General features: G+C 43.6%; 3 protein-coding genes and 1 non-coding gene across 4 annotated transcripts; 2 read left to right on the forward strand and 2 right to left on the reverse strand.

Annotated features, from left to right (window-relative positions):
- The first annotated feature begins 6,343 nt into the window (after nt 1-6,343).
- WNT3 (Wnt family member 3) lies at nt 6,344-53,544 on the forward strand. Its single transcript, XM_061141236.1, has 4 exons — nt 6,344-6,423; nt 48,216-48,457; nt 52,256-52,521; nt 53,065-53,544. The coding sequence occupies exons 1-4, from the start codon at nt 6,344-6,346 to the stop codon at nt 53,542-53,544; spliced, it is 1,068 nt and encodes a 355-aa protein (XP_060997219.1).
- A 9,200-nt stretch (nt 53,545-62,744) lies between these two features.
- Nucleotides 62,745-209,823, reverse strand: NSF (N-ethylmaleimide sensitive factor, vesicle fusing ATPase). The gene is made up of 21 exons (XM_061144283.1): nt 209,743-209,823; nt 189,794-189,879; nt 187,724-187,823; nt 185,094-185,133; nt 177,396-177,562; nt 174,172-174,279; nt 173,771-173,846; nt 171,134-171,289; nt 136,079-136,278; nt 120,095-120,260; nt 119,008-119,082; nt 118,634-118,821; nt 111,153-111,248; nt 104,114-104,270; nt 100,772-100,905; nt 89,487-89,553; nt 87,421-87,500; nt 69,222-69,356; nt 68,077-68,190; nt 64,847-64,902; nt 62,745-64,397 (listed from the first exon to the last, which is right to left on the reverse strand). The coding sequence occupies exons 1-21, from the start codon at nt 209,752-209,754 to the stop codon at nt 64,352-64,354; spliced, it is 2,259 nt and encodes a 752-aa protein (XP_061000266.1). The 5' UTR covers nt 209,755-209,823; the 3' UTR covers nt 62,745-64,351.
- Nucleotides 123,628-123,744, reverse strand: LOC133058190 (small nucleolar RNA SNORA26). The gene has a single exon (XR_009693295.1). It is a non-coding gene; the product is annotated as a small nucleolar RNA SNORA26 (small nucleolar RNA).
- A 14,350-nt stretch (nt 209,824-224,173) lies between the features above and the next one.
- Nucleotides 224,174-242,992, forward strand: LOC133057598 (ADP-ribosylation factor 2). The gene is made up of 5 exons (XM_061144284.1): nt 224,174-224,281; nt 227,403-227,569; nt 231,045-231,155; nt 238,782-238,906; nt 241,251-242,992. The coding sequence occupies exons 2-5, from the start codon at nt 227,422-227,424 to the stop codon at nt 241,410-241,412; spliced, it is 546 nt and encodes a 181-aa protein (XP_061000267.1). The 5' UTR covers nt 224,174-224,281; nt 227,403-227,421; the 3' UTR covers nt 241,413-242,992.
- Nucleotides 242,993-288,358: the final 45,366 nt, after the last annotated feature.

The following is a 288,358-nucleotide window of genomic DNA, read 5'->3' on the forward strand; positions in this document are numbered from 1 at the left end:
TCCACGACTGGCTTAGACCAATTAGAATTTCTCTGAGTCAGGTGGGGGAGCTGGAACAAACTGGCGAAGAAAGAGGCCACCACCAGTGTGAGCTACGCCACAACCTAAACAGAAGACTCTGCCATCCAGACAGATCAGCTAACTATCATAAAGGAATGGAAGGGGCACTTAACAGGTGCACCATGTTCCAGGTGCCATTTCTGACACTGTAGAAATCACTCCAGTGAACAAGCAACAGCTTTTTGAAGCAGGTGTTATTACACCCATTTTGCAGATAAGGAAACAGGCTCAGAGACGGTAGGTAATGTGTCCAGTATCACACAGGGAGAGGCAGCACTGGGATTCACTGGGGTTGGGGTGCTGGCATGCGATCTGGGCTCTAAGACAACCACTCAGACAGAGGGTCTCTCCACGCAGGCATATGAAACCCCATTCAGGCCTCACCCGGAACCCAAGGCAAATGGGCAGAGGAGATGGGCTATGCCAGATGTGGGACAAGGCCAGACAGGTGCCTCTGGTCTGCACAAGGGCTCACCTGCACCTGTGCCAGCCACAGCCACCTGCTCGTGGATGCCTCGTGAGGCAACTCTTACCCCGTTGCTAGCTCACTGGGCGCACATCCATGTGTCCAGGCTCCCTGGACCCAGAGCCAATGCTTGGGCCCATGTGAGTTTCCAGCAATGACTGCTGCTGGCTGCACTGGTTTGTGGGCAGCATAATTAGCTGGCAGAACTCAGGAGAGTACAAACCAGGATTTGATCAGTGATTTCTATATCACCTCCAAGAATAATCTCTGGCTTGTTCTATCCTATCTCCTTAACATGCCCCCACAAAAGTCTTCCCCCTCAAGATCTCCGGGATGAAAAGAACCGTCACAGCTCCTATCCTGGTGTAAAGGAAACACTTATCTGATCATCTCTCAGATGACTGTCTCCCCCACAGATGGCAAGGTCAACACCAGGACAGTTTTTGTTCATTAATGTTCATCCTTCATCGTTTAGTTGCTAAGTCAAGTCTGACTCTGCAACTCCATGGACTGCAGCATGCTAGGCTTCCCTGTCCTTCATTACCTCCCTGAGTTTGCTCAAACTCATGTCCATTGAGTCGGTGATGCCATCCAACCATCTCATCCTCTGTTGTCCCCTTCTCCTCCTGCCCTCAATCTTTCTCAGCATCAGGGTCTTTCCCAATGAGTCAGTTCTTCCCATCAGGTGGCCAAAGTATTGTAGCTTCAGCTTCAGCATCAGTCCTTCCAATGAATATCTATGCTCTATGAAAATGTGTTGAATGAATGGAGTCACCCCCTGACCCAGTGCACACAGAGCACCTACTGTGCTCCTGGGGTCCCCTTGAGGGGACCCCCCTGAGCCCCAGAGCTCAGCCCCAGGCTTTGTCCACAGCAGGCACGAAATACACGTTTGTGGGAGATGGGAAAAACAGAAACGCTTTCCTGCCCTGGAGCCCAGGTGAAAGCGGGCCTCAGTTTGGCTGAGGTTGGAGACAGGAGAAAGCAGAGATGGCTTTTGGGTTGCATCCGGGCCTCCCCTTCCTGGTTATGTCCCACCCGTCGGGGAGTAGGAGGAAAACTGGGAGCAGCAGTCCTGACCTCGAGAAACCACGCCAGCCACAGCCAGCCAGCCAGAGGTCTGACTCTACTTGCCCAGAGAAGGAGCACTTCCCTGGGCAGGAACTGACCTGGGGCTCAAGCCTGGGGCCTCGCTCGGGCAGGCCAGTCATGTCCGGGTGGGAGCTCAGGGCTCCAAGGCAAAGGCAGAATCAAGAAGGATGGAAAAAGACTGAAGGGCTGGAAGAAAAGGGAAAGTGAGGGAGGGAAAGAGGGGCAGAGAGCGGGGAAAACCTCGTATGGTCCCACAGGTGGCACCTGTGATCTAGGGGTGCCAGTGGGTGGCCCAGGCCAGGAAGGACTCGGTGACATCACCCGGCTGTCTGCGGCCTCCCACACCTCGACATAAGGTTGAGGCAGCCACACGGCCACCGCCTGTTGGTGCCCAGGAGTGGAAGCCCGGGGCATCACACCGGCCAGTCCGCGTCCTGCATCTTGGGGCGCGGCCCGCTCTCCCAAGGGAGCCACCTGGGTGGGGAGGAGAGGGGAGCCTAAAGCCACGCACACCTGATCCCTAGCTAAGCTCGGGGATTGCGAAGTAGATTAAAGGCATTCACTCACGAGGATGCCTACTTAACCGGGATCCCCAAAGATCCGGGCTGCTCACCAACAAAGACTTCGGCTTCCAGCCCGCGGGTGCGCGCGCGGGGCGGGGCGGGGCGGGGCGGGGCGGGGCGGGGCGGGGCCACCTTCCTCGGCCACAGCCTTCCTGCCTTATTATCAGCACCGCCGCCAGGGGGCGCGCCGGGGCTGGGCGACAGAGAGGCTGGCTTCTGTAGGCGTTTGTTACTCATTTATGTGCTTACCCAGTGCAGGCTTCTGGCATTTCCAAGATGGTATCTCTTACTGGGCAGTCGAAAGAAATCTTGTTTGATTAAGTCCTGCACCCATCATCCACGCTAGGAACCACCTGCCACCAGGTTGCCCTCTCTGGTTGTCTAAGCTTTCCAGAGGCCTCCAAGGAGAACCTCGCTGGAAACTGTTCTTTAGAGAGACTCCTGTAGCTCTTGGTGGTAAAGTTCAAAGCCCCTCGCCATCCCTGAGCTCCCTCTGGGACAGAGGCCCCACGCGCTCTCTTCATGCGGTTCCCTGCAAGAGTCGCGAGGTTGCAGGCCATCGGCACTTGCTACATCTCCCCCGACCCCCCGCCCCGCCCCTCCCCGCAGCGGCTTTGCGCTCTCTCCCTTCATCCTCCCCAGGCTGGCCCGGGCTCCCGGCTCCTGGGCCCCAGCGGCCTTCGAGCATGTTCCCAGCACAAGTGAAGCGCAGAAGGCTGAATCGACGATGTCCTTCTCCCTCCCCGAGATAGACGGGTAGCCCCCAGCAGGCGGGCGGGCAGGCGGGCGCGCGGGGGACGGGCCGCCCTGTCCTTTGTCTCGGCGGTGGCTCCGCAGGGAGCCGGGTCGAGCAGCGCTGGATACACACCGGCCGACGGCATGCCCCCGGGGAGCGCACGTCGAAGTGAACCTCTGGGCAGCTAGAGCGGTGGCGGTGGGACGGGGACGGGCAGTCACTCCCGACGTCCTCACACAACCCAGAGTGCTTCCCACGTGCTAGCCCTCAGTCCCTAGGCCGCTTTCAAGAGGCCACCTTACCACGCAGGCGGAGGCCTCGGGGGTCCAACACGGACGCCTCCACCGCCCCCCCCCACGCCCACCCCGCCCCGCCCCGGCTGGCCTTGGAGTGAATTTAACCCTTTCCCTATCGAGTGCGGTTCGGGTACCCAAGAGACAGCGAGTTTCCGTTTGTTACACGTGGCTCGGGGGTGCCCTCCCCCTCCCGGGCAGGGACCATTCTTGCGTCCCCACCGGCAGCGTCGGGCCGGCAGGAGGAAGGAAATTAAGCCTGTGTTGAAGGAAGGACACCTGGCAGGGGAGGGAAAGGGCTCAGGAATCCCCTCTTCTGGGGAGCTTTCAAGTGGGGGGAAATCCCCACACAGCTTCCATCCTCCAGGGCGCCCGTGCTGCGCCACCGGCAGGTTCCCACACCGCCTCTCCGGGGCTCTCCACCCTTCCTTCCTCGGGCTGTGAGGCCAGCCCAAGTCCGGGATTCCACCCTACCGCCCACTTGTGACCCTGTCTCAGCTTTCATTCTCTTCCCCAGGCTCCTGCCCCGGGTCTCCCGGTGCTCCCGGGCTGCCTGGAGGAGGCATCAGGATGCATGTATCCCTTCAGGGAATGGCCAGGCTTGCCTGCTCAACCTGGGGTCACTGGCTGGGCAAGTCAACCCCCACCCCACCCCTCCCACAGCCTTCGGGATCTCCTGCCCCCACCTCCCAGGCTGGCACCTATGGAATCTTGGGACCCAGACATGACCCCAAAGAAGCCACCTAATCCTTCTTCCCCCTCATACCCCCCCCCCCACACCCCATCCTGGCCACACTGCATCCACAGTGGTGTCTTGTTGGCCAGGGAAAGGCAGTCCTCTTCAGCTCTAATAAAGATGATTGTGGGGTTCCGGAGCCTCCCAAACTATCAGGCAGGATTGGAATTTGAGCAGGCAGAAAAACCATCGGAGAGCTCCCTGTTGGGGAAGGCAGAGCTCCGGGTAGAACTTAGCAGGCCAGGAAGGGTGTGTGCGGAGGGCTCTCTGCCCCCTAGAGTCAGGGCCCTGAGGTTCCAAGGTCAGGGAAAATGGCAGATCCCCCGCAACCCACTTTCCAGGTGAATCAGGAATCAGCCTGCCATGGAGCCATCTCTTAAGGTCCCCATCCGCAGTCTCCACCCCCCATCCACTGTCCTGAGCAGGTTGGGGCTTTCTCTTTGCCTTTCTCATCCTTCCCCATCTCTGCCTCTCCCTCCCGTTTCTTCCCCTTCTTTCTCTGCAGGCTCCCTCTGCTAGTCTCCCCTCGCTCTCCTCTCTCCCGCTCTTTCTCTCTCAGGCCCTCACTGATGCGCTGTCTATTTTCACTACTCTGCCTTTCCCTATTCTCCCCTTTCCTCCCCTCCTCTCTTTCATCTCCAACCAGCACACCGCCCCCCCTCACCCCCCGCCCTCCAGTCGAGCACCGGGCTAGGAACGCGCCAGAAGCCGTGACAAGCCCAGGCGGCTCTCCCGACCCTTGATGCCCCCGGGCCAGTTTTCCAAGCTCCCCGCGCCCATCACAGCCTTGTGCGCTGAGGGCTCTCAGGATGGGCAGGGGCAGTGGGTTCAAGCTATAGGCATGGGTGGCCCAGATCAAAGGCCAGGAATGTCTGGCCCCCTGGCACGGACTTCCACCAGCCAAGCCCCCACCCAGTGGAGACTCTGCCATTCCCGGCCTCCCAGCGCTGGGGGTCGGCCTCCTGATGCAGTTCCGGTAGTCACTGTCCTCAACCCCTCTTATTGGCCTCACTGTCTTTGCCCCAGGCCCAGGGATGCTCCAGCCCCGCTCCTGCCCCCACCCAGAGTGCCTGTGGGGGCCTTGAGTGGCCTGGGAGCAGGCACCCAGGTGATAGGGGTCAAGGGCCCCCAAATCTGGCTTCAATCTCAGCACTGCTCAGGGCAGACCTAATTGCTTGACTCTGGGGAAGGAGAGGAGAGAAAGAACCCAGGGAGGCCTTGGAAAGACTTTTTTCTTATGGCCAGGGGTGGGGTATTTAGATACCTTTGGTGTGCACACAGGGCAAGGGGGCATTATCACCAAGCCCCAGGTTGGAGCTGAGAGCCTCAGGCAGGAGAGGTGGGCAGGGCAGGGGATCTCCTGGCAGCAAGGTCCCCTGAGGACCCCAGCGGCTTCCCTGGGGGGCTACTGCGTTTCACGCGTGGTAAACGGTTCATCCAGAAGATTCAAATGGGACTGTGGGTGTCCTTCTGACCTGAGCTTGAGGCCAGGCCTGAACCCCTCAAGGAGGAGAAAGTGACACGGCTCCGCGCGCAGGAAATGCAACTGGACGCTGGTGTCAGTTGCAGGAAATGCAAAGGCAGCAGGAGGTCCCGATACCGATCTGATCCCTGACAAAAGACTCAAATGACACTCGGCTCGGTCCCCCGGCGCCGCCCGCAGCCAGACCTGCGAGCCTCCGCGGACCTTTCCGCTCGCCTCTCGAAGACCGTGGAAGCCACCTCCCGCGGCCGGGTCGAGGGGCCCGGCCCGCTCGCGGGCTCGGGAGGCTGGGAGGGGTAGCATTTCCCAACCCCCTCTGAGACCCTCGGATCCTGTCCTGCCCGAGCGAAGCTTCTGGAAACATCCTTGTGCTTTCTACTCTCGATTCCTCACGGGCCCAAGTCCCAAGAGGTCACGGTCTCCGGAGAGAAAAGGAGCCACCCGTCAATACCCACGCCAACCCGGGACCACGTGAACACCCCAGTCACAGCCCCGGCTCCCTAAACCTGGCTGCCGGGGGGCCGCGGCGGTTCCGGGCCAGCGGAGGGTCCGAGGTGCCGTGTCCCCCCTCAAGTTCCCACTGGGTCCGGGGCGCGGGCTTTGCCCAAGTTTGCTGGGCGATGCCCTTCCCCGAGCCAGACTCGTGGGCCGGGCGGGAGGGGCGCGTGATTGACAGGCTGAACTACAGACTCATCTCTTACCTTAGGCCGCGGGCTCTGATTGGCTGCTCGCTGACATCCTCAAACCCGGCTGCTCCGCGCTGGGCTCGGGAGGGGGGCAGCTGCGGGTGGAGGTGCGCTTCTGACAAGCCCGAAAGTCATTTCCAATCTCAAGTGGACTTTGTTCCAACTATTGGGGGCGTCGCTCCCCCTCTTCATGGTCGCGGGCAAACTTCCTCCTCGGCGCCGCTTCTAATGGAGCCCCACCTGCTCCGGCTGCTCCTCGGCCTCCTGCTCTGTGGCACCAGGGTCCTCGCCGGCTACCCAATTTGGTGGTAAGACTCGCCTCTTATCTGCCCGCGGCCCGATTTCTCCGCGGAGCCCCAGGGAGGTGGGGGGGGGCGCCAACCGGGGGTGGGCTGCGGCAGGGCTGGGGCTCCTTTCTTCTTACCTCCCTCCAGCTCACCACTCGCCCACCGCCCCCCCACCCCCCTGGATTTTCTGCTGGTGTCGCCTTTAGAATCCAACTCCTGGCTTCTCTGATAAGCACCATTTTCCTTGCTAGTCGCTGCAGAGGCTTGAGGACTTTCCCCATCTCAGAAGGTCTCTTATTCTTAGATCCTAACCCTCAACCCGTCCCAATCTGGGGGCCCCCTGAAGACCCTCCATTTGCTTGCAGTTGGGTTTCTGGAAATCCAGCGAGGTCCCTGGGGAGCAGCCACTCCTTTTCTCCATTTTGGGGTCTTCATGGGCAAAATCATCCTGTTCCTTCGTTGCCACCCCCATCTCCTCAGGCGCCTCCATCAAGAGATTTCCCCACAATAACCCCCCCTGTGCCTTCATATTTTAGACCCAAATGGCTTCAGGGATCCCCGGGGCAGGGTAATGGTGGGGGGTAGATTTCATCAGATTCTCCCCACTCTGCTCTAGATTAATCTTGAGCCTCAGAAGTGAATATGGTATGTGCTGATCCGAGATGCCATTGAATTCTGATTTAATTCATTTCTTGCTTGTCCATCCTGGCAAAAGCGGGGCTCCTTGAAAATGTAGTTGTTTGGGAAGGGGATGGGTTTGTTCTTTGACCAAAAATGCAATTCTCCATGTCAAATTCGTTCCTTTTGGAAAAACCAAGGACCGAAGAGAAAGGGAGAGAGGGAGAGGAGGATTCAGTCCCTGAGAAATGCGGATACAAAAGACATTTTTAGTAAATAAGGCTGGGAAACCAGGCGCGGTGTTTTGGCCTGGGGGTTGTGCCTGTATGGGGGAACTGGCCATGGAATAAACAGCCCTTTGGGAGCCCCAGTTGCAGGGAGTCCCCTTGTTTTCCAAGCGGCCTCATCGCTACCCGGCAGGTCCCAGAGGCCAGAGGGGAAAGACACTGAAACCAGCTCTCTAAATTACACCCCGCCTCTCCTCAGTCTCCAGCCCCCTGCATTCCGGAAAACTTTAATTAAAGAATCTTCCCCTCCTGGATGTAGGAGAGCCTCGGCCGGGGGTGGGGGGGGTGGGGTGGAAGGTGAGGAGGAAGAATTTGGGATCTGTGAGTAAGCAGAGGGTCTGTGGCCCCAGGATGAAAGTCAGAGAGGCGTGCCAACTGCTTGTCCCCTTTTCCCTTCTTAACCACCCCCTGCCCAGCCCGGGATAAGGAGGAGCAGAGCCAGGAGGTTTGGGGGTCATACCCCGAGCCTGTCTCCAGCTGTTTGGGGGTGGCAGCATTTGTGTCTGAGTGTTTGGGAGGGCAGGATGGGAGTAGGAGCAGGGCATGGCCAAGGGGCTTCATAGAGAGGGTGCTGAGAGTTGCTCCCAGGACAGACACCCAAGGGGAAGTCTTTCTTCTGCCCAGCCATTCCTTCCCATCTTGGTGGGCTGGCCCGAGGCCTCCTGAACCTAAAGAAGTCCCCAGGGTGGCAGGGGCAGCCAGGAATTCCAGGTTGGGGGCTTTGCTGGTTGGGGGGAAGGCTGCTGCAGAAACCAGTCCTGCCTCACTGGCCCTTCCCGACCCTTTTCCCATCCTCTGGCCAAGGGGATGCTATTCTCTGCTTTCCCAGGGACCTCGGGGTGGGTGGGGAGGGTGGGAAGAGAAGGCTTGGAGACCGACAGGCTGCAGGAACCGGGTTCCCCTCTCCTATGAGCTGGACAAGAGCACTTTTTGGGGGCAGTGCTGGTAGGGAGGGGTGGGGGTCTGCTGTGTAGTGGTGTATTGGGGATCATTCAGATAGGGACCACCCAATAGGAAGATGCTGGAAAAACCTGGAAAGCCAGGACATTGGCCCTAACATAATTGCTGGACACATGGCTTATTGGGGTTGGGGAGGGGGACAGAGATGTTGCTTTGTCTGGGCAGAGAGGTGTGTGTGTGTGTGTGTGTGTGTGAGTATGTGTGTTTAGGTCTATGACCCTAAGGAGTATCATCTGTACACTAGCGTCCCTCCATGTGAAGGAGCATCCATGCCTGCAAATGGGAGACTGTGGATGTGAACTTGTGTGAAAGGTGCCTGGGGGAATCCATAGTCCAGGGTGTACTATGTCTCTGCATACAAGTGTTGGCAAGCGGCTGATTCTGTGATGTGTGTGTGTGCGACAGAGAACGTCTAGAAGTATCTGTGCCCGTGTAGAGGTCAGCACCTGTGTCTGCTGATGACACTGCATGACTGTATTCATGACTGGGCATGTGAGTGTTGTGTGTGTGTGCATGTGTGTGCGCATGTGTGCACATGCCTTCATGACCGTATAAGGGGAAAGCTCCACAGATGTCTTTGTGCATGGATATCTGTGCTCATGGCCATGACCTGATTGTGAGTATGAGTGTGAGGGCTGTGTCGGGGTCTGCCTGTGACCCTGTCCTCAGGTGGCAGTGACCGTGGTTGGGCCCGTGGCTATGGATAGGTTTGCAGGCGTATGACCTGTAAGTGGCTGTGGATATGTTTGCAGTCATATGATCCATAAGTATGAATGACATTCTCAGCTTGGGGGCTTGGTGGGCATCCATGGTCCTGCAGGGATAGTCCAGCAGGAGACAAGGGTTTAAAGAAGAAGCTGAAAGGGGCTCAGGGACTTGGGATCTGGGGTTGGACAGCATGGGCAAGGGGAGGTGCAGAGCCTTGCTTGGCACAAGCTCATCCTGTCTGCCCGAGGACTATGTCACCAGCCCTCCCTTCTAATGCTGTTTGTCTTTGGTCTTGGAGCTAGGGCAGAGGGTGTCATGTTCTCAGGGCCAGAGCAGGGGGCCGAGGCTGGGACAGGGACAGTAGAGTAGACAGGCCTCAGATTCCTGTTTCTACTCTGCCCCCAGGGCAGCCAGATTCCAGTTCTCTAGCCCATCACAGCCTGCCCTCTTCGGCCCACCCAGCTCACACATTCCCTAGGAGGGACTTTAAAGGGAAACTGTTCAGCTGGGATTTCTGTCTGTGCCACCCATCAAGGAGAGCACCCCACCTGCAGTGTTCCACACTGCTCAGGCCCAAGCCTCCAGAAGGTAGACCAGAAGGCCGAGCGACATGGAAGGAAGAGATGTTCCAGGGCCTTGCAGCCAGGTAGTGGAAGAGTTGGGACAGGAAGCAGTAGCAGCAGCACTGATTTCTATAATTCTTCTTGTCAGTCCCAGTTAGCGCCTGGTGGAGGAACTTGTCTTTCTTCTCCTTCTCGGGGGGTGGGGGGGGGGGCATAAAATGAACAGTCTTATTAGAGCCCAGCCTAGTGCCTGCTGCATTCCAGAGGCAGAGACCCTGATGGAAGAGGCCTGTGCTGGGGGTTAGAAGCCACCTCTGTGGGACACAACCCTCTGGGCCTCTATTTCCTCCCGCAGGAATCACTAGCCTACCTCTGCTTGCCAGCTTGGGCAAAATTGCTCAGCAGAAGTCGAGGGCAGAGATCTGGGAAATAAGAGCAGCTGAGCTCTCTCCACCATCCTAGGAGCCATTTCCCCCTTTGAGCATTTGCCCTAAGCCCTACCTCAGTTTCCCCATCTGTCAGATGTCCTGCTGCCTCCCCCACCCACTCCCACCTCCACCCGCCTTTCAGAGGCTTGTGAACATGTTCAGTCAAACCCTGTGGGGGTCAGTGGGCTGGGCTCAGAGAGGCACCTGGAGACTGCGGGGGAGGAAGGCCCCAGGCCAGGTGTTAACACTTGTAACAGGCAGGAATTACAGCTGGCTGGGGCTGGGGCTGGGGCTGGCGAGGAGCTGAGCTGGCTGGAGGCTGTTGATCCCACAGACAGACACACAGACAGACAGATGGGCAGATACCAGATCGGATGGCCAGGCTTTAACCGGGTGGTCTCCCTTCCAGGGCAGGCCTTACCCTGGGGGGAGGTGGTGGGAAATTAATCCCGTCTCTTGGAAGTGAGTTCACCACCCTCCTGCCCACCCCACCCCCACTATGGGCGGGGCCTGCTGTCCAAGGGGAGCAAAAGTGGTTGTTGATCTGTTTGTCTTCTGATGGGACCACATTTTGCTTGAAAAAAACACAGAAAAAAGGCCAACAACCATCGAAACAGCAACAAGAGCAAAACCCAGGTCAAATATTATTATAATGCTGAAGTAGGAAATGGCAACCCACCACAGGATTCTCACCTGGAAAATTCCATGGACAGAGGAGACTGGTGGGCTTCAGTCCATGGGGTTGCAAAGGGTCGGCCATGACTGAGCACCGTACTGCACAGACAGGAGAATGAAGCTGAGTTACGTTCTCCGAAGAACCTTTTTTAACACATGGGGGGAAGGCACGGGGGAGGGGGTAGCAGCCAGGGAAAGTTCTCCCAGAATTTCAGAGTATTTTGTCAACATCTGTGGGGCCAAGAGGTGAGTGATAGGTGCATGTGGGCCCTGAGCATCACCCTCACCCCAGGTAATCTGAGGGCCTCTCATCTTGGAAGGATCTGGAACACTTGCCTGGTGGGAAGAACTTTGGATGGAGGTCAAAAGAGGCAGGAGGTGGACTGAGGTGCCAAGTTCTCTAGCGGGCATGCTCCCTCCCTCCCTCCCTGCAGCTTTCCCAGTGGCAAACCCAGCTAGAATCTGCCACCACTCACACTGTCTGGCTTCAGGGTGCTTGCTCAATCGCTGGTTCAGAAACTGAGGTGGACAGCGAGGGCTGTAGGTAGAAATCCCTAAAGAACAGGCTCATCCAAGCAAGCATCTCCCATCCTGCCCACTGCAGAACTTAATGCTAATAAACATGGGTGGTGCTCAGGCAGAGGTAGGATGGAGATGTTATGGATGCGAGGTAGGGGAAGGGAGCTCTGACCTGGAGGTTCTCTCTAGACTCTGAATAGATCTCTCCTGGGTCTGGGCAGGAGACAAGGAGCCTGGGGTCGGGGCAGGAGAGGCAGCTCTTCTCAGAGGAGGATATAGCTAACAGACCCTTCCAGGGAGCATGAGGGAAAAGGAAGACTTTTCTGGTCTCAGAATGTGGTCAGCCCAGAGGTTGAGGGGCATCTGGCCTTCTAGCCTCTTCCACTCATCCTGCCATGAGCCACAGAACCCTTGTAAAACCACCAGGGAGGGAAGGGACATTCTCTACTCCCTATTCCTAATTAGGGAAGCAGGTGAGCCTAACCCCTTCCTCAAAGGTTTAGTACCACCGTGATGCTACACCTACCTATTCACATTACTGTGTGTCTGGAAGTGGGCAGAGCTTGAGTGCACAGGCTGAGTCTGAGGGTGGAGTTTACCACTGACAGGCTGTGTGACCTAGGAAGAGTCCCTTTCCTTCTCTGTGCCTCCCTCTAGGCTTCATTTTTCTTAGGCAGCCTGAGGGATCTCTTCTGCCTCTTGGAGTCTGCAGGGCTATGACAGGGACCTGATTCGCATCTGTTTAGCAGGGAGCTCCGGGTGGCCCCAGTGCCACTCCCCCAGGAGCCTGCCTCCCCCACCCCTCCGGGCCACCCGTGCAGACAGAGCCTCCCTTAGGCAGCCCAGCCCTTTCATTCTGCAGCCCCATCTGACCTAACTCCCAAAGCCGCCAAGTCCACCTGTTTACATCTCCCAACCTCATTTCCCCTGAATACTCGCGTTCCTCTTGGAGCCTGACTGCCTGCATTCACATTCCTGTAGTAGGGAGTAACCTACAGCAAGTTCACCTCTCTGAGCCTCAGTTTCCCCATCTGTAAAATGAGAACAGTGACTGTTTCTACCTCACAGGGTTTTTGTGAAGATTCAATAAGTGAATACAGGTAAAGCTCTCTGAATAATGCCTAGCATACTGGAAGTATTATATACATGTTAGTTTTACCCCTATCTGCAAGCTATTTTGGTTCCTTGAAGTTCTAGATCTAAACTTGCCTCTCCCAAGAAGTTCTCCCAGGTTGACCCTATCTGTCTGTGTATGTGTGTCTTAGTCACTCATTCGTCTCCAACTCTTTGCGACCCCATGGACTGCAGCCCACCAGGCTCCTCTGTCCCTGGAATTCTTCAGGCAAGAATACTGGAGTGGGTTGCCATTCCCTTCTTCAGGGGATCTTCCCAACCCAGGGATCGAACCCCGGGTCTCCTGCATTGCGGGCAGATTCTTTACCATCTGAGCCTGTTTTCTCCTTATCCTCAGAGCCAACTTGCCCCTTTAACTTGGTACTGGAGACCAGGAGCCTGAGGAAGCCGGGCTAGGCTAACCTAAGCTCTGCTGTTTGCCTGCCCAGGAAAGAGGGAGCAGAGAGGGCAGTGTGTTCGCCCCTGACCCTCCTCCTCCCGTCCCACAGTTCGCTGGACTCCTGAGCCTCTGCCACTTCCAGCTGCGGCAGGGAGCCACCTTGGGCTGGACCAGGGAGGGGTGGGGGGGGGGGCAGGTTCCCGGGGTGGTGAGGGTGGGTGGGGGGGAGCGGCACTGGGGCCGCCTGGAGCAGCCTGAGGAGAAGTTACTCCTCCAGGAGCTGAGAGATGATTCAGAAGGTGATTTATAGACGGAAGGCAGAAAGCTTGGCTCCTGGCTGAGGCCTGCCGCTTAATTACATTCTTTGGGGGGTGGAGGTGCGGAGTGGGCCAGCAGCCGGGGAGCGCCTCCCACCCCCTCCTGCTCCAGGTCTTGTCCCTGGAGCCGCCCCAACTCCAGGCCAGTCCCTGGGTCTCCTGTTGCTGGAGAGGGAATTCCCTGTTTTCAGTGGGAGACTAGGACAGGAAGCAGGAAGAGTTCCTGGGAGAGAGGGGGTGGAGGAAAAGGAAAGAGTTCCATCTCCCGGGACCCCTGCAGGGGAGTCTGGGATGCAGAGGGGTCTGGGAAGTGTTACTGCCTCGGGAAGATCACTTGGTCTCCCCTCGGCTCCTGGGCAGCTGAATATAGCTAACCCACCTGGGTTTCTAGAATTTTCTTGAGGGCGCAACCCCATCCTTTCCCTCCAAGGGCCTATCCTACGGCTGCTTCTGGGTTCTTCCTTCACCTGGACTCCTTTTCTGTTGCTTGACTGTCAGTGGGCCGTGGGCTGGGAAGCTGGGGACCTGGCTCGGTGCTCAGAGGTCGGGACCCACTTCTTTGGTATCAGGCAACCTGTGGTATGTGGCACAGCGGTTGCCTTAGATCCAGAAGGTTCTCCAGGCCAGGTCAGCCTTGCCTTGGAGGGAGAGAAGCTTTCCTATCCTCACATTAAGCTGATATCTTCGGGAGTCACTACAATTCAACTTGTCGTTGTTGTTCAGTCACTCAGTCATGTCCGACTCTTTGCGACCCCATGGGCCACAGCACGCCAGTCTTCGCTATCCTTCACGATATCCCGGAGTTTGCTCAAATAATTCAACTGCTAAAGTTAAAATCATTCGGTGCTGTAGACAAGCAGCCTCTCGTCCGGTCGGTTACTGGCGGTGGTGACGTCTGGATTCTTTCTGTGAGTGCTGACCCATGCGGCAACTGGTCCAACGTCTCTCCACTGCTTCTTAATTCCCATGCAGTCTTCTTCACAGCTTCAAAACCCCAAACTCCGCCTCTCATTCTTGAGGCTAGCAAGGTGTGTCGGGGGCAGGGGGTAGGGAAGCTCAGGCTGATGGACTCTGTTTATCTGTTTGCAGCTTGGCGTACACAGCCGGGAGGAGTTGGCAGGGGTCAGGATGGGGACACTAGACAGCTCTCTGGTTCCCCCTGAGGCGGACCTTCTCAAAATGGCCTCATTATGTGTGTGGAGTAAATTCCAGCAATGTCAGGCACACCCATACATCTAGGGGAAGTATGTTGGGAGACAAGATGGGGCAGTGTGGGGTGGTGGGAGGTTTCCGGGCAGGGAGTTAGGGGACCTGAGACCTGGTTCTGCCACTGGTTGCGGTGTGACATTACACAAATCCCTCCACTGTCCTGGGCCCCAGCTGGACATGCTGCTGGCCTTGGGCTGCTAGCTATTTGGACTATCTGTATCTGGTTGGGCCGGTGGTGTCATTGAGAGGTGACCTCAGGGCAGGGTGGGGAGTGTTGAGCATAAAACTTTACACTCAAACAGTTGTGAGATTGTGCGTGAGTCTCTAACCTCCCCCAGGCCTCAGTTTTCTCATCTGCAAAATGGGCAATGATAAGGAAGCTGTTTGCCCTGCCCACCTGCAGGGCTGTTAAGAGCTTCAGACAGATTTTAACAAAAGTCCTTGAGAAGCATCAAATTCTTTCCAGAAAACCCCTCTATCATTGCTAGTCCTACCAGAGAAGAGGAATACGATACAGTCCCTGGTCAAAGAGTGCTGATGTTGGACCCGCCAGGAGTCTCTGAGTCTTTGAGTTTAGAGATTTGGTATTTCCAGCAAAGGAGGAAGGAATGGAACCCAGACAGGGGGGTTCTCAGCCCCTTCTTGCGGTGGTCTTAAGGTTCAGTAGGGAGCACCGCGGGAAGGGAGCAGACCTCGGAGGTCAAGTGGCCACAGAGCATGCCCAGGTTCACCCGAACTAGTGCAGAAAAACAGGAAGGACCGTGTGTGTGTGTGTGTGTGTGTGTGTGTGTGTGTGTGTGTGTGGTGAGGGGGATGGGAGCAACAGGACCAAGCGTGTGTGTGTGTGTGGATGTGTGTGTGTGTGGATGGTGAGGGGGATGGGAGCAACAGGACCAAGCACCCTGCCCCTGGGCACAGAGTCCCACTTATCTGCCAGAGCCAGCTGGGCCAGCGAGGAAAGCCAATCTCCACGCAGGGCCCATTAGGAATGCAAATAGGGACTATGGCGGTGGGAGTGAGCCAGCCTCTCACATATTGTCCAGCTCATCACTACGTATTTTCCTAACCTGGCTGTCTTTCTTTCTTTCTTTGGCTGCACCACGCAACACGTGAAATCCTAGTTCCCCTACCAGGGATCAAACCCGTGTCCTCTGCATAGGAAGATGGATTCTTAATCATTGGATCACGAGGAAAGTCCCCCTAACCTGGCTTTCTGAGGCTGTCTCTCCCCTGCTCTAAAACCTCCCATGTCTCTGCACTTCTTGTGGGCACAAAGGCACCACCACGTCAGGTGTACCTTTTGTAAGCCCCCAGGAGTTCCTCTGTGCATGTTCATGGAAACACTTTGCTATCTCCTCTCTCCTCTCCCCACACTCAGCTGCTCAAATTCCATTTTTCCTTTGAGTGTGTGCTTGCTAAGTCAATGCAGTCATGTCTGACTCTCTGCAACCCCCATGGACTATACCCCGTCAGGCTCCACTGTCTATTAGATTCTCCAGGCAAGAATACCGGAGTGGGTTGCCGTTTCCTTCACCAGGGGATATTCCCAGCCCAGGGATCGAACCTGCGTTTCCTACATTGGCAGGTGGGTTCTTTACCACTAGCACTGTTGAGACCCAGATCAAAATCCTGTCTCTCTGAGTCTGAGATTCCAGATCCCCTGTCCAACAAGCAGAGAGTATGTTATCCCTCCCTTCTCTTCCCATCGACTCCCCAGGACAGCCATGCCCTATATTCCCAGCGCCTTCTCTCATGGGCCATGGGCATCTTCTGCTTCTCCACTAGACTACACGCGTGCTATTATATATTTATTTATTTGGATGTGCTAGGTCTTACTTGTGGCATGAGAGATTGTTAGTTGCAGCCGGCATGTGGGATCTAGTTCCCTGACCAGGGATTGAACCCAGGCCCCCTGCATTGGGAGCTCATGGTCTCAGCCACTAGACCACCAGAGAAGTCTAACACATGAGTTCTCGTCACCTTGTGCTCGCCTCCCTCAGTGCTGAACATATGATGGGGGTCAGTAAACAAAAACATAACTCCACGCTGTGTGTAATACACTCGGTAAAGGCACGTGGGCAGCAGGTTCCTAAGAGTGCCGGTTGTGCACGTGACTCACGACAGTGTCATGAGCAGACCTAAGGAGCAGAATGAATTAAAACCTCATCCCTGGGTGTGACCCACGGCTCTGGGCACATTGTTCTGCTGACTTTGAAAGGTAGCCGAACCTGGGTCCCATCGCTCAGCTTAGGCCCCAAGTGGCTAACAGCTCCAAGTTTCAAAGGGCACCCAAGAGGATGCAGCCCCCGATCTGAGCAGCTGCCATCCCAGGGGCTGAAGTGAGCCTTGTCTCCATGGTCTCAGTTCCCCAGGGAATTTTTTCCATCCCCACTCCATTTGCAAATATTTCCTATTACTGTTCTATTTCTCCTCAACAGCTCATATGATGCTTACGTGTCTGAGTCTTAGTTTTAAAATCTCATTTGGCATGACTTGTTTCCCCATCACAGAGCACATCAGTATGTTTGGTAATGCTGTGTATATGCCGGTGTCTATATCATGAGTTAGAATGAAACTCTGTCCATTTTATAGATGAGGACTCAGGTCTTAAAGCCTGGGCTCTGAACTCATGCCCTTTTGGGCCAGAGCTTTTCCCTTCCACTGCCATTCAGACACAGAAGTGGACTTTTGTGTTTGCTACATGGAGCAAGGATTTACTTATTTGTATTCTAGCTTGGTCCTCAAAGGATGACTTTCAGTCAAGATTACATTTGACCTTCAACTTGAAAGCTGCTGCCTTAGGTTTGTTAATACTATTTCTGAACCTCTGGGACTTTTCTTTTTTATTTTATTTTTGGCTGCACTGGGTCTTCATTGTTGAGTCTGGGCTTTCTCTAGTTGTAGCGAGTGGGGGCTGCTCTCTAATTGTGGTGCACGGGCTTCTCATTGAGGTGCCTTCTCATGTTGTGGTGCACAGGCTTAGTTGCCTGACGCACACGGGATATTCCCAGACCAGGGATGGAACCCATGTTCCCTGCATTAGCTGGTGGATTCTTAACTACTGAACCACCAGGGAAGTCCTGGGAGGTTTCTTATTTGGGCACTTGTGCAAGTCACTGGCAAGCTTTCTACATATACGAAGCTGGCAGTAGTGGCCCTGTGACCATTTTGGTAGGGTGGAAGGAGGTGGCCTTGGGCAAGTCACTGCTTCCTGGGCCTCTGTTTTCTCACCTATGAAACTGGAAGGAGGTAGAGTCATGACCTCTCACCTCTCACATTACTTTCAGCTGTAAAAGTTCTCATTCTTCTTAATCCCTTATGTTCCTTTGTATCCAATCCCATCACACATGCTAGAAAACAATCAGAATCTTCTTTCTTACCCAGACCAATTCTTATGTTCATGTTTCTGATACAGATGATTTTTTACTTGACTTTTACAAATCAGTATTCACCTAGATTTCTCCCTGATGAACTAGTGTGATTTCTCCTTGTTGTTAAAGGATGTTTCCCTTTAAGTTGTGACTGTTAGAAAACTCAAACGTGAACTCAGTCCTTGCACCTGCATTGACTTGTGTTTGTCGTCTTCACTTTGATCCTGATTTTCTCTTTTCATTTTGTTATTCAATCCATGTGTTCTGTGTTACAAACTCCTTGAGGGCAGGCTCTGTCTCTCACATCACAGCCTTCTCTAGGCTGGGCAAGTTCATAGTAGATGCTCAATAAATATTTGTTGTAGTTAGAATGAATATTTGCTGTCAGGCAATTCAAATCCTGCTGGAGGGGCTTCCCTGGCAGCCCAGTGGTTAGGACTCCATGTTTCCCCTGCAGTAGGCATGGGTTCAGTGCTTGGTCTCCGTGCCAAAAAACAAAAACAAAAGAACAAATCCTTCTGGAAAGGGGTAAGGCATACATAAATTTTAAAAAATCTTTCTATATCATGGCCCCGACCAGATATTAATAGTTTTGGATTGCAAGAATTCTGATTAGTTTCTGTTTCTTTATCATCAGAATTTCCCCCCAAGTCTACAAAAGCCTTGTCTTTGGGGAAGTCACCATCTATTCATTTCTGCAAGATCTGCTTCATTCTAAACTTGAAGTTGGTACATGCTTTTTCTCTTCGGGAGCTCTTGTTTCTGGCCATCGATCATGCTTTCCTCTTTCCCTGGCTCCTTTCACACCTGGTTTCTCCCAGCTTCCCTTTCCCTCAAGCCAGCCAGTGCTCCTGCGGCCATTCTGCATGTGACAGGGTGCCCTGGTAGCATCTTCCCTGCCTCTCCAGCTGACCTGCTTCCAACCCCCACCCCCAGCCATCACGAGAACCGCTGTCGCTGTGGGCACAGGTGGGAAGGAAGAGGGAGGCTGGCCGAATGAACATCACGCATGACAGACACCAGATCTCTTGCTGCCAGCCAGGCCCTTCCCAATAGCAAAGGCCTATAGGGGCACTGGCTTGACCTGGGAAATGCCAGGCCCTCATCTGGAGGATGGAACCTCAAGGAGGGACAGAGAATGGCTGGCGAGAGATGCCAAGCTGACCTCACCCACCTGCCAGCAAGGTGTTCTCTCAGCCTCTCACCTCCTCTCTGCTTCTGCATCTCTAGATGCACCCTCCTCAGCCCCTGGACTTCAGGAAGGAGAATGTGTAACCACAGGCGTGGTGGTCCTCCATCTTAACTGAAGCTTCTGCAGGAGAAATTCTGGAGCCTTCCTCAGCTATCAGTAAGGATGGAGTCTGAAACCTTGACACTGTCCTTGAAGCTAAAAAGCCCCATTAGATTGGCATCTTCACCTCCACTTTGAAAAAATTTTTAAATATTTTGTTATTTACTTGGCTGCACTGGGTCTTAGTTGCACGTGGGCTCTTTGATCTTCGTCGCAGCATGCAGAATCCTTAGTTGCAACATACAAACTGTTAGTTGTGGCAGATGAATTCTTAGTTGCAGTATGTGATATTTAGTTCCCTGACCGGGGATCAAACCCAGGCCCCCTGCTTTGGGAGTGTGGAGTCTTAGCCACTGGACCACCAGTGGGTCCCTTCATCCCCATTTTATCTGTGAGAAAACTGAGGCTCACAGAGCCCATGCAAGGAGCTGGGAAGCCAATGGGGGAGGCAAGATTTACCAGCCAGCTAAGGAAACATGCCACACACATGACTGCATCCTTACAACAGCCTCAGATACTCTTATTATCCCCATTCTACAGATGAGGAAACTGAGGCCCCGAGGCAGCCACTCCATTACCCAAGGCTCCACAGCTGGCCAAGCCCAGAGCTTCAAGCATGACACAGACTGCCTGAATCCAGGCTTTACAGTCGGTAACACCACATCTTGACAGCCAGGAACTTCCTCCTCAGGTCTGACTGCAGTCTTTCCTGACTTAGTTCAAGACTAGGTTCTCTCCTTTAGTTTTCTAGGGTCATGAGCATCATGGTCCTTGATGCTTGCACCCAAGGACGCCAGTGCATTCCTCAGTGAGTCTTCCCTCCCAGATGACCCAGTCTCCTGCATACCTTTAACCATCTTGTTCTCCTGATCTCTCTCTGGCTTCTCTATATCTTCTTGCAAGTGCTGTGACCCACAGCACTGTATTAGACCAGGGCAAAGGGATCCTGCCAGGCCCTTCAGATTAGGGAGCTTCACTCTTGTGTCTTAAGGCTACACCCCTCCCTGCAGGGCCAGGCATCTGGGGTTCAAGGAGTCATACCCACAACACGTCACCCTTAGCTGTGCTCTTGGTACTCAGAAATATACCTAAGGCATCCAGAAGTGCCTGGTTCCATTGTCTATGAATCTACTTCTGGGCTGGGCAGACCTCAGCCTGGGGTTTGTCCCATCAGGGCAGCCATGCTGATGGGTGGGTGTGCCCTTAGGGATGAGAGGTGGTCAGTGGGAGGCCATTTGCAGGGCCGGTGGATGGAGCTTGGAGGTTCAGTCAGGGTGTCCAGTGTGGGTGGAGCAGGAATGAGCAAGTGGCTGGCTGCGGGCTGGGGACTGGCTCTCTCCATGTCACTTTCTTTTTTTTTTTCTGGTTCCTTTTTAAAAATAATTAATTCATTTTTATTGGAGGATAATTGCTTATAGTACTGTGTTGGTTTCTGCCATGCATCAACATGAATCAGCCATAGGTATGCACATGTCCCCTCCCTCCTGAACTCCACCCCCCCAACCCCATCCCACCCTCTAGGTTGTCACAGAGCCCTGGGTTTGAGCTTCCGTGTCACTTTCTAGCTCAGAATGCCATGGAGAAGCTAGCCTTCCAAGTGGTGAGTAAGGTATTTTACCAAGATAAGATGGTAGAATTTTTTTAGCTTATTATTGAAGTATATCTACCCAAAAGTACATGAATTATAAGTGTACAACACACTGAGTGGATAGAATATATTTTTTTTATTGAATTATAATTAATTTACAGTGTTGTGTTGGTTTCAAGTGTATATCAAAGTGATTCAGTCATACATATGTATATATTCTTTTTCAGATTCTTTTCTATTATAGGTTATCACAAGGTATTGAGTATAATTCTCTGTGCTTTACAGTAGAACCTTGTAGTTTACCTGTTTCATATACAGAAAATATATTTTATTGAACAATTTGTTAACCTGACATGAATCTTTAAATACTGGGCACCTGGTAGATGAGACTTCATTTAGTACTCTCATCCCAGACCCTGTCAGTGTTCCAACCAGGCCTGGGGACTTGGACGGGAAATGGAGTTCCTCAGGGTGTGACCAGCACAGAATCTGGAAAAACCCTGCTTTGTCCATCTTTGCATCATCTTCTGTTCCCGACTTGGTGGGTTGACATCCTTCTACTGGGTTGGCCAAAAAGTTTGTTCAGGTTTTTCCATACCATCTTACAGAAAAGCCCAAACAAACTTTTTGGCCAGTCCAATACATTGGAAGCACTTCTAGCTGCCTCACTATGTGTGGTCACCTCTTACCTTCAAGTCTCTTTTGTTTGACTGGGACCTTGTCTCACCCACTCTTGGCTTCAAAGGCTTTTCCTTCATATTTGGTTGGTTTTGTCATTTTTTTTTCTTTTTTTTTTTTTTAATTATTTTTAATTGATTGATGATTGGTTTACAATATTGGTTTGATTTCTGTCATACATCAACATGAATTAACCAAGGTATACATGTCCCCTCCCTCTTGAATCTTCCTCCCACCTCTCACCCCTTCCCATACCTCTAGGTTATTACAGAGCTTCAGTCTGAGTTCAGAGTCCTACGGCAAATTTCCATTGGCTCCCTATTTACATATGTTAGTGCGGTTTTGTCATTTTAAATGGCCCAACAGAAGAACATTCAGCCAGCAGCTCTGTCTGATGTTCTACTCTCCTTTTTTTATTATATTTAATTTTTTTTACCTCTTTAAACCTTTTTATTTATTTATTTTTTTACCTTTTTATTTTTAAAAAAATGTTTATTGAAATACAGTTGATTTTCAATGTTGTATTAGTTTCAGGTGGTGTTCTGCCCTCTCTAATATGGCTTGTAAAATCCAGAATGATTTAGCCTCTTTCTGATTCTCCACCCTAACTCACCTCCCACCCATTTTCACCCTATGACCTCCTTTCAGCTGCACAGGTAAGAGTGTGAACTTTGGGTGATACAGTCCTGGGCTCTGGATGGTTCTGCCTTTAATATCTGGGTGACCTGAACCTGTATGAACCTTAGCTTTTTCTCTGCAAAACAAAAAGGATGCAACATGTGAGAGATTTCGAGGTGTCCACGCTTTACCATCGGTCGGTGTTGCTTCATTGTTTGGGCTGTTCTTACATGACCTTGCATTCCTGGCCTGTGTTCTTTCCCCACCTTCTTTGGAATGACTTCTGTGAACTCCCGTTTGTTCATCGAAGCACAGTTCAGACACCACCTTCTCTCTGCTGCCTTCTTTCACAGTCAGCCCGAGGAGCTCAGCCCCTTCCAGGCGCATCCATTTCATTGATTAGACTGTGAGTGTCTTGCAGGCAGGACCGGGGCTCCATCACCTTTGTGCCCACATCACAAGGATGGCACAGGGCACACATGTTATCCTCTAAGACAGGTTGTAGGATGAAGGGACACCGCGAAAGTCACCTGCCTGTCACAGGCTCAGTCTGCTAGACTAGATTCCCGTGGCTTCTGCAAGGCCCTCCCGGGAAGACCTGGGGCTCTTGTCACTAGTTACCTCTTTCCAAGGATGTGTCTTGTCCTCCCAACTAGAGAGTCAGCCCCTCTGACTGACAGAGGGCAGGACTCTGCTCTGCGCAAGCCCCACACGTGATCCTGAATGTGGCCGGAGCCCAGCTGGTAACGGTGATGGTTGGTTGGCTGACACGCTGAACTCCTTCTAAGCAAGCTCGCAGCTGGGCTTAGCTGGTTCCCACCCTCTGGGACAGCTTTTCCCTTCATTCTGCGATTTCCTAGAGAGCCCATCTCTGAGCTTCTAGCCTCTGTGCACAAAGGCAGCATGGTGCTTCAGAAAGAGGGGTCAAACTAGCCTTGGTGTGAATCTCAGTTCTACTTAAAAGTTGTTTGTGCTGTTAAAAAAAAAATCTCTGACTCTCAATTTATTCATCTGTAAAATGGGGGTAAAAACTACTATCTCAGGGCAATTGTGAGGATAAAATGAAATAATACTTAAGAACCAACTTAAAGATGAAGAAGAATTGAAAAAATTAAGGATGTTCTGAAGGTCATTCTTAAGCAACAAAGGTCATAAAATATTTTATCCCAGACCAGGCTTCTTTGGAATAGAAAGATCTGAATTCCTTCCAATACAGGAAAGGCCATACTCAGGGAAAGCCATTTGCTTTATGTTGGTTTGTCCCAACTAATTAACCTGTTTGAAGAAAACAGTGGGGAAATTCCCTGGCAGTCCAATGGTTAGGACTCCAGCTTTCACTGCCAAGGGCCTGAATTTGATCCCTGGTTGAGGAGCTAAGATCCCATAGGCTGCGTGGTGAGGCCAATAAATAAATAAATAATAAGATAAAAAAGTAAGAAGTTGGCGGTAAGAGTCCCCTGGTGGCCTGGTGGTTAGGATTCCATGGCTTCCACTTCTGTGGCCTGGGTTCAATTCCCAGTCAGGGAACTAAGACCCTACAAGCTGTGTAGAAAAAAAAAAAGTGGGTGATGGCATGTGGCAGATGTCTGCGACTAGGTGGAGCCAAGGCAATGTGGACTCCAGTCTGACCTTGTGTTCTGGTGTCCTGTTCAGGCAATATACTTACAAAGGCCTCCAGTTCTCAGGAAGTGAAGCGTCAATCAAAGGTGGTGACTGTTGGAGTGTTTTAGGGGGTTCCAAGGACTGGTCTTGGTAGGTGTAATATGGCTCTAGTTAACAGCTCAGCACTGGCCATTTCATCCCTGCGAAGCGCAGTGAGGAAGTTTGGTTGGGGTACCAGGTGGCCTGGGGTTGGATGCAGGCTGACCCAGGGATGGCACTCACTGTGCTCTCCCATCCTCCAGGAGAGAAGAGCCTGCTGGACCACAGGAAGGAAGGTGAGGAAACTGAGGCATAGAGGCCATGTAATGTTTTCTGTTCTTATAAATATTTTTGATTGCAGACTGATACAAAATATTTTTTATTATGTGATACTTGATGCATATGAGAGAGTAAACATACCATGCATGCGTGCTAAGTCGCTTCACTCGTGTCCTAGTATTTTGTGATCCCATGGACTATAGCCCTCCAGGCTCCCCTGCCCATGGGGATTCTCCAGGCTGGAGAATACTGGAGTGGGTTGCCATGCAACCCACATCTCCAGGGGATCTTCCCCATCTAGAGATTGAACCTGTGTCTCTAATGTCTCCTGCATTGGCAGGTGGGTTCTTTACCACTAGTGCCACCTGGAAAGCCCCAAATATGCCATAAATACAGGATATAATAGCAAGATGAAAACCAGGGCCTGGCCACACCCCCAAAGAACCAGAATATGATCAAGGTCATTACATCTGTCTGTGGTCTACTCCCCGTCCTACCCCCCTGTGTCCCTCCAGGCAGGATCACATCCTGAATTTTGTGTATTTATTCTATCATTTAATTATTTATTTGTGTTGGTCATGCTGTGCTGGCTTGCGGGATCTTAGTTTCCCAACCAGGGACTGAAGTCGAGTCATAGCAGTGAAAGTGCCGAATCCTAACCAGTGAACCACCAAGGAATTCCCCATTCCATCACTTTAAAATAGTAGTTTTCCCAGCTGGAAATGCCTAGACAATACACATATATATATTGTTTATTTTTATTATTTTATTAAAACCTTAAAAAATTGAAGTAGATTTGATTTACAATATTCTGTTACTTTCAGATTACAGTGAAGTTATTTAGTGAACTATATATACAGATTCTTTTCTAGATTCTTCTCCATATAGTTTATTACAAAACACTGAGTTTTAGTTCCTTGCTCTATATAGTAAGTCCTTGTTGTGTAGCTATTTTATATATATTAATAGTAGTGTGTATGTGTTACTCCCAAATTCCTTTTTAAGAATTAATTTTTTTTGCTGTGCTAGGCCTTCATTGCTGCATGCAGGCTTTCTCTGGTTGCAGTGAGCAGGGGCTACTCTCCAGCCGTGGTGCACAGGCTTCTCGTTGCGGTGGTTTCTCTTATTGTGGAGCATGGGCTCTAGGACATGCGGGCTCGGTAGTTGTAGTACACAGGCTTAGTTACCCTGCTGAATGTGGACTCTTCCTGCACCAGGGATCGAACCCATGGCCCCTGCATTAGTAGGTGGATTCTTCACCACTGGACTACTAGGCAAGTCTGCAAATTACTAAGTCCCCTCACTAAAGTGAGGGAGTGAGTCCCTCCTCCCTCGCATTTTGTTTATTTTTAAGCATTATAAAAATAGTGTCACCCTGTGTACCTTCTCTTCTGTGATTTAATGCTCCCCCAGCCCCACCGGAGCCAGGACACATTTCCCTCGTGGCTCCCTCCCCGCCCTTCTGTCCCAGTGGCCCACCCTACCTGAGTCACAGCAATAACATCTTTCAGGTGCCACTTCAGGGAAGACCAGAGGTGACTTCTTCCCCTGAGCCTTTATCTAAACTGCTGGGACTCCCTCCTTCTGAGAGAAAAGCCATGATCTCCTCAGCGCACATCAGAGACCAGATGTGGCTGCCGTCACCTGCTGGCATCTCTGTCCTCCCTGCGTGGTCCTTACTCATCCTCTCTTCCCGCCCGGGAGCAAAATTCTACTTCCTTGTGCTTGGCCACTCAGTCCTGTCCGACTCTTTGCGACCCCATGGACCGTAGCCCGCCACGCTCCTTTGTCCATGGGGATTCTCCAGGCAAGAATACTGGAGTGGGTTGCCATACCCTCCTCCAGGGGATCTTCCCATCCCAGGGATTGAACCTGGGTCTCCTGCATTCCAGGCAGATTCTTTACCATCTGAGCCACTAGGGAATCCCTCCTTTATAAAGATAAAGTGGTTTTAGGGTCCCTTTCCTGACCAAAAAACTCATTTCTATCACTCCTCCAACTGGCCATGACCTTCCTGGAATTTTTCAAAACTCCATTCAGAGCTGTCATCTTCTGGGAATCTTCCCAGTCTAACTTCCACCCTCTCCCTCAGCTCTTCTGCACACCTTTTTTATGGACTGTGCTTCTTGCACCAGTCCCACAGAATCCTGCTGAGAAGGGCTTTGGGGGTCAAATAAGTTTGGGAGTGCCACCTGCTACTTCCAGCCTCTTGGTGTTTATGGCGCTTATTAGCATATTAGTATCTTCTCAGCATGTTGGCAACACAGAGAGACTTACAGGGATGATCCTTGCTTAGTTTGTTTTCCAAAAATATTTACTGTCTCAAGTAAAAACTTATTACGTGTTTGGAAGATGTGATCTAGAAGATTCTCCAGCCCCTTTCACATGTCAGTTTGTCCTTGTGATCTTATTCTTCTCAGCAACTGGACTGCAATTCCTCTGACTTTTAAAAGTCATCCTTTGTGAACTAGTTTAGTCCAGAGCACCCATCCCAGAGGGTCTTGAGTTGAATGAATGAATGAAGCCATCAGCTAATCAACTGGTCAGCTTAGTTGAATCCTCTTTCCTGTAAGGCTGGCAGAAACCAGACCCAGCTGCTCGTTGTAGCCTGGGGACATGAGTGTCTCTGGCCAGTGTTAGACCTTTCCCGTGGTATTTCTACAAAGCCTAATTCCATCACCCCTGGTAGACTGCTTCTCTTGCATTAGGCTTCCTGTAATTTTCTTTTTAGGCATCTGTCTCTCTGTGAGTCTGGGAGCCTCTGCAGGGCAAGGACCATGTCACACTCACCTCTCTGGGTTCCCGTAAGTGGGTGTTCAGTCCCCACTGAACACCGAATAATGAACCTCTCCACCAACTGCACCCAGAGAGCTAGTGGTTAAGACTGCAGGCTCTGGAGCCAGACTGGATGAGCCCCCAAACTACCTGGGTAACCTCAGGCAAATTACATAATCTCTGTACTTCAATTTCCCCACCCTAATGAGGGTGATGGTAGCAGTACCTTCCTTACAGGGTCTTTGGGAGGGTTAAATGAGTTAATACGTGTAAAGTATGTGAAACAATACCTGGCGTGGAGAATGACTTTGGTCTGTGTTAGCACTTATAACAGCAACTACTGTCTATTATACCAGGGATTATGATAAAGTCTTTACCTAACTCCTTTCAATGACACCTCCCTCTACTCTCTGTAAAGTAAATGATGTTTGGGAATTCCCTGGCCGTCCAGTGGTTAGGACTCTGGGCTTCCACTGCAGGGGACACGAGTTCCATCCCTGGTCAGGGAACTAAGATCCCCGCATGCTGCAGGGCGGGGCCAAAAAATTTAGTAGGTGATGTTTACATTTTTTGGGTTAGGAAGCTAAGTCCTCCCAAGAGGACACGAAGTGGCAGCAGCAATGGGACCAGAACTCAGATCAGATAGATCAGCCTGTGGTAGGCGGTGCTACTCACCACTCAGGGATGGGGCAGCTCTTCTACCCCTTATCACCTATAATTACCCCCCAGTGAGAACCTGGCTTATCCCCTACCCTTCCCAAAGAGATGGAAATCCATGGCAGGGTTGGATTCTAGGTGTGCGCGTGTGCATAATAGAGAGCGTATACGCATGCGCATAACGGAGCCCACGTAAGCGAGCCCAAACTCGGGATAGTTTGCCAGCACCTTCGTGGTAGACCCAGAAAGACCACGATATTAAGGCAGGACTTTGAGAATATACAGCAGAACAATCACGCGTCAGTCAGCAATGCTTCCAAACAGCCAGAGAGATCCTGGAATTGCTTGGTAGCACTGCCCTCGGGACCTCACCGGGGTCCCTGTGTGAGCTGGGAAATGTTTGCAGGCAGGACACCGGTGATCGCTTTTAGCATATTTTAGCCATGTAGGTTATCTGGTGAAAGAAAGATTCCTGAGGTTAGCAGCCGACGATTAGGTAGGGTTATAAAGGGGCCCCCAGATTCGGGAGGGCACATCCCTGACTTCTGATCCCGACAAGGGCCTCCGCTGGCCTTCACACACCCCCCCGAGACTGACTCTATTCTGTCCCCAGAAGCCACGGGCTTAACTGTCTTCTTTCCATCCTGGCCAGGGCTTTATTCTAGCACCTTCCTGGGAATGGCCACACAAGAGAAGTGCAATGTGGGGGCCTTGGGAGAGGGGCCGAAGGTGCTGATGTGAACGTAGGAGGTTTATGATGCCCGATCGGAGGCTGTTTGTCTTGGAGCAGAGAAGGTTGGGGTCTTCCTTCCAGGCAGGTGAAGGGCTGCTCCCTCAGCATCTGAGCACAGGTCCCGGGGCCCCACACAGTGGCCGGAGGGCTGGAGTGAATGGGGAGGGTCTCCCATCAGGTGTCACTAGGCAGAGGCACCCACAAGTGGAAGCAGCCGGTGAATCTGGCAGTTGGTGGTGGGGGGGGTAGGTAGGGAAGTGGGAGGATGCTGAGGTCTTCCCGTCCTGGAAAGAGGAGGGAATGCCCAGGAATCAGGTGACTGACTGGGCTACGAATGTGGCATCAACATTTAGACTTTGATCCTCTCCTTGTGGTGCAGTGTGTTCTGTGAACAGAGGAGGGTCTGAATGCCTTAAAGACTTGGAAGCACCCCCCCACCCCCCGCCCCAGCTGATTTCTCTGGTCCCTCAGGCCCCGGGATCCTGCGTGAGACATCCCCTACCCCCCCCCCCCCCAACCGCCCCGCCGCGTTCCCGGGGTCATGGAGCCTCCTGTGGGCTTTCGTTTTGTGCCAGCTGACCCCCCTGCAGTGTTCCTTCCAGCTCTGAAGGGTTCCTTTGTTGTGGGGGGGGGGGGCGGCCCTGTGTAGGCCCCAAGCTGGTCCCCACTTCACTGCCTGTGGGATCTAAACACATCGGCTGGGACCTCAAGCCCTGGCCTCCTCCCTCTCTGCTCCTTGAGTTTTGGTGTTTTGAGTCAGATTTCTGTCCCGAAAGTGCCCTTCCTCTTCCTTTGTCTCATAAAGATCCTCCCCAGAGCACAGCCCTTTGAGGTCTGTGGGTCATCTGAGCCCACCCTGAGCTGTGTCTTCCTTCACTTGGTCTTCCCGCCTCCACCAGGACGGTCTATAAGCTGGCTGGTCCTCTCTGCCTATGCATGTGGCCTGCCCATTCCATTATACCGTCCTCCAGGTTAGACACGTGACACTGTTCTGTGCCCAGTTCCATGCGGAGCACACGGTGGGTGCTGAATAAACATATTAAAAAGCATATATATACATATATGTATGGCTGATAATAATAATATAAATGTATTGTTTATTTGGCTGTGCCAGGTCTTAGTTGCAACACGTGGGATCTTTGATCTTTGTTGCGGCATGTGGGATCGAGTTCCCTGACCAGGGATGGAACCTGAGCCCCAAGCTTAGGAGCTCAGAGTCTTAGCCCCTGGACCACTAGGAAAGTCCCATGAATAAACACATTCTGCTCAAATGAACTGGTTATCACCCGTGGGTGGGATCTAGACAGTAGAGCAAAATAGCACCAATGCAGGATTTGGAGTCAGACAGACGAGGGTCAGACCCCCCACCCCACCACCACTTACTGGCTTATGGGCCCCCTGTCTGAGCCTCAGTTTCCTCATCTGTAAAGAGACAGGATTTACCTCCCAGGCTGTTGTGAGGATTCACTGAGATGCCGCTGAGGCTTCGCAATCTGGAAGGTGCTAGAAAGTGTCATCCACTCTGACCTCTCTTGGAGGAGGGCCTCAGCTCATGCACCCTGGCTCACACACAGATCCCTTCAGCCCTCACATGGAGGTCTTCTCCTCCAGGGAGGCCTTGAGTATGGGTCTGACCTTGTCTGAGATACAGAGTGTGGAAGATCCATGACAGCCTTCATGGATCAATAGGCAGGGGCCCCGGTACTTGAATTTACAGGTCTGTGAACCCAGAGAGCAGCCTGAGGAGCAGGCTGAGTATCCCCTCTCCCCATCAGCGCTCCACCAACAACTTCTGTACAGACCTTGTACTATTAAATGTCTCACCTCGTTGCTTTACTGGCTACCTCAGCGCCACCATTTCCTAGCTGTGTGACCCCAGACAAGTTACTTAGCCTCTCTGAACTCATGTCCGATGGGGATAATAATACCCTCATAGGGTTCTTTGGCAAATTAAAGGATATGTTCCATGTAAAGTGCTTTACAGGGCTCTTGGCACTCAGTTCAGTTCAGTTGCTCAGTCGTGTCTGACTCTTTGTGACCCCATGGACTGCAGCACTCCAGGCCTCCTTGTCCACCACCAGCTCCCAGAGCTTACTCAAACTCATGTCCATTGAGTCGGTGATGCCATCCAACCACCTCATCCTCTGTTGTCCCCTTCTTGGGGCTAGTCAGGGCTCAATAACTGTTAGCTATCATTCGTAATAATAATAACCGTTCTGAGTATCCCAGTAAATTGGTCCCCTCATTACCCTATGCAGTTCAGTAAATTATTTCCTCGTGACCTTGTTAACCACTCTCTAAACAAATGAATACATTCACATTATCTTAGGCCCCCTGGGTGTGCACCGTAAAAGCCTTCCCCTTTTTCATTGACAGCCCTGTGTGTCCCCGTTATATCTTCCCCCGTGTTTTGTGGGCACCGTCTCCAGTCTGTGGTACTCGGGCCTTAGGTGATTTATGAGGACCCATAACTGGAGCTAATATGCTATGACTTTTTGCCTCTCATGGTGAATACACATCCTGTTAGTGGAGAGGTTAGTAATTCATATTTTTTTTAACTTTAAATGTTTGCTGTGTATGTATGTGAGTGTGTCTGTGGGAAAGAGCAGTGTTGATTTTATCTTTTCTGTCTAAAGTGTTTTTCCTGTGGAAGAAACACTTTTGTAAGAAATGTAACTGGAACACGGGACTGAAAAGATGGCAATTGCCTGTGGCCCCGGCACTCGTGCGGGGGTACAGCTGGTCCGGTGAGACAATGGTATATGCAGTGAGGGAGCGGGAAGTGAGGCCAGACCGAGGGGAGGTGGGTGGACAGGAGGGCTCCACCATGGCCCTGTGGAGAGAAAGCATTTCTGGTGAGAGACAAGTGGGGAATTTGGAATCCTAGACACAAAGTAGCTGTGGGCAAGGACCTAGAAAGATGGGGAAGAAAGGAGAAAGGCCTCGGTACCTTGAGCCCCAAGATCGTTTGGTGCCAGCTTGCATTTCTGCAGAGAGAATTTCCATTTAACAAACATGTACCCCCCACTGCAAGGCTAAGTAAGTTGGAAATCAGGAAGAGGGGGAACGAGGAGCCAGAAAAACCAGAGGACACAGGACTGGAGGTTTGGGTGGCAGTGGGGAGGGTGTCATCAGATTAGGCTGTAGGAGGAAATGATTTCTTTTGAAATATACTTTCTATCTTGTCTTTTTCCTGTGCACATTAGCCTGTGTTTTGTAATGCACCTAAAATGAGAACACGGTGGCTGGCTGGCTTGTGATTTAGACCTAAGCGCATGGAGATAGAGGGGCATGCCCGAACACTTTTTACTGATGCGTTGCTGGATCAAAAACATTTTGCTTCTGTTCCTGTAAAGACGGAGACTTGTTGCAAGGCCAGGAGAGAGGAGCCGATGAGGGAGAGGAGAGCTACTTCATGAAATGCCGTGGACAAAACCGTGGCTGGAAAGGATGGGCTGGTGCTGGGAGCCAGAGGGGGTGGGGCCCCTGGGGATGGATGACAGAAGGCTGAGGGGGTTCAGTGACCCGCCCCGGGACCATGGGCAGGTTCTTCTCTGTGACCCAGGACAGTATTTCTCCACGTTGCCTTCTCCTCTTATAATGGAGGAAGGGAGGCCACCACAGAGAGGAGGGGGCACCCGGAGAAGTTAAATCCATTTCTCTGGGGATGGGGCCCCAGCATGGATAGTTTCTAGCTCCCCTGGGGCCATGTGACAGGGTAGCCAAAGCTGAGAGCCAGTGACCCACGGCTCTGAGTGCTGGAACATTGAGAGGGCCTGCGGGCCTGCTCAGTCTCTCAGTCGTGTCCCACTCTTTTGAGACCCCATGGACTGTAGCCCACCAGGCTCCTCCATCCATGTAATTTTCCAGGCAAGAATACTGGAATGGGTTGCCATTTCCTTCTCCAGGGGCTCTTCCTGACCCAGCGATCTAACGGGGGTTCTCTGCATTGGCAGGCAGATTTTTTACTACTGAGTCACCTGGGACGCCCCAGCCCCATCGATGTTGAGAAGATGCTGGCAAAACCAGGCGCCTGTGGCGAGGGGGCCCTCGAGAGAAAGGACAGGGAGAGTGAATGCAGAGACCCAGCAGGCGAATGGGCGGCGGGACACCGGGACTGATGAATTTGGAGGGGCGCAGAGGAAGATGTTGAGGCTCGCTCAGGCAGCCTTGCCTGCGGATGGGGATGGGGCCGGGAGGAGGGGCAGCCGCCGCTTTGAACTTGCGTGGAGCCTCCCTCAACAGAGAGGGGGGGCAAGTCCAGGTGCCGGGCAGGGCTGTCTTCACCTGCGCGTGCTCAGTGCCGTGGGGGGACAGGGCGCGCGGAAGCGCTCCGGGAATGTGGTGGAAATACCCGCCTTGAAAGGGGGGAGCAGACGGCGGCCTAAGCGCCCCGCGATTGCGCAGCGCCGCCCACCCCGGCTCCCGCCCTGCCGGGCGCACCTGCAGCTGCCTGGCCCCCGCGGCCACTGAGGGTGGGAGACTCGGCCGCCTCGCGTGCTCGCGCGAGCAAGGCCGGGTGCGAGCCCCGCGCGGGGTGTATCCACAAGGCCCCACGAGTTGGTTGGGCTTCTTATGTTCCTTCTAAGTTTTATTATGAACATTGTTCATCAGGAAAGCAGAGAAAACAATTCAAGGAACACGCGTGGCCACACCTCCTAGCGCAAGTGTTTCATATTTTGCATAATTGCTCCCCTCTAGCTCCTCCCAACACCGCCCCCCAGCCCCCGCCCTCGCCCCAGCTACAGTGGTTTGTCCTGACTCTTCACCCCCTGAGTTTCAAAATGTAAGGCCCTATGACCACATACCGTTATCCCTCTTAACAAAGCTATTGATTCCTAACGATTCAGGTTTCTCCAGTTATCCCCCAAATGACTTCATGACTAGGATCTTCAAACCGGTTTCTAATTATATGATTATGTCTCATAGGTTTGCGTGCATGCGTGGTCGGTGAGTCGTGTCTGACTCTTGGCGACCCCATGGTCTGTAGCCTGCCAGGCTCCTCTGTCCATGGGATTTCTCAGGCAAGAATACTGGGGTGGGTTGCTATTTCCTCCTCCAGGGTATCTTCCTGACCCAGGGACTGAACCCACGTCTCTTGTGTCTCCTGCATTGCAGATGGATTCTTTACCCACTGAAACACCCCTCCACTGATTTTCCTGAACACATACACCACACACTATTTAAAAATGACTTGGACTTTTGGAGAGTTCAGGCCTGCAGCTTTGTGAGTTTATCTGGTTGCTTTCCCATAGTGTCATTTGGTTTGTTCCTCTATCCCTCGTGTTTCCTGACAGCTGAAAGTTACTTCTAAAGGCAGAGATTCAGGTTAAACATCTTGGGCCAAAGGACTTTCTAGGGTATGCTGGGCACTTCATATTGCATCATCTTATATTGTACTATTGTCATACTCTGGGAAGGTTTTTATGATCCACTTTCCTGGACTCCTCCCTAGAGAGTCTGATTCAGCGAGGCTGGCTTTGGAGCCCAGCTGTCTGTATTTTTCAAAACCACCCCAAGTGAGCTGAGTGCTCTAGTGCTGTGGCCTGCATCCCTGAATAGCAGCCAGCTGGTAAAGTCACGTTCTTGGTAGTCCAAAAGGCAGGGTGTAAGAGAGTGGGCGGGATGGTGGAGGTAGGTGAAGTCCTTGGGGCCCAGCCCTGACTAGGGCAGGTGGTCACTGCTGCCTGGGTGTGAGGTGGGGGTTGGGCATCCCATCCCCTGTCAGGGGGATTGGGCCACCTGGGGCAGCTCCCAGGCTCAGGTGGGACTTGTTGCAACACCAGAGGTGCCCCCATGAACCTCTTGGTGCTCCCAGGGCCCAGCGCAGGGCCATGTCTACCATGATGTGTGCTGAGTGGAAGACACAGCTTCCAGAGGAGCCCTGGGGAGCTGCTGTGAGAGTGAACTCCCAGCCCAGCAGCTCTTCTTTCCATGTTCCCTCCTGGACTTCTTCCTAAGACTCAAATAAAGGATGTCCAGCCTGTGGAAGCTGCAGCTGTGTGATAAGGCCCGGGGAACCAGTGAGGCCCTTAGCTTGTGGTGGTGGCAGCCTGCGGGGTCAGGGGAGGTGAGAATGATTGCGGTAACCAGGTGGAGTCGTTCAGTGAGGCGGGAGAGGCAGGTGTGCTGGGCCTCTTGGTGAACCAGGCACTCTGCCCAGTGTACAAAAATGAGAGAAGTGATTCCTGCCCTCAAAAACTGTTTCAGAGGCAAAACAGAGAGTCAATAGATAAGTCAATGAAAAAGTGTTTCCCCCTGAGGTGTGTATAAAAACTGGGAAATACCCAGAGGGAACAGTCTAAACTGGACACATTTAGAGGAGCTTTTAGGTTTATTTACTTTTATTTGTGCTGGGTCTTCGTTGCTGCATGGGGTTTTCTCTAGCTGCAGCGAGGAGGGGCTACTCTTCCTTGCGGTGCACGGGCTTCTCATTGCAGTAGTTCCTCTTGTCGCAGAGCTCAGGCTCCAGAACACAGGCCCAATAGTTGTGGTGCATGGGCTTCGTTGCTCTGTGGCCTGTGGTATCTTCCCGGATGAGGGGTCAAACCTGTGTCTCCTGCACTGGTAGGTGGATTCTTTACCACTGAACCACCAGGGAGGCCCAGAGGGGATTTTAAAATTGGACCCTGATGGATGAATAGGAGCCCCAAATGAGTAAGATGGCTGGGTAGGCTATGTCTTTTCTTTTACCAGAACTGGGCTTGACTGGTAAAGCAGTCTAGGAGCCCAGCAAAATCCCAGTTTGGGAACCAGCAGACTTGCCTTCTTAGAACAAGCAAGTTAATCTTGTAGGGGCTTTATTTTTCCATCTGTAAAATGGGAAAGTAACCCCAGTTTTGTATAACTTAGGGGCTGGAGGAGCTGGGCAGGGGAGAAATGTTATACAACTAAAATGAGCTAAAGATGCAGACGTGGTTTAGGAAAAGATTAGATCAGAATTCTTATTGGTGGAGTTGGAGGTGAAGAAAATGGCAGAGGTTCAGGTGTAAAAGATGTCCAAGCTGAACTCACCTTTAAGGCCCCGCTCAAAGCTTGCCTCTTCTACCCTCCTCTTTTCAGTCTCCCTCCCTCCCCTCCCTCAGTGTCCACTGCAGAGTGAGATGGGATTTCTCACCCTCTGCTACTGACCATGGTCACCTGCGGGAATATCTCTCAGGTACTAGGGTGGGGCACTCTGAGTTGGGGCGTGGTGGTGGAGGCTGTATTTATACACACCAGGCAGGTGATGCACGTGTATTGAATGAAGCCTCAGTCCTCGAACTGGAGCCTTTGAGAAGGAGCTACGTGGTGGAAAGGAGGCAGAGTTGTGGCTGGTGGGGTCACAAGGCCTGGGTTACACTCCCCGCAACTGTGGAGGCAACGTGGGCAAGTCTGGGCTTCAGCCCAGAGCTGGACTAAATAATAGCCAAGGTCCCAAGACTTGGACATTGTGTGGCCTGACACTGTGGCCATCCACAGAAGGCTTATGTCAAGCCCCTCCAGGTCATCTTATGTCTCACCGCTCCCACCTCCCCACTCCCAACTAGCAAGAGACTGGAGGGGAACCTTCTCAGGCCGACACTTCCATTCCCCAGGCTTTTATTAAGCATCTACCTTTGTACCCAGTGAGCACCCCAAAGACCCCTGGTCCCACCATGGTTTCTAGAATGCTCAGCATCTCTCAGGGGCTTCCCAGGTGGCACTGTTGGTAAAGAACTCAGCTGTCAATGAAGGAGACATGAGAGACCCAGGTTCAATCCCTGGGTCGGGAAGATTCCCTGGAGGAGGGCATGGCCAGCCACTCCAGTATTCTTGCCTGGAGAATCCCATCGACAGAGGAGCCTGGTGGGCTGCAGTGCATAGGGTTACAGAGAGTCAAACACAACTGAAGCAACTTTAGCATGCATGCATGCACACAGCATCTCTCAAGTTGATAAGATTGGACTCCTGGAGAGAACCCATTTGGCGGAGTATCATAAACCCCCAAGCCAGTCATTTAGCAGCTTCAGGCTCTAGTTGCCTCATCCGTGAATCAGTGTAACCACCCTGTGTGGGTCTGGAGGCAGAGGCTGGTTCGCTGCTTCTAGCTCTGAAGGGTCAGGACTCGATGGACCAAGGGTGACGTGGTGTGCAGGGCTCACCTGGGAGTTCCAAAGTGCTCAGCAAAGCCAGCGCACTTGGGAGCCTGTCCCCCTGTGGTCACTGGGACACCTGTCCACCTGGGGTCCTGGTGCCCCTCAGGAGACCCTTTGGATGTCTGAGGAGGAGGCCTTGGGCCTGCCTCCTTTCTTCTCAGTGGACACCCCCTGGCTCAGGCCCAGTCTTCCTGGGCTCATACCTGTCTCAAGGAAGATGCCCAGAGCTTGTGTGTCCTCTGGGTCCTGAGGGGGGACACAGCCCCGAGGACCCAAGCTGGAGCCGCTGACAGGCCAGAGAGGCAGGAACCCCTCCCTTCCTCCCTCCCGCGGTCTCCTCCCCCTCCCCACTTCTCCAAGGCCTCTGGTCTCCCTGCTTCCTCCCAGTTCTCACCCTCTTTTCCTCCGCCTTAGCTCTGACCATCCTGCTCTGTGCTCCCCCCGCCCCCCTCTTCGATTTGCCTGAAGGGGACAATCCCTCTCTCCTACTCCCTTCCCTTCTCCACTCCGATCACCTCCACTTTCCTATGAAATTGAGAAGGAGAAAAAAAAAAAAAAACCCTCATGCTCACAACGCAGCAAAAAACAGGTTTCAACATTTTACAGGTTTCAACATTTTTCAGGCCGCCTTGTCACATCTTATCAGATCAGCCAGGAGCCTCAGGCCAGGCACTCTGGGAGCTGCTTTGGAGAACAGAAGCTGTAACATTCCAGCCTCGGCCCTGCCCCACCCTCCACACCCCTGCCTGCCTCCCCTCCCTCCTCTTCCCAAAGCAACAGCCCACAGGGCTCGCCCCTCCCTCTACTGGCAACTCTGCGAGACCCTTGGCTTTGCATGTCCCACCCCCTCCCCAACCATCACCTTCTCTTCCCCCAACAGCTGCCCAGAGCTGTGGCCCCTCTGGGCTCTCTGAGTCTGAGGTGCCCACTTGGCCCTGAAAGGTGGCTTCTAGAAGTTAGGGAGCTGAGGGAGTCATCAGAGGCACTCACAGAATGTCCAAAGGGCCACTTGGCCAGTAGAGCCCTGAGTTGTGTTTCCGGACCCTGAGAGTTTAGGGAGGGAGAGGGAGATGCAGAGATACACCCAAACCGTCCTCAGCGGATGCTGCCAGCAGGAGGGAATAGCTTTTTACTTTGGTTCCATTTTTAGGGAGATGTGTGGGTCTCCTTGGGCTTACCTGGCGGCTCAGACAGTAAAGAATCTGCCTGCAGTGCAGGAGACCCGGGTCTTGTCACCCATGGCAATGGGGACCATCGGCCTGGAAAAAACCCCTCTCTCTCACTTTCATACTAGGCTGCCACCTTCTTGTTCCTGCCACACTTATGGTGACCTTGGTCACACAGTACAGAGTGACAGATCCAGACAGGGCTGACCAAAGTCCAAAGGCCCAGATTTCAGCCAAGACCACCTGAAGGAGAGACCCAGATTGTGGGTCCCAGGGCGAGAGAGACGAGCTCCCTGGTGGGGCTCAGGTGGGAAGTCCCACTGTGGGTGCAGAGAGGGACCGCCCTGCACCCACCCACCCACCCACACACACATACACACACACCCAGGAGGACACAGCTCTGGACTGGAGGCTTAGGATGCATCCGTGCTCACCCAGGGAGGAGGGTGGGAACAAAAGTGGCCCAGGGAAGGAGCAGAGGAAAGAAGGAAGGGCAGGGTGACTCACTCTGTCCAAGTCTACTGGCTTCACATCTCCTCTCTCCTGATCAGGAAAGCAGGAAGCAAAGCAGACCCAGGCACTCGATGCCAACGTTGGCTGAGCCTAGCCCGACCCACCTGCCTCCGGCTGGTTTCCGGAAGGCCCTCCCCACCTCTTGGCCTGAAGTTCTAGCATCCCAACAGTGAGGTCCCCGCCCCCATCCTCGTGCCCTTACTCCCTTGCTCGTGGCATCCAACGCCCCTATGATGAGGTTCCCCCACTGTCTCACCCTTTTTCCTGATGCCCCCTGGGGGAGGCGAGGCCTCAGCCATCATTAGCTGTAGGACGGAGTCCCCAGATCTGAACATCTAGTCTCTGTCTTTCTCTTGGGTTCAGCTCTGCTTCTCTGACACTGTCTGGAGTAGGGAGCGTGCAGGTCTCACCAGTCCCACAAACTTCCTTTGTCTGTTCTCCCGAACTGCTTAACCTCTTACATTTCTTTTCTTGGTTGACTGCATCTCCATCTTTCTGATCATCTTGGCTCAAAATCTTGGTCATCCTTTCCTCCTTCCTATTTTCTCCATGTGACCCATCCGTGCTCACTGCTTCCTCTTTGCTCCTAAAGCCACTGTCCAGAGACCCACAGCCACAGGCTCCACTAACCTAGATGGGAAGTGCTCGGGGCCCAGCTCAAATAGGCTTACTCCAGGCCCATGAAACCTGTTCTAGGGTTCAGTTCAGTTGCTCAGTTGTGTCTGACTCTTTGTGATCCCTGGGACTGCAGCACGCCAGGCTTCCCTGCCCATCACCAACTCCTGGAGTTTGCTCAATGTCCCTCAAGTTGGTGATGCCATCCAACCATCTCACCTTCTGTCGTCCCCTTCTCCTCCTGCCTTCAATCTTTCCCAGCATCAGGGTCTTTTCCAATGAGTCAGCTCTTTGCATCAGGTGGCTTCAACTTCAATATCAGTCCTTCCAATGAATATTCAAGACTAATTTCCTTTAGGACTGACTGGTTTGATCTCCTTGCAGTCCAAGGGACTCTCAAGAGTCTTCTCCAACACCACAGTTCAAAAGCATCAATTCTTCGGTGCTCAGCTCTCTTTATAGTCCAACTCTCACATCCTTATATGACTACTGGAAAAATCATAGCTTTGACTAGATGGACCTTTGTCAGCAAAGTAATGTCTCTGCTTTTTAATATGCTATCTAGGTTGGTCATAGCTTTTCTTCCAAGGAGCAAGCATTTTTTAATTACATGCCTGCAGTCATCATTTGCAGTGATTTTGGAGCCCAAGAAAATAAAGTCTGTCACTGTTTCCATTGTTTCCCCATCTATTCACCATGAAATGATGGGACTGGATACCATGTTCCAAGGGGTGCGGTCATAATGCACAGACAGGCCTGAGACTCTCCTTAGCATAAACTGTCCCCCCAATCCCTCCCCCATTCCTTTCCCAGCCTTTGGTCTCTTGGTACCCACCCCCTAGCCTCATTCTGCAGTTTGAGGATGTCTATGCTTAGTCACTCAGTCTTGTCTGACTCTTTGCGACCCCCTGGACTGTAGCCCACCAGGCTCCTCTGTCCATGGGGTTCTCCAGGCAAGAATACTGGAGTGGGTTGCCGTTCCCTTCTCCAGATGATGTCTAACAGATTAACATTCCAAAGCCCAGCTCAGGAACCTTCAATGGCTGCACAGGTCCCCACAGTAAAACTTGGCACTCAGGGCCCCCTTCCCCTCTTCTGCTCCTTTGTAAGGTCCCTGGACTCTGGCTGGGGTGGACCCACTGCTGTTCTGTCTCCCACCTCTTGTCTGGTGCTCTTGCCTGGCACCCCAGCAACCCCCCCCCCCCCCCCCCACCAAGGGAGCCCAGCCATCCTTCACTAATTCAGTGCCTGCTCTTTCATTGGGCCTTCCTGGTCACCACTCCTTGGGACCTGCTTCCTCTCTTGCAGGATGCCCCTGCTCTTACCATGTGCTCTCTGGCATGAGGGTTACTTGGGTGGGAAGCTGCAGGTGCCTGGGGACCCTCTGTCGCTTGTTCACGACACACATGGCACCCAGACCTAGTATGTGCTGCAGAAATGCTTGTTGGTCTGTAATTGACAGACGCCTCCTGGTCTGGGTGCCCCAAGGTCTGTGGCTCAGTTCATCTCCATGTTTCCAGTGGTTGGCACTTTCCCCAGTTCAATCATCACTTCAACGTGTTTTGAGTGAACAGGCGGGAAGTGAATTTGTTTACCAAGGGAAGACTTTAACCTCCTTTCCTTAAGGGCGGGCACCTCAGTGCACTCCATGTGTTTATTGCTCGCGGGGCTCCAGGCTGGATGGCTGGGGCTGAATCAAGATGGGAAACTAACAGGAGGCCTGGGCCTCCCAGCCACCCAGGCTCTTGCAGTTGCTTCTTCACTAATTCCTCTCTGGACCCTGGGTCCCAGCTCAATGTGTGGACCCTTTCTACCCTCACCTTTCCCTTCCTGTGTAAAAATAAGGGTGGTCCTGAAGCCACCCAAATCTACTTTTGGTGAGAACCAGAGGACCCGTTCATGCCTACTGAGCGAATGAACCAGCTGCTGATAGGCAAGGTCCAGGTGGATTGTGATGAAAGGCGACCACTGGGGTATCTAGGTCTGCTCTCTGGATCACGTGAGCCCCTTGGACTCTGAAGCAACTCCCTCTCCTTGGCTCACCCTGAGATGTGTTCGGGGTTGGGTTGGGAGAGCGAAGAGCTGTGCTCAGCACCCATGCAGCCCAAGTGTGCTTAGGGAGGTTGAGTGGATGGGTGGAAAAAAGTGGTAGCTTGTGACTGTTGACCTAGGTCCCTCCTCTCACTTTGTCACGAGCTCCCTGCAAAAGCACCAGGGTAAGTGGCCCCCGCTACTGGTGTTTAAGCTCTTTGGAAGTTCCAGGAGTTGGGTGCATCTGGGCCTACAGGGCCCCGTGCCCCTGCCCTGCCCACCCACAGGGTACCTGTGCCCCTGAGTTTGTCAGGCTCCCCTTGTGATGTCCGCCAGCCCTGAGTGGCCTCTTGAGCTAAGTAGAAAGGTAGTGACCTTGAGTTCCAAGGCCAATGCCTGACTCTTTTCTTTCTGCCCATTTTCAAGACTTTCCTTCCCCTTCTGGAAGTTTCCACATTGCCCCAGGCCAGAGTTGGGCCCCTGCCGACCCAGGAACAGGAAGGGCATCTGTCCTGGAGCCAGCAGGTAGAGCACCAAGCTCTGGGCCATTGTAGGGTTACCAGAAATATGGAGAGAGAGGCAGAGCAAAGGACCACAAAGGAGGTGGTTCTGGCTCCTCCCTTGTTCCATCTCCCCACCCCTTCCTCCCAGAACCCCTGCCAGTCGGCTTAAGAGGCACTGATTCTTTGGGTCAGAATCTTAGGGTGCTCTATCTGGAGCTAGCAGAGACAGTTCGTCCTTGCCATTGAAAAAGCTGAGGGCAAGTGGACCCTGATTCCAAGAAAGGCATGACTCCAGGAGACTTGGCTGTGGAGCTCACCCTGAGAGTGGAGTGCCTAGGCAGGGACCCTGGGTCCTTTTCCTGGGGTGCACCCTTGGACCTGCCTTCCACAGCGCTACCCATATGTGGCTGCGTGACCTGGGAAAACAACAAACTCTCTCTGGGTCTCAGTCTTCACATCTAGAGAAGGGATTAGACGAGACCGGTGGTTCTCACTTTGCATCCTGCAGAGTGGTCATAGATGGGGAGTGAGGGGAAGGTGGAGGGGTGGGCTTCTGGGTCCCTCCCTGCCCCCACTTTTTTTTCAATCTAATCATTTTAAGTGTACAATTCAGTGGCATCAAGTTATGTTTGCCATGTTGTCCAACCATCACTGTTGTTTCTAGAACTTTTCATCATCTCAAACAGAAACTACCCTCGGTGAGCTGTGACTCCCCCTCCCAGCCCCCAGCTACCTCTAATCTGCTTTTGGTCGCTATGAAATTGCTTATTCTCAATACCTCGTGTCAGTGGAATTGTACGGTATCTGTCCTTCTGTGTCTGGCTTATTTCACTTGGAATATTATTGTCAGGGTTCATGTGTGTTGTAGCATGTATCAGAGTGTCTTTCCTTTCTGTGGCTGAATGATATTCCACTGTATGGATTTACCACGTTTTGTTATCCATTCATCTGCTGATGGACACTGGGTTGTTTTTGGCTGTTGTGAATAGTGCTGCCACAAACAATGGTAAACACGTATCCACTTGAATCCCTGCTTTCAGTTCACCTGGGTGTATACCTTTTCATACTGTTCATGGGGTTCTCAAAGAAAGAATACTGAAGTGGTTTGCCATTCCCTTCTCCAGTGGACCACGTTTTATCAGAACTCTCCGCTGTGACCCATCTGTCTTGGGTGGCCCTACCTTGGAGTGGAATTGCCGGGTCATGTGAGCTTCCCAGTTGGTTCCGCAGTAAAGAATCCTCCTGCCAATGCAGGAGACGTGAGTTCGATCCCTGGACTGGGAAGATTCCCTGGAGAAGGAAATGGTAACCCACTCCAATATTCTTGTCTGGAGAATCTCATGGACAGAGGAGCCTGGCGAGTTATAGTCCATGGGGTCACAAAGAGTTGGACACGACTGAGCACGCATGGATGATGATTCCACCTTTAGCTTTTGGAGGGACAGTCCTTCTTTTTACCTGTTTAGTGTGCTGGGGATGTATATTTGGGAAAAAATAGCTAACAAAAAACACCCTAAGCTAGATGACCCCTGAGGCCCCTTTAATCTCTCAAATACTATGATGTTGGAAGGGTCTCAGGTCAAAAATGTAGGTAAATTTGAGTGCAAGGGAGGCCACCTGGTTGGGTGAGGGGCCCCAACCCACATGGCCCATTAAGGGACAGCATGGTGCGCCCCCACCTCACCACGGCACGTGGTCCCGGCAGGGCAGGGCAGTGCTGGGCGGACCGCAGAGTCTGTGGGTCCACAGTGGCACCATCACGGGCCCTTGGGGGCCTCGCCCTGTATGCCGTCCACCTCAGCTGGGTCAGCATCGGGCAGCCCTGTGCTCACCAGGCAGACCCACCTCCAGCTTCTGGAGACAGAGGTGCCGCAGGTTGGTGAATGGCTTGGTGGGGGTGGCAGTCTGATGAGACCATGCGTGGCACTGAAGCCTGGCCGGTTTGGAGAAGGTCTTTCATCCTGAGAGTTCAACCCCAAGGCCTCAGGAGCCGCCTGTCGCCTGCTGGCACCTGCCACCCCCTCCGCCTGGCTGCCTGTGTCTGTCCTCAGACCAGCTGGGCGGTGGGTGGTTGGGGTGGAGGGTGAGCTGTCCTTAGGGGAGGGTGGCAGGGCCCTAGGGCCGGGCCGGGCAGGAGCTGGTATAAATAGCCCTGCCCAGCTGCGAAGGCCTGGCAGGGCACTCTGCCCTCCCCCTCACCAGCTGCCGGTGCCAGGCGGGTCCCCACCTCTCTTGGGAGCCCAGCCATCGTCTCAGGTCCTAAATGGAGGAACTTCCTCAGCGGAACCGAGGAGTCTTGTCCTGTGTGTAGGTGGAAGCTCCGGATGCTTGGAGGCTTGGGGAGGTGGGCTGAGGGGCTACAGAATAGCGATAGGGGATCAGGCCCTTCGGGAAGGAGTTCTTTAATTCTTCCCCTGGAGAATCAGCGACTGCTTGTCATGGGCCCGGCTGGTCCTTTTGTAGGCCAAGTGTGCTTGTGTTCATGTGTGCATGTGCTTGTGGTACCGTGGGAGAATGAGAGGAGGCGCAATCTCTGTCCTCAGGGAACTCACCCCAGCACAGCCATGGAATTGGAAACACATCATTTCAGCACGTTGAGATAAGAAGGCCTGAGTAAGGTAGAGAGAAAACACGGAGGGAGAAGTTACTTCTGTCTGGGAGCCCATGAGAGGCAACCCAGGAATCAGAGGTTGGAGGCTGGTGAGATGCTTGCCGGGGCCTTGGGCAGTGGAGAGGTGCTCAGGGTGGATGGCTGATAGACACATCCGCTTAAGGCCACTTGCACTTTGGTACGAAGAATGGCGATTGAGGCTCACAGTGTGACCTCCACCCGTGGAACATGCACTTCACTGATGCGGACAAGGAGCTGTGAGTCAATGCAAGTTAATGCACCTGTGGTGGGTGGAATCTCAGACATGAGCATGTGTGGGCAGGAGGCTCGGGCCGGGTGTCAAGGCGTGTTTGGGGGAGGGCAGCCATCCTGTAGATCAGTCCCATGGCCACAGCCTCGTTGGCCCCAGCGCCAGACCATAGAGCTAAACCCCCATCCCCAGAGGCCCTGGCTCATTACTGGCAGGATGTCCATTTCTGAGCTGAAATCCCTGAATGGAGCGTCCTGGAAAGGTCCCTCTGCCCTTGCCCTCTGGGTTCCCTTTCACACTCAGCCAGATCACAGATGTCTGTTTGGCCATCCTGGTGAGGACTGAGCTGCCCGGAGAGGGGCCAGCTTTGCTCTGGCCCAAAGCATCCTTCCCAGTGATAGATGGGAAGGGGCTCTGGAAATTCTGGTGTGTTCTGTCAAGTCAGGGATGGGAGGGCTCAGGAATGAGGTTGATGACATACCAGGGGACAAAATGCTGGGGACGCCCCTAAACACACAGTATCCACCACAGCCACCACGACTAGAGGGCTTCGTACATGCCAGGAGCTTTATGTCCTTCATCCTTCCCATCACGTGTATCTTCTAGATGAAGAAAGTGAGGCACGAGGGGTTAATAAAACACTTGAGATCGGCAGCTTGGGAACAGCAGAGCTGGGTTTGAATGCAGGCAGCCTGGCTCCAGATATATAATGGGTTGGACATGGAAAGCAGAAAGGAGATAGGGTTTGGTGGGAGGAGGGAAAAGAACTCATATCACCAAGGCTGGGGCTTGTTCTCTGAGGCCATCACTCCTGGAGTCAGACAAAATCTATGGTCGCCCAACTTCTCTGCCTCAGTTTCCTCATCTGTAAAACCGAGATGACAGCAGCCACGTCGCAGAGCTGTTGCTGAGGATTAAGCGACACAGTATCTGTGAAGTGCCTGGCATAGATGTGCTAAATAAGTGATGGTCGTTGTGACCTCTAGTGCTGCACATGACTGCAGGGGAAAGAGGAAGTCTGCTTGCTGGACGGGAGATGGCAGCAGTCCAGGAGGAAGGATTCACAAGCAAGGGCGGGTGCCCCCAGCAAAGCACAGGGCACCACACCATGGCATCCCCTCCTGGGAGATGTTTGGGGGGCAGCTCTGGCTTTTGCAGGCAGCCAAGCCCTGCCAGGGCATGGGGCTCCGGCATGCTGCTGGGCTGGGCAGGCCTGCTGGGGACCCACGGGGGTGGGGGAGATTGGTGCAACCAGGGAGCAGGGAGCCCCTCAGAATGCTGGGATGAGGAGCAGCCTCACCGAGTGGAAATGAGGAGCCAGCAGGGCTTCCCCACACCCCGGCGCCCTTCCCTGCAGTGCAGCCGGCCTCACCTGGCTTCGTGGGTCCAGCTTTGCCTTGGACAAGCCACTTCGCTCTGTGGGCCTCTGTTTTCTCATCTGTATAATGGGCTTTGTGCTCTCTAAAGTCACCTCTTATAGGTTCTCATTTTGAACCAGCTTAGCTTGAGGGTGTGCTGGCCTGTGGAAGCACCAACAGGTGTGGGAAGAGGATGAGAAAGGAGGCGAGGAATGGGGGGTGGAGGAGGGGTGAAGGAAGGGTCCTTGAGTGCCCTTGGGTCCTCCTTCATTCCTCTGGGCAAAGGGAGGCTGGAGCCTTGGGGCCCTGGTGTGAGAAGACCAGTAAATGGGGGGGGGGGCGGTGACATGGGACAGAGTTCCCTGGTGCCAGAGGTGGTCGTGACACAGGCCTGCCCAGGTTGCAGGTTGCCATGGGGCCAGGAGGCCAGGTTGAAGGACGGCATAAGGTCCGCAAGGCCAGTCCACCTTCCAGGGACAGGCATAGATGGAGGTGCCTGTGGTGGGAGACTGGGGAGGGCTCTGGCCAAAGGAAGGGACATGGAGGTTGGGCAGTGGGTGCCAGGTCTCTCTCCCCATGATGCTCTGGGACAGTTAGGGACCAGACCAGGGTATAAGGAGGGAGCAAAAAATCGCCATATTCCTTTAGAGGGTCCATCGTCGCCTGCTAATGCAGCATATGCAGGTTTGATCCCTGGGTTGGGAAGATCCCCTGGAAAAGGGAACGGCTACTCACTCCAGTATTCTTGGCTGGGAAATCCCATGGACAGAGGAGCCTGGCAGGCTACAATCCATGGGGTTGCAAAAAGTCAGACATGACTGAACACACAATATATATTGATTATCATTATTGTCTCAATAACCAGTTTCTAACTGTAAATGGCAGGGGTAGGGAGGGCGACCGAGCAGATACTGTGTGCGTCCTGGTGCCCACCATGGGGCTCTGGGCTGACCCACCCTGTCACCTGGGTTCAGTCTGGAGGCCCAGGGTGCAGACGGGCCAGGCCTGCAGCCACTCCTAGCCTGCGGGGCCCAGGCAGGCACTGTCCAGAGGAGGGTGGTACATGCCCATGTGCTCTGGGGTCAGGTGAACAGGTTCCAGTGAGCCATCCCTTAGTAGCTCCATGGTCTGGGTTGGTTACTGTCAGGCTAAGCCATGGGAAATGAGCTGCTGTAACAACCCTCCTAGGTCCTAGGGTTGTTACAAGGGTTAAATGAGGCAAATCCAAGGAAGAGGCTTGGCCTGTGTGGGGCACAGAATAATTCTCTAATTAGTTAATCTCGGGAGAAAGTCAGGCCTGCAGCATACCCCTCCTTCTCCTTGAAAGGGTTTGGCATTCAAGATCTGGAAATTTCTCATAAATGTTGCCATCCAGACTCCCAGACCTGGGTCCCCCATCCCTCCCCAACAGAAAATTGAGGGCCTGCCTGTGTCTCTGATAATGGAGCCCAGAGCCAGCTCCAGGTGAAGGGCACCATGCCCCTCCAGGGTGCCCATCACGAGCGTATGACAAGAACTGTTAAATGGCAAACATTTGGCTCATCCCTGTGTCTAGTCCAGAAAACTTGTGTGCTTTTCCCTGATCTGCCTCTTGGGTCTTCTGCACCTTCCTCCCAAGGCTTCGTCTTCATTTCGTCCTGGGGACTTGATTGAGGCCACTGCCAGACCAGAGCCTTGGTCAGTGCTGAATACAGGGAGAGAGGAGGTGGGTCCTGATGCCTACCCTGTTCCAGCTCATGCTGGCCCTGATCACAGACAGGGCTGACTGAAATTGGCCTTGGAGTCTACTGAGACCCACGGATCGTTTTCTCAGCTTCTCTCACAAAATGTCATTCCTTCTGTTCTGTGCTGGGGAGGGGAGTGGAGGAGGAGCACCTTGGTTTTCCAGTATTTTAATCTCTTGTTCCTCCTCCTCCTCCAGCTCCCACAAGACCTTTCCCCCCATTCACTCTTTTTTTCTTCTTATTGTTTGTCTTTCTTTTCTTCCCTTTTTTTCCTTTCTCCCTGTTCACTCTTTATAAAACCCAAGAGGTTGACAGACTATTGACTGAAGAATGTTGGATATTAGAGGGATATGATTTGATCAAGGTTATTTGTGTCAGATTGGGGGGGTATGATCTGAGGTCTTCTCCCTCCTCACCCTGAGCTAAACTTTCATGAAACAAAGCCAAGCTCCAGTCTCTGGTCAGAGAAGAGACGGAGCTCTGGAAACTTCTAGGGAGCTGCAAAGATGGTCACGGAGGCCCTGGTGGACAAAGGACAGAGGACCTGGGGAGAGATGCTGGGAGGCTCTGGGCTAGGTGGGCATCATCCTCAGAAGAGGCTGAGGAACATGGCCATGGGTGGCACGTGTGTATGTGTGCGTGTGTGCATGTATGTGTGCATATGTGTATGTATGTATGTGTGTGTATGTGTGTGCGTGTGTGTGCGCACAAGCTCCCTGCTGGGACTGATGCTTCTCTACTTTTTGCTTTCTCTGGAATATGATGGGGGTCAAGCCAGCTCCTGCCATCTTCCTTTCTGTAGATTTTGTTTCCTTCCCATGGATCACTGGTAATCTCCCATGTGGCCCTAGAAACCAAAACTCCCAACCTGACCCCTCCCTATCAGGGAAATTGGCCCAGAGCCTGGGAGGGACTTGACCTGGGCCCCTAATACCATCTTTCCATCCAGGGTATTTTTTATAGCATTACACTGCCCACTCGTGTCCCTGAAAGCTGGAAATGCCCACAGCACAGGGCTGACTGCCTTAGATCAGTGCTCTGTGCTTCAAGGGACAGTGCACAGCTAAGGTCAAAGGCAGTGCATTCATTCATTCATTTATTTTTATTTATTTGGCTGTGTTGGGTCTTGGTTGTGGCACACAGGCTCCAGCAAGTGTGGACTGTGTAGTTTGCCGCGTGTGGGTTCTCTAGTTGAGGCGCACGGGCTCAGGAGTTGCAGTGAGTGGGCTTAGCTGCTCCTCGGCATGTGGGATCTTAGCTCCCCGACCAGGGATTGAACCCACGTGCCCTGCACTGGAAGGCAGATTCTTAGCCACTGACCCACCACGAAAGTCCCAAAGGCAGCGCATTCAGACACCAGGTTTCTCAGGACTAGGGGTTCAGGCTCACGGGCCCTCAGTGGCTCCACCTCCCCCGAGTGCTCACAAGAAGAAATGATGCCCACAATGGACCATGTGCTTGGCGCCTACAGTGCCACTACCCTCTGTCTGCCCACAGGTCTCTGGCACTGGGCCAGCAGTACACATCCCTGGGCTCGCAGCCCCTACTCTGCGGCTCCATCCCAGGCCTGGTCCCCAAGCAGCTGCGCTTCTGCCGCAATTACATCGAAATCATGCCCAGCGTGGCTGAGGGCGTGAAGCTGGGCATCCAGGAGTGCCAGCACCAGTTCCGGGGCCGCCGCTGGAACTGCACCACCATCGACGACAGCCTGGCCATCTTTGGGCCCGTCCTCGACAAAGGTACCGTCTCTGGGCAGGATAGGAGGTGGCGGTGGGGGGGTGGCTCAGGACACAGGGGAACCACATCAGGGTGCCTCAGCTCTGAGCTCAGGGTCCCCAGGGGAGGACAGAAAAGCTGGTCACCTCCACACAAAGTGGGCCAGGTCCCTCTCTGGCCTGACCCAGGCTGTCACTGTGGCTGCCACACCTTCCCAGGCGCTTCTGGGGGTGCTGAGCAGCCTAGAGATCCTGTGATCCTAGGGCGGGCGAGGAGGCTGTGGGTGTCCTTCCCTCCTGGCTGGCACAGGGGATGGCCCCAGGCTTTGATGTGAACTTCTGTGACGTTTTCCCAGTGCTGTGTTAACTGCTATGCAAATCTAGCTTTAGGGTGAGATGAAAGCACCTCCAGCCCCAGGTCTCTCCCACACAGAAAATTCTGGAGCCAGGGAAGCTGCCTGGTGCTGGGGGCATTGCATGGCATCCCGTGAGTAGTTTCTGCTCGTTGCCGTGCCCCCAGCAGGCTGGCTGTGCCTGTGGACTGTGGTGGGGCTCCAAAACCTGCTGGCCTCTGGCAACTTTCCAGCCATCACGGAGACTCACAGGTTGTGTCTCAAATGAATGGGATTCACATAACTTGCCTTTGAACAGGAAGGCTCTGGGAGAAAGGGATAAGGTGGGCAACTGGTCCCAAGAAGGAGACTTTGGGGCTGCTGAGTTCTGGGCTGAAGATGGGCAACTCTTTGAGCAATTGCAGTGTCTAGGAATGCAGTGATCCTTGCTGCCCTCCCGGGAGCTACCATTTCTTTTCTGCAGCAACTTGAAGCCTCTTAGCCACCACCAGGCTTTGGCACCCCAACCAATGAACCTGGCCTTCCCTCCGTTTAGAAGAGCTGCATTTACAGTCAGAAAGAAAAGGGACCCGAGACCCAGCTGGACCTGGGGAAGGGTTAGTGGGGGGAATGGCGGGGAATGAGTGCGGGAAGCCGACCCCCCATTTGGGAGTGCAGTCCCCGTTTACCTGCGCCTCTGGTGCGCCTTGTAAGTCCGACCTACAGGCTATTGTCACGGCTCAGAAGGGCAATTAGCGAATCAATGGATGATGATTCTGTTTACGCTTCTATTACCAAAGCTAATTATTCCCTGTTTACATAAAAGGTTTGGCCTCTAATTGGGGCCAAGTGGCGGCGGTTTGCATTTCAAACCTGATCTTGCCGGCGTGTCAGTCTCACCGCCTTCCGGTGCCCCACCTCGGGCCAGGTAGCGCTTAATCAAACAGCCTGGCGTCTAGACGCGCTCCCCAAAGCAAGACTCACCTTCTGATTGCTCTTCCCCGCGCGGGACGTGAAAACCTGTGAAAACCAGGTCTCTGAGCTTATTATCCCTTCAAGTCTGTGTATAACGTTTGAAATCCCCGTTGTAGGTTCTAGGACTTACCCACATCTCGAAATTGCAGGAGGGCAGTTTTATGATGGGGAGGCGTGGGTAGGATGTCAGAGAAAGGAACGTGAGGGGAGCTCAGGTTCCCAAGTCAGAGAAAGGGGAACTCAGCGGTCTGCGGGAGGAGGCTCCCTAACCCCGCGCCCGCACGCGCTCCCCAGCGTCCGGAGCCCGGCGCGAACGGGTTCGAATCCCGCTCTAGGCTCCACGCTCGCGCCCCGCCTCTGGCGAGCCCCCAACCCGCGCCGGGCGGGCGGCCAGGGTAGGACTCTGCCCCCAGCTTTGAGACCCAGGGTAGCAGGGAGGCGGTCTGTTCCGGGGCGCGCGCATCTTCCGCTGCCGCCGGGGACCGACTCCCCGGGGCCGGCGCGCCCGGAGCGGCGGCAGGGGGCGCCGGGGTCGGCGGCCGGAAGGCGCGAGGCGGCGAAGGCGGGGTGCGGGCGGCCGGGGATCGCGGTCCCCGGGCGGGGGCGGGCGGCCCGGAGGGGCTTAGGCTGCTTGAAAGGGGCCCGAGCGGCGCCCCCCACCGTGCGGCCCGGCCCCGCGCCCGCTGCGGCCGCCGCGCCATTCACACGCCCTCTGGCCATTCGGCGCGGCGCGGGGGCGGGGGGCGCCGCTTCAATGGGGATTTCGCGGGCCGGCGCCGGGGCCGGGGGCGCGGCCCGGCCGCGGGAGCCGCCCGTTGCTACGCGGTGGCGGCCGGCCCGGCGGCCCGGACCCGGCGGCCGCATTATGCGGGTAATGCGGTGTGACACCGCGCGAACAAAGGCGGATTGAGCGGCCCAGCGGGCCCCGCCGGACGGGGACCGGCACAGCGGGGCTGTCAGCGCCGCTCCCAGGCTAATCCCCGCCCCGCCCCCGCCGCCCCCGCGTCCCCGGGGCTGGGAACCGAGCGCGGCCCGGAGCCCGGGCGCCGCCGCCGCCGCGAGAGGCCGCGGGCCGGCCGGAAGCGAGGCGCTCGCCCTCGGCGCCCCCCGGCTCCCGGGGCGCTGAGGGGTGGGCAGCCCGGGGCCGGGGTCGGAGCCGGGGCTCCGTGCCTCAGGCTTCGGCCGCCCCCGTGGCAATCGGCCCGGGCTGAGCGGGTCCAATGCCCCGGCGGGCCGCCCCCACTCCCCGCCAGCCTGCCGGCGAATGGGGCGCGTCCTCCTTTGCTGGTGGTCCACGAGGGCCCCGGGGCCTCTACAGAGGCGGCAGTGGCCACGAGGGGGGACCGGGCTTCCTGGTACGCCGAGACCAGAGCCACAGCCCAGGAAAGGAGACATGCAGGCCAGCAGCCTGCAGGTCGGCTCCCGGTTCTCGGGGTCCTCACCAGTAAGGAGAGATGGTTGGACTGCAGGTCTTCCAGGCCTTTGCCTCCCTATTCGTCAATGTTTGTATCTGCAAAATGGGCCTATAAGAAGGCTTTTTGCCTCATAGGGTAAGAGGATTAAATGGGATAAAGCACATTAAGGGTAAAATCTGGTGAATACCCACTACTCAAGGTGGTTATCATTATAACAAAGTTGCAGGAGCACCCTGAGAATCTTCTCTTTCCCTTTTCTGGATCCTGGGACAGAGGCAGGGAGCGTGCCCTGTGTCCCTCCATCCTCCTGGGAAGCGCTTGACCTTCTTAGTCCAAAACCTTGGCTTTGTCTTGGGTAGAGGACAGGAAAATGGAAGGGGGAGGCTGAGATGCCAACCACTGTTCTCTTGGTCAGGAACTTTGGTGGCAGAGGAAAATTGTACCCATTTTACAAAAAGGGTAACTGAGGCTCAGAAAAGGAAGAGGTCAGGACTTCCCTGGTGGTTCAGTGGTTTAGACTCCACACTCCCAGCACGGGGGGGTAGGGGTTCTATCCCTGGTAGGGACACTGGGATCCCACATGCCATATGGCGCTGGCAAAAAAAAAAAAAAAGAGGAGGAAAGCATCTGCCCAGGTGTATCCAGGTAGGGAATGGGGGGACTTGGGCAGGTTTAGGCTGTTGGTTCCCAGGCCTCACTCCCCACAGACCTCAGGCTCTCTCAGGAATGGGAGGGCCCAGGCCTGTGCTGGATCTCCACTTTGGATAGGCAGAGGGTAGGGCGACCTGGGACTCGGACAGATCAAGGGCACCTTATCTCTTCAGCAACCTGCCAGAGCTGTCTTTCCACCCATTTCTAACAGGCTCCACTCTGCCAGTTAGTGACTCTGGGCCTCAGTTTGCTCATCTGTAAAGTGGGGATACCCACTAGGGGCTGGGACAACCAAAGAGGGAATGGCATCTGGGTTCCTTCCTTTCCATCTGGGCTGGTGAGCCCCCTTTTGCAACTGGGGAAGTCAGGGATTGGCGGGGGGGGGGGCGGGGGGTGCAGCCTGTCTCAGGACCCAGTCTGAGCAATGCCTCCCTGCGCCCTCCCTGCAGCCACCCGGGAATCGGCCTTTGTGCACGCCATCGCCTCAGCCGGTGTGGCCTTCGCCGTCACACGCTCCTGTGCGGAGGGCACCTCCACCATCTGTGGCTGTGACTCGCATCATAAGGGGCCGCCTGGCGAGGGCTGGAAATGGGGCGGCTGCAGCGAGGATGCTGACTTCGGGGTGCTTGTGTCCCGAGAGTTCGCAGATGCACGTGAGAACAGGCCAGACGCGCGCTCGGCCATGAACAAGCACAACAACGAGGCTGGCCGCACGGTGAGCCCCGGCCACCCTCCCACAGCCCTGCCCGAGACCCCTTCCGGGACCGGTTCCCACCCCTCCCTGTGGCCCATGTGCATGCTGGGCTCCCTGCTCGCCTTTCCTCCTCCTTTCTCCCTGGACTGTTCCCCAGCCCCCAGGTTCCTCCGGCCCTGAGGATGTTGTCAGCCCACGAGTATGGCAGTCCCAGGGCACTCTAGCTGCCTATGTAGCTGTGAGACCCGTGGGCCTGGCTTTGAATTCAGCCTCCATCCTTTCCTAGGTTACCTGACTTAAGGCCAGTCCCTTAAGTTCCCATCTGTTAAACGGGGGTCACAGTCCTTACTTCCCAGGGCTTTGAGAGATGAATATGATTTCTGCCAATACCGAGGTGTGAAGGGGAGGGACGCAGGGAAGCGGTGGTCACCATTCTTAGGTCTGAGCCTCAATCCCCAGTCCATTCTCATCCTGGCATAGGGGAGGAATAGAGGAGACTTCGCGATGGGGGTGGGAGGGCCTGGTGGGGTCAGTCTGAGGACCAGCTGTGGCTCCTCTTCCCAGACCATCCTGGACCACATGCATCTCAAGTGTAAGTGCCACGGGCTGTCGGGCAGCTGCGAGGTCAAGACCTGCTGGTGGGCCCAGCCCGACTTCCGCGCCATTGGCGACTTCCTCAAGGACAAGTACGACAGCGCCTCGGAGATGGTGGTGGAGAAGCACCGGGAGTCCCGCGGCTGGGTGGAGACCCTCCGCGCCAAGTACGCGCTCTTCAAGCCGCCCACTGAGAGGGACCTGGTCTACTACGAGAACTCGCCCAACTTTTGCGAGCCCAACCCCGAGACGGGCTCCTTCGGTACCAGGGACCGGACTTGCAATGTCACCTCCCATGGCATCGACGGCTGTGACCTGCTCTGCTGCGGCCGCGGCCACAACACGAGGACGGAGAAGCGGAAGGAGAAATGTCACTGCATCTTCCACTGGTGCTGCTACGTGAGCTGCCAGGAGTGTATCCGCATCTATGACGTGCACACCTGCAAGTAGGGAGCCAGGTAGGGTGGCCGGGTGGGGAGGCTGGGGTGGGGGGGTGGGCAGGGCCTTGGTGCAGGGCCCTGGGCTTGCCTGTCTTCTCTTCGTGACGACCCCATTCCACTTCTGAGCGATCCAGGACACCTATGTTTCCACGGCCACAGTAGGAAAGCAGGATTTCCCGGGCTTCAGTGGGAATGGTCCTTGGGCAGTGTCTTGGATTACACAAAGCACAGATAATAACCATGTGTGTGCACATGAGGCTCCAAGCAGTTGATTCAGTGCATGTACCAGTTAATAAATTATGAGCCAGGCCACTTCACACAGCCACAGCTGTCGTGACTGAGCATCCTTGGAGCCAGAGCCGATTGTGGGATTGGAAGCTGGGCCCCCTAACTTTTGGTCTTGACTTGGCTCCTGACTTCCCGTTCTTTTCACTCCTCTGGGCCTCAGGTTACTTACTGTAAAGTGAGGGGGTTAAAATACTTGGACTAGCAGGCCCCAAAGTCTCTTGTATCCCTGGGGCAGAGTCATTTTGCATCCGCCTTGAACTTAGAAGGCAGGATTTTGCACAAGCATAACTCCTACCACCCTCAGGAGGTGGGTGGGGGGAAGCGGTGTGTAAGCCTGTATCCCGGCACATCTGAGGCTTGGGTGGAGCGGGGCGCACTCTCACCGCGTTTATGGCCGGTGATGGGGAGGAGGAAGGAGTCAAGTTCAGAGTGATGGTGGTGAGTAATCGAGGGATCAAAGACTGCTGGAGTATGTTCCCAAGCTTCCCAGAGGTGGCCTGCGTGGGAGACACTGTTGCCCGGCCCTGGGGTCCATAGGTCCCCAGGACAGGTCAAGGTTGGCATGTGGTGGTCCTGTTCTTGGAGGGTTTCTCTGGCCTGAGAAAGGGCCTGGTCCATAGGGGTCTGAGGCCCAGTCCGGCTGCTACCACTTGCCAACCGTGTGACCCCAGCAAGACTGTCTCTTCCTCTACCGCCCTCCCCAGAGCGGCTGTGAGGAACAGAGAGAAGGACACTGGGGACAGTAACTTGGTTCATTGAGGAGGACTCACCCGCCTGGGCCGTCGCTGCCTGGGGCTGCGTTGGCAAGGGCACCCCACTGGGCAATGTGGTTGGGAGGGACCGCACGAGCAGAGGAGAGCTCTGATTGAGGGGTGACTGACTCAGCCCATCTGGGAAGTCCCTCTGTGTCGCTGAGGTTCCATCCTGGCAGGGACGGAGTCCAGAGAGACAGCAGGAGGCACCACTTCTCTTGGTGTCTGAATAAGAGCATCATGGGCAGTGGAAAGCGTGCACAGGTGGTTCTAGCCCCACCGCTTCCCAGCTGCAGCCCAGCTCCCTCACTTGGTGGTGATGATGGGAGCCTGGCAGGATTTTTATGAGGTTCAAGCAAGCTGGCAGATGTGAATGCTGGTCTGAATATAGTGCGAACAGAAAGTGATAAATGCCATCAGAGCCCTGACACGAGGGCATCCTGTGAGAAATGGTGTCATCACTTGAGCAGTTACGTTTAACTGCTTTTCAGAATGATGGGAGAAAAATCAGTGAATAGGGGAGAACTCCCAGGCTCACTCTGCATGTCAGGAAAGTCTGAAAACTGCAATGCCTCCTTCCTCTGACGTCTACTCTGTCAAGCAGGACACAGCTCTGGACGTTATAAGAAGGCTATGGGGAAACCAGGCTTCTGGTTTGGGCACAAACCAGAGTGTGGAGTGGGCACAGGGGGCCATCTGTCTAGCCTGCCCATTGCACAGATGGGAACGCTGAGCCCAGGCCCCTGCCTCCAGAAAGCCCCGATCTGTGGGTCCTGCAGAGGCCACTCTGACAGCAGCCCAGGCCCCGGCAGTTGGCTCCAGGATGTCACAGCTCCGTTCCAGCTCCTCTCCTCCCTTCCCCTCTGAAAGCAGCTGAGCGAAGCCAAGCCATCTCCTGAGTGGGAAGGAGGTGTGCTGGGTGGGCCCTCAGTGTCCAGAAAAATCCCCCAACTGTGATCTGATACTGATCCTGTGATCTGATACTGATCCTAAGGGTCAACACTCCCTGTTTCTGAAACGGAATGGCACTTCCCCCTGTGGAACATACTACATGGACGTGGTAGATGGTGGCCCCTGGGCCTCTCATATATGGAGCCCTTGCTCTGGGACATGTGGATTCTTGTCTCCCCATGTGGTGCCCTTTTGACGAACAGTTTTTGTTGAGTGATTTGGGGCAAGTGGTTTTGCCTCTCAGCCCCGGTTTCCTCATCTGTGAACTGGGGGATAAGAACCACGACCCTTGCAGGCTTGTTGTGTGGATGAGAGCCCTGTGCACACGAAGAGCGTGACACAGGGTCCAGGGAGGAGGGACCATCCCGAAGCCTGGCCTCCAGGAGCAGCTCCCCTCTAGCCTGCTGCTGGTTCGGAGCCACAGGCCGAAACCATTGCTACCCTCCTGTCCTTTCATCCACCGACGCTCTGCAGGCAGGACGGGAACTTCCGAGACGGGCTGGTGCAGGTGGGCAAGGGCAGGGCGCCCCCAAGCAGGACGCATGCCCTCCACACGCTCAGGAGGAGCTCAAGCCTTTCCCTCATATGAGGGCCTTCCTTACGGAGAAAGCCTCTGCACTGCTTGTCGACTGTGTCTGCTGTCTCAGGAGAACCTCCGATTTCCCACCTCATGAGGACCAGTTTTGTGCCTTTGGCATCCCGATGCTGTGAGTGCAGCAAGCTAGCAAGGGCTCTGCACAAGAGGCTGGTGGCCTGGCAAACCCCAAGTCCTGGCTCTGTCACTGCGTCATTGCGAGACTTTGGACATGTCTTTGGAATCTCGCTGAGTCTGTTTCTCCTCTCGTAAAAGTCTCCTGCTGGCCAAGGAGTTCGGGGTTGATGGGGAACACCCATCAGAGCCCTTTGGGCTTCAAATCTTTTGTGACATGTAAATACATATCTGAGCACACACACACACATCTTGAAATACATACACAAATGAAGAGAAGGTACAGATTGGTGCTCCCATGAGGAGGAATTTTTCATAATGCAATAAACTTTCTTCTGCGTGGACAGCTTGATACAGAAACAGTGGACAGGAGTCTACAAAGTTGGGAATTGGGCCCTAGATCTGCAGGGTTTCTCCTAGTCTCTACCCAAGACAGGTTCCTCTATCAGGCGAGTGACCTAGACTGGGCTTCCTGTTGCCCCAGCCCCAGCTAGAAGGGGTTGTTCAGTTGCTCAGTTGTGTCTGACTCTGTGACTCCATGGACTGCAGCACGCCGGGCTTCCCTGTCCATCACCATCTCCCGGAGTTTGTTCAAACTCATGTCCATTGAGTTGGTGACGCCATCCAACCACCTCATCCTCTGTCGTCCCCTTCTCCTCCTGCCTTCCCTCCTTCCCGGCATCAGGGTCTTTTCCAGTGAGTCAGCTGTTTGCATCAGGTGGCCAAAGTATTGGAGCTTCAGCTTCAGCATCTGTCCTTCCAATGAATATTCGGGGTTAATTTTCTTTAGGATTGACTGGTTTGATCTCTTTGCTGTTCAAGGGACTCTCAAAAGAGTCTTCGAAAAGCAGTTCAAAAGCATCAATTCTTTGGCACTCAGCCTTTTTTATTGTCTGGCTAGAAGGTGGAAAGGCAGGATTTGGATCCCAGTGTGTAGACGCTGATGCCCTACTGTAGCTCACACGCCCTTCCTCGGCGGTTTACCCCAGGGAGAGTAAGGAGCACGGGACAGCCACTCGAGTCCCCCCTGTTACCTCCCAGTTCAACAGAAACGCTGAGACGTCGAACCAACAGCCTCTGAGCTTTGCATCCTGTGGGTGGTCCCTCCAGGAAAACAACCACGTTCCTAATTCTTCCTCTTTGCTTCCCAAAGGGCACTGGGAACGGGTGAAGTGTGTGGCTGGGCAGATTCACCGAAGTCCTACAGGAAGCAGGACCCAGAGCTGGGCTCGGCCCTCAGCATCAGACAGCATGGAATCAGGACTCTTGCCAGACGCACGTGTGGTAAATGACCTGGACCCAACCCGCCGCTGCCTGGGGGGCCTCCCTCCCTCTCTCTCATCTTAAGTTTCTCACCTTACTCTGGATGGTGTGTGGTTTTTAAAGAAGGGGCTTTCTTTTTCAGTTCTCCAGGGTCTGATAGGGACAGACCCGAGGCTTATCTTTGCACATGTTAAAGAAAATAAAAATGGAAAAAGAAAACAAAAACCCACTTCTACTCCAACAGAACAGGCTGGGCTCAGGTGAGCTGCTCTGCTTGGTGGTAAAGACATCGACGTGGGCGACATTCTGTTTCCCGATGGCTTCTCCCGGTGACATTCCAAGATGCCTGTGAGGTGGGAGTTAGGAAGTAGGACAAAGCCCCGCAGTCTCTTTTTCTCTGTCTACTGCCATTCGAATCTGATAGACTTTCACATTCTGATAAAAGCCATAAGTTTAGCTGGGATCAAGTGGTAGGGAGGCCACGGCCATCGTTAGAGTCAGGTTTCGAGTTTGAAGAACCGGGAGTTCCGGGTGTTTGAAGAGCAGCTGTATGTTCTTCTCAGTCCCCTTTTCTCTGTAACCCTGTTCTGCACGAGAGGCTCTTGTGAACTGCAGTCAGATCTCAAAAATCTTTTTCTACCATTCTGCGGTTTCCACCATTAACGCAGTACTTTTTTTTTTTTTTTCTTTTTGTAGTGAACGTTGTAAATAGGTTATGTGTAGGGGGCAAGACTTCTCCAGCTTAGATGGCTTCCTGAAGAAAGTGGTGTCTTTAAAGGGGCCATTCTGCCCCTCCCAGCCCTGCTCACCTGCAGATTCTCCATACAAACTCCAGGTTGAGCAGTTGGACTGTAGGTCACCTGAGTATAAATGAGACAGAGGGTCAGAGGGAGAGTAGCCGTCTGTTCCTCAAGTTCCGACTCTGACCAGTAGACGGGGAGGATACATATGATTCCTTCCTTTGCTCTCCTCTGAGGACACGTTGTCCTGCATCCTTTTCTTCCTTTGGTCTGTGTGAGGAACCAGGAACGCAGAGTTCCTTCACACAGGTCTTCCGGCCTCACCTGTGCGCGGATAGCATCAGTCCATGTAGTCTCTGAGGATCAGGATTAGGTGTTTGAAGCGGGGCAGGCCGTCACTTGCTCCCTGGGGTAGAGCATCTCACAGCTGAGTTCTCCTTGATGCATGCGGGTCCTCTGGAGGGTCTTAGGGGAAGTGAGCACGGTGGAGGCAAATGGCTCTGCCTTAAGGAGAATCAGAAAGGAGATGCAATAGGGGCCTAGGCTAGAACAAGTGACTTCTTCCTTTCCCCCTTCTCTCTCTGGTCTGCCTAACACTGACCTAAGAAACCGGGTTAAGCCATCTTCCTACGTGCTCAGGCAGGTTCGCCCAAGACGATCGTCTAGAAGCCGTGCCTGCACACCCGAATCTGCTGGCATCGAGCCCTGCTCAAGATCCACATGCCACCCCCTCTAGAGAGTCTGAAATGCCCCTCCCCATCTCATCTCTTAAGACTGAAAAAGTTTTAAATCATGTCAACCAGATAATGCTTGCTTTATGTGAGAATTCTTTTGGCAGAATGGATACCAATTTTCACAACAGTCTTTTCCTATCTATGTATTCTATATTAAAAGTGATAAAGTCATGTTTCTGGGGCGTATTCAAGTAGCTGACAAGTAATTATTTAATAATAGTACATTGAGTGCACTGTAATTATTCTCGCCGTAGTCAGGTCATAGTATCCAAGAGAAATTTCCTACCAACCTGCTGTATCCAAAGTTTTGTAAAAAGTTGTAGAAGTTGTTGATCTTTTTGATTTTATATTCAAAAAGTCTCTTTTTATAAATATTATTTATTATACAATGTATATACCTTTGAGTTAACTAAGATTATATATTATATAAATATATATATATTTGGAGAAAATATATTTCATCATGCAGTTTTTTTCTGTTAAGTCATTAAAGAGAAGGTAAACAAATGAAAACTGATACATTGTACAATGTGTGGAGTCTCCAGATTCATGCTCAGGAGGTCCAGAATATCAGGTTCTAAATGTGGGAGCCTCCACTCTGAAATGAGGGGCCCAATTAAGGTCATCTCCTGTTTTCTCAGCAAAGATCACCTGAGATGTCATGGACAATAGGTCTGATCTACTCAAGGGCTTTCTCACAGGCTCTCTTTGTTCTAAGTCAGCTTCTAAAAGAATTTCAACTTTTAGACATGAGTGACTTGGGCAATAAGTCCTCTCATAGACTTCCAATGCACAAATTAATATCACAGACACTCAAGAGATACGGCTCAAGGCTAATGGACCATGGGGTTGGCCACCAACTTAATCCCTTTCAAACCCATGTTTTTAACTCTATTTATTGGGAAAATAGAATTTGCCCTCCTGAAAATGAACTTTGAGTGGAAATGGCCCTCCCCTGCTAGCTCCACTCCAAGCTTTGGAAGGGGTAGCTTGGTGGGAAGGAAGAAATGGTGTGCCCTGGGCTCTAGAATGGGTGTCACTGGAAGGGTTAGACTTCTTTGGGCAGAACAGACCCACCAGTGGGCATGCTCTAGGGAGGGCATGCTCTCCTTGGACCGTGGCTTCAAAAGGACTCACCCGAAGCTTACAGGTAACGCCTTTTCAACAACCAGATGCTGTAACTCAGTTTTATGACCACAGACAATCCTTTGGTCTTCAGGCCTGCCCATAAAATGTCACCTTCGGTTTATCTGGCACGGCAAAAAGGTTTTCTCTTCCTTTATTTACCTTTATTAGGAATTAAGTAAATTCATCTCACTTCACAGAAGAAATAACAGGAAAACAGAAGAATCTGCCTCCTGTGGTGGAGGTGGGCTGCCCGTGCTCTAACCTCAGATGAGTGAGGGCTCCTGGAAGTTCATGAATTTTCTTGTGCCCATGACGTGTCTTTATTTAGTACCTGAAAAGCTGAACCCACAAAAATGGTTCATGTGTGCAGTGAATGGGACGTGGAAAGGACACAGATCTCCCTGTCTCATGGGCTGCTTGTCTATGTGCTTCACTTTTCCATAAAGCTAATAATACGCATCGACCCCAGTATTTTGGGTACTTGTTTTTAACCTATAAAATTGCTAAATGTTCAAATGGTCCCTAGTCACACTCACCAAGCCCATTTGTAATCCTTTCTATGATTAATTATGTTCTATGATTAAAGAGAACACAGTTTATAGCAGTGCTTGAACATTTAGTTTCTCCAGAAGCATAAATACTATTAAACATCTAAAAACAAGAGGAAGATCCAAAAAAAAAAAAAGCCCCAAAGAAAAAAAGAAGATAATGTAATGAGTTTAGCATTATTATTTTTCAAAGCAGTGTTAGTTTATGAAGAAGGGAAGTCTGTGAGACAGTTCAAGGATGAGATACAAATAAAGGAGGAAGAAGCAGAGAGCGGGGAACGATGATGGTGACATTATTCTAAGTGCGTTCAAGGATAGTGCGCTAATGTGAGAGGTTGATCTACACACACACACATACACGTCAGTGAAGTTGTTGATATTTCATCAAAATTATGGTTGCTACAGTGTCATCATTCCTCCTAGCTCAACAGAGAACTTGCTAGGAGGCAAAACATTATCTCCGCATTCATCTTATACTCCCGAAAACAGAGTGAGAGAGTCAGCTGTGTGGCGACCGTACGTTGGGAAAATTTCAAACCCAAGTCCTCCTTGCAAACTGTCTCCACTCCTTGGGACTCCTGCCGATCGCAGGCACCAACTCCTGCATCTTAATGCCACGGTGTCCACACAGCACACGCCCTCCGTGGGCCCGGCTCCAGTCTCGGCACCGCTTGCCAAGCTGAAGAGAAACTTCGGGTCATTTTGCAATAACTTCTGAAATTTACATGCTTTTCTGAACTCTCATACACACCTTTCCCAGTCACTTCTCTGAAGAGGCTGATGGATCAAGTTGTCAGGCAAGGAAAATGAAACCTTTACCTTCTGTGTTTGGGCTGGGTTGGTTGTTTATAGCTGACTCAGTGCTTCAAGTCTGTTTACCAGGATTTGATTATCAGACACACTTGAATCTACTTTAAGACTTGTTGCTGAAACTTAGGCTGTTCACTGTAATTTTTAGGATATGAAAGTGAAAGCTGCTCAGCTGTGTTCGACTTTTTGCAACCCCATGGACTACAACAGTCCATGGAATTTTCTAGGCCAGAATACTGGAGTGGGTAGCCTTTCCCTTCTCTAGGGGATCCTCCCAACCCAGAGATCGAACCCAGGTCTCCCACATTGCAGGCGGATTCTTTACCAGCTGAGCCACAAGGGAAACCCTTAGGATATGAAAAGGCAGTCTTAAAACATATTTCAGGTTTAACTACCATTATCCAGTTTTTCTGTGTTACACTAAAAAAAAAAAAAGTTTCAGTAAAGTTGTAAAACTTTAGGAAAGAAAAATAACCCCCTTTTTTGAGGCTTCAATTACCTCTTCTGACAAAAAGTAGCCTGTTAACTGTTCATCTGCAGAAGAAATTTAGGCAGCGGCCAGAGGAGTCACCATCGCTTTATCACCAGGCTGTGCTATGTACACGCTCTGCCTAGCATCAGCTCTGAAGAGTTCTGAAAAGGCTGAAGCCCTCCAATCCCAAGGTTACACGGGGACCAGGGAGATCCTCAGAGGCCTCCACGCAGGAGGGTGTGGACAGCTCCCAGGGGTCTGACCCTGCAGTCAGAGAAGCTCTAAGGCTGACCTCTCCCCACAAGTGTTGCTGGTTTTCTGGGTGGCTGTTAGTCCTACCCTGAGCTGCATCTAAGCATCAAGGTTTAGGCTAAAAGATGTGAGAGCTCAGAAACATGCCAAATGGATGGATACCAAAAGGAACCATGTGAAGGAATCTCACGGAGGGTGTTTGCATCTTTCAGTTTGTTATGTGTCACAGGAAAGACTAATTCTACTTGGGAAACAATTTTCCTTTCTGGTTTATTGCTAACCCGCTTAATGGCTTTGGTACACTTCAGTTTTTTAATAAGAGGAAATAAGTAAAGGGGGTATAAAGATTCTTCTTGTGTGCCAACTTTATATAAAACTGGCTATCAAACTGTATTTGTTAAATTAACTATATTTTCTAAATAATTAACGCCAGAGATTTTAAAATAAAAATCATCATCTCCTTACACTAGTTATAACAAGGAGGGGCTTTTCTAAGCCCCTTCTTCATATACTCTGGTCAGTTATGCATGTTGTCTTGTACAAAATATTGGTCTGTTACAGGATGTTTTTAAGTATATGTACTCTTTATTGCATTCCTTCATTTGCATTAAACAATATAATATTTATATTTCTTCAATATAGTTCTGGACAAAACACAAAGACATTAATCTTATTTAACAAGAGACATAAGTTAATACAAGGTATGCTGCTTTCACGGGAAGAGAAAAAAGAGGCAAGATCTAAAACAGATAAGGGGATCCAGGATACTGGCCACCAGGAACCACAGAATTTTTATAATACAATCCACTTTTTTTTTTAAAGCCACAAAATAAGCTAGAGATGAAAACCCAAAAGAAAGCAGATGCGACATATAAATCTACCAAAAATATACAGAGAGCAAGATCTGGAGATAATTTATCTTCTACCACAGGGACAGATGAGAGAGCTGCACCACGGACCACTGTGGTGACCCAAGTACCACCTGGTGCCAAGCCTCACGTTAAGTACCTCCAGGTGGCTCCTGTCCTGGGAGCCGAAGCTGCAGCAGCAGCAGGGGAGGGGCGCGTGTTCCATAAGTCTTCTCACCAAACATGACGACCTGATCACATTTCTTCCAACTCAGAACTACTGTTCTCCTTCCCTTTGGAGGAAGCGTGCAGAGGGGGAAGGAGACGTCTTCAGTGTACTGGAATGGATGTTAAAGGACTGAGGGGAGAGCACTAGAAAGTGGTTTATTTTTTCTGGAAAATAGTGTTTCATTTAGATGCTAGGGAGTACAGATAATTTAAAATAAAGGAAGGATACATTCTAAGTAAGTCATTAAGCTAGGGACAAAAGAAAAGTGGTGATCTAAAGAAGCCTTTAGTATTACTGGCCCACTTAGACCTGGGCACTAGTGAGTGCTGAGAGGGTTGTTACTTGAGTTGACACCTTTCTGTTTTGGGGTGTATGCTTTTACCATACACATCTCTCACAGGTTGTTAACAACATCTACCAAGTAGTAATGACCAGCGTTATCTCTTACCACTGAGCACATCACTTACATTAAAGGGATGGCACAGCCAACATGGTAATAATCTGACTTCCTATTAAGAAAGATCTCCTGATGGCAACCTAGAAACATCTCTGAAAATGACTGAGAACAGCATCTTAGAAATTCATAGCCCTGTTTCTTCAGGCAAAGATAACCAGCCTTCTGGGAGAAACTTGAACCAACTATCCAATGACCTGTAGTGTTAGCACAGGGAAGTTATGAGAGAATCCCTTTGAACCCAGTACCTTTAGTCACGGCTCCTAGTTTACAAGTGGAAAGCCTTCCTTCTACTAGGCCAACTGCTGTTTTGCAACATCAACATGTTTATTGAGCGTTTTCGGGTGGTGGTGGTAGGGAGCTTAGAATGTGTAGTGTTCATAAGTACAGTATGTTTTCCACGTTTAAGACTGAGCAAGAAGGAATCCGCTTACACGGAGAGGTGAGCACAGCATTCTAAAGCGAGTTCACACCTTCCACAAGAGGGAGTATCTCAGTGAGCACAGGGAAGGGAGTTTCATCGCACTCGTCATGCAGTGTGAGCACGTGTCGAAGGCAGGGGACATTTCACTGTGTTCAGCATCTTGAGGAGGTTGAGTAACGATCCCAGGCCATCTTCACCTTGGTCACTTTGCTTGGTCACTTTGCATTTGAAAATATTTCATGGTCATAGTCGAGGGGGCTACTGAAAAACCAAAACACACACGAAAAACAGATGAAGAGTCTGCAAAAAGCCCTTCATCACAAAACCACACTAAAAGCTTCTTAGTGGTTTCTCTACATTTTTCACTATGCATTTGCCATTAGAAGAGCATTTCACAAAAGAAAATGTTTACACTCCATGCATTTAAAAGCAGGTTCCAATAAATATGTACCATCGTGCTTTTTCCTGCCTTGTGACAAGGAAGTTTTGCGAAGCAGGACAGGGAGAGCAAACCAACAGTACAACCCACTTCCTTGCTGGGTCTCCTAGACCTACAACACAGCGGAGAATTCTAATAAATGGAAACAAAGTTGTCCAAGAGAGGTTGAGAATTCAAATTCACAGGCACTGTATAGCACTCTTAGAACAGGCACACAGGGGTTTACAAGACCAGGGAGTCTGGCTGGCGGTCTCGTGTCATATGTACTTACGCTCCTTCTTCTCTTAAGAGGGCCAAGAATTTTCTCACACGGTATTCGGGATCCATCTAAATACATCAGAAGCAATAAAGAAGACAGGTTAGTGGTGCCCTCTAACAACGATGCACTTACTTCATGCCAAGAAAATGACTGGTTTTATACTTTTTCAGGGCTTTGGTGAGCCACGGAAATGTGTTACCTGCTCCTTAACCAGGAGTCTGCTACAGAGCAAAGTGGACTATGTCACTCAAGGGAAGTGAGGAAGGATTTTGGAGCACAGAGAATCGCTATGCATGAGGTCATCCACAGGCACCTCAGCCCAGCGCCCCCTTAGCTGGTGCTGGGTGAGGAGGTGGCCCTGAGAAGCAGGTGTGAGAGCAGGGCTGGCCATTCACGGGGGTGCGAATGGCATCCAATTCATAGGGCTCATCCAAGGCATAAAAGTGGGACCAAAATGGAAGAAGCCAATTGATGCTGATTAAACAGTGAAAAAATAGCCTCTTAACTCTATATGAGTGATTCTTTAGCTTTTCTTAGTCTTGGTGTGCCTGGCATAGTTTTTTCTTCATAATTAACGATAACAGTTGTGCTGAAACTAAAACAGAAAATCAGTGGGACTGATTCCTCTGACATGCTCTCTGGATAATCCAGGTCTCCTGGGACTGAGAACAGCATTGTGAGTCTAAGAAAAGATGGGGGGCTCAGTTCTCACTCAGGTTGTAGGGTCTGGGTTGCTATTATTAATTATCCCTACTCATTTTCATTTCCTATTTCTTTAAAAAATTTTTCACTATATATCTTTTCTCTTTCTTTTTAATTTTATTTATTTATTTGTTTAGGCTGCACCAGGTCTTAGGTGAGGTATGTGGGATCTAGTTCCCTGACCAGAGATGGAATCTGGGCCCCCTGCTTTGGGAGTATGGAGTCCTATCCACTGGACCACTAAGGAAGTTCCTCATATTCATATTTCTATGAATTTGCTTAATTTTGTTTTATTCTCATTGGTCTACCAGAGATGTGAAGTTGTCAAAAAAAAAATGATCATTAAAAACAGCTTTAATTCCTGAAGATGAATTTTTATTGTAAGAAACACACCTAACTTTGAAAAAATGTTCCAGGGCAAGAGTCTGTTCCCCAAGAGGGAACTCCCTGCCCTCCAGGAATAGCTTTCAAATGCTCGGCGCAGCTGTGGGTAAATGTGCAATTGGATTCCCCCCTCCAACCACTTTTTTTTTTTTTAAAGATTTCTTCTCTTCTATCCCCCAAAAAATCCAAGTTTTGAATGTATCAAAGTTAAGAGGTCAGACTACAAAGGACTAAGAAAAAGTGTGAATAGTTAACAAGAGCAACATTTTTCCTCTTTGGGAATAGAATTACATATGAATCAATTGTCAAGTTCTTTTTAAAAAAAAAAGGAACTGGCTGGAGCTCTGCTGTAGTCAGTACTTGCAGGTCTTTGCCCATTAAACATATTTAATATGTGTGAGCAACAACTTACTGACTTGCCTGTAGCTATGGAATTAAAAGTCAAGGGAAAGGGAGGAAAAAAGTAATCTAGATAAATGACTTTATTCCCTCAGGTGACATCCAGTCAGAGCAGATCCTCAGCACTGTGCAAGTTTTAACAGAATTGTGTATGGTGAACAGAGAGGTAACATGACTTATATTCGGCTAAACTACATGCCTCTTCACTGAGACCCGGTCTCTCTAAGGCAGATCTAAAGAGAATTCACTCAGCTGCACGAAATCCATTTGACGTGAAGGGGTTCAAACTCAGAGGCCTATGAAGTGTCAGTCGCTGAAGATTAGGTCTGAGTGCCCCACTCTCACTTTCCACCCCACAAACAGAGGAGGCATTAACTTGATCACTGACCTGCGGGCATCAAAGGAAGAGAGGAAGGGGTAGGGATTGGGGAGAAAAACCCACATAGTTTCTTCTATGCAATTATTGAAAAAAAGTTGTGCTGAAACTTAAAGAAATGAAGCATAGAGCTGACTGTCTGACAGATTTATTTCTTCCAAGGAAAGAGCCAATACAAATGTATGTGCACCTTTACCAAGAATAATCCTCAGCAGAGTGATTAGTCTGGAACTTTAATTTACTACTCATAAGGAAAAACAGAAATAAACTGGCTTAAAAATAGTCCAGCTGAAGGTTTCTGAAAGCCACAATTTTAAAATAAACTGACCAGCAAAGATTAAAAAAGCGTTCACTTTGTGATTGCAATTTGTTATTGGTCGAAGAGCCTATTTCAGCAGTAAATTAAATAAATTTCACCTGTGCCACCCACAGCTCATATTGTTGGAACAACAGGACTGAGCGTTAATGCATGATGCTCAGAATGCAGCCAGTCTGTCCACTGAGGACCCAGGAGAGATTCATTCAACAGAAATTGACTGAGGGCCTGACTATGTGTCCAGCTCTGTCCCAGGAGCTGTGGACTTAGTAGTGAGTGACAGGCAAGATCCCTGAACTCAAACAGCTTGGAAGCGACACATTTAGTATCTGACTAGTATGTCAGATAAGGACAAGAAGACACAGGATGGGCACAGGTGGGGGGGCGGTGGGGTTACACAAAGAAGAAAGGTAAGGTGCCGGTAGACGTGAGAAGGTCTCAAAGAAGCTTCATCTGTTTTTGCCCAGGCAATAGCCTGGGGCTTAGTTTTCTATGTGATCCTGGATGCTTCAACCCTACCGTAGTTTGCATGAAATTTCTAGGAGCCCTGCCAGGGGAGAATATATACAGCCTCTGTCTAATCTCTACACTCAATCACCTTGTCCCTTGAGACAGTCTCCCAGGCCCGCTCTGATGTCTGCGCATTGCTTCCTGACTTCTGATGGACAATGCCAGGTCCTTCCCCCTCCACCCTGTTAGATCACTAGCTGCGACCTTGGTTAACTCAGTGACAACTGGTGGGACTCTCAGGATCCTCACCTCTAAAATGAGGGGGCGGCAGGAATTGTTCTTTCAAGTCCTTTCTAACTGTAAAACCTAGTGACTCCGTAAATTAAAAAATGTAATTTTATCATCTTTTCTCCTATTTTTGAATTTTAAGTAGGAAAGAAAGTACCAATAAGTTGTTGTTTGATCTCAGAAACAGGTTACTAACACCAACTTGACTCTGGAAATAATATAGGAGACTTTCAACTTAAAACCTTAGTGAGAGAGAACGATAACACCTGTTGGGATAATACTGTGAACCTTCTGTGTCTGAACTATATGGAGAAGGAAGCATCTTACCTGCAGGGACATCTCAATCAACATTAGTAACTTCTTGATTCCTATCCAGACCTTCTTCCCTTTGACTTGCTGTGTAATTGTGGTGCGTTCTTCATCCTTGAAGTTGCCCAATAGCTACGAAAACAATAAAAGTAAGGAAAGCATTATATAAGGACATAAACAACATTAATTCCCACATTTACCCTTAAAAGAATAGTGATAAGAACGTCCTGACTGGTTCAACCTGACAGAATTCTCTCATATTTTAAAACCCAACTTGACTTTTCTGAATCCATTAAGTGCAATTATGAAAATGAAAACTGGAATCTTAAACCCTATTTTCTTATGGACCTTCAGTATAATTTAGAGGTATGTTTGCTGGGGGAAAAATAGCTCCAATCCATAATAAATATCAGTTAAAATTTTTAACATTCCATTCTAAGAATAATCTGTATATGTCAAAGCAGACTAAATTTAATTCTCTCACTCAACCTCGGCACAAAAACTGCTCAAACAGGTAAGCTGGAAACATTTATCATATAGCTTCTATTTCGTTGGGAATATGCCCAATTGTACAGGTCTTGAGGATTTTAAGATGCCTTCCTGACTCTATCGCTGCTGACAAGTGACTAAATAATCTTTCTTAACACTTCATCAAGTCATTTGTGAACACTAATATTAATCAAAAGTTTAATAAAGGATATACATTTTTTAAAAAATTAAAGACTATGTCATCCTCAAAAAAGAAAATATTTCCATATTATGAACTTGTTAATAAAAAGGTTCAAGGCTTTAATTATTGCTCAAATTGATTAACTGCAAGTAAATGCATTGAATGCTACTATGAAGAACTGAATTTTCTATATATTGATTATTCTACTTCCCTCCCTCTACCCAAAGCTTCTGGCCCATGTAATCTATGCATTAGTCATGCTGGGCACAGAGTAATTCATTCCTGGCAGTTTGCATGCTGCTCCCACCGAGGAATGAAGAATTACTTCACTCTGACTTGTATTTCTCTTTTTCCTCTAATTCCTGAAAGTGACTGGAGGTGTATCCTGGGTTCCGTATTCTGTGTTAACACAGAACTAAACACCAGGTGCGATGCCTGGGGCACCCGTAGCTCCTTTTGTTGGGCAGTGTGCACTCCACTCCCTCATCCTCACCTCCAGAGCCTCCAGCAGCTGCTCCCCTGTGGCAATGTTGGGCACGTGGATGGTGGTGCTGAAGGCATTAAGCATTTCCATCTCCTGAAGGACATCTTTGCGGCTCGTGGTCCCGATGATAAGAAGCTTGCGACCCTGATCATAGGGAGAAAAGGTGTTAAAACACAAAGGAAAGAACTTATTAGGAAATCAGACTAAGCCTGAACAACACTCATTTATTTAATTGCAGAAATGCAAATGTTTAGGCAAAATAGAAGGAAAAAATTCAGAACTATCCTCTTGAAAATCTTCTTTTTGGCCGCATCACACGATGTGTGGGATCTTAAGTTTCTTGTCCTGCAATGGACGTGGGGAATCTTAACCGCTGGACTGCTAGGGAAGTCTCTTGAAAAATCATTTTAAAAATGTTATCAACAACATGATTCAGAAAAAGCGACACTTTCTTCAGCATGTGGTTCAGAAAGAAGCAACTGCTCTTTCTCCTCATCCACATCAGTAACATCCCGGGTCAGTAAATCAGGAAAATACACAAACCAAACAGAAAGATACTTTACTATATGTCTGCAATTTATCTCCACAGCCAATATACACATATTTCAACATATGTATGGTTGGGGTGGGGGAAAAATGAGTGAAAGTCCTTGCCACCCACTTAGCAAGACTTTATTAATGCTTTTTAGGAGAGGTCCTCGGATAATAATAATTGTTTACATTTATGCAGCAGTGAAAGGCATGGTGCTATATGTTTCATATAATTGTCTCATTTAATGTTTTTAACTTCATTTTAATTTTTAGCCCCCTAATATAACAAGGAATGTTTAAAAACTGTACCAGGCTTAGGCCACCATTCCTGATTCCCACAGTCCAGAAGCAACCATTTTCTACTCTCTGGGTTTTTCTTGTATTTACTTATTTTTAAATAACAATAGCACTCGCTTATTTTTAGATCTTTCTTTTTGGCTTTAAATATTATTTCCTGAATTCCTATTATGGAAGATGGAGATTTAATACTAATTTTGCACTAACCCTGCACCTCCAATAGGTCCCTTTTCTCATCCTTCCAATATAATTATTTCACAATCTCTGGTTAAATCTATACTCAGTATTTATTATGATTATATAAATATGATTTATGGTTAAGCCATGTAGTATCTTTTCTTGGGCAACATTTTGCTCTTGTTAAAAGTTAATAATTGCCATTTTCCCCCTTTGCTTAGTTTATCAGGTACTTATCACAAGTTCATCCCCAAACAAATATAGCCACAAATATCATGCCAGTATGTCCAAACATGTTAGGGAATTTTAAAGTTTTGGGTGTATTTTTTAAAATTTTATTTATTTATTTAATTTATTTTTGGCTGTGCTGGGTCTTCACTGCTCCATGAGGGCTTTTCTCCAGTTGCAGCGAGCAGGGGCTACTCTCTTGCCGTGGTGCATGGGCTTCACACAGCAGTAGCTTCTCGCTTCAGAGCACGGGCTCTAGGCATAAGCTCGATAGCCACGGTACACAGGCTTAGCTGCCCTGTTGCATGTAGGATGTTCCCGGATCAGGGATTGAACCCGTGTCTACTGCATTGGCAGGCAGATTCTTTACCACTGAGCCATCAGAGAAACCCCTTGGGTGTTTTTCCTTGAAGGCATTCCCCTCGTGGAGTCCTCTGTTCCCAGAGCTCAATCTGAACCGACTGTTCTCTATGCTGCCTGCACAAGTTATAGCTATAGAACCTTCTTCTCTCCTCTCCGAGATTCCATGTCTCCTAGCCCTCCTTTTTTTGCCCCCCGTTTATTCCCTCTCTTCCATGGTACACAGACTTCAAAAGTTTCCTGAGGAAAAGTGTATAAGAGGTAAAAACTTTAAGACCTGGAAATGCCTTTATTCCATCCTTAATATTGTACACTTCATACTCGATAGTAAGGCTAGGTATAGACAATAAGGCTAGAAATAATTTTCCCCTCAGTATTATCAAGTCATTGTTCTATTGTCTTTTAATTTTCAGTGCTGCTGACTAGAAGACTGATGCCATTTTGATTTTCTGACTCATGGCTTCTAACTCTTAAAAAACCTTTTCTTTATCTCTGTGTCCTGTAAGTTATAAACCTTCAGGGAAGTCATTCTTTATTTCCTGAACATTTCTTTTTTTTTTTTTTTTAATAAAAATCACATACTGTTATATTTCATGGATACTACCTTATTTTAGATCTCTGTGAATATTGCAAATTTTTAAAAATGTTTTCTTATTTTCTCTGCTTTGTCTTTGTTTCCTCTGAGCTCCTTTTTTCCCCCCTTATTCGTTCATTGGTGGTTTTCTTCAAGGGCCTGGTGATTGTTGGATGACTATTCATATTTAAGAGTTAAACTAATAACTGGAAGCTCTGAGTCTGAGGGTTTCACGATTGGATGGTAAGATGGGCTGATTACTGGGGGTCCCTCAAAGGTCAGGATGTGTACATTTTCCCCAGAGAATCTTTCAGTCTCCTTCCTGAGGGCTACACAGCCTACTTTCCAACATATTTGGCGGGAATCCATGAGGGAAGGGGTCGGGTATCTCACCACTCAGGATGACGACGCCCACTCACTCCTGTTTGCAGCACCGTGCCTTTTTAGATCCCTCTCATGCAGTGTCCATTATGCTCCCAAGAATTAAGTATCAGTATTATCTCCACTTTACTGTGGAAGCTATTAAGTCTTATAGATTTGACTAATCTGTTTAAGGTCTAATAACTAATAAATGATAGAACCAAGAATGGAAACCAAATCCAGAATCCAAAATTGTATACTGCCTTTTCTTCATGAAGAAAAACACATTTTAAAAATGTTTACTTGGAAAATGGAAGAAGAATGGACTTTAAACTATGTCACTAGATTTATGATATACACTCATCCCACAGATAAGACTTTAATTCAATCATTCAACCTATTCTCAGATCTCAGAAACTCAGGGCGTTAAAATAAATGAGGGAATAAAAAAATTATTATGTGAAAATTAAAGATTTTAAGAAACTGAAGCTGCTGCTGCTGCTAAGCTGCTTCAGTAGTGTCCGACTCTGTGCGACCCCATAGATGGCACCCCACCAGGCTCCTCTATCCCTGAGATTCTCCAGGCATAATGCTGGAGTGGGTTGCCATTTCCTTCTCCAATGCATGAAAGTAAAAAGTAAAAGTGAAGTTGCTCAGTCGTGTCCGACTCTTAGCGACCCCATGGACTGTAGCTTACCAGGCTCCTCCATCCATGGGATTGTCCAGGCAAGAGTACTGGAGTGGGTTGCCATTTCCTTCTCAAAAGAAACTGAAGATCAGATGCCAAAACAATTACACTTTGGGTTTTGTCAATATTAGACCACTATTGCTAATAAGGCATGCTAGCTTTTCTCAGTCTTAACTGATTGTTTTTGTCCATCTATTGTGACAAGAATAGATATTATAAGAACATAAACAACGGCCTATCAAAGAAACAAAGTTGAGGCTTTCTGGTATAAGCAGTAATTGGCATATCAAGTGCCTGTGCAAAGACAATGAGGGAGAAATATACCTATGAAGTATAGAGATTAAAGGGTAATCATTGTTATTATTCCAGAAATCAACTCGCCAAAAATCAAACACATTGTCAACAGACCCTTACCAAGCTTCCGGATGAATATGGAATAGACCTTACATATAGAGAGAGACAGATACACAAGAGATCATTAGAATACAATATGGAGAGGTAGAGGTAAAGGTACAGGATGTCATGGAAGAGAAGAAATGTGTGGCAGAGAAACATCTCCCTTTCCAGACAATATCTGAACTGTCTTAACAAGTGAGTGGGTTGACTTGGAGATGAAGGGGAAGGGCATTCCAAGTCTGAAGGAGCAGAAACAGATAAATCCAAAGGCAAAATAACAAAAACTGAGATGTCAGGGGGTAATTAAGAACACAGAAAGACACAAAAGGGCTTTCCTGGTGGCTCAGATGGTAAAGCATCTGCCTGCAATGCAGGTGACATCGATCCCTGGGTTGGGAAGATCCCCTAGAGAAGGGTATGGCAACCCACTCCAGTATTCTTGCCTGGAGAATCCCATTAACAGAGGAGCCTGGTGGGCTACAGTCTATGGGGTCGCAAAGAGTCGGACACGACTGAGCGACTAACACTAACTAAAGACATATAAACTTCTACTATGTAACAGTAAAGTGGTGCTTTTTACATTCAAGCTATTTTTCAACATTAAATTCTGAAAACTTGGGAACTTATCTCAAAACCACATAGGCTGGTACATCTTCATTATAATTAAAGATAACTGTTGGGACTTCCCTGGTGGTCCAGTGGCTAACACTCCATGCTCCCAATGCAGAGGGCTCAGGTTTGATCCCTGGTCAGGGAACTAGATCCCACATGCTGCAACTAAGACCTGGCACAGCCAAATAAATATTTTTAAAAAAGAACAATATTAAAAAAAAAAAAAAAACTGTTACTTTGCTGTTTTTTCTTTAGGTTTTCAATGTTCCTAAGTCGCTAATTCAGGCTCTCTCATTTTGCTCCTCTCTTACAGAAGACAACACTGGCCCTCGAAGAATGGCTTGCTAACCATTCTAAAAGCTGAATGGCCATTTTCCTAGTGAAACTCTGTCTTATATTACCAGTGACTATGTGCTTCAGAGTGTTGAAAGACTGGGAAATGTGGAGCAACTTATAATGGAGACGCTAATTTATGTTTTGCTTTTCTTCTTGTTTAACAAGACTGCAAACACTGCAGAGAGGTCATGACCCAGGCAAGTTCGGGCCTTGACTTGTAAGCATCATCTTCAAGAAAACACCGAAAAACATTACCAAATAATTAAATTGTGCTGGGTCATTCTGTATATTAATTAGTGGTAGTACTCATGAGGCAGCTTTATCATGAAAAACCAGCTCTGAATATATTTAATATCCTAAATCACACTGGAGAACATTCTGGAGAAAAAGTTGCCAGCAGCATGAGGTGGGAAGGCCGGCTTTAAAAACAGAAGTAGAGCTCAACCCAGAAAGAGAAATACAACTTGTTAATGTGTGGCTACCAGTCTGAATCTATAGTGCCAAAACATGCCCCTTGATGGGAAGAAAAGAGGCAGAGATATAACTTACTTGGGAAAAAACTGTTCCCAGAATACTCTTTCCTGAGATTTTCCAGTTCTGATGCAATAAAGAAAAGGCCTAAATAAAATGACTATCTGCCAATCGGATTATGATAAACATTGTTCCAAGGTTAAATAAGTATTAGTTAACTAATTCTTACTACTATAAGAAGCAACTCAGGTGAAAACATTACCATGAAAAAGGCAGGGCTCAGTCAGGTGTTGATCCTTCAAAAAAACACTTCTTTACATGATGAAGAATGAGCCAAGTACTAAGCAGTATCTAAGCCTTTTGCCACACAAAGGACTAACCAGATAATCCACACCCTTTCATAGGTCCTGCCCATTGATTGGCCCCAATAAACTGATTTGTAACAAAAGTTCATGTGGAAGAAAGCTTTTTTTTTTTCCTCTCCCTTAAATAAAAATGCCACCAATGTAATACTGCAGTGAAATGGAAGGGCTGATTTTAACCTGCTAACAAAAGTAAAGTCAGTTATGCAGTAAAGAAAGGCCAATTCTTTCTGTATCATTCAGTGCTGAGCAAGGGCAATACACCCTGGGTGAGAAGAATGAACTGGGAACAATTGGAAACCCTGAAATGGATTAAGAAGTGAGTGTGTCGGGAGCCTTAAACTTTATTTTCTCGTTGTTAGAATTTGAAGCTTTTGTAAATAAAAGTGAAGTTTCTCTGAATTTGGAATTTATAAGCCCAGGAAGTAAAAGATAAAATAGATTAGCTGATCAGATCATGAACACGAATTGACTCTGTTCAAGTATGTATGGAATTAAGAGATTTGGTTTGTGCCTCCAAAGTGAGTACGATCCAGCTGGGGAGAGTGAGTAAATATTCAGAGACCAAGGAACACACCATCAAACACGAATGAGTAAAGGTACAGGGGCACAGTTTTACTGGCAGAGGGTCTTCTGGGAAGATTCCTGTAGTATCACAGAGACGCTGGTGAAGAGGAGGCCCTGGAGGAGAAGGAAGGAGTCTCCTAATTCCCCCGTGGGTGGGGGAAGCAGCTGAGCTAGAGCACTAAGGGCTGAAAACAGAGTCTTCCTAGAGCAGAGGGGAGTAGGTAGCCAAAAAAAAGGGAAGACTCCGAATACTAAACTAAGGAAGGAAGTTTAGTATAAAAAGCAACAAGAAACTAAAGAAGGTGCTGGAGGAAGAAGAACTGTGATGAAGAGAAAGATGATCCTCATGCCGGGCGGTCCAGAGGCCTGAGGGGGCTGCTATGAGAAGGCCATCTCTGAAATAAGGTCTCAGAGGATGTGTGCCCAGGGAGGACCTGCATCTTTTCATCAGTGATGCACACACATGCCTCCCTTTTAAATGCAAGCCCGGGGTGGGCTGAAAGCAAGGGAGGAGAGGCAAGTTCCCTGACAGATAGGGGCTTGGTGCCATGGAACAAGTACAGGCTCCGTCATTCACACCTGGGTGATGTGGGTTAGATTACTGAACTTCTCAGCATCTGTCTCCTCCTCAACCATAAAAATGGGATTACAAATCCTATTTCTACCTCTTAGAGAAGAGCAGGAGGTGAGGATACTTGGGGGATGGGGACCTCTGCCATCACTGTCAGGGGAGGCAGGAAGGAAAGGAAGTGAGACGGTCTTGAGAGGAACCTGAAAAGTTGTCCTCTGCCTGGGATTGGGATGTCAGGAGTCTGTGACCTCAGGTCAGGTGGATGAGCACTGGGCACCTGAGAATTCCTCTTTCTAACAAGGCAGGCAGGGCACTGGCCTCACAAGATGCCGAGAGAGCACACTCTTCCAGAGGGCCAAGATGCACTCTGTTCAGGGGAGATGAGTGCTCCAATCTTCAGCTTAGCTAGGGTGACAGCGAGGCCCAGACGAGGCCTAAAGCTAAAGATCAAATACCCCTCAGAAGCAGTGGTGGCAGCGGGCAAGAGTGAGGCGCCTTGATGAGAGGCAGCGACTCAAAGGAGAAATCAGCTCAGGGCAGAGGCTGCGAAGCTTTCCTGATAAGAGGTGCTTCAGTTCATCCCATATACTAGTTTCCTTATTGAAATGGGAGTAACAACTCATATTTTAATTTAGTTCAATGTAGATTAAAAGAAAAAAATTCTACTTACCATAGAGCTTGTACAACTTTACCACTACATTTATTTGCAAGCCTGAATCTTGTTTCTAGCCTGTCGACTCCCTGGGGGCAGGGCCATGCTTGATTAATCTCCGTCCTTGCGGTTCAGAGCACAGAATGCCTGGTGCACGAAAGACACTCCCATGTTCCCTCTGCTGAGAATGCTTTTCCCTGATACAGCCACGTGGTTCTCTGCCTCAGAGTCAGAGCTCTGCTTGAGTGTCACCTTTCCCATAAGGCCCACCTTTCCCATAAGACCCTTTTTCATCTCTCTTTATCAGGCTCTATCCGCCTCCCCCAACAGTAGGGATCACCTTTTAACATACTATATACTTAACTCATTTATTCTACTTATTTCTGGTCTTCCCTTGTGAGGACTTGTGTCTGTCTGGTTTTATTGATGGGTCCAGGGCTAGCATAGTGCCTTGAACGTGGTGACCCATTAAATACACTTGTGTTGAATGAATGAATGGTGATCTCAGTGTAGGTGTCAAGGGCCACAGATCACTCCTCCACTTCTCTGTTACATTTTCCCTTCTGGTCCTGGAATAACACACACTATACTGGAATGTTCAACAGGAAAATAAGTACCTACAGTTACAGTGTCTATATCTCTGAGTCCCAAGTGTTGAATACTGTATCAACAAGTTTTTAAGAAAACAATCTAGAATGAATGGCATGTATGCTTCATTTACAATGTAAGCAGATGCAAAGGATGTCAGACCACTTTCTTTTAGCTAATCAATTGATAGTCAAAAGTTAAGCTGTAACTATTCATTAATACAGAGTACTCTCAGAGAAAAGACTCATTAGAAGCCATTACTTTAAGCTGGCAAGGTAAGTATTGTTACGCATCTCCTACAGCTCTTGGTTTCCCCAAATCCAGGGGAAAATCTGACTACTATTAAAAACAACCAAGAGTCTGGACAGTGAAATGAGAGCAATGGGGCCTCTTTGCATATCCCGCATGTATTTGATTTCTCGATGCTCCAACGTCTGTAACTTTTTTTGGTAGTTAAATGTTTCAGTTGAATACCAAAGGAAGGATGTTTCAAATAAATCATGCTACAACGAGGCAGACAACTACACTTAAACTCTCCATTAGATTTTACCCTGAAGCAAATTCTTAGTCTGCTGGCTTTGTAACCATCCTCCTGGTGCTGCCAGTAGGAAAGAGGTCAACAGGGAGGGGAATTCATGATGCACACTGACTATGAAATATGCAACTTCACCCCAAATAATTTAAAATAATTACTAAAGACAAGAGCAGACCACTTTGAGATACTAAAGAATATCTTAGTACCAGTTTGTGAAAAAGACATGGAATCATCAGACTATCCTCAGAGCAGCTCTGAGAGCTTACCTAAGTTCTCTCCTTCCCTGTCTCCTCTCCTGGCTATTTTGTAGGTGAGAAACCGGGGTAAGCTTTTACATCCAGGGAAGGAGCTGCAACTAGAGTTCAGGCCTCATGGATATTCCCATTATGCTTTGCCATCCATTTTTATTTGTGTAATCTTAAAATTCTATCAGCAGTGGCTGATTTCTTAATGATGAGTTAGATAGGTATACCACCTAGAAATTATGAATTATGACCTCTGAGGAGAAAAGGTTAAATAAATTTAAGAAAATAAAGACGTATGACCATGCCACAGTATTCTCAGTGCCAAAAAGGAACAGTTTTGTAGGTGCTCTCATTAGAAACTTAACTAAAATGATCACTGATTGATGAGCGAATCCAGACTCCTTCACCTGGCATCTATAGTAGACTTTCCCTCCCTCCCTCCCTCTGCTTTTACCTTAAGATGTCCTAAAATGTCCCCTGTGCTCTAATCAGGTCCCTTTTCCTCTTCTTTCTCATTTAATTTCTACCTCTGTGGTTTTTTTTTTTTTTTCAGCTGTGCAGGGTCTTTATTGCTGCCTGGGCTTTTCTCTAGTTGCAGAGCGTGGAGGTTACTCTCTAGCTGTGGTGTGTGGACTTTTCATTGCTGTAGCTTCTCTTGTTGCAAAGCACGGGCTCTAGAGCACAGGCTCAGTAGCTGGGGCGCACAGGCTTAGTTGCTCCTCGGCATGCAGGACCTTTCGGAGTTGGAATTGAACCCATGTCTCCGTCATTGTCAGGTGGATCCTTTACCACCGAGCCACCAGGGCAGCCCTGTGACTTTTTTGCTTGTTTCACAATTCATTAGTAATTTATTATATTTTTTAAAGCTTTACCAATAATTAATACTAAAAGAATGTCAAGTCAAAGAAAAAGGTGGCCATTAAGGAATAAACTGATTTAACAAATGTCATAAGGCTTTATTATCTGTAGAGATGACATTTGCCAGTAGAACTTATACATCAGGAAAAAATTTAATTTTAAAGTCATTTGACTTAAAAGTCATTTGACTTTTTAAACTTATTTTGTATTGGGGTATAGCCAGTTAAGAAAAATGTTATGACAGTTTCAGGTGAATAGGGAAGAGACTCAGCCATACATATCAGTTCACTTGCTCAGTCGGGTCCAACTCTGTTACTGTTAGCCAAGCAGCAAATTAATTCCAAAGGATTGGAACTTTGATAGTTATATTGTTGAGTTAAAAGTGAATACAACTGTATACACATTAACTTTTTCTTTTTCCTGATTATAAAGTAATAAATGCTTACTGTAGAAAATGTATAAAATACAAGAAATAATAAAGCAGAAAAACCCACCCATAATCTACCATTTAAGATAAGAGCAGTTATCTTTAAGACAGAGAAACAGAACTTACTTTTACTTTTGCTTTCATTTCACTCTTTAAAAAAATTATTTTGTGCATTTTAATATGAACATCAATTAAAGAATAATAAATGCATTAAAATATTGGGAGGCTAAGTGCAAACTTTTCTTTCAAAAAGTTTGGTGGCCGTAGATATAAAGACAATCCCAGAAAACAATTCTGGCATATTCCCTCCAGCTCTTTTTCCTTTATAGCTGAAATCACACCTATAGAATAACTGAGGATTAAGTGGAAGGTGATCTGATCGTTAGGCAGGCAGTTTCTGACACTGGCCCAGTTTATACAGATACTGGGGGTCACTAGCAGACAGCCACCCAGCTTCTCATCTCCCTGCTCTGGATGTTGTTTCTCCCTGTCCTCCCTCCCCATGATTACTCCTTTCTCAGGGAACCGGCACCCTCTTCCACTTGCTCCAGGGCCGGCCCTGGCAGGGTCTGTGGGAGCGTGATGGCTGGCAGGTAGAGGCCAAGGAAGGTGTCGTTCCTGCTGATGTGTCTACAGGGCTGGCTTCTGGCTATCTGGAGCCTAGCTCCTTTGATATCGATTAGTTACTCTGTTGGTTTTATATATTTTTGTGTGTGAGGAAAGACAGGAGTCAGAGTTTTCTTTAAAGTGAATACTAAACTGAGTTGTGATTTGTAGTTTACAAAGAAAGTTGTGATTTGTAGTTTGCAAAGAATTATAATCAACATTTATCTTATTTAATTCTTACAACTGTTCCCAATTTACATTGAGAAAATTGAGGCTCAGAAATTAAGTGACTGGATTCAAACTCAAGCTTTCTAACTCCTGAGTTCTCATTTACACTGCCAATGCCAGTTCTATTAATACATGTAGTTAAGACCCACCAGCTTCAAGATGTCCATTCAACAAATAGTATTATTTATATAGCCTAAATAGGTCTGGAAAGAGAGAGAAGAGAGGAAGGAAAGGAGAGAGGGCAGGAGGAATGGAAAGAGGAAGGGTGGGTCCACACAGATTGTCTGGAGCTTTCCCTGTGAAAAGCACTCTTGCCATTCCCCAATGTGAGAGGTAGGCAGGACTGTCAAGATGAAAAATGGTTACAGACCAAGTTGTGACTTAAAGAGATCAAGGCCGTGCTCCACCTATATTCTAATAACTATCAGGAATATTGACAGACCTTTGTAAGGTCCTCCTTAGTGGTTCTTCCTAACCAATAGTTGTCATGCCATCACAGTATGAACCCCAAGGAATCTCCAAAGGCCCGTACATTTGCTTTGGGGACAGGAATGTAGGAGAGAAGCTGTGAAGCGCTATTCTGTTCCACTTGGATTAGAAGGAAAAAAGGGAGTGGGGGGGGGGGCAGTCCTTGGAGACCTAGTGTAATGGGCAGTGTCCTCAGGACCCCACAATCCCACCAGAAGCCCTGGTCCTCTCTCTACTCATGCTGCTGAACTCTGAAATTCCTATTTCTACTTCATTCTCCCTTTTATAATAGGGATCTCCAATCCCCAGACCAACATATTTGTCTTAGGACTCTGGAAGCTTCTAAATTTCAGTGAATGGGAGATGGGGAAGTAGAGTGTCTCTATTTCTTTTGCCAGTATTGCTAGTGAAGGAATTTGAACCTGAGCATTCAAACTTGGAACACAGAACTCAATTTCCGTGGAAATGTGCTATATACAGCAGTTACACTCTGTATTTTTCCTAACTTACATGCTAAAAAGGTTCTGTGGACTATCTAAAGGCACCTCTCTTCTTGAAACAACTGGGAGATATATTTCCAGTTCTATACAATAGCCTTAATAAAATACTAAACCTCTAAGAACTTTAAAACAGTAAGAAAACAGGAAGAAACAGAATCTTAGATGTCAACCCTTGGCTCCAAGCAATGGGAACATTCAAATCACTCAAGAGAAACATTGATCATTTTTTAAGAATAAGATTCTTTACAAATGACATTCTCTGTGGATAACACTATACTCCAACTTCTCAGTAACTCTGTGCTTTTCACAATAAGGCATTAATACCTTATGTCTGTGCAGCCCACAGGTTTATACAGAACTTACACTATGTCCACTGGCCGTCCATGGGGTGGGTAAGGAGGAATCATCGCCATTTTACAGATGAAGAAATAGACACAAAGATGTTAAGGGGCTAGTTGAAGACTATAAGGCCAGATGTCTGTGCTAAGACTCAAACTCAGGTTTTCTGACTCCAAGTCCAATACAATGAGTAAGCTGTGCAGAGAGTACACTCATAACTAGACTCATGGCCTCACGGAACACTAGGATGGTAGAATCAACACTTCTCTAATAAATGCTGATGTCATGTCACAGTAATATATCAATATTTAAGGCAATGAGAACTATGGTGTTGGATAAGACTCTTGAGAGTCCCTTGGACTGCAAGGAGATCCAACCAGTCCATCCTAAAGGAAATCAGTCCTGGGTGTTCATTGGAAGGACTGATGCTGAAGCTGAAACTCCAGTACTTTGGCCACCTCATGCGAAGAGTTGACTCATTGGAAAAGACCCTGATGCTGGGACGGATTGGGGGAAGGAGGAGAAGGGGACGACAGAGGATGAGATGGTTGGATGGCATCACCAACTCGATGGACATGGGTTTGAGTAAACTCCGGGAGTTGGTGATGGACAGGGAGGCCTGGCGTGGTGTGATTCATGGGGTCGCAAAGAGTCGGACACGACTGAGTGACTGAACTGACTGACTGAACTGACTGAAGGCAATGAGAAGATATTTTGTCTCAACAACATTAGCATTTCTCTATGGTTAAGATTTAGAGATTGAATCCTGAGATACCTATAAATGGTGTGTGTGTACGTATATATCTAGCTTATAATTTTTGTATTTAATTAATATGTATTATAGATGTGCTCTACTGAAAAACAAAACAAAAACTCTATCTAGAAAACATGGTTTTACTGTGGCTGATTCATGTCAATGTATGGCAAAAATCACCACAATATTGTAAAGTAATTAGCTTCCAATTAAAATAAATAAACTAATTTAAAAAATAAAATATAAAAAAAAGCAAAAAAAGAAAACATGGTTTTATTTAGCAGATATTTGTAGCAATATTTTATAAAAGGACTCATCAAACTTCTTTCACTGATTTTGATGAACTTAAAACTGTTCTATACACACACACGTGTGTATATATATATATATGTGTGTATATATATATATATATATATTTTCAACTTACACAGAACTTTCTGAGATAATCTACTAAGCGAAGTATACTTTTAGAGAATTTATTTATAAACTATAGTAGCCATCTAATATCACTGACTTAACAAATGGGAAAACTGGGCTACTAAACTGTCAATCATCACCCAGATTTTTTTCAGTAAAGAAGTCTAATGCAAAAGTCACCACATCAGTGATTACAATGAATGTGTCTGGCAAAATGACTAAACCTCTTTCCTAAAGTGGTTATATATCTTATTGAGTCATATTATAGTCATTAGCCCGAGTTAATTTTGAACAGATAGACAGAGAGATATTCGTGTTTAGGCCTGCATGATTTGGAGTCTCTTCCATTATTTGCTTATTTCGCTAAAGCAACCCAAAGCCTGAGGAGTTGCTTAATATCACCAAGACTTCCTAATAATATATCTGAAGTAAGATTGCACTGAGATATCATATAAGGATTACAGGAAAAGCAATCTTGTCTAGAGATCGGTGACCTTAAATGAAACCCATGGAGAAACAAGCATGTCTGCCTGAATTCCCATCAGGAAATTACTAACAGTCTTATTGGTTCACACATTACACCCTTCCCAGCTCTAAGCCCTACTTCTTTCTTCTCAGGTTAATATTCCTAAGTGCCAGAGTAGTGAGGAAGGAATTTTTCTCAACAACTTTATTTTTTAGCTAAAAGTCTTAAAGACTGTGAGGTATTTTGAGGTCTACTTCAGTAATATTGCCATTAATTTGGAGTGGTCTTCTTTTGTAAAAGTTCACAGTTTCCAAAGATGTTGCCAGCTGGAATGCTGTGAATAAATTATCAGTGTTCTATGGTATCAATACTATTCAGCCCTTGGGAAGGGGGTCAGCAGCTGGTGGGGCTGCACCTCTGGCTAGCTGTGACTGGCCTCATCCACTTACCCAACTATGTCATCAGGTGTTATTGTTTTCTATATGCCGTGATATGAAAAGGGCTGGGAAGCACCGAAGTGAAAAAGCTGTGGTTCTCTGTAAGTTACAAGGTTACTCTGGTACATATGGATGAGGTCTTCCAAACTGACTTGCAAAAACTGTCAGGTAAACATTAAGGCAGTCGGGTTAATGGGCTTAACTGCTCTCACACTTGTTGAGGAAACTAGGAAGTCATGTCATTTCACAGCTGAGGAGTTCCTTTTCAGGCACTTTGTCTCCCGGAAGGGAAAAAAAAAAAAGAAGGTGCCAGAAGAGATCTAGGAGGAAAATAACAAAGCCGTTCGTGTTACAGTTTGCAAGAAGGTTTACCTGGCCTTACTGCCTTACTACTGCCTCTTTCTTGACGGGAAGAGACTAAGGCTTTCATCCTCCTGATCTTGAAAAGCACATTCCCCTCGACTTCCATAAATCTGCAAAACTTGAAAAGAGCCCCAGTGTCATCGAGCAAAAGAGCCGGCTTTAGGAATCTCACTGGAAGGAGGGGTGTCTTCGAGCCTCTCACTGCTAAGCCGGACATTTCCTAACACTGGATAAATTGTACGTCCAGCTCAGGGAGGGTGAACTGCAGTGGTCTTTTACCCTCCAAGCCAATTGTTAGCTTTTCACAGGAATCAGCAGGGAAGCACATGTGAAACCTCTGTGGTGATGGTGAGCACCCCCATGCCTTGTGTGACTCTGCATGTAGATGAAGCAGGCTGGGAGCTTTCTTAGCTACTGCTGCTGAGTTCTCAGAGCAGCCCTTTTCTCCAGCGTGGCTCCCTGCTGGGACAGCCCTTTTCAATTTTTCTATCCCCCCTCGATCTCTTCTCCTGCAGAACACAGGGAAACTTGATTGAAATAAAGACCTCGGGAACATGTTTTATTTTCTCCTGTTCAATCCATTTTAGAAAAGCTTTTAATTGGTTTTAAAAAGATGCTAAACAAAATGTGATGATGTTTTTCAGTCTTCATGAACTACAGATACCACTTTTTATACTTTCAAAGGGCTAATAAATCAATCATGAAATTAACTCTCCAGCTAAATTGAAAGCAAATCCATTGAATACCGGGTTCATTAAAAATCTATGCATTTACTTAGAAAAATTTAAAATTCAAAGAAAATTATCCTAGTAACTGAAATCTGACTTGAATTTTTAGTCCTACACTGAAAATCCAAGACCAAAGCAATCACAAAGGAAAAAAGGAGGGCTTGTGAACCAGTTTTAATAAAGCCAATTTACAACGAAGGAGGGAAGGTGGGGGATGGGGAGAAGCAGAAAAGAGAATATCCTGATCCATAACAACATAGTGCCCCTGAAGGGATCCTTTTATTTCAGCATGTGCACACATGCACACACAATTTTTCTATGTGAAAGCTGAATTACAACAAATGCAAAATTAAAGATTCTGTGACTGATAATGATTATTGTACTGTATGCATGTACAGTTCCTCTTTTTAAAGAAAAATGCCTACAACTTTTCTGTTTCCTTGATAGTGATAAAATAATAGCTTTCTACTAAAAGTCTACGCATCCTTACAACACTGGGATTCATACACTTTTAATATTTAACTGCAAACAGCTGAAAAGCCTAAACGATAATGCTTTGGCAAAGTGAAGGCTTCTACTTCAGAATGACAAAGTCTTGACACTGGATCACGTTGAAAAAGTCTCCCTTATTTTCTTCAGAGGATACAAACTAATTTAAAAAGTAAGATGGTACAGAGAAACCACATTTTTATTTTGTTAAATATATGCCAACTAGAAATATCTTAAGCATTCATTTCTTCTGCCACTGATTCTCTTACACAGCAGGTCATCTAGCAGTCCAGCTCAGAGCCACCCAATTCTGATGAAAGACAGGCTGGTATTTTATTAGAATCCCAGCCACTTCCGATCACTAAGGCAACCAGATCTGCCTTTTACTTCTTACATGTTCCTATATTCTTCCTTTCCAATCCTTAAGAGAAATTCGTTCCACATCCCTTTCTAATGATCCAACTCCTGTTTCAAAGATTTCTCCCAAGCTGGGTCATGTACGCTTACTCCTTACATTCAGCTCTTCATAGAATCCTCCTTTCTTCATTTAAGCTTCTGAAACTATCTATCATAACCATTTTATTAAGATGTAACTCCTATTAACACAAAGTTCACTGACTTAAAGTATACAGTTCAATGGTTGTTAGCAGATTGTGCAGACATATGCAACTATCACTGGACTCAGTTTTAGAACATATTCATCATGCCCCAAAGAAACCCAGTATCCACCAGCAGTCACCTCTCATTCTCCTCACCCACTCCTCCAGTCTCAGGCAACCACTGATCTGGTTTCTGTCTCTATAGACTTGCCAATTCTAGGTATTTCACATAAATGGAATCATACAATATGTAGTCTTTTGTGACTGGCTTCTTCTGCTTAGCATGTTTTCAAGGTTCATTCATGTTATAGCAAGTACTCAGCATTTTTTTAAAATGCCGAATAATACTCCATTATATGTATATACATTTATTTTATTTGATGAACATTTGGGTTGTTTCCACTTTTTGGCTATTATGAATAATGCTTCTATGAACATTCATGTACAACTTCTTGTGTAGATATATATTTTCATTTCTGCGTGTTATATACCTAGAAATAGAACTGCTAGGGCACGTGGTAACCCTATCTTTAAGCTTTTGAGTGCTAAACTGTTTTCCAAAGTTTGGACAGTTTACCTATTCCCACCAGCAGTGTATAAGGATCCAATTTCTCCATCTGCATGCCAACACTTGTTATTGACATTTTTCCTTGGCCATGTCACATGGCTTGTGGGATTTTTTTTTTCAGTTCCCTGACCAAGGGTTGAACGGTACAGTGAGAGACCAGAGTCCTAACCACTGTACATCCAGGGAATTCCCCTGACTTTTTAATTATGGTAATAAGATAATGTTCCTTTCCTCAAAGGTCTTACAATTATTTTTATAAAACAGAAACAGTTATTCCTGGGTCTTTATTCAAGATTTTGGAAGTCATTTGTTAATGTGTTCTATTTATTTCTAAAAACACTCACTTCTCTATTTTCAGCTTTAATATAACCTAAAACTTCAACTATTGGGAGTAACAGTTTACAGGAAAATGATGTAAAAAATCCTTCACAGTGCAAATATACAGTAAGGTTTCAAGATTGTTGTAGGTTATATTTCTTTTCACTAATCTAAGAAAAAAAATAAACCCTAGAAAATCAAGACAAGTCTTCTACCTTTAGGTCTAACACAGACACACATACAATTTTAACTGTTATAACTTATATCAGATTCACCAGCTTAACATTAAGTATTTTCCATACAACTTGCTTTATGTCTCTAACTTCAAATATGGAATTTCCATACAGTTTTTTAAGTTAGTACATCACCCCTTTGTATCTGCCTTTGGTTGGCATTTCTTCAAGGTTACAACACGCAGAACCAACCAAGAGAATTCATGTCTTGTGTCATAGCCAAACATGCTCTGGCAGCCTCTCCATAATTAACATGTTTAACCAACCCTCATAGGTCAGTTTAAATGTGTTAAGCTATCAAAATTACCAGTCTCCAACAGCCACATCAGTAAAAATGGAACCAGAGGAATCAAGATCTTGGCTATAAACTCACCCTTCAAAAGTGCCACATGACATGAGAAAAATTCAAACTCATCTGTAAAAACTAAAAACAAAACAAAACTTCCTGCAGGACATAAATTTCCCCAAATACAAACTCTTAGAAAAATCTATGAAAGATGGAACAAATGGGAACATGTATTTAATCACTTCTACATTAATATCATGTATTAATATCACTCATGGGAGAAGGGGTGGGAAGGGATGTGTAATATGGTGGTGAATTTATAAAGGAACAAAACAGAATACTAACTGAAACTGGAATTTTGAGAGTTTCAGAAAAAAATGGAAAACTTCTCTGATTCAGAGAAGTGATTAAGAAAATTATTTACCTTAAGACAGAAGGCCAGACTGGATGACCTTGCAAAATCCCTTCAACAAGATAATTTTACAAGTTTTTGATAATCTGCTTATTTAGAGAGTGCACCATTGTATAATTTACTGGAACAACTCTGTGAAAATGTTCCTTATATTATTTTTACCTGCGGAGGCGCCTTTTTCAGTAACACAAGAAGAGCCTGTAGTACCAGATTAGAAAATCGAGGGCCAATAGGGACATAATCTGGAAGAGAAACATCGCTGTGTTTAGGGATTCGATATACATATGCACATATTCCAAACATACAGATTTTTCTGCATCAAGAGTAAAAACAGTCCTAAATAAAAGTCATGTAACCAATGAGAACAAGAAAAAAGCTTCTAAATATCCATTTTGTGCTTGTGTAGACATCTTTGTCTGATATTCAGAGACAGTTTTTTTAAAAGGGGAAAAAAAAATCCCCAGGTCTATTGACTAAACATTTCCAAGAAGTTATCGCAAACCTTGGCAAATACAGGTGAGTATACAAGGCAACAAAACAAGATACTAGAAAACGGATAGACGGGGAAGTAACAAGCAGTAATAATGGAAGTAAGGTACTTTGACACAAGTGAAATGATGGTAAAGCTGTGAAGACTGGCCCACAGGTGGCGAAGAACACTGAATTTCTCAGAGAACTTTCTATCTGTTAAGCTCCTACTCATCCTTCAAGACGCGGCACAAATGTCACCCACTCTGCTTTCACTGGGTACCACGTGTGCACCCTTGCCCTGTGCTTACCGCTGCCTTCCAGCAGCAGCCCTCTGAAGTCAAAAGTGATCTTCCCTTTTCTGAATGCCCGGAACACAAGGCACGTTCTACTTTATATTAATTTTTGCTGATGTATGTCATAATGACAGCATCTTACTACTTATTTTTCTGAAGCCCTAATGATTCTAGCCCAGTGGTAAGGGCTCAGCAAATGCTTACCAAATAAATGAACCAACATGAACAGGTAATAACTATTCATACAAGTGAAAATATACTCAGAGGGCAAACATTCCTGACACAGTACTGTTGCTATGACCACACATCTCAATTGTGTTTAGGTAAAGGAATTTGATCAGAGCTATGAGTATGTGCCTAAATGCTTTTAAAGAAATAATCCCAGAAACTGAGATGAACTGTATCAAAAAATAGCAGATCCAAAACCCAGGTCACCAGATAAAACTCTTATTTAAGAAGACCTCCTACGTATACCTACTTTGTTTTATAACAAACACTACCTTAGGAAACAGGAAAATAGATCATAGAGGACATAAAATAAGTCTCAAAATCATAGGGGAAATGTAGTAAGAACAGTTAATAAGAAATCATTACTACACCATTATAGACCCCTTAAGGAAGAAGGGGGTTAGTTAACCAGGCGTTGGTAGTATTTTCAGATATTTATTAAGTTACCAGGTGGGATCAACTTCAATCAATTTTGTTACAGCATCCTGAGCCATTGTTATAATGAATTTATCCCAGATTTATCTAGTTTGTGTGAAGAAATAAAATATAAGAGTAACAGCACTGTTTTGGCATTTATTTGTGGAATACACCTATGAGCTGAGTACAGGGACTATTTTATTTATCTTTGTATTCTATAGGCGTGCACTTAAACATAGGAGATGTTTAATAGGTATTTTAAAAAATTACTTTAGAGCACTTGTAACTTTCAGAATGTTTTTAACTTTCACAACATTATCTCATTTCTGTCTTCACATTTACTCTGTGGGATAACTAAGGAAGAGAATACAGTCTGTGCTTCATCTGAATGGAAAGTGAGTCAGAGCTGGCAACTTCTGCCCCAAGTGTTACTGCTAACTTGTAGATTTCACTCTAGCCCTAAGCTCTTCTTTACTTAGTTCTGACCCAGTTAGCAAATGAGCTACAGGCAGCTCTGAGATAGAATACAGCAAATATATCCATCAATGAAAATCACTAATCATTTATTATGGTCAGGGAACTTTGTGGAAGATACAAAATATGAGACATGGGCCCTTATAAAAGTTATGGTCATAAGGCATATTTACCACTGACACCACTGTTGACTTCAGATATAAGAGAAGTTATATTTCTTTATTAGATAAAGAAAGCTATTTCTATTGCCCTATGGGTTATAAACACCTGTATTTTCTCTTGTAATTTGTGAGACATTAGCTGTAATGTGGCAAGGATGGTACAATGGCAGAAGGGATGACTCACCAAGCAGTCTCTCAATGTCATCCACAACCACACAACTGAGCTGAGATTTGTATGCATCATCAAAAATCTAGAAGAAAAGCAAAACCATGGATTATCTCACTGCCCTCAAAAATTACAAGAATTTCCAAGAAGATAAAATTTAGCTAATTCTTGACCAATGCCCCCCCTATCCCAAAACACAGTAAAACACCCAATATTTCTATTCTTTTTAAAAAAGTTTTATTTATTTATGGCTGCGCTGGGTCTTTGCTGCTTTGTGAGGGCTTTCTCTAGCTGCAGCGAGAGGGGATGGGTGGTGGACAGGCCTCAGTAGTTGCAGCATGCGGGCTCAGCAGTTGTGGCAGAGGGGCTTACTTGCTCCGCGGCATGTGGAATCTTCCCAGACTAGGGGACTGAATCCCTGTGACCTGCACTGGCAGGTGGATTCTTAACCACTGTGCCGCCAGGGTAGTCCCACCCAATATTTCTGACTACACAAAAGTAGACTTTAGTAGATAACAGGACTTTAGAAATTCAAGAGTTCTTACAAATTTACAAGTGAGGAAATGGAGACCCGAAGCAGCTAAATGACTTGCCCAGGACATCACAGCTAGATCACAGCTGACCACGGGGGAGGTAAGGCTACTTGCAGCTCCAAGGGTTGGATGCGTCACACTGGGGCGCGCTCAGGAAAAACTGGAATTTATCAACTGACAAATCCATCAAGTTTATCACAATGGTCTCTCCTCTCTCTGTCAGGGGCATGACTTCAGTTCTGTGACTCAAGGGCTAAACAGAGCCACAGGAATGTGCAGGGTAAAACTGAATGTCATTTTATTAGTGTAGGAACTGTGGCCCTGTCAAACAGGAATAACATTGAAAGCAGAGAATTCTGTCAGCCCAAATAAGAGTGTAACAGCCAAAGTGTCTAGAAAAGAATTAAAGTATAAAACATCAGATAGAGGCATCATTAGAACTAGACAAAAGATGACAGTACATTATTTTAAGATAGCCAAATAAATGGAAATTAAGCAAGCAGTGAAGGAGGTTGTCATATCCTGGCAAGGAAGTAGCAATTTCAAGCCAGATAGAAGAAGAATTAATTCTTTTTTAAGTTGAATATAAGTGCTCAAAGTCTTGAGACCAGCGTTTTTGTAAATGTTGGCGGTTCCTATTCCAGTGCTCAGTGTAGCCCACCGGTTTCATTTCTAAGAATTAATCCCTGCATTCCAGTCCAATCTGACTGATGAGTAACCTCAATGTACCAAGATGGTAACCACCACTCTCCTGATTTTGCTTGGTAGTAGCATGATATTCCTTACTGGGCACCTTTTAACTATAGAAGATAAAGAATTAGGTACAGGAATAAAGTAAATTAAACCTATAATATTAATCTTTTTCATATTATGTTTAAAGACAACCTGTGAATACGTGGTCTTTAAAGCATTTGTGACAATTAAGAAAATTTACTACGTTAGATTAATAGATTAGCCTTGCTAGTTCAATTTAAAACATGCAGTTGACTAATTAATTTTGATAAACTTTAATGCTGGAAGGTAAAATATAACTTTAATAGCCTTGCAAATAGTAACCTGAGATTCACCATAATTATATTATTGTGTGTGTGTGTGTGTGTGTGTGTGTGTGTGTGTGTGCTCAGTCATGTCTGACTATTTGCTACCGCATGGACCGTAGCCTGCCAGGCTCCTCTGTCCGTGATTCCATGGACAAGATTTCCAGGCAAGAATATTGGAGCAGGTTGCCATTTCCTACTTCAGGGGACCTTCCCAACCCAGATATTGAACCAATATCTCTAGCTTCTCCTGCACTTGCAGGCAGATTCTTTACCACTATGCCACCATATTGTTAATTTATTAAATAAATGTAATTACAGATTTACTTTGAAACTTAGAATGTTTTGCTTGTTAAACAACTGAAGTACTTCAAAGAGAAAATAAAAACATTTTAAATGTCTAAGTACAGTTTAAAATATTTAAAGAAATTGAAGTTGTAAAAATCTCTTTTTAAGCTACCCTTTACTTGGCTTATAAAAAGAATAAAATAAGTGGATTATTTTTAAAGTTTAAGTTTTCTTTTGTGTTGAAAACCTAGATTTTAAATTATATAATTTTAATATGTTGAATTTTAATTTTCTAGACCTCTAACTAGCTACACATGGTCTTTTCTATGCTCAAAAAGTCACTCTCAAAGATGCAAAAATAAATAAATAACCCCCAAAAAACTCATCAACAAAAATAAACCCAAAAGCAAAATGTCAACTCATGTGACAATCTACATGGTAAGTTCCTCCCTAACACACTGTATATTCTTTAAGGTAGGAACTGTCTTCCTTAGCATTATGTCTTCAGGGTCTGATGCTTCACTGGTGCCTAATAAACATCTGCTGCATACATGTGGGAAAGAATGCCTCTGCTGCTTTTCTTTGCACCATCCCCTATACCCGTCAGTCATCTACCCTTTCATCCTTAGCCATCTGTCTCCTTATTGGATTGTGAGGTGGATAAAACCTTTATTCATGTTACCCCCCTGTACCCAGCACAGAAGAGTATTTATCTGCTCAATGGATTCAATGGTTGAAACAACACAAAGTTCTAATTTCATCCTGTCATTAAGTTACTTGCCTCTCTTCTCCTTCGGTATAGCATTTTCTATCGTGTATATATTACAGATTCATAGTATTCTTCCCTATATTACATCAGATTGTTAGCTCTTTGAAGGCAAGTACTGTTGTATTTATCTCTGTATCCATGTCACTTAATATGATGCCTTATCAGAAAGTGATCAATAAACCCTTATTGAAGGAATACACTGAAATATATGCATTAAAGTCAAGTAGACATGCCAGGGCAGTAGTTGGAGATGCATGACTGAAGTCAGAGTATGGACATCTCATTCAGGGCAGTGAATGCTGAAACCATGAGCGGGAAGAAATCTTCAAGGAGCAAAGGTAAAAGTAGAAGAATAAAGGGCCAAGGACTGAATCTTGGAGCGTTGTTCTGTTAACTCATTTAACAAATATTTTTGAATTCATATCATGTGTCAAGCACTAATGAAGGCAATGGAGAGAGTAATAGCTAAGGTCACTTGTAACTATGATGAAGCACAGCATGATGAGGTTAGAGGAGACACAAGAGGATGTGATGGCGCACAGCCCAGGAGCTGTGGGAGTCTGGGGTGACGGCACGCACATCCTAGTGCTCTTTCTGGCATGTGGTCAGACTGCACTTTCCCAACCCCTCTTGAGTCAGGGATGGTAATGGGATTTGCGTTGGGAATGGGCGTGGAGTATTTCACTTTCTGAAAGGAGCTTCGAGAGCCATGGCTTGGTTTACTGTGCTTCCTTTCTCCTGGCTTGGCTATTGTGGAATCACACGTGCGATGGACCCACTATTACCTATTAGCTTGAGTCTCTGAGAAGCTGCAGCAGAGCTTCCTCTCTGAGTTATGGTGGACATGTAGTGTGAACAAGAAATAAACTCTGTAGTGTTAAGCCCCTGAGATTTTGGGGGCTAGTCATTATAGCAGCATAATTTAGCCTATTGTGACTGATATAAAAGCTTATGAAATTGATGATGGTCTCCTAAATTCAGGAAGTGACATTTAAGCTGAGAACTGAAGGATGAACAATTCACTAGGAAAGAGGGGAGAAAGTGATCTAAGCAGAGCATATCAACTATAAGGAGGCACAGAGAAAATCCAGGAGCACTGCAGGAACTAACACAGTCAGTAAGAACTAGAAGGAAGAAGGGTCAGCATCGGTGCTGTGTGCATGGGGCATGGTGGGTGAGAGATGAAACAGAAGAGAAACGGAGAGACAACGGAAACGTTTAGATGCTGTTCCACTGCGGTTCTTTGCTCTTTTTTTGAAGACTGGACTAACAGCAGCCGGTGTGGCAAACTTGGGTGATTTCTAGAAGTCATTAAAAATAATGCTTGGCTCTTTTAAAACATTTGCTCAGAATTCTATTGATATGAAGGGCTTTGATGCAAGCATATCGTTCTGTCTGACAGACTGTAATATCGTGGAGCTGAGTCACAGGGGCCCAGGACATTGTGGATGGGCTACTGCAGTAGTTTTACACTTTCTCTGAATCAGCCCTTCTTCCTGCTCAAAGCTTATGGAGTTTATAAACATTACTTAGGACAGTGCTGGGGTCTGAACTAATGATAAATTTTCACCAATTTATCTCAGATACTGTGATTCACAAAGCATTTCAAATCATTTCACAGCTGACTGCATGGGCTACCGCTAACATTTTAGAAGAAAATACCTACAGCCTTTAATGTAGTCTGTTTTGTTTTTGTTTTTTTACAGACAGTTCTTAATGTACTAATTACTACCATGGGGAGAGGAGTACTCGCCGCTAACTCTCTTAACAACATACTAACCATGACAAAGGCTATGCAATTCCAGTTGTAACTTGACCAGTTTCAGTTGACTCTGCTTTAATTTAAATACACACACATCTTTCACTTCTCACACACATTCTTTCCCATAGGTAGTCACAGGTGTAAGATAAGGTCACCACTATTCTCCTGAATCCATGTTTCTGCCTAGTCGCCTCAGCCTCTTCATTCTTGGCTTCCTGGCCCCATGCTAAATAAGGAGATACCTGGACTCCATTGGCAAGTATATGCAATTAGCTGCCAGACTAAAATCTGAGATATTTACATACTGAGTGGGGAAGTTCTACCATAACTGCAGATAGATAAACCCCAAGAGGAGGAGAGGTACTAGAAGGAGAGATGCAGAAAAAGTAAAACTGTACAAACTGCCTCAGCTCAGACACAACAACTAAAGTGCTGAACTTGTCATCAGTAATAGCACCCAGGGAATACACACTGCCTTCTCCAGACCAAAAGCCAAAACAACATTTAGCCAGGTGGGCTGACGCTGGGGCTACTGGTGGTATCTTACAGACTCTTTAAAAAACAATTAACTTAAATTCTGATCCTTTCATGTAGTAAGATGAAAGTACGATGCTCAAGTTTTTCCTGCTGGAGAGGTTATCAGTAGGGATCACAGAAGGTATCATGCAACGTAGGACACTTGAAAGAGGGAGCTGCTAATAACCCTGCTAGAAAACCAGTAAAAACCATGACCGCACACAGCAGACTGGAGCATATGGTCTTCCCAGCTCTATCAGGGAGTTTCCTAGAGCATGCAAACTTATCAGAATATATGTATCCTGACAGTCAGGTGAGAAGTCTGAAAGAGAAGGCTGAAGAAAAGAATGGGGAGAATGAAAGAAAGAAAAAAAGTGTGGAGAAGAGTGACAATAGTCAACAGGGCAAAAAACGAGAGGTCTACTCTAGAAGATGAAGACTCTAGAAAACACAAAAACCCATAGTCTACTTAGCTGTGGACATAAGGAGACTGTCAGCATGAACCTCTTTGGTGCCTCCTCTCTTGTGTGCAAAGGCAGGCTGTGGGTCATGAGAGACGACCTAAAACGTGGGGAGCCTGGGCCTGTGGCAGGAGCATGCTGGACGCACTGTGAAAGGAGGTATGGAGCTCCTGTTGCCGAGGGCTTGGGGGCAGGTTTGGTCATGGACCTTGAGGGCGCCGAGAGCTCTCAAGGCACTGAGCCCACTCCTGGAATCTTCACATGAATTGGGAACCACCTGTGTATAGGGGGTGGGCAGCAGCTGCAGCCTCTGGAGTCTACATGAATGCAAATGGGAACACGCCAGCATTAGCTCCACGTTATTCCCAGCCTTTTAGAATCACAAACCCCAGCAAAGCGTACTCCAAGTAGAGTCTGTTCTCCATTTTCTAGAACCTCTTTAGGGCTCTGAGGTAAGTGAAGCCAAATTCTCTGGTTCTTTCGGGGCTGAAAGAGTTCACCTCAATTCAGAAGTGGTTGGCATGAAGTACCGAGTGAGTAGGAATCTGTTGACGGTAGGAATTTGATGACTTAGAAAATCCCCAATGTAGTAAATCTGTCAGCAATTAGTTGAAAGCATACTCTAATCATATTTGGTAGCACATAAAAATGTAAGTGAGCAAATTCAAATCGGTGCTATCAGTAATAATCTCTCGTTTCTAAAAATAACTTGGGAGTAGACCAAGCAAACATTAGCTGTCTTCTAATGAAACTGACTTAGGAAGTGGACCTAAACTTTTGGCAAAGTGCTCAAGCTTCCTGGAAATGACCTCAAATTCCCTTATTTGTTCTCCCTGCTTTTCAGGAAAAATTCTTACATTTTCACAAAACATGAGAGACAGACTGGGATATCTTTAATAACATAAGAAGTCACAAGGTCTGAAAGTTAAGTTCTACTGAAGAGCTGCACAATCCTCTTTTGCGTGCCAGACAGATACAACCATCAGAAGACAAAGTATATTAAACAAAAAGAACAAGTGCTTGCCCCCCGCCCCCCACAGCAGTACAGGGACCTGTGGTCACTTACAGGGTGTCCACTTGTCAGTTACTGCAAGAACAATCTTCAACAAATCAGCAACATGATATATTAGGATGTTAACCAAAAACATCCAAATTCTGTTGCTTAGTAACTGCTGTCTAAAGATCCAATTTCCAGCTCCGCTCTTTGTATGGACTAAACCATGAAAAGAGGAGGATTAGGCACCATGATTCTGTTCTGTGCAGACTACAATTTGCAGTGGGATTTACAGGAGGATATTCAAAGAAGATTATTTCTTTCTTGCAAAGCTAGTGGAAAGGAAAATGTCTTCCATTAATTTTCAGTCCTTTTAAAAACAAGACTATATGACCTTACTAATGGGCATAGTTTTAGAAATCACAATTTTTTTACTCAATTTTGTTCAAACAATGTAATCACATCCGATTGTCCCATGTCATCTCTGTACTGACTGTATACTCAGAAAGCATACTAGTTAAAATCAAGATCTGCTGCATTGTTATTTTTTTCATTTAATGCCATTAACAGAACTAGCAAATAGGTTTTTTCTTTTTTTAAAGTATAGATGCGGAAATGGATAAAGGAATTAGATTTTTTAAACAGGATAATGTTGGGGAAACAAAAACAAAATACGGGAGAAGAGAAAGATATGTAAATACTTCAGCTATCTTAAGGGAACATATAGTATCTCCTCCCCAACAGAATGTGAGAATACCTCATACAGAGTTTGCTACTATTTTTTTTTTTTTCAGAGTTTGCTACTATTGAGGAGTTTATCTACACAGAGAAAGGATTTATTAAGCAAATTAAGAAGTAGAACTGAATCGAGTATAAACTACTTTCATATATTTTAGCACCAGAATCTATATGTGAATAAGAAGCAATAGCTTAATTGCAATTAATGGCCTGAAAGTTAAGTATCTTAATCTTAGATACTCATTAAAGCAAGCCTAATGGCTCTCTCCACTAACAAAAACTCTTGGTTTAAGTAACAAAACCAAGCAGTAAAATGATATATAAAGATATTATGGGCAAGAGTCCAAGGAAACTGATATTCTTATATGATGGGGTTTCGAGTGTAAACTGAAACAATTTTCTTAAGAAGTAGGTTTTATAAACATTAATATTTTTACATAAGTTTTAATAGCAACATTTATCATAAATTTACACCCATTAATATTTTTACCTTAGCAATCTCAGCTGTGAGAATTCATCCTAAGGAAATAATCAGAAATGTGTGTGCAATAATAATGATAAGTAAGAATAACCACTATACTTTATTGAGCACATATTGCATCCCAAGGCACTGTATGATACAGCACAAAAATCACTATCTCATTTAATTCTCATAACAATCCCTGCTGCTAAGTCGCTTCAGTCGTGTCTGACTCCATAGACGGAGTGTGAGACCATGTGAGACCCCATAGACGGCAGCCCACCAGGCTCCCTCATCCCTGGGATTCTCCAGGCAAGAATAGTGGAGTGGGTTGCTATATCCTTCTCCAATGCATGAAAGTGAAAAGTGAAAGTGAAGTCGCTCACTCGTGTCCGACTCTTAGCGACCCCATGGACTGCAGCCCACCAGGCTTCTCCATCCATGGGATTTTCCAGGCAGGAGTACTGGAGTGGGGTGCCATTGCCTTCTCCGAACAATCCTATGAGGCACCTATTAATATTATCCTCATTTTGTAGATGAGAAAATAGAGGTTTACAGGTTAAGTGACTATAAGAGCTGCTAAGTGCAGTGGAGCTGGGATTCAAATTCAGGTCTATTAGAAACCTAAGTCCAAATTCTCAGCCAGTAAATTTTGATGCTACTCTCAGAAAAATGTAATAAGAAAATGGGGGCAGTCACTGGAAGTTCTAGAGAAGGAAATGGCAACTCACTCCAACATTCTTGACTGGAAAATCCCATGGACAGAGGAGCCTGGTTGGCAACAGAACATGGGGCTGCAAAGGAGTCAGACATGACTTAGTGACTAAACAGCCACAAATAAGAGTGCAACAGAATACTGTTTATAATTGTGAAAAAACTTGGAAACAACCTAAATGTTAAACAAAAAAGGAATGTTTAAATGGACACTACACAGCTACTAATTTAACATAATATTGGGATAAATTTTAATGACAATGAAAAAATTTTACTGTAAGTGGAAAAAAAACCAGTATGTCCAATGTGATCACCAATACATAATACGTTGTGTGTATGTGTGTCTGAGAAGATGGAAGAACAAACACAGACTTTATTTTCTTCTGTGTTCTTTTCTGCATTTTCTAAATTATTTTTGAAATTGGGAAAAGCTATATTTTGGGAGTGGGAAGGATGTACCTAAAAGGAAAGAACTGTCTTCTCCAGAATGACAAAAAATTATAAATTATTTGTGCTTTGGGGAAAAAAAAGACACCGTCTTTCCCTTTTCACACTAAAAACAAAACAAAACAAAAAATGAAGGCAAGAGAACAATGGTGGGAGGTAGACTAGAACGTCTAAAGAATGGCATTTATATTTCATTTTCAAAAGCAAACTGGAAGACTGAGCACCTTTAGATGGGTCTGAGCCCTCAGGCTTTTGTCAAGCTATCATTAGGCAACAATGTGAAAACTATTTGCAGGGAAAGATTCTGCAGTATTTCTAATAAATTTCTAAGCCACCTCTGCTTCATTCTTTTCTCCATTCTGTTCTTTAGTCACAGAGAATAATATTTTTCTACAAGGAAACCCAAAAAGTCTCAATATGAATTTACTATACTGCTGAAGCAGAAATATTTTTTGCAACTTTAAGAGTATACAGCTGATCCAGACAGTGAATCATGAATCCAAGGGATTTTAAGTAAGCTGGTATAGACACATTTTTATACTCCTTAGCCTTCCACTCAACTGAAACCTTACCTTGAAAGGCTGCAACAATTTAAAGATTAAATCATAAGTTATTAAGTCATTAATTTAACCATTTAAGCCTCTAAAATCAGCACATATTACCTTCCCCCCTCAAGTCAATTTGCAAGAGATTGAAATAATAAAAATGATAATATCTCACACTTACAAAGCTGCTTTGATGTGCAGGAGCCTAAAATACTTTTAAAAAAACTTTATAGAAAAGACTAGGACCATCCACCCACATGTCAGAGTACATCTGAGGTAGAACCTGGCAGCTGGTGAAAAGCAATGGAGTAAATTACCATCTGCACAGAAAACTACTTTTAGACAAGTATAAGAGATAGACGGAGTTAGGAAAATACAAACAGAATCAGCTGCTCAATTAAATGGGAAGTTCAGTGGCTATGGAGCCCAAGAGCTGTTGAAATTTTCACCAAAAGAAATGGTTTAAGGGTTCCCTTTAGAGGGAAACATTGTAAAAATTACAAAAAACAAAAAGAACAGCAACCCCATCTACATGAGGGAGGTTCCTGGTCCTAAAGATTCTGTCCAGGTCTTCCCAGGAATGATAGATACTACTGGTTTCATCTCAGACACCAGTAGTGTGTCTTATGATATTTAAGTTCTTTTTTGTGTCAGGCAACATTTCCCTCACTTTCACACTCAATTTTAATGACCTTGTGCAGAATATTTATCTCGACGATTCAGTGTGCGGGGCTGGAATCCTGCTCCAAGCTCTGCCTCCTCCATCCACCCATTCAAGCAGTCGACACAAATGATTTTCTGCTGCCTGCACAAACATGAGACTAACTTCTCAAACTTACATTTTTTGGGAGTCTGCTTTTGAAAAAATGTATTTTCCTCTTCAATCTCCTCCCTAAAGAAACACTTAGGTAATTCTATCCTACATCTTTATAAAGTGAGGGCCTAGGAACGAAGTAACAGCACACCTGAGCTGTCTTTACTGGGTAGCAGTCCCATTCTCAAGATTTTCCCTTACTCTGGCAGGCAGATTCTTTTACCAGCTGAGCTACCAGGGAAGGCCCCTGACTTTCTCACATCTCTTTTAACTTGTAACTTACAGCCAGTTCTTATCTATAAAAAAATCAAGCATGAAAAAAAAAGAGTTTAAGTAAAAGAAATACTTCAACTAGATATGTAAAAACTAACCTTTCTTCAGTCTGGGAGTATGCAAAATCAGAATATCAATGAAAACCAAGTGAGGTGAAACAGCATGAAGAGTGTTCAGCACTGATTTTTGTTGTTTTTGTTTTTAATGAGCAACCACCTACTATCCTAGATGCCTTACACGGTACTTGCTTGAATGTAACAGCAATGAACCAGATGATCTGAGAGGTCTTTCAGCGCTAGGATCCTGTTCTATGCTGTTGTAACTTTCACTGGTGGTTCAAAGCAGCCATGCTAAGAAGGTGACAAATGGTACTTGGAGAAACGCAGAGAGATAAGGACCACCTGCCCTAGGTCTGCCGAGCGGATGCTGATTATTATCTAAGACATCACTATCTTTCTGTAGGGGTTTTGAGAATATCTTTCCAATGATATAACTGTGTTCTTTCCCAAACAATATAGTCAACTTAACTGACCCCAGTCTGATTTTGCAGACTGACGAGAGAACTTAAAAAATCCTAAATGAATTTGCTCCACTCTACTCAAACACGCTTAAGTCAGACCTTTCAGTTGATACAAACTTAAGAAATGAAAAATAATCCTAATTACATACTAAGCAAAGCATAATCTGGAAGATAAAGGTACTCTAATAAAAATACATTACAAAGTTAAATACTATATCTAAAATAGTCACTGTTTCCCTCCCCCCAAATTCTGCTGATAATTTCACTTGAGAAGAACATAACTGTTATGGCTTATATATATACATATGTGTGTGTTTGTCTATGTATATACATGTGCAAAGATAAATGTATATGTACATGTGTATGTATACACACACACACACGTACATCTAAAAGGTAGGAAGTCAAAAACGAAAGTAAAAATCTCGATACCTTCTTCATGGCCTGACACTTGGCTGTCTCAGAAAAGCCAATCATCTTATCAGGAGAACAGATCTTGATGAAGGGGAAGTTGGATTCCTCTGCAATCCTAGCAGCTAAAGCTGTCTTCCCACTGTGAGGAGGGCCTGCATAACGACAGGAGCAAGTCAGGGGAAAAAAGCCAACCTAAGCAAAGGAGAACCAAACAAGTTTAAACTTTTATCCACAAAGCACTGAGGCCTCAACCAGCTGCTCATTAACATTTCCCGACACAATTTCATGGCAGACATGTTTTCTCTTATTAGCAACTAAACAAACTGATTAGCATTTCTCAAAAGTATGATGAAACATATTCCTTCTTTCTTTGTCACATAACCTTAATCTTTCAAGCTTCTGGCTAAATATACAAAATGCAAGGGTTTTGCTTCTTTAAAAAAAAAGAGAGAGAGAGAGAATACATTCAAATGCATATCAGTACTTATTAGTTCTATGAAATCATTTGTCTGACAAAAAAAAAATACAATCTTCCTAGGAGATGATATTAAGGGCAGGGAAAATTGCCCCTGCTCCGTTGCTTCTGTCATGTCCGACTCTTTGCGATCCTATGAACTGAAGCCTGCCAAGCTCCTCTGTCCATGGAATTCTCCAGGCAAGAATAATGGAGTGGGTTGTCACGCCCTCCTTCTCCAAGGCCTCTTCCCCAGCCAGGGATCGAACCCAGGTCTCCTGCATCTTCTGCATTGCAGGCAGATTCTTTATTGCTGAGCCACCAGGCTAGAAAACTAAAGACTCAGGTCTTCTGATGAAGGCAACCAAATCTACAAACTCACCTGTATTTAGACAATTTCTCCTTCCCTTCCGTGTAATAAAAGATGTGCCCCTCTCCCACCCATAAACCGACCAATCATTCTTTCCCATTTTCTCAGGAACCTGACATTATCAACTGAACCCTCTCCCCAATATGTTTCACCTCTCCCTCTTCCCTGGAGCCTTTCCAACAGCATTTAAACATGCTCTAGTCTACTGACAGTTTAATAAAAAAGCCTCCTTTTTGACTTCACTACTATCAACACTGCTCTGCCTTGTCCCTTCGAAATGGAACCTCCCTAAACAATCATCTACTCCAGCTGCCTTCACTCACCTTCCAACCATCCTCAAACCAACCCCATGGCTTCCATTCCCATTACATGGCAAAGTCTCCCATCAGGGCCACCAATGACCTCGATCTCACCAAATCCAACACTGTAATCTGTTGGCGTCTTAGGAGTACTTGATACAACTGACAGCTCTCTTCTTTCTTTAAATTCCTTTCTTGGTTTCTGTGACAGCATGTTCTCTTTTCCTTCTCTTAACTCTCTGGTTATTCTTGCTCAGTCTCCTTTGTCAACTCTTCCTGCTTTACTTAGTCCTTCAACATTGACATACCTCAGAGATCAGTCCCAGACCCCTCTTCCTTCTCAAACCTTCCCTTTCTCTAAGTGAATTCATCCACTCCCATGGATTGAACAATAGTCTACACAGTGACAACTCATGAATGTACACCGCTAGCTAGACTTGTCTTCTGAGCATCTACATATCCAACGGGCTACTCAACATTTTCCATTCAATTATCCCATAGAATAGAACTGACTCAGCGACTCAGGGAGTTTAAGGAAGATATTTGTTGTTTAGTCGCTAAGTCGTGTCTGAATCTTTTGCGACCCCATGGGCTGTAGTCTGCCAGGCTCCTCTGTCTACAGGATTTCCCAGGCAAAAATACTGGAGTGGGTTGCCATTTCCTTCTCCAGGGGATCTTCCTGACAAAGGAACTGAATCCACGTCTCCTGCACTGCAGATGGAGTCTTTACTGCTGAGCCACCAGAGAAGCCCAATCATCCTATAGGAACCTTGAACTTCTGTGTCTAGAAATGAACTCTCGATCTTTGTTTCTGAAATGAACTTCTCTACTAGAACTCCCACTCTTAGTAAACAACATCACTCACCAGCCCTGAATAACAGAAACCTGGGGATCATGTTTGATACCTCTCTCCATATTCAATCTAGCTACTATTTCTAAGCTTCAGCTTCCTCATCTACAAAATAACAGATACAGCAGCATCTACCCTTGCAGGACTGAAGTGGGGCTTAAACGAGAAGGTATGTGTAAAGTGCTAGCAGAGTGACTGGCAAACAGTTAAGAGTTCAAAGAATGTTAGCTTCATTATGTTTAATAATTAATCAATAAGTATTATAAAATCTCTATTATTCTACCTCCTAAATATTCCTCAAAATAGTCTACACAACTCCATTTCTCCTACTACTATGTAGCTTCAAACCATAATCAGCTCTCATTAAGACTACTGCAACCGCTTCTCACCACTGGTCTTTCCTGTATATTAATATTTTCGCCATTCCAATCCAATCTCTATCACAAAGTGGTCATGATGTTTTGAAAATACAAATCTGATCATGTCACTTCAGTGCTAAAAACCCTACAAATGGCTTCTTGTTGCCCCTCAGATAAGAGTCTAAATCATTAACATGGTCTACTAGGCTTTGCACGAACTGGCTCCTGTCTACTTCTTCAGTCTCATGTCTTAGCCAGTCTCCCTTTCTGTTTCAGTCTCTTTTCAGCACTGGGCTTTTTCATACACTGGTTGCCATGCTTAGAACACTGTCCCCAGTTACTCTGCCTAACCAGCTTCTCCTCATCCTTCAGATCTTGGCTTAATGTGTTTCTCAGGGAGCCCTCACCCTCAGACCTTTGGAAAGAGCTAGATTCCATTGTCATGTGGACTCACTGAACTTTTCTGTTGTTCTACTAATAACTACAAAAAATAATTGGTGAATAGAATATCCTTCTTTTTTTGTCTACTTGGTAAAATCCTCACTCATCCTTCAAAGTCTATACTGAACAGTTTCTTTGACCACTTCTGGGCAAGATGACTTGCATCCATACACCCTTACACACAAACATGGTAGTTAGGCCTTTTTCATGGCCAAACTTATCTCTGTGAATGTCTTTCTGTCTCCCACAACCAATTCAACGCCTGAAACATAGTAAGTACTCAGTGAATATTTATTTAACTGAATTGAGTACTATGTTGTATTATAAGAGTCTATTAAGTAACACAGAAATTTAGATACAGTCCTATAAGAAAACTAGTTGCTATCAATCATCAGTAACATTCTATTCCAAGAAAATTTAAATTTGTGCACAATATTGGAACACAGAATGGACTGCTATTTTCAGATCATGAACAAGCTTAGAACTGAAAATTCAGTTTTCTGGAATGTGCTAAATGGTTTTGTGTAAGTGCTTTTAAAAAAACAACAACAAAAAACTTTTGATGCCATCTCATCACTTTTTCTCACCTTCCAAGAGGACGCTGACTAATGGTGTGCGGTCACTGTTTTTAGTCTGTTGAACCAGAAGTTCCCCATCTTCTAGAACTCGAGTAACTGGATCACCCCATTTGATGATACCGTTCATAATGTAACTTGCATAATCCTCTTGGTTTGTGCCAAATGCCTATGAAGGAAAAGGGCAGTTTAATGCATTTCCAGCATTAGTATTAAAAATTAAATATTTAAAGGTATAAAGGATGAGTAATAATTCCTAGATGCTAGTGCTGTAACAATATCCCATATTAATATAAAAACTGTGAAAATAAAAAAATTGTTTTATAATTTCTCACTCAACTTTTTACCCAATTAGGGAAAAAAACTGCTTTTACATGAGTTAATGGAATAAAAAATAGACTCTAGGCTCAGATTCTATGAGAGTCCAAGCCCTCTCAATCTCTGAGATAGGGTATGTTCCAACGTGCTTGTTTTTATAAGGAGGACATGGGCTATTTCTGTTCTGTTAAGAACAAAGAGAAAAATGGAGAATATGGATTTAGAAAATGAAAATGGTTGACTCAGCACACAGAGATACTACCCTAACACCAACTGTAGGTGTCAGGGATTAAAATGGAAATATGAAATTGTACTGGGGCTCTATGATGACCTAGATGGGTGGGATGGAGGGAGTGGGTGTGAGGGAGGTCCAAGAGGGAGGGGATTTAAGTACATACATAGATGATTCTTGTCTAACTTGATGAAACTATGAGCCATGCCATGTAGGGCCACCCAAGACAGATGGGTCATGATGGAGAGTTCTGACAAAATGTGGTCCACTAGAGATGGGAACGGCAAACCACTTCAGTGTTCTTTCCTTGAGAATCCCATGAACAGTATGAGAAGGCAAAAAGACAGGACACTGAAAGATGAACTCCTCAGATCGGTAGGTGCCCAATATGCTACTGGAGATTAGTGGAGACATAATTCCATAAAGACTGAAGAGACGGAGCCAAAGCAAAAACAACATCCAGCTGTGGATGTGACTGATGATGGAAGCAAAGCCTGATGCTGTTAAGAGCAATATGGCAGAGGAACTGGAACGTCAGGTCCATGAATCAAGGCAAACTGGAAGTGGTCAAACAGGAGATGACAAGAGTGAATGTCAACATTTTAGTAATCAGAAAACTAATATGGACTGGAATGGGTGAATTTAACTCAGATGACCATTATATCTACTACTGTAGGCAAGAATCCATTAGAAGAAATGGAGTAGCCATCACAGTCCACAAAAGAGTCTGAAATGCAGTACTTGGATGCAATCTCAAAAATGACAGAATGATCTCTGTTCATTTCCAAGGTAAACCATTCAGTATCACAGGTCTATGCCCTGACCAGTAACCCTGAAGAAGCTGAAGCTGAACAGTTCTATGAAGACCTACAAGACCTCCTAGAACTAACACCCCAAAAAGATGTCCTTTTGACTATAGGGGACTGGAATGCAAAAGTAGGAAGTCAAGAGACACCTGAAGTAACAGGCAAATTTGGCCTTGGAGTACAGAATGAAGCAGGGCAAGGCTAATAGAGTTCTGCCAAGAGAACGCACTGGTCAAAGCAAACACCCTCTTCCAACAACACAAGAGAAGACTCTACACATGGATGTCACCAGATGGCCAACACTGAAATCAGACTGATTATATTCTTTGCAGCCAGAGATGGAGAAGCTCTATACAGTCAGCAAAAACAAGACTGGGAGCTGACTGTGGCTCAGATCATGAACTCCTTATTGCCAAATTCAGACTTAAATTGAAGAAAGTGGGGAAAACCACTAGACCATTCAGGTATGACCTAAATCAAATCCCATACGATTATACAATGGAAGTGACAAATAGATTCACGGGATTAGATCTGATAGACAGATTACCTGAAGTACTATGGATGGAGGTTCGTGACATTGTACAGGAGGCAGGGATCAGGATCAAGACCATCCCCAAGAAAAAGAAATGCAAAAAGGCAAAATGGCTGTCTGAGGAGGCCTTACAAACAGCTGTGAAAAGAAGAGAAGCAAAAGGCAAAGGAGAAAAGGAAAGATATACCCATTTGAATGCAGAGTTCCAAAGAATAGCAAGGAGAGATAAGAAAGCCTTCCTCAGCGATCAATGCAAAGAAATAGAGGAAAACAACAGAATGGAAAAGACTAGAGATCTCTTCAAGAAACTTAAGAAATACCAAGGGAACATTTCATGCACAGATGGGCACAATAAAGGACAGAAATGGTATGGACCTAACAGAAGCAGAAGCTATTAAGAAGAGGTGGCCAGAATACACAGAACTGTACAAAAAAGATCTTCATGATCCAGATAATCACAATGGTGTGATCACTCACCTAGAGCCAGACATCCTGGAATGCGAAGTCAAGTGGGCCTGAGAAAGCATCACTACAAACAAAGCTAGTGGAGGTGATGGAATTCCAGTTGAGCTATTTCAAATCTTAAAAGATGATGCTGTGAAACTGCTGCACTCACCAGCAAATCTGGAAAACTCAGCAGTGGCCACAGGACTGGAAAAGGTCAGTTTTCATTCCAATCCCAAAGAAAGGCAATGCCAAAGAATGCTCAAAATACCACACAATTGCACTCATCTCACACGCTAGTAAAGTAATGTTCAAAATTCTCCAAGCCAGGCTTCAACAGTAGGTGAACCGTGAACTTACAGATGTTCAAGCTGGATTTAGAAAAGGCAGAGGAACCAGAGATCAAATTGCCAACATCCGTTGGATCACTGAAAAAGCAAGAGAGTTCCAGAAAAACATCTACTTCTGCTTTATTGACTATGCCAAAGCCTTTGACTGTGTGCATCACAACAAACTGTGGAAAATTCTGAAAGAGATGGGAATACCAGACCACCTGACCTGCCTCCTGAGAAATCTGTATGCAGGTCAGGAAGCAACAGTTAGAACTGGACATGGAACAACAGGCTGGTTCCAAACAGGGAAAGGAGTACGTCAAGGCTGTACACTGTCACCCTGCTTATTTAACTTATATGCAGAGTGCATCGTGAGAAACGCTGGGCTGGAGGAAGCACAAGCTGGAATCAAGATTGCCGGAATAACCTCAGATATGCAGATGTCACCACCCTTATGGCAAAAAGCGAAGAAGAACTACAGAGCCTCTTGATGAAAGTGAAAGAGAGTGAAAAAGTTGGCTTAAAGCTTAACATTCAGAAAACTAAGATCATGGTATCTGGTCCTATCACTTCATGGCAAATAGATGGGCAAAGAGTGGAAACAGTGACAGATTTTACTTTTGGGGGCTCCAAAATCACTGCAGATGGTGACTGCAGCCATGAAATTAAAAGATGCTTTCTCCTTGAAAGAGAAGTTATGACCAACCTAGACAGCTTATTAAAAAGCAGAGACATTACTTTGCCAACAAAGGTCAGTCTAGTTGAAGCCATGGTTTTTCCAGTAGTCATGTATGGATATGAGAGTTGGACTATAAAGAACCTGAGCACTAAAGAATTGATGCTTTAGAACTGTGGTGTTGGAGAAGACTCTTGAGAGTCCCTTGGACTGCAAGGAGATCCAACCAGTTCACCCTAAAGGAAATCAGTCCTGAATATTCACTGGAAGGACTGATGCCAAAGCTGAAACTCTAATACTTTGGCCACCTGATGTGAATAATTGACTCATTTTGAAAAGACCCCCATGTTGGGAAAGATTGAAGGCAGGGGGAGAAGGGGATGACAGAGGATGAGATGGTTGGATGGTATCACCAACTCAAACGACATGAATTTGAGTAAACTCCAGGAGTTGGTGATGGAGAGGGAGGCCTGACGTGCTGCAGTCCATGGGGTCACAAAGAGTCAGACATGACTGAGTGACTGAACTAAACTGATAGCTGATTCACCTCATTGTACAGCAGAAACACAACACTGCAAAGGAATTATAGTCCAATAAAAAATAATAAATAAAATAAAATTTTAAAAAAGTGTGAAGTGGTAATGAGGAGATCCTGTCCACATAAGTCTGGTGGTAGAGGACATAAGTCAAATTTCACCAAGGTAAGTGTGTATATAAATGTAAGATTTAGCAAGAGGTAGAAATGAGCAAGGTAATGAAAGACTGAAGGGTAAGGAAAGGAAAGTGATTGCTATACATTATAACTTTATTTGCACTACATATTGGGGCTTAAATCACATCCCTCTTTATTTTCAGCTTCTAATCTCAAATTGCAACTCCCATCAAACCAACTGCCAAAAGCAGTTTAAAACTTTAGTAGCTATTTACTTAACTGAATAGCATTTCCATAAGGTTAGGAGAAGAAATGAGTAGGAAAATAAAACCCGTGTAATGTAAAAGTCATACACCTTGAGAATTTTGAATTGAAAAAAATGATCACAACCCTCAAGTTAATTTTTCATTCCCCAATTATGGAAAAATCTTAACAGTTCTTTAGAACATGCTCCTCACAGAAAGTCATCCTTTGTAATAGTGTCTCTAAACAGTATACAGTGGTCTCATCACTCGATCACCTTGCTACCAAATCATTCTTCAGACTACTATTTGGTCTCTTCATACACTAGTGCTTTGATTCCTGAGTACTCCCTGTTCTGGATATGGTAAATTCAATGGCCCTATAAAAAGTTACAAAGGAAGAGCCTAATAAATACTGACTGGAAGGGTGTTGTAGGAAATATGTAGATTGGCTGGTTTTTGTCTTTAATTACCCCAGATATATACTCCCAACCCTCATAGCAGTGTTAGGATACCTGAACAAGAAAACAGTGACCCTCTTAAACTACTACATAACATACACAGTCATCCTTACTCATCCTGTCATTCATTTTTCATTTTATCCCCCAGACTCCTGGAATAAATAAAAGTAAGTTATTGCTTAATTAACTAAGTTGTCATAATTGCCTCTTCCTTATAGCCAAATTACTTGCTTTAAAAAATTTTAAGATAGTTTGATTATGCTGGGCTCTAATATTTTTGGTAATTATTATGAATAACAACAGCAAAATATTAAACCATTTCCACTGCTGAAAGTATTTTATATTTAAAAGTCACAACAGTCATAAAAAAAAGCAGACAGGGCTAAAACAAGCTAATTTCTGTCTTTAAAGGAGATAAGTTCAACAATTATTGTCAAGAGTATATAAAGAATTTATACAAATCAAATAAAAACAAACAACAGAAAAATAGGCAAAAGACATGAATGGCATATCATAGAAGATTCTCATATGGCTGACAAACATATGAAGAAATAATTCATAGGTAATCAGTGAAATCCAAATTAAGACAAAAATCAGATCCCATTTTTATATCTAGAAAGAATAGTGAAAGTGAAAGTGAAGTCGCTCAGTTGCGTCCAACTCTGCGACCCCATGGAATGTAGCTCCTCCATCCATGGGATTTTCCAGGCAAGAATACTGCAGTGGATTGCCATTTCCTTCTCCAATTTTTACATCTAACTGAATGGCAAAAATTCAGTCTGACAATACCAACTGCTGTACAGGATGTAGAGAAAGGATCTCTTTTACATTACTGGGGGCTTCCCTTGTGACTCAGCCGGTAAAGAATTAGCACGCAATGGTAGGAGACCTGAGTTCGATCCCTGGGTTGGGAAGATCCCCTGGAGAAGGGAAAGGCTACACCCTCCAGTATTCTTGCCTGGAGAATTCCTTGGACTGTATAATTCATGGGGTCGCAAAGAGTCAGACACAACTGAGCAACTTTCACTTTTCTTTACATTACTGGACGAAGTGTTTATCGGTTTGACCACTAGGAAAACATTTTGAACTAGTTCAAGGTTGGACATTCATATTCCCAGCAACCCAGCAATTTTATTCCTAAATATATATATCTAGGAGAAACTCACTCAAGGATGCCTTAGCAGCACCTGTTTGTAATAACAAAAAACTGGTAATATTCCAACTGTCCATTGACAGGAAAACAGACAAACTATGGCAGTCACACAATGCAATGTTATTCAGCAATGAAAATAAATGAGGCATGGCACAGAAAATCATACAGATGACTCCTCATAATAAAATATGTGACAAAACAAAGTCTCAGAAAATTAATACATAGTACATTTTATACACTGTAGACTAATGACTGTATGTCATCAATTAAAGATTAAGATGCATCCAATTCTGCGCACCCAAGGTCCATTTAAGAAAGAAAAAAGCATACACACCTTTCTAAGAGGCCTTTCTACAATTTATTTTTATACTAATATAGTTACTCAAACATGAGTGGTTATTTTACAGGAAACAGGCTGATGTACCTTATAATATATGCTAAAACTCCAACTATGACTATTGAGTTTTAAGTATATTTTAAGAAAATTGACCTTTTTTAAAAAGGGCACTGAGCATAATTAAAAGTTTCAGAAATGAGAGTAGTGAGAGGAACTAGAGATGTTGAGCAAGAGAAAGGAATGCCCTGGAAGAGGTTGGGGAAATGCAGAAAAGAGATGAGAGTTAATTTTAAATGTCAGTCTATATATGAAGGATGGATGAATTAGGATGAATTTAGGTTTCTGTAGCTTTAGACATATAAAGAACCAATGAGAAAACTAGTTCAAAGCAATTTAAGAATTGTTAGAAAGTCTCAAAATTGAATGGCCTGCCTTATAGGATGGTGAGTTCCCTATCATGAGAAATATTTCAGTAAGTCTTGGCTTCCCTGGTGGCTCAGATGGTAAAAAATCCGCCTGCAATGCAGGAGACCTGGGTTCGATCTCTGGGCTGGGAAGATCCCCTGGAGGAGGGCATGGCAACCCATTCCACTGTTCTTGCCTGGAGAATCCCCATGGACCGAGTAGCCTGGCGGGCTACAGTCCTCGGGTTCATGGGGTTGCAAAGAGTCAGACATGACTGAGCGACACAGCACAGCACAGAGTTACTGAACAGATATTTCTTATGCTGGACACTTACACTATTGAGATTTTATGTTTTTTTAAAAACTACACATGATACAACCTTCCAATACAGGGTAAAACGGCACTTATTTTTCTCCTGATTTATTTTTTTGACTTATGCATCACTTGATATTTGTACTCACTGGTTTGATATCATTCTCCAAAGAAGCAAGGAAGTCTCCTCTTGTCACCTGCAGGCTCTCTGCTTTCTCCATGTCCACTTCCACTTTAGTACTGGCCTAATGAGAAATGAAAACACAATGTAAAGGACTTCCAAGATTAAAGAATATTTTCAGCTAAGAATATAACATCTGAGGATTTAAAAGGCCTATTTCCACAGAATAAAAAACATAAAAAACAAATTCACAAACACATATACGTCCTTCGCCTGAACGATTACACTTGTAGGTGTTTATCCCATGACTATATTCACAAATATGCACGAAGTTGTATGCACCAGGAGATCTACTATAGCAATCTCTAGGAGCAGAAGACAGGAGTACATTAAAAGTCCATGGAGAGGGTACCAGTTAAGTGAATTATAACACATCTATATCGAAGAGCATTAGACAGCCATTTTTCCCCCCAAAATGAGGCACAAGGAGAAGAAAATATAAAGAGGGGGGTCTTTCAGAAGGTGGTTCTCATTCTTTGCTGCCTATCAGAATGATACACACACACACACGTGCCCAGTTCAAACCTGTAGGATTTTGACTTAACAGGTCCAGGAGAGGGTACAGGAATTCATATTTTTATAAAGTGCACAGGTGGTTCTGGAGCTCAACCAGGTTTGTGAACCATTATCCTAGGACACCAAGGACCTACGACTTTGATTTTTACTCATACTCTGTGCTCACAACCCAGTGTGCCAGCTCCAAATACTCTGCTCATTGCACCTGGAGCTCCTCCATAGAAGAGACATCTGGAGAAGCATCAAGGCCTTTATCAGCACTTGGAGCTGCCTGCACCTGATGAGTGATTGAGATACCAACACACTTTTTAATGTGACTGGGCTCACTCCCAATAGCACAAGGCAAGTGAGTCTGATTTTTAAAATGGTACTATGGGTTTGTTTTTTTTTTTTAAAAAACCTATCTTCAAAAAATCTGACTATAAAACCAAACTATGTTAAGCAATATCAACCTTCTAAAGATTATTATAAAATATGAGTCATGTTCCTTAGAAACTGACTGCTGAGACAAATAAAATGACAGACATTTTATAAAATCTCAGCCTGATGGGATAAAAAGAACTGTCAGAAAACTGGAACAAGACAGCAAACAACATACACTTATTTATCTCCCTTCCTGCCCCAAATCCCATGAATCACAGAAAGTGAGAGAGAAAGGTTCAAAAGCAGGGAACATGAATCTGGAAGTTTTTAACTTCCTAATCTAAGACAAGTCTCAGAGGAAGGAGAGAAGAGAAAGAATGAGAGAGAAAAAAAAAACAATAAAAGAAGAAAAAAATTTCCCCAGCTGAAGAAAGGTGTATCTTTGCAGTTTAAAGGTTTCAATGAGTAATTGGGGTAAACAGGAAGAAACTTATACCTGTCTAGACACACGACTGTAAGTTACCAGAGTATCAAAGGTGAAGAGAAATTTCTAGACCCTTTCTGAGAGACAAAAACAGTTCACCTGTAAAAGGAATCGAAATAAACACTAGAAACTAGGAGACAATGTAACCATGTCTTCAAAAATATACCTGGTTATCATTACCCCAGAAAATTATTCTCATGTGTACACAGGGAGGCATGGGCAAGTGTTTTCATAACAGTGTTATGAAATACTATTATGATTTCCTCTTAGAGTGAACCTGCATTCAAATGACAGAAACATATAGCAATACGAAAGGAAAATCTTGTCTATCTTTTGGCATTTGCTGAAAAATATGAGAGATTCTAGGACTGCAACAAGTGTGAAACTCGTATTTTTACTATTAAGAAAGGACTCACTCAATGAACTAAGGTGAATTAAGATGGTTTTCCAGTGGTCATGTATGGGTGTGAGAGCTGGACTATAAAGAAAGCTGAGTGCTGAAGAATTGATGCTTCTGAACTGTGGTGTTGGAGAAGACTCTTGAGAGTCCCTTGGACTGCAAAGAGATCCATCCAGTCCATCCTAAAGGAGATCAGTCCTGGGTGTTCATCGGAAGGACTGATGTTGAAGGTGAAACTCCAATACTTTGGCCACCTGATGCAAAGAGCTGACTCATTTGAAAAGACCCTGATGTGGGGAAAAATTGAGGGCAGGAGGAGAAGGGGACGACAGAGGATGAGATGGGTTGGATGGCATCACCGACTCAATGGACACGAGTTTGAGTAAACTCCGGGAGTTGGTGATGGACAGGGAGGCCTGCGTGCTGCAGTTCACAGGGTCGCAAAGAGTCGGACACGACTGAGCGACTGAACTGAACTGAATTGAAGATGGTTGAGGGACAGTTACTTTAGAACAGGTTGTTTTCAGGCCTCCACGTATTTTATAAGTTACCTAATCGTAAGTAAGCAATACTACAGTTATAAACTTTTTCTACCTATTCATTAAAATAAGTTTCTTAAGGACTTCTCTTGGTTAACTTTTACGATTTTTTCAAAAATTTAAAAAAATCTACAATTCTGAATTTTATTCATTCAGAAAAACTTTTCTCACTTGTCTGAATTAGATCGATTTTTTTTCTCTGCATTTTATTTATAACAGCTAATCAATATAGAAGAGGCAACATCTTTCAGCTTATACCTGCAGAAACTAATAAACTTGTATTTCAACACTAGCAAATATCCAGTGGTCACCCTTAAATTTAATAACCTTTTAAATCTGACCTTTCAAAGTTCTTATCATTCCTCTTAAATTAAGGGTGGAATGACCTTAATCAATCAAAATTCTACAGAAAATAAAAAATCATTTTATTGAAATTCTATAAACATAAATCAGTTTTGATTCTCTTATAAAGTGCACGTGTGTCCTGCATTTATTTCCTTATAACAGATTAGCACAGAAGAAATTTGGGTTATGAATCTTCTCTACCTGAAGCAGAAATTCCTTTCAGCTAAAAACAATCAAATGTCACATGAATTTTAGTTGACCACAAACATGGATCTAAGTATAAATGACATGAACATCAGGCGTTTGTGACTGGATCTTCCACTTGTTTCAGAAAATTTGAGAAAAACAGGTTAACAGGGAAGACTTGTTTAGTTTATTCCATCTGACTTTGTCAAGTCTAATTATTTTGAAAAAGCAGCAAAACAACACGAGTAATGGCTTTATTTATTTATTTATTTGGCCACACCATGCAATTAACAGGATCTTAGTTCCCCAACTAGGGACTGAACCCAGGCCCTGGCAGTGAAGGTGCTGAGTCCTAACCAACTGGATCGCCAGGAAATTCTCAATGGCTTTTTATAATAACAAAGGAAGAATGCCACAATAAACAGACGAATGCTGTGCATAAGTTCTACACCAACTGTAAGTCATTAAGTTTCAAATTAAATACTTACTCATCAATTATCACTAATAAAGCTCTGAATATATACAGCAATGAGAATACTAAAACCGTGTGCTTTTTGTTCAATTGAGGAAGACTCCTGCTGGGAAAACAATGTTTAAAGACCTGGGCAGTGCAGATTTTTTTTTTAATTGCAGAAAAGAGAGCAAATAGTACTCTTTCTTTTCTGAGGTTAGTGTCTTACACATCTCTCTTTTTCCTGAGGTACCTATAAAGTCCTTTGCATTGGCTATTCCACAGATACTCAAAAAAATCAAAAGCTGTTTGGTACAAAAACTGTTGGTCACAAGGCTATATGCATTACCTAAGTTTAAAGATAATTTAACCACATGGAAAAAGTGAGGGAAATAATGTCCACTATTTGTACTACTTCTTACTTGCAAATCTAAAGGATAATATATTCTGTACAGTGGTGGTTAAACATTTTACCTTTAAATTAGAAATATTATAACTGCAAATAGTTAACAAAAATTTTAAAAAACTCAGATATGGAAAAGGATATATACAGTACCTTCTCAAATTAGCAATAATAACAAAAATGGAAATAACAACAAACATTTATATAGTTTGTAAGGCACTTTTACAAACAGTATTTGATTTTATTTTCACAAAAACTTGATGAAATAGGTAGTTATTTCCTCCTGACAAATCAGAAACAAAGAAGTAGAAAGAACTGTAACACATAACCACACCTTCTCACTACAAAACCTGTCACCATTTCACCATTCCTCATTGTCTTGGATGTAAATAAATCCAATATATGCTGGAAGAAAGCACGTTTCTTAAGAACGGCTTTAGAGACATTTGGGGATCAGGTTATTGTGATAAAAATGACAAATGACTAAATAAGATAAAAATCCAGTAGCTAATGCATATGAAAAATCTGATAACTAATAAACTAGTAATTGTGGATTATAGTATCAAGAAGCACTGATGGTGGACTGAGGTGAAAGATTGGAACAGCGGGGAGCAGTTTCCACAACATTTACATAATTTCTCTTGAAGTCACCATCATTTTACCACTTTTCCTAAGATATTTCTTACAGCAAGGAGGAAGAATGGATGAATGAAATGAGCAGATCCACCTATAAAGGCTCTAGCACTTATTTCCCACACTATTCAGTGGGCATTCTTGGGGGTCTTTTGTTTTTTAAAGCAGTAGTACTACTATCCTCTTCGCCACAGGGTCTCCAGTATTTTAAAGACATTTAACACCTTGTCTAAAGTGGCCTCTTCCATTATGGCAGTCGTCCCCAACCTTTCTGGCACCAGGGACTGCTTTTGTAGAAGACAATTTTTCCACAAATCGGGGAGGGTTCAGGTGGTAATGTGAGCGACAGGGAATGACAGATGAAGCTTCGCTCCCTTGACCACCTCCTGCTCTGTGGTCCAGTTCCTAATAGACCATGAACTGGTACCAGTCCCTGGCCAAGGGGGTTGAGGACCCTTGCATTATGGCATTCTTGAGCGAGAACAAAGTCAATTACGCAAGGGAATTAATTATGATTTATAGATAGAGTTTGATTCCGAATACACATTTACTAATTTAAAAAATATTTACTAAGCAGCTACCATATTCTCAGTATCAAGACCTAGATACTGTTAGAGATTCAGAAATGAATAAGACAAGGACTTCAAGTCTAGAACAAGGGTTGACAAACTTTTTCCATGAAGGGCTAGACAGTAAATATTTTAGGCTTTGTGAGCCACGCAGTTTCTGTTGCAGATACTGATTCTCCCATTGCAGCATGGAAGCAGCACATAAATAAACAGGTGGGTCCCAAAAACTTTATTTCTAAAAACTGACAGTTGGCCGGATATGGCCTGTGGACCATAGTTTACTGACCCTTGGTTTAAAGCAATTGCTAGGGTATACCCAAACAAAACATACTCAACCTGACTGTTAGGCTTTTATTATTTCCTGCGTGAACTGTTACACAAGTTCCCCTCTCTTGTCTCATGTCGCCAACTTCACTCCCCTAAATACTCCACTCAACACAGCTGCCAGAGTGAGCTTATGTTTTAACACTATGCCACTGCTATTCTTCAAACTCTTCAGTGACTTAGCACTACTCACAGAAAAGGCGTCCATACTTCTGAGCACAATATAAAAGGCTCTTTGTGCTCCATCCCCTGCTTCAGCCTCCCGATTCATCCCCCACCACGTCTCTACTCCCCTTCCCTACCTTTTATGCTGAAGCAATACTGAATTATCCTTAACACACCATGCTATTGTGTGTCTCTGTTCCTTTGCATATGTTGTTCTTTCTGCCTAAAATGCCTGACCCCACCAGGAAGCATGTTCACCCAGAAATTCCTCTGTGAAAGCTCCTCGCACTTGATAAGCTGACCACACCTGACACCTTTTCACTTTCTCACCTTGCATGTACTTTCTATTACTGTATGTGGAGGATTAGACTGTGAGCTGCTCAAGGGGAGGAAACGGAAGCATTAACCCTCAGCACAGTGTCTGGTATACAGTAGGCTAAATAAATCCACTGACTGAAAGTCAATAGACGGTGTCATAAGTGATACAGTACTATTAATATTTCTTTTTTTTTTTTTGGCCGTGCCATGGGGCTTACTGGATCTCAGCTCTCCAACCAGGGACTGAACCTGGGCCATGGCAGTAAAAGTACCAAGTCCTAATCACTGGACCACCAGGGAATTCCTGATACATTACTAGTTCAAGAGAGAACACATCATTCTTGAAAGGGAGAATCAGAAAATTCATTGAAGAAAGTGGTGGTACATGAGTCAGGTATCAAAAAGATAAGTAGGGGTTTCCCTGGCAGTCCAGTGGTTAAGACTGTGCTTCCAATGCAGGGGGTGTGGGTTCGATTTCTGGTCAGGGAACTAAGATTCCATATGCTTTGTGGCACAGCCAAAAAAGAAAGAAAGAAAAGATAAGCAACATAGAGGGCAAAGATTCTCAGTAAAGCACACACACACAGAAAAAGCAACATCAGAGAAGTAGTAAAATACATTAATATCTGATGACTGGTAAATATTTCAGCTTGGCTAGAGTGTATGAAGAATAACTGAGAACACATCAAGAAGGGCCAATTTAAGGTCATGTCTAAAAGGACCTTAAAGACCAGGCTAAGACATCTGTTCTTTGTTCTGTAGATCATGGTTAGCCGCTGAAAGGTTCTGAAGAGTAGAATGCTATGAAACAGGAAGATTAATCAAACAGAAGATCAGTAGTGCAATGAGATCTGAAAGATACTGTCAAGATAGAACAGACAAAATCTGGCAAATAACTTGAGGTAGGACACAGTAGAGTGGTAGAAATCAAAGATAATCTTGGATTTTTAAGCCTAGGAAATTGGGATAAATAGGGAAGTAGGAGCAGGAAGGATAGTAAAAAAAAAAAAAAAAGTGAATTTGATTTTGGAATATTAAATCTGAGACCTGATAAAACATCCAGGTATAAAACGGAAAGTCGGAGAAATATACTTTTAAAAGATGAGACATAAATCTGGGAGTCATCAAACTACAGGTGATAAGTAAAACCTGAAGAGAAGGGATGACAAAGGATCAAATGCACTTTAACAAGCTTTATTTACCAAAATAAAAGTATCTTTTGTATGTATTTCTCCTAAAGCATCAATAACATTATTGTATTAATTTGCAAACATCCATTTCCCTGACCATCTATTCTTTGTGGGAAGAGGTTGTGCTTCATTACCTTTGTGTCTCCAGCTTAATACTTTGAAAACAGCAAGCAGGTATTTAATATGCTGACTTAATGAAGCAGCCCCCAGAATTCTAGCATGTAGGACATCCAACTTCCTATGCCATGTTACAAGTCAACACAGCACAAGTTTCTAAACAATTCTTCAAAATCACCATCTTCACATATCTGCATCAAATGGGGGCAACCTAAGTTAAATGGGTCAGTAGTTTCCACGGGGCAGACGCTACCATTATCTTTTTTCCAACTACTCTGAAGACGTAGCAGTTGACAATTAATTAATACGTTTCACCATGTCTGTTCTCCACCAAAAGTTAGTCAGTATTAGTCTAGCCCTTGGAATGCTTGAGAGACAAGAGGAAGAATACTAGCACGGGACTTACAGGGCTGTAGACTCCTAATCTGGCAGTTGATTTTACTGACCTTTATGTGTCTGTTCATAGCAGTGGACTGTGCTGCTCGCACCAGACCCTCCAGTTCAGCGCCGCTGAAGTTCTTGGTCTCTACGGCCAGTTCTTTAATGTCTACGTCAGCAGAGAGTAACTGATGCCCTCTCATCCTTGCTGTGTGGATGTGAAGGATCTGTAATCGGCCCTTCTCATCTGGTAAGCCTGATAACATTGGAAATAAAATAGATAATTATAATCCTAATGTTCTTCTTATAGCCACTCAAGTGTATAAATATCTGCTTTTCATGATATATGACTTTTCTAACAAATATTAAGGTATATGACTTTGCTCCTGCTAATGAACTCTAATTACAACCCCCTACCCTAATCAGTGACAGAGATATTTACCTATCTCCATTTTAACTTCCAGTCTTCCAGGTCGAAGGAGAGCTTCATCGATCAGATCTGGTCTGTTGGTCATTCCTGAGCACAGGTGTTAAAAGAATACACAAATGCTCAGAACTCAAAAATAAGATAAAATACCCTTTTAGCATTTGCAAGAATAGTTGCAAGAATTTCCCTGACAAGCTAACAGGACAATTTTATAAAAGTCAAACAGAAAAGCAATGATTTTCAAAAATATCATTTGTTCTTAACCTAAGGAAAATATCTGGGGACTTTGCCTTAGTATTTCACTACTGTACACACCAGTGGAATATAAATGTAATGAAAGCATCAAATATTTAAAAAGAAAACTTTAGGTTCAAACGGGTAGATAAGCTGTCAAAGTGAGAGAGGGGCAATGTGAACATCTATCTGACCTCAAGATCCCTTCCCTTTTTTGTAGGTGAAAGGTTTTCAACCTTCATAAATAGCATAATTTGTGTTTTGTTTTCTAAGTCATCTTAAGAACTTCAGTACATAGGCAGTTAACAATAAGTTATAATAGGGATGCATGATCTGCCCTGGTCTGCACAGAACCTGAAGAACCTCTGAGGACCCTTGGAGGCCTACAGAAACCAATGTGAAAGCCACCACTTACACAGTGCTGCCTTTTTCATCTGTTAACTACAAGTTTAAAGCCATGAGTCACAAGAACTCATCTTTCATTTGTCTTCTTGTGGCGTGTTGTTATTGTTCAGTTGCTAAGCTGTGTCCGACTCTTTACGACCCCACATACTGCAACACGCCAGGTTTCTCTGTCCCTCACTATCTCCCCGAGTTTGCCCAAGTTTGCCTAGAGTTTGCCCAGAGTTTGTTTATTGTGGCTAGACATTAAAACAATGAAATTCTTCAATATCACTTGACTCTAATTTGGCAACATTGGCCAAAATGTTTGTATAAAATTGCACATAAATTTTATATGTAATTACATATAAAAATTACACTCAAAAATTACATGTAAAATTACAAGCTACACAGATCTGAATTTGGAACCTGCGTATCTAACGTTTTTGAAATCACAGTACTTATTTTTTTAATCAAGCAAACATACCAATGACTAAGATGTTGTTCAGTTGCTCTACGCCATCAATTTTGGACAGCAGCTGGTTGACAACAGTGTCATGAACGCCTGTGCTCCCAGCCATGCTCCCTCTCTGCTTGCAGATGGCATCAATTTCATCAAAGATGATGATGTGCAAGCCACTGTTGGCACCAAGCTAGTAAGGGAAGAAATTACGTTAACGGTCATAATTTGCAATATATTATTAAACAAGGTCATCAAGAAAGCAAAACGAAGCTTTCACTCCATTTGACCAATAAATGTAGCAAGTATAATCACGGCTGCTGCCCTCTCAAAGGTGGAACTGCAGTCTAAGAATTCTGCAAAATGAAAAGGCATTCCAGACCTCATATTTAACAGAAATAAAATGAAAACATACACTGTATACTGATATAAGTGAATACCCATCATAACTAACTATTCATTCACACACATTTCTTACCTCATTCTTTGAAAGAACTCTCAAACATTTCTTAATTCCATGAATTCCAACTCCTTCCCATTTTCCCTGAGTTTTGGTGAGAGGATAGCCTCCAAAGCAGTATGTTTAATGTTTACCATAGTATATAGCTAAAGAGGAACTCCACTCAGAGGTGGACTGGAAATTGGACAAATGGGAGAAGGTACTGAATTTGATTCATACTCAGTTATAGCACATGAAAACAGACTGCTTCTTCTGAACAGTAAAGTGAGAAAAGTGACACAATTTATCAAAAGAACATAGTCAAGCAGGTGCTGTTTCCTCTACATAGTGATTTCTGTTTTATTTTCTTGGATATAGAGTCATAATGAAAAAGAAATCGGTTTATATATTTTGAACTTCTAATAGATGCAGATACTTTTAAATGCCAACAGTGATTAGGTTAAGTTATTACGAACTTTCTAGCAATTTATATTTAAGTAATTAAGTCTCTTTTCAGGAACCAAAGGCAGAAGTGCATTGTAGAGACTTTTTTTTTTTTTTAAGAAAAACCATTAGGGATTAGTAAAACAAAACAGGTGAAAATAAACATAACCTAAATATAACAACACATGGACAAAATCAATGACGGCCACAACGAGATTTAAGATTAGATATGACTGGTATTCACTAAACCTCTAGTAAGGATATCATTTTTTTTTAATAGACAAAATTTTGATTATGAAAATATTAGATGTTAACTGAACAAACTGGACTGAGCAAAAGTTATAAAACAAATAGAAATGTTAAAAATAAATTATCAATATATCACTTAAAGACAAATGCTGTTAACATTCTTTAGATTTGTTTTAAATTTATCTTAATTAAAAAATTGGAAACTCATTACATCTTTCATTTGCTTGAACATTAACTGTTTCTTTTTTAAAAATCCAAATTTATTATTTTTGGTTCTAATTGCAAAATACGTGATCACTATAAAACCTTGGAAAACTACCAAAAAATGTAAAGAAATCACAATCATCCAAAATCAACTAGCAAGAAATAACTGATATTAATTTGGTACTACGTAAAAGTTTGCATTCCTTTTTTCAGTTCAGATATCAGTATTTTAAGCTCTTTCCCACACCTATAAGCATACATTATAATTTTTATATTACAATGTATACAGCTATACATTACAATTTTTAATGCCCCCATAATATTTCATCTATATTTGGTTTCATAATTTAATTCCTCTATTCCACATTAATTCTTTACTGTCACAGACTTAGTAATTTCTAAGTTTTTAGTATTATAAAAGCTGTTGCAATGAACATTTTTATACTGAAATCTTTGACAATACTTCATGAAGGCAAGTTGTTAAAAGGTGTGTTGAGTATTTTAATGCTCTTGAGATAGGCTTTCAAATCTTTTCCAGAGAGGTTTTATCATTTTATAATAATCCTACCACAGTATATAACACTGCCTATCTTGATATATCCCTACAAGTAAAAAGTAGTTCCCAAATTGACAGATGAATAATGGTATTTTTCAATCATTTTTAATTGGCACTTGTCTAATTATTAATAAGGTTGGTACTTTTAAAAATCATATATATATTTTTTTACCAGTGTCAATTTTTCTCTTACTACTCATTCATGTCCTCTGTACATTTTTCTATTGGGATTTAATAATTTTTATCAGTTTATAAAAATTCTTTATACATTAAGGGTATTATTGTATTTGTTATACATATTTTATCCCAATTTGCCATTTGGCTTTTAATTTTACTTATGGTATATTTTGGCTTCCCTGATAGCTCAGTTGGTAAAGAATCCACCTGCAATGCAGGAGACTCTGGTTCGATTCCTGGGTCAGGAAGATCCCCTGGAGAAGGGAAAGACCACCCACTCCAGTATTCTGGCCTAGAGAATTCCACGGACTGTATAGTCCACGGGGTAGCAAAGACTTGGACATGACTGAATGACTTTCACTCAAGGTATATTTTTAGTAAGTGGAAGGGTTTTTTAAAATGTATTTTTACTATTTAAGCAGCCAACATTATCAATTTTTATTTTTATGATGTTTTCTGTTACTTTTATCTTTAAAATCTTCCCCTATTACAGACACTGGTAGTCACCTACATTTTATTCTCTTGTAAATTTTTACTTTACGTACAATTCTTTAATCTATCTGAAGTTTAATTTTTATATATGATAGAAACCAGGTGGTTCAGTGGTAAAGAATCTGCCCATCAATGCAAGAGATGCAGGTTCAATCCCTGGGTTGGGAAGATTCCCTGGAGAAGGACATGGCAACCCACTCCAATATTCTCGTCTGGAAAACCCCATGGACAGCAGAGCCTGGTGGGCTACAGTCCATGGAGTCACAAAAGTTGCACACGACTCAGTGACTGAGCACACACACACAAGTAAGAATCCAAGTAATTCTTCAATTATTTAGCTGATCCAAATTGTTGACTCAATAATCCTTTCTTTATCGAGACACTATTTCTATCAGGCTTTATATTTTTACATATGACAGGTATTTTCAGCCTATACTATGGACAGTAGCCGCTGGGGCAAGCTCTTTTTCTCCATACCTTTTTCTTCTTTATTGTAACTGTCTTGGTTACTTTCACCATGTTTGCTGCCCCATGATTATTAGAATCCTTCTACTAGAGTAAAAATATGTTCTCCAATTAAAAACAAACAGAAAAGCCAAGTTTTGACTGAAATTGAATCTAATCTCTAAATTAGTTTAGGAAGTACCGACATCTTTATTCAGTTCTTAATATATCTCTCCAACTATTTAAGTCTTTTACGTCTCCCAATAAAATTTTGTACTTTTTGTCATATAAATTTCTTAAAGATTCCTAACTATTTATGGTTTTTGGTTACAATCATGAATGGGACTTTCACATTATATTTCAGAAACAGAATATATGTAAAATAATAATTTTCTGTATTTATTTTACATCGGACTACTTTACTCTCTCTTTTTTTTAATTATTGCAGTAAGTTTATTTATTTATTTATTTTTTGAAGGTCAAGTTTAAATTTAATGACTTTGGTATTGACTATACACATACTAGTAAGTGCTAAGACTTAAAATCTTCCGGTTCAGTTGTGACTCCAGACAGGATACAGAGAAGAGTTCTAAAAATCTCTTCTCTGGGTTTTATGGAGACTTCCTTTACCCTCCTGTGTTAGCCTCTTAAGGCACTGCGTCAGCCTTATACTTTACTCCCTTATTTATGCTTTTTTGATTTTTTGGAATGTTCTATGTAGACAATCATATTATCTACAAGCACAACTTTGTGCCCTCCTACATAACAGGTATTCTTGTTGTGGGGTATGAGAAATTATTTCTGAACAAAGGCAAATAGAAGGAGAAAGAGAGGAACTAACAGATAAGAATTCAGATGCATGTAGGGCCACTTGAGCAGAAGGCTAAGGGGACAATCCAGGCCCTATAAAGGGGATAATAAAATTTACCTAACATGAGAAACAATAGTTACAGTACTATCACAATAGGGACTAAAATCCAGAAACAGGCCTTTCTAATGAAACAGAGACGATCAAACACACACACACACAATTGCAAAAGCAGGATGCTCTTTATACAAGATGATTTTAATCCTGACTTTAGGATGGAAAAGGAGAAATACGCAGTTGGAAGGTCAGCGAGAAACACTGGCACGTAAATGAGGTGAACAGACTCTTCAAGAGACTTTTGGTGATAGGAGTAATGATGACTAAAAAACACAAGTCCTAGGTTTGGTTACTGCCTGCAAGTGGAAAGGGGAAGTAACAGCAAATGTAATAAATTACCTGTGATTATGATAAGAAAGTTTCAGAAGGGAAAAGATGGAAGGGAAAATAATTTTTAAGTTTCTACCATGAGAGGACTGAAGTGTTAACAAGACATCTAGTTAGAAATGTCCTCCAGATAACAAGATATAAACTGAACAAAAGAGGACAGAAAGATAGATGTGAAAGTCATCTACAAACGGCAGAGTAGAGTTGCAAATGAGATTCTGTAAGGAGATGAATCATATAATTAAGCTGGAGAAATATAAAAGCCAGACAGATTCTGGGCTACAGTACCAAAAGATGATTCCAATAAAGTCAACCCAAAGAAAACAGGATCAAGAAAACACGACAAAGATGAAAGATGAAATGCTGTATCAGAAGTAGGAAGAAAAATGGTTCTAAAAATGACCTGAAGGGAATTGGAAAGGATCTAAAACACACCTGAATATATACTTAAAAAAAATAAAAACCAGATAAAACACAGTATGATCAAGCAATTCCACGCCTTGGTTTACAGTAGCTCTGCTTGTAACTGCCCCAAACTAGAATCAACCCAAATGCCCTCTAGTTGGTGAGTGGATAAACAAACTATGGTACATCCATATGATGGAATATTACTCAAGAGTATAAAAGGATGTTTGATACATGTGACAACTAGGATGAAAGCTCAAAGGTAATATGCTGAGTGAAAGAAGCCATTCTCAGAAGTTTACATACTATGGTCCCATTTATATGACAAAAAGACAAAACTCAAAGAGACAAAAGTATAGGGATAGACAACAGATCAGTAGTTACCAAGAGTTATTAGCAAAGGGACAGAACAGGTGAATTCTGTGAGGTGATATAAATGTTCTGCATCTAGATTTTGATGACTGTTACATGAAACTATACACACGTCAAAATTCACAAAAGGGTACATGTTAAAATTCATAAAACTCAGAAAAGTTAGTTTTAATTCATAATAATAAATAAAAAATATAACATCTTATCACACATTCTAGTATTCATTACTTGGAATACTGTTCATTCTTTAATGCATTCTTATGCAAGATGACAGTCATGTGTTCATCAAGGTTTTCAAAATTTAACTAAGCTTCATTATATTTTTTTTTCTGGAATATAACTTAGAAATTGTTCTCCTTCCACAATGTTTTAAAACTAAAGTCTGAAAAAATAACTTAATTTCTCAATTATTGCCATATTTACTGAACAGATATCTAAAGATAAATGATAGCTTGTTGCTTAAAAAAACTTCAACACCAAAACCTATTCACCTTTCTATCTGTAGAGAAGATAGAGAATGAAGAATTAGAACTACAATCTTAGCTTTGCCAAAAAATTCTAGACAGTACAGTATTAATTCTTGCTGTCTTCAATAAAAAACAAGGACACTCCTGTCTGTGACTGAAAACCTGTAAGATTTTATGCTATTTTTTTTAAAGACACCTTTATTCAAGGTTGTCTGTCAATACAGCATAAAACAAAAAGCTGTTATAATGTACGAATTTTGCTGTCAATGTGCCTTATGTTACCACTGGAATCATGACTTCCTTCTCAGTCCAACCTCAAAAATCATCTGTATGGAAGGGAAGCCAGAGACAATAAGAACACTGTGCTTGATTTAATGATCACAGGAGCAATCTTCCCTAAACATAATTCAGTACAATTCTGACCTTTTCAGAACCTTGCTAATCTTGAGACTTGTCATCAGGTCCCTTCCCCCAACCTAGGGAGTACAATAACATCAATTTCTACAGGTGCATTATTTAAATAAAGGCAAGTCCTTATTGTAATAAATTAGGAATTGGGTTAGGAAGATGTCAAGATTAATGTTCACAGATTAATATAGCTTAATCATCAATAAACCCTTTACCAAAAAGTTTCAAGCTCCATAATGCAATCCTCTTCAATTCACTGACTTCTAGCTCTGTGCTTATCTGCAAACTCTTCCCCCACAGAAACACAGCTGATGCCATTGAGCCCCTGGCAACAGCCTTGGAAAATGGCTGTTCTATATTTAGCCGGTTTGACCTATATGCAAGTGTTCGTCTTTGTCAGCCTGGACGGTCCAGAATCACAGAGGTGATGCTTTTCTTTATTATGTAACACATATATACTCTCCATGGGGTCATTAGCTGAATACACCAAGCCATTTCTGGGTGTAAGAATTGAGAAAAGTATATCAGAAAAACCTGGCTATGATTAATACCTACCTAGAAATTCTTTGCCAACTCAGTTTTATTATTAAGTGTCACATTTAAACTGTCTGCAAGTTTCAAAACAGCACCAAAGATACCTACACAGCCATGTAGAAACTATCACAACAGATCTTATATAAAATGCTTCTCACCTGCACCTGATGTTTAATCCTCAGTATACCATTAGGGTCCATTAGAAACACAATTTTGGTTTTTAATTTTCTTTGTTAAACAGTATTAATATTTATAAAAATTGATATCACATGACTTTTTTCCCCTAGAAGTCTGCTACAGGAACAAAAAGAGGGCGAAATTTTTTTTTGGCTATGCCCCATGGCACGTAGAATCTTAGCTCTCCAACCAGGAATCGAACCTGTACCCCATGCTCTGGAAGTACAGAGGCTTAACCACTGGACCACCAGAGAAGTTTCAGAAAATATGTTTTTTAAAAAATAGAATAGAACTTATTCTGGGAACTCCCTGGTGGTCCAGCGATTGGGATTCTGCACTTTCAAAGCCAGGCCCAGGTGAGATCCCTGGAAAGGCGAACTAGGATCCCACAAGCTATGCAGCACAGACAAAATAAAATAAAATTAAATTAAATTAAAAATTAAATTCATTCTATCTTGCAATTACTGTATGGGTCCATTGGATCTTTTTATAAATCTAAGATATATTACGCTATTTCAACATTCTAGAAATTATGTCATCATTACTCACCAATTAGTCCTAACTATGCTAAAAAAGGGGACTTCCCTGGTAGCGCAGAGGTTAAAGCATCTGCCTGTTATGTGGGAGACCCGGGTTCGACCCCTGGGTCGGGAAGATCCCCTGAAGAAGGAAATGGTAACACACTCCAGTATTCTTGCCTGGAGAATCCCACGGACGGAGGAGTCTGGTAGGCTACAGTCCACAGGGTCACAAAGAGTTGGACACGACTGAGCACCTTAAAAAAAAATGCTAAAAAAAGATTAAAATAATTAAAAAATGATGGTATTTCTCTGAAGGATGATGCAATAGTGAAATAAATATCGTATGACATCAACTTTCAGCATTTTTACTGTGTTGCCCAAAGTAGTATATCTGCTCTTAAAAAGGTATAAAAGAAATCTAGACACCATCCACTATCTTTGTTGCCTGATTTTAGCTTTAACTGAACACAGTTCAGATTTTTTTATTCTATGGCCGTAATGGCAAAGAAAAGAAAATCAACAGAGGAAAACATTCTGCAATTATTGGATGAATCTAAAGATGAATGCAAAGACTGAGATAGCAGCACCTGAGATACTACTGAAGATGATGAAATGGATCACTCTAAGTAAAATCTCAGACTATGTGCCTTCAGATGATGGTGTCCTAACAGACTGTCTCAAACTCAAGGATGAATAAGACAACAGATGCTGAAGGCAGGTATTACAAAATAACAAGAAGAAATAGATGATGTAGACATTAAAAAATTAAACTGGCCATTAAAAAGCTGTATACAAACCTAAAAATACAAATATTTTGCAACTATAGAATGTCTGATGGCCATCCTCTTTTCAACAAAATTATAAGCCAAATTAAAAAAATTTTTTTCAAGTATTGTCTTGATGACACAAGTAGAAGAACCAGAAGTAATGATAAACTATAATCCATGAGTGATGTCATTTGAAATTTACAATCAGTGTACAAGTTCATGCATGACAACTGATGAACAGTTAGTTACATTCAGAGGCTCCTGCCCATTTTGGATATATATTAGTATCTATTGATCAGTCAATAGATGTCTTCAAAATCAAGAAAATATGGGATAAAAATTTGGTTTTCACTATTTACGCTCTTATTAAATAGTTTAATAGTCTCTGCTTCCCTTTATTTTTATGTTTGTAAATGACCTGTAAATCAACTTATAAGTAGTTTTTAAAAAGGAGTTCTTTCAGTCCAGATAGTAAATGGTAATGACTATTTTTCTTGGTATTCTGAGCTGTACAAAGATATTTGAAGCAAAAAATATTGTAGTATTAGGGATGAAATCCCTCATGGCTCAGACGGTAAAGAATCTGAATGCAATGTGGGAGACCCGGGTTCGATCCCTGGGTAAGGAAGATCCCCTGGAGAAGGGTATGGCAACCCACTTGAGTATTCTTGTCTGGAGAATTCCACAGACAGAGGAGCCTGGTGGGCTACGGTCCACGGGGTCGCAGAGAATCAGACACGACTGGGCAACTGACACAAGGACACAAGGGATGAATGTAAAACTGAATCGGCTCTGGGACTGTCTGAAGAGTTGAGATCAGTTATTAGACTTGCAGTAATATACTAGGACCCAATGCAGCTAAGACAGCTAGAGACCTGAATATGAACAAGAACTTACTGGAATGCAGGGGAGAAAACTACCTTGGGTAAAACTGAAATGATTAAGCACCCAATAAGTAGTAGATTTTAAGCAGTAGAAGGGCTGTTATAAAGGCAATGTTTAAAACTTATTTTTACCACCAACAAAAATTTAAAAAGTAGAAAATGATAGGGTTTAATAGAACTTACTAGATTTAAAAAATTGATGTTTCTGGTGTTATTCATATTGATCCACGTACATCTGTTATTTATTTTAATGTCTAAGATGATATTCTACTTCCTACTGGGAAGAATCAAGATGTTTCTACTTTTTCCCCAACTGCATATAGTACAACAACCAACATTCTGATACATGTCATTTTGTGCATAAGTGCAAGAGTATTTCTCTAGGGTAGCTGTCTTGAAGTAGAGCACTCATGGGTCATGGGGTTTGTGCATCTTCATTGTTATAAGATGCTGTCAAATTAATCTACAAGCTATTACCCACTGTATATCTAATTTATACTATGATTAGTAATGTATATGAAGTCCTGTTTCTCTACAACCTCATCAACTTTTGGCATTATTAGCCTTTGTAAATTTTATCAGGTTGTTAATAAGGTGATTTTTCTTTAATTATGCTCTTTCCTGAGCATTGTTTCATTTCCTTATCTTCAGCTGGGTTCTTCCTCTGAGAAATTGCCATTTCATATCCTCTGCCAGTATTTTAAATTGTGGTGTTTGTCTTTTTCTTACTTCTTACATAGGAGTTATTACAGAGAATTCATCATAGAAGATGCCAATTCTTTGTGGATTATACGGACTTTAAATATCTTCTCTAGTTTGAGACATTTGTATTTAGTGTAATTTGACAAGGAATTTTCTTTACATTAATGTAACCAAATTAACATTTTTCCTATGTCTTTGATTTCCCTATATTAAAGAAACTCATTCCTAGCCTCAATTCCTAAAGCTTTTCCCTATTTTTCTTCTAAAACTTTTCTTTTGAAAGTTTTGTTTTTTGCAAATCCATTTTGTAATTTTGTATGAAGTGAGTTAAGGACTACATTTTATCTTTTTCCAGAAAGACAATGATCTCAGTTCCATTTATGGAACAGTATATTATTTCCCCTCTGATTTGTACTGCCACTTTCACATAATAAGTTCTTCCTATGTTCCTCAGTTTCTTTGGTCTGTTTTTACATGCATATATAAAACTGTTTCAATTACTGGGCTTCCCTGGTGGCTCAGTGGGAGAGAATCCACCTGTCAATGCAGGATACACGGTTCAGTCTCTGGTCCAGGAAGATCCCACATGCTGTGGAGGAACTAAGCCTGTGCATCACAACTACTGAGTCTGTGCTCGAGGGCCCAGGAATTGCAACTACTGAAGCCTGCAGGCCTAGAGCCCATGCTCCACAACTAGAGAAGCCACTGCAATGAGAAGTCCATGCACTGCAACTAGAGAAAAGCCTTCGAAGCAACAAAGACCCAGCATAGCCCTCCCCAGAAAGAAAAATGTAGGGAAAATGGTTTCAATTACTACAGCTTTCCAGTAAGTTTTGATACCTGAATAAGTAAGTTTTCATTATTCTTCAAAATTTCCATGACACTTCAAGCATCCAAATAAAAAAGTTGTTAAATTCCAAAAAATTCATGTTACACTTGATTGGAAAAGCACTAAACTTACAGATTAATATGGGCAGAACTGTCATTTTTATGATGTTAGGATTCCCATATGAACATGTTCTATATTACCATTTATTAGCTCTTAAAAATTCAAAACTGCTTATAATTTTCTCCTTTATTTTTCCTGTTAAGATTTAATCCTAGTTACCTTATCATTCTGACTGCTGTTGTAAGTTAAATCTTTTTTTAAAGTTATATTTTCAGTGTCTTCACACTTTGAGTCATGTTATTCCCTTCCTGCTTGTAAAGTATTTGAGTTTTATTTATTCCTTCCTCAGCTCCCCCTCATGCCTTGAAAAGCTTGAGAACTACATACAATTTTCACATAAACATATGACTTAAGTTTTATGTTAATTAACATTAGCATCTTTTTCCCAAATAATACAAGGATCTTATATGAATTCAACCTACTTACCACATGGTTTGTTCCGCATGTTAGTTCTACACTTAAAATATACATGTACTGATCATCATTATCATTTTGTACAGTGAAAGCTTATTAAATTTACCTCTTTTAAACCTTTTTATTATGAAATAAGGCATACCCAGAGTGAAAGTTCCCCAAACGTGTATGTATGTCTGAAGGAATTGTCACAAAATGAGCAGCCATTAAACTTAACAGGAACTAGAACAGTGCCAGCGTCCTGGCAGTGTCTCCTTACCACCATTCCCCAATACCCCTCACCCATCATGCCTCAAAGGCACCACAATCTGATTTTTATGGTAACTATTTCTTTCCTTTATAGTTTTACCAACTAAGGAACATGTACAATTAAACACTGTACTTTAGTGTAGCTTTATATAAATGAAATCATACAGCACAGATGATCCTTTCTTGTCTGGTTTCTTTTGCTCAACATTCATTTGTGAGATCTACAACTATGAATAGCTATGTGTACAGCCAGGCTTCCCTGGTAGCTCAGCTGGTAACGAATCCGCCTGCAAAGCAGGAGACCCTGGTTCAATTCCTGGGTTGGGAAGATCCACTGGAGAAGGGACAGGCTACCCACTCCAGCCTTCTTGGGTCTCCCTGGTTGGCTCAGCTGGTAAAGAATCCACAATGCGGGAGACCTGGGATTGATCTCTGGATTGAGAAGATACCTGGAGAAGGGAATGGCTATACCCACTCCAGTATTCTGGCCTGGAGAATTCCATGGACTATATAGTCCATAGGTTGCCATAGTCTGTTTACTTTCATTATAATACAGTAATTTATTGCATATTTATATGACTGTGAATTCTAGGTTGACAAGTTACTCTCTTAAAAAAAGGCATTTAACTGAATTCTGATTTTCATCGTTTCTGTTGATAAGACAAAGTGTGAAAGTGAAAGTCACTCAGTCATGTCCAACTCTTTGCAATCCCATGGACTATACAGTCCATGGAATTCTCCAGGCCAGAACACTGCAGTGGTAGCCATTCTCCAGGGGATTGTCCCAACCCAGGAATGGAACCGAGGTCTCCTGCATTGCAGGCAGGTTCTTTACCAGCTAAGTCACTGAGACGACAAACTGCCAGCTATTTGTGCTTATTGAAAATTCACTTTTTTCCTCTAGCTGCTTAAAATTTTAAGATTTCTTTTTTTGTTGTTTGTTTTAAGCTGTTTAATAATGATCATCTATACATGCAGAATTCTTTGGTATTTCTCTTGCTTGAGGTTCATATTACTTCTGGAATCCATGGACTGATGTTCTTCATCAGTTTTAGAAAATTCTAAACCTCTTTTTCTTTAAATACTGCTTTTGCCCTATTCTCTTTCTCCTGACTTTTTGGAAATTTAAATATGTGCACTAGACCTTCTCATGGTTTTATCTCTATTGCCTTTCATCCTTTGTTTCTGGTTATTTTTGTTTAACATCTTTCAGTTCACTAATTCTCTCTTTGGATGTGTCTAATCTGTTGCTTCAATGTGAGTTAATTTACTGACTTTCTCATTCCCAGAATTTCCACTTGATTTTTTTTAACATTTTCCAATGCACTGCCAAAATTTTCAATCTTTTTTCTCTCTGAACATGATAAGTATACTTATTTTAAAATACTACATATGAGAATTCCAATATCTGGAGGCCCAATTTCTATCATCTTCTGTTTTTCTTTGTGTGTGTTTATGTCTTTGTGTATCTGACTCCGTTTGATTATAAGCCAGGCACTGCATTTGCAAACTACAGAAGCAGTTTATGACCTTGCATGACACTATCTTCCTCCAGGAAGGATGTACAATTCTGCCAAATGCCGGGGTCACTAGTGGTTCAGGAACCCTCAGCCTAGTTTTAGAGAATGACACAATTCAAAGCTTATCTGTAGCCTCTATAAGAACATGTCTACTTCTGGTTAACATCTGCTCCTATGGTGTAGCCTTTCATGGTCCCAACTCAAAAGTGAGCAGGTTCATCAGGAGTCCCCTCTTTGTGGGCCACGGGCTCTAATCTCTTTCCCCCTTACATTCACTCACTAGCCAGTCAAAAGGGCTACAGAGCTGTTTATCAGCTCTCTCCAGAATTGGCTAATTTCTCCAGAGGAATAGTGACCACATACATTGGGACCTTTTCCCCCTGGGCCTCCATTCTCCCCATAGATCTTGTAAGCTCTTGATGCCTCCAAGCAAAAAAATAAATAAATAAAAATTTCATCGAGCCTTTCTGGTAGTCTTCAGTGGCAGGCACAATTTAAATTACCTAATCTACAACTACTAGAAGTTAAAGTTCCAAATTTTATCTACATTTTGACCAATTTCATTGCTCACCATTGTTTCTAGTACCCAGTCCACTCCTTCTGGGTTCAATATTCTTCAGTCTCAAGTACATCCTGCTTCACATTCTTCCAACAAGCTTCTGTGACTTGTTAGAAGCTTCTAATAGTTAATTCTATTAGACTTTATCTGAAAAAACACCTTCATTTTATCTTACTCCTGAATAAGAATTAAGCTGGGTATAAAATTTTAAGTTGACAGTTATTTTCACTTAGCTCTGTGAAGGTATCTTTCCACTGTTTTCTGATCTCTCTTGCTATTGTTAAAAACTTTACTGTCAACATAATGGATATCTCTTTGGATGTCATCATCATTTCTTCATTGCTAATACTAAGACATTTCTCTTTTTTCTTTGGCATTCTCCAGTTTCACTACAATGCATCTACATATAAGTTAATTTTTGAACTTATTCAAAATTTTGAACTCATGGTGCTATATGAATCTAAGTATTTATAAATCTAAGTTTTAAAAAATCAATTCTAGAACGTTTTCAGCCATTCTATTTTTGAATATTGCCTCTATACTATTGAATTTGGGTTTCTTATTTTAATTCTGTTATCTCAATTTCTCTTTCATACTTTCCATCTCTGTATCTCTCTGTGCCACATTCTGGGTGATAAAATGGCAACCCTCTCCAGTCCTCTTGCCTGGAAAATCCCATGGATGGAGGAGCATGGTAGGCTACAGTCCATGGGGTTACAAAGAGTCGGACACGACTGAACGACTTCACTTCACTTCATTCTTCTGTTCATCACTTTTCTCTTCAGCTGAAGCTACTGTTTATGCTGAACCTAGTTGGTGAGTTTTAAATTTTGATGATGATGTTTCTATTTATTGGAGATATTTTAGCTTCCCCTGTGAGAAGCTCCTGTGGCCTGGGTTTGGTGGAGGACCCTTTGGGGTGTTCTTTTATCTAACAACTCTATGTGGGATCATTAATCCAGGATTCATTTTAAAATTAACTTCCCAATTTGGGGACCTCAAAGTACATTGGTGGTGTGCACGTGTGTGTCTTTTCTCCCCAATTCCTAAGCACGAGCCAAAGACCCATGGTTTAGAATTTCCATGTGAGATTCCTTAGTTTCCACTCTAGAACCCAGGCAAATAGTTGAACAATTCTGTCATTTCTCTGTGTTGGTAGGGAAATAATTTCTAGTCATTTTTCTTCATTGATGATACAGTCATTCTGGAGGTTCCAGTTCCTAGTCCTCATCTTAAGTAAGTTCAAGGGCTCATTTTATGCCCCCTTGTTGTTCAGTCTCCCATTCATGTCTAACTCTTTGCAACCCATGAACTGCAGGATGCCAGGCCTCACTGTCCTTCACCATCTCCCAAAGTTTGCCCAAGTTCATGTCCAATGTACCAGTGATGCCATCCAACCATTTCATTCTCTGACACCCTCATCTTCTGCCTTCAATATTTTCCAGTGTCAGGGAGTTTTCCAGTGAGTCAGTTAGTGGATGCTAAAACCCAAAGGCACACATTACCAGAACCAAAAAAGGAAGCTCATTATCTTTAGCACTTTAATTTTCAGTTTTCTTTTAATTTCTGAAGACATTTCTATCCTGAGAGCTCAACTGTTCTTCTGAAAATATTTTACCCAGCATTTGAAGATTTTTGTGTTTTCATGCTTCCTAGTCTACTGTATTTCCAGAACCAGAAATCTCATGACATTGTTTTTAAACTTTTCTTTAATGAAACAAATATGCAAATACTAGCATATTAGTCAAGGTTTTCCAGAGAAACAGAATCAATAGATCTAGAGACGTGTTCTATCTATTCTACTGGTACTTTAAAAAATATATTTATTCTAGACCTAGATTGAGATCTTTTTACCTATCTAGAGATTAATTATAAGGAACTTGTTAACAGAATCATGGGAACTGACAAGTCTTACTATCTGCACTGGGTGAGCTGGAGACACAAGAGAGCCAATGGTGTGGCTTTCTCATCCAAAGGCCTGCAAGCTCGAGAGCCAGGAAGAGAGGGTGTTTCAGTTTTGAGTCTGAAGGCAGAAAAAAACTGATGTCTCAGCATAGGGCAGTCAGGCAGAAGGAAATTCCCTCTTACTCAAGTGAGGGTAAGACTTTTTGTTCTTTTCAGGTCTTCAACTGATGGCATATTAGCAAGGACAACTGCTTTACTCAGTCTACAGATTCAAACGGTAAACACAACCCAACCAAAACAATGTTTAACTGATGTCTGGCACCCTAGTGCCCAGAAAACTAACACAAAATTAGCCATCCCAATTAGTAAACTCTGGTTTGATTTTTAGTTAATTTTATTATTTTTTTCTAAGACCCAAATCAAATTCTCCTTTGTGAAATCAAATCACAAATTCACATTTGTGAATCAAATTTTCCTTTTCTAACAGCTTATACCAGTCACTCTATAGCTGGGTTGGGTCAGTGGTAACTAAACTAGCTTTCTGCACATGAACCTTACACATACATAATTCTATAAGTCTCTTTTTGGACTTAACTTCTCTCTTTTATGATAAATGAGTTCAAGACTCTAGAAGTAATGTGGAAGAAAAGTCACTTAAAAAGATATTCATGGTATGTTTTTATAAAACTTTTGGCTTATATCACCATCCATCTTTGTATTCGGAATATGTGGATACTGACATCTGCTCACAACATGTAAATCTCCCAAAATCCCAGTTCAGTGACATAACTCAGTTCTAAATAAATTTTACTTGCAATTTCTTCAAACTATAAATTATGGCAGCATGTTTTCCACCAGAACTTTGGGTTTCAATCGTCATATAAATGACAACAAACTTTTACTAAATTATATTAGCATTACCCTCCTTTGCTCCTCTTCAGCATCAGCAAAGAGTTTACGAATGTTAGCCTCTGACTCTCCCACATATTTGTTGAGAATTTCTGGCCCGTTGACCACTTTAGGCTCTCTTGCATTCAACATTTTGCCAATCTGTCGAGCCAATAGTGTCTTACCGCAACCTGGAGGCCCATATAACAGGATGCCTTTAACATGTTTGCAGCCTAAAAGGAAAAGAGAACAGTCAGCTAAGTAAGACATCAAAATTTCCTTTCTTCATATGCATGTTAGGAAAAATACAGCAAGCGCATTAACATATATTAATATCCAGGTGCTATAAACAGAATAAGAATGAACTGAAGCTCTTTTTAAAATAGAATATTCCACAAAAAATTCCTACACCAGTACCAATAGTTGAGGGGGAAAGCTGCCAATTAAAGGTCTTTGGAAAAGTATATTTGAACTATGACTTAGTTTAGAACAAATACTTTTAACTGTGAAAATATCTCTTTGACTTAAATACCTAATTAGGAACTATTACTTCTTTTTCATTATCCTTTACTTTAAAGCTAGCAGGGGAAAAAAGAGATCTGTTTTCAGGCAAACTTAACTCAACACAAATCTATTATGATACAATAGCTATGGAAACTATATCTTAGTCATAGAAATTACAGGTCTACCTGTCAATACAAGTACTGGAAGAAAGGGCAGACATGTCTGAGTTGGGTGGGGACTAAGCAATCCACAGGATCCAGATGGATGTTACAGACTTTGTGCATAAAGGTGAATGCCCTATTTCATAGGACTATGCCAAGTGAGAAACCTGCTTTCTCAGAGCCACCAAGAAGAAAATGAAGCTTCCAAAGAACAGTATTCAATTCTTTTCGAGGCAACCATTGCTAAATGTCTTAAAGGTATCATTAACAACAAAAAATAGCCAAGACTGAATGACTTAAGACTCCCTAGGATTTCTCGCGCTCACTCTATGCAAGCATTTACTCCATTTCTGAGGATTAAAAGGACCTTCGGTTTCTGTTTACTCACTCTAGGAATTCTCACCTATCTTGCAGTTTCACACTTAAGATACTTGACTCATTTCTTATGAGTTTCTTTATACTACACCAAAAAAGCACTCTGTGAAATAATAAATTCTTAGATTTCAAGTGTTACACTCAAAACTACAGGTAAACATGAAATTTTCTGGAAATGGAATATAAGTTTTTATGGAAAATGTCCTCATTTGGAATGAAACCTTAAAAAATTATATCTTTAAGAAAATTATGACAATACATTTAATGACTCACATAAAGAAAACCACAGGATTCAACCAACTCTAACTAGAAATTTTAGATTCTAAGGAGGAAGATACTTGGTGTTGCCTGTATGGCCATTATCTTTATTTCAAAAAGAGACTCCCTTTTAAATCCTTGAAAGTGATGAGATCTATGCTTATGGTTAGACTTGTAGAGACAAGGGCAACTTGGTGGAAACTTATGAAGGCTTAGATTCTTAACCTTCTCATCAAGAGTAAGTTCATGTTCCAAGAACTGTAGCCTATAAAATGTCTTTGCCCTTGTCCCACCCTTGGGGGCATAAGGGGTAAGGAGATAAGGGGATAAACCTTGAGCTTCTCTTAGAGGCCAACACCACCAGGCACCTTCAGGATCCAATCTACTGGGATACATCTGAAGCGAACTCTGGAAGTTCAGTTCAGTTCAGTCGCTCAGTCATGTCTAACTCCTTGCGACTGCAGCATGCCAGGTCTCCCTGTCCATCACCAACTCCCAGAATTTACTCAAACTCACGTCCACTGAGTCGGTGTTGCCATCCAACCATTTCATCCTCTGTTGTCCCCTTCTCCTACCTTCAATCTTTCCCAGCATCAGGGACTTTTCAAATGAGTCAGTTCTTCGCATCAGGTGGCCAAAGTATTGGAGTTTCAGTTTCAGCATCAGTCCTTCCAATGAATATTCAGGACTGATTTCCTTTAGGATGGACTGGTTGGATCTCCTTGCAGTTCAAGGGACCCTCAAGAGTCTTCTCCAACACCACAGTTCAAAAGCATCAATTCTTCAGCTTTTTTTTTTTCCTCAGGTGCTCAGCTTTCTTTACAGTCCAACTCTCACATCCATACATGACTACTGGAAAAAACATAGCCTTGACTAGGCTGACCTTTGTTGGCAAAGTAATGTCTCTGCTTTTTAATAAGCTGTCTAGGTTGGTCATAACTTTTCTTCCAAGGAGCAAGCATCTTTTAATTTCATGGCTGCAGTCACCATCTGCAGTGATTTTGGAGCCCCCCAAAATAAAGTCTCTCACTGTGTCTACTGCTTCCCCATCTATTTGCCATAAAGTTGGATAGGACCAGATGCCATGATCTTAGTTTTCTGAATGTTGAGCTTTAAGCCAACTTTTTCACTCTCCCCATTCACTTTCATCAAGAGGCTCTGTAGTTCTTTGCTTTCTGCCATAAGGGTGGTGACATCTGCATATCTGAGGTTATTGACATTTCTGCCAACAATCTTGATTCCAGCTTGTGCTTCATCCAGCCCAGCGTTTCTCATGATGTACTCTGCATATAAGTGAAATAAGCAGGTGACAATATACAGCTTGATGTACTCCTTTCCCTATTTGGAACCAGTCTGTTGTTCCATGTCCAGTTCTAACTGTTGCTTCCTGACCTGCATACAGATTTCTCAGGAGGCAGGTCAGGTGGTCTGGTATTCCCATCTCTTTCAGAATTTCCCATAGTTTGTGGTGATCCAGTCAAAGGCTTTGGCATAGTCAATAAAGCAGAAGTAGATGTTTTTCTGGAACTCTCTTGCTTTTTCAGTGATGCAATAGATGTTGGCAATCTGATCTCTGGTTCCTCTGCCTTTTCTAAATCCAGGTTGAACATCTGGCAGTTCACGGGTCACATACTGTTGAAGCCTGGCTTGGAGAATTTTGAACATTACTTTACTAGCGTGTGAGATGAGTACAATTGTGTGGCAGTTTGAGCATTCTTTGGCATTGTCTTTCTTTGCAAACTCTGGAAACTGGCTCATAATCTTCCACTCCAAGCCAACCGCTACTGTTTGACTTAAAACTCTTTGTAAGAAACCATAGCAGAGGAAAGTGGAGGTGGTGGGAATGAAACAGGCACAAGGGGAGAAGAGCCAGAAAGGAGAAAACGAAGACATGCTTAACACCTACAAAGTACCAAACCTTAGCCCCATCTCCAGTCTCTTAACCTTCTCCAAGTTTCTCAACTTCCTCCTAACCACACTTCCTTCCAGTTAAGCCATATACGCTTTTAAGGACTCTTGCCTCCTCGGCATTCTTGTATTTCTGTTACACCTACCCCAGGAGCCCTGAACACAATATGACTTCATTGCACCTAAACATTGGCCACAGAGCAAGACCGGAGAAAATCGCATCACTGTGCTGACTGATGTCCTAAGAGCTCTGTGCTATCTGACCTCAGCTCTACTCTCCCTGCTTCCTCCGTACTGCATGCCACCCCTCACTCGATTCTGTTCATCTCCCCTTCTCCTTAGGAATTACCCAGATTGTCACTGCTCTCTTCTCAAGTGCTACCCATGCCATTAATTCCTAGAGATGATTTAGATTTCTACTTTGCATATTAAAAAAAAAAAACCTATCAAGTATGAATTCTGCTTAGCTCCCTGCTTCCTCTTTTTTTTTTTTTTAACACTGCAAATTTATTATCTAACAGTTCTTTAAGTCAGAAGTTTGAGTGGATTTGGGTAGCTCAGATCCATTTTTCATAAGACTGAAATCAAGGTATGAGGCAGTGGGGTTTTGGGTAGAATCAGTTTCCAAGTATATGCAGGATGTTGATAGATTCCATTTTCTTGGGACTGTAAGACTGTGATTCCTGTTTCTTTGCAGGGTGTGAGCTGGGGGTTCATCTTTTCTCCCAGATGCTGCCTATTTTCTTTTGATACTTTCCATGTGGTCTCCCTCCAGTAAGTGACTGAGTTTCTCTTATGCTTCAGATCTCTTGCGTTTCTTTTTCTGACACATTTCTCTCTTCTGCTTTCCTCTTCTGCTTTAAGCTACCTTCTGTGATTATGTTAGGCCCACCCAGATAATTCAGGTTAATCTATCTTTTGACAAGGTTATTAGTAACCTTAATTACATATCCAGACTCTTTTTGCATCCCTGCTTCTTTATCTACAGATTTATCTGCAGACATCTCCATTCTCAACTTCAGCAACTGTTCTAAGAGGAGGAGTTTCCTCTTCTCCAAGGTTTAAATTGCAATTATTTGTCTTTATACTTTCTTCTCTACTAGACTGTGAACTATTCAAGGCAGGTGCTGTCTCATTAATTCTGAATTGCAAACACTCAGCATTAATATCTAGCACATAATATATACTCAATAAATAGCTGAACAAGTAAATTGTTGACATCTTTCCTACAAAACTCAGAGAAAATGGGGGCAGGAAGATGATTTTTTTAAAAAATTATTTGAAGCTCTTATTTGAAAGTATTTATTTTGTATTTGAAGCTCTCCATAAAAGTATTTACTTTCATGGCTAAGATAATTTAAATACCTAAAAAAATGCCTTTGGAAACACTGGGACTTTACAAATTTGGCCAAACTACATAATATCTAAGTACTAGATTTTTAACTCTGTAACTCTGTTTTTGTATGTTGGAAATGCTCAATTTAATATGTTTTGAATTAAATTAACTCAGATGTTATAAAATGAATAACCCACAAAATATTACCATGAAATTTGAAAGAAAGAGATAAAACCCACATCCATGGAACTTATAATCTATAATACAGATCTGTGAAATTACAGAATCTATTCAATATAACATGAATAGGACTGTCATAAAAGCTCTAATCTGCATTAGAACCATCATTCTTTTAGGATGCCAAGAAAACACATAAAAAAATATACACTTATATGTGAAGATTTTAAAAAATCCACCTCCCCAAAGGAAGCAGTTACTTGAATAAGCAGTGGAAATGGGACTTTGTTATTACTATTATTATCATAGCCTTTTCGACTTATTAAATAAGCATTGGTCTCTAATTTTAAGTGAGTCATAAAAACTCTTCATAAGTAATTCCATTCAACAAAAGTGTATTAAGCTCCTGTTTGGACTAGGCACGAAACGAGGTGTTTGGGATACACAAACATGAAAAAGGCAGTCCATGCCTGCAGGGCATTTCTGATTTAGTAGGAAAGACAGAAATAAAAATAAGTTATCTACAATATAATATGACACTATCAGAGATGTGCATGAAATGTTTTTGGAACCTAGCCAAGAGAGACCGATCTTGCCAGGGTGATGGCAGAAAATTAGGGATGGACACGGGGGAAGGGATAACACACAGTCTGGGCCTTGGAGGATGGCTTGAGGTTACTAGTTGGGCAAAGGAAGGGAAATGACAGCCTAAAGACAGAGATGAGCATCAGATTAGGCACGGCGGCCTAGACCTAGAAGCTGTCCTCTCAAGACAGCCAGTAACCCCTTCCGTGGCTGGGAGCCTTGGAGCGGAGTGCCTGAGTACCGGGCTGACAGGTTCCCAACTAAGACAGGCCTCAACACCATGCCAGGAGTTTTTGTTTTACAAAAACCCAGAGGTTTCTAATCAGGGAGGCTATATAATAAGATGTGCGTTTAAAAACTAACTCTGGTGGTAGAGTAGAGGAAGGACTGGAGAACAAAGATCAGAGGGTGGGAGTCTAGTTGGAGGAATGTTCTTAACCTTTTTCTGGGGACACTGCCTCACTGTCTGGCTTTGGGTTTTTTGCCAATTAAGCCTTCCTATCCCTCCAAGTCCTTTGGAAGCACATGAACAATTGGGTCGAGAGGCCTCAGAAGGCTGCCTCCCTACTGATGCCCCAGCTTTCCCCTGAGCTTCTCCAGAACATGAAGGCCTAGCACTGATGCTGGGAGCCTCTGATCTCTGACCGCTAGACTGTCTGACTGCCAAGCTGTACTGATTGCTGTTACTTTTTTTTCCCTTTATGTCTTACATGCCCCCTCACTACTCAGAGATCAGTTTCCTGAGTTAGGGAACTACATAGCAAAGGGTAGGCACAGAGGAAGGAGAAATCAGTGGAACTGACTTGTTTAAAATGTCATGTTCTCTCATTCTATCCCTTACTTTTTTCCCCATGGAATAGATTAGTGGACCTCCCTAGAAAAATGCTCATGTACAAAAATTTGTATGCAGTTTTGAGAAGATTCTTAGATCCTCTGAGGTCCAGGCATGGAATTCAAATTAAAAATCCCTGAGTACTACTGAAGTAATCCAGACAAGAGACCAGAAATGGAAAAAGGCAATAATTGTAAGAAATAGTAGTAGGAAAAGAACAGAAGATAGGGGAGGTATTCATCAGAACTCAAGAGACCAACTGAAAATAAAAGAGGAGGAGTCAAGGATGACCCGAAGGCATCTAGCCTGGGCATATAAGAAAAATGATCATCATCTCAGAAAATAACCAAGAAGTTAGCAATAGGAAATCATAACTTAGTTTTGGGCTATAAGGCATTTGAGATTCAGGCAGTAATGCCCATTAAAAAAGACTTGTTGAAAGCTTAGAAAAGATATCAGAACTCCTGGTTCAGTATTTTTGAATGTTTGCTCTGGGCCCATGAAAAGCCTCCAAAAGCTTTAAGCAGAGGAATGTGACAGAGGGACAAACGCTCCGGAGACAGAGGATGAGGCCTGGAAAGAGACCATGTGATGTAAAAATCAGGAGGTTCACGCTGATCTAGGTCAGATCATTTGGGGTTGAGGTAGGAGAAGGAAGCCAAGTAGTATAGGCAGGAACAGACAAGAGATAACACTTTCCGGAACTCTGGCAACCTAGAGGGGGGATTTAAGGAGAGGTGCGAGGAAACTTCTTCTGAGACTAGTGAAGTAAAGAGAAGAGGAAGTGAGCTGAGGTTATGCCTGCTGGGTTTTGTTTATCACCTGAAGTAGGCGCTGAGGTCATCTAAAGAATGCAGGATGAGGAGATGACACTGGTAAACATGTGAAAAGTTTGGAAAGAACGTGAGGAACTGAGGAAATATGTGAAGAAGTGGGCTTGAGCAGACAGATGCCACTGGGTAAGTGAACTCAGCATAGGAAATTTAGGTCACTTAGGAATTCTCCTCTTCGTTGCAATTATATAAGCAACTTACAGTGTGAGGTAAGGTGTAGGTTCTTACTCAATTCTGTAAATATAAATTTTATTAAGGCTGGTATAAGAATCTTGACTTTTTGGGTTTTAACCACTGTTTTTTCCAAAATTGACTCTTAAACGTCAGCATTGCAGGGTAAATATAACTACCACAAAAAAACCCAAACTACCCCCAAATCCAAAACTACCACATGGCCTGTTCTCACCATTCTCCCTCTATTTTCCACAAAGTTTGAAGCTTTAATTTTATTTTTAAGTCATTTGTATCTTTTCTCCTTCTTCCATAACTTATGGACTAATAGTATAATCAAAAATAGTGCCAAAGCATTTCTTCTCTTCATTTCCTGCGTTGTTAATTAACTGCTTATTTTAATAACTGCTTCTGTTAATCTCTTCCTAAAAACACCTAATTTTTATCTGGAGGAGGCACAAGCATAACACTCCTGGTTACAGTAACATAAAGAAAGGTGGTAGTAAAAACCATAATTCAAAATGGCCAAAACTGGCTTTATATATTTGGTTTTGGAATTTAAGTTGCTAATTATACCTGAATATAGGAGTAAATGAAGTTTTGGGATCACGTTCTTTGAGTCATTCAACAAGTGTTATATTAAGATGAGGTTGTTCTCTTCTGATTATTTCTCTTTCCTCAGTGAAATCAGCTGCTGGTGAGGATGGAATGAGGCAAGAGGTAATGCTGGATGTTTGAGGAGAATGGAGACGAACTAGTCCTCTCAGAGAGGCAGGAAGGAAACTGACATGACTAAGGAAAACATCCCTTCTAGGCCTCTTAGCTAAGATCAGGTGTAGACTAAGGGGATATAGAAGCAACGCTAGGAAACACTGATTCCAAGATATATTGATGCTTGCTTGATATTTGGTTCTTAAATTTAAAGTGAGGTCAGACATCATGGTTTTGTGTTTTTCTGAAGCTATATTCAAGTCTGGGTACTGGTACAGAGTAGGCAGGTAGCTGAGAAACATCTGACACACGGAACATGAGGAACAAGACTGTTGAGGGTGTGCCATAGGGGTAGAGGGCTTCTGCAACAGCTCAGCGGGTAAAGAATCCACCTGCAAATGCAGGAGACACAGGAGATGTGGGTTCAGTCCCTGGGTCAGGAAGATTCCCCGGGGAAGGAAATGGCAACCCACTCCAGTATTGTTCCCTGGAAAATCCAACAGACAGAGGAACCTGGCGGGCTACAGTTCATGGGATTGCAGAGTTGGCTGCAACTGAGCACACACAGAGGAGGGTAAAGGTGGTAGACCATGGAATCTAAGCTGGGTAGATGACAAAAAGGCTGGGAAGTGACAGAGGAAATTAACTGGAAGTTCCCATGGGACTGAAACTCCTGGAGTAGGGGTGAGACATAGGCTAAAAGAAAGCAAGGAGAAAATGGGAGGTAGCTAGAGAGCAAGAGGCTTAAAACTGAGATCCTCAAAGTTGTGGTTATTAGTCATGGTGCAGGCTTGGGTATGACCGAAGTGAGTGTTTGAGATGGAGTCAAAGAAAAGTTAAATGGAGATGAGGACTCTGAAGAACTGTGAAGATAGACTGTCAGACAAATCACCAACAAGAATACTAAAGTCACCAGTGACACATAGATAAATAAAACAATCACACAATCAAGATTACATTTAGAGGAGCAAGTAAGCCAGACAACTTCTTTCTCTGGCCCCCCATTCATTCTCCTCTGGCAGGGCTATTCCTGTTCTCTTCCATTTTGTTCTCGATATGTTAGGGACAATGAAAAGTATTAATGCCTATTATTGTAAAATTAATGTCTATTACTATCTATTATTTTACATCATTATGTAAAAGCTATTAATAAAGGTACAAATAATGTTAAATGCCAATGAAATAAATAGAGCAAATGGTAATGCTATTGTTTACTAAGGATTTAAGCAAACATGACATTGGAAACTCACTATAAGACTATATTCTGTAAATAATTTAGTGTAAGGATTGTTTGTATCTCATTCTAGAGCTCTTGTCATAAGGAATTTTTAATGATTTGTTAGAATATGAACCACAAAGCTGAATTTCAATTATATTTCATAATGGATATTTGTCAAATGGATGAAAGTACAGCTTGTGGTCAGGCACCAGAGAGGTGAGGAATGATTGATTTAAGCGCATTAGGAATAAATCATGTGAAAAATCTCTACAGAACATTAAAAATTACTCAGAGCCCCATTTTTCTGACCATTGATTCTCAGACTTAGATTTCTAAAGCTATTATAGCTAAACAACTTCTTTAAAAACAACAACAACAACTGGAGATAAGTGCTGTCATTGGGTTGTTTAGCTTTTATTTTGCAAGGTAAAGATTTCTTAAGCAAACAAAAATATCAAACCTGACATCTTCTATCACCACCATTTAATCTAAGAAAATATATTATCCTATCAAAAGGTAGGATGGACATAATCTCAGAATAAAGAACAGTTTTTTGTATAAAATAAAGTCAAGAGTGGGGGCTCTGGAGTCAGCTTGTCTGCGTTCAAGTCCTGGTTCTTCCACTTACAACTGGAAATAATAATAGCAACTACCTCATTATATTATTATGAAGATTAAGGCACTTAGAAAGAGTTCATGCTGCTGCTGCTGCAGCTAAGTCGCTTCAGTCGTGTCCGACTCTGTGTGACCCCATAGACAGCAGCCCCAGGCTCCTCCGTCCCTGGGATTCTCCAGGCAAGAACACTGGAGAGGGTTGCCATTTCCTTCTCCAAGAAAGAGCTCATAAATTGGCTTAATTAATATTAGCTTATTTTTTTTTTTTATCACCTTGCTGTGCAGTAGTTATGAGATGCAACCAGACTGCCAACTGTTAGGTGAGAATTAAATCACTGTTAGGTGACTGTAAAGCCTGAAAATAAATGAAGATCTTGCTTGTGAAATTCTTTCTGAGACTAACTACTGTGACCATCTGGCCCCTTAAACACTTTATCTAAAACACAATTGTCACTGGGACGTTGCAAATTACAGGACTCATTCCACTGATGAACCTCAAAATCCAAATTAACACTGTAGTAAATGAGTTGAAACAGTAGTTTCACAAAGTTTTGCTAGTGTTCAGTAGGGCAGGATTCTCTGTAGCTTTAGCTTCTCTTTCCAGGTGGATTACTATCAGAGTCAATCCTCCCTGCTCCTCTTATGCCTTAAAGCAAGATTCAATTCATACCAACCTCTCAAGCCTTCCAACCTCATTAAGGGTCAATATGTAGCTCCATCCATAAAAACCAAGCTACCATGACTATCACTTTCACATGTATACACCTTTCTAACATCTCTCTCCCCAACCTCTTCTATTATAATAAGAATGTTTCTTCTTCAAAGTTCCCCTTATCACACCAACTGCACTGATTTTCATAGTCCTTAGCTATCAGATATTAGAAAGCTGCCACTCCTCTCTTAGGGTAGCACACACCTCACTCTGTGGCACTCATCTGGGATGATCCAGTTCTATTAAGAGGAACTGGTGCTATTTCTGGGTATTTCACCCAAAAGGACACTTGTAATGCTAGATAACCACTGCCCATCCTTTGTCTCTTAGTTTGAGGTAGCTTAGTATGATATACACTTCTGATTCTAACTTTCACTCTTTTAGTTAAATTAGCAATTCTCCAACCATGTACAAATGTGTAACACTGTTTGAGCCCCATGTATTGTTACTCAGTGATTACAATCATACAAACTTTGGTGGGGAGAACTTTAAGCGGCTTTAAGGTGTATGCTACAATTAGCATGGATGACTTTTGATCTAAAAGCCTAAATAGAGTAAGACCGTATCCATTATAATAGAGCTTATGTAGCCCCTCTGATGAAAATAATGCATGAAAATATGTGTAAGATATCTAATGTACTAATTATAACCTCTTTTCTTAAGATAGTTCAATGAAAAAGAATAGCTTGTTTCTACAATTAATAAACACTAACATTTGCTATTTATAATCTCTGAAATATTACCCATAAAAGTAAAAAAATCTGCATTTGTTAATCTCTTCAATTTTAAAAAGCAGTGAATTTTCTTTGTTTTCCTGAGATTGTAGCAGAAGCAAGCTGCACTGAGGAAAAATTGTCAGTCAACTTTTAGGTAACCAAAAGAGGAAAAAAAAATTAGGGCAAACACTAATTTTACACAAGAGTAAGCAGAATAAGAATAAATTAGGACTGATCTCTGTCAAATTAGCATCAGGATAAAGAGTGTTTATTTCATGGGGAAACACGATCCATAGAGAGAGAGAGACAGAGAGAAGTGTGAAGTCGGTTTGGTAATGTTTAGAGGGGAATCCCACATAACTTCCAGTTCAAATGCAGACAGATTTGCCATGTTTGCCAAAACAGGGAGGCTATCAACAGAATAGCGGCAAGTCAGGACATACTCACAAGTCTTGCAAGCCGCTCTGTGCAGTTGTGCAAACCAGATTTGAATGCTTATTTTTAAATTGTGCATGCACTTGCAGAAAACACAATCACAAATTAACGCTAATATTTAGTCTTTTATTTTAAAGTTTGCGCAATTCCAACTTCTCCTAGAATTACGAGAATTTTCTTAGTTCTGTTCAACTTATCCTTTCAGTATTACAATATGATTATTTATACTAAGAAACAGTTTTCAATTTTCCATCCACACAATAAGGACTTGGAGCATAACTTCCATCAATTCATAATATAGGAGGGCTTTTTGTTTGTTTCAAAGACTGTCAATCAGCCTCTAAAACAAGTCATCTACACTTGCTTAGCTGGGCACTTACCAAATCTTTAAGAAAAGGAAATAGTTAAGAATGGAAACACAACTTGGACCCCATTTAAGCAGTGAGATCTTTAATCATCCATTCTCTGGCTATCATTGTGTCTAGTAGAGACCCACTTTTGCCCCCAACAGTTTAAAAATGCTGAGAGCACTTTGAGTTCCGTTATGATTAAGTGAAACGGGCCTGTGCCTTGAGCCCCAAGCAGTGCAGGATGCCTGACTGGTCTATATCCAAATTAGTCACCTGAGATTCAATACAGATCTTCTCACTAGATAGTCCACAACTAAAGATGGGGTGTGTGTAGCAACCCTCCAAACTAATCTCTGCTGACACCCCCACCCTTTTATGCTCCCTCAGAGGGAGTGGCCTGGTATTTCACAAATTCTTGATGACAAAGATCATGTTTCTACTATATAGCAGGTCCTGCCTTGCTGCCATTTGGCAGCATGTATCTTTATTAGTTTCAGAATTTTACAGCTTCTCCTGTCTTTTTTTTCCCTCTGTCCCTCTGTTTTAAACCCATTCTACTTGCTGTTCTATAAGGCCTCTGCTTCTGACTAGCAATTACCTTGTTTTCTCTAGCAGACAACTTATTCTTTCTTCACTTATACCTGGACCTTCTACTGTATCAGTTCACGTTCTTCTGTTTCTCAGAAGTCACCTCCTTAATGCATGCCACCTGACTCTGATCACATCTAAGGCTGTTAACACTACTAAGCTCTGACCACATCTTTGGGCTCTATTCCTTAATATTTACAACGGTAGCAGCTGTCAAACTTTAACATGCACCAACCTCCTATGCATCTAAAAATGCAGATTTCCAAGCACTAATCCTAGAAATTTGAATTCATTAAGTCTGGAGTGGAGCTGGGGAAGTTATTTAACAAGCACTCTCTAGGTGATTTTAATGTGGGCCACAGGACACTTTGAGAAACATCATTCATAGTTATAAATGACACTACATTAAGCTGCTTTCTAAGAGCTCTTAGGTTTTTATTTAGTGTTAATGTCCTAAAGCTTCAATCAAATCATAAGCTAATAAGAATACTTTTAAAAAAAATTCCTTGACAAGTTGCAGCTATAGAAGAGCAAAGAGCTACTCTAACAAGATAAAAGTTATCAAGAATAAATTTAAGGGACTTCCCTGGTGGTCCAGTGGTTAAGACTCTGTATTCCCACTGCAGCAGGCCTGGGTTCAGTTCTTGGTCAAGGAACTAAGGTCCCAAATGTGATGTGGCTTGGCCAAAAATCAAAAATAAAAAAGAATAAATGTAAGATTTCTATACTTAAGTACAGTAGGCTTATGGGAGATGACACGGTGGGAGGGACTTACTTAAAAGTAAATTCGGTATTAATCAAGATAGAATGTGGATGTCAAAAATGTTAACCCAATTTCAGCCTGCATTAAAAGAAGACTGATGCTTTGAACAAAGGACGAATGGTTCTTGTCTACTGTCAGACAGGGACCACACCTGCAATACTCCAAGTATTCCACTGATTTCTGAGTTTCACAACTTAAGGCAAATATAAACAGATATTAAAGTTCAGAGAAATGAGAAAAGAATGGTAGAGGGCTAAAAATCAGGTTATAAATGAATTTTCTAGAAGAACGAATCAAGCTGAAAGTTTTAGCTTAGGGAAAACATAAATATGAGGAGAGTTTATGTCTGGACAGAACAGCTTTCTTCACACACCTAAAGGGCTTTCAGGGCGAAGCAGGGAACCCTTTTCTGTATAGTCTTAGGGGACAAACTAGAGCTGGCAGCAGGAGCTACAAGAACCTATGTTTCACCATGAGTTAGGGAAGACTCAATCAACAGTTATCCAAAAAATGGAAGGCAGTGTTCAGAGAGATTGAGTTTCCTGTCACTGAAGGAATTGAAGCTTAGCTTAAGGAACTTGGCAGAAGTTCCTCAGCAGAAATAGAGAGAAAATTTAAACAATTACAAGTATGTAAATTAAATTACTTTTAAGATCCCTTGCAATGCTGAGATTCTATAATGCTGAGATTCCTTTGATGTTCTATGGTAGAACCAGCTAGTTCTGCAAAGACAATAACATTTGAAATAAATATTCCAGAATGGGAACAAAGAAGGAGACGGAAGGCTAGGAAGATGATAAAGAGGCTACTGCTGTAATTCATGTGTAATTTACTGAAAGTATGAAAAAGATAAGAGGAATGATCCACTCTCCTCCCCCCTAAAAAACAAAGCAGAAACAAAATTAAGAGTAGTCAATAATGGATTTGAGAAAATGCATGCACACATGAATACAGCCAACTGATCTCTGACAAAAATCAAAGGCAATACAGTGGAGCAAAAACAGTCTTTTCAAAAAATGGTGCCAGAACACCTAGACATCAACATGCAAAAAAAAAAAATAAAACCAACAAACTGGATCTAGACACAGACTTTACTCCCTTCACAAAAATTAAAGCAAAATCAATTACAGACCTAAATGTAAAATGCAAAACTGTAAAACTCCTAGAAAATAACACAGGAAAAAACCTACATGACCTTGGGTATGGCAGTTACTTTTTAGATATAATACCAAAGGCATGATCCATGAGAGAAAGAATTGATAAGCTGGACTTCATGAAAATTAAAAACTTCTGCTCTGTTAAAGACAATGTCAAGAGGATGAGAACAAAAGCTACAAAATGGGAGAAAATATTTGCAAACGAACACATCTGATAAAGCATTATTATCCAAAATACACAAAGAACTCAAACCTCAACAATAAGAAAACAACCCAATTAAAAAATGGGCCACAGACCTTAACAGACATTTTACCAAATAAGATAAACAGATGGCAAATAAGCATATGAAAAGATGCTCTACATAATATGTCATCAGAGAAATGCAAATTAGAACAGTGAGATATCACTACATAGATATTAGAATGGCCAAAGCCCAGAAGACTGACAACGCCAAATACTGGTAAGGATGTGGAGCACTGGAATTCTCATTCATTGTTGGTGGGAATGCAAAATAGTTCAGGCACTTTGGAAAACAGTATGGTGGCTTCTTACAAACCTACTCTTTCCATCTGATCCAGCAATCACACTCCTTGGTATTTACCCAAAGGTGTTGAAAACTTATGTCTAAACTAAAACATACACGTGGATGTTTATAGGAGCTTTATTCATAACTGAAAAACTTGGAACCAACCACAGTGTCCTTCAGTAGGTGAACACATAAATAAACTGTGGAACATCCAGCCAATGGAATATTATTTAGGACTAAAAAGAAATGAGGTATATCAAGTGACAAAAAGACATGGAGAAAGCATAAATGCATATTACTAATCAGAAAAAGCTACTATATGACAGTCTGAAAAAGACAAATCTATGCAGTCAGTGGAAAGATCAGTAGTTTCCAGGGAAGGGGGTGGCAGAGTATTTTTAGGGCAGTGAAAATACTCTGTATGATACCATAATGATGGATACACATCACTGTATCAATACATTTGTTGAGACTCAGAGAACATAGAATACCAAGAGTAAAATGTAATGTGAACTCAGGACCTGTGTGATAATGATGTGTCAAAGTAGGTTCATTAACTGTAACAATGGTACTACTCTGGTGGAGAATGGTGATAGTGGGGAAGGCTGTGCATGGGTGGGAACAGGGAGTACACAGGATATCTCTGTGCTTTCCCCTCAATTTTCCTATGAGCCTAAAACAGCTCTAAAAAAAAATCAATTAAAAAATGCATGCAAAGTACAAATGATATGGCCAATAAGGGACACGGCCAATATCTAACACATACAGTCCCAGGTGGCGCTTGTGGTAAAGAACCCGCCTACCAAAGCAGGAGACGCAGCAGACCCAGGTTTGATCCTTGGGTCAGGAAGATCCTCTGGAGGAAGGCATGGCAACCCACTACAGTATTTTTGCCTGGAGAATCCCATGGACAGAGGAGCCTGATGGGCTACAATCCATGGTGAAGCAAAGAGTCAGACACAACTGAGTGACTAAACACACATCCAACATATATAAACAGCTTATACAACTCAACATTAAAAAAAACAAACAACTCAGTTGAAAAATGGGCAGAAGAACTGAATAGACATTTTTCCAAAGAGGAAATGCAGATGGCCAACAGGCACACGAAAAGATGCTCAACGATGCTAATCATCAGGGAAATACATATCAGAACCACAAACAGATATCACCTCACACCTGTCAGAACAACTATCATCAAAAAGAGCACAAATAACATGCTGGCAAAGATGTGAAGAAAAGGGAACCCTTGAACACTGTTAACAGTATGGTGGTTTCTCAAAAAAAACTAAAAATAGAACTACCATATGACCTGACAACAACTCCACTCCTGGGTATATATCTGGGGAAAAAAAAAAAAGAAAACACTAATTTGAAAAGATACACATTCACAACGGAATGCTCCTCAGCCATAAAAAAGAACAAAATCTTGCCATTTGCAGCAACATGAATGGACTTGGAGGGCATCATGCTAAGTGAAATCAGACTGAGAAAGACAAATACTGTATGACATCACTTACAGATGGAATCTAAAAAATACAACTAGTGAATTTAACAAAAAAAGAAGCAGATTCATAAATATAGAGAACAAACTAGTTGTTACCAATAGGGAGAAGGGGTGGGAAATGTAGGAATGGGGGAGTGGGAGATAATAACTGCTGGGTATAAGACAGGCTCAAGAGGGTATTCTACAACATGGGGAATATAGTCAATATTTTGTAGTAACTGTAAATGGAAAGTAACCTTTAAAAATTGTATTTAAAAAGTAGAAAAAATAAAAATAATAAAAAGCATTGGGTTAGCCAGAAAGTTCCTCAGGGTTTTTCTGTACTATCTTATGGAAAAACTCAAATGAACTTTTTGGCTAATTGATAAAAAAAATTAAAAACCAAGCAAAGCAAAGGAAAAATGGAAGAAAACACGACCCTAAGGACCTAGAAAATAAAGGTAACTGGAAGAAAGAACCATTTGCGGGGTGGGGAAAAAATGTTTAATAATGTAAGAAAGTTTTGAACATTTCAAGAATTCATTTCAGTAAAAATTCTAATGAGAGATGGTGAAAGTATCTGGAGATACAGTCATATACTACATCCAGTAAAGGTGGTCTAGATGCTTTGATAGAAGGAAACCAGTCTCCAGAAAATAGTGAAGCTTATTCTAGTGAATGGCGAGTGTGACTTCACATTCAAGTTGTGAAATAAAGAACAAAAAAACCCAATAATAAACCAGCTTATTTAAAATGCTGAGTCAAGAGGCCTAAAGAGCACCAGCCTGGGAGCAGGAAACCTACATCCTCGCCCTTTCTGTGATTCTATTAAATAAACTGTTTACCCTCCTGGGGCCCCAATGTCCTCATCTATGAAATGAGAATGACACGAGCCTTTCAAAAAGCTTTTCTCAAACTTGTGTTCCTTGAAACATTAACAGTTACATATTTATGTAAGTATGTTTGTTAAGTAAGTTTAAGTAAATTTGAGAAAAGTCAGACTAGATAATTTCTATGGTTTCCTACTCTAACATGGTCTAATTCTGATTCAAAATATAGCTACCTTAATGTTTTAAAATCTAATATATCTACAGATATACTATCTTCTTTTAATTATCTCATAGAGAGAAGTATTAAACAATGCAAAATGGGTAACAATCCTTTCAAAAAAATTTCATACCTTGACAATGGCAACTGAGAGCAGAAAGCAAAGGGTCTAAGAGCAAGTGGGGCAGAAACTGAGAAAGGACTGAATAATTCAAGTAAGGCATGTAAATAATGTCTTTCATTCTATTTGTCTATCCTAAATGATCTTTTCCTTCAAATTCTTAGACAAGTTGCTAAAAACAGAATCACTCACGTTCAAACAGTTTTGACTTTTTAAAAATTCATTTTTAAACAAAATGGAGAAAAGGATCCAATCTTTTGACTGTGGCAATAAATTATCATCTTTCTTTATGTTACAGTGTCTCACCTGGAGCCATTACTGCATATAACATGAATATGAACTTTGAAGAGCTGAGTTCTATGTCATTTAGTATGACATATGGTCAGCCTTCCATAGCCAGATAAAGAAAGATCAGATTACAGAGAACTTATAACATTATAAAGTGGTCTTCCTTTCTCCCTTTTTCTAAGCTCTTCACAGCCTCAGTCGGTTGCCTAAATGAAGTTAAGAGAAGTCAAAGTAACCAAGTAGCATACAGAAAAGCAAGAAGAACCAATAAAGAGAAGTTTTGTAGAAAGAGAAGTGCAGTAACACAAGAGAAGAGTCACGCAAAAAAATAGTAGTTGTGGGTCACCATGGAAATATCTTTGGAATGCATTAATAATCTGCAATTTGGGTAATTCTCCTATGTATATGTGAGATGTGACTGAATATATCTAATGTGTGTGGATTAGCAGCATACTAATTATAGGTTTATCCTCTAGTAACCATTCATTATCAAAAGACTCGTAAGTCTTGCTAAGTTTTCTCCCTCATTACAGGATTCTAGGTAGATTTTTAAAAATCAAAGTACTTCTAAAAAACTGTATCATTGTGGGTAAATCTGAGTAAATATATGTATAAATAATTCAGAAGTTTAAGCTACAGATGTGTGTACCTTTATATATCAGCTTTCAGTCACTCTGGAATAAGAACAGAACTCAAACTATTACTTGCTCAGAGAAAAGATACTGTATTAAGACCAGAGGTATCAGTGAAGAATTCAAAGTCACAAATAAATCTCTGAGTAAAAGATTCATTAAATACAATGACTTTCAATGTCAAGTTTTAATACTATTAGTAAAATGGTACATGGAAGGGATTTACTATTGTCTACGGTAATTTCTTTAAGAAACCTGAAAGAACACTATGTTAATTATTTAAATAGTAAATGTAAAACCCTAGTTGCCGGCAGGTTTTTTTTTTTCTTAATTATGAACATAATATCAAAGGTAGATTACTCAAGATAACAAAACATATGGAACTCAGAGAAAAGTCTTGTTTGAATCATGGTAGAAGTATCAAGGCTCTTCCTCTCCTAAACAGTAACATGTTATGTTCTGGGCAGTTTTTTGCTAACATTATAGTTAATTCTTTCTTCCACTTCCCTTCCTTCAACATCCTATTCTCTATAGTGTCTTTTAAGATGGTTGTTGTTTTTCTAAGTCAATATACCACATATAAGAAGAAACTGACAAGATTTATATAAGGAAGTGAGAGAGCATTTATCAGCTCTTTTCTGATGGAATGTGATAAAAAGTAAATAGAGATCAGCCAAAGTATGAGTTCATAAACAAAGAAAACATATTTCCAGGTGTCCCTTGACTACCTTATCAACAAACACTGCTCAAAATGTATAATTACAAAATATCAAGAGGATAATCTCAGGCATAAAGTGTTTTGAACAGCAACAAAAGTTTAAGATAAGGAGATATACCTAAACATTTGATTAAAGGGAATAGATTAAAGATTTTTCTCTTTTATAATAGCACTTTTTGGCAATATAATCATACCAACCACCATTTATGTAATGTTTCACAGTAAGCAAGGTACTGTGAAATTTTTACACATTAATGCTCTACTGACAATAAACTTACAAAGTAAGTAATTTTGCAGGTGAGGATACCAAAACTCAGAAAGTTCAGGGCCCAGGGCCCTGAAGTACTAAGATGCCCTGGGGGATACAAGTGAAAAGTGGTGATATCAAAGGCAGCCCTCAAAGCCAGCCCTGTTGGTGTGCCCAAAAGCCTTCTTACTACTGAGCAAGAGATGCTAATTTACCAGTACAAGCTTATCTTGACACAATTTTGCTAATATGATTTATATATATATTTTTAAAAAGTGTTCTTTCTTGGGATGATGCAGTCTTTTTCTTTTTCTTTTTTTAAATGAAAGTACCCTTTATTTTAACTGTGGAAAATTCTGAAAGAGATAGAAATACCAGACCACCTGACCTGCCTCTTGAGAAATCTGTATGCAGGTCAGGAAGCAACAGTTAGAACTGGACATGGAACAACAGACTGGTTCCAAATAGGGAAAGGAGTACGTCAAGGCTGTACATTGTCATCCTGCTTATTTAACTTTTATGCAGAGTACATCATGAGAAACGCCGGGCTGGAGGAAGCACAAGCTGGAATCAAGATTGCCGGGAGAAATGTCAATAACTTCAGATATGCAGATGACACCACCCTTATGGCAGAAAGTGAAGAACTAAAGAGCCTCTTGATGAAAGTTAAAGAGGAGAGTGAAAAAGTTGGCCTAAAGCTCAACATTCAGAAAACTAAGATCGTGGCATCTGGTCCCATCACTTCATGGCAAATAGATGGGGAAACAGTAGACACAGTGAGAGACTTTATTTTGGGGGGCTCCAAAATCACTGCAGATGGTGTCTGCAGCCATGAAATAAAAAGACGCTTACTCCTTGGAAGAGAAGTTATGACCAACCTAGACAGCATATTAAAAAGCAGAGACATCACTTTGCCAACAAAGGTCTATCTAGTCAAGGCTATGGTTTTTCCAGTATTCACGTATGGATGTGAGAGTTGGACTACAAAGAAAGCTGAGCACTGAAGAATTGATGCTTTAGAACTGTGGTGTTGGAGAAGACTCTTGAGAGTCCCTTGGACTGCAAGGAGATCCAACCAGTCCATCCTAAAGGAAATCAGTTCTGAATGTTCACTGGAAGGACTGATGCTGAAGCTGAAACTCCAATACTTCAGCCACCTAATGCGAAGAGCTGACTCATTGGGAAAGACCCTGATGCTGGGAAAGATTGAAGGAGAGAGGAGAAGGGGACAACAGAGGATGAGATGGTTGGATGTTTCTCACGATGTACTCTGCATAAAAGTTAAATAAGCAGGATGACAATGTACAGCCTTGACGTACTCCTTTCCCTATTTGGAACCAGTCTGTTGTTGGCATCACCAACTCAATGGACGTGAATGTGAGTAAACTCTGGGAGTTGGTGATGGACAGAAAGGCCTGGGGTGCTGCAGTCCATGGGGCTGCAAAGAGTCGGACACGACTGAGTGACTGAACTGAACTGAACCCTTTATTTTTTGGAGGATAATTACTTTACAATATTGTTGTGGATTTTGCCATACATTGACATGAATCAGCCACAGGTGCACATGTGTCCCCCCATCCTGAACTCCCCCTTCACCTTCCTCCCCACCCCATCCCTCTGGGCTGTCCCAGAGCACCAGTTTTGAGTGCCCTGCTTCATGCATCAAGCTTGCACTGGTCATCTATTTTACATATGATAATATACATGCTTCAATGCTATTCTCTCAAATCATCCCACCCTCGCCTTCTCCCACATAGTCCAAAAGTCTGTTCGATACACTCTTTAATAAAGAAAAAGGTCACAGTATGACCATATGACACTGATCACAATGACCAGTGTATGATTCTATTTAAACAGAAAAACAGACTATACATGAGTAGAGCCAGTCAAAAATACATATGTGTATAAATACCTAAGTAAAATACCTTCCCCCTTCTTTCTGTAGTCCAGTTCCATTTAGGAACAATACAAGAGGTCTTTCCTAGATTAAGAAGGAATCTAAAAGGATCAAGAAAGATTTAGTAACATTTTAAGACAAGGCTCAAGTCTTTATTCATCAGGGCATCTGCTGCTTCCTCATACTGCCTACTTTGCTAATTTGGTTCACAATGTACCTTATACTTTACACAATGCTGCTCTGGGTATGCTGTGTTAGTCCCACATACAACATAAGCATCTTGAGGGCAGGAGTTGGATCTAACTTAAGTGTTCTACAACTGAGTTAATCAAGTTCTTGGTGTTTATTCACTTTCTAAAAACACACTGTGAGCCAGGCACCAGCACAGGAGCAGAACATACATGAGTAACCAAATACACAAGGCCTCTTCCTTCCTGAATTTATCTTAGGCTCATGGCGGGTAGGGGCATGGTGGGGTCTACCTGCCAGTAGGTGACAAGCAATTATGCTACAAGGTAATAATGCACAGAAGAACATGGAATTACTAGAACACCTCGGAGGAGCACTAAAGCCAAAGCAGTCTGTAAAAAGTGACATCAAAGCTGAGGCCTGGAGGATGAACAGGAGGTTGGATTAAAAGATGGTGAAAAAGTACCCTTGGATATTGAGGTAAGAGACAGTAGCATGGCAAATTAGTGGAGCCTAAAATAGCACAAGTTGGCTGGAACCCAGAGCATGGGGGAGGGGGTGCAGGCTGAGAGAGGAGGTGGGAAAGTTTGGCAGGGGCCAGACCACATAAGGCTTGTAAGCCACGGAAGGAGTTAAGGAGAGCTACTAAAGAGTTTTAACCAGTGAAGTGACAGGATCAGACTTGCCTTTTTATAAAAATCGCTCCAGTTACAGTGTGGAGAATGGATTAGAGAAGGGCAAGGCTGAAGGCTTAGGGAGTAATTCAGGCAAGAGATAATGGTGGCCTGAAGGAAGGCAGTGGCAGGAGACGGAGAGAAGTGGACAGATTTGAGATTCAGAAGAGAAGGCAGTACTGACAGGAAATGGGAGGGGAGAGAAAGAGAGAAGTTAAAGAGGGTGCCTAGATTCTCCGCCAGAGCATCGCCTGTGCTATAAAACAGAAGTATGTTTAGGGGAAAGGATGGAGGGGGCAGATGAATGAGTCTGATTGTGCATTTACTGTATATCCATGAGGTAGCCAAGAGGTTATGATGCTAGAAGTCCAGAGCTCTAATTTCAGACTGCGATGGAATATGCATATTTGAGAGTTAGTGGCATAAAGACACTGCTTGAACCTATGGAAATGGATGTGACCAATTTGGAGAACAATTTAAGAGTGAGGAAAGGAGCTCTAAGCCAGACTCCAGGGGAACTGTATTGCAAAGGACACAAAGCAGGCTGAGAAGGGACAGCCAGAGAGATAAAAAGAAGATAAATCCTTGGAGGGAGAGAAACCAAGTTAAGAGGTTATTTCAAAAAAGACTGGTCCATAGTGTGTTTCGTAAATGTGCATAGAGTGACTGAAGCTCGACTTCAATAAATAAATACATCAGCAATTCTTTTTCTCTATCCTCAATAGACTGAAATTACATTCATTTAGCAAATATTTATGCAGAGCAATGCTTCTCAAACTATCTATGCTAAGACCTAGTTTTTTTTTGTTTGTTTTTTTTTTTCTTCTAAGTTTTCAATCCATTGCACCTGGCTTCCCAGGTGGCGCTAGTGGTAAAGAACCTGCCTGCTAATGCAGGAGGCATAAAAAGATACAAGTTCGATCCCTAGAGGGAATCAACACAGGGAACATTTCCTGGAGGAACGCATGGCAACCCACTCCAGTATTCTTGCCTGGAGAATTCCATGGACAGCAAGCTTGCCAGGCTACAGTCCACAGGGTCGCAAAGAGTTGGACCCAACTGAAGCGACTTAGCACGCATGCATCCTCAATTCAGCTTCCAGGGTTTTTTTTCATGGTGATGAATATATGTGCAATGATTATTCTCCACTCCCCCGAGGTCCTCCTGATTTTCTTATTTCTAACATTTTCTCACGGAGACCTGAGTCTCACCTCTAGTTCTGCTACCACAGTAACTAATGACCAAATTCTGCCAATTTCATCTTTGTAATTATTTTCACATCTTTTCTTCCCTTTCCATTCCCACTGTCACCACCTTAACCCAGGTTTCTAGTACTACACAACTGGACAATTATGATCTACTGGTCTCTCACTAACTCATATATCACCTACTCTCGAGAGCAATGCTTTTCATACAGCATAATCACATTAATTATCTAAGACACTAACTTTAATTGCTTTGTTCCCCTGCTGAAAATTCCCCCAATGACTTCCCATTATGATTGTTTATTCAAAATTACATTCATTTGGCAAATATTTATGTAGGGCAATGCTTCTCAAACTATGTTAAGACCTAGTTTTTTCTTCTTCTAAGTTTTCAATCCATTGCAGACCAATGTTTTTGTAAAACTACAATTTAAAAAAGTGCTAATTTTAAATTACTAAAAAAAGTTTCTAAATTCTTATTATCAATTTTGATATTTTTCTCATGATGGACTGGTAACAATGGTTCATGGCTCAGCAATGATCTGTAGACTGTATTCCAAACTGCCTGGGTGTTGCTAATACACGGATAAAAAGACATTACAGTTGCACCCGCAATGCAGGGTGATTCTGCCATTCAAGGGAGACGTTTTTGACTGTCACACAGCAGGAAGGAGGAACGGCTGGCACTGAGTGAACAAAGGCCAGAGATGCTCTTAAACAACCTAAATGAAGAGTACAGCCCCCGCCCCCGACAAAGAATGATCCAGCCTAAAACATCAAAAATGCCAAGGCTGAGAGACTCTGCTTTACAAGTGTAATGCAAATGAATAATTAGAAGAAACTAAGAACAGAGCTCTATTCGAAGTATATATACAAGATGCAGGGGACACATAAGCACCTGAGTCTGCCTGGAAGGTTAAATGGACAGTACTTACCAAAGAAAGTCCTCATCTCCTGACTCATAGCTTTCCAGAACCCAACCACGGCCTAGCTTTCCAACAACAGCGCTGCTAGCCTGGTCAAAGTTGTGAATTCTATACCTTGCTTACTGTCAACTTCCAAGGATACAAACAACCATCCCTTCCCCTCCCCCTACCCAAATCACACAGCATTTAAGGCCTCACTCAAGGGCTGACTACTCCATGAAGTCTTCTGTGATCCTTTCTTTCAAAATTCCTAAAGATTTGCCATCTATACCACTCATTTAGCATTCTATCACATACTGGCTTTTGATACTATTGACATTTCTTAGGTTATATTGTTTAACTGCTAAATAATTATTTGATTTTTACATTCATGTCATCTCTAAGCTGACAGCTCACTAAGAGAGAGCCTCTGACACAATCTCAGCAACCACCCATTTCCTGTAGTATGCTACAAAGAGGGCCAAAAGCACATGAAGCAAGTGGACTAGAGTTATTAGGTAGCAGACACCACAGTCCTACCACCAGTTCTTCACATGTCTTGAGCTCGTGACAATCTGAATATATGAGGTTACTACAAAAGTAATTTATCTACAAACTTTAGTATCTTAGAAAGTTTACTGATTCATAGATTGAGTGCCTATACTTCCTATTACTCCAGGCCAAGGTAAGTCCACAGGTTTTTGCCACATTCAAGTTCCAGAAAATCTACTAGAAATAAGAAAATTAAGGAATCCCAATTGAGACAGTTTCTCCAATCAAATTTTAAAACCCAAACAGATAGTTCTTTATGCTTTCAGTCAAGACACTCACTGCCCAGACAACAATCTGAGGTTTTAGAAAATATCTCTACTCTTAAAAACAAAAATGGTTAAAAGAAGGTGGGGGGAAGGAGTAGAAGCAGGGAAAAAGAGGAGGAGGAGATGAAAAGGAGTATGATGACGAGGAAGGAGGAGGTGGTAGTTTAACTCTTTAGCAGAGGAAGAGAGGGCAAAAAGCTTAAGCAGTTGTCTGACATATAAATGAAAAGGTCAGACTTCCATAGTTATCAACCAGCTCTATATATACTCAATATGCAGAATTCTACCAAATCACTAAAGTACTGGGTAATTTCTGAATGTGAAGACTGTCATTTAAAGTGTGTACAGGAAATAGTAGTGGGTGAGGCCAGACCTATAGACTTGCAGTGCTTTAATAATTCCTCCCTCCCTTTTCACCCCCCAAATCTATTATGTCTAAGCTCTTACAACCTTATATATGTGGAAAGGTTTGTCAATTTCCTTGAGAATTAATTCAGGAAGAAAGGCAAATGTGAAAGTTACATACTCGTCATAGGATATTATCTGACATAAAATCCAAGGCTTTACTGACTACTCGACTCTTAGCTTCATCTCCTCAATATTCAGAGAGGCAACTCAGAATACAGACTCTGAAGCCAGGCATCCTGATTCCCAGTCGTAACGCTGCCAGTTACTAGTTGTATAAGCTCAGTGAGTCATTTGCTTTCCTCTTTTTTCCCCCCTGGTTCCTGGACCAGAGACCCAAGTTCTAATACTAGTTCCACCAGTGACCTGGTTAGTGACCTTGGGCCGCAATTTCTGCACCTATAAGGAGAAGGAGCCAGGGGATGTACTAGATCAGTGGTACTCAACCAAGGGTGATTTTGCCCCAAGGGGACATTTGACAATGTCTTGAGATATTTTCGGTTATCACCACTAGGTTTCAGAGGGACAGTGCTACTTGGCTTCTAGCCGGTAGAGGCCAGAGATGCTGCTGAACATCCTACAATGCACAGGACAGCCAGCACCTCAGGACAAATAATTATCCAGCTCAAAATGTCAACGGTGCCACAACTGAAAAAACCTATGGCTTCAGCTCCCTTGAAGGTCACCTCAGAGGTCCCCTAGAAGTGAGGCTGAAAAGCCCATTTTAATAGTTTTATATCATGGGCTTTCATGAGAAAAGAACAACGTAAAGTTAGTGACATGCACTCTCAGGCCAGATTCAGTCATTGCAGTTCAGTCGCTCAGTCGTGTCTGACTCTTTGCAACCCCATGGACTGCAGCACCCCAGGCTTCCCTGTCCATCACCAACTCGCAGAGCTTGCTCAAAGTCATGTCCATTGAGTCAGTGATGCCATCCAACCTCATCCTCTATTGTCCCCTTCTCCTCCTGACTTCAATCTTTCCCAGCATCAGGGTCTTTCCCAATGAGTCAGTTCTTCACATCAGGTGGCCAAAGTATTGGAGTTTCAGCTTCAGCATCAGTCCTTCCAATGAATATTCGTGATTTCCTTTAGGATAGACTGGTTGAACCTCCTTTCTGTCCAAGGGACTCTCAAGAGTCTCCTCCAACACCACAGTTCTAAAGCATCAATTCTTCGGCGCTCAGCTTTCTTTCTAGTCCAACTCTCACATCCATACATGAATACTGGAAAAACCATAGCCTTGACTAGATAAGACTTTTGTTGGCAAAGTAATGTCTCTGCTTTTTAACACGCTGTCTAGGTTGGTCATAGCTTTTCCTCTAAGGAGCAAGCATCTTTTAATTTCATGGCTGCAGTCACCATCTGCAGTGATTTTGGAGCCCAAAAAATAAAGTCTCTGTTTCCACTGTTTCCCCATCTATTTGCCATGAAGTGATGGGACCAGATGCCATGATCTTTGTTTCCTGAATGTTGAGCTTTAAGCCAACTTTTTCACTCTCCTCTTTCACTTTCATCAAGAGGCCTTTTAGTTCCTCTTCACTTTCTGCCATAAGAGTGGTGTTGTCTGCATATCTGAGGTTATTGATATTTCTCCCTGCAATCTTGATTCCAGCTTGTGCTTCATCCAGCCCAGCGTTTCTCATGATGTACTCTGCATATAAGTTAAATAAGCAGGGTGACAATATACAGCCTTGACATACTCCTTTCCCTATTTGGAACCAGTCTGTTGTTCCATGTCCAGTTCTAACTGTCGCGTCTTGACCTGCATACAGATTTCTCAGGAGATGGGTCAGGTGGTCTGGTATTCCCATCTCTTGAAGAATTTTCCACAGTTTGCTGTGATCCACAGTCAACGGCTTTGGTGTAGTCAATAAAGCAGAAATAGATGTTATTCTGGAACTCTCTTGCTTTTTCGATGATCCAATGGCTGTTGGCAATTTGATCTCTGGTTCCTCTGCCTTTTCTAAAACCAGCTTGAACATCTGGAAGTTCACCATTCACGTATTGCTGAAGCCTGGCTTGGAGAATTTTGAGCATTACTTTGCTAGTGTGACAGATGAGTGCAATTGTGCGGTAGCATGAACATTCTTTGGCATTGCCTTTCTCTGGGATTGGAATGAAAACTGACCTTTTCCAGTCCTGTGGCCACTGCTGAGTTTTCCAAATTTGCTGGCATATTGAGTGCAGCACTTTCACAGCATCATCTTTTAGGATTTAAAATAGTTCAACTGGAATTCCATCAACTCCACTAGTTTTGTTCGTAGTGATGCTTCCTAAGGCCCACTTGACTTCGCATTCCAGGATGTCTGGCTCTAGGTAAGTGATCAAACCATTGTGGTTATCTGGGTCATGAAGATCTTTTCTGTATAGTTCTTCTGTGTATTCTTGCCACCTCTTCTTAACATCTTCTGCTTCTGTTAGGTCCATGCCATGTCTGTCCTTTATTGTGCCCATCTTTGCATGATATGTTCCCTTGGTATCTCTAATTTTCTTGAAAAGATCTCTAGTCTTTCCCATTCTATTGTCTTCCTCTGTTTCTTTGCATTGATCACTGAGGAAGGCTAGACTGACTGAGTTCAAATCCACCACTTACTAGCTATGTATCTTGGACCAGTTACTCAACCTTTAGAGACTCAGTTACTTTTCCATTATATGAGAACAATAGAGTATCTACATCATAATGTTGTTGTGAGGGTTAAATAAGTTAACAGATGTAAAGCATTAAGAAGAGTGCCTGGCCCTATATAATTATCAGCTAACATCACCATTACCACCTGAATACAGAAGGAAAATTGAAAAAAGAAAAAAACAGCAACCATTTTACTTTAGGAGTCACACAAATTAGGTTCCTGAGGGGAAAAGTTTTTAAGACCAAATGGATTTAAGCATGGTTCCTCACATGGCAGACACTCTGCTCTCCCCCAATCCCTTCTCCCACTCCTTCCTCGCTAATGCTTCCGCAGCTGCTTAAAGTCTCTAAAAGTCTCCGGTGCAAATGTTCTCATGGCTGGGAGAGAATACAAGCTACTTGCTCCCCATTCTACAAAAAGTATATCCATTCTATAATGCAAAAATTAACTGGAGGAAGTAGTCTGTTACACATTAAGAAACTGTTTTTGTCTTTCAGTAGAAAAGGATAGGTGTGTCTGCCTATGCTCAGTAAGAGGCTGCCATCAGAGCTCTTGGGATCTAGGCCTGTCTCTGAGCTCTCCTTCTCCACAGAAACTTCACCAGGGAGAGGGACATTCCTGTCCCCCTGCTCCCTTGATGTGCTGTCAGGGGAGCTGCCATGAGATAGAAAGAGCCTATGTGGTTATCTTTTTGTTTTTTAATTACACAAGCAGAAATATCATAGTTAAACATTCAGGGAAGAGGTACACGGAGTGAAAGAACAAAAATCTCTCTTTATGTCCCATCCTCAATTCCCTTTCATGGAAGCAAGCAATTTTTTTTTTCAATTTAATGTGAGTGCATATTGACTTTTCTAATAGCATTTACTTTAGTATGTTTAATTATTAAACCATATCTGTACATTTACAGCTATATCATTTTAAGATTTGTTTCACTGTATTCCACAGTAGGTTGGGAAAGATGCAGTCTAATTTATTTAATCATTTCCTCACTGGCGGACATTTAGGTAAAAACTTCAGACTTCAACTTCATAGTGATCCAACTGCTGATTTGTAAGTAACTCAATTGTAGTTGCCAGCAAATAAAATCCACTGGTGATTCTATAGATAGTTCTGCCTCCCTCAAAGAAAGAAATCATTCTAAAAGTCTATTTATAAATTTAAAATGCCAACTGAATTTACATATAATTTGACTCTGAGATATAAGCATAACTATAACATTTATATTCAAATGTAAATAAGCTTAACTTAAAAAATTAAAACCAATGAAAATTTAATTTTAGGTTAAAATTTTCAAAAAGCATATAAAAAGGCACCCATAATATTTTCTTAGGGAGTCTGTTTTATCTTTATATCCTGCTCTACAGTTTCTGAAAATCACATGGTCATAAGGTCATTTTCTTCTTCTAATTAAAAAAATAAAAGATAAATTCCCCAACCTGAAGTTAGAATTAGCAAATTAGTAAATTACCACATTCTTCATATTCAAGTGTCATCTATAAGTACTCCATGGAGAAGCAGAAGGGGTGAGTTCTGCATCTCTAACTAGTGAGCAATTGCTTTCTTTTCCTTTCCTAATAAATTACAGGCAGACTGGAACAGATGTCAGGTTGGCATTCAAAACCTAAAATATAGCTGAAAAGCAAGTTATGACTAATACAAGGAAAAAAGATGAATGTCAGAAAGCTTCATTTTTTTTTTTTTTTTTTTTTCAAATTTCAGATAAGCTCTTTAGCCTTAGGGTTCCTTTTACAGAGCCCTAGAGTTCGGCAAGATGTCTTAACCCCCATTTAAATTGCAATCTCTCCTCATGTGTGGGGGTGTGAAAATGCATTTTAAGAGTGTCAGTGTTTATGTTAATCTTAGCAAAAACTCCCTCTCTCCCAAATACAGCATGGACAAAACCTCAGCGCCCTTTCTTCCACTGTATTTTATTTGCACTGTTTTTAGCATGTGAAAGATGTCTGCATGTGATTGAAAGGCTCCTTATCTTCTTGGCAGCTGACTTGGTAGAGTAACTGCAGTTTCACTGGTGATATCAGAAAAAAGCTGCTTTCCTCTAAAATTTCAAAAGAGACCTTAAAAATACAGATTGAAAATGGTCTTAGAGATGGAGGCAGAGAAAGGAGACAAGGAAGAACACAGTGTCAGTTTCAAAGAAAGGGGGTACAAGATGCTAACTATTGGCTTTACTCCCCGCGGGGTGGCCTGCATTTCTATCACATAGTGCTGGTTCTCAGCTGTGTCCAACTCTGCGAGCACATGCACTGTAGTCCACCAGGCCCCTCTGTCCATGGGATTTTCCAGACAAGAATAGTGGAGTGGGTTGCCATTTTCTATTCCAGGGGCTCTTCCCGACCCAGGGATCCACCCTGTGTCTCCACGGTCTCCTGCATTGGCAGACGGATTCTTTTACCACTGAGCCACTTGGGAAGCCCAACTACAAGGTATAGGTCCACCCAAGGACAGGATGAGGCTTGAGGCCTTTAAGTCACTACACTCTTTTCCTTCCAGCTCTGAAACAGATAACTTCTGCCAAAGCCACTTTGCTTGATGCATGTGAACTTAGTCCTAAAATTATATTAAGAGACAGTAATTCTTTAACAATTATTTCACTGTTCTTTGAAAAAAAAGTTGCTGTTTTTGCTCTGACATTTATGGTATAGAGGTACCTGCCAGGGATGCCAAAAAAGGAGTTTCTTTCTGCAAACTATCTTTTCCAACCAAAGAGCTACAATGAGAATGGAGGTGACCCTGTGCCCAGAGCACTCTCTGCACAATCGCACACCGGGCAGTGAGCGTGGTGAAGGGCTGAACAGGGGGCACAAGGGCGTTCCACTGAAACCTCGGTTGACGCAAGGGCTGCACCCTTTATTCACCCTCACTTACCGAGGCTGGTTTCTGATGCCCAGGTTTCTATCTTGGGCCCCGAAAGGTACTTCTATTATCCTACAGAGTAAGGATTTAAGCCTAACTAAACGGCTAACACTGTAGGCGCTGGAGAACATTCTAACTAAGAGGCTGTTGGGTACCTGCTAAGTGCAAACTTTAGCTCTAGTTTTCCTTGCTAATGCTTTCACATGCTTTCTAGGAAGAGCAGCCCCATGTGGGTTTTGGGGTGAGTCCAACTGCTCCAGACAAGGGAAAAGTAAACAGTTAGAGTGATTGAAACAAGAACAACAGAAGTCAAAGTACATTCCCCCAAAGTAACTCCTTTTCCTAATTCTACAAATGACCTTTTTTCCACTCTCTGTGGGGCTGGTTGTATGTGACCTCTTTTCCCCTTAAAGACCTTCCTTGACTTTAATTCTATATTAAAAAAAATATTTTAACAGGGGCTTCCCTGATGGTTCAGCAGTAAAGAATCCACCTGCAAATGCAGGAGACATGAACTGGATGCCTGAATCGGGAAGATCCCACATGCCTTGAAACAACTAAGCCCATGCGCCACAACTATTAAGCCCGCACTCTAGGGCACAGGAGCTGCAACTACTGAAGGCTGGATTCCCTAGAGCGCGTGCTCAGCAACAACAGAAGCCCCTGCAATGAGAGGCCCACGCACCGCAACTTGAGAGTGGCCCCCACTCACTACAAGAGAAAAGCCCATGAAGATTCAGCAGAGCCAAAAATGAAGAAGTAAAAATTTTAAAAGATTCTCTCTTAAAATACTATAGCAAAAACAGGAAGGTGTATACTACGTACTTGAAAGTATTTCAAGAGAAAAACTAACATGTGGGAAACTCTGAGACACTTATTTCATGTCTATTACATTATCTGATCCCTATTTTTTCTGCATAATTGTGTGCCTCTGGTTAATTCTTTAGTCTCTCTGTATCTCATCAGCAAAATTCTGTATGTATCTAAACTATATATGCAATTTTGAAAAGCAACATGAAGTTTTACAGGCAAGAGGAAAGAACTATATTACCTAGAAGCATAATTATCAGTCTCATAAACACAATGACAGAAGAGAATTCTAAATTTATCACTTTGTAAACTTGAAACCTTGATATATAGGCAAGAAGATCCATTTAGTTAAGATTCCTGTTTACAAAGTAGACGTAACTCTAGATTCCATGGTAAAGACAATGATTTGGTCTCAAGCCAAAATAAAAATGTTCCCTGTTTAAATAAAACAAAACAGTCTCAACCTACATTAATTATTCTTTTCTAATCCCTATTTTTTTCATTTGAACTGATTTAACCAGTCATATCCATGTCCAGTGAGATCCCACACAGGTTGACTATTTAGTTAACAAAAAATGAAAGAAAAAAATCAGCCAATTCTGTTCCCACTTGGCAGGGTAAAAGAACACAGTGTATACATAAAAAAGATGCATGTAATGCTAAAGTAAATGTAGCAATTTGTACTTTTTATATGCCTTTATCAAAGCCTAATGAGAACTTTCTAACCACATTGTACTCAGAAGGCAATGAAACTTTGCTACTATGTAATTCCTCCAAAATTCAAATGAGAAAAGAAGCCTCTACAGGAAAATAAGGAATAATACATGCACAGGAAGAGATTTCCTTCTCAGCCGTTTCACCACTAAAAAAGCAGCGCAAGGACATGAGGAGTCTTCACTCAGAGTAAAGGAGAAAGTCTCTCAGTTCAGCTCAAACACCAAGGTACCTTAAGACTTACTGCCTCCCCCCACCCCGTTTTTTTTCATTTTTTAAATGGAACATAATTGCTTTACAGTGTTGTTAGTTTCTGCTATATAACAATGTAAATCAGCTCTATATATACATATATCCCCTCCCTCTTGAGCCTCCCTCCCACCCCAATTTATTATCTTTTAAGTCAAATTGACAACACATGCTTCTTGATGACAAAAAGCCATAAAGATAAAAAAAGTATTACTTTTTTAAGACAACTCATGTATGCCTAAGTAAATCAGTAAAAATATTAGAAAAATAAATCCATAAAAAAGGTAATGGGTAGTAGTACTAACAAACAAAACTGAAATTCAAGGTCCTTGGTCAAAAAGCACGTTAACAACAAAAAGCATACGGTACAACTCAACTGATTTCAATGTGGACTGCAGAAACAGGCTAAAGTCACTCAGAAGTTCCAAATCTGTTTTGATTTCATTTCAAACTCTTCAAGAGCTGACAGAGTCACAAACCAACAGAAATGGGCTTACTTCTTTATAGGTTGTTCTCTCAACCTCAGAGAGAGGCCCTAAAGAGCAAGATTTGGACAATGCACAAACAGGAAACTAGTATCTGAATCCTCGTAAGCATTTAAACCATGAGAAAATATTTTAATATAGTTAAAAGATATAACGTATAGAAGCAGCTATTTTTCTACTTGTTGGCTGTAGAGGGGTGGTGGTTTACTCGCTAAGTCGTATCTGACTCTTGTGACCCCATGTACTGTAGCCCTCCAGGCTCCTCTGTCCATAGACTTTCCCAGGCATGAATACTGGAGTGGGTTGCCATTCCTTTCTCCAGGGGATCTTTCCAACCTAGGAACCGAACCCACATCTGCTGCATGGCAGGCAGATTCTTTACCGCTGAGACACCAGGGGGAGTTTAAATGTTCAAAGACACAATCATCATACTCTCTGTATGGTGCTCGGGCTTGAAAATGAGTAAAGAGATATTGCACAAGAATAACTTAGAACATTTGGAATCACCCTTTAATCTCTGCTTATACCTCAAACATACTTAAGCAATATTTCCATGTCTTTAAAGTTTTATGGATTTACTGTGCCTCAAAATACACATTACCAAGGTAGCGAACTATCACATTTTAAACCATTTTCCAAATTAAAATTCTGTTTTTTTATGGACTTGGCCTTTGTGTCTTTCAGATAAAAAAAAGTATGTTATTGCCATTTCAAGGTGTATAAAACTCAGGTGATGAGGGTCTCTGTCATTTTCTCTTAATCCAATTTCAAACTCGACCTTTAGCCAGTGAACAGGTGTGTGCCGTGTGTAACTTATCGGAGTGAGCGACCAGGCCAAAAGGCTACCAACAATAGGAGGCTGACAGAACCAAGCACTTAGTGCCTAGAAAGTAGTGCTCAGCTCCACCATGATGAATATACTCTTATCTCCCAGTAGCAATTTAAAGATAAAGAATGATGGAGGTGAAGGGAGTAATATATTTGTATTCCTTCAGTTTTTTTGGATACAGTTTTTAACACGAATAGTCTGCCAGAAGCTGTTATGGTATAAATTCCTTCCTCAGATATTCTGTAGCTAACATTCCAATCCAATGTATGATATGCATATGAAAACAGTCAGCACAGCATTCCCACCAGGGCAAATAAAGCCATTTCACACACAGATAAATTAAATAAACCTTCAAGAAAAAAGTGATAAATGACTAGTGCATTTCTTTGTATGCAATGTGGAAATTCCTATGTATATTCTGCATTTGTCCTTTTGCATAAATTTACAACATGCCAAGTATCCATTTACCAGGTATGAAGATGTATTAACTGGGTAATACAATTTAGAAAAAAAGCAACAGCTAATATTAGAACAGTATCCATAGTCTAATAGATAATGACTATTCGGCATGGTAAATCTGACCTTTACTGAATCTTTAGAGTCAGATGACATTTCTAAATAGGCCCTGTTTTAAAAAATTCATAAATATAATGAAATTTCTAAATATGTCCTATAGAGAAATATACTTGGATAAATAAATTAAATCAAGCAACCACAATTATTTTTATGATTTTCCCATAAAATTAAAATGTAGTTTTAAAAATCTTTAAAAGTTTTTTTAAGCTTTTTTAAAAGGGGAAGAAACAGTTTGAAACAGTTTGTCAGGCCTGAAAGTTAATTTCAAAACATTACTGAAAACAGATTTTATCACATCCAATTTTCTAAAACAGTATAAGATTTTATCCAATTTTTCTTTTTAAAACTCACCCATTTGTTCCACAATCTCTGGAGGAAATACTCTGGAAGCAAATGCTCGTCGAAAAATATCTGAAAACTCCTTGTCCAGACCTCCTATTCCCATTTTTTCAAAGTTCCAGTCAGGATTGATGATAGACTGGCGATTTTCCTTGGTTTTAGCTTTGCCTATTTCAAACAAAGATAATCAAATGTGAGAGAAGAACTTCACCACTAAGTGTAAAAAGACAGTCAGAACTCCCTGGGCATCCTCAGTGAATCAAGAAAAGCTATCAAACATGAAAACACCTTCCTCGCTGATTTTTTAAGAAGGATGAGTTTTGTTATATTTGCTAGTTTGCCTGGTCCCCATTTAGGGTCAGCAAAACTTTCAAAATGACTGGCTCAACTATGCTGTAGTCAATCCATGGAGCTTGGTCTTATTGACCTCTAACTCCTAATCAAGTTAACTAACTTGGTTGATTAGAAGAAACACCATGTGCATATCTGATGAAGAAAACACTAGTTGCCAGAAATGCAACTGAAATCTAGCAGTCCCTCAAGGCTCCTAAAGTAATATTTAAAAATACATATATGTATCTAAATTAAGTATATAATCAGCAATTTAATTCTTCAGCTTGAAAAGATGTATGAAGTTTAAAGTCTTATTTGCTTTTTCTTCATTTGCACAATAATCTAAAATTATCCTAAAGTCTTCGATCATTTCAAAATTCATGTTTTCAAATTCTTTCACAAACAAGAAAATTATCTAACTTAAATGTCATAGTGCCCCCTAAAGTAACTCAAGAGAACCACACCCTCTCTCTCAAACACAAAGAATAAAAGTGCCTTAGTACAGTCCACATAAACAAAAAAAAGAAAGAATTATAGTTTTCTTTTAATTAGGGAATAACAGGTCACATCAGAAAAAGTTTACCCTAGATGCTAACTGTATGGTTAGGATTTTGTGGACTTAACACTTCCTTTATGAAGTAACCAAAAATACTTTTCTTACACTCTACTTCCCTCTTGTGGCCAAATTATATAATTTTACTTTCAAATGGAGGGGGGAAACTATTAATCACCTTTAGAAATTACCTCCATTGTATGAAAGTCATGCAACTCTTGGGATAATATACCATATAACACACAAAGAAATCACTCCAGAAACATACTGAATCAACAACAGTAGATTATGATATATCCTAATTATGATCAAACCTGAGTCTCCTACTTGGTAGGTGGATTCTTTAGCCACCAGGGAGGCCATAAAATAATATATTAGTCATTAAAAACAATACTGTACAAGTATATTTATAAGATGCTTAAAATATGTTAAGCAAAAAGAACTATAAAACAGTATGAAGATACAATCAAATTTTTTAAATTTTAGAGTGAGCTGTTTTTGAGTGCTTATTCATATTTCATGAAATAAATATTTTACAGTTGAGAAACAATAAAAGAGTAATGATAACTTATGGCTCTGGAGAAAAGGACACACATTCAAATTTAAATGACTTTGGATATAATAGTGTGTAACCACTGAAAATCCTCTACCTTGTACCAGGATAGACACCAACATAGGTAAATACAGTTAATGGCATCATTATGCTGATGAGTTACTATTTTTAGAGCCCAATCCACATTATTTTAATATAATAAAAGTGGGGTTAACGTACAAGAGTAGGACTGAACTATGGATCTGCTGGAAAGACTTTTTTTACCTGTATATTGATCATTTAACTCAGTCACTAATGGGAATAATGCTAGTATCACATTTAACACACAACTAGCTGAGGGACATTCTACAAAATACATGACCAGCTCTCATGGTCATGAAAAGACAGTGAAAGTCTGAGGAACTGTCAGAGACTGGAGAAGACCATGGAGACTAAACCACTAAATGCAACATGGAATTCCAAGTTAGACCCTGGAACAGAAAAAGGACATAATGAAAAAACTGATGAAATCCAAATAAAGTCTCTAGTTTAGTTAGCAGCAATGGAAACATGTTAATCTAGTTTTGGAAAAGTGTACTATGGTTACTTAAGAGGTACCAACACAGGAAGCTGGTTAAGGGTATACAGGAACTTTCTGAATATTTTTTATGAATCTTCTGTCAGCGTACACATATTTATTAAAAGTTTAAAAATTAATTTTTATCTGTCTTTTCCCTTATTTTTAGTGAGGTTACTAGGAAATTTAAAATGACATACACGGCTCACATTATATTTCTATTGGACAAAATTGATCCAGTGAAGGTTTTAAATTTTTTCTACATCAGTATATCTGAAAGATACGAAATACTCCATGATTCTGTGATAAGCCTTTTCAAGGCAAGTATCTCTATTCTCTCTCCCTGTTTAATCACTGTAGTTGGGTCACGTATTGTTAACAGATGTGCTGTGTTTAGTCGCTCAGTCATGTCCGACTCTCTGCAACCCCATAGCCTGTAGCCCACCAGGTTCCTCTGTCCATGGGGATTCTCCAGGCAAGAATACTACAGTGGGTTGTCATGCCCTCCTCCAGGGGATCTTCCCAACCCAGGGATCGAACCCAGGTCTCCCACATTGCAGATGGATTCTTTACTGTCTGAGCCCACCAGGGAAGCCCATTATTAACAGATGGCCCCACTTTATTCAGAATCTTCTAAAAAACTGTAAATCTTACCAATAAGATTGAGTGATGAATTTTCTGCTTTTTCAAATGCAACCTGGCTGTTTCCAACAACCAGCCCTATTTCAATCTATAAAGACAGACAATAATTAGTAGTTAGTCCTACAGCAGATTTCTGGACTTCTCAAAGCAAGGTGAAAAACAAAAGAGAAATGAAGTCTCCATGAGCAAAGCAAATTTTTCAAACTATCAGCTATTTCAAATTACTATTAGATCTTCACATAAGTCTGTTTTATACTATATTTTAATAACAATGCTGGCTTTAAAGGCAATTTTTCCCTACTATCTTAAAAGAGTACATAATATAAAAGAAATCACTGAGGTAGAGAATGGCTAGGAAAGTTATATTCATTTGCACGATGCACATCATACAGATGATCAGAAATAAAACATACCTTCTGTCTTTTACCAGTTGCAGGCTCTCCCTTGAGGATACTGGGATCCATGGCTTCAATGTCTTTGACCAGTAAGCCAAAAAGCTTCTCATTGAAGCTAAATACAAGCTATATAGAAAAGACAGGGGAAAAAAAATCACTTCATGATATAATGGTTTGATTTTCACATCATTGCCAATGTTTTTCAAACACAGGCAAGCAGCTTTCTCAGCTCACTCTTCTCCACAAGGCAAACTACCCACATAGCAAAGGAACTAACACTTACTGAGTATCTGCTCTGTGCCAAACATACATTACAGGATGTTCTGTAATTAATACTCACTAACTCTTCTGCAAAAAATCAGTCCTATTTTACCAGGAAGGATGCTCACATTCAGAGAGGAGTTAAATGGGACCTAGAGTCACAGCAAATGACAATGCCAGGATGCAAGCCTTGGTTGTGTGCCTCTAACATCATGCTTTTCTACAGTCAGTACAAAGTGCCTTCAAGTGCAGGGACAGCTTCTGAATGCTCATTCACTCACCAAATATTTATTAAGTGCCTTCTACAAGCTAGGCCCTCTTCGGGATACCAGGGTATAACAAAAATGCAATAAACAAGGCTGACTGTCAATCCTGCCACCACTAATTACCAAGAATGGGAATAAATACTAAGAAGAATGATTTGAGATATTTATTCTTTCTCTGTATTATGGAGGATTTTCTTTTGTGGGTTTGTTTGTTTGCATGTCACTGGGTTTTAAATTATTACAAATACCAAGGCATTTTCTATTAAAATACAAAAGCTAAAGGAGAAGGTAAAAACAAGGAAATTTTAGTTAGGCAATTTGAGCACAACTCTCAGAAAGTGTAGGAATCCAGAAGGACTACGGTGAAGCCCAAAAAGCAATGGGCAGGTAAGTCAACAAATCATCAGCTACCTATCATCCTGGGGAGCCTCCTCAATCCATCTAATTCCAAGTAGCTGCCCAGCGGATCTCTAGTGCATCATCCCATTTGACTGACATTAACAGGACATGGCATTTCTTTCTTATTTTCTGTCTTTCCCAACTAGAAAGGAAGCTCTACAAAGGTAGGAAATGTGTCTGCTTTATTCACCAAAGATCTACAGGGCCTAAAATAGTATTTACTGAACTCATACTAAGTGTTCAATAAGTATTTGTTAATGAATGGATCAACTGACTAGCAGGTTCTTGTCTCAGCTATACAGGGCAGCTCACAGATCGTCTCTGGACCTAAATAAAATTCCTCATGTGCAAAATGAGGAGGTTAGACAAGATAACCTCTAAGGTTCATTTCAATTCCAGTACTCTTAAAAACAATAATAAGTGTTCTGTGTCCTTTTCCTGTCTATCAGTAACTCAAGTTTCCAATTGTGAAAGTTTGATATGATGATATATGGGTTAACCAAATCCTTAAGAGTCTTGTCTTTCCAAGTAATGACACTACACTCATTTCCCTCAGGTCCCTCCTCCTGCCATTTCTCCCATTTTACAGGCCTTCCCACAGGAGACACACAAGGACAGTCTATGTAACTCAAGAGATCAGAACACTATAAAGCTGGAATTTTCAAACTTTTTGACCTCAGAATCCTTTTACATTCCTAAACTCCCAAATTTGGTTTATATGGATTGTAATCTGTTGATATTCACTGTATTAGAAATCAGAACAAGAAACTTTATTAATTAAAAAAAAATAAAGTACATTTATATATTAACACAAATAACATATTTATAATTTATTTTAAAGTATTTCCATTTCCCAAGGTATAAAACATAAGTGGGAAGAGTGGCACTGTGACATTTCTGCAAATCTCTAATTTCTTGCTTAATGGAAGACCACTGGGCATTCATGTTTGCTTCAGCAGGCAGTGTAACTATGCTAGTACCCATCATGTGGCCTGCACAACTCCACTTGTGAGAGAATAAGAGGAAATGGGCACATAACATCCTTTTTAAAAAATGTTTTGATATTAGATTTGACCTCACAAACCCCCTGAAAGGGCCTCAAGGCCATAGTTTGAGCACAGCTGCTATGGAGCAATGGTAGGAGGAAGGAGTTAATGATTCAGAAGTCACAGAAAGAGACAAATGGAATGGTAAGGTCAAAAGAGCAGAGATTGTTTATGTAGAAAAACAAATAATAATTTATGAACTCACACATTTCTTAGGTAAAATTAAAAAAAAAAAAAAAACCACACAGAATTTCTTCTTAGGAGACCAAACAATGTACTAACTGAAGTCCAAAGAAGGGAGCAATATAAACAGGATCATCTTTTTCCTTTATTCTATTGGACTATAGTTGACTTACCCTGTTGCATTAGCTTCAAGTGTACGGCCAAGTGATTCAATTATACACATATTCATTCTATTTTAGATTCTTTTCTCATATTGGTTACTACAAAATATTGCGTAGAGTTCCCTGTGCTATACAGTAGGTCTCTGTTGGTTATCTATTTTCTATATAGTAGTGTGTGTGTGTGTGTGTTCACCCCAAGCTTCTGATTTATCCCTCCCCCAGTGTTTCCCTTTAGGCAATCCTAAGTTTGTTTTCAATAGATGTAAGTCATTTCTGTTTTGTATATAAGTTCACTTCTCTTTTAAGATTAAATACCATATATGAGTGACATCACGTTTTTCTCCATCTGATTCACTTCGTTCAGTCAGTATGATAATCTCCAGGTTCATCCATGTTGCTACAAATGGCATTATTTCACTTTTTTATGGCTCAGTAATATTCCATTGTATATATGACCCTCATCTTCTTTATAAGCAATATTATTTTTAAGAAGAGAAAATCTGGGCTTCAAAAGCTCCATAAAAAACTGAATATATATTTACATGTAATTTTCTTACGATTCTCAAAGCAGCTCATAACCAAAAATGTTAAGAATTACTTTTCTATAGAAGTACATCAGGAAAACAGAAAGACATCCCCAGACAAATGTCCCATGACAAGAAAAGAAGTTTGATATACATGTCTATAGTGTTCCCAAATTTACAGAAAGAAAAGCTGCTGTCCTTATATATGACACCATAAGCTAACTTTATAATCTTTCTAAACAGTCTGCTAGAGGTTCAGCAAATATATTTCCCTCACTTTTTATCACTCACCTTAGATATAGCTGTTCATATGCAAAGCTCCTCTCAGCTTTTCAAAAACAATTAATTTTGGACAAGTACAGAGATAAAAATATCTCTAAATGAAAGAAAGTTTAAAACTACCTGTTGACCCACTGAGAATGCCTGGTTGTTGAACTGCTGAATAAATTCTGCGGCCATCTTGTCAGTATCATATGGGTTGGAGTCGATACTTTTTTTCTGCAGGAAATCAATCTCGATGGTCATCGTGCCAATACACTGCTTGGCTTTGTCAAAGGTATATAAGGACACTAGGGAGGAAAAAAAGGAGCATTTTTTTTAAGTCACAAAGACACCAAATCCGTGCTGTGCTTCAAGTAACTAAAAGTTTCACATAAGTGAAATAGAACTTGACCAAAGGGGGATTTTTCATGACCTTCATTGGAGGGATACATAAGGAACAGATATTTTTTAAACATAATAATAACCACTAGAGATGTTCTTCCCCCTGACTTAACTGGAACATACTGAACAGCAATCTCCTGTACTTTTACCCCTCACCTGACTGTTCTGGGGAAATTACAGCTGCCCCCATATAGCCTCTCCATCTTCCTCCTCATTAAGCAGAGGATGGAGTGACAGAATGGGAAGTCCTGATGGAGATGGCATACCATGCTGTTTTCAAACAAGACTTTTGCTTGACACAAGAAAGAGCCAAGGTCAGAGGTGTGTGGACTCTTGCTTTAGCAAATTAAGAGTGTAGGACCAAAACAAAAACCAAAAAAACCCTTGAGAAAAAAATGTTTTCTAGAGGGATTTCCTGCAGAGCAACTTAAGACTTGGACATTTCTTTTTTTAATAGTACAAAAATATTTACTGAGCACCTATGATTTCAGGGGAACCACAGTAAGTTCTACATGCATAACAGGACAAAGACCAGACCTTTAGCTCATCTGTGTATTAACAGCACCTAATAGTGTCTGTGGGCTTCCCAGGTGACTTGGTGGTAAAGAATCCACCTGCCAATGCAGGAGATGCCAGAGATGCGGGCTCAATCCCTGGGTCGGGAAAATCCCAAGGAAGAGAAAAGGGCAACCCACTCCAGTATTTTTGCCTGGGAAATTTCAAGGACAGAGAAGCCTGGTGGGCTACAGTCCATGGAGTTGCAAAGAGTCGGACATGACTGAGCACAGCAAACAAACAACAGTGTCGGCAGGATGCTTAATACATTCACGAACTGTTTAAATGAAACAACTGCAGCAAAACACCTATACTTTCCATGCTAGTAACAAAGGGACTCTGGAAACCATGTGTTTCAATCTATTAGTAAATGGACGAATCTATAAACCACCTAACTTTCTGTGCCTTGATCTGTCACACCTATAAAATAAGACTGAGCTAGATAAATCTTTATGGCCCTTTCATGCTCAATTTCTGTTCTCAACTTATTCCTTACAGACTAGCTGAGTCTAGTCTTGAGTTAAGTACAAGGATTTTTTGTAAGTCCTTTGAATGAAATTGCTTAATTAATCATATTTTTGTATTTTGGTTGGCCATCATAAAGGGGACACACATACTTGATATGTTTTCAAAAGCAAAATAACAAAGAAAGCCAGGATGCAGGGTTGGAAAATTTGCTGAAGATCAAAGATAAGCTCAAATCTCAGCTGAGAGTTTCAGAATACTCTCTGGCCTCCACTTCTGCATGTTGTGTTCTTTTTGTGTACTTCCTAGGAAGTACAGATTACATTCTGAGTGATTTTCATAAGATAGCTTAGTTGTTTCTCCATACAACAAAATATTTATGGGATAAATTATTAATGGAAAATAAATAAGTTGACTGACAATCTCATTTCCAGGGGTCTGTCCCCAGAAGACTCTTGAACTAGAAAGTTACAGGGAGGTTCATTGCAGCATATTTCTAATAGTCAAACATTTAAAAAATGCTTATCGGTCAGGAAATGATGAATAAAATGTGGCATAGTCATAATGTAGAATAATGTGTAGCACTTAAAACTAAAATCTGATATATATTTAATAAAGATGAATGGTCCATTAAAACATAATATTGAGTGAAAAAAGTATAATTCAGAAAGGGTTGCACAGTATGACACAATTTTGTGCATTAAAGACTCCAAAACAATTTCATAGCATCATCATGTGTGTGTACATGCATATGTATAGATATATGCATGGATATATACACGTGTGTGAACCATTCTTATACCAATAAATTTGAATATGTTATTAAAATATCATCAATACCGACTATAGTTTTCAAATGCATCTTAATTTAAAGGTCAGTGTTCCTGAATAGAAAAGACCAAGTTGTTACAATTTCAAATGCTACGGCAGTACCATGGACAGTTTCACAGGCAGCACCATGGTCAGCGCCATCATCAGCCCCCAAAGGGACAGATGCCCTGAAGGTTTCAACAAGAAGCAAAGGGCCAAAAGGTTAAGAATGTTTCTTATTTTATGACCAATAGCAATTTAACATCAAAGATTAATTTATAAACAAAAAATTATAGCCAATGCTTTGAACAGGTATTACAAAGACAGATTAAAAAAAAACATGTGTTAACTGAACATCAGTCTGCAATACTTAAAACATGGTACTTACAGACAGAGAGAAAACTAAATGATTCTTCTAGAAGATTCAGTCTGAGAACTAAAATCACTGACCTGACTAAAAAATTCTCCTAACAGACAGAACTACTGTTTCAGAATCTTTGAATAAACACTCTCCTTCATACCAAACTTCCTATTCTCTCTTTGCCTAAACCTCTACTTACACTGAAAAAGTTTTGTACCTTTATGCTACATCATGACAACGATCAGGCCCCCAAACCCTTCCTTACCTCAACCTTACTTCATCTTAGTTCCATCTGAACACTTAAGTTTTATAATTCTGCCAATTAGGTCTGTTTGATTTGCCTTTTAAAGAACTGATTTTACATTCAAGATAAGCATTTCTGGTAGCAGGAGAATGCTTTAAACACAATTTAAGGTCACAAAACACATTTTTTCATTTCATCTTGAATTTTCTTTTCCACAACAGAATTTACCTGCATTAAAAGTTAAGAACACTCATATTTAGAAAAGTAAGTTTAAGGAAATTAGAAACCTAAGCTTCATACACATAGGTCTTCTCATTAGATTTAACAAGTGTTCATTTTTATCTCTGCCAGTGTCTACAAACAGGGAACCCTGGCTTCACATACCAACCTACTTCCCTTTGGTGCTGAACTCCTCCACTGTCTCAGCTTCATGCTATGCTTTCAGGTGAGGAGGAAACAGTTAAGGGAATCACTTATGTCAATATTCCCAAAAATGTGACTGGTAACAACTACTTAAGGGTGATTGTTAAAAACACAGATTCATGAATCAGACTCCCCAAGGGAGGGGCCTGAGAATCTTTAAAAAAAACAAAAACAAAACCAGAACTCCCCAGGTATTTCTGTGAGGCAAGTTTGGATTGGACTGATTGAAGTCCCTTAGTCGTGTCCGACTCTTCGCGACGCCACGGACTGTAGCCTACCAGGCTCCTCCGTCCATGGGATTTTCCAGGCAGGAATACTGGAGTGGGTTGCAAGTTTAGAAAGCACTAATTCTCCAACATTCACTACCAGTTATCCGTATCTAATTTCCTTTATTTTCACCCCCAGGCAAAAAGTTTTATCTTTAATCCTACTTCCACAAAGAAAAGACCAAATAAAGATAATCCCAATATTTAAGTTCCTTCTGATTCAGGAAAAAACAAACAATAAGTTGCCAAGTTCCTAAATGAGAAACAGGATAACTCTCTCCTTCCACTTTACCAACTTCTCTCCTCAGGCATCTTGAGCCTACAGACTAGGCTCATAATGTGTTCCAGGCAACTGCTTTAAGTAATTGCTTTCTTTTAACCACTTTAAAGTCAATATATCTTTGAATATCTCCAAAAGCTTGGATTCAGAGGATGTGAATGTGAATCTGAACATTCCCACACATCCTCCTGAACATTCCCACACATCCTCCTAAAACTCTGTGGGAACAGCAAGGAGAACAAATAATGCTACACACAGTCCACACCGTCAGCACTACTAAGACACAGAGAATACCACAAAACTCAAATTACTTGAAAATAGAGAAATATGTAACAAGATTAGACAGAGCTCCAACTGTGGAAAAAAAGAAGGGAAAGCAGTACATAGGGAAAATACAAACAAAAATCACCCCTCAAAAGAAAAAGTCTAACACCAAAAGCCAAAACACTATACACAGGTTTGGGACTTGGTAGTCCAAGACGCTAGGTACCCAAAAAGGACCTCAAAGTGAGTAGAACTGAAGTAGTAACATCAAAGAATCACTGGAAAGAATCAAGATAACTAAGAGAAAGGGTGGTGCCCTTCAAGACATGGCAATAAAGGAAAGACGACAGAGAGGAAACTTAGGGATCACACAGAAACCAAAGACAAATAAGCTATGCCAACCAACGTTTCTATCTACCCCACCTCACCATTATTAAAGAAACTGCCCTTCTCTACACTAACAGAAAAGAATGCTCTTGCACTAATAATTTTGCCTACAAAATCATGTGAAACAGAAAAAAAATAATTCCACAAAGCTACTGTAAAGAAAACATAATAACAAGACATTGCAACATTTTAGCTGTCTTCTCTAAAAAGATCAACTATGAAATAGAAAATATCCATAACATTTTAAACTAAATTAAGTATCCTCAAACAAGTACTTAGACATATACCAAAACACCTAAAGTCAGAAGATTAAAAACTAAGAACAGAAACAGACAAATATTAATAAAAGAAATGCAATGAATTTATCAAACAGCAAAGAAATCGAGGAAAAATAAAACTACTCAGAAGCAAATAATAAATTACAAAGTGTCCATGGAAGAATAGATTCAAGTTAATATTTAATAAGAGGCAGTGAATGAAGACAAGAAAACAACCAAGATAATAAAAATAAAGAATTTACCAAGAATAGAGAGAAAGCAGCTGAGATGTAAGACAGATAAGGCCTAAAATACATGTATAATTAGAACCCTGGAGAAGAAAATCAAAACAATTCAGTCAGAACTAATATTTAAAACCAAAACCTAAGGAAATCTTCCGGAAATAGACAAAATTTAAATCTACATATTGAAATAAAGCATTGTATAGCTGAGTCGTTGACCCAGAATGGCCAATTCCAAGCAATATCCTAACAAGGATATTAGAATTTAAAGACAGAAAACCCCTCACGGCTTCCAGGCAAAAAAATCAAATTACTTATAAAGGTAAGAAAACAAGACTGGCATCAGGGTTATCAACAGTTCAGTACAAAATAAGGCAATGTGATACAGTATTTTCGAGAAATTCAAGGGAAGAAAAGTCAAGAATTTTATATCCAGCCAAGCTGCCCTTAAGGGCATCAAAGATATAAAAGAAAAAAGCCTTAATATCCAAGAACTTAGGAAACACTGTACACATATATACTTCCTAAAGGAATCTACTAGAGGATAGGTTTTATCCAACCAAGTAGAAACCGGCAAAAGGACTGATCATGATCATTTAAGAGATTTACTGGAGAGCTGAGACTAAAACAAATGTGGGGCCATTTGTGGAAGAACAGCATGTACATCCTGGAGGAGGGCATGGCAACCCACTCCAGTATTCTTGCCTAGTGAATCCCCTTGGACAGAGGAGCCTGGTGGGCTACAGTCCACGAGGTCACAGCACAGCATGTCAACAGCGCAGACAGACATGAACTACCGTGCACCCCACGGTGACTGCAGTGAGGGAAACTGCACTGCACACTTGAATGTTGCTAATAGAGTAGACCTTACAAGTCATTACCGCAAGAAAAAAAGTCTTGTGACAGATGTTAACTAGATTTATTGTGGTAAGCATTTCACAAGGTATGTAAATATCAAACCATTATGTCAGGTGGTTCAGTTCAGTCGCTCAGTCGTGTCCGACTCTTTGTAACCTCATGGACTGAAGCACGCCAGGCTTCTCTGCCCTTCACCAGCTCCTACAGCTTGCTCAAACTCATGTCCATCGTGTCAGTGATGCCATCCAACCATCTCATCCTCTGTGGTCCCCTTCTCCTGCCTTTAATCTTTCACAGCATCAGGGTGGTGTTAGTGGTAAAGAACCTGATTGCCAATGCAGGAGACACAAGAGACGAGGATTTGATCCCTGGGTCTGGAAGATCCCCTAGAGGGGGGCATGGCAACCCACTCCAGTATTCTTGCCTGGAGAATCCCCATGGACAGAGGAGCCTGGCAGGCTACAGTCCATAGGGTTGCATGGACTTGGACATGACTGAAGTGACTTAGCATGCATGCATTACTGAAACTAATATAATGTAATATGTCAATTATATCTCAACTTTTAAAAAGTTGCTTCTTCCACTAAAAAAAAAAAAAGACTTAAAACCTGAAAAAAAAAGGAAGCAATTAATTACAAAATGAGAGGAGAAACAGGAAGGCAGAATATAAAGATTAACTATTGTATAGATGAGAGTCAAATGGTATCTTTTAGAAGATACCTCTGTATTGTTTTTGTAACCTTTCCATAATATGAATTTTTATTAGTTTATTAATAAACTAATTAATATTTTTTATTAGTTTATTAGTTTATTAATTTTTCCTGCTAGTCTTAAAAGCTAGCAGGAAAAAAGCTGACTTAATTACACTTGGATTTTCTTTTCTTGCCCTACTGAATCCATGAAGTTAACATAAAATTACCTGACAAAACGACTCACACTTCATTTCCCCAACTTTGCCACAATGACTAAGAAACAATGCCAGTGTTCACTTATTAGCTCTTTGGTTTATAAACCACAAGTGGCTTAGTCTTTTTTTTCCCTTAAGTCATAAATTGCTTTCCATATCCTTCCCTAATGAACTGTGATGACTTTATGACACGTTTTATTCTCAAAAGTCCATAGTTTTCTTAAGTACTGCCACCCTTCTTCTCCTTACCCTAAACCTGATTTATCTTTTTAAACAAAGACATTAGAAACTACATCTCAGTATACAGTAAAATGGAATCACCATGTCATACCAATTATTCCTCTTTAACACAACTTCAACTTTTAAAAAATTTTTCCATAGCCATAATTCACAAAGTCCTATTCAGCTTAATTCCAGGCAAGTCAAATAACCTCCCAGCAATTGTCCTTCACTCCTGAATTCTTCCCACTCCTTGCTATACTCCACAATGACATTAGAACTCTTTTCTAAAGGTAGGATTTTGGTGGGCTTATTCAGAACTTCTAAGTGTGTTTGTGTAAAGTCCAAAAATTTCAGTATGTATCTCCAGGCTGCCTCCTAACTACATACTCCACCTCTCATCACTTAATACAACCCATTCAGGCAAAACCTTTCAATCAAACATATTTATGAGCGATGCCTATAATTTGCTTGCTCCCATCCCAGTGCCTTTTATTTGTTTTATTTCTCATCTGAAGAGCCTTTGTTCCTTGTCACTATCATGTCATGCTTTTCTCCTACTTCATAATCATGCTCAAAACTCCAGTGCTGGTAAGATTTCTCTGGCTAATTATCCAATCTCCAATCAATTCCTCCACTCCTGTTCTATCTCAGCACTAAGTGCTCTTAAAGGTAATTTGTGCAAAAATTTACCTTGCACTTTTTCTGTGAGCTATGAATATGTGGATGTTTCTTTCCCAGGAATACTCAGACATGTAACAAGTAGACAAAGTAACTACTTACTTTTCATTCTCATACACCTAACTGTAACATGGATGAACAGAAAACTGTTCAGATCTCTATAACTATGAGAAAATCATACAGAAAATCTACCTCAGATAGCTAAAAAATATACCTACCTTCTATTTCTTGCCCAATAGAAAGTCCAGCCCATTTTCGCTGTAAAACAAAAGAGAGGGGGAAAAAAAGACAATAGCACATGAAAATTAGAGAAACGAGGAAAACAGGATTTCTGTGAATTTCATGTACACATTCCAAGACTAAAACATGGCTGTTAAGTGTTGAACCATGCCCCACAAAAAAGATACATTAAAGCCTCAGCCCCCAGCTCCAATGAATGTGACAGCATTTGGAAACGGGGTCTCTGCAGATGATATCAAGGTAAGATGAGGTCACAATGAATTAAGATAGACTCTAAGCCAATATGGCTTCCTTATAAGAAAAGAGAGACACAGTCAAATGGGGAAAAAGTCATGTGACAGCAAAGGCAGGGACTGAAGTGATACATCCACCAGTCAATGAACATCAAAGACTGTCTACAACACCAGAAGCTAAGCATGGAACAGATTTTTCCCGAGTGCCTTCAGAGAGAACACAGCCCTGCTGACACCTTGATTTCAGACTTCTGCCTCCAGAACTGTGGGAGAATAAATTTCTGTTATTTTAAGCCACCTAATTTGTGGTACTTTGTTACAGCCGCCCTAGCAAACATATGCTATAGTTTATTTATACCTGAATATCTGGCCTCAAAACATAGAAAGCTTGCCTTTTTACAGTAAAGCGGGCACCACTGAGTAGGATGCTCCTTTGCATAATATTTTAATGCTCCTGAAGGCCTTTGTAGTATCAGACATTTCAGATTCTAAATGTACTGTGGATAGTTACACTGTTTGATACAGTAGCACAAAAAGAAAGATGTTCAATTCATGAAAAATAAATCAGAACTCATCAGATAGGCTATAATGAAACCAAGCAGGGATTCAAATCATTAGATGGTCACGACTACTCTTTGTGTACTTGCCAAAGAAGTGTCAGGCATTTGTGACAAGGCTTTTAGCTTCTCCCTAGGTACCGACTGGTTATAACAGCAAGAATATATGGAGGCAGGACAGATTGTGTTCAGGCAGGAATTCAGGACTGGCTTGATATAGATTCAAAGTGAGTACTTACTGACAACACTTCAAAGAACAGTGAGAAAAATAATCCTTGACTGAAAAACAAGTTTGTCTACTCATCTGAACTTCGTGAACTTTGTGGTGGTGAGGGGGTAAGAAGATGCTGCGTTTTGAATACATGCAACAAGCGCTCCCCCCCCCACCCGCCGCCCCCCAGCTTTCTTACCTCCTCTCCACCCTTCACTTCTCTTTTCTGTCATACTCCATATCCCACTTCTGGCCAACCAGAGATGCAGAGGCATACTGGTTAAGCCCAGATTTGGGGTCACAAAGCAGCCACATTTAGGTTCTACACCCAGAGACAGCCTCAAGGATGATGATAATAGTATCCATCATTTGGGGTTGTTGAGAGAATTAAATGAGGGAACACATGCAAAAGCACTTAAGAGTAGCACTTAGTCTATAGTAAATGTTGGGGAAATTTTTTTTTAAAGCAGAGAGACAAGGAAAAATGTTTAGAAATCCCATTTCTGGCCAGCTGAGTCCCAAATTTAGCTCTGAGAAAGTTGGTAAGCCCCAGAATACTCCAAACCTTTGATCTATATAAACAAATGCAAAAAGCAGTCCTGATACTGCAGAGGCATCCAAAAGGGGAAAAGGGAATAGCAAATGAAGATTTCCCATAACATGTGAGGGATTCAAGAGATCTTTAACAGTTCCTTAAGGAGTTAACTCTCCTTTTGATCTCTTTCCCTAAACCTCCAGGGGTGGGAGGGCTGCAATCAACTGGCATAGTACGGGAGGTAAGGGTTGCATCTGCCCTGTTCAGGACTAAGGATCAGCAGCCTGAGTAAGATGACAAGGGAGGAAAGGATGAAGACTAGTACTTGCGTTGCTCCTGTATTATATATCACGTGCCTGCCGGAGTGGTAGGCAATTTCCCCTCCACAGAATCTACCAACAGCTGTAAATCTAATCATAATCCTTCCACTTATTATGGAAGCTCAGCAAGTTAGGCTGTCATTTGAAATAACAACTGTGCTTAGTCACTCAGGCATGTTCGACTCTTTGTGACTGTTTGGAATGTAGCCAGTTAGGCTCCTCTGTCCATGGGATTCTCCAGGCAAGAATAATGGTGTGGGTTCCCATTTCCTTCTCCAGGGGATCTTCCTGACTCAGGGATCGAACCCACATGCTCCTGTGTCTCCTGCACTGAAGGCAGATTCTTTATCACTGAGCCATCGGGGAAGCCCTACTCATATCATGTTCTTTAGTCTAACATCATTGTATTTTAAAAATGCTATTATTAGATGTCAATTTTAGATGTAAGTGCTATTTTTATATATTCTCTATTACCCTGAGAGCTAACATTAAAATAACTTGACACTGTCTGATAGCTAACTGAAATCACTGCAGAATTACTCTTTTTTAATTAGAAGGAAAAATCAAGGCAATAAAAGACATATGGTAGAAACTGGCAATTAAGAATTTATCTTTAAATTCCTTATATAACACCTAGATGGTTTTCTTCACTATGAATCAATATCATTACAGGGTGATACAGCTTGCTTTAAGTGAATTGATTCTTCTACGACTTTCAAGATTAGAGGAGAATAAATTCACATCCTAGTTACCTGAGGTAAGCTGAATGCAATGCTCCCTGGAACCACAGATGGGTGGGTCCTCAGTGTAAATGTGTACCTGTGGTTGGGGGAGGTCCTCACAAGTACGTGCCTACAAGACAGAAACACAGTCAACACTCCATGTCAAGGGAAATAAAGAACATCAACTCTAATAAGCTCATTTCCAACAGATGATGCTTGATGAGGGCCAAGTGAAAACATGGCATTATATGTCCTGAAGAAATAGGACCACAAATTTCATTTCCACAAATTGTCAGCAATTCACAATGTGTTCTAGGCGTAAGGACCACCTTGGGCCAAACAGACATCAAGCAGAATCAAGAGCAAGTTCAAGAGAGTACATGCCATCTGAAACATCAACCTCATTACATTTACAGTTTACATAAAATTGAAGGCACTGATTTACCTGATACTAAGTAAAAATTAGATGAATTTCCTCTCCTGAGAATTATTTCACATACTAACTAGACTAAAGGAAGAAGAACCAGAAACAGAGGAGCCATGGCTATGGCAGTCCAAAAAAAGTTAGTTTTTAGGACTATTCCTTAAATCTCTTTGCAGATTTCCACAACAGGTTGAAATAATAACAGCCTATAAAATTTAAAAGGTGGTAAAAATGAAAAATTTTCATGAAATATATCAGCTTTCATATAGATATCAATATTTACTATTTCAAAGCATTTTGTTCTAATTCACCCTGCTCAGAAGTAAACACAAGTAAATAGATGAAATATAGTTATCTCATGATAAATCTCCTATACCAAGAAACTCACAAGACTGTGTAGGAGACAGAAGCTTCAAACTCTTGTTACAGCAACACTATCTTTTTTAAAATATCTTTTAGAATATTATAATTTTAAAAAATATTAATGGCTAACATTTCCATACATCATTTTGTCAGTAGGACACAAGTTCCTTATATCCACTATATTTTAAGTAACCCCATCATGTGTACAGTGAACACTTGACATGTGAAAGAATTCCATTAGCAAATTCTCACACTGATTATATATAATATACAGTCCAGTTTATATGTAAAGTTTTGTGTCACAGAATTTTTAGGATTGGAAAGAATGGTAATACCATCATGTAACGTAGCCCTCTACTCTGAGGGCAAAAACCACAAACAGTTAGCAATTCTAACTCTGTGAAACTCATGTATTTCGAAGATAGTTTTAAAAACAGAAAAAGGCTCAGCTAAAATCCCACTTCCTTCCTCATTTCCCTAGCCTGCCTTGTGGTACTGACCCTTCATGTCCTTATTTCTACCAACCTTAGAAGCACCATGGACGGCACTGAACTTGACAGCATGGTACCTAGAAGCTCAGGCAGTGGGTGATGTGAACGAATTGAAATAAATGACAATAAATCATGCTGTATGACAGAAAATAACAAAATTCTGTAAAGCAATTAACCTTCAATTAAAAAATAAATAACTTTTTTAAAAAATGACAATGAAAAATGCTTGTTAAGATTCTACAGTTGTTCATCTTCCAATTTTCTTGTCTCTGGGGTTGTCAGAGTAACAATGATTAAACAGCTAATATTTGTTAAGGACCTACTAATGTGGTAGGCACTGTTCTAAGTGATTTATTTGTGTAACTCAACATTCACAAATACCCTGAAGAAGATGGTATCATCATCCCCATTTTGCAGATCAACACACTGAGGCACAGTCAGGGTAAATAACTTACCCACAGTCACCCAGTTTGTAATAGGCAGAACCGGGATCAAAAAGCAGACTATCTGACTCCAGAGCCAAAAACCTAATGACTACGCTATATAATGAGTCATATAACCAGTATGCTTAGCTCTGCTAAGAAAACCAATGAAAAAATAAAGTTACATATAAAAAACTGTGCATGACTTAGAAAACACTGTATTTACCAAAATTTGATGCAGTACACAACTCTTTTTCATCTCTTCCATTTTCCAATTCAGCAAGAGGAATTAAAAAACTTATACTCCAACATTCCCCCCACCCCCAAAAAAATAACGACTCTTGACAAGTTTCTAAAATACCACTTTGCAGATAAGAAGAAAATGAAGTCAGATACTCACTGGCCAGACTGGAAATCCTTTTCATTCACAACTGCGCAGTTAGTTAAAGATAATTCATCTGTAGGACATCTTGCAGCTTGCATACTCTATAAGAATCAATGATTAGGAAAACAAAATTAAGTCACCTTTTATACCTTAAAGAATATGTTACACTTCCCTGTTCTCTATTTCCCCTTACTTGTAATAAACACAATGTTTTTGACTCCTTCCTCTGTGGTAATAGCAAACCCTGCCTTTCAGAAACTGTTCCTTTCCCATTCCATGTGCTCCTGTGGGCCTGCCAATCACAGCACACAGGCTATCATCAGAGTCCTAATCCATCCATGGGATTTTACATAGACAGGTGCGAGAAGACAGGCACTCTCCCTTGCATCACCACCACATGAAGAAGGACTTTCTGCCCTGAAAGAATAAAACTACCACAGAGAAAGCAAAGGCGAGGAAGACAGACACCTTGAAACTCAGACCTGACAAAGAAGTTAAAGCCCTGGAGACCAGTTTTGAAAGCTGGCTGAGTCAATAAATTCCCTTTTCCTCAAGCTTACTTGAGTTGGGCTTTCCATTTCTTCAAAAAAATAAAAGATTTTGACTGATAAAAATGCAATGAGATAAATTTGATAAAGTGTATCATGAAAAAGCATTCTTCATAAGAGATCCCAAGTAGCATGAACCATATCTCCTGTAGACTAATAAAAGCTATCTTCCAAATATCTCCCAACAAAAATAATTAAAGGTATATTTAAGATAAAATGGCAATTAACTGTCCTTTTGGCCAACAGCTATGAGAAAAACATTCCTTCATATAATGAATGTAACCAATAATCTTTCCTCCATCCTCTAGGGTTTCCTAGTTAGTGAAATATGACAATCGTAATCCGTTTATGACTAAAGTGCTCATTCTTCAAACGTCAAGCCAAAGCTGATTCTCAGTAAATTTGTCTTCCAAATACAAATTTATAAGGGGAAATAAATTACTCTGCTTTGCTTTGATTTGAAACTAAAAGGCTAGTTTCAGTATAGCCATCCCAGCCGTTCAGAGCAATGGACCCTAAAGTGGGGCATGTGCACCTGAAGAGTTTGCAGGATAATCCTTTGGGGTATAATTTAGAACATGACACAAATTAGGTTTAGGTCACAAGTCTGCTTTCCGAATGAGACAGTATTTCTTCCCACAGTCACAGTCTGACCAGCCACCTGACCAAAATGTGCAGACCTTGTTTCCCACTCACCCTGGGGTCTCTCTCACCTACAAAAGCTTTTTTCTCTTACATTCTCCTCTCTTCCCTAACCCTGAGCCCCGTGCCTAGTCAACTCCTACTTGTTCCACAATTTCTCAGCTCAGGAATTACATCTTTTAGAAGACCTTCCTAAACACCTTCCCCTTCTGGAAAGAAAAATGGCAAATGGAAGAATTTAACATTTTTACTGTTTATACTGCATGAAAGACAGAAGATTCTTAAGGACTGAGACTGTACCCTGTTCGTGTCTACAGTTCCCAAGGCTGAGACAGGGCCTGGATACAGTCAGTGCTCATCAAACGTTTGTTGAACAGATGAACTTATGGATCAGTACAATCTACCTCAACTGCAGAATAAACAATTCAAAGAACATGGATGCAAAGGACATTTCAAGGTTATTTAGGAAGTGATACAATTAACACAGAATTGATACACCCAAAGTTATTTAAAATTTTACAAAATGCTAATTTAACCTTTTCCTTTGTGAACTTGCTTTCTTGTCAAAGATTTGGTGTCCTTTAAAAAAGAGTGAAAAAGTCTGTAGAAATCATCTGGCTGGGTAACTGAAACAGATGCTATAAGCAAAAGGCCTCCCTACTGGAATCTAGAAGCATCTGTGTTTTTATGGCAAGCCAAGCAGGATATCTCATTTTCTCATCAGAATATAAGTCCCTATAAATAGTAGCTGTTTACTTATCACAATAATGCCAAAGGAAAATTCCAGCTTTTCTAATACTGACCTTGCCTCTAGGAAACAACGACAAAAGCACAGCCACAATGTCCACATAACCACTATGAAATGAACATATTGAAACTGACAGGAAATTTTAGTTATAAGTTTAACTATTTGAGTTACCAGAACATTTAACTGTCTGAAAACTATAAAATATTTTCCTTAATAACTTGAAATGTAAAAAATTATTAATTCATTGCTTCTCCAAAGTATGAAAATCTCAACAAACCTTTAAATGAAACTTTAGCCAAAGTAATTATATCATTGAGCTTCCCTGATCTGCCTGCAATGCATGGGACCCGGGTTCGATCACTGGGTCAGGAAGATCCTCTAGAGAAGGGCATGGCAACTCACGCCAATACTCTTGCCTGGAAAATTCCATGGACAGAGGAGTCTGGAGGGCTACAGTCCATCAGGTCGCAAAGAATTGGACACAACTGAGCGACTAACACTAACTAACAAATTACATCATTACTTATGTGAGAGCCTTTAAAGTATAGGAAGAGAACTGGCTTCTTCTCATCAAAAAAAAAAAAAAAAAAATGGGGGAGGGGTGTAACCAGGACTCCTCTGGACAACACTGCAGTTTTTCAAATTTAAATAACATACTTTTGTCCAAAGGTTCACTTTAAAAATTAGATTTTTAAGTATATGCTTTATTTTTTACTGAAGAATTAGTAGGGCAAAATTAAAAAGGAAAAAAACAAAGTGTGCAGTACCTGATTAAAAGTACCTCATTACAAATAACTGCAACACTCATGAATCCACTGGTCTTCTCTGTGGTGCTTCAGGCCTAGGTTACATGTCTCCAGAGACACAAATTCCTCCACAGGAAAGGGAAGTAGGACAAACTATATGAACCTGCTCCAGAGCCAGCTCAACTAACAAGTCTCACTCAACTATGTGCTTCCTGAAAAATAACATTTTAGAAATGTACTCTGCAATAAAATAACCACTAGACACATTATTAAAATTAAAACTAATTAAAATTTTAAAATTCAGTTCTTCAGGTGCACTAGTCACATTTCAAGAGCCACACATGGCTATTAGGGATCACTGCACACAGTTTCATTGGACGTTGCTAGTCTAAAGCAGTGTGAGAAAGGCCATCAGTAATACCTGTCTTCAAGTCTATGGAATCACTCTGCTATGACTCCTGAAATAATAATTTCTATTAAAATTCTGAAGCTCTGCAGGACTAGAAGTGATAGGCAGACATAAGTCAAACTTGTATGTCCTATAGTAATCTTGCAGAGAGCCTGTTAAGAATACCCTTCACATTATCCATCTCAGACTAGTAACTATTCATACAGATTAACCTCCTGACATCCCATAGGGCCTTAGAATTCCTTTACAAAATTATATTGGAAAAAAAAAAGAGTTACCGTTTTGGTATTCGAAAGAAACATACACACACACACACACACACACACACAAAGGAAAATGTAAAAAGCTGACAGCACTAAATACTGGCAAAGATGTGATGCAGTTTCTTAAAAGGTCAATGTGCCCCAGCAGATCTATCCCTAACACTTTCTAACACCATACACAAAAATAAACTCAAAATGGATTAAAGATCTAAATGTAAGACCAGAAACTATAAAACTCCTAGAGGAGAACATAGGCAAAACACTCTCCGACATAAACGACAGCAAGATCCTCTATGTCCCACCTCCCAGAATATTGGAAATAAAAGCAAAACTAAACAAATGGGACCTAATGAAACTTAAAAGCTTTTGCACAACAAAGGAAACTATAAGTAAGGTGAAAAGACAGCCCTCAGATTGGGAGAAAATAATAGCAAATGAAGAAACAGACAAAGGATTAATCTCAAAAATATACAAGCAACTCTTGAAGCTCAATTCCAGAAAAATAAATGACCCAATCAAAAAATGGGCCAAAGAACTAAACAGACATTTCTCCAAAGATGACATACAGATAGCTAACAAACACATGAAAAGATGCTCAACATCACTCATTATCAGAGAAATGCAAATCAAAACCACAATGAGGTACCATTACACGCCAGTCAGGATGGCTGCTATCCAAAAGTCTACAAGCAATAAATGCTGGAGAGGGTGTGGAGAAAAGGGAACCCTCTTACACTGTTGGTGGGAATGCAAACAAGTACAGCCGCTATGGAAAACAGTGTGGAGATTTCTTAAAAAACTGGAAACAGAACTGCCATATGACCCAGCAATCCCACTTCTGGGCATACACACTGAGGAAACCAGATCTGAAAGAGACACATGCACCCCAATGTTCATCGCAGCACTGTTTCTAATAGCCAGGACATGGAAGCAACCTAGATGCCCATCAGCAGACGAATGGATAGGGAAGCTGTGGTACATATACACCATGGAATATTACTCAGCCATTAAAAAGAATTCATTTGAATCAGTTCTAATGAGATGGATGAAACTGGAGCCCATTATACAGAGTGAAGTAAGCCAGAAAGATAAAGAACATTACAGCATACTAACACATATATATGGAATTTAGAAAGATGGTAACGACAACCCAATATGCAAAACAGAAAAAGAGACACAGAAGTACAGAACAGACTTTTGAACTCTGTGGGAGAAGGTGAGGGTGGGATGTTTCGAAAGAACAGCATGTATATTATCTATGGTGAAACAGGTCACCAGCCCAGGTGGGATGCATGAGACAAGTGCTCGGGCCTGGTGCACTGGGAAGACCCAGAGGAATCCGGTGGAGAGGGAGGTGGGAGGGGGGGTCGGGATGGGGAATACATGTAAATCTATGGCTGATTCATGTCAATGTATGACAAAACCCACTGAAAAAATAAATAAATAAAGGGGGAAAAAATAAATAAATAAATAAATAAAATAAAATTCACATGCACATTAAAAAAAAAGAAAAGAAAAATGAAAACGATGACTTGTACACAAATGTCCACAGCACCTTTATTCATAAATCAAAAATGGAAACAACACAAAGATCTACCAGCAGTTGAATGGATGAACAAATTTTGGCACAGGCATACGATGGATACTACCCAGCAATTAAAAAGAAACTACCTCCTGATATACGTAACAACATGCGTAAACCTCAAAACATAATGCTGAGTAAAGCCAGATGCTTAAAAGAGTTCATCCTATGTTATTTAAGCCTCATCTTATAATCAGATGAAATCTTAGAAGAGACAAAGTTAATCTAGAATAACCATATACACACAAAATCAGTGATCGACTCGGATGGGGGTGAAATGGACAGCAAAAATGCAAGAAGTAATTTTTTGAGATAGTTCTATGTCTTCATCATATTTTATTGTGCAGAGGTTATACCTCAATGAAGTTGAGAAATGACGGTCTGATTTTTTCTTTTTAATGGTTGGGCAATCTCCAATAATTCCCATTGCAAAGATGGTATAAATGTTCAAACTACAAAATATAGTTTGGATACAAGATACCTACACTCATGCAACAAAGACCTAATCAAGAGACCCAATCTCTTGCCTACTGAAAGAGAGAGAGCTAGGTTTTCAGAACAGACACTTCCCTTTCCAACCAGGTCTCATCTCAACTGGAGAAATAATAAACTAGGAGAATGGCCAGATCTACCTCTAAAAGCCCAGTCTAAGGTTACTGACCATATTGGCCTGCCAGTCCTGGGCACAGGATATAAAAAGATGAAGTATAAAACCTACACTCCTGTGTGTGTCTCATACTAAGACTGGCAATTCTTCCTCCTGAGAAGAGTTAAGACTTTTTTTTCCCCCTGTAATAATTCTTCTTTAAGAGGCAAGGGAATTTGATCTAAAGTTCTACTCTCCCTCTGGACGGGAACAGAAACATGAGGACATGGGAAAAAATACACACCTACCCAAACATACACCAAGAGGATTAAAGGAGATACTATGATTTACCTGGTACAGAGTAAATACTCAATAAGTCTCAGCTATTATTATGACTATCATAGAGATATGCAATAGAAAAAAAATTCACAACCTAAAGCTAAATAAATGCCATGAACAGCACCATGGTTAAAAGCATTACAAGTATGCAGCCATTTAAAAGGTCAAGGTACCTCTGTATGTACTGACAAGGGGAATATCCACAACATAGTGCTAAGTTTTAAAAAAGGTATAAAACAGTATTATAAAATAGTATGTAGAGTATGGTTTTTAATTAAAAAAAAAGACAGTAAATTGTTAACAGTAGTTATCATTGAGGTGAAACAAGAAGGTGTAAGTGAAACATCTTCACTTTTCAGAGTTCTGAATCGTTGGAACTATTTTTACAATAAACAACCCTTATCTTAGAAAAATAATTCTAAATACAGAGAACTTTTATGTACAAAGTCATCCTCTATGGCATTACTTTACAGTGATGAATTAGAAGCAAATTAAAAGTCTTATTTCAAAATGATAGCTATGTAAACTAAAACTTGTCTACTTCATATCAGTTCACTTCAGTTCAGTCGCTCAGTCGTGTCCGACTCTTCGCAACCCCATGAACCGCAGCACACCAGGCCTCCCTGTCCATCACCAGCTCCCGGAGTCCACCCAAACCCATGTCCATTGAGTCTGTGATGCCATCCAACCACCTTATCCTCTGTCGTCCCCTTCTCCTCCTGCCCTCAATCTTTCCCAGCATCAGGGGCTTTTCAAATGAGTCAGCTCTTCACATCAGGTGGCCAAGTATTGAAGTTTCAGCTTCAATATCAGTCCTTCCAATGAACACCCAGGACTGATCTCCTTGCAGTCCAAGGGACTCCCAAGAGTCTTCTCCAACACCATAGTTCAAAAGCATCAATTTTTCTGCGCTCAGCTTTCTTCACAGTCCAACTCTCACATCCATACATGACCAACGGAAAAACCATAGCCTTGACTAGATGGACCTTTGTAGGCAAAGTAATGTCTCTGCTCTTTAATAGGCTGTCTAGGTTGGTCATAACTTTCCTTCCAAAGAGTAAGTGTCTTTTAATTTCATGGCTGCAGTCACCATGTGCAGTGATTTTAGAGCCCAGAAAAATAAAGTCAGCCACTGTTTCCACTGTTTCCCCATCTATTTGCCATGAAGTGATGGAACCGGATGCCATGATTTTAGTTTTCTGAATGTTGAGCTTTAAGCCAAGTTTTTCACTCTTCCTCTTTCACTTTCATCAAGAGGCTCTTTAGTTCTTCTTAACTTTCTGCCATAAGGGTGGTGTCATCTACTTCATATATCCTCATAATATTCAAATCACAGAACAGTATACATATATGTGTGTGTATATGTATACACATGTATATAAATTTTACTTTACAGTTTGATATTTTTAAGTATAGCAAAGCAATTAAATAAAAACACATCAAAATGTAAAAAACAACTGTGACTGGAAAATGGGACTACGAGTGATTAATTTTCCTCTTTTCTGCACTTCCCAATTTAAAAAATAAATAGGTGTTACTTTACTAGCCAAATTAAAAGTTTTGTATTAAAGTTAACTGATGGTATATTTCATTTCAGATCTTTGTTTCTACACAGACAGTGATGACCTCACACATTAGGAAAATAACTGTAAGGATGCTGTTATTATTCATGAAAATATAAGACAAGGTCTCATAATTTACTTATTGTGTTTTTTCTTCATAATTAAACCATGTTGGTTAAATCTAGTTTTCTTTGACTACAGTGTGACAAGGACTTTTGTCCATAAATTAAGAAAACATACTTTTTATTAATAATCTCAGTAAGAAATTACAAAATATGCTCTGAAAGACAGAATCTTTTGATAAATATACCAAGAGTCAAAATTTTATTTATACTGGGCAGATTAACCAATGATTCAGCATTAAAATGAACACCAAATCATAAACTAGTTAACTGAGTCCTTGGCTTTGTGAATAATTTCCTCTCCATGACTGCATTAATTTGTGAAAGTTCATTAATGCCTCAAAACACATCACTTTAAAATTTGGAGAAGTACCTGGAACAATATAACAGGCACTCAATAAATATTTGTGGAACTTAAAAAAAAAAATTTGAGAAATATATCTAGAAAGTTAATCAATATAAGATCCATATGAAGAAAACGAACAGAAGCACATACTGTAAGGATATCATCAACTCCAAATTAACCTATATATGTAATGTAATTATAAGAAAATCCCAATGGGACTTTAGCAAATTCAATCTACATTGTAACTAGCAAAGTAACAGTAAGTAGTAGGCAAAATGAGAGGGAAACAAAATTTTTTCTAATTTGTGAAAGCTGCCAAGCAAAATTTCAGAAAGAATGAGACTGGCCCTACTAGACACACCATACACAGTAACTAAAACGATGCAGTGGAATTCCCTGGCAGTCCAGTGGTTAGGATTCTGTGCTTTCACTGAGAGCTTGGGTTCCTGGTTAGGAAACTTAAGATCCCACAAGCTGCCTGGTACAGTTCAAAAAAACCACAAAAAAATACGTAGTACTAGTATAGAAACAGTTCAGTGAAGTAGAAAAAGCAATCCAGAAACAGAACCAAGCAAGAAGTTAATAGGTAAAATTTAGAAACAGTAGAGGAAAGCTGAACTATGCAATAAAAGGCATTGAGACAACTGATTATACACTTGGCGGCTGAGGGAGGGGGGGCAGTGTCAATAATAATAATAGCTAATGTGTTTTGAGAGCTTATTACATGTGAGGCACTGTTTTAAAAACTTTACACACCTGCAAACACCCTAGCTCACAATTCTCTTTCCTACTGCCAAAATCTAAAGAACATTATTTGCCTCACTCTAGCTAACATTTTTGTTTTCTCATAACACAAGAATATTACTTCTCTCTAAATGATTTTTTGAACATGACTCATTCTGAATTTTGTGTACTTAGAAGAGGGGGGAAAAAAGCCTAATTTTAGGTGAATAAACTAAAAGATTGTGTTTTAATCCCACAGCTACCTCTAATTTGACTCAAGTCCATAATGGAGCGCCACTTGCTCCCATTCAAGGATCACAGCATCCTCTTCTTAACCTTACAGAAGCATCTTAAGGCACACATCTCACATGTGCAGGGAGGTGGAAAGCCTCACTTCAGTGGGTTTAGTATACCTGCCATGCCGTGTAATGATCACCACTCTCTAATTCCAGGACACTTTCAGCCCTCCAAGAAGACACCCTGTACCCATCAGCAGTTAGTCCGAATGCTCGCCTCCCTCATTCCTTGGCAACCACTAATCTATTTTCTATCTCTATGGACGTGCCTATTCTGAACATTTCATATAAACAGAATCACACAATCTGTCATCTTTGTGACTGGCTTCTTTCACTCAGCATAATCTTCTCAAGATCATCGATGCTGTTGCACGTGATGGCACACCATTCCTTTCCAGGGCTGGATCACGTTTCATCGTATGAATAACCCACGTTTATCTATATTAGCTGATGGATAATTTCCACTTTTTGGCTACTATGAATAATGCTGCTATGAACATTCATGTACAAGTTTATCTATGAACATACATTTTCAATCACTTGCTGGACTTGTGGGATCATTCTATATTTAACTTTTTGAAGAACTGCCAAACTGTTTCCCACAATGGTTGCACAATTTCACATTCCCACCAGCAGTATATGAGGGTCCCAAATTCTCTACATCATCACCTTTTTTAAACTATAGCCATCCTAGTGGGTGTGAGGTAGTATTTCACTCTGGTTTTGATTTTTATTTCTCTAATGACTATGATGGTGACCATGTATCTTTCATGTGCTTATTGGTTATTTTCACATTATTTGGAGAAATAGCTATTCAAATCCTCTGCCCATTTAAAAATTGGGTTTCTTTTTATTGTTGAATTGTAACAGCTTTTTATACATTCTGGATACTAGACTTTTATCAGACATATGATTATTAAATATTTTCTCACATTTTGTGGGCTCTCCATGTCTTGATAGTGTCCCTTGATATATGAAAATTTTAAATTTTGATGAAGCTCAATTTCTCTAAAAAAAATCACTCTCTTGTTTCTACCACCAGAGATAGAAATCAAACAGATGAGTTTAGCCTGCTGAAAATTTTATATAAATGGAATCACTTCAGTATTCGTGCCTGGAGTATCCCATGGACAAAAGAGCCTGGTGGGCTATGGTCCATAGGGTCGCAGAGTTGGACAGTACTGAAGCAACTTGGCATACCGTGTATTATTCCACGTCTGACTTCTACCCTTCAATATTATGATTACAAGACTCATCCAAGTTTTGGCATGTAGCAATAGCTCATTTTCCTTGCTTTTTATAGTGTATAATTATATGAATATGCCACTACTATTTATCCATGAGTTGTTTCCAGTTCTTAATCATGAATACTGTTGCCAACAATATGTTCATACATGTCTTTTGAATAACATGCCTATGCATTGCTATTGGATATCTATACTATATATATATATACACACACACACGTGTATACACACATATATACATGTACACACACACTCCCCTACCCCTACACCTACCCTCTCTAGTAGAACAGCTGGATCACAGGCATACAGGCACATGTTCAGCTTTATGGGAATTTTGCCTAAGGTATACAATGTGGGGTTCTGATACAAGTATACCTTGCATAATGATTACGGTAACAAGCTAATTAACAGACCCATCAACTCACAGAGTTACCACTTTGTGTGTGTGGTAAGAACTCTTAAGATTTATTGTCTTAGCAAATCTCAAGAATACAATATTTTTAAAATTAACTGTAGTTACTATGCTATCTAGTATTTCAAGGTCAGTCAGGGTACCTGATTCTTGAATCAGGAAATAACCTGTGTTTTCTTAAATGTTTGAAAGTTGGATATAGGTGAAGGTATCAAAGGAAAGACAATTCAATAACCCTGAAATCTAGAAATAACAAGGTTGAGTATACATTTGGACGGAAACCTGGGGGGAAATCATCAACAATTTGTAAGAAATTGAATCCAAGAGCTTACAATCCTAAGTCAATGGCCCTCAACTTAAGCATTCTCCAGAATTACCTACAGAACTCTTAAGGGATTGCAGGGGCTCCACCCCCAGAGTTTCTAATTTAATCAAGGTGAGAGGGAGAATGTGTACTTCTAACAAGTTCTCAGGTGATGCTCATTAGCTGGTGGACAGATTCTACTTTGAGAATCAATGCACTAAGAGAAGCAAACTTAAAAAAAAAAAGGTTCATTTCCTTCTACAATAGAATATAGGAAAGAAGGCTTCAATAATGCTCTTTGTCCATTTCATCCTTTACCTTGATAAAAGTTTATAATTAAGTTTACTATGATACTTGATAAGTAGTAAACTGATTCAAAGTCTATATAAACAAAAAACTTAGACTTCATAAATGAAGATCAAAAAAAGGACTTTATTGGAGGCCAGCAGCTCTTTAAAATTAGATCTATGCTATATTACTAATGACTTGGATAACAGAATAAACAAGAGTATTCAGCAGCTTGGCAGAGAACATAACAATAAAATACAACTACACAACTTGTCCAAAATTATAATTTATTAGGTTAATCAGAAACAGTCATTCATCCATTCAACAATCACTCCATGCCAGGCTCTGTTCTTAACAGTGGGATCTAAGTTTGCTATCATCTCACAAAATTTTGTCAGTACTATTCTCCAGGAGAAAAGTAACTAGGATAACTGTTTTAATCTCCCCAAAACTGATATTTTTTGGAAGACCCAGAATTAGTGATAATTTCTAGTTTCATTGTCTAATTAAGAAAATGTTCGTTCACATGCACATAACACTAAAAAACACTTTACACTCAAAAAAAATCCACCAGTGATGGGAATTCCCTGGCAGTTCAATGATAAGGACTCCCCACTTTCACTGCTCAGGGCACAGGTTCAATTCCTGATGGGGGAACAAAGATCCCGCAAGTTGCTTGGCCAAAAGGTAACAATAATAATTTTTAAATTTAAAAAAAAGTGAACATTGGATTTCGAAAATGACAGCATATTTGCTACTTTAATAATTTTCCCATTTTCTCTTACCAAAGATCTACATAGCTAGCACAAAATACATCAGAACTTAACACTTTATTCCGAATTTAGCAAAGGACCAAAACACTCTGCATTACTCATAAACAGCTGATGCTAATTCACTTGATTTCAAATCTATAGAGCACAAAGTTGCAATAAATTATTAGCACTTTTTGGCCTCGTGGTTTTAAAAAAGGAAGGAAAGAGGAAGAGTGGGAGGAAAGAAATCAGCTTATCAGCTTCTTAGAGTAAGTCAGCTCAGTTTTACTGAAATGATCTTTACACCTGCCACTGTGGAACGTAAGGAAAAAATATAAGTCAAAATCAATGGCAATAAACTTAAACATAAAAAAATTTAAAGGACTGGTTTGCTCCTAAAATTCATATGGAAAAGGGCCAAGAAATGCCAAATGAAGGAAAATGTGCGGCTAACCCTACCAGATAGCAAGAATAATTTTAAAGCTATGACAATTAAGACACTGGTAGTGGCGCACATACAGACAAAGAGAACAATTAAACAGAAAAGAGTTCGGACTTAGAGTGGATATAAAACAGAGGTAGCATTACAGATCAGTGGGAAAAAGGATGGACTCAATACATGATATTGAGACAACTGGTTGTATATATGGAGAAGATAAAATTAGCTTAATTCACACCAAACACAAAAATAAATTCCAGATGAATCAAACACCAAAATATGAAAAACAAACCATTAAACCTTTTCAAAGCAAATCTTTCTGACTTCAAAATGGGAAAAGATCTTAAAACATATAAGCACACTAATACACAGAAGTTAAAAATGGGTAGTTATAACTACAATAAAATTTAAATCTAAAACTCGACATACATGAAAAGATCATTACTAAACAGCCCAACAACAACAACAAAAAAAAAATGGGCAAAGGATATGCAAAGGTAATTCACAGAAGAGGAAACTCCAATGATCAATATGAAAAATGCTCAATCTCACTAGTAATTAGGGAAAATTGCAAATTTAAACAACAGTATTATTTTATACCTATCATATTGTAAAAATTAAAATATCTCAATATTAAGTGCTGGAGAGGACATGAGGAACAGGTAATCATATGTTGTTGGTAAGAACACAAACTTGTATAACTAGGTAAGGATAAAGGTAACTGATTACCCAGCAATTCTATGTAACAGTTCTACAAACAGGGTATAGATCCATGTCTCTAGACATATTCTAAAGAAATTCAACATACATATGCAAGGAGATAAAGACAAAAAATATGTATTTCTGTATGTATGAGTATTTGTACCAGAAGAAATAAAATTTGAAAACCACCTAAATTGTCCTCTAAGAAAACAGATAATTGTGGTATATTTACAAAATAGACTACTACACAATAAACATAATTAACTAACTCTACATAATTCCAACATGACAATCTCAAATGAAAAAATTCAGGTTGCAGAAAGAGATATACAATATAACACCATTATATACATTTTTAAAACACACAAAACAATATATTGGTTAGGGACACAAACCTACATAGACGTGAACAGAAACGATTTATATCAGCTTTAGGCTAGTGGTTATTTCTGGGGGATTAAAAGATATAAAGCAAATATCACAATATGTAAAAACTTTTACAATCTGGGCAGTGAGTACATGGATATAGGTATATATTATTTGCTGTACTTTTAAGCATACTTGGAAGTCTCTTAAGATATATATGACTTATTCTTGTTTAAAATGCACAGAGCTAGAAATAGTTACAGTCATGCAAGGACTATCTAGTTTGCATCATAAAAAAACTGAGTAGGAAATCATGCCTTTGAATCACTAGGAAACTGAAGGCAATGTAAGATGGGTCTCAGAGCCCATTCAAGGGCATTAACACTGGAGTATGATCAAGGACTTCATTAAGAGATTTTCCCCTAATACACCATAATCAGAGTATGGACCCTTCAGAATAGCATGACAGCAAGCACCCAGTGCATTGCCAACACAGCTGCTTCCAAGAGTTCACTGTTCCACCAATTCAAGAACTTCCAGCAGTAAAATAATACACTTTCACCTTATACCTTTGCACTCTGACTTAAATACTTATCAAGAACATACCCACCTTAATCATCAATTCCTCTGGGTTTCAGAAAGAAGCTATCTGATAGTGCTGTAAAGAGTTCAATTTTGTTTTCTAAAATGTACTGCTTTTGAAGATACTTAGTAAAATCACAAAACTGACACACAAAAACAGTAACTATTGCATACAAGACTGCAAAAAGATGATATGCTTTGGATTGCAAAACTCTGACTTAGAAATGGAACGATGAGACATTTTAAATTATTTGTTTTGACTTGTGGTACTGCCCATGAACTGTCCCTAATTTACCACTGTGTTCCAATCTGAAGGTTGGTTTTTGGTAAAGATGTCATTCACCCATAAAAATGTTATAAATGGTTAGGTTTCTGGACTAGACTACAAGAGCTTTTCCAATATGCTAGGCTGACCCAGACCAACAGCCAGATGAGGTAAATTCCACTTCTAACGTCTTTCTAAACCCTTTTCAACACCTAAGAGTGTTCTCTCCCTTAGATTCCTATTTAACATTGTCTTGCTCCTATTTCTTAAAACAAATTACCTCCACTAGATGTAAGGATTTATGAAGAAAACAATCCATTGGTTTTATTCTCCTTAATGCATGTATATTTTCAGAAAGGGATTGCTAAATCTCAAATATGTGAGATGTCTAGTAATTTTAAAAGATAAGAGTACAGGGGACTTCCCTGGTGGTCCAAGGTCTAAGACTTGGTGCTCCCAAAGCAGGGGGCCAGAGTTCGATCCCCAGCCAGGGAACTAGATCCCACAAGTTGCAACTAAAAGCTCTTCCATGCTACAACTAAAACTTGATTCAGCTAAATAAATAAAATCTAAAAAAAAGAAAAAGATTACAAAAAATTTCAGGAGTGGTTTGAGTGGTAGTTTAAGGGACCTGGCATGCAACACTAGAGGAACTTCACCAACTCGCCTCTCCCTACCTAGAGTCAGCTCTCCTTATCTATAAAGGCTACATTTCAGATTCTTTTCTCTGCTTCTCACTCCATGATTCCAGAGCAGTTGCAGCATGAGAGTTCTGAAAATCAGTGTGGGGGCCGGAGGCAGTGGCGGCCATCAGTACATGGAGGTCATTTATAAATAAGAGTCTACAGTCAATGTGAGTAATAAGAATTACAACGTTAGCATCTTGATTTATTATGAGCAAAAATTTAAAAGAGCTGAGAAAATCTATTACCTAATTGAATCTTTCAAAAAGCCAAAAGGAACCAGATATGTTTAAATTGATCGTATTATAAAATGTATCCAACTTGTCATTCCATATTTTTCTCATATAACAAATACACTAAAACAATAAAGACAAAAATTATTTTCTTTCAGGTTCTTTACTTTTAAGATTAGGGGCTTCAAAGTAATTTAGGGACTAACCAAGTTCTGATGACCTTGGAGCTATATACTGAATAACATCACACAGTTTATTTTTCAGTTTCCCAGATGGACTAAATATGATGCTTTCTTTTTTTGGATAGCAAAATCAAAGGAAAAGAAATACAGATTACTAATGCTATCATCAGCAACAGGGATACAACAAATCTTCAGTTATAGAGCGAACATAAATACCGTTTACAAGATGATGTCAGAATGCCAAAATTAACTAAACCAACCCAAAGCAGTAACTCAAGATAGCTTTTCTCCCACAAAGAGGAAATACAGAACCCATTTTAAGAGAATTACAAGGCTCACCCTATTTGTTAAACATGGATAGGTAGTTGTTAGTTATGGCTACAGGAAGAGAAGACAAGACAATCTGAGATGGGCCAAAGGGGTTTAGATTTTCCAAAAGGTAGAAAGTAGTTTTTAAAAATTAAACTTTGACAGAGGCTCTAAAATGTTTAAGGTAAGAAGGTAAATCTACTCTTTATACCCTGTCAACTAAATTGGGGAACTGACTTGAGTTCAAATCCTAACTCTGCTTCTTGCTGGCTGTGAACCTGCAAATTACCAAACCCCTCTCTCGGAGTAAAACAAAATTAATACTATTTACTTTGCAGGGAGGTTTTGTCTGGATTAAATGAGATACATTTGTAGTTAAACAATGGTACCTGAAGTGTACTGATGTGTGCCAGCCTAGAAGAGGGTCTCTAGCAGCATGCTCAAGGCCTGCTTCTGACCCCATCATATCCTACCCTTTATCAATGACTAGAATGGAGTCACAGAAGGCAGGCTTATTAAACCTATGGATCTACGGATGAAACAACACTGCAAAAGAGCACTACTATGTTGCATAAAATGAAAGAATCAAAGAAACCTTCAACAGGTAGCAGAAATGGACCCCAAAAAAGTGAACTGTAAAGGGGATAAATGTAAGGTCTCAAACTTAGGTTCAATAAAACAGCTGCACAATACCTAGAATGTAGGGGTATGGTGGGGGGAGGGGGGGTTGCTGATTTTAAAAGAACACTGGAGCTGTAATTGACTGTAAGTTCAGTAATGGGTGGGCCAGGCTTCCCAGGTGGCTCAGTGGTAAAGAATCTGCCTGCCAATGCAGGAGATGCGGGTTCAATTCCTAGGTATGGAAGATCCCCTGGAGGGATAGCAATCCACTCCAGTATTCTTGCCTGAAAAATCCCATGGACAGATGAGCCTGGTGGGTTACAGTCCATAGAGTTGCAAAGAGTCAGACACGACTTGAGCACTGAGCACTCAGTATGGGCCAAGAGTGTGATTTACTGCAGAAAAAAGCAAATACAATTTTAGCCTGTATTAGTAATGGTATTGTCTAGCATCAGAGAATAATAGTTCAAGAAGATTCTTCACTGATCACCATGTTAGACTCTTGAGCACATTTTATCAATAGAAGAAACACTGACAAAAGAGAACATTTCCAAAGGAAAGTCACCTAAATGATGAAGGATTTGGAATATAGGATATTTGAGAAATTGGGGATGTTTAACTTGCAAAAGAGAAAAATCTGAGGGAATATGTAATCTGTTTTCAAACAGCGAGGGAGCTATCACATGAAAAAGGAATCATTTAGTTCTACAGTTTTAAACAGCAGAAATAATATGTATAAAAATTACCTGGAACCCCATACAAAAAAGACTTTTCTAATATGACACTAAAATGGGCTAGCTTTATGGTGTAGCATTCTCTATCACTAAAGTATTAAGACAGAGATTAGATTCATTTCCAACAAAAATGTACTGAGCATCTTTGTCCCAGGCAGGTACAAAGCACTGATGATAACAGTAAATACAAAACTAATACGGTCTCTGCTTTCGTGGAGAGTAAAGTCTAGTAGTAGAGGCAAATAATCACACTAAAAAATTTTAAATGATAGATAAATCTCTAAGGAAAGGAATACAGTTCTTCAAGAACATATGGAGAGTGGAGTTTGGGGGAGAATGGATACATGTATATGTATGGCTGAGTCCCTTTGTTGTCCACCTAAAACTATCACAACATTGTTAACAGGCTATACTCCAATATAAAATAAAAAGTTTAAAAAGAGAGAGAAGAGCATATTAACATAGGATCTGACTTGGTGTGGGATCAGAACAGGCCTCCCTTCAGTAGCTGAGTAATCCGTGAGTAGGAGGTAAACGGTTGGGAGCAGAACATCATAAAGAAAGGGAACAGCACACGCAAAGTCCTTGTGATAAGAGGTTCAAGGATTGGAAAGGCTTATATAACCTCAGCATAGAGAGTAAGACAGTGAGTGGAGATGCAGAAGCAGAACCACAAAGGGCCTTAAAGGCCCAGTTAAGGATTTGGTCTTCTCCCAAAAGTAATTAGATGCTATTAAAGCAGGGGATTAAGTAGCAATGTGCATGGGAGAGAATAATCAATGTGGTGAATGGCATAAGGAGACTACTTGGGAGCTTCCTGCAGTAGTCTAGGCTAGAAATGATAGTGGTTTGGGAAAAGCCGGTGGAAATGAAGATGTAAAGAGGTGGATGGATAGATTGGAGAGAATTTTAGGACATTAAAATGACAAAACCCATGTAACTAGTCCAGTGGGTGTTTGGATACGGTTTAAAGCAGCAATTTTAAAGCAGCAATGCCCAAGCCAGATTCTTTGGCTCTAATAATTAATTCCCTTTTTTTGGGGGAGGGTGGGGTGAGGACAGAACTCAGTGAGTAACTTTACTTGGGGACAGAGGATATGGTGAGGGAGAAATATAAGGAATGACCCATTCTCCATCCGCCAGGCTTCTAACCTATATAGGTGGGTGGATTGTGATGCCATTCACTGATATAGCAAACTGTAAAAATATTAGGTGGGATAAGACCACGGGTTTATTTGAACAAGATGAGTGTGAGGTGTCTTGGTTTTAAATAGTTTGGCATACCTATCTTGAATTTAAAGAACAGGTCTGGACTGGGAGTAAAATACTGAATATCGTTGACATATAGACAGTAGTTGAAACTGGGCTTAGAAGAGATTGCCTGGGGAGAAAGCACCCAGCGAGGACACAGCCCTGAGGAACATCTGCATTGAATAACAGAAGAGAGGAGGGTGAGTCTGCAAAAGAGTGGTCTGCCTAAAAACTGGAGGGAGGCTGAAGCCAAGGGAAGAGCGTTTTCCATGAAGGAGGCAATGGTCAACAATGTCAAATGCTGTTGAGACATCCAGCAAGACAAGGAATGAAAAACATCAATTAAGTTTAGAGGCATGTTTCACTGGGATGATGGGACCAGAAATCAGACTGCAGTGGGTTGAGGAATGAGTGGGAGGAAGGCAAATGGGAGACAAATACACGAGACAATTCTTATCAAGATTCCTGGCTGTAAAGTGGGGAGAGAAAAGGCGACAGCTGTGGGGGTGGAGGGAGGGTTTGTTTCAAGATGGAAAAAGCCTGAGTTTGTTGTTAAAAGGGAGCAGGTGAACACACAGGAATGGGGTTCCTGAGAAGATGCGGAGAGACCGACTCTGAAGGACAGGTGGAGGGAGTTGTGGAGGAACTAGGTGCAGATAAAAGATAAGGCTGTGGGGAAAAGAAGAGAAAGAGGCCTAATTAAATGACCTTTAAGGTCTCTTCTCACTCTAGAATCTCCTGACTTACAACTGTGTTCAGGGAGTCTATTTGCATGTATGCATAATCTATGCAAACTTATTCAAATATTCCAATAGAAATAAATCAGTCAAGCACATCCTTATCCCCTAATGACGCAGTTAACGTCCCCAGGTTTATGACCAGTAATCTCTAGGCAGGATCCATCCCTCAGAAAGGTTTTTGCCCAATGCACACTGCAGTCCAGCACAGAACCAGTCCTATCTCCCCTGGCCAAACCCATACTACACCGCGATCTCAGAGGCTAAAGGAGGAAGTTAAATTTAAAACCCTGAAACTACAACATACCCTGCTGCATTCAAAACGACTGTCATTCATAAAAGCAAAACACGACACCTCAAATCCATCCCCACTCCAAGCTCAAGGCATTTCTGCCTGAGCCGGCAGTGACACGTCCCCCTGATGGCCGAGGGTTAACACCCAAAGTCATTTGCACCCCCCTCCTCCTTTCCCGAGACCTCTGATTGTGAACAACCAGAAATGGGGTTCCTAATGGTCCCTGTCACAGCCCTTGACCCAATGGAGCGGACAGATGCCCCGCAGTTGTTCCAGAGAAGGCACCTAACAAGCCCTCCTCTTAAGAGGAAACCCCTCGAGCCCTCCGACCCGGGCTGGGACGGCCACGAGCCTGCGGCTACCCTGAGAAGCTAGGGGGACAAGCCCCAAGGGATGGAATGGGAGAATTAAAGGAGACCCAGGAGACCTGGGTTGCGAGGGGGTCTCCTCCCCTCGAGCTTCCTAAGGGGGAAGGAGTTTCTGAGGAGGGTTAATCCCCTGCCACCATTCCTCACCTTCTCTGGCCTGTCGCCCCCTCCAACACCCCATTTGCTCAGACTCACTCCCCTCCCCTGAGGCCGTCTGGACCTCCCGTTGCCCGCGAGCCTGGCACCCCCGCCTCGAGCCGCGGCTCCCGGGCCGGCACTCACCCGGCCCGCCATCTTCACGGACACGTCCGGCTCCGCCGCTGCAGCTCGGCGCTAGGCAGAGCCCGCCCCCGCCGCGCGCGCCCGCTGCCCGCCCTCGCGCAGGCGCGCAGCCGCCTTGACGCCCGCGCGCGCCCGGCCGCGTCCCCGGCGCCGGCGCCCCCGCTCCGCCGGACGCGCGCGGGTTCGGCGGCTGTCAGGGGCGGGCGGGGCGCCATCTTGAACTCCAGCTGCCGGGGGCCTATGGGGCCAGTGACTGTCCATCTAGCACGTGTCTGCTGGTGACTTTCTGCAGGGCTCCTTTTGCGAAAGTCATCACAGCTGGCTGTTTGCCCTGGGCTATGTAGCAAGGATTTTGATAGTTTTAACCATTGAGCTCCTGCTTATCTCTGTCCTTTAGTGGCCTTTTAACTTAATGCTTCCAGACTCACTTGGGTGAAAATATACAGAAGAGCCCCCAGCGCAGGTATTGGGCTTCCCCCTGGGAAGATCAGTGATGTGGAGCGGGTTCTGAGTTCAAGTTCTCTGTGAATTCAGGCTTTTCATTGTAGGCGGACTTGTTTCCTAGCTCCTGGAAATGACTGACCTCGGTGTTTACATTTAGTTTGTTTTGCCTGGAAAGCTCAGATTTAAGATTTCATTCAAATGTATAAGTGAATTGTGATTGTTTCTATGTTTTTATATAATTTTATTAAGTATGTTTATGTATAAAGGTAAGTTTATCTCTTAACAACCTTTCATCATTTACCAGTGTTCATTTTAGACAGTATATATATGGAATTTGAATGAATTGTGCCTTAAATTTGGTCTTTTTTTTTTTTATCCTTGAACGTCTTCTGTCTACCACAACATTTCCTCAGAATAGGTAATGATAACAGCGCTCTATAAGAAGAGAGGTTCTCCCAAATAGGGTCTCTGATGCATTTATTGTCTCCACTATCTTATATTTCTCTTCATATTTACACAAGACAATAAGAAATGATGTCTTAGCTTTTTCACAATTAGACCACTCTGCCCCGCTACCTCCCTTCATAGTTAATTAGAAGAAATAGTTTTTTCCAACTTGAGGAAAGGAAAGAATTAGAAGAGCTGGCCATGCTTTAGCGACTTAAAATGGAGAACCAATAACAATAAATGACCTGAAGATTGGGGGGTTGGGAGGACAGAAGAAAAAAATCAGGTGAGTGTCATAAACTTTCACACTGCACCTGAGAACCAGACTGTGCTCTTGAACAAATCAGATGTTAACTAATCATCGGCAGATCAGAGAGTTCATCAGGAAACCCAGGGAACTAGCTGAACTCTGATCTATGAACTTGAAAAAACTATAAAAATAGTTAGAATAGACTGGGGAGTCAGAAGTCTTAGATTCTTGTCCTTTTCCTTGCTCTGCTACTCTCTCCCCATCTCTGAGCCCCATGTTCCTTATTTAGGAAGTGAGAGGTATAATTCAATGAGCTTAACAGGTTGTTTTGCATTTTTTGATACTTTGAATGTATAAATCAAAGATATTTTGCCGAAATGATTACCAGATCCAAAAGATGACATTGGCTGTCAGTACACTGATCTGATGTTATTTCAAGGCCAGAGAATAAGCAACTGTATTTATATATGCCACTGCTGTGTTGCCTTGTTTTGTTGGGTAACCTAGATTGCAAGTAAAAATGTCTTCAGTCTCTCTGACAAGGAGCAATGTTTCTCATCTAGGAAAGACAGTCTTGCTGGATGCTTGGAAAGGTTCCTCTGTGTCAGCTTACAAGCATGTGTACCCATAATAGGGGGTTCTTTGTATCCTATCACAAAGAGTATCAATTCACCGGACTCATGTGCAAGGCTCTCTGCAGGGTCCATCAAAGAAAGAACAGGCAGACATGAGCTCCTGCCCTTGAGGTGCTTAGCCTCCACCGTGGGGGTGAGGGTTCTGAGATATCACTCCAGGTTGTCACACTTCTGTGCATCCCATCTGTGCCTTGCTCTAATATTCCAAGGTCATCCTAGAAACAGTGGGACTGTTGGTGATTCTGCATCACCTTCTGAGCAATCTTTGCAGTCTGGGTTGATAGGCAGCACACATTTTTGCTGCCCCAAATCCATTCCCCCTTTTTTCTGGTCACAGATACCTGGCTTCACGTAGTTTCAAAAGCAGTGTCAGACAAGGTATCCAGCACTCCCCTGACCTGGGAAGGATCACAAAACCCAGACTCAGTCAGTCAGATGCTCTCTCTCCCAAGCAACTACAATCTTGACCATCCTGAGGAAGAAAGACAGAAAAAAGCAAGAGCTGATTTACCCCAATAGTGATATCCTGAAAAGGCCATCTGCTTGATTATCTAGCCCCCTGGAATTTACCTGATTTTTTTTTCTTTTTTAATTAAAATAGTCTCTTGTTTTATGTTTTAGTTTATTTTTATTTTTGGCTGTGCTAGGTCATTGTAGCTGCGAGCAGGCTTTCTCTAGTTGCAGCAAATGGAGGCTACTCTTCATTGCAGTGCTCTGGCTTCTCATTGCAATGGCTTTTCTTATGGAGAATGGGCTCTAGGTGCTCGGGCTTCAGTAATTGCTCCATGGCATGTGGGATCTTCTCCGACCAGGTATCAAACATGTGTACCCTGTACTGGCAGGCAAATTCTTAATCATGTGACCACCAGTGACATCCCACCTAATTTCTGTCCTTGGTAAAATCTGTTTGTCTCTCTCTGTCTTGATGTCTGTGACTTAATCAGTCTTTCCTTTCCTCAAAAACAAAAAACAAACAAAATCTCCCTCAGCTTGTCATTGATCCCTGAAACTCTTTTAATTTGCTTTCCTTTCAATGAGAAACTAGGTATGACAGCTTGCTGCTGCTGCTAAGTCGCTTCAGTCGTGTCCGACTCTGTGCGACCCCATGGAAGGCAGCCCACTAGGCTCCCCAGTCCCTGGGATTCTCCAGGCAAGAACACTGGAGTGGGTTGCCATTTCCTTCTCCATTGCATGAAAGTGAAAAGTGAAAGTGAAGTCGCTCAGTCGTGTCCGACTCAGCGACCCCATGGGCTGCAGCCCACCAGGCTCCTCCGTCCATGGGATTCTGCAGGCAAGAGTACTGGAGTGGGGTGCCATTGCCTTCTCCATATGACAGCTTACAATAATTTAAATTTAACCTAGAATGTAAATAACTAAGGTCAGTTTCTAAGGTCTAGGGGACTGTTTCAGGTGAGAGGAGGTGGGAGAGGGGACTAGGGATAGGCTCAGAGAGGAAAGGGGGACCAAGTACCTGAAGGGTGAGAAGAGAAGATGGCATGCTGAAGTGGAGGCAGCAATACCCAAGATAGAGAACAGTGAGGTAAGTGGAGAGAAGGTCAGCTCTTGCTGATCAGCTACTCTCTGACCCACCATGATGGTTAATTTTACATATTAACTTGGCTGGGCCATGGTGCCCAGATACTTGACCAAACGTTATCCTAAATGTTTCCGTGAGGGTATTTGGTGATGAGATCTACATTTAAATCAGTGGACTTTGAGTAAGATAGCTCTCCACCCTGTGGATGGACCTCATCTAATCAACTGAAAGCCTGAATAGAACAAAAGGCTCATATCCACTTAAGAAGAGAATTCTCCAGTGGAATGCCTTTGGACTTGAATGGCAGCTCTTTCCTGAATCTCCAGCTTTCCAGTATCTCCCATCAGATTTTTGGACTTGCCAAGCCTCCAGTATCACATGAGTCAATTTCTTAAATCTCCCTACATATACACAGCCTGTTGGTTCTGTTTCTCTGTAGAAGCCTGACTAATACACCATGTTTCCTGCTGGTGACGAGGAAGTGATTCCAAACTCTTCCGCTGTAAGCTTGGTATCACCCGTTGCTCGCTGATAGGTAACCAGCATTTAGAGGTGGAGGCCTGATTCAATGTTTTGGAGACTCCATGAATGTATAGATATATATTTTTTAAATTTAATTTTCTGGATTTTGAGGGGGGCGCTGTGTTGGGTCTTCATTATTGCGTGGGCTTTTCTCTAGTTGTGGAGGTGGGGTGCTACTCTCTAGTTGTGGTGTGAGGGCTTCTTGGTGGCTTCTCTTGTTGCAGAGCACAGGCTCTAGGGTGCTCAGGCTTCAGTAGCTGCAGCACTCGGGCTCAATAATTGAGGTTCCCAAGCTCTAGAGCACACGGGCATCATTGCTCCATGGCATGTGGGATCCTCCCAGACCAGAGATCGAACCTGTGTCTCCTGCATTGGCAGGTGGATTCTTTACCACTGAGCCACCAGGGAAGCCCCTCCATGGATATAATTCTATGTTCAAATTGTGCCCAGTTAAACATCACTTAATAATTGCTTCCTTAGAACGGGACTGAGTAACTTTCGGACATTCTGGTTGTAGCAGTGATGCTAACAACTTAACTGGGGGGAATAAACTTTTTCTGTGTTTTGAGGAATGAGAGCAATAGTGAGCTACATAAAGTGAACTGATGCTCTGTTGTCCAGTTTATTTAACAAAGAATGTGCTGTTTTGCTGATTTCCACGTTATTTAAGGGAAAACGAACTTTAGTCTGGAATCCTGGGGCTAAACAAATGGCACTGCGGACAGAAAGGAGGTTTTAGTCACATCAAGGTGTGGGTTTCAGAGATCTTCCAACAGGGCTGCATGCAGGTGTTTCAGGGAACAGCGCTCAGCAATGTGACAGAAGATATCTTCAGGGTGTGTGTGTGTGTGTGACAGAAAGAAGGACCTACACTGCCCCCTTGCACAAGAAAAAGATCCTTGTGAAGCAGACAAAGGTGATCTTCATAAAACCTTTGATACCCTTCCTTCTACAGCCCCTCCTTTCTTTCCCAAGTACTTGCAGTATTAGTAACATAATACATCCCTCTTTTCAGGACTGTATGCAATTTAAGAGAATATTGCCAGGAAAGCAATAGAGAAACAAATCTCTAAGAGCAAAATTTCAGAGACTGTAACATCTTCATGTGGATAGCGATCCTTATTCTTGCCCCTCCAATCATAGCCCATCGGTCAGCCCCCTATGCCCTCAGTCCAGGCTTTCAGGAAGCCTTGTTGAAAACTTCCTATTATGGCCCCATCATAGCCAATTTTAGGAAGATGAAGTCGCCATCTGTTTGTTTTCTGTCAGAGAAACCTATTTCTCAAAATGATGGATAAGGCTAGAGAACAGAACAAAATGGAGAGAGGATACAGAGTTTTCAGAGAAAGGAAGACCAGCTGATGCAATGCAGCATTTTAACTGCAGTCAAGTGTTTTTATTGCTGTTGGGTTTTTTTTTTTTTTGATGAATAAGTCTTTTCTCTTTGGAGGATCAAGGACAAACACCTAGAGTCACAAAAAATCAATTCATTCTGGAAAGTCTGAGTGGGCAGGAGACATGATAGGATCCTCCTTGGAAAGGGATGAACGTTGCTATGGAAACCAGCCATCCTTCATTGCAAGCCCCAGTGCACTTGCCAGGCTGCCTAACCCTGCATAATAACAACATGGGTCCAGAGAGGTGCCTGCATCTCTTGGAAAAGGAATCCTTCAGATACTGGGGTCTGATGAGTTTTTATGCATCTTGAAGAAAAGGAAGTTACAGTCTCCTGGGAGGAGCTGAGTTGCCTAGAACCTTAAGACGTCAGAGACCCAAGACCCACAAACCATATTGTTGTTGTTTAGTACTCAGTAGTACTTTTGTGACCCCCATAGACTGTAGCCCTCTAGGCTCCTCTGTTTATCGGATTTTTCTAGGCAAGAATACTGGAGTGGATTGCCATTTCCTTCTCCAGGGATCTTCCTGACCCAGGGATCGAACCCAAGTTTCCTGTGTTGCAGGTGGGTTCTTTACCACTGAGCCACTGGGGAAACCCCACAAATTACATTGGGGATGACTGTATTATCTCCAGAGGGCTGCTGAGAAAAACTGAAGGTGTGTCTTAAGATTTCATCTAAGGACAAGTTTCTGGAGAGGTTTGTTTCCAGGTTAAGGAATATGTATGGCAGGGTTTTTCAAGGGAGGGAGAAGACATCTCTTGAGCAGGATCATGACCAGAACAGAGGGATAAGTTTAGTGATACTGGGGGAAGGTGGTCCAAGAATACTGTGTTACATTTAAACTCTCTAAACTGAAACTTTTTCATGTGAGAATTAAATGAGATAACTATCACATAGTACCTAATACATTCAAACACTTGACCCAGCAGTTATAAGGCAGATATTAACTATCACTGCCAAGAGTGCTGTAACTAGTACTAATAACACTATTAACCAATTTTAAAGTCTAATGGGGGTGGAGTGGGGAGCTATCTCCAAATAAGATATTTCTCTGGGTGAAATTATCCCTCTGCTTCTCCCAAGAGCACCTTGTACTTTTCCATGCTGTACAAATAACATTGAAAAGAGAAGTGTATTCTATTAAGGAAAAAAACCCCACTCAACCATTACTGTCATAAGCAATTTATGGAGTTGCCACAGTTTGTGCTTGTTAAGTTTCCCTGCGCAGCAATCATGATTTCTATTATACTTCCTTCCTAATTGTCAAAATTTTGTATTTTTTTAAAAAATAAATTGAGTTTTGCTTTTAAATTTTATATTATTTTGGAACTTTGCTTCTTTGGGGTTGAGGCACACTGGTCACCCCTCTGCCTGTGACAGCTCTCTACAGTCTGTGGGCTAGCAGTGTGCTGATCTTTTGAAGTTTCTTTCCCTACCCAATCCCCCTTTTTTGATGAGGTTTCAGTGAGGTCTGTTAGGTGTGCATCCTGCAGCTTAATTGGCTTAAAATGTTCTCTCTTTTGGTGTGGTCTCTTTGTGGACCACCTGGGAGAAAAAAAAAAACCAATAGTGTAACTGTTTTGATACTGAAAATTGATAAATGTCTTTTTGAAATAAAGAACCAGTCCCTCCAAAAAAAAAAAAAGTTGAGTTTTGCATCATAAAGTTAGTACAACATTTTCTCTCAATCACTTAAAACTTCACAACCTCAACTCGTGAATACAATCACTAGTAAGTTAGGTCTCTTTCCCTTCTAGTCTCTTCCCATACATTTTCTCGCAGGATTTCACTTCTCCAACCAGGGATTGAACCCAACCAGGCTATGGCAGTGAAAGTGCTGAATCCTAACCACTAGACCACTGGGGGACTTGCCCCATACGTATTCTTATTAAAAATATATATATATAGCTCTTCTTTGACTAACAATGGGGTTGGTTATATTCCAATAAATTCATCATACATTGAAAATATCATAAGTTTAAAATGGATTTATTAGTAATATGCCTTGCTTACTTTAAATTAAAGTGAAGTTGCTCAGTCGTGTCCGATTCTTTACAACCCCATGGACTGTATGTAGCCTACCAGGCTCCTCCGTCCATGGGATTTTCCAGGCAAGAGTTCTGGAGTGGGTTGCCATTTCCTTCTCCAGAGGATCTTCCCGACCCAGGGGTTGAACCCTGGTCTCCCGCATTGTAAGCAGATGCTTTACTGTCTGAGCCACCAGGGAAGTCCTCTTTAAATTAAAAGATGCTTTTAACTTGAAAAGATGCTTTTAATGAAATCAAAAGACACTTGCTTCTTGGAATAAAAGCTATGACAAACCTAGACAAGGTATTAAAAGGCAGATACATCACTTTGCTGACAAAAGTCCGTATAGTCAGAGCTATGATTTTTCCAGTAGTCATGTATGGACATGAGAATTGGACCACAAAGAAGGCTGAGAGGCGAAGAAACAGATGTTTTCGAATTGTGCTGCTGGAGAAGACTGTTGAGAGTCCCTTGAGCAGCAAGGAGATCAAACCAATCAATCCTAACGGAAATCAACCCTGAATATTCACTGGAAGCACCGATGCTGAAATTGAAGCTCCAATACTTTGGCCACCTGATACAAAATGCCAAGTCACTGGAAAAGATCCTGATGCTGGGAAAGATTGAGGGCAGGAGGAGAAGGGGATGATAGAGGATGAGATGGTTGGATGGCATCACTGACTCAATGGACACGAGTTTGAACAGACTCTGTGAGGTAGGGAAGGATAGAGAAGCCCGGCGTGCTGCAGTCCATGAGGTCGAAGAATTGGACATGCCTGAGCGACTCAACAACAGCTTACTTTAAACATGCTCAGAATACTTACATTAGCCTACATTTGGGCAAAAACGTGTAACACAAAACCTGTTTTGAAATAAGGTGTTGACTATCTCATGGGATTTATTGGCTACTGCACTAGAAGTGAAAAACAGAATGGTTGTATGAGTACAGGATGGTTTTAGGTGTACAGTGGCTTACCCTCATTAATGTGTGGCCGACCCACAGAACTTGTGATACCTGTGCCGCTTGATGTTAGATGATTTTGCCCAAATGGATAACATATCACTGGCCCAGGAAAAGATCAAAATCCCGAAGTTGAGGTATGGTTCTTCTGAATGCATACTGATTCCCTACCATATAAAGTCAAAACATTGTCAGACCATTGTAAGTTGGGGACTGTCTACTCACATATATGAAACATATAGGTATGTATGAAACATATATATAATATATATATAAAGATATGTGTGTATATGTATCTATATAGTTGTAATCCTTTAGCAATTGAGTGCCATATGGGCTAGGGCACTGGATGCAGCTCTTGTGAAAATAATGCATCTTCTCCAGTTGTGAGCACTGGAGGCAAAAAGCTCTCAGCCTAAACATTCCTTCCATAGGCACAAACAGTGGTAGGTAAAAAAATCTAATCTTTGCTATTTCACCATTTTTTCAGCTTATGATGATTCTATTCAAATAAACAAACTGAATAGTTGAAGGCAGAATCACTTTACATCTTTTCTTACAAGTTATTAGGACACAAGTTGATCATTCTTAATACAGGAAATAAAAATATTAGTAAACATTTGGGGAAAAATCAACCAAGTAATCAAAGAACTGAAAACTAAACCAACATAAGACACTTTTTTTTTTGGTTACCAACTTAGAAAACAAACAAACAAAAAAAAAAACCACTAAAAACCCTCTTTTTAAAGAACTTACCAGATGATAAAGCAAGTTCAGCTTTCATTTGGTTGATGGGAATGGAAATTTGTATAATCTATTCAGAAGATAGTTTGGCAAGCAATATATATCAAGATCCTTAAAAACCTTAATGTTTTGATGTAGTGATTTCACTGTTGAAATTTTTTTTTTAATTAGCAAAGAATGCAGAAAGGGGAAAAAAAGATGTTCACTGCAGCATAATTCATAAGAGGAAAGCTTTAAAAATCTAAATATTGCACTATGATGAAATAAAAATTTGTATTCTAAGGCAAGTCAAAGGAAATTTAAGCATAGAAAATTTTCTCTGCCCTTTGGCCTCCTCTCACCCCTCTACTGTGGATTGTGTAGCTGCATTAGGCATTCACCAAACCTCCTTATCAACAGAATACCTGCTCAACCATAAAAAACAACAGTCTCCTAGCATCACCAAGGCTATGCTTTAGAAGATAACCTTTCTACTAATTTAGTAACGGGTGATGGTGACCCATGACCCACTACTTCCTTTGTCCATGTAAACCTGGAATGTGTAAACTTTTAATGTCATTTAATGTACAGCCTTCTGTCTCTGTCTCAAATATCAGGGCTTCCCTGATAGCTCAGATGGTAAAGAATCCACCTGCAATGCAAGACACCCCGGTTCAATTCCTGGGTCAGGAAAATCCCCTGGAGAAGGGATAGGCTATCCACTCCAGTATTCTTGGGCTTCCCTTGTGGCTCAGTTGGTAAAGAATCTGCCTGCAATGTCGGAGACCTGGGTTTGATCCCTGGGTTGGGAAGATCCCCTGGAGAAGGGAAAGGCCAGCACAGTAGTGGCGGCTGCGCGGCTGAGAGGAGATACCCCACGTCCAAGGTCAGGAGCAGCAGCTGCGCTTTGCTGGAGCAGCCATGAAGAGATACCCCATGTCCAAGGTAAGAGAAACCCAAGTAAGATGATAGGCGCTGAGAGAGGTCATCAGAGGGCAGACAGACTGAAACCACAATCACAGAAAACTAGCCAATCTGATCACATGGACCACAGCCTTGTCTAACTCAATGAAACTAAGCCATGCTGTGTGGGGCCACCCAAGACAGACGGGTCGTGGTGGAGAGGTCTGACAGAATGTGGTCCACTGGAGAAGGGAATGGCAAACCACTTCAGTATTCTTGCCTTGAGAACCCCATGAACAGTATAAAAAGGTAAAAAGATAGGCAAAAAGATGAATTTAACTCAGATGACCATTATATCTACTACTGTGGGCAGGAATCCCTTAGAAGAAATGGAGCAGCCATCATAGTCAACAAAAGAGTCCTAAATGCAGTGAAAGTGAAAGTGAAGTCACTCAATTGTGTCCGACTCTTCGCTACCCCATGGACAATAGCCCATCAGGCTCTTCTGTCCATGGGATTTTCCAGGCAAGAATACTGGAGTGGGTTGCCATTTCCTTCTCCAGGGAATCTTCCCAACCCAGGGATTGAACCCAGGTCTCCCACGTTGCAGGCAGATGCTTTAACCTTTCTTTGCACTACCAGGGAAGCCCCTGCTTGGGTGCAATTTTAAAAATGATAGAATGATCTCTGTTCATTTCCATGGCAAAGCATTCAGTATCACAGTAACCCAAGTCTATGCCCCGACCAGTAACGCTGAAGAAGCTGAAGTTGAATGGTTCTATGAAGACCTACAAGACCTTTTAGAACTAACACCCAAAAAAGATGTCCTTTTCATTATAGGGGACTGGAATGCAAAAAGTAGGAAATCAAGAGACACCTGGAGTAACAGGCGAATTGGGCCTTGGAGTACAGAATGAAGCAGGGCAAAGGCTAATAGAGTTTTGCCAAGAGAACGCACTGGTCATAGCAAATGCCCTCTTCCAACAACACAAGAAAAGACTCTACACATGGACGTCACCAGATGGCCAACACCAAAATCAGATTGATTATATTTTTTGCAGCCAAAGAAGGAGAAGCTCTATACAGTCAGCAAAAACAAGACCAGGAGCTGACTGTGGCTCAGATCATGAACTCCTTATTGCCAAATTCAGACTGAAATTGAAGAAAGTGGAGAAAACCACTAGACCATTCAGGTATGACCTAAATCAAATCCCTTATGACTGTACAGTGGAAGTAAGAAATAGATTTAAGGGACTAGATCTGATAGACAGAGTGCCTGATGAACTATGGATAGAGGTTCATGACATTGTACAGGAAACAGGGATCAAGACCACCCCCAAGAAGAAGAAATGCAAAAAAGCAAAATGGCTGTCTGAGGAGGCCTTACAAACAACTGTGAAAGGAAGAGAAGCCAAAAGCAAAGGAGAAAAGGAAAGATATACCCATTTTAATGCAGAGTTCCCAAGAATAGCAAGGAGAGATAAGAAAGCCTTCCTCAATGATCAATGCGAAGAAATACAGGAAAACAATAGAATGGGAAAGACTAGAGATCTCTTCAAGAAAATTAGAGATACCAATGGAACATTTCATGCAAAGATGGGCTCAATATAAGACAGAAATGTTATGGACCTAACAGAAGCAGAAGATATTAAGAAAAGGTAGAAAGAATACACAGAAGAGCTGTACAAAAAAGATCTTCGAGACCCAGATAATCATGATGGTGTGATCAACCACCCATAGCCAGACATCCTGGAATGTGAGGTCAAGTGGGCCTTAGGAAGCATCACTACAAACAAAGCTAGTGGAGGTGATGGAATTCCAGTTAAGCTATTGCAAATCCTGAAAGATGATGCCGTGAAAGTGCTGCATTCAATATGCCAGCAAATTTGGAAAACTCAGCAGTGGCCACAAGACTGGAAAAGTTTTCATTCCAATCTCAAAGAAAGGCAATGCCAAAGAATGCTCAAACTACCACACAATTGCTCTCATCTCACACACTAGTAAAGTAATGCTCAAAATTCTCCAAGCCAGGCTTCAGCAATACGTGAACTGTGAAATTCCAGATGTTCAAGCTGGATTTAGAAAAGACAGAGGAACCAGAGATCAAATTGCCAACATCCACTGGATCATCGAAAAAACAAGAGAGTTCCAGAAAAACATCTATTTCTGCTTTATTGACTATGCCAAAGCCTTTGACTATGTGGATCACAATAAACTGTGGAAAATTCTGAAAGAGATGGGAATACCAGACCACCTGACCTGCCTCTTGAGAAACCTGTATGCAGGTCAGGAAGCAACAGTTAGAACTGGACAAGGAACAACAGTCTGGTTCCAATTAGGAAAAGGAGTACATCAAGGCTGTATACTGTCACCCTGCTTATTTAACTTATATGCAGAGTACATCATGAGAAATGCTGGGCTGGAAGAAGCACAAGCTGGAATCAAGATTGCCGGGAGAAATATCAATAACCTCGGATATGCAGATGACACCACCCTTATGGAAGAAAATGAAGAAGAACTAAAGAGCCTCTTGATGAAAGTGAAAGAGGAGAGTGAAAAAGTTGGCTTAAAGCTCAACATTCAGAAAACGAAGATCATGGCATCCGGTCCCATCACTTCATGGCAAATAGATGGGGAAACAGTGGCTGACTTTATTTTGGGGGGCTCCAAAATCACTGCATATGGTGATTGCAGCCATGAAATTAAAAGACGCTTACTCCTTGGAAGGAAAGTTATGACCAACCTAGACAGCGTATTAAAAAGCAGAGACATTACTTTGCCAACAAAGGTCCGTCTAGTCAAGGCTATGGTTTTTCCAGTAGTCATGTGTGGATGTGAGAGTTGGACTATAAAGAAAGCTGAGTGCCGAAGAATTGATGGTTTTGAACTGTGGTGTTGGAGAAGACTCTTTGAGAGTCCCTTGGACTGCAAGGAGATCCAACCAGTCCATCCTAAAGGAGATCAGTCCTGGGTGTTCATTAGAAGGACTGATGTTGAAGCTGAAACTCCAATACTTTGGCCACCTGAGGCGAAGAACTGACTCATTTGAAGAGACCCTGATACTGGGAAAGAGGGCAGGAGGAGAAGGGGATGACAGAGGATGAGATGGTTGGATGGCATCACTGACTCAATAGACACGAGTTTTGGTAAACGAGTTTTGGAGTTGGTGATGAACAGGGAGGCCTGGTGTGCTGCAGTTCATGAGGTTGCAAAGAGTCGGACACGACTGAGTGACTGAATTGAACTGAACTGATACAGTCACTGGGCTTCCCTGGTGGCTCAGGCTGGTAGAGTATCCGCCTGCAACGCGGGAGACCTGGGTTTGATCCCTGGGTCGGGCAGATCCCCTGGAGGAGGGCATGGCAACCCATTCCAGTATTCTTGCCTGGAAAATCCCCATAAACAGATAAGCCTGGTGAGCTACAGTCCCCGGGGTCCCAAACAGTAGGTAGGACCAACTGAGCGACTAAGCACAGCACCGTACAGCATAGTCATTAGGGCTTCCCAGGTGGCGCTAGTGGCAAAGAACCCACCTGCCCGTGCAAAAGACATAAGAAACCTGGGTTCAGTCCCTGGGGTGGGAAGATCCCCTGGAGGAGGAAATGGCAACCCACTCAAGTATCTTTGCCTGGAGAATTCCATGGACAGAGGAGCCTAGCGGGTTTTCCATAGGGTCGCAAAGAGTCAGACACGACTGAACCGACTTAGCACACACGCACATACTTTATGACCAGTAAAGTATTAGGTTAAAAAGATTAAGATGTTATACAGACCCTTAAAACTCTGCCCAGCTCCTTCATAAAACAGAAATAATAGTAGACTCCAACTAACGCTGGGGCGTTTTGGTCACACATATCAAGTCCTTGACATATTTCCTGACACATTTCACGTGTTCAGTAGACGTTAGTTTTCCAGATTATGTACCATCAGGTACAACTATTTACGGGCATTAGTGAAACAAGATGGCATTGGGGTCTGAGTTACCAACTGCATTTCTCAGGAAGTGAGGACTCTGGTTCTGTGGGTTTGAAGGAAGGTGCAGGTGGCTAGTATTTTCCCCAACTGTTGAAAATCTGTTCAAAATCAAGGCGACTGTTTAGCTTCAGACTGAACAGGAAATCTTCCTTATGCCTAATTTCGCTGCCGATGACTGGACTTTTCCCACACAGAAGGCCGCCTCAAACTAGTTTCTACTTTTAGCTCAACCCGGGCAAATTTCCTTAAATATCTCTGTGAGCGTCGCCCCGCCCACATGCCCCCACCCAGTTGGTCCGAAGGCTCCCGGGGTTAATTCAATCCGTGGAATTTTTTCGAGCTGATTGGCGGAGCAAATCGGAAATCTTTTTATTGTTTTGATTGGTCGCGCGCAGCCTTGGGGCGGGGCACATGGGCGTGCCTCGCCGGGACGCGGTGAGCTGTCATTGGAAGATGAAACCGGCATTTTCAGAGCTTCGTGCCGTCGCCTAGGTCGCAAGGGCAGGCCTCCTCCCTCCCAGGCTATTATTGTCCTTTACATTGGCCAGACTTGTTGTCATTCATGGAACCTGGAACTCATTGGTACAAAAGCTCCAAGAAGCGGTGGGTGATTGGTTGGCTACTGTTCCCGCCCCGATCCTGTCGCCATTTTACAGAGGGGATCAGAAACCCTAAAGGGAGTGGTATCGGTACCCGTGGCCGGTTGGGCGATTGGTGAGTCGTGGGCTGGGAAGAAGGGACTGTGGCACTCGAAGGCTGGGTGGGTTCTCGCAGCTTCAGAGGTAGGGAGGCTGGATAGCAGCGGGTGGCCTGCAGAAACGGGTTGGTCTCCCTGTCTCTTCTCCGCCCTCTGTAGGGCAGGGGCTGCGGGACTCGAGGTTTGGCTATTCCGCTGCGGGGTTGCGGGCGGGGGGACTCCGCTTTCTCGAGGACCCGCAGGTCGAGAGGAAGCGGCCTGGCAGCTGGGCAGAAAGGACACTCGGACGCGTTCCCCGGGGGGACCCAGCGCGCGTGCCCGCCGGCTGCGCACGCCCACTTGGCCACCCGATTTGGTTCGTGTCCTGGAGATCTCCCCGCAGTTCTCCCTGATGGACAGTTGGTGCCTATGTTAGAGGAAGGCGAGCGTGCCAGAGAGGCGCCGGGGTCGGCGGCGTCTTCCAGAGGGTCTCTAGCCCTTCAGCGGGCTTTGGGCGTCTGAAGCTAGGATGTGTACTGTGCTGTTGGGAGAAGGAATCGAGTGTTTGCTTCATAGGACGTCTTAAATGTACCTCCCCTTCCGTAAAATGTTCCTCACGGTTTTTCCCATCCGTGAGATTTGTCTTTTTCTCTAAAACAAAGACAGGGAATCTTTAATTTTGTCGCCCACAGGATTTTGAGTGCTGCAATGCATTGGACTTCTGTATGCTTTCTGTATGGCCTCCTATGAATAATTAAAGTATTTATCATCATTCTTTGGTTGTAGCAGTATACCTGTATCTAATTTTTGTTCAGGTTAAATGCTCTGCTCCTTTTCTCAGGTCTTAGGATTAAATGTGTGCTTGGACATCATCCATGAAGTTTAGCAACTGTAGGACACGGCTGAATTTCAGAGGTGGGGCCTCTGGAATTTAGTGACCTCACCTCTGAGGTCCCTAGGATCCTGATGAATGGGAGATGGACTGTCCTTGTTCCCTCTCACCTCTGCTCTGCCAAGGAGTAAAATTTTCCCATAATTAGCAGTTTAAAGGGAAACAAGGATTTTTTATTTTTCTTTGAAGAATCTTTGTAGACTTCAGGAACAAGGTTAGAGTTGTAGTCGGTACTACTTTTCATTGGCGGATAATTGCTTTACAGTATTGGACAGTACTACCTTTAAGTCTGTAATTAGAATGTCAAGCCCACACTTCAAATAGGCTGATCTGTTGAAATTAAAGATGTAAATTTCTGTAAAGCTAATCTGAACAACAAATTTGTTTTGACCGTTGCCTTCCTTTATGGAGTCTTCCATGTATTCTACTGAAAAATAAAATATTGAACATTTGTGCAGTTATATGTCAATATGTTGTGTTCAGTAGCTAAGTCATGTCTTGATTTCTTTTTGAACCCATTGACTGCAGCACGCTAGGCTTCCCTGTCCTTCAGTATCTCCCAGGGTTTGCTCAAACTCATGTCCATTGAGGCGGTGATGCCATCCAACCATCTCATCCTCTGTTGCCCCCTTCTCCTCCTGCCCTCAATCTTTCCTAGCATCAAGGTCTTTTCCAGCGAGTCAGCTCTTCACATCAGGTGGCCAAAGTATTGGAGCTTCAACTTCAGCATCACTCCTTCCTCTGAATAATCAGGGTTGATTATTGTGGTTATCTTTGGAGGAGTGATAGTTGATAAGGTGCACAAGGAGATCTGGGTCGATGATAATCATCTTATTTTGATTTGGTTCATGACATTTCACTGAACTGTATGTTATCATGTATGTTTATATCTATGTAAATTATGTTTCAAAAGCTAATAATTAACAGTAAGGTGATCCTGTTGGTGGGAATATAAATTGCTACAGCCACTATGAAGAACAGTACAGAGGTTCCTTAAAAAACTAAAAACAAAGCTACCACGTGATCTAGCAGTCCTACTGCTGGGCATATACCCTGAGAAAACCATAATTGAAAAAGACACATGTTCCCCCCATGTTCATTGCAGCCCTGTTTAAAATAGCTAGGACATGGAAGCAACCTAAATGTCCATTGACAGATGAATAGATAACAAAGCTGTGGTACATGTATACAATGGAATATTACTTAGCCATAAAAATGAACAAAATTGGGTCCTTTGTAGTGATATGGATGGACCTAGAGTGTTATATGAAGTGATGTAAGTCAGAAAGAGCAAAAAAACAAATATTGTAAATTAATGCATATGTGTAGAATCTAGAGAAATGGTGCAGATGAATCTATTTGCAGGGCAGGAATAGAGACCAGATTTAGAGAACGGTGCAGGCGGGGAAGGGGGGGCGTGGAGCCAATTAGGAGGTTGGAATGACATGTACACTGCCATGTATAAAATAAATGGCTAGTGGGAAGTTGCTGTAAGCCCAGGGAGCTTAGCTTGGTGCTGTGTGATGAGGTAGAAGGATGGGATGGGGGATGGAGGGAGGCCTTAGAGGAGGGAATACATGTGTACATATATACTGTTGTTGTAGAGCAGGAACTAATGCAACATTGTAAAGCAACTAAACTCCAATTAAAAAAAAAAGAAAATGTAATTAAAAACAAAAGTGAGGTGATGGTCAACACTGGGTGCTATGGTCTCTCCCCCAGTCTTTACCTGGCTAATTTCTTTGTTAGCCATGCAGTTTCCCAGTGCTGTTATTTCCTCACCTCTGAAATTTTTTAGGTTCTCTTTTGGGTCTTGATACTGTCTACTGGCCACAGGCAACTATTAAATTTCTAAGAGGTGTTGATATCGAACCTGCCTTAAGGAGTTTGCTTCGCAGTGTGTAGAATAGACTGGTTCTCGGCTTCAGAAGTTCTCATTTCAGAAGTATCAGTTGTATCTGTGGTGGCATTGCTTCCATACTTAGGGTGACGAAAGCCTGCCACCATTGAGACTGGGCTTCCCATACCCCACTTGGATGCTGCAGTGGAAAAGAGAATTTTTTGGCAAGGCATCAAAAGGCTTAGTTGAGTTTCTTCTATGAAAACAAGATACTCAGCTCCTTCCTAGCCAAACTATACTTGAAATTGTTCAAGTTTTGCCAGGAGCCGCCTCCAGTGGAGGCTTGTATTTCATGTGTATGTCTTGTATTTATGTGTCCATATCTCTGCAAAGAACCATTACTTGACTTGCTTTTCTTTTCCTTCAGGTCACAGAATTCAGTAACAATGGGGAACGTTTTTGAAAAATTGTTTAAAAGTCTCTTTGGGAAAAAGGAAATGCGGATTCTTATGGTGGGTTTGGATGCCGCTGGAAAGACCACCATCTTGTACAAACTGAAGCTGGGAGAGATCGTGACTACCATCCCTACAATAGGTATGTTAACGGCCTGTGACAGGACCAGTGTACACTGTAGTGTGTTGTGCTTTTACAAGCGTCTCATGTTGCTGAATTTTTACTTTGGAGAATCTTGTCCGCCTCATAAACGTCTTGAGGCCAGAACCAGGTAATATAGTTATGTAATTGCTTCCTGGTATCTCTGGCACATTGCTAGGTTTATAGGAGAGTCATAAAAACACATTTAGGTGGAACAAACTTAACCCTATCGACTTAACCAAAAAAGAAGGAAAAGATAATGATGATTAAAATCAATCTTTCTTCCAGGGGCCTTTCCAGGTGTAAGCATCTCTTCATGCCAAGTATGTTCCTGGTGTTTAAAGATGTAGTGTGGAAAAAGGAGAAGGACATAGCATGTTTTTTTTTTTCCTTCACTTTGGCTCACACCAGCTACTTCAGATGGTGGTCCACTGATGAATCTGATTTGTTCCATTGCTGGAGGACAATCTGACGGTGTAGTTATTCTTGCAAACCACCTCTGGGTTTTGTCGGCCATTTACAGCTTTTGCAAAGGCAGTTTTGGCAGAACTTAGTCTATGCCTCCTGAGCTGCCACTAAATCCAAACTCCAGGGTGAGAATGGGCTCCCCAGGGGGGGCATGTGAATGTCAGTAGTGTTCTGAAAGTTGGATTAGGCACAGGAACCAACTGAGCAACTTCCAGCATAGGCAGTCTCTTCAGAGATTGCAACATTTAAATGAGGAGGAAACCAGACAGAGAAAATGCTCATATCCATAGCTTTAAAAAATGTTATTAGTCCAAAAAGAAAACAGGATAATTACTTGTTTTTCTCCTTTCATGAAAATAATTCATCCTTCCATAATGTCATACATACAGAAAAAATATAAACAAGTGTTAAAAGAAAAAACAACCTGTGATTTTGGTGAATATCTTTTTTTAAATGTATTTTTGGATGCACTGGGTCTTCATTGATGAGCACATTCTAGTTGCAACAAGCAGGGGCTACTCTCTGGTTGTGATGCTCAGACTTATTGCAGCGGCTTCTCTTGCTGCGTAGCACGGGCTTCATAGTTGTGGCACATGGGCTTAGTTGCTCCAAGGCATGTCAGATCGTCCCAGACCAAGGAACAAACCCATGACCCTTGCATTGGCAGGTGGATTCTTAACCTCTAGACCACTGAAAGGTTGCTACTGCAAGCTGTGTGTTATGCCAGGATTCGTGACCTCCAGAGGAGAGGATTTCAATCTGGGATCAGAGACAAGGCTTGACTACTTGGAGCCTTTTGTGTAGCAAAGTTTTATTAAGGTATAACAGAGATAGGGAAAGCTTCTGACATAGACATCAGAAGGGGACAGAAAGAGTGCCCCCTTGTTAGTTTTGAGCAAGGCGTTTTATGTCTGTTGGCGAGCTTCTAATCAGATAAGAGACACCTCAAGGCTGAGGGAGTTTCCCCAGGCCCCTGTCCCACAATATGCATTTTTGAGATAGAATGGCAAAAGATATGTCATCCCCAATCATAAAACAATTGACACGAATACTGGTTTGTTGAGCCATTATCAGCCCAAGGTTTGAGAAAAGAAAAAAACGGTTAATCTTAGGCAAAACCAGTTTCATCAACAGAGAAGGGAAAAAAATGTCTGCCACTTGGAGTTTGTTTCCTCCTGCCGCATGGGGACCTCTGGCCTCTCTACCTGTTACCCTCTCACCACCGGAGAAGTCCTGGTGAATATCTCTGTGAGGTCATATGCGTGCTGTTTTCCAACTTACTCTGCGTTAGACAGCATCGCTGGTTCTCGTCTATGTCATTTCCTCTCTGTGGAACGCTTTCCTACCTTCTTCCTTACCACCCACAACCCCCCCACCCCCACCCCACCTCTTATGTAGCTAAATGCCAGCTTATTCTTTGAATCTCAGTTTAAGCATCATTTCTCAGGGCTTCCTTTTCTGATCCCTTGGATGGTTTTTCCCCTGTTGTAAGTTTCTATAGCAACCTGAACTTCTGAGTAACTCTGAGCACATTTGTCATTGCTCACTCACTGCCTCTCTTCCAAAAGTGTAAATAAGAGCAGGAATCGTGTCTGCCTTGCTCACCACTGTTCTCAAGTGCCTAGCAGAATGCCTGGCACGTAGTGGATGTCCAGTAAATATTGGGTGAATGGGTTGAATACCCGTCTTGTGGTAGATCATTGAACTAATGGCCCCCAATGAATCATGCCCCTCAGTAGCCACACCCCTGCACATTCCCCATCCACAGTGATACTGGGCATGGCCATCTGACATGCTTTGGCCAAGGGCACATCAGCAGATGTGATTCACACAGAGATTGGATAAGTGCTTGTGCCTTGGGGTTCGCCCTTTTGGAGCACTACCACCACCACATGAGGGAGCTTAGTTCTCCTTGAAAATAAAAAGATCACCTGGAGAAGAGAAGTCCAGCCTACCCCCAAAGGACTCAACAGCTGAATGCCTCTGCAAGAGGAAGCCCAGGCAACCTACTGAATTGGGGAGGGGGGAGAATCATTGTTCTAAGCCATGTTCTAAATAATGTTCTAAATAAATCATTGTTCTAAATAACAACCAATACAGATCAACATCAGTTTTAGTAACTAGATAGTATGTGGCTCTATGTTTAACAAATTTCCATTGATGGATGATTAGGTTATGTGCAACAGTTCTCTGTAAATGATGCTGATCATTCAAAGACCAGTCAAACGTGGCTGAGCTTACTAAGGAAATTGAGAAGGTACAGCCAGAGAAACGTAAGGAAAATGGGAAGCCAGGGAACAGTTTCAAGGAGGGAAGGAACAGTAGTGTCAGATATAAAATCAAATTATGTAAGAACTGGAGAGCTGTTGATGGATTTCTCAACCTTGCCGACCTCGGTTGAAACCACGAAGCATGGTGAAGCAGAACTAAGGTGTATTGGGTGAGAGGTGACAAAGTTTGACTTTAAAAGGGAGAACGGGGTATTTGCAGGTGAAGATGTGGAATCAAGGAAGGGTTTCTTTGGAGGATGTAAAAGACCTAAGCCTGCTGAGGAGAATAGGTTGGAGATTTCGATTGGGGCAGAAAAGAGCAATAGTAGAAGGTTCCATACAGCATGGGTGGACCAGATCCAGTGCATGGGTGGATGGAATCAGCATTAGCTGCTTCCTTGTTCCAAGGGGGAGGGAGAGAAGTGTGGATGAAGAGGTAGGTGGGTTTCTGTGGTGTGTGGTGGGAGGCAGAAAGCAGTCCTGTCAATGGCTTCTGTTTTCTCTGAAGTCTGCTGGAAGAGCTGCTGGGAGAGGGAGAGGCGGTGTCAGGTGGGAGACACCTGTCATAATGCAGAGAGCAAGCTGACTTAACACGGTCTGTTGTGTAAGCTATAAATCTTTGACTGGCAAGCTGCTTCATAAACGAAAAATACTGTCCAAATGTTAGCTGAAGTTATTTTGAATTGTTGAGCCAGCAAAAGTCTGCATTAAACACTTTCCCCATCTTCCCCGTGTAGGTTTCAACGTGGAGACGGTAGAATATAAAAACATCAGCTTCACAGTCTGGGATGTCGGCGGCCAGGACAAAATCAGACCTCTGTGGCGACATTATTTCCAGAACACGCAAGGTAGAGATGATCCAGTTTCTCGCCTTGCAAGCATTTCTGTTAAACGCATCTAAAGATGGGTACTTGAAGCAGAACCTGTGGCACTCTGCTCTATGTGGACTGTCAGTCATTCCTTCTCTTTCAATGACCCACCTAAATTTACTGGGGAGGTTTTTTTTTTGAGAAGTGGTCCCTGCCTTCTTTGAAAAAATACTTGGCCTTTAATGCTTTACACAGGCATCTCCTCTTAATCCAGAACAGTTATAAAATGGTTGCCCTGATGAGTTCCATCTTTTGGTTAATTGAAAGTGCCTTAGATGAAGTACCAATTTTTAAAGAATTTGAATTCTGAAAACTCCTTTAAGCCGGTTGAGAATATCTGAGAAATCATTCCTAAGGAGAGAAAGAGATAGACAGCGATGGTTGGAAGCCCCAAACCCAGCATCCTGTGTGGCCATAGTCCCTCCCAGCTTCCCTGTTACCCTACCAGTACATGAACAGGCACGAACATCCTAGATCATTGCCTTGTTTCCTTATTACTGGATTTTTAAACATTGGAGTTTTAATGTGCCCCACTCCCACGTCGGTCTCCCTGAGTTTTTCCATTGATTATATTTTGGATAACCTTATAGATACTGCCTATCCGGGATCCATAAGCTGTTCAGATAGTTTTTACACCCTGATTCTCAAACCATCTGGCATCCACATACTCATTTCAGAATTTACTTGGAGTCTTTTCATTTTGAAAATTCTACTACTGATGGTGGGTGTTTTCAGTGCATATGTTTCATAGTAATGACGCATATTTGTTGGTCTTTTCAGTCCAAATACCCAGGTGGACTGCCCCTTTGTATTGTATATCATTATTTTAGTGATGACCTTTAACACTTAACTCTCTTTGTAGTTATTGCCTTAACCTATAGATTTAGAATGTCTTTCCTCAGAATAGTGCATTTATCTTTTCTTTTTTCACTTTTGTTGGTGGAAAGTTGAAAACAAAAAGAAGATACATAACACATCCCCATGTACCCATTACCTAGCTTCAAAAGTTATCGGCATTTTGCCCAGAGTACGTTATAGCAAATGATGCCTCTTACTCATCGTCCTTCACTGTTTATTTTAAACTGATAAAACTTTTTGATTTCAATATTTATTTGGCTGAGCCAGGTCTTCCTACGGCCCACAGGATCTTCAGTTGCAGCATGCAAACTCTTTTAATTGCGGCACATGGGATCTAGTTCCATGACCAGGGATCAAAGCCAGTCCCCCTGAATTGGGAGCATGGAATCTTAGCTACTGGCCCACCATAGAAGTCCCTAAAGCTTTTTTTAAAAATCTCCGTGCATTATCCCACTTCCAAAATTAATATCCTTTCTTCACTTATCTGGTTCGCAGCCCTTGGGGGATTCGCTGGTGGCTCAGATGCTAGAGTCAGGTCTGCCTGCAGTGCAGGAGACTGGGATTCAATCCCTGGGTTGGGAAGATTCCTCTGGAGAAGGAAATGACAACCCACTCCAGTATTCTTGCCTGGAAATCCCCATGGGTGGAGGAGCCTGGCACGCTATAGTCCATGGGGTCACAAAGGGACACGCCTGAGCGACTTCACTTTTACCCAGTCCTTGTTCAGATTTCTCCAGTTCCACATTTGACTTGTTTGCCTCGGGAATCAAAGTTTACACATTGCATTTCATTGTCACATCTCTTTAGTCTCTTATTCTACAACAGTTTATCTTTCCACTGTTTTCTGTCTTTCCATCTGCGTTTATTAGCTGAAATCCTTCTAAATAAAGAATTCTTTCATCAAATATTTGGTTTCTCTGAAATATAGTTTATATAAGAAGGGCAGGAAAAAGATATAATTCTTTCACTTTATTGATTTTCGTAGAAACAGTTTGATGACCCTAGCAGCCTTCCATGATGTTAGTGTTAGTCACTCAGCCGTGTCCAACTCTTTATGACTACATGGTCTGTAGCCTGCCAAGCTCCTCTGTGCATAGAATTCTCCGGGCATGGAATTCTTCCCTGATGACTCTTAGATTTTTATGTCTCACACTTCAATCTGTTGCAGACAGTATACGTTTTGACACTTAGTTGTTGTTGTTGAATCACTGACTTGTGTCCAACTCTTTTGAGACCGCATGGACTGTTGTAGCCTACCAGGCTCCTTTGTCTGTGAGGTTTCCCAGGCAAGAATACTGAAGCAAGTTGCCTCTCTCTGGGGCATCTTCCCGACCTAGGGATTGAACCCATGTATCCTACATTGGCAGGCAGATTCTTTGCCACTGAGCCACCTGGGAAGCCCACTCAGTGTACTGATTCAAATGTTAATCTCATCCAGAAACACACTCACAGACACACCCAGAATGCCATTTGACCAAATATCTGGGCATCCTGTGGCCCAATCCAGTCGACACATAAAATTAACTACCCAGAGTCCAAAATACTAGAGGTTTCATGTCCTCATTCTCTGAAGGGTTCCCTTCTCCCACCCTGTTAAGAGTTGTCGCACTCAGTCACCAAGTAGAAATGCCTTTTTATTTTCAATCTTCTATTTACAGCAAGCCTAATTTTATTGAGTTTCAATAACTATTGCTTTCATGGTAGGGAACTGGCTATATTCGAGGACCTTTGGGTAGGCGGTTTGGACTCTTCATGAAATAAGCAAATGGGGCCTCTTTGAAGAATGGATTTTCTGTTTGGTGGGTCCAAACATTGCAGCCACTAGTAATCTTAAATGTTGCCCTTATTTTTCCTGCACCTTTGCAATAGACAGGCTGTCTTTTTTATATTAAATTTTCTTCTTCATCAGTATGTTGAGCAGAACAGACTTAATGATAACTTAGCTCTCAATTAAGATAGTTAACTAGGTATAGATTGGAATGTGAACTATTTATGGGATTTCTTAGTTGATTTATCATATGTGTGCTCAGTCGTGTCCAACTCTGTGACCCCATGGACTGTAGCCCACCAGGTTTCTCTGTCCATGGACTTCCCCAGGCAGGAATACTGGAGTGGGTTGCCATTTTCTGCTCCAGGGGATCTTCCCGACACAGGGATTGAACCTGTGTCACTTCTGTCTCCTGCATTGGCAGGTGGATTTTCTTAGAGAAGGCATAAAGTAGTTCATTAGATAGGCCATTAGTTGGGATGTGAGAAGATTTTTCTCCTTGATTTAGGTTCAGTTATTTTAATTTGTTAAATAGCAATGTATTTATACAGTTTAAAATTTAAAGAAGTGAAAGTGTACATCGCAGAGTCACCACCTCATTCCTGCCCCCAAACCACCTGGTTCCTCTTCCCATTTTTATTTCTTGTTTATCTGTCCAAAGATATTTTATGTGTATTCAGGCAGCTGTGGATACATATTTCTACCCACTTCTAAAAACAAATCACAGCACACTATTCATTGGTAATTTTACCTTTTTTTTAGGTTTTCTTACTTCAGAAGTGTAGTCAGTCTGGTGCTGGGTTCTTTTGTTTCTCACACAAGGATCTAAATAAAAAGAGTATAAAATGGGACCTAATATTTATAAACCTTTATTTTTTATTAGGAATGGCCAAGGGATCATATGTGAGCTTCTACCCTGTCAGTTTCTTAGGAGACTAAGGGTCTCCTAAGAATTCAGGAAAACCGCCTTTGCTCAGCTGTGATCAGAGTCCAGAGACTTACTGGCAGCCTATCAAGTCTTTGGGGGGAGTTTTGAACATTCTGCATTTTTGGGGGTCTGATGTGATGTAACAGACATGACTTTGACTCTCATGTAAGCCCGAGACAGTCAAGCTGTGGGCGCTCCCATCTGCTGGAGTGGGCTGTTCCGGGCAGCTGGTCAGGCAGCTGTTGGGTGGGCCTGGGAAGCAGGGGGGTGTCGGGGGTGGGGGAAGGGGTATGTGGTAAGGGCCGAGGGCCAGCACAAGTTTTCCCTCCATGACGCAGTGGTGAGGTCTCAATATGAGAAGGAGCCTGGAGGTCATCTCATCCCACCACCCTTTTCCCACCAGCAGAGTCCCTTCCGTGGGCTCCTGCAAGTGGCCACTGAAGCTGCTCACAATCTCCAGCGAGGGGCAGGCCTCTTGAGGCAGCCCACGGCACCTGCAGTTCTGTTGACTTTTTTTTTTTTAATTTTTTAAAATTTATTTACCTATTTGGCTGCATCAGGTCTTAGTTGCAGCTTACGGGATCTTCATTACATCACATGTTCTCTCTAACCATGGTGTGAGGGCTTCGTTGCTCCGTGGCATGTGGGATCTTAGTTCCTCAACCAGGGATTGAACCTGAGTCCCCTGCATTGCAAGGCAGATTCTTCACCACTAGACCACTAGGGAAGTCCCCTGTTGACTCGTTAGCACCTCAACTTCTGGAGTTGTACCCACTGATCTACCATCTACTTCCAACAAGTTGAACCTCTGTATGTCATAGCTTTTAGACAGCCATCAGTCCCCTCAGTGAGTCTTTTCTCTAGGCAAAGTACTCCCAGTTATATAAATTGTTTTTCGTATGACATAGTATATAATTCCTTTGCCATCCTCGTCAGTCTTTGCCCTTCCAGTCTGTGTCTTAGAGTGTGGGGTCAGCACTGACCATGTAACACGCCCAGGATGTTCTGACTGATGCACTGTAGCTTAGGCTTTTTGTTGCCCATATTTTAGAGACTGAGCTGCTCTCTCTTCTGTTGATACAACCTAGGTTCACTATTATTAAATAGTTCTTCTGGCAGCCACTTCCTATTTTTGTCTGCCAGAGGGCTTATTGTCAGCTAACCACCCAGTTGTTACCGCCATTAATGTCACATGGACCACTGCGCAGAGCGTCTTCCCCATCCTGTACGTGGATTGTGTGCTCACTTCCTCCTGGGCACCGCCCCTGGAGACCCGGTGGCCCCAGCTCTTCGGCCAGCCAGTGAGGCATTGACCAAGTCTCTGCAGGCTTCAGCCACCCTTGCTCAGATACAATGTGGCGGTCCCATTCTTTGACCCATCTTGCTTCCTGGGATTTCTCTGCTGCTGTAGTGTGGGATGCTACAAAGATTTCTGACACCAATTGCCTGGGTTTGGGCCATACTTCACAGGTTAAGGGCAGAAGACGCCCTCACTGCAGACACCAGCTGCGAATTCAGGGCTCCCCAGACCACCCTCACTTTTTTTCAGCTGTTCACAAATTTGGCAGTTCCCAGTGTTCCCTCAGGTTCTTTTTTTGTTTGCTTGTTAACTGGCTGCACCGGGTCTTAGTTTGGGCAGACCAGGATCGAACCCAGGCCCCCTGCATTGGAAGCCAGGAGTCTTAACTCCCAGGGAAGTCCCCCTTCAGATTCGGTCTTCATTAAAACAACTCCCAGGACTCAGATCGCTGCACTTATGGCTCCAGTTTTATTATACAGCGGAAGGATGCAGATGAACCAGCCAGAGGAGGAGATGTATGTGGGAGGCACACACGGTAAGCAGGGCTTGTGTCGTCCTCTTCCCACGGGGTCAGAATGTGTTACCCTGTGGCCCAGAGAGGCGTTACATGCACAGAGCATTGCTAACCAGGGAAGGCTGTCTGAACTTGGATGTTCATAGATTTTTACTGGGTCTTTATCATGTAGGCATGATGTAGAAATGAAGTAACTAAACAGGAGCCTAACCTTTTCTCTCTTTATTCTTTTTTCTTTTAAAAATTTTTATTGGCATGTAGTTGCTTTACAACCTTGTATTAGTTTCTGCTATACAGCAAAATGTATCCATAAGTATCCATACACTATACACCCTCCCTTTTGGACTTCCCACTGAGCTGACCACAGTGCATTAAGTAGTTTCCTGTGCTATAGATTAGGTTCTCATTAGTTATCTGTTTTATACATAGTATCAGTGGTATATATGTGTCAGCCCTGATCTCCCAATTCCTCCCCCTTCTTCCCCCTTGGTATCCATACTTTTTTTTTTTTTTTTATCTGTCTGTCTGTTTCTGCCATGCAAATAGGATCATCTATACCATTTTTCTGCCAAAGCCTTTGACTGTGTCGATCACAATAAATTGTGGAAAAGTCTTAAAGAGATGGGAATACCAGACCATCTGACCTGTCTCTTGAGAAATCTATATGCAGGTCAGGAAGCAACAGTTAGAACTGGATATGGAACAATAGACTGGTTCCAAATAGGAAAAGGAGTACATCAAGGCTGTATACTGTCACCCTGCTTATTTAACTTATATGCAGAGTACATCATGAGAAACGCTGGGCTGGAAGAAGCACAAGCTGGAATCAAGATTGCAGGGAGAAATATCAATAACCTCAGATATGCAGACAACACCACTCTTATGGCAGAAAGTGAAGAGGAACTAAAAGGCCTCTTGATGAAAGTGAAAGAGGAGAGTGAAAAAGTTGGCTTAAAGCTCAGCATTCAGAAAACTAAGATCATGGCATCTGGTCCCATCACTTCATGGGAAATAGATGGGGAGACAGTGGAAACAGTGTCAGACTTTATTTTTTTGGGCTCCAAAATTACTGCAGATGGTGATTGCAGCCATGAAATTAAAAGACGCTTACTCCTTGGAAGGAAAGTTATGACCAACCTAGATAGCATATTAAAAAGCAGAGACATTACTTTGCCAACAAAGGTCCGTCTAGTCAAGGCTATGGTTTTTCCAGTGGTCATGTATGGATGTGAGAGTTGGATGGTGAAGAAAGCTGAGCGCCAAAGAATTGATGGTTTTGAACTGTGGTGTTGGAGAAGACTCTTTAGAGTCCCTTGGACTGCAAGGAGATCCAACCAGTCCATCCTAAAGGAGATCAGTCCTGGGTGTTCATTGCAAGGACTGATGTTGAAGCTGAAACTCCAATACTTTGGCCACCTCATGCGAAGAGTTGACTCATTGGAAAAGACCCTGATGCTGGGAAGGATTGGGGGCAGGAGAAGAAGAGGACAACAGGGGATGAGATGGCTGGTTGGTATCACCAACTTGATGGACATGGGTTTGGGTGGACTCCGGGAGCTGGTGATGGACAGGGAGGCCTGGTGTGCTGCGATTAATGGGGTTGCAAAGAGTCAGACACGACTGAGCGACTGAACTGACTGACTGATACCATTTTCTAGATTCCACATCTATGCCTTAATGCACAGTATTTGTTTTTCTCTTTCTCACTTACTTGATTCTAAATGACACCCTCTAGGTCCATCCATGTTTCTACAAATGAGCCAGTTTTATTCCTTTTTATGGCTGAGTAATATTCCACTGTATGTATGTATTGCATCTTCTTTATCCTTTCCTCAGTTAATGAGCATTTAGGTTGTTCTCATGTCCTGGCTGTTGTAAATAGTGCTGCAGTGAACATTGGGGTACATGTGTCTTTTTGAATTATGGTTTTCCCTGGGTTTATGCCCAGTGGTGGGATTGCTGGGCCATATTGTAGTTCTGTTTTTAGTTTTTTAAGGCATCTTCATGCTGTTTTCCATCTACTCTTCTTATTGTTGATCTGTTGAGGGGCCATGGTGCCTCTGAAAAAGGCTGGTTGGGTGTCCAGGAGGCTTCCCAACTTTGGAGATTCTATATACGCTTCCGTATTGATTGCTGTCAGTGAAACCACACACGTAAGTAGGCAGAGGCTGTCAGGACGTGTGAACAGCTACCGTCCCCAGGTTCAGATTACTAACACACTGCTGCTTTCCATTCAGGTCTGATTTTCGTGGTTGACAGTAATGACAGAGAGCGGGTCAATGAAGCCCGAGAAGAATTAACCAGAATGTTAGCCGAAGACGAGCTCAGAGATGCAGTCTTATTGGTGTTTGTAAATAAACAGGTACGTCACTAGCTGTCTGAATCCTGGAACTGAAAAGTATCACCAGCTGCTCGCTTTAAAAATAGAGGTATTTAATTAGCTGCCTGCGTCCCTCTCGCCAGTCCCTCCCATAACCTTTCTCTCCACCTAATTTTTAGCTTGGGTCTTTTATTCGTTCACTCGCTCAGCACACATCCACTGAGCATTCACTAAGATCCAGGCTTTGTTTGGGGTATTGGTGATAGAGCAGTGAACCAGACAGACAGAAATCCCTGAGTTCATGGAGTTTGCGTTCTAGTGGGTAGAGCATCAGTCAGTAACAGATACGTCCTATGTCTGGGGGGAGTCATGGGAGAAGGGGCAGGTGTGGAGGAGGATCAGAGGGCCTCTCTGATAAGAGGATGTCTGATCAGATGACATCTAGCTGCCGTGTAGCACAGGGAGCTCTGCTCAGCTCAGCAGTCCCTCTGCAGGGAGCTCTGCTCAGCGCCCTGTGATGACCTAGGACGGTGGGGTGGGGGTGGGAGGGAGAGAGGGCATGTATGTATACATACAGCTCATTCACATTGTTGTACAAGAGAAGCTAACACCACATTGTAAAGCAATTATACTCCATTTAAAAAATAAAGAGCTATAAGAATATGTTGTACAAACAAGGAATACAGCCTATATTTTATAATAAGTATAAATGGAGTATAACTTTTAAAATTGTGAATCATTAAATTGTATACCTGTAAGCTATATAATATTGTACATCAACTATATCTTAATAAAAAAAAGATGACCCCTGAAGGCCCTCAGGAAAGGAGCCAGACTGTTCTAGGAAGAACAGGGCAGCCAGTGCAGCTGGGATGGAGTGGTGTGGGGTGGGGGGGGCAGCAAAGGAGGAGATGAAATTGGATCATATGGGGCCAGTCCTTGAGGAAACTTGGCTTCCATGTAAATAACACAAAGCAGTAAAAGCGCGGGTAGGAGGAAGATGTGGAACCATCCAGTCTCAGGATGAGAAGCTGAAGTAAGGGTGGAGAAGAAGGTGGAATCCTGTGGAAGTTAGCGGCCTCAGATAAACAGTCACATCTTGATGTATTTCCCCCTACTTTCTCCTCCACGAATACATTCGTTACGTAATTGAGATCATACCATTTTGACAGTGTTGCATCCTGTTTCGTCATTTCAGATTTATCAGAGGCATGTTCTCTTGTCATCTAGCTCTTTGTAAGCACTGTTTTAAATGGTGGGGACATCATCGTTCACTTGGCCAGTACCCCACCGTTACATTGGATGTCAGTTTGAGGTTCGTTAGTGCACACGGACTTTGATAAAAGAAAATGTTCGTTCTTTTTAATTATAGAACCAGGACACGTTCAGGGTATAGATTCGTAGACAGTTCACAATATTGAGTGAAACATTCTAGCCCCACTTTTCAGGATAAAAACATTGTTAAATTCCTTACATCGCTCTCCAGAGCTTATTCTGCATTCTGTTTTGCAACCTGCTTCTTAGCGTATCTTTGATGTCCTTCCAAATCATTGTCTAGATCTACTTTGTTCTTTTTTTTTTTTTTTGGCCATGCTACATGGCATGTGGGATCTTATTTCCCCAACCAGGGATCAAAACCTGTAGCCCCTGCACTGGAAGCTCAGAGTCTTAACCATTGGACTGCCAGGAAAGTCCTCAGATCTCCCTTCTTTCATGCTAATTTATGCAAATTTGGTTTCCGCCTACTACATGCCAGACACAGTTCTAGGCACTAGGAATACCTCAGAGAACAAGATAGACAGAGATTCCTTCCATGGTAAAACTTGCATTCTAGTTATAGGGGGCAGATAATAAACATACTAAGTCAATTCATTTTGTAATGTAGTCAACTTGTGGTGAGGGCTATGATTAAAAACGATGAAGCAGGACAATTAGGAGGGGTCACGGGGTCACAAAGACCTTGCAGAGTGTCCTAAGAACCTGGGCTGTTACACTGAGAGAGACAGAGCTGTCGCAGGGTGTTAATAGAAGAAGGACTTGATCTGACTTCACTGACCGCCAGGTTGAGGATAAACTTTTCGAGGAGGAAGAGCAGAAGTGGGGAGACCAACTCAGAAGTAATTGCAGTAATCCAAGCGAGAAGCGGTCAGACTCTAAATACATTTTGCAGGTAGAGCCAATGGGCTTTCCCAGCATGGAGCTGTGAGAGTGGAGAGAAAGAGAGGGAAGGAAAAATGAAGGGTGATTTCAAGGTTGGAGGCCTGAGCCTCTAGGCAGCCAGAGATAAGACTGTGGGTTAAGGGCAGGTGTTGGTGAAGAGCCTGGTACGTACTCTATTACGTGGACAGAACATTGCTGAACTGACTTCTGAATATTCTCTTCCAAGGATCTTCCCAACGCTATGAACGCAGCGGAGATAACAGACAAGCTTGGCTTACATTCCCTCCGCCAGAGAAACTGGTACATTCAGGCTACTTGTGCCACGAGCGGAGACGGGCTTTACGAAGGCCTGGACTGGCTCTCCAACCAGCTCAAAAACCAGAAGTGACGGAGGGTGCCGCGCTCCCCGTGCGTTGTGGCAAAGTCAGCTGGCCTCTTGTGTGTGCGTGTGTGTGTGTGAGGAGCCGAGTGTGGGTGTGTGGCTGGGCGTGGGAGCAGCTTTCTTACATAGTGCCTTATACACGCTCTAAAGAAACCAGTCTTACATGTTAAGAACAACCAGTGTTACATTTTCTACACTACCTTCCATTTCAATAGCTTTGATGACCAGTTTTGCAGTCCATGGGAGCCGGACTGGTCTTTGCGATGGGAAAGTGGGGGGAGGGTGGGCTGTGGACTGCCGGCACTTGTGTGATCTTGGCCCAGGCCTGGGGTCTCTGGGGATCCTGTTAGACTCTAGCATCCTTTTGTTAAAAAAAAAAAAAAAGGAAGGCTCAAATTAAAAAGGCCCTTGCTTACCACAGATGTAAAGTTCAGATCTGAACTTAAGTTATTTTCTAGCCCAGAGATCCTGGTTTAATGTACTTTACTGAGAGAAATCAGTGATCTTATTCTATGAGAAGAAAAAAAGACAACCCATAACACTAGACCCCAAAACACTAGAAACTCATTGAATCCTTCCTTCCTTTGACTCTTATTTGCCAAATGGAGGCCCTTTGGGGTGGGCACCCAGTGCGTGGCAAGGCCCTTCACCGGGGCCACCCCGCCACGCACCAGGCTGGGTTAAGGAGGGGTGACACCTTCGTGTCCCTCATCACCCCTGGAGGCTGCTGCTCCCACTCCCCTGCTCTGCGCCGAATGTTCTCCGCCTGAAGCAGGAGCTTGGCTCCCCGGGTGGAAGCAGAACCATGTACAGTATGTTAGTCCAACTTGCGGTTTGGGTTAGCTGCTCTTCCCAGAACCACACACCCAGGAGTTCTGAGAGTTTGTGAGAGAATCAAGGGGTTAAATTTGGGCAACGAGATGCCCAGCAGCCAAGTTGGTTGGTGCTAAATTTTGCCATGAAGGATGTCTCGTCCAGGCCACTCTCCGTGGCACTGAGACTCCCTCTTCTGGTTGGCAATCATGACTTAACGTGGAAATGTGCTCTATGTTGTCCTCAAAATAGAGGTAACAACGGCCTGGAAACGAGCTGGGTTCGCTCCATAGTCTAGAGCTGTTTTTCATCCAGACAGCTGTTGGCCAAATGTGTACCTAAGCTCTTCCACTACTACCTTTTAAAATTGCTTTTTCCAAAAAAAACAAAAACAAAAAAAAACTTCGTTTTAGATTACAGAGGAGGAGAGTGTAAAATGAATTTTAACAAAAGTAAACCTTGTTGATAATCATGAAGTTGCTATGACTGGGAAGAAATTTCATGCTGTGATCAATGTGGATTGTAACATTTTTCCTTAAGACATTGACTTAAAGAATGTTCCTTGCAGTACTGGCAGCAAAGTCCAGATTTGATTTTTAAACCATGCAGTTAAGTCCTGAGAAATATTTAGATTGTGCGCCTCAAATTGGCAGGGAGTGTGTCTTACACTTTTGTATTTATGCTTTCTGTGTGTGCCCGGTACCGTGCTGGGCCTCATCAAACAGTTGTTGATTGGTTGGACAATAAAGACTTGCTTTGGAAGGAGGAGAGGACAGCCATGTGCTTCCGGGTGTCTTGAGCGTCTTTAAAATCCCTTCCCCTCTCCATCGCAGACTTGCTATTAAAAACTCCAGGGCACTTGTATAAAAGGCAAAAACATCCCAGGGTGCTGTCTGGGCCCTCCTGCCTTCAGTGGAGCTCCTCATTCATATCTTCGATGATACTTGCAACTACTGTGGTCTTTTCTCTGAATTTGGAGCTGATGATTTATGGTTAGTGGATCAGTGGGGGCACTTGAATGTAGTGCCTTTGAGCAAAGGCTTGGGTCCCTGAAAGCCATATTCACATCCCACCTGTGTCCTCACTAGTGCCTGGCTTCAGGCCTGTCATTCTTTGCCTCCGTATCCCTGAGCCTCAGTTTTCTTAACTGTTAAATGGGCATAATAATGCCTACCTCATTCTCAGACCTTTGTTTTCCTTGCCTGGTGTTTCCCTGAGGATACTTTGATATCTCAAGTGTGAACAGCAGTGCTGGCCACAAATTGATCAGCATTTTTTTTTTTTTTTTTGGTTGTGCCATGTGGCTTGTGGGATTTTAGTTCCCCAACCAGGAATTGAACCCAGGCCCATGGCAGTGAGAACACGAGAGTCCTAACCAACAGACAGCCAGGAAATGCCCTGATCAGCATTATTTATAGGAGCAGTGAAGTGGGATGGGATATATCTAATCTCTCCCACTATTCACCTTCTAATCCCATTGAATCCCCTGTCCTTTTCTAACTTGGGAAGTGCTAATAAGACCAGTTGGGATGCTTGTTTAAAAAAGCATGTTGCTGTGTCCCACACCTTTTGTTTTTAAATTTTCTGATTTTTAGCATATTCAGAGTTGTGCGACCACCACTACTAATTTTAGACTTTGTTCATCACCCCTCAAAGAAAACCTGGATCTATTCCCTAATCCTCCCTTTCCTATGGCCCCTGGCCACCATTTATCTACTTCCTGTTTCTATGGATTCACCTATTTCTGGGCAGGTGTGGGTCCTAGGTAGTTGCTTCCTGAAGCCATGGGGTGCTGTTGAATACAGCATCAATCCTGAGGCATCTGCCTGTAGACAGGTGAGGCAGAGCCCCAGGGAAGAGACTGCCTCACAGGTGACCCTGGAATTTATTACCTTGAGAGGGGAAGGGGTGCTTCTAACAATTATGCAGGGGCACAAGGCATGTTGGGGATGTATGGTTACCCTCTCAGAATGGAGAGAGGTTTGAATCTGGAATCAAAGTGGCTGCCCCCCTGCCCGGCCCCCAGGTTCCCCACCTGTAAGGAAGTTCCTAGGCTTACCTGGGGGACAGCTCTGTGTGAGTACCAAGAATACAGGGGTAAGCGGGGGATCTACGAGTCAATTCTATATATGTGATTTGATCTGTTTAAAACAATACCTTAACAGAGCTGAGAATATTCACATGTGAGTTGCTCAAGACAGGTGGCTTTTTACTCCTGTGGAGGTTGGTTTCAAGTGACATGAAGCATAATAAGTTGAGAAGACCTGAGTTCTTTATCCACAGGTATCTGGAGGCTGTCAAACAGTACACAGAAAATCTGACGTGCTCTGGAGACCCTTTTTTCCTTTGAAATTTTTGATAGTCTTCACTCTTTTTGGCAGCAGCTTTATTGAGATACATTTCCATGAATTCGCAGATTTTCTTCAGTCATATCCTCCCAGATTGTTGCAATCAATTTTATTCATTTATTTGGCTGTGTCAGGTCTTAGTCACAACACTTGGATCTTTGTTGCCAAGATGTAGGGTCTTATGTTGTGGGCCACAGGCTCACGGACTCAGTAGTTTCGATGCAAGGGCTTAGTTATTCCACAGCATGTGGGATCTTAGTTCCCCAACCAGGGATCGAACCCTCGTCTCCTGCATTGCCAGGCAGACTGTTAACCACTGGACCACTGGGGAAGTCCTATTTTATTTATTTGGCCATACCACACAGCACATGGGACCCCAGTTCCCTGACCAAGGATGGAACCCATGCCCCATACACTGGAAGCACAGTCTTAACCACTGGACCATCATGGAAGTCCTGCAATCAACTTTAGAACATTTTCATCAGTCTGTAAAGAAACCCTGCAGCCTGTAGAAGTCACTCGCCATTTTTTCATACCTCTCAACCCTAGGCCATTACTAACCACTGGTCTCCGTTCTATCTAGATTTAGGAGAACACTTTAAACTTTGCTTTTTCACCACCAGCTGGTCTTTGAGGTGTACCACACAAAGAACTTTTCTCCTATTTTGATTTTCATTGTTTTGATACACAGCATAGGAGGGTTTCCCTGGTAGCTCAGACTGTAAAAGAATCTGCCTGCAATACAGAGAGACCCAGGTTCAATCCCTGGGTCAGGAAGATCCCTTGGAGAAGGGAATGGCTACCCGCTCCAGTATTCTTGCTTGGAGAATTCCAAGGACAGAGGAGCCTGGTGGACTACAGTTCATGTGGTCACAGAGACGCCACTGAGCATGCATGCATGCAGCTTGCTACTGCACCCGTTGCCACTAGGTGGCGGTGCTGCTCCACCTGACTGACCCACAGCCCGGGATGGCGTGGGCCATGGGGGTTCCCAAGTGTGGGAGAATTCATGTTCTTGCCTGGACACCAAGAATGACCCAGAAAACTACAGCTAGGAATATGCCTGGAAGAGAAAGACAAAATGGGCACCCAGAGTACCCAGGACTTGTGAGTGCCAATAAAATAAAGGTGGCAGCAACAAGTTTTGATTGTGGAGAATTAATCTCTATTTACTGAGCATAGTGGGTACTGTCCTAGACACTGTGCACGCATCATCTCTAATTGTCACACCCAGCAAGTCATGTGTATTGTATCTGCTTTACAAAGCAGGAAACCAAGGTCCAAGGATACAAAGTGACTTGATGGTGGCCGCATGGTCATGATTCAAATGCAGGTCTGGGGCTCCTGGGTCCACACTACTGCCATAGGCTCTGGCCTCCAGAGGTCAGTAGAGAGGGAGGGAAGGCAGCAAAAGTGCCCAGTGGAGACATCTGGGGAGGGACACAGAGCAGCACTCGAAGAACTGTGTCAGCTGACACGCCCTGGGAATGAGGAGTGGATGGAGGGAGGAGCCAGGGCACTGAGATGCACTGAGGCCAGTGGAGGCCTGGACTGACCCTGGATGCTGATAATGAATGTTCCTGGGAAGTAAAAGAGATAATCACAGTGTTCTAAAATTGGATTGTGGCAATGGTTGCATAACTATAAATTTACTAAGAATCAGCAAATTGTTCACTTACAATGGGTGAATTGTGTGATGTGTGAATATTCAGTAAAGCTATGAAGTTTATAATCAGGAAACCAATAGCGACGAGGGTGCGGACTCAGTGGGTCTCAGCAGTGCTCTAGGCACTCTGAGAAGAGAGGGTGAGTAGCGTCTCAGTGTAGAAAGGCTGACCGATGGCTGTCCAGTGTCTGTTTGAATGCTTTGGGTGTCAGGGAGCTCAGTACCTCATAAAGCAGCCCATTCTAGCTTGGGATAACTCTCTCTAACCCCTTGAAAGTTGAAGTCTGTCTTTGTTTTTATCCTGTCATGCAGAATAAATCTCTCTGCTTTACTGTGTGCCATCTCTTTCACCACTCAAGGACAGTCATTGCATTCTCCCTAAGTCATTGTTATCCCACATAGAAATCCCCAAGGTTTTTCATAGACAAGATTTCCAATGTTCCTGTTCTCCTGGTCTTTCCCTGCCAGATTCGTTTTGATCTGTTCAGCACCCTTCCTAAAATGTGGGGACCAGTGGTGGGCCCAATATTCTGTAGATGGCAGCCCAATGTTATAGTTAACAGGTTGGATCCTAGAATTAAGGCCCTCTGGATTCACATCCTTGCTGCTACAGATCAGCTGTGTAAACATGCTTAAAGTACAAACTTTTCTGGGCCTCTGTATCTCTGTCTGAGTTATTGTCAGGGTTGTGCTGAGTCTCACCTTCGGAGGGGCTCTGCTGTCCAACCTCTTTAGGTGGGCTTGGCGATGGCTAGAGCACAAGAAAACAATCCGAAATAGCAAGCTGTCACAACTGCTAATCAGCCTAGAGCGTGCATGCTCAGTTGCTTCCGTCTTGTCCGACTCTTTGCAGCCCCAAAGACTGTAGCCCACCAGGCTCCTCTGCCCATAGGATTCTCCAAGCAAGAATACTGGAGTGGGTAGTCATTCCCTTCTCCAGGGGATCTTCCCGACCCAGGGATCGAACCCAGGTCTCCTGAGTCTTCTGCATCTCAGGTAGATTCTTTATTGTTGAGCTGCCAGGGAAGCCCAGTCAGCCTAGCAGATACACACAAACCCTCAGAGAAAGGGTCTCTGCCATCTCTGCCACAGGGCTTTCCTCCCATGGAGCTTTGGTCCCTGGCAGAGGGGGTGTGGTAATGGGAATGGGTTGGCAGCCAACATCAGCTTGATGGGTCTGACTCATGCCCAAGTCTCTTCTTCCTTTCTTCAACATTTTTATTTGAAAAATTTTAAACACACAGTTGAGAGCACTGTTTAGAAAATCTTCACCTGGGTGCCACAGTCGTTCACTTTGTTCCATTGGCTCTCTAGATCTTTCTATATATACTTCTTTTGTTGAGTCCTTTGAAAATGAAATGCAGACATCATGACCCTTTACCCCTAAGAATTTCAGCCCAGATCTCCTACATGTGAAGACCTTCTGAACATAAACACGAGATTATTATCACACCTGAGATAAGCTGGATTCATTTCCTGACATCATCTCATTGCTAGTTCATATTTAAGTGTCCCCAACTGGGACTTTTCTGGTGGTCCAGTGGTTAAGACAGGTGCTTCCAAAGCAAGGGCTATGGATTTGAACCCTGCTCAGGGATATCTATCAGTCGTCTTTTATAGCAGTATTTTTTTTTACCCCCAAATTTATCACTACATTTGTTCGTATTTCTTTAATCCGTATATACCTATTTTTTATGGCATTTTTTTTTCCTTCGTTCTTTTGGCCACATTGCGCAGCATACAGGATGTTAGTTCCCCTACCAGGGATTGAATCTGTGCCCCCTGCTGTGGAAGCACAGAGTCCTGACTCCTGGACCGCTAGGGAATTCCCCATGGCATTTTTTTCAAGAGAGTAGACTCTTAATCTCACTCTTTATTCATGGCACAAACCCCTCACCCAAACAACCCCCAGGGCAGGTCTCAGGATGTCTTGTGGCTCCACAATCTAGCTATTGTTTTTCCAGCCATTTTCATTTGCAATCCATTCTTTTGAGAAAGAGACACTGAGACAGCCTAGCTGGGTCTACATAATTCAGCCTTCGTAAGGTAGATGGCTTCATTTGGTTGAAATTTAACTTGATTCACTGCTCACCTCCCCCTTAAGGTCCCAGGAATGTAAACACCCTGCAGATTCTCCCACCAGTGCTGTTTGTCTCTTAAGATGTTGCCTTCAATTCACTGACTCCACACATTATATTTCCACTCAATCTTACACACAGACTTCTCCCTCTTCTGGTACAGTAGACATCCTTTTTGATCAAAACGACACAAGAAGCATCAAGAAAACATGGAAGCACAGCACAGTACTGGCATACAGTAAGCACTCAATAAGTATGAGCTATTGTTGATGGAGCATTGGGACCCTTCTCCCTCCATCCTCCTGTGTAGCTGAAGGTTGTCACTGTGCTTCGGCAGCCACTTCATGCTAATAAGGCACATTAGCTTCTGACATTGCCAATCTCTTTGTCAGATCTCTTCCATGAACTGTGGTGAAGCCATGTCCCTCTTCTACATTATCTGTGCAGCTACTTTTAGGAACGTGAATGTAAGGCGAGTGCAGAGAAAAAGAGAGCGAGCCAGGTAGTCAGGCAAGAAAAGGGAAATTTATTAGAGGGAAAAGAGAGGGTGACTGGCTCTTAAGGAGAACCAGCATCCTCCCTTTCCGACAGAGTCCTTCTTATACCCCACCAATGAAAAATTCTCTGAAGGGATGGTCACGTAGCCAGGGGTCTGGAATCTGGTGGTCTCGCAGCTTTGAGAAGATAGGCGCCAGTGAGATAACAGGATGCCATTTGGGCAATTTGGTCAGTCTCAAGGATCACTGTGATTTATTCTTTGCGAGGTCAGCATAATCTTATCAGTGAGACCCCATGTGGACCCTATTACTAATAACTGACTTTTGTCTCTTTTTATTTCATCTAAGCCTTGGCCCATCACTCTAACCTGTTGGCTTCATTTTGAATCTTGAATCTTGTCATTGAATGTATCAATTCTCCTGCCAAGTTTGGATTTCTGCAAATTTCACATCATGACTTGGAATCTCAATTGATTATAAGACCTATTGCATGAGACTAGGTTCCTGCTATCAGAAACCTCCTTCTGGCTTGACTTATTTGTACAACAAATATTTTCTGAGCTCCTATAATGTGCTCTGGAGAGGGCACCACTTGATTCTTTAGATGTGGATATTCAGCCACCTACACTTTGGCTAGTCACACTTTAAATCTAGCCCTTTTTCTTCACCTCACCCATCAGGAATCCTGAAAAATTCTGTCAGGTGCTTTGCTAAAATTTAGTAGACAGTTTGTATAGCAATGTCTCCATGTACCACTCTATCAATATGGAAATGAGGTCAGTTTGACCAATTATCCTTAATAAGACACATTGGCCATGAGTAACATCTGCTATTTTTGATAAGGATGCAAAACTGGTGGCTCAAATGGTGAAGAATCCACCTGCAATGCAGGAGATCTGGGTTCGATCCCTGGGTTGGGAAGATCCCCTGGAGAAGGGAAAGGCTGCCCACTCCAGTATTCTTGCCTGGAGACCTCTATGGACAGAGGAGCCTGGCGGGTTACAGTCCATGGGGTCATAAAGAGTTGGACATGACTGAGTGACTAACACTTTTCACTCTTTTTTTCAAAACCTAGCTGACTACAGGTCAACAGCAGACCTACCAATCTGTGATTTCCAGAATCCATTCTCTGTCAGATCTGAGCAATGTTTCCCCATGTCCAGTTCTTTTCCCATGCCTCTCAGCTTTCTGATTTCTCAGAAAGTAGAGGTTCTACAATCAGACTGGAAAATTTTCAGAAACATTTAGTTGGCATCAAGAGCTCATGCAAAGCAGTAGGGCTCTCCTTGGGTACTGCATTGTCTATCTTTGGTCCCAATTATTCCATAGTCATGTTTGTTAACCTTTCCAGGTTGAATATTATTCTCTTTAACAAAGGAAATGGAAGAAAATTAGGAGAAATAAGGCTTTAACTTTTTTCAGTCTTTTATTACCATCACGTCATCTGCCTTGAACTATTATTCTTGCCCTGACAAAATTTAGCTTTGAAAGCCTGCCTTTGCTACATTTACATTTTATTATAAGCGCTCAACATTCTGAGATACAATACTACTTACTACTGATAATAATATGAATACCACTTAATGTTTATTGAATACTTACTGTGTTCTAGGCACTGTGCTAAATGTCTTACACATATTCATCTCATTAATAAACATTTCTGAAACGATCCATTCTTATACTTTGTCCTTTAGTTTTGTTCATTCACATCCTCTTAAAATCTGAGTCTAGTCACAAGCTCCTGGTGTAGCCCTTGCATTTATTAAAAAGCTGTACCTCCTTATTTTTTTCTGGGTGGGTTGGCCCTGCCTCTGAAGCTGGGATGACCCGGGTACAAAGGAGTCCTGCCTTCCAAGACCTGCAGCAGGGCTGGTTCCCTGGGGCTGGAGGGATGATGCAAAGTCTTGACTCAGGGAAACTGATGCCTTTGCAAGGGAAGTTCAGTTCAGTCGCTCAGTCGTTTCCAACTCTTTGTGACCCCATGGACTGCAGCATGCCAGGCTTCCTTGTCCATCACCAATTCCCAAAGCTTACGCAAACTCATGTCCATCAAGTCAGTGATGCCATCCAACCACCTCATCCTCTGTCGTCCTCTCTCCTCCTGCCTTCAGTCTTTCCCAGCATCAGGGTCTTTTCTAATGAGTCAGTTCTTCACATCAGGTAGCCAAAGTATTGGAGTTTCAGCTTCAGCATCAGTCCTTCCAGTGAATATTCAGAACTGATTTCCTTTAGGATTGACTGGTTGGTTCTCCTTGCAGTCCAAGGGACTCTCAAGAGTCTTTTCCAACACCACGGTTCAAAAGCAGCAATTCTTCTGCGCTCAGCTTTCTTTACAGTCCAACTCTCATATCCATACATGACAATGTAAAAACCATAGCTTTGTAAGGGAAGGGAGAAGCTAAAAATTAACCAAGGAAGGGTGCCAAAGGTGGAGAGGCAGGCTGAGCATCAAGACCTGGAATGCAGGGGAAAGGAGTCTGAAGGTTAAAGTCTGGGAAGCTTGGATCTGGTCAGGAAGCGGAGGGAAGGAAGTCCTTCCAGGTGGGGGCCAGTATGAACTGATCTACGAAGGTTCATTTTAAGAGTCAGTTTCAAAAAAAAAAAAAAAAAAAGAGTCAGTTTCTCTGGGCCAAGGGATGCCCAGCTTGCTGATAAAATGGTATTTCTGGGTATGTCTGTTGAGGGTATTTCCAGAAGGGATTCGCATTTGACTCAGTAGACTGAGTAAAATAGGTTCATCCTCACCCACATGGGCTGGCTGGCATCATCCAACCCGATGAGGGATCTAACAGGGCAAAAAGGTGGAGGAAGGGCAGATTCTTTCTCTTCTTGAGCTGAGACATCCATCTCTCCTGTCCTAAGACATCGGAATCGGAGCTCCTGGTCCTTGACCTTGGACTCCAGGACTTACTTACACCAAGCTGTCCCTCCTTTGGCCTCCTGTATGCTGCCAGGCCCTGGCCCTCCAGCTTACAGACAGCAGATCATGGCCTATCCCAGCCTCCATCATTGAGTAAACCATTTCTCACAATAAATCTCCTCTCACCCATCACTCTGTATCCTATTGGATCTGTTCTTCTGGAGAACCCCGAGGTACCATCTTTTCTTTTTCTCAACAACGAGGATCAGAAATGAGTCCAGAGGAGTGGCCTCACTCCACCACTTTCTCAGCCTGCTGAGGACTGAAGCCAGCACCAAACAGGCAGGACCTAACAGGACACTCTACTTTTAGCAGAATGGTTCTTTCTTATGATTTCCTGAGAGCCAACTTTCTCCTCACTCCTGAACCTTGACTCTGTTCCATGATGTGATTTGCATTAAAAAAAATATATATATGTATATATATATATATATGTATACATATATATATAGCCTCCTCACTGTGCTGTCAACTCTTGAAGATAAGGGATTTTTTTTTTTTTTTTTTTGCAAAATTGCCTCCTAGGACTTAGTGCTGGGTAGGTGTTTAACAAATATGTGTTGAATTCGTGAGAAATCAAAATGGTCCCCTTCTGCTTTTCTGGCTGGGTCATGTAGACAAAAGTCTCAGGGCAATATCCTGTCTAGTTCTTTCTCCTTTCACTGATCTTAGGAATTCTCCGCGATTCACCCAGTCTCAGATGTGTGGATTTCCAGGCAAATGATTTGCACACAAAGACTGCTCAATATTGTTACTTGTTCATCTAAACAGAGACTCCAGAAGAGACTGCTGCTGCTGCTGCTGCTAAGTCGTTTCAGTCGTGTCCGACTCTGTGCGACCCCATAGATGGAAGCCCACCAGGCTCCTCCATCCCTGGGATTCTTCAGGCAAGAACACTGGAGTGGGTTGCCATTTCCTTCTCCAATGCATGAAAGTGAAAAGTGAAAGTGAAGTCACTCAGTCGTGCCCAACTCTTAGTGACCCCATGGACTACAGCCTACCAGGCTCCTCTGTCCATGGGATTTTCTAGGCAAGAGTACTGGGGTGGGGTGCATGTGCCTTCTCCACCAGAAGAGACTAATACACCCCAAAGAAGCAAATATTTCCCTTTTTATGGCTTCCCAACGCAAAACAAACATTGTAGGTATGAGTATGCAGGAGGCAGTTGATAAATATTTGGTGACTAATTAGGCAGTATAAATATGTAAAAATGTAAATTAGAAAGAAAGAGAGTTGCATTATAGATAATCAAATAATGAAGTTATTCAGGATGGTAGGCTCTACCTGAGTTCTGGGTATTGAGGAGGAAGCCGGCAAGGAAGATCTTCCAAGTAATTAGATTTCAATTAGGATAATATTGCAATTAGCCTGGGATATTAGAGCAGCTATCTTCTATTCTTAGAACAAACTCCTGGGGGATTTTAGGTTGGGTGGTAAAAACAAGTTGTCCCAGGAATAAATAAATTCACTAGGAACCACTTCTGAGTGAACCCTCCCTGTGTGGCTAATAGAAGCGCAACCATCTTTGTACACTTGATTGGGTTGCTTTGTTTTGTATCAATGACACTTAAACACAAGCATGAGAATCTGGATGTCCAATTAACAGAACAGCGCTCAGGAAATGAGAAGTTCTCAATTTCAGAAAAATCAGTGATTTCAGGCAGCACAAGTGTCTTCTACCTCATTAGGGCAGACAGCCTCAGCCTCCAAGTTCTGGCTGACAAGGACTTGCTGTGAAGACCAGCACCAAAGGGACTAAAAAAATAAGATGCTCAATTATCTTGCCAGTTATTGAGATTTTTTTTTTTAATCCATCTCACTCCAACAATTCCATTTAAATAGCTCAATTTCCTGTGTTTTAATCTGCTGACAGATCCAGGAGGATGGGCTGTTTGGGGGTGCCTGCTCTCCCTGGTTGGGATCGATATGGTTTGAAGGTTCAAGGTCCTCTCAGCCTGTGACAGCCACCAATTCTTGCTCTTTGACCCCTCCAACCAGCAGATTTTCACCTCATTCATTCCATCCCATCCACCACGCTTCTTCTCTTTCTTCTGTGACAGGAGAGGAAAGTGCACAGAATTTTTTTTGTCAAAGGGCCTCAGCTGGAATCTCATCTGGCTCACTGCCAATTAGTTAGGTTCTAGTTTTCTGAGGCTCAGTTTCTCTATCTATGAAATGGGTACAACAATATCGTCCCAAATCACTCAGAAGGTTTCTGGAAAGGGCGGTGCCTATGTGACTCACCTAAACTTTATAGAGCAGTCTGGGTGCTGGTGTGGAGCCCACAACCATTACCAGAGGCTAACTGATGATGATAGCCCTTAGGACCAGCCCCAGAAGCCTCCACGTTGAAGCAGGGTTCCCTGTAGATGGCGCTCTGGCCCGCAGAATGCGGCTTGTGATAAACGGGGCGGGTTGGGACCACACCGGGGAGTTTGACAATCGGTGGGTCCAGCTCGAGTTTCCACTTCCTGTATGTCCTGAGTGGCCACTTCCGGTACGTACTGAGTGCGTGGCCTCCCACCGACGCATTTGGTTTTTCATAGCGCCGTGTGTGCGTGCTGGGTTGCTCAGTCGTGTCTGATGCTGTGACCACATGCATGAACTGTAGCCCTCCAGGCTCGTCTGTCCATGGGTTATCCTGGCACGAAAAGTGCGGTGGGTTGCCATTTCCTTCTCCAGGGGATCTTCCCGACCCAGGGATTGAATCCGCATCTCCTGTGGCTCCTACATTGGCAGGCGGATTCTTTACCACAGAGCCACCTGGAAGCCCTCTCATGGGACCAGTTCCCTACTAAATCAGGAATCCCCCTTTTTGCCTTTTCTGCCCTTTCCAGTGGATGGAGCCGTGGGTCTCACCACTTCCTCTGCCCAGGCCTCTCCTGCCTGCCCATGCCCTTTGACCCCTGTGAGCCCCTGCAGCAGGCAGCCTGTCGGCAGCTCTTTCAATGCCTTTGGGGCCTATTAGCACTCAGCTCACTCCCCAGGCCCTCTTCCCTTGTGATGAAGGCTGCCGTCTCTACTCTTGGAAACATCCTTGTTTTGACTTCATTTCTCATATGAGATGGAGCTGTGTAGTCTGAGAAAGCATCTAAGCCAGGGCCAAAAGAGAGGGGCTCCAGGCTTCCTGTGTTACTAAGAAGGCAAAGGCTGAAGGGCATGGCTTGGCTCCAACAGGGGAGGTCAGACCAGAATGCCAGCCCACCAGCCAGTGCTGTGTGACCAGGGGATGCCCTCAGCCTCCCTTCCCTCCTACACGGAGAAGAGAATAAGACCTACCCTCTAGGATGCAGTAACAAAGACTCAACAGGGCAAGCTGAGCAGTGGGCTTGGCAAGGTGTTAGGCACAAGGTGATATTCAAATGAGGGTGATTACTATTCAGTATGGAGTAGAGGTGATGGGTTGGGGACCTCTGACCAGGGAGAAGACAAGGCTAGCTAATGAGCAAGGACTGTGGGAGGGAAGTTACAGTGGGTTCTGGAGAGGCGAGTCCTTGGTGGCCACTGTGGGGACCCACCCTCACTCAGCTGACCCTCTGGGAGTGGGGGGCCAATGGCTGGGATCTGGGCATAGGGCATGGTGAGCCAACTGTCTGTCTAGCTTTTTTTGCGACAAAAAAGAGATGGTGTCAGAGCCTTTGAGAGCCGAACTCCTTTGACTTGTAGCAGGCAGCAGAGACCAAGGCCCGCTGGAGACTGACACCCTCCAGATGGACAGCTCTCCGGCCAGCACACTTCAGGAGCCGGTGGGCGCAGGGTCTGGTGTGCAGAAAGCCCATGCAAAGGCTGGAGGGCCAGAGCCTGCGCTGAACAGATCACGAGGGGATGGGCTCCCTCCTGGTCAGCGATCCCTGCCCCCCAGGGGTGCTATCTCCTCTGTGTCCCTTGAAGATATTCCCTTCTCCTGCTGTGGGATTTCTCACCCTGCATGGTTATAGGAGCAGGTTCTTCTGGGTTCGAAGCCAGCTGCCATGTGCATTAGCAAGTTGACTTTGAGCAAGTTTCTGAGCCCCTTTTCCTTCAATTTTCTCAACTGCAAAATGGAGTTATGAAGGTCCATGAAGTTAATATATATAAGGTGTTGCAACAGGGCCTGGTGTTTAACAGGTGTCTATAGGTGTGATCTGGGACCACTGTGTGTGTGCCTGGCGTCCTTGGGGCCCCAACATCTCATCTCCCATTTGAAAATCAATCTCCCTGTCTCTCTCCCTTAGCATAGTTTTCATTCAATGAATATGTATGAAGGGCCTGCCATACGCTAGGCATTGGGGAGGGGAGGATGTTGGGGACGCGGAGATGGGATACACAGTGAACCCGGGATGGGACTCTCCAAAGCTGTGATTTGTGTACCCTGCTGCTCTTATCGTGGTGGTGGAGACAGTGACTCAGGCCTTGAAAACTAACCCGACCCAGCCCCCAGAGAGACAGAGCTGCCTCAGCCCTCAGCCTCCAGGGAGAGCTGGCAATTCTAGGGGAGGGAAAGGGGCTGCTGAGGAAAGCTGGGTGTCTGTCTGGGAGTCACTGGGGCTGGTGGCTGACAGCAAGGCTGTCAGCCCAGGAGTCCTTCATCCAGGGACCGTGAGCCTCTGCCCTGCTGACGACAGAGCTGTCACTCACGGAAGCTGCAGGACCAGACACTGCTGTCTTCTCTGACAGGGTGACATATGCTACAGGGGCCCGGGGAGCTCTGAGGGGAGAGCTGGGTTACCCTCCCCCAACTCAGGTTCACACGGGTGAACCCCCAGGGTCTCACAGAAATGTCCTGACACAGCCCCGTGCCTTTGCACAGGCCAGTCCCTCTGCTGAGCCTGCTCTCCCCTACCTCAGGCCTTCTCCATTTGACGACATCTCAGGTGTCCTTCAAGACTCGGTTCCCGGGACCCCTCCTCTGGGACGCCTTCTTCAGGGCCCCAGGATGGAAGGAATTCCGACCTCCTCCACGCTGCTCTGACGTCCACGGTGGTCACAGTGAGTGATGGTTATTGGTGTAGGTGTCTGTCCCTCCTGCCATACACAGACAGGCCTCCCCTCTCTCTGTGTCCCAGGACTGAGCGCATAGTTGACACCCCACAGATGTGTGCTGAGGAGTGGATTGTTGCTGCGGCCACCACCCACCGGCACAGTCTTGACCCTGAACAGGATCCAGTTCCTGCCTCATGCCTGGCCAAGAGCCACAGAATTCCTCTAGTGAAGGGCTGGGGTTTCAAAGGCCCGCTGGATAGAAGGATCTAGAATGAGGGGGCATCTTCCTAGTGAGGACCCACTCTAAGCTCTTTTTTTCCTAATGAACCAGAAGAGACTGTTTGGAATTATCTCCAAATGTACATGATGGATTTGAGCTCTGAGCTAGCTAAGCCTCTTATTCCCATCTGAGGTGACCCGCAAAATGTGAACTGTACCCACCAAAGAGGGAAATGAGACAGGGTTTCCCAGGCAGAGATCCAGGGAGGCCTCCCACAGACCACAGAGGGGGAAAACAGAAATCAGCTTCATTTCAATTTTGTAATCGGAGACGCAAAGTGTTCCACATGTTTGCTCTTAAGATGGAGAAGAGAGAACAGAAAATGACAATAAATGAAGGAAGCAATTAGAAAAAAGATCCCTCCCATTCTGCAGGAAGAGGAAAGAAAGGAGGACAGAGTGCAGAAATTATGACATGAAAGAAGAGAGAGGCCCAGAGAGAGAGGGTCTTTGAGAAAACCGGAAGAGATGAACGTAGAAATATACACACCTACATACACACAGACACATATACAGATACACAGACACACACACAGAATACAGACACACACATAGACACACAGACACACACACATATAGACACACAGACACATACAGACATACATACACAGACATATAGACACAAGCACACATACAAACACATAGACACACACACAGACATACACACAGAATTTAGACACAGATACATAGACACAGACATACACAGATACACAGACCCACACACACATGCACAATGTTTGATCTCATCAAAGATATACTTTCTAAAATTTGTTGTTTGTTGTTTCTACCATTGAAGTAGGCAATTTGGACCTATTTCTATGTTGTTTTCTGACCTCTAGAGTGAAAAGTTGTCAGTGAAAAGTCTGATGCTACTCTTTGTATTGATATCTTTTTCTTAAAATCTTTTCTTTTCCCACCTCTGGAAACTCTTAATATTTTCTTTGATCTCCATGCGCATCACCATGAAAGCAGTGTTGGCCTCCATCCGTTCATGTGTTAGATGCTCAGTGGGCTTTAAATCTGGAAATGCAAGTCCTTCAATCCTGGGAAACTTTGGTATTATTTCTTTGATAATAAATTCCCCTCCATTTTCTCTATTCTGTCTTTCTTTTGTTGTGCCTTCTAGGTAGAGCTTCTATTTTCTCTATTTTTTTCCTCTCCGTTATTTTCCATACTTTTTTTTTCCACTTTCTGAAAGATTTCCTTGCTTTTATCTTCCAAACCCTTCCATTGACTATTTTATTTCTGCTATCATATTTCCAATATCTGAAGGCTTTCTCCTTTTGTTTCTGATGATTCCCTTAAAGAAATGTTTTTATTTATTTATTTGGCTATGATAGGTCTTAGTTGCAGCATGTGGGATCTAGTTCTCTGACCAGGGATCAAACCGAGCCCCCTGCACTGGGGGCATGGAGTTTTAGCCACTGGACCACAAGGGAAGTCCTTGATTATTCCCTTTTTTATAACAGTATTTTGGGAGTACAATTTATATAACATAACATTCATCCATTTTAAGTGTATGATGCAGTGATTTTTAGTAAATTGACAGAGATGTGTAGCTATCACCACTATCTGCTTTGGATTTTTCCTTCTCGTATAGTCTTTTGTTCTAGTTTCACCAGTGAAATCTCTTATCTCTCTAAAGATATTCATGACCAATCCTTTGATGTTTTCTTTCCTCCAGTTTCCTCTCTTCAGCTGTGGATCCGCTGGTTTCAATTCCTGTCTTTCATGTTGGAGACATTTCTCAAGTTCTTGGTTGTCCTTTGCAGTCCACTAATATTTAAGAGTAAAGTATTAAGAAGCCATCTGTACATTCTGTGTGTGGATGTCATTTGTCACTTGATGAGTTTCACCATAGCAGCTATATAGGGGCCATTTTTGAGGGGCTCCCCAAATGTCGGTAGCCGGTCTTTTCTAGGGGCTGTTGAATTTCTCCAAAGAAGAATCCAGCAACAGCCTCTCTGGGGTGGGGGTGGATGAATGGGTGGGGTCGTGCTGATCAGTTGCCAATATCCTTGGAGCTGTGTGCCACCGGGGGCTGGAGGGGGTAAAACCATTTGTAGATAGGCTTTCATTTAATCCTCCTGTTTTCCCTCTGGTGCTCTTCTTCTACTGTTCCCATTGATTTGGGCTTTAAACTCTCAGTTTCTCCACTGAATAAACCCCCTGCTGGGGTAGGGAAAGGTGATCACCTGGCTGCACCAAATGGGTGTGGGGACCTGGGGTATCTTTCTACTGATCCCCCAGTTTCCAGTTGACCTGAACATGCCCCGTTTCCAGTTCTACAACTCAACAACCTTGTCTTCTGCAGTCCCCAGTCAGTGCTGTAACCCCTGTGTCTTGCCAAAATCCCACAGCTTGAATTGACTCTGTTCTCATTAGCATCCCCCTGTGTAGGCACATGGTATTCAGATTTCTCAGCTCTGATAATTCCTCCACCTGCTTTCCATCTTCCAAAAATCTGTTGGCATCTTTTGTCTTAGTTGTTTTTTCTCTCATTCTTTTCCTTCTTGTGGGCTTATAACCTTTTTAATACCTTGACGCACATTTTAGTGGAGTTTCAGAAAGAAACAATGATAAATCCATCTGTTCAATTTACCAGGTTTAACCTGTGGGGTTAAAGATTTTTTCACGCTATATGGTGTTTTTTTTTTCAGCTATGGACATAAGGAAAAACAAGAGGAGGTCTCCTGTATGCTATACCAAATATGTTATGGATTCTTTTCTTATCAGAGTGATCTTTCTAATCTGGGTCACGTGTTCTTAAAGAGAAACTGGGAAACGGAGGGAAATCCTGAGAAAGGAGCCTGAGCTAATCAGAGGGATGGAATTTGAATCCAGGGAAAAGTTGGAAGGTGTTGGTGATGTTTAGCTGGGGAGAGGAGACTCAGGGATGGTTTAGTGATTCATCTGAATTAATTTTCCTTAAAACGATTTCTGTCCCATCCCCCACTCTCCTATTGTGTCTTTTTCTTTTTTTTTAAGGCCACAAGGCATAAGGGATTGAACCCTCCTCCCCTACATTGGAAGCATGGAGTCTTAAACACTGGACCACCAGGAAAGTCTCAATATGAACTTCTAAATTACCATGGTATGTAAAAAAACCCAAACAAGCACAAAAAAGTACCATGGAAGAGGCACTGTAAACTTGAGAGAGAGGTATAGGGGAGAGATCAAGACTGTATTAATCAGGATAGGTTAGGCTATGCTGCAGTAACAACTAAATGGTGGAATTTCGGTATCTTAACACCATAAAGGTTCATTCCTCTCTCATTTCACCATCTTGTCCCTGCTTGGTAGCTCCCTCCAAAAGTGGCTCAGGAGCCCAGGCTACATCCATCTCTTGGCTTTGCCATTTGGAACACATGGTTTTCAAGGTTCTGCAGGAGAGGAGAAAAGACTAGAAGATCACACGAGATGTTTGTAAAGGCCAAGACTGGAAGGGGTTTATATCACTTCCTACCCACACCCATTGGCCCGAACTCTGTCACATGGTCCCAAATTACCTCTAAGGGAGGATGGGAAAGACAGTCTTCCTGGAGGAGAATGCAGGGTGATAAGGATGTTGCATTGTCTCTGCCATCTGTCTACTAGGTTTATTGAGGGAGATGCCAGTACTCTCAGGGGAAAGGAAGATACGGTTTTTATATCCACATGCCTGAAAAGAGGAAATGATGTTCAGTTACTGTAGGTGGTAGGGACTTCCTGGTGGTCAGTGGTTAAGAGTCAGCCTTCCAATACAGGAGATGTGGGTTCATTCCCTGGTTGGTGAACTGGGATCGCACATGCTGTGAGGTGACTAAGCATGCGTGCCACAGCTGCAGAGCCAGATGCCACAACTACTAAACCCATGCGCTCTGGAGCCCTTTTGCCACAATGAGGAGTCCACACATGGCAACAAAAGATATCAAATTCTGCAACTGAGACCAGACACATACAAATAAATTTTTTTTTTTAAAGGAGGAGGCAGCAGTCAGACATATTGAGAACTTGCTTGGTTTTATGGGAGTCAGACATTAGAATGGGCAATGGGGAGGTGACATCTCCCCTTGCAGATCCCTTAGAAAAGAGTTCCTGGGAGTTGATGGATCTACGTGCTTGAGGGATGTACCAGATACTCTTTTTGGATTCCACCCAATTCTTGGATTCTGCTCTCAAATAGGCAGAGTTTGTAAAGATGGAGAAGGACCAGGAGTGGATCCAGGTGTTGTGAAGCCTGAAGGTTACACTATTTTGGATGGCTTCTGTAAGAAATATAATGCAAATTTATGGACACAAAACTAGATGCAGGGCCTGGAAGGGGCCCTTGCAAGTAGAGGGCCTCAAGTATAAACTTCTTAGCTTTCTGCTAAGTTTTCCTCTGCTGGGAAAGGTCCATTGCTCATTGGAACAAATAGATTCCAACACATCTTCTTCCAACAGACTTGCTCTTCCAGATTTGAGATCACCCTCAAGATTTTTTTCTCAACCAAACAGTTGTTGAATGCCTACCATGATTTAACTCAGCAAAAATCTTCTGAATGCCTACTACAAACAAGGCACTCTCCTGGGCACTTCGGTACCTGCCTCTGTCACAGAACTGAGCTGGGCACTAGCCCAGGGGTTATCAGTCCTGACTTGAGAGGCTTCTCGTTTGTGCAGGCAGCATCAGGGCAGAGGAGGAGGAGGATGGGCAGAGAAAGCCCAAGGGGAGAACAGGGCCACGTATGACCTGAGGACATGGCTGGGGGAGGGGGGACGGTCATCTGTGGATGGCAAGCTCCTATGCTCAGAGGAAAAGTCCCTGCTGCTGTCTGTCTTGCTTCTAAAAGGAAAGGTTTCTGCAGAAGCCTGTTGTGCATTGGGAGTCTTGGCTGTTTCCTGCGGCCCCTCCCTCAGACGCATCACTCCTCTCTGGGGGCTGGAGTCGAGTGTCACTGCAAAGAGGCAGCAGTCTGAGCTCAGACACTTGGTCTGGAGCCCAGTTGTCAGCCCTGTCCTCGTCCCTGTCCCTGGCTCTGTCCTCTGGGAAACTTTTTGAGCTGATCGAACTGCAGCGTCTGGAAAACTCCACAGCAATGTTAAGTCCTGTATACATCCTCCAAGAGTTTTTTTTCTCTTGGATTTTTTTAATGGCAGAGAGTCACAAACCAGCAGTGGTTTCTGAAGCCCCCTCTCTAGTCCGGAGTCCAGGTCATGGATTTGCTGGGCAACCCTGATGGACACTTTGGTCTCCCCAGGCCTCTTTTTCCTCATCTGTAAAATTGAGAAAATAGCACCTCTGAAAGGTGATTTTGGTGACTGTGGTCAAGGTCAGTGTGGGTCTAGGAGAGGGGAGGGGGGCACAGATATCTCACAGTCTATCCTCTGGTCCAGTCACAAGTTGTTAGCCAGGGGTCCCAATCAGTGAGGAAGAATGGAGATAATTGGGCAGGTAGGGTTCTTGGAAGCTCTGAATTTGCTTTATGGTTTGTTATGTTCTCACATGATTTGCATTGGGCCAGGCCTGGTAAGGCTGGATGGAGGGAATAAAAATAATCAACATCTCAGTGATTTGCCTGAAAATTTTTATGTGGAGACATACTGTACTGAACACAGACCTGAAAACACACTTTAAAAGGCTTTCTAATGAGGCAAATGGAAAACAACTCATGAGATATACCTCCATGGCAGAGAAGACAATTAGAGGGCAACAGAGCTTTCCTCAGAAAGAGAAGGTAGGCTGAAGAAGATGCTGGGGGGAAAGGGGCGATATCAGGGTGGCCAGGGAAGGTCTAGGGAGGGCTGGCTTGGGGTCCCCTCCAGGATTCACTATGACCCTGATTTCTACCCAGAAACCCCAGAGCCCTGCCCTCTGCTCTTTACACTAGTTGCTTCCCAAACTTCTTGGGTGGACACCTAATTTGGGGTCTAAATGCCTTTTTAGGCTTTCTTCATGGACTTTTGAAGATGCCAAACTGTTGATATGGGCAACACTGCCTGTGTGTGAAAAAGTTGAAGAGGGGCCTAAGTTTTCTCCTGATTCTCCCATGGGTTCAGGACCCAGGACAGAAGCCCTCACTCTAGACCAGGGGTCCCCAACCTCCGGGATCTAATGCCTGATGATCTGAGGTGGAGCTGCTGTAATCATAATAGAAATAAAGCACTCAATAAATAAAGCATGCTTGAATCATCCCCAAAACATTGCCCACCCCACCCCACTCCGTGGAAAAACTTGTCTTCCACAAAACCAGTCCTTGGTGTCAAAAAGGCTGGGGACTGCTGTTCTAGACCATGCTGGGGGACAGGAGAAGACAGGCAGCTGAATCACTGGGAGGGTGGAAAATATAGGCCACTCCCAACTTTAGAGAGAGCTGGGTACCCAAAGGAAGATGGAAACTTGAACCTCAGAATGCATTTTCCTCTATGAAGTCTGTCCCTGTGGCAGTTATAATCCCTGGCAAGTAGCAAGTGCCTCCAATAGATGGACCCATGTGGAGCCCCTGATTGGCACCCAAGGTGAGCCTGGCCCTGCACTGGGTGCAGGACGCAGGAAGATTAGACATGGTTCTTCTCTGCCTTGTGGGACTCCCAAGTCTAAGAGCTTAGGTGCCCTGAGAAATGACAATGCAGTGTGGCATGTGCTATCAAGGAAGGTGAAGGAAGGTCAGGTTGCACCGGAGGAGGAAAGTTTAGCTTGATCTGGAAACTGGAAGGCCACCCCAGAAGGCAAGCAGAATGGGCCCCTAGGGTCTAAAAGACTGGGGTGTGAGACCAGGCCGTGTGACCTCTGAGAACCTCAGTTTTCTCTTCAATACAATATGCTGAGAACTACTCATAGAGTTGTTAGGAGAGGCAGATGAAATCATGGTCACACAGCACCTCCATGGATTGGACCTTAGATCTGACTTGGAAAAATCTAGGAACTGCAAGGGGAGCATGGGTAAAGGCATGACTCGGGAGGGTACATCGTACTGACTCAGCGATGCTTCCTGCAGTGATTAAGAAAGACTGCTCCCCACCCTTTATGGAGGTGGGCGGGGATGCCTACAATGCATGGCATGTGAGATCTTAATTCCCTGAACAGGGATTGAACCCTCACCCCTGTAGTGGAAGTGCAGAGTCTTATCCACTGGATCACCAGGGAAGTCCCTCCTTTTTTAAAAAAATTTATTTATTTACGTATTTATTTAGGTTCTGTCAGATCTAGTTGTGGCATGTGCGTCTAGTTCCCCAACCGGGGATTGAACCCAGGTCCCCTGCATTGGAAGCATGAAGTCTTGGCTACTGGATAGCCAGGGAAGTCCCAGACTGCTCCCTTTGGATGGTCCTGTCCCAGGAGATTCAGTGACTCAGCAACTCTTGATTTAATGATGTAGCACTTGAAACATCTCATCACATCCTGGTGGTTAAGCAAAAGGACTATTTATAATATAGGGCTGCTGACAATCATTAACGATTTGTTCTTAACAATAATCGAGAGTTTCCTGTGTGCCAGGACTCCCATGGTGTTTGTGGATAGACTCGCCATTCTTTGAGCATGCAAAGGGAGGAGGCTGGGCCAATTCCATTATGGGGAGGGGAGGCCTCCTGTCACCCTCAGTTCCAGTTCATTCCTGCTCTGCCCCCATTCTCACTCAACTCTCCACAGCCCTGCCCCCCGTAAGCCAGGATCTTCTCTTGAAAGTCCTAGTGAAAGTGAGCGAGACCTTGTCGCCCATGTCCTCTGCCTGCCTTTTGTCTGTGGAAAAACTTTAGCCAAAGAATAAGTTTAATCAAGGGCTTTCCTGGTGGCTCAGACGGTAAAGAACATGCCTGCAATGCAGAAGACCTGGGTTCAGTCCCTGGGTTGGGAAAAGCCCCTGGAGAAGTGGATGGCAACCCACTCCAGTTTTCTTGCCTGGAGAATTCCATGGACACAGGAGCCTTACAGGCTATAGTCCTTGGGGTCACAAAGAGTTGGACATGACTGAGCAACTAACAAGTTTAATCACAGAAGTGAGGACATGCTGAAACAAAAGAAAATAGTCAAAGCAGACCAAATAATAATAGTGTAGACACTAAGCGTCCACACCAGGTTGAGCTCCCATGATGGGCAGTTGCCACTGTCCATGTCCCCATGTCCCCAGGTGACTACCACGTCTTCAGGAGACTCTCCAAGACTAGCAGAAGTCTACAAGATGGCGAAGTAGAAGGATGTACGCTCATCTCCTGTAAGAACTCCAAAATTACAACTCACTGCTGAACAACTGTCGACAGGAGAATGTTCACTCCCACCAAAAAAAGATACTCCATGTCCAAGGGCAAAGGAGAAGCCCCAGCAAGATGGTAGGAGGAGTGAAATTGCATTTAGAATCAAACCCCATACCTGTCAGAGACAATTTGAGGGCTCAGACAAAGCCTTGTGTACACCAGGAGTCCCCACAGAGACTGAACCAGACCTGCCTTTGAGTGTTTGAGAGTCTCCTGTGGAGGTACGGGTCAGCAGTGGCCTGCCACAGGGGCAGGGGCTCTGGGAGCAGCAGACCTGGGTATGGCATAAGCCCTCTTGGAGGAGGTCGCCATTAACCCCACCATAGAGCTGCCAGAACTTACACAGGACTGGGGAAACAGACACTTGGAGGGCACAAACAAAACCTTATGTACACCAGGACCCAGGAGAAAGGAGCCGTGACCCCACAAGAGACTGACCCAGACTTGGCCGTGAGTGTCCAGGAGTCTCCGGTGGAGGCGTGAGTCTGCAGTGACGCGCTGCAAGGTTGGGGGCACTGAGTGCATCAGTGCATGCATGGGGACTTTTGAAGGAGGTCACCATTATCTTCATTACCTCCACCATAATTTGGCCTCAGGTCAAACAACAGGGAGGGAACACAGCCCCGCCCATCAACAGAAAACTGGATTAAACATTTGCTCAATGTGGCCCTGCCCATCAGAACAAGACCCAGTTTGCCCCTTAGTCAGTCTCTCCCATCAGGAAGCTTCCATAAGCCTCTTATTTATCTTTATCCCTCAGAGGGCAGATGTTGAAAACAACAATCACAGAAAACTAATCAAAGTTATCACACATACCACAGCCTTGTCTAACTCAATGAAACTATGAGCCCTGCCATGGAGGGCCACCCAAGATGTATGGGTCATGGTGGAGAGTTCTGACAAAATGTGGTCCACTGGAGAAGGGAATGGCAAACCACTTCAATATTCTTGCCTTGAGAACCCCATGAACAGTATGATAAGGCAAAAAGATAGGACATTGAAAGATGAACTCACCAGGTCAGTAGGTGCCCAATATGCTACCAGGGATCAGTGGAGAAATAACTCCAGAAAGAATGAAGAGGAGCCAGAGCAAAAACAATACCCAGTTGTGGATGTGACTGGTGATGGAAGTAAAGTCTGATGCTGTAAGAACAATATTGCATAGAAACCTGGAATGTTAGGTCCATGAATCAAGGTAAATTGGAAGAGGTCAAACGGGAGATGGCAAGAGTGAATGTCGACATTTTAGGAATCAGCGAACTAACATGGACTGGAATGGGTGAATTTAACTCAGATGACCATTATATCTACTACTGTGGGCAAGAATCCCTTAGAAGAAATGAAGTAGCCCTCACAGTCAACAAAAGAGTCCAAAATGCAGTACTTGGCTGCATTCTCAAAAATGACAGAATGATCTCTGTTTGTTTTCTTTTTTTTTCTTCAGAGCAAATTGATATTTTTTTTCCTTTTATTTTTATTAGTTGGAGGCTAATTACTTTACATTTTTGGGGGGTTTTTCTCTGTTCGTTTTCATGGCAAACCATTCAATATCACAGTAATCCAAGCCTAAGCCCCAACCAGTAATATTGAAGAAGTTGAGGTTGAACAGTTCTATGAAGACCTACAAGATCTTCTAGAACTAACACCCAAAAAAGATGTCCTTTTCATTGTAGGGAACTGGATTGCAAAAGTAGGAAGTCAAGAGACACCTGAAGTAACAGGCAAATTTGGCCTTGGAGTACAGAATGAAGCAGGGGAAGGCTAATAGAGTTCTGCCAAGAGAACACACTGGTCATAGCAAACACCCTCTTCCAACAACACAAGAAAAGACTCTACACATGGACATCACCAGATGGTCAATACCAAAATCAGATTGATTATATTCTTTGCAGCCAAAGATGGAGAAGCTCCATACAGTCAGCAAAAACAAGACCGGGAACTGACTGTGGCTCAGATCATGAACTCCTTATTGCCAAATCCAGACTTAAATTGAAGAAAGTAGGGAAAACCACTAGACCATTCAGGTATGACCTAAATCAAATCCCTTACGATTATACAGTGGAAGTGGCAAACAGATTCAAGGAATTAGAGCTGATAGACAGTGTGCCTGAAGAACTATGGATGGAGGTTCATGACATTGTACAGGAGGCAGTGATCAAGACCATCCCCAAGAAGAAGAAATGCAAAAAGACAAAATGGTTGTCTGAAGAGGCCTTACAAGTAGCTGAGAAAAGAAGAGACACAAAAGGCAAAGGAGAAAAGGAAAGATATATCCATTTGAATGCAGAGTTCCAAAGAATAGCAAGGAGAGATAAGAAAGCCTTCCTCAGTGATCAATGCAAAGAAATAGAGGAGAACAATAGAGTGGGAAAGACTAGAGATCTCTTCAAGAAAATTAGAGATACCAAGGGAACATTTCATGCAAAGATGGGCTCAATAAAGGTCAGAAATGGTATGGACCTAACAGAAGCAGAAGATATTAGGAAGAGGTAGCAAGAATACACAGAACTATACAGAAAAGAACTTCATGACCCAGATAATCACGATGGTGTGATCATTCACCTAGAGCCAGACATCCTGGAATGTGAAGTCAAGTGGGCCTTAGGAAGTATCACTACAAACAAAGCTAGTGGGGATGATAGAATTCCTTTTGAGCTATTTCAAATCCTAAAAGATGGTGCTGTGAAAGTGCTGTACTCAGTGTGCCAGCAAATTTGGAAAACTCAGCAGTGGCCACAGGACTGGAAAAGGTCAGTTTTCATTCCAATCCCAAAGAAAGGCAATGCCAAAGAATGTTCAAGCTACCACACAATTGCACTCATCTCACACGCTAGCAAAGTAATGCTCAAAATTCTCCAAGCCAGGCTTCAACAGTACATAAACTGTGAACTTCCAGATGTTCAAGCTGGATTTAGAAAAGGCAGAGGAACCAGAGATCAAATAGCCAACATCTGTTGGATCATCAAAAAAGTAAGAGAGTTCCAAAAAGAACAACTACTTCTGCTTTATTGACTACGCCAAAGCCTTTGACTGTGTGGATCACAATAAACTGTGGAAAATTCTGAAAGAGATGGGAATACCAGACCACCTGACCTGCCTCTTGAGAGACCTGTATGCAGGTCAGGAAGCAACAGTTAGAACTGGACATGGACCAACAGACTGGCTCCAAATTGGGAAAGGAGTACACCAAGGCTGTATATTGTCACCCTGCTTATTTAACTTATATGCAGAGTACATCATGCAAAATGCCAGGCTGGATGAAGCACAAGCTGGAATCAAGGTTGCTGAGAGAAATATCAATAACCTCAGATATGCAGATGACACCACCCTTATGGCAGACAGTGAAGAAGAACTTAAGAGCTCCTTGATGAAAGTGAAAGAGGAGAGTGAAAAAGTTGGCTTAAAGCTCAGCATTCAGAAAACGAAGATCATGGCATCCGGTCCCATCACTTCATGGCAAATAGATGGGGAAACAATGGAAACAGTGAGAGACTTTATTTTTGGGGGCTCCAAAATCACTGCAGATGGTGACTGCAGCCTTGAAATGAAAAGACACTTGCTCCTTGGAAGAAAAGCTATGACCAGACGGCATATTAAAAAGCAGAGACATTACTTTGCCAACAAAGATCCATATGGTCAAAGCTATGGTTTTCCAGTAGTCATGTATGGATGCCAGAGTTGAACTGTAAAGAAAGCTGAGCGCTGAAGAATTGATGCTTTTGAACTGTGGAGGAGACTGTTGAGAGTCCCTTGGACTGCAAGGAGATCAACCAGTCCATCCTAAAGGAGATCAGTCCTGGGTGTTCATTGGAAGGACTGATGTTCAAGCTGAAACTCCAATACTTTGGCCACCTGATGTGAAGAACTGACTCATTGGGAAAGACCCTGATGCTGGGAAAGATTGAAGGCGGGAGAAGTGGATGACAGAGGATGAGATGGTTGGATGGCATCACCAACTCCATGGACATGAGTTTGAGCAAACTCCAGGAGTTGGTGATGGAAGGGAAACTTGTCCATCAGGTCCAGGCTGCAATCGATGGGGTCGCAAAGAGTCGGACACAACTGAGCAACTGAACTGAACTGAGACATTAAACATAGTTAGGGACTTTTATTTCCTTCTCAGGGGTTATAGATAATATTCTGAACCAGGCTTTGAGCTGTCTTATACATCCTGAAACCCACACCAGGTGGAGAAGTTAGCTGTATGATGACCACACCATAGCCATGACATGGGCTGCCACCATTCTGAGAACTGGCCTCAAGGAATATTCTGAGAACTGTCCTCAAGGAAATGGGAATAAACTGACCATGGAACTGAAGATAAACTATACCTAAAACAATCAAGATGACACTGGTCAGACCATTACATGACTAATTTCAAAATGACTGTGAAAGCTGACTCTGCTGTTTCTGCATGTATCCTCCCTTTGTCTATAATAGCTCTTGCCCCCTGATTGTTGGGTTGAGGGGTGGGGAGTTGGCATTTGGACAGGCGTCTACCCTCCCTCCACACACTTGGTTGCCAGCATCCAAAAGGAAGCAAATTTCCTTTCCACCCACATGGCCTCTTTAACAACATTTAAGTGGCAAGCAACCAAACCTGGGTTCAAAACAACTAGGTTTCAAACACTAGGTCAGAGCCAGGAGGGACTATGGAAATGCCCCATGTCAGCACCTCATTTTGTAGAGCAGGAAACTAAAGCCCCTGTAAGGAAGGGACATGTTTTCTAGACCAGAGGAGAAGGTCTCTGAGCCTAGCAGGTGCTGGATGGATCCAGGCAGAGGGCCTGGGTCAAGCTGTGTTTTCTGGCCTCATAATCTGGGGTGGGGGTCTTCCAGGTAAGGTCAGACTGGTGATACTCTGGGTGTCCACAAGCTCCCTAGATTCATATCCAGGTCTCTCTCCTTTCAAGTGGTCCTTGTCCTCAGTGTCCCAGGCCACCCGGTTTCCCCTTAGGTCAGGCAGCTGACGTGGGAGGCCTAGGCCTCTCCAGGGCTCCACCTCAGGTCTTGGGGGTGCAGGATACAAGGTCGGGTGCCATGGCAATGGTGATGTGTGAAGTGATGGAAACTGCAGCCCTGTGTGAGGGACCAAATTCCCACCCTCCTGCATCCAGCCTCTGTTCCTTTGGGGATGAAACTAGGAGTAGAATTGCTGTACAATTCCATATTAGCACTGATGAGTGCTTAGTCGCTCAGTCGTGTCTAGCTCTTTGCGACCTTATGGGCTGTAGCCCACGAGGCTCCTCTGTCCATGGAATTCTCCAGGCAAGAATACTGGAGTAGGTTGCCATTCCCTTCTCCAGGGGATCTTTCAAACCCAGGGACTGAACCCAGGTCTCCGGCATTGCAGGCAGATTCTTGACTGTCTGAGCCCCCAGGGAAGCCCATGGAATTGCTGGTCAGAGGGTAACTCTGGGTCTACCTTTTGGAGACACTACCAAGCTGCCTTCCACAGAGGCTGCACCATCTAACATGCCTACCAGCAAAGTACAAAGGTTCCAATTTTTTCACATCCTGGCCAACTTCTGTTCTTTTGAAAACAAGAGTCTTTTCCCTCTCTACTGGCAGCCCCTGTTGGGTTCCCCCCACCCTCACTAGCTCCTTCTGTTCTCTTTAGGACCTGATCACAAATGATCAGCTCTTCTCACTTCTCACTTCCGAGGCTCCTCAGCCCAAGTGCCACAGCAGTAACTCAGGAACAAGGTGTTAAGGCAGCAGTTCTCACACTTTGCACATCAGAAGCCCCTGGAGGGCTGTTGCAACACAGGCTTTTGGGCCCCACCCCCACAGTTTCTGATTCAGTGGTCTGGGAGCAGCCCTGGAAAACACTTTTCTAACAAATTCCCAAAGGGTGCCCAAGCTATAGTCTGGAGACAGACCAATCTGAGAACTAGGCTTTGAGACCCTGTAGGTTTTGCCCTTAGGAGGTCCCTTGCGTGGTTCTTTCCCTTCCTCATTTGCATAACAATAGCCCCCCACACACCTCAGTTGTACTTTAAACTCTCCCTCCCCTAAACCTCCTGAGGCTGGGTGTAGGGAGACAGAAGGGCAATGATTCTTTCTCTTCCTCAGTTCTCAGACTCTCAGCCCATCTGAGCTGCTTCATTCTGGGAAGCGAGTGTCCCTGGCTGACAGCATCACAGCAACGAGGCCCCCATGTCGCCTTGGATCAGCTTTGATAGACTTTCCACTTTGGAGCTATTCTCGGTGAGAGACTGATATTTTATTCAGTGTGTTAAATGGCTGATGGGAGTTGAGTGTGCTGAGAGATTGCCCTGGGAATACTGTTTCAAGGCCTGGTGTGAGGCAAAAAAGAAGGAAAGCCTGGCCTCTCCTCTGGGCTCTAGAACCTTCCACTGAAGCTCTATTCAAGGTAGCCAGCTGCCAACTTCCTGTCCCCTTCCCCTCCTCCCAACTCTAGCATGGAGACCTTGACCAACCCTTGGCTCCTGGATTTGGCTAACAGAGTTCAGCATCTCGGCTCCAGCCTGACTGCCTATTTTGCACAACAAGTCACTTCCTTTATCTGGGCCTCAATTTCCTCACTGGTAAAATGAAAGACTCAGCTACAGCAGTGGTTTTCAAAGTGTGTCCCACAGAGTCCAGCACTCTGCTGAGGGTCAAGGTATTCGCCAAAGCTATCACCTCTGCTTCGTTAGAGTGGTCTTGCTTGCCTTGATGTCTTTGGGTTCTGTCTGTCTAAACATCTGTTTTTTTAAAAAAGAATTTTTATTTGGCTGTGTTGGGTCTTAATTTTGACACATGGGATTGTGGCTGTAGTTGTGGCAAGCAGGCTTAGTTGCTCTGAGTGTCAACTAAAAAATAAAGCCACAACTTGAAAGTAGAGAGTTATTTTATTTGGTGGGAATGTTTAGGACTCCGAGCCCAGGAGACGGCATCTCACTCAGTAGCTCAGAGGAAACTGCTTCAAGGAGACAGGAGGGGAAGTCAGGCTATTTACAAGTTTGGGACCCCTTTGTAAAGGGAGCAGGCAGTCTGAACAGCAAAGATCAGGTATCAGGTTAAGGGATTTCACACTCTATGTATAGGAAGATGCAGGCCTCCGGGCTCACTGAATTCATTCCTTTCATGTGCACCTCAACTATCTGGGGCTGATCCTGTTTCCTTGTTCACCTTGCTTCTGGCATTCCCTCAGCTCCTCAGCAATCACCGTGGGGGGTGGCAGCATCTGCTGGATCTCAGTTTTGGGAGCCCTCATTCACATTAGGAGGCCAGAAATTGCTGATGGCTGTGACATTTCTTGTTTATTAATATGGCAGGAGATATTTTCATTTCACACAAGGCATATGGGATCTTGGTTCCCTAACCAGGGCTCAAACCCTTGCCCCCTGCCTTGCAAGGCAGATTCTTAACCACCGGACCACCAGGAAAGCCCCCTATCTAAAAATCTTGATCTCAGATGGCCTCAGCCTGCAGTGACTTGAAGCAGGATTTTTGTTCCTGGCCAGAGATTGAAGTCAGGTCAGTAAGAGCACGAGATCTAGCAACTAGACCACGCTGACCCGTGATAGGGCCCTGAAAAGGCATTCTCACAAAGAGATGGAAAGTGCTGAAACAAGTAAAGTATTGGGAGGAAACAGGGTATGTGTGAATAAGCTCACATGACCCAGAGAGCGTTGTGCCCTTGTAGTAGTTTTGTTGCAGGAAGAGGGACTGTAGGGTTAGGGAGTTAGAGAAGGCGAGGTTCTGAAAAAGAATAATATGACTGGCACTTTACAGGAACAGATCACCTTTAATGAGGCGAGAAGGGGCAGCAGTCAGATTAGTGGGCTGCTGCAGTAAGAGGAGAATATGTGTGTACAGAAAACATAAATATGCGGAGATACATTGTTTTGAGGGGGTCTGTTTTTCCTCAAGATTATTTTTGATTAGTTAGTTTTCAACAACTGGTAAAGAATTCCTGAGACCGGCCGGAGACTGGCATCGCCTGGGAGCTGAACGTAATCAACCTTAATGTCCATTCCTTTCTTCAGGGGAGAAAGTTCTTTATTCTGTATAGAATGGTGGGGAGGACTGTTATGCCCGATGTCCGAATCCCCGAGCGGGAAGAGAGAAGGCTTCCAAGACAATGCAACTCGCAAAAAAGGGAAGTTTATTGCTGACTCGAGTCAGGGCTTACTGCCGCAACCAATGCAGTGGTGCAGGGTCAGAAAGTGCTGAGGCCGAGCTGTTACACAAATTTATAGGGTGAGCATAAGCAGTTGGTAGCTGGCTTAAGCGGATTGGTTACATGTTTGCAAAGTAATCTTATTGGCTCAAACCTTCACGGGCTTTTTTTCAAACTTGGGCGTTCGCGGGCTTTTCAGCTTTCCCCTGATAGGTTCCCTTTTTCTTACTGGGCGCATATTGATCGGCTGGCTCCAGGTGGCCTGATGCGGGTAGGGAATCTTACCATTTCGGGGGGAAATCTAAATTTAGGTCCGGGCCGCCTGTCACGGTGTTAGCCCTGGCAGCCTCACAAGGACCTGGAGGGGAGCTTTAACTCTAGGCTATTTTGAGCCGTGTAGCTTTCCTTCAGGGACCCCTTCCAGGGCCCGAAACTGGGCTCTTGTCTAACACTCAGAAATGAATTGTCCAAAGAGGCACATGTGCTGACAGAGCAAAAGATTTTATTGGGAAAGGGCTCCCGTGCGGAGAGCAGTAGGGTCAGGGAACGCAGGAGAACAGCTCTGCCACTGGCTTGCAGTGTTTTATGGTGATGGGATTAGTTTCCAGGTTGTCTTTAGCCAATCATTCTGATTCAGAGTCCTTCCTGGTGGTGCATGCCTTGTGTAGCCAAGATGAATGGCAGTGAGGATTCTGCGAGGTGGTCGCACATGTAGTATCTCCTTTTGACCTTTCCCAAACTCTTCCGGTTGGTGGTGGCTTATTAGTTCCGTGTTCCTTATCAGGACCTCCTGTCTAGTAAAACAATGCATGCAAATGGTCACTATGGTGCCTGGCCAGGGTGGGCGGTTTCAGTCAGTGTGCTCGTCCTAACAGTTTGAATCACTTATATGGGGCATTTCTTCCCAGCTTCCTCTGGCCAGTTATCTTGCCTTGCCTAGTTCCGAATCAGTATTTGGTTTTTCTCAGAGGGTCCTACCAAGAGTGCACATGCATCCCTTAGCTAAGGTGGATTCTAGCAAAGAGGTCTATGGGTAGATTGACATCACTTACTATGGGGAGACAGCGTCTCCCTTTTGACCTCTGAGGAGCCTCTCTGTGCATATATAGTCAGGAAGAATGACTGGAGAATAAGACCTGGAGAATAAGAAATACATGGTCTGTTATCTGGGCAGGGCTCCTGCTGTTACATTATCTTCATTTTGGAGTGTCTGCTCACAGGGAGAAAACTCCAGCTGCTCAGCCTGGAGCCCGTCTATCTCCTGCCTCAATCTCACCCAGAAGACCAGATTTCTGCTGCTGTAAATAGCTTGAAAATCACTGGTTTAGATGATCTGAAAGGTTCTCCCAATTCTGGTTTTACTTTCTACATTCTGTAATTCTTTGGTCTCTGTGTCTTTTTCAAGTCCAACCTGTGTGTGTCTCAGCCTTGAGATTTTCCTAGAACTTCTGAAATTCAGCACTCAGGATGTGGGTTTCTTCTGGGATGGAGGTGGGAGGAAGGCCCAGCAGGTTGGCCACTGTTTCAGTCAACTCATCTGTTTAGGGTGGGGTAGGGTAGGGGAGGAGTTCTCCAGGCCCGGTGGGTGGGGCTGGGGTGGGTGGGAAGGAGGTTCGAGTGGACACCAAGAGCCCGTCAGGGTGTGTGTGTGTGTGTGTTTTCTGCTGAGACGAAGCCACTGGCAAAGAGTAGGACCCCATTTTATGGTCCCTGTGACAGGTGCTTGTGAAACTGACAAATTTCCAGGCCCAGGGATGGTGAGAGTGAAAGTCCAGAGGGAGCCACCCATGAAGATATTTTCTCGATATCAAACGGACCTCCCACAACTGAAGTTGGTCCAGGGCAACCAGTAAGCATGATTAATGAGCTGCCGTCAGGACAGAAAAGAAGCATCCATGGAATATTTCTCCAAGAGCCAGGAAGGTGGTAGGAAGAGGGTAAAATCAGCTGAATTGGAGGAGCTGAGGCCATTTCTCCTGGAGACGAGTAGGCAGGGGTTGGGGTAGGTAGATGGGGACTATCTATTACCAGGCTCAGGTACACATATCCTTACTCCTGGGCATGTGATGCACAGGCTTCTGGATTTACGGTGAGAAAGAGAAAGGTAGGACTCTCAATCATTTTACAAACCCTGAAGCCGTGACTGGAAGCTTCTCAGGCTGCAATATATTACGGGAGGGAGCACCTCCTGTGATTTGCCATAAACTGTGACACCATGGCCACTCTGGAGACACTGGAAGTACTCAAAGGGAAAAGGATGAAGGGAGTTGGATGACAGAAATGTGTGTGTGGAGTGCCCAGGCAAGGGAGAACCAGGCAGCTGCAGTTAAAATAACACTTCTAGCTGGGACCCAGGTTCTAGCCCTGTCCTGGCATTCCCAAATTCCATGGTCATTTGGGCAAAGGCTCTTACCATGTAAAAGAAAGTGCTCTGCAGCCAGAGCTGGATTTGATTCCCCCCCCCCTCCCCAATATTTATTTGGCTGCCCTGGGTCTTAGTTGCAGCTTGCAGGATGTAATTCCCTGACCAGGGATCAGACCCGGGCCCCCTGCATTGGGAGTGAGGTGTCTTAGCCTCTGGACCACCAGGGAAGCCCCGCAAATCTTATCTCTACCAGTTCTCAGCTGGGTGGCCCCAGGCATCTTATCTGAACTTCCAAGTCTCAGTTTCATTATCTGTAAAGTGGGAAGTAATAATACAAGTGGACGTCGCTCTTGTCACCCAGCCAAAAGCTAGTCTCTCCTTCCTCCTTCAATTTTGTTTTGATGTGGGAGAAATAGATGGCAGAGGAGTAGGTGGATGTGGAGTACGTCTCTTTCCACGGATACATCAGGAATACACCTTCAGACAGAGAAGTGCATGCAGAACATCAGCTGAGAGCAGACGAGGGCCTGATCAGTGGAAAAGAATATATAGAACCACGCAAAACTCGGTAGGACAAAGGAACTAGGGGGGAAAGACAGGAGTATTAGTAGGACTGGACCTACCCTCGGTGGGTGGGGGAACTGAAGCAGGGGTCCAATCCCCACAGCAGGGCAATTGTCTGAGTCAGAGGAGAAACATTTAAGGCTGAGAGTGAAACAGCTGATCTGTGGCAGCCTAAATGGAGTGAGGATCAGACAGTCTTTGCCACAGCCATACATATGCCAGGCAGGAACGTGGGTCTCCTGGAAGGGGCAGTGGCTGGGACCTGGAGTTTAGGGATTGTGACAATCCCAGTGCGAGGGCTGCTGTTGACTGCGGAGAGACGGATGGAAGGGATGTGAGCTAGGAGATCATGGTGGGAGATGCCTGTGGAGGAAAGCCAGGCAGCCAGGCAGCCATGGAAGCAAGGCGATACTGCTGGGTCTTGTGTAGGGCGTGGAGCCATCACCATAGCCTCTATCTTCCCACACACCAGCATTGCCAGCTGAACAACAGGGAGACTGTTCCATCAAACACCTGATGCACTGACCTACAGAGTAGGACCCCACCCAGGGAGCTCCTTTAAGTGCCTGACCCGCTGAACAACAGAGAAGAACACCAGGCAAGGGAGCCCTCTGAGCGCCTGAACGGGCAGAGCTACAGAGAGGCCTTCTGATGACCAGCTACAAGAGGCTCGAAAAAAGACTCTAATAGGGCCATTGCTCCCTGAACCCTTGGTGCTGCCAGGGTCCCTGCAAGCCAAGCAGCTGCACCACCTTCACGCTCAACTCTCACGGGCAGAGCTGCCACAGGCAAAAAAAAAAAAAAGTCTTATGTTTATGTGCGTAGGGTCACTTTGGTCCGACTCTTTGTGACCCTGTAGACTGTGGCCTGCCAGGCTTCGCTGTCAGAGAAGGGGTTCTCCAGGCAAGAATACTGGAACGTATTGGCCAATACCGGTTGCCATATCCTTCTAGGGCACTATATTTTCTGCTGCCCTAGCCACCAACTCCCCTGAGTACCTGGTGCTGTCAGAACCCCTGTGACCCAAGCAGCTGCACCACCTCCACACCTGGCCCTCACCGGGGAAACCCAAGCCCTCCAGGGCAGCCTCAGGAGCTAAGTCCCAATGGACGACCCACATGTAGAGGTGGAAATAAAACCACAGTTGAAACCCAGGGGCAGTGTGGCTAAGGAATAAGACCCCAAACCTTCCCACCAGCTGTACAAGCTGCAGATTAAATCCACAAGATCAACTAAGCAGACTCTGTGTCAGTGGAATATATAAAAGGCCACTGAGAGCTCCCACAAAAGAAAACACACTGGCTCTGATAGCTGTGGACATTGGAGGCAAGAACACACAGGAGTAGGACCAGATTAGAATCTGAGCTGCCCCCACGGCAGGTCCAGAGATCAGTGCATTGTTGGAGGGCATCCTAGGGAGGTGAGGTGGACTGTGATTACCAGTGAGGGAAAGGACTCTGATGGCAGAGATTCAAGAAAAACATTTATTATTCTTATTTTTTTACTTGTTCTGTAGATTCTTTTGGAAAAACCCCCTTTATCCCCCTCTCTGCTGTAGTTGTCGATTTTATTGGCACTAAGAAATCCAATTAAGCTTTTGAGCTTTTTTCCCCCCTCAGTCACATTTTTTATTGTTGTCATAAACCTCTGCCTCTATATTGGGCTTTTGCAGTTCTGTGGAATTTTCCTTTTTTTTCCCCTATTTTTCTTTCTTCTTCCATTTTTTTCCTCTTTTCTCTTTTTTAAATAATTTTAATTTTTAATTTTTTTAAACCAATTATATTTTTTCTACAGTTATTCTTTTGTTTGCCTTTCCTGCTGTTCTTTTCCCCTTGCAGTTAATCTTTAATGTATATAAATCTTCTTCATCTACCTCTATTTAACTTTGCATATTTATTCTTTCTTTTCTTTCTTTCCTTTCCTCTCAACATATTTGTTAGTTTTGTTTTTATTGCTTTATTCCGCACTTGGCACCTTGCTTTAGTTTTGTTTTCCAGTTTGTGCTGAAGTTAGTTTTGTTAATTGGTAAATATACTTTTTTTATTTCCTTTGTTCACCAGATCAATCTACTGTACTTTATTTTTGTTGGACTGTTTTCACTTTGCTCATGGGTATATATATACCTGTGTATATTCCATTATTTTAATTATTATTTGCCTGATTTTGTAACTGCCATTTGTCTGGGGTTCATCTTTGATTTCTTGTTTTTGGATATTTGTTTTACTCTCCCTTAATGCCATAACAAACCACTTGTGGAATCTTCATTCCTGATCAGAGATCAAACCCTGAGCCTTTGGAGTGGGAACACTGACTCCAAGACCCTGACTACCAGAGAACTAACCCTAGGGAGTATCAAATAGTGAGAACTCACACAAAGGAAACCACTTGAATGCAAGACCCGGCATCACCCAACCACCAGTAGCACCCTGTGCAGGACGCCTCATCTAAACAATTTTGTTTAGGTGCAACGTGATCTGGGAGGGAGGGTCCCTCCTGAAACCTCAGTGGATAAAGTACGGGTGGACTAATTTAAGCATGATCATGTCATTTCTTTTTGTTACTGATTAGTTTCAGGGTGCACATGTGGCCCAGTTTCAGGCAATGGGCCATAAAGGGGAGGCTCTTGGGGGACTTCTGGGAGGATATGTTTTTCTTTACATGCCAAGAAGTCCTGTTCCCATCTTCCTGCCATGAATGAGGTTGAGTGCTGATGTGATGCTTGGAGCTGTGGCAGACATCCTGCAACCATAAAGTAATAAGCCTGGGAAAGAAAGGCTAACATCGCATGGATTGTGGGGCAGAAAGATAGGAGACTGGGTTTTTGATGACTTTGTTGAGCTGTTGCATCAACCTTAGGAGGGATCCAGACTTCTTTTCTGATCTGGTGAAGAAGTTTTATTCCATAAGACATTAGCAGACACCCTGTAACCTACAGTCGCAGCATTCTTTCCAATAACACAGCGATCTCAGGGTTGTTGTGAGAAACAAATAAGATAATAATATATGGGAAAACTCCAAGCCTAGGACTTGGCTCAGAGTAGGTGTTCAGTGGGTACTAGTTTCCTCCCTCTTCTGTATTTTCACGTCTTAATTTTAGATTTTTTTTTTCTTACTCTACCAGCCTCTCAGGATTGCGGTAAGAAATAAATGAGATAATTGTTATTTATTGCCACAATAATGCTGTAGCAAGAGATAACCGCAAAATCTCAGTGGTATACCACAATAAACATTTCTTTAGCTCCCAAGGTTGTGCCTTTGTGATGTAAACTGGCTCCTTCACGGGGCTGGTGGTTGGCTGGCTGTCCGCTGGGGTGATGGGGCAGCTGGACCACGTACCTCTCTTTCTGTACAGGGCAGCGCAATTATAGCAGAGGTAGTGGCGGAAGAGGCACAGGAGGAAGTGGAAGCACACAGCAATTCTCAAGCCTCTACTTCCTTCCAGTTTCCTAACATCCCATTGGCGAAAGCAAGGAGCTTCGCTGTAGCCAATACGAGGGGGTGGGGCAGAATGAGGACACCATGCCCACAATAGAGCCTATTTTGCATAACAAAGGGAAGGAGTAAGAATTGGGCCAGCTTTTTGTCTTTGTTTTCCTTTCTGGCGATTAGTCTACAACGATATACATGAAAGGACTTTGTAAACTGTAGAGGGCTCTACAGAAGACTTAGATGATGAGGATGGTGATTTAGACAAAGGCCAGAAAAACAGGAATGTTATATGAAATGTCCAGAATAGGCAAATCAAATAGAGACAAAAAATAGGTTAGTGGTTACCTAGAGTCGGACACGACTGAAGCGACTTAGCAGCAGCAGCAGGGTTGGAAGCGGAGAAGGCAATGGCAACCCACTCCAGTACTCTTGCCTGGAAAATCCCATGGACGGAGGAGCCTGGTAGGCTGCAGTCCATGGGGTCACGAAGAGTCGGACAAGACTGAGCGACTTCACTTTCACTTTTCACTTTCATGCATTCGAGAAGGAAATGGCAACTCACTCCAGTGTTCTTGCCTAGAGAATCCCAGGGATGGGGGCCTGGTGGGCTGCCGTCTATGGGGTCGCACAGAGTTGGACATGACTGAAGCGACTTAGCAGGAGCAGTAGCAGGGTTAGAAGCGAGGACTTTTAGGGGTTGACAGCTAAGGTGTGCAGGGTTTCTTTTGGGGGCCATGAGAAGTTTCTAAAATTTTTTTGGGGGAGGGCTTGCTTCAGTACTTGTGGGATCTCAGTTCCCCAGCCAGGGATTGAACCCTGGCCATGGCAGTGAAAGTGCCAAATCCTAATCACTAGATCTCCAGAGAACTCCCCCAAAATGTTCTAAACTTGATTGTAGTGATGGGCACACAACTTTGTCAACACACTGAAGGCCATTGAACCATACAGCTTAAATGGGTGAATTGTAAAGTATGTGAATTATATCTCAAGAAAGCTGTTTTAAAAGGGGGGATAAAGGAGGGATGATCCTGGATTATGAAGAGGAGCCAGGAATCACTAGGTGGGCTGAGTCTCCCACTTCCTATAAAGCTACCAGGGCACCACCATGGGAAACCATTGAAAAACCAACTTGTTAGGGTTTTCTCCACCATCCTTGGAAATAATCTCTGACTTTATATTCACTTTTGTGTGGAAAGTAAGATTCTGTTTATAGCAAGTCACTGCCTGGCCACCTTTAGGACAGCAAGCCCCCTAAGCCTGAATAGGGCCTGGATGGGGGTGGGATGTCTCAGGCCATGTGGGATGTGGCTTTTTATAGGCACCATGTGAGGTGTGGGGACATTAGCCCCAGGCCTATGGAGGGCTTCCCTGCTGGCTCAAACAGTAAAGAATCCACCTGCAATGCAGGAGATCCAGGTTTGGTCCCTGAGTTGGGAAGATCACACGAAGGGAATGACAACCCACTCCAGTATTCTTGCCTGGAGAATTCCATGGACAGAGGAGCCTGGCGGGCTATAGTCTGTGGCATCGAAAAGAGTCGGACCTGACTGAGCAACGAACACAGACACACACACACACACACACACACACACACACTGTGGAGGGAAGAAAAAGTCTTTAAAACCGTTAGGGTTCCTGGCTGGATCTGAAAATGCAACTGATAAAGACAACAGCAGGAGAAAAGCACACAGATTATTTATTTTATTTTTATTTATTTATTTTTTACACAGATTATTTAACCTAAAATCTACATGATACCCGTGCCTTCATAAGGAAGTGAAGTGGACTTCACTGGTGATCCAGTGGTTAGGAATCTGCCTCGCAATGCAGGAGACACAGTTGGATTCCTGGTCAGAGAAGATTCCACATGCCACAGGGCAGCTCAGCCATTGCACCAAAACTATTAAGCCGGAGTTCTAGGGCCCGTGCTGTGCAACAAGAGAAGCCACTGCAATGAGAAGCTTGAGCACCTCAATGAAGACTAGCTCCCACTTGCTGCAACTGGTGAAAGCCCTTGTGCAGCAACAAAGACCCAGAGCAGGCAAAAATAAACATAAAATGAAACAAATAATTTAAAAAGAAAGAAACTTTTAAGTCTGGGTGTTTTCATGCTAGGTTTGCTGAAGAGTGGACAGCCATATTGAAATATAATCAAAGAGTATGAACAAGAGTAGTGAACTGGGGGAAACTTAGCGAGGCCCATTTTTCCAGATTCTTCTCAGGGTCCCTGTGTTGGAAATAAGGATGTTCCTTTCCTCTGCGTACAGAGGTATAGACCCTTCCTCTTATGTGAGGGTCTTAGGACCTGATTCAGGGGAGGAGGACAGGGGAAGATCTGAGAGCCTTGCCTGCTTCTGACATTTTCTCAAGCTCTTTCAATATTCGATATGCCTAGGTGCCATATTTTGGAGCAAAGTCCTGAACCCATCACCTGCCGCCCCAGCTGGAAGGGGCATTAAGGGCTTCTGTTCTGCTGTGTGTTTTCAGAGGCAGAATGTGTGGAAAGAGGACAGGCTAGACTATGAGAGTGGACCTATGGGGGCTGCACCTATAGGGAAAGATGAAAGGCATTGGGTTATGAGCTGGAGAAGGTGAGCTCAAAAGGAGCCTGAGGACTTCCCTGGCAGTCCAGTGGTTAAGACTGCACACTCCCAGTGCAGGGGGCATGGGTTCCATCCTTGGTCAGGGAACTAAGATCCCAAATACTATGTGGCACAGGCAAATAAAAAAAAGGGGTGGCGACTCAACACTGTCTTCAGGAAACAAGGGGGCCATGTCCAGAGGCTGCTCTCTGTTAAGTCGTGGAACTTGAATCCTTGGGAAGCAAAGCTGTTTTCAAGGACACTGGCAGCTGCCTGCCACATGCCAGCTGGTGCATTGTTTCCTGGTTCAGGCTGACGTGAGCGTCCCCTTTTCTTTAGAACATCTTGCTCCACAGCTTTTGGCTGCCCAACTGCCACCTGCCCTCCAGGTCTTGAGGAAAACAAGACATTTTCTTCTCCAGAAATCCTCCCTTGATGCTCTGGGTGCCCTCTCTGAGCACCGGTGGCAACCTCCAGCTTAACGCTTACCATGCTGAATTTAATTGTTTTCATGTTAGATTGCAGGCTTCCTGTCTTAATAATCCCAGGGCCCTGACATCTGGCCAGACAGGAAGGAAGGAAGGAGGGAAGAAGAGAGAAGGGAGAGGGAAGGAGGGAGAGAGGGCAGGAAGGATCCCACTGAACCCTGCTGAAGGGATGGTGAGCCTGGCACATGGTGCCCATTTCTGGGGCAGGCACCAACCACCTGCAGTGCTGACCAAACCCTGACATTGCCTTGGTCCCCTCAGCCCCAACACTGTGGCTTGCAGACATCTTGGACCTGCTGGGGTAACCCAGGGGAACTGGGAGCCATGGCCATGTCTGGACCCAGGGCCTATTGCACTGGTGATACTCACATAAAATAATGAAATGTGTCATGGGTTGGGGTCTCCAGAAGCAGAGGCTGGAACAGGTTTTACTGGGGATCAACAGTCGGGGGAGGGCTTCTCTCATAGCTCAGTTGATAAAGAATCTGCCTGCAAGGCAGAAGACCCTGGTTCGATCTGCTGGAGAAGGGATAAGCTACCCACTTCAGTATTCTTGGGCTTCTCTTTTATCTCAGCTGGTAAAGAATCCGCCTGCTATGTGGGAGACCTGGGTTCAATCCCTGGATTGGGAAGATCCCCTGGAGAAGGGAAAGGCTACCCACTCCAGCATTCTGGCCTGGAGAATTCCATGGACTATATAGTCCATGGGGTCGCAAAGAGTCAGACATGACTTTCACTTCAGTTCAACAGTGGCGGGAAGGGGAAGCAGCGGGGCTGGACAGAGGGAGAAGTGGAACTGTGAGTCCCAACAAAAGCTCAGCCAACCCTGGGGATGGGGGGCTTAGGAGCAGATAGCATCCTCTGCACCCCATGAAACCTTTATTCTTTCTTGCTCAGCCACCCAATGATGGCTGCCCTGGGAGGGCTTGACCTGGCAAAGTGGCTCTCTGTAACTGAGGCTGTGTGCTGACCCTGCACACCCCCTCCCTCCTAGCCCCCTGAATCTTGGCAGCAAACCCCTCCTTGAAGAGGGATGTGGGCAGCACATCTCTGTGTCCCCCGCAGTGAGACAATCACTGAGGCTACCATTCATTGAGCCATTCTGCCAAGCTGTGCAGTTATCACCCTTTACAGGTGAGGACAGTGAGGCTCAGAGAGGTAAAGTCATTTGCCTGAGGTCACAGAGCTAGGTCAGAGAGTGGGGGAGTTGGACAACCAGACAAGTTGACTTCAGAACTCCCACTTTTAATCACTGACTCTAACTGCTGGGGAGGGCGGGGAGGGGCGTAGTTCTAGAGGGATCAAATGGATACTTTTTCAAGCTATTCTACTGTGCTAAGTAGCTTCAGTCGGGTCTGACTTTTTGCAACCCTACAGACTGTAGCCCACCAGGCTCTTCTGTCCATGGGATTCTCCAGGCAAGAATGCTGGAATGTAACTGCCATTTTCCCCTCCAGGGAATCAGAATGAACCTGAGTCTCTTGTGTCTCCTGCATTGGCAGGCAGGTTCTTTACCACTAACCCCAACTTCATAGTGAGTCCTTAAAATAGAAAAACTCTTATGAATATATATGGGTGGTCACAAAGAAGCCCTTCACCCTTTTGCCTGACTGCATGCTTCTCATTGTCCCCAGCGGGAGGGGAAGAAACTCTGTGGGTGCCCTTCCCCCATCACTGTCATCCCACTGAGGGAAGGGACCCCTTCCAATACAGCTTCCTCTCCAAACCCCATCCTGCCCACTGAGCTGGAGCTCGGGAAGCACATTCAGTGGAGAAACACCCTGCGGTGCAGTTCTAAAGATGTGGAGAGAAATTGCCCTGCTGAGAGAATTGCTCACATTTTCATGATTTTACAGATGGGGATACTGGGGGCTGGAGGGAGGTGGGCTGGGGCTGAGGCACCTTTCTTTGTCCTGGGCCCCATGGGGGTGTGTGTGTGAAGCAGTCTTGCCTGAGAACCGCTGCCCCAATCTAACTGCATCATTTTTTTTTCCACTTTATTTTTTTAATTGGATGATAATGGCTTTATAGAATTTTGTGGTTCGGAAACCAGAGCCCAGGGAGAATAAACAAGTTGTCCAAATCCACACCATCAGTCTGAGTAGGAAGCCTCATCCCAGATGGTGGAATAGCATCAGGATCTGGCTTTCTGACTCTCGCCAGCCCTCTGTCCATGACCCGGAGTGCCTCTCAGGGCTGGAAAGAGGGCACCTGCTATCCGGTGTCTTTCTCTGGTAACTGCTATGGTTTAGATAGCCTGTCTGTGAACTGGGTTGAAGACGTGAGCACTCCCCAACATTTTTGGCACCAGGGACCAGTTTTGTGGAAGACAGTTTTTCCACGGAGCAGGGGTTTAGGAGTATGGTTTGGGGATGATTTAAATGCATTACATTTATTGTTCACTTTATTTCTATTATTACATCAGCTCCACCTCAGATCATCAGGCATTAGATCCCAGAAGTTGGAGACTCCTGATGTAGGGGACATCCTGAGGTCTCTATAGGGAAGCAGAATTTCAAGCTTACCCATTTGGGGATGTAGCATAGGCAACGGTTGTAAATGTAGGCTTTAGAAGGAAACAGAACTCCACTCACCAGCTGTGTGACATCAAGCAAGTTACTTTACCTCTCTAAGACACACTTCCTTTATTTATAGGATGGGGACAAAAATACCTTCTTGGTGACACTGTTGTAGAATTAGAAGAGATTAGGCATGTAAATATTTCGCTTTATTCCTGGCACAGAACCAGTGCGGATCAACAGGCGCTATTACAATATTCTTTTCTCATCTTCTGAGCCTTCCACAGTATTGTGTGTGTGGTATTCTTAGCAAAGCGAGAGGCAAGCACACAATCGGAAGATAGAGGGCATTCCCGCCATGGTGAATGGGTGAGGAAAGGAGTGATTGAGGTGGGCGTGATTGAGCTCTGATGGGGTCTGGCTCTGAGGACCGTTCAGATGTCACCAGTCCTGCCCATTTCTGGTCTCTACCTCCTAGAACCTCTTCCCCATCTCAGCTCCCAAGCTCTGTTCCACTGCAGGTGGAGTTCTCACGTCATCCTGTTGCTTGCGAGAGGGCAGGTGTGCTGTTTACATTGGTAGCCTGCTAGGTGCCTAGTCCCCTGCATGGCACACAGTAGGTACAGCCAGTCAGGCTGAGAAGAATCTGTCTTCTTTTTTTTTTTTTAAGTCTTTATTGAATTTGTTACAATATTGCTTCTGTTTTATGGTTTGTTAGGGGTTCTTTTGGCCTTGAAAGCTGAGCGCAGAAGAATTGATGGTTTTGAACTGTGGTGTTGGAGAAGACTCTTGAGAGTCCCTTGGACTGCAAGGAGATCCAACCAGTCCATCCTAAAGGAGATCAGTCCTGGGTGTTCATTGGAAGGACTGATGTTGAAGCTGAAACTCCAATACTTTGGCCACCTGATTCCAAGAGCTGAATCATTGGAAAAGACCCTGATGCTGGGAAAGATTGAAGGCAGGAGGAGAAGGGGATGACAGAGGATGAGATGGTTGGATGGCATCACTGACTCAATGGACATGGGTTTGGGTGGACTCCGGGAGTTGGTGATGGACAGCGAGGCCTGGCGTGCTGAGGTTCATGGGGTTGCAAAAAGTCGGACACGACTGAGCTACTGAACTGAACTGAACTGAACTGGCCTTGAGGCATGTGGGATCTTAGCTTGCCCACCAGGGATTGAACCACACCCCTTGCCTTGGAAGGCAAAGTCTTAACCATTGGACCGCCAGAAAGTGACTTTGACAAACATCAGAGACGGCAGTGAGGGCCACGGCAAGAAGGCTAAAGAGCTTCCATCCGTGCCACGGAAAACAAGAAGCCATGGCTGACCAAGTTGGGACTCATACACAGGAGCCCCTTGGAGGATCCTGGGGACCCGGTACTGCTCGGGCCCTCAGGCCAGCTGCTCTGGGTGGAGAGGTGTCTCGGTCCTGGCCTGGGCTGGGAGCGTCCTCTGCCCATCAGGGTCACACCCTTCCATGTGTGTTGAATGCAGCTGCCCCTCCCCCAGAACTTGCAATCTGGCCCCTCGCCCACTGCCAAGGCTGGGCCCAGTGTGTCTGAGGCCGCAGCAGCCACCCTGCCTGACAGTGCTGGGCAGCCTACCCACAGCCCCGGGAGGAGGGCGGAGGAGGAGGGGACAGGCTGGGGAGAGGCAAGGGGTCCTCTGTGTCCTCACAGACAAGTCTCAGCAATGGGAGAGCCAGTAGATCCGGAAGGGGACCAGCTACAGGTGATTTGGGTCCACCGAAGCCGAAGTGATCATAGCTGTATTTAGAATCCTGATGTCGCCCTTTGCATCTGTAAAGCATAATCGTGTTGACAAAATGCTTTCTCATTTAGGCTTCTCAAGTCATGTCTTAGCCTCTCTACTTACATTATGGGGGCCTGGAGATGTTTTTCCAGGTGGGCCCCTGGGAGAGAAGTGTCGGCTTTTCAGCTGATGCTGATGATCCTTAAACTCCCCCTGCTTGACTTTCCCATCCGAATAAAGGGGGGCAAATGACCCCCTGCCCTGTGCTCTGCCCCCGGGATCGGGGTGTCATACGGGCAGTAGAGGGAACACACTGTGATTCTCCCTCAAAGCCTCAGATCCAGTCTGGGGGTGAGCCTTTTCTCCGGAGTTTATGGGCTTGTCCTCCCCCAGGGACCCCTCCCCAGGCGAGTGTCCGTCCCATCTCCAGCCCCCTCAGGGCGGAGGGAAAATCCATCTGGAGACAGAGAGCGTGGGATGGATGCGCTGTATTTGGTTCCGTGGGAGAAGTCACAGCAGGGGTTGTAATTTTTCTGCAATTCCTCTCCCCAACGAGACATCTGTTGGCATGCTTTGAGGAGATGCTCATCTGAGCAGACAGGGCCTATGTCTGGAACCAGCCTTGAGGGCGTGCCTGAGCCTCAAGGCTCCTTCCACCTTCCGGAGGCACTTGACTTTGCTCTGAATCAGGGGAGCCCTTCAGAGGCCTGTTGTCTTTCTCTCCCTCCCTCTCCGGCTGATTCACATGCAGCCTCCAGCCCTTTCCATTCTGAGTGGCACCTGCCTATGTCTTGGTCATGGGCCTCCTCGGTGGCTCAGCTGTAAAGAATCTGCCTGCAATTCAGGAGCCTCACGAGAGCCGGGTTCAATCCCTAAATCAGGAAGATCACCTGGAGGAGGGCATGGCAACCCACTCCAGTATTTTTACCTGGAGAATCCCGTGGACAGAGGAGATGGCTGCCTACAGTCCAAGGAGTTGCAAAGAGTTGGACACGACTGAAATGACCTAGCATGCATGTGTTGGTCACAAGACATGCTCTGAGCCAGGGGGAGGGTGGAGGTCTCCTTGATGCCACCCTGACCTTCCCTCAGTCCCCACTTTGACCCTGCGTCAGCCCTATGCTGTCTGGAGATCCACAGATCACAGGGATACCCTGTGCCCTCAGGTAGCTGGCTGCGCTGGGCAGGAGGGGAAGCTCCGAGTCTGACCCAGGATGCTGGGGCTAATGGTGCAATGCACAGAGGGCTTCAGGGTTCAGAAAGGAAAACTCCCCTCTCTCGTGGGGAGTGATTGGCAGACCTGGAACTCCAGACTGGCCAAATATAGAGACTATGACATTTGG

Source organism: Dama dama, chromosome 5 (assembly GCF_033118175.1).
Source record: "Dama dama isolate Ldn47 chromosome 5, ASM3311817v1, whole genome shotgun sequence".
Lineage (NCBI taxonomy): Eukaryota > Metazoa > Chordata > Mammalia > Artiodactyla > Cervidae > Dama > Dama dama.

Bases quoted from the DNA above. Each gene is read 5' to 3' on its own strand.
- WNT3 (XM_061141236.1), top strand. From the start codon at position 6,344: ATGGAGCCCCACCTGCTCCGGCTGCTCCTCGGCCTCCTGCTCTGTGGC. The intron at 6,424-48,215 runs GTAAGACTCGCC...GTCTGCCCACAG, and splicing joins GCCGGCTACCCAATTTGGTG to GTCTCTGGCACTGGGCCAGC. The intron at 52,522-53,064 runs GTGAGCCCCGGC...TCCTCTTCCCAG, and splicing joins ACAACGAGGCTGGCCGCACG to ACCATCCTGGACCACATGCA.
- NSF (XM_061144283.1), bottom strand. The intron at 177,563-185,093 runs GTAGGTATATTT...TTTCCTCCCTAG, and splicing joins TATTGGGCAAGAAATAGAAG to TGTCCTTATATACCTTTGAC. The intron at 68,191-69,221 runs GTGAGGATGAGG...TTGTTTTCGTAG, and splicing joins AGCTGCTGGAGGCTCTGGAG to CTATTGGGCAACTTCAAGGA.
- LOC133057598 (XM_061144284.1), top strand. From the start codon at position 227,422: ATGGGGAACGTTTTTGAAAAATTGTTTAAAAGTCTCTTTGGGAAAAAG. The intron at 227,570-231,044 runs GTATGTTAACGG...TTCCCCGTGTAG, and splicing joins GACTACCATCCCTACAATAG to GTTTCAACGTGGAGACGGTA. The intron at 231,156-238,781 runs GTAGAGATGATC...CTTTCCATTCAG, and splicing joins TTATTTCCAGAACACGCAAG to GTCTGATTTTCGTGGTTGAC.